This window comes from Equus przewalskii, chromosome 4 (assembly GCF_037783145.1).
Source record: "Equus przewalskii isolate Varuska chromosome 4, EquPr2, whole genome shotgun sequence".
Lineage (NCBI taxonomy): Eukaryota > Metazoa > Chordata > Mammalia > Perissodactyla > Equidae > Equus > Equus przewalskii.
In genome coordinates, this window is record NC_091834.1 from 9,396,033 (window position 1) to 9,627,963 (window position 231,931).

General features: G+C 40.6%; 1 protein-coding gene, 1 long non-coding RNA gene and 2 gene segments (V, D, J or C); 1 reads left to right on the plus strand and 3 right to left on the minus strand.

Moving 5' to 3' along the window:
- Window positions 1–56,332: 56,332 nt before the first annotated feature.
- Window positions 56,333–76,137, minus strand: LOC139083015 (T-cell receptor gamma chain C region C10.5-like). The segment is given in 6 exon segments: window positions 56,333–56,627; window positions 58,891–58,938; window positions 65,033–65,362; window positions 69,354–69,417; window positions 75,668–75,983; window positions 76,092–76,137. Coding segments are annotated over 6 exon segments (947 nt in total).
- A 34,086-nt stretch (window positions 76,138–110,223) lies between these two features.
- Window positions 110,224–121,221, plus strand: LOC139082755 (uncharacterized). Its single transcript, XR_011538960.1, has 2 exons — window positions 110,224–110,301; window positions 117,254–121,221. It is a non-coding gene; the product is annotated as an uncharacterized lncRNA (long non-coding RNA).
- LOC103540607 (T-cell receptor gamma chain C region C10.5-like) lies at window positions 120,329–133,719 on the minus strand. The segment is given in 8 exon segments: window positions 120,329–120,919; window positions 123,269–123,316; window positions 123,569–123,616; window positions 123,960–124,007; window positions 124,834–124,881; window positions 125,140–125,199; window positions 129,027–129,356; window positions 133,418–133,719. Coding segments are annotated over 8 exon segments (933 nt in total).
- A 266-nt stretch (window positions 133,720–133,985) lies between these two features.
- LOC103540610 (uncharacterized) lies at window positions 133,986–224,911 on the minus strand. The gene is made up of 11 exons (XM_070615432.1): window positions 224,619–224,911; window positions 224,194–224,505; window positions 180,226–180,276; window positions 174,090–174,419; window positions 163,313–163,372; window positions 162,541–162,588; window positions 159,592–159,675; window positions 145,463–145,566; window positions 144,374–144,488; window positions 140,619–144,261; window positions 133,986–140,508 (listed from the first exon to the last, which is right to left on the minus strand). The coding sequence occupies exons 1-10, from the start codon at window positions 224,659–224,661 to the stop codon at window positions 143,750–143,752; spliced, it is 1,659 nt and encodes a 552-aa protein (XP_070471533.1). The 5' UTR covers window positions 224,662–224,911; the 3' UTR covers window positions 133,986–140,508; window positions 140,619–143,749.
- Between the last annotated feature and the right edge of the window lie 7,020 nt (window positions 224,912–231,931).

The following is a 231,931-nucleotide window of genomic DNA, read 5'->3' on the forward strand; positions in this document are numbered from 1 at the left end:
GCTCAACTTCCCCCTGGGACTGGACAGATCGAGTCCGTGATTTGGGAACCCTCTTTCCACCAAGTTGGGTTTGTGACGGTGGGGTGGGGACATTTGCTATTTATGCTCACATTGCTGAACGGCCGTCCTCTACTTGAGCCCATTCACACTTTTATCTGATGTTAATGTCCTCTACTGAGCCTTGTTCAGGTTGACTCTGATTCATTTTGGAGGGACTTATATGATTTAGTAAATGCCGTTCAGTTACACTTGAACTCAGGGTCTGTGTGTCTCTGTGTTGTTGTGAGGGAAAAAGCACATCACTGTTGCCCACATCTACAGTCCATCCATGCTCCCGGGTTCAGGGACACAGATCTGTGTCACCTCATCTACGTTGACTAAATGAAACCAAAAAGTACCAGCCTCAGTAAATCAAACACCATGGAAGAGCCCGGACACTTGGTGGACTGTCAGGATGATCTTAGTGCTCCAAGAAGTCCCGTCTGCTCTTTCCTTCAGAACAGGGTCATGAGAGTGGACTGAGATGCAGCATCTGAACAGTCCTGGGAGTAAGATTCCAGACTCACACTGTGGCTAATTGGAGGAAACTCTGTAGATAAAAAGCAGGGAACCCCTGACCTCAGCCTAAGAGTATGTTTGACAGCAATCACATGTGTGTGTGTAGATGAGTATTTTCCTGCCATCAGCTGTGACCCTTTGAAAGTGAGCATGGTTGGTTGTGGTTTAACTGTCCTTACTTTATCTCATGATGCTTTAGCCACTGCTCCCACAACCCCAACCAGTAGGGGTCGGTTTAAGTTTGAGCATTTTCCACGAAATCAACCACATTTGACAGAGCATGTACACAAAAGAAGCCTGAGAAAATAACACACCAGCAGCCACATCAACCCCCTCCTGCCACCCAGCGTGTCCCCTCCACCACTTGTGCTCTCCCTCTCTGTGCCGCCTCGGTCAGGGCAGCCCAGGCCCAGTGCGGAAGGAAGCTGCTCAGAAGTTGGAAGCCACAGGAGACACTGCCTAGCAGTGCCTGGCGGTGAAGTCAGCTGCACAAAGCTTTCTTTGATTTTCAAGTTTCCCTTTTTTGCTTCTACTCTTTCCCAAGGTAGGAGTAGTTCCAGGTCTCTAAGGAGAGGGCCAGGGATTGGGCCTAGAGAATCTGGAGAAATTCACTATAACAGAGGAGAAGATCTAGTTAAACTTAATCATTCTTGTGTTTAGTGAGTCTCATTTTGTTTCCAAATGGGAATCTTTAGTTGATTTCCAAAAGAACATATTTCACAGAAACTGAAGCTGATTGTAAAGAAATAAACAAAAAAGGTTTCCCAACTTTAAATGAGACATTGTTTATTTTTAAAATATAAATAGGTTTTTTTTTTACTTTAAATGGATTAGTTAGAGAAAATAGAAAAATATACAATCTCTTATCATTTTTCCCCCTCCTGCTATGCATTGAACCTGTTGTTTTACGTCTATGCCTGTGGAAATAGAGAGACACATATAAAGGCAGGTGATACCTTTTGGTATTATAACTCAGTATAAGAACAGTCAAATGACATGAAGAAATGTTTCACGGAGATAGAAATATAGATTTTCAATATATGAAAAGATGTTTCTCCTCACTCATAGTAAGAGAAAAGCAAATTAAAATGATGATGAGAAACTATTTTTCACTTGTCCGATTAGAAAGTCCTGAGGCACACTCTTGGCATTCACCGACACTATGGTAGAAGCACAAAATGATGCTCTCTCTATCATACGCGAGCTAGCGATACCTATCAAAAGGCCCAAAAGACACACTCCAAATGACAGAAAATGTTATTACAATTTCAGTATTTCTTAAGAGAGCAAAGATTGGTAATGAGCCATAGGTCTATGACAGGGAGCTGATTGTATAAAGTGTTGCACATTCACAATGAAACTTCATGCAGCCTCTAACTGGCCGTCTGCACTGACATAAAAAGAGCTCTAGGAGATTTAAAGGAAAAGAGAAGTGCCGAATAATGTATTCCGTTCACTAATTTATGTGAGAAAGGAGGAAATGAGAATATATATACATGTACAAATATTTATATGTGTACATTCATATTTGCATAAATAAAACCTGAAAGGATGCCCAAGAAACAAAAGTAAGACCTGTAAGAAGTGAGGGAGGTAGAGACAGGGTTTGAAGTAAGATCTCTTAATTTATTTTTTAGAATGTTTTGATTTTTGAACCATGTGAAGGCATTATCAATAATTCTATAAGGTCGTGCTATGCATATTATTTTTTCAACAACACTTCCTGATTAATTTTAGATTTCTTTAAACAATCTACAATTTTTAAGACATGTATTTTAGTCATATGATATCTTTCAGTTTGTTTTGTAGCTTCTTTTTGGGCATTTGTTTAACTTGCAGCTGCTATAAATGGTGCTACAGTGAATGAACATCCTTGCATATAAATCTTAGTATATATATTTTGTTTCCTCAGGAAATCGATGGGTGGAATGGTAGGAACACTTTCCAGGTTGCAGCAAGTTCTTCCTTGTGTGGTGGGCTCTGTGACGGTTCCTCACTGCATGCGGTCTAGGACAGCAGCGCTGGAGCTCAGGAGCTCTTTCAGTCACTTGCGGGCCTCCACTCCAGTGCACATTAGAATTACTGAAGGAGGTTTTGAAAAATCTCTTGGCTTGTGCCGAAGACTGGGCCTCAGTGTTTTTTAAAGGCTCCCCAGAGTTCAGCCACTGGGATAATGGATAGAGCAGCAGGTCTTGAGTCAGGCAGACCTGGAGTCATGTGGAGTCTGGTACTACTCCATACTTACTCTTGGGCATATTTCTTAGCCTCTCTGGGACCTAGTCTTCTCATCAGCAAGATGAGTATGATACCCGTATGTGGTACAGAGAAAGCATTAGACATAAAGCACGCAAACTGCTTAGCTGAATTCCTGATGCTCACTAGTTGGAAGTTACTTGCCGTTATTCAAACAAACAAAGGCAGCAAGCAAGCAGAAAATAGAATAACAGAACATGACAGAATCCATGTATTTACCCAGAGAAGATTTCGTGGCTAAAGAAAACGTTGAGTTTCTAGCCTTTTGGTTGAATTGTTTCATGTTGACATAGTATCTGTTTATCTCTTGTTATTCAGAATTTCTAAACAGTAGTTATACGGGACTTTGATTAATATAACTGGGAAAATCAAACATTACTTTTTTGTGACCTGCTTGATTGATAGAAAGCCTTCAAAAATGAAGTTTATGAGGACAAGAATTCCAAAACAGTAGGAGGAGTTCATCGTGGGGAAATTCTGAGAGTTGTTGCCTTGAGGCTTCCCTCTGTTACAGCTGAGAAGTGTACGGAGACTAGCTCTATAGAGACATTGAGACACGAGTGTTTTTATGTGGAATTGTGTAAATCTTTGCCTGGTTTTCCATGCACACCTCTGGATGCAACCTGTTGTTTCTGTATTCATTTTATCCAACCAGATGCCATGGACTTCAATCACAGAAGTCCTGTTGGTGAGTGGGAGGTCAGCTATAAAACTGTTCCCAGCATAAAAATTGTGTGGCAGGTTGGCCTATGACCCTTGAATTGTCAAACAGCATAGGAGCAAGGAGAGGAAGTCTGGACAGTTCTTTTCACTAGCTCTTAGCCTAATAAGGAAGGAAATTTTCCTGTTTTAATTGAAACTAAAGTAACCTGTTTCTACTCTAGTAGCAAATAACGGAGAAGTCAAGAGCAGAGCTTGTGCAGCCAAGCTGCTCGGGTTCAAATCTCACTTCTGTTTCTTATTAGCTGGCTAACTATGGGGACATTCTTTATCCCCTCTCTACCTACTTCCCCATCTATAAAACAGACATAATTGTACAGATCTCATAGGTGTTTTTGTAAAACTTAAATAAGTTAATGTGTATTACTGCTAGTACCATTAAGCACAATAACAGCATTTGCTGTTATTTCTTCACTTGGTGGTTAATCTTTGGCCGTATAAATTGCACTAGAAACCTGATATTATTTTATTCGAACACATTCTTCTAAAGCTGGGTGACTTAAGCAACATGACATGGTCAAGAGCAAATGACATGGCTAGTTAGAGGCAGAGAAAGGAGCTCAGACTCTAACTATGGTGTGTGAGGTATGACTTCTGGGCCAGTGTTTCTCCCACCAAGTCATGTGGTGTTCGTGCTGTGGTGGAAAAGCACTGGAGCAGAAAGGATGTATGAACAGCCTCCTACCTCCGAAATTCACCTGAACCTACCAGAGGCTTCCACGGGTGATTCTGAGGACCCCCGGGCCCATTCCATCTAGGGGAGGAGCTGGGGTGTCAGGATGGTGCACCCAGAGAGCACCACCAATGGGCCTGCTCTGCCCGAGACTCTCAGTCCATTTCATTAGCAGGCCCTGAAAGAGCAGTTACTAATCCAGGACACACACTCACAGAATAAAGTAGGATTTCCATAGTGCTGACAACAAAGGGAGCAATTACAGTAACAACAGAGTATATACATGAAGAGGAAACTGAGATGCACCCACAAGTCTTAAGAAAATTCTCACTGACTCCTTGTAGGATGGCTTTAGTAAAGAAGCAGTGCGTGTTTTGCTTTGTTTTGTTTTTCCCATGTGACAGTGGTTGAAGGGAAAGCCACCTGAGGGTAGGTAAGAAAATACTGGCTCTGAGTTCAGAGAGAACTAGCTTTAAATGACTATTACTTACAGAGTAGTGCCCTGGAGCTGAGAACTTAATTTATCCAGTAGCAACCCTGGGGACCACACTTGCAGCCTCCTCCAGGGGCTATGAGAGTAATAATGAGGTTCTCCCTACATAGTTGAAACACACAGACCCCATTCTGCCCACAGCAAACCTCCACAAGGTGGGGAAAGTATTACAGATGACTGTCAGTGTTTGTGTGTGTGTGTAATCTACTATTCAAAAGCAGAACTGCCAACAGTGGATGCTAACGGTGTTGAGGACTTGCCAGTACCAGGCATTATTAACTCATCTAATCCACATGACTCCAGGAGACAGGGTGCTGTAACTCCATTCTACAGATGAGGAAGTTATGACACAGAGAGTTCAAATAGCTTGCCTGAGGTCACACAGATGCTAATACTAGAGCCAGGATTCCAACACAGGCGCTTGGGGTTCAGAGTCCAGGCGCTTAACCGCTCCACTGTGATGCCTTTTAGTGTGAGTGCAGGTCTCATGTGGTGAGGAAACATGGTGCTTGTGAAACATTAGTGTAGAGCTGAGACATTCTAGACATTTTCCTCATGCCATCAGAATGTCCAAACCAAATGAGTGTCAATTGGTCACTTTTGAAAGAGAAGTAGCCTGGGTGCCTTCATTTGACTGTGGCTCCTCTTGGAGCCAGTGTCCCAAAGAAAGGGCCATGACCGATATCTCAGGGAAAGAATTAGAGCTCTGTATTGACCATCATCACACGCAACGCTGGATTTGATGGCTCAGGTGTCCGGCTGTTTCTTACCTTGGAATTTCAGTTAAATTTCATCAAATTAAAGGACACATAGACAGAAGTAGACTTTTGATTTGTTTTATTGTGCCTGTTACAAAAAACAATATACGCAATTCAAGTAACAACAATGGTAACTTCAGGATGTGTAAAATGGAAGGCTTCAAGGAGGTCATCTGGTCCAATGGCCTTAAGGAATGTGACTTGAGCTGCATGATGTCTGTACTCAGAAGGCATGATTATTCTGGTTGCTGGAGGAGCTGACGGAGATCATGGAGAGAGTGGTGCTAAAGGACTACCTCATCGCCCTGCCCCTGAGTAATGGTGAATTCATTGTTGTTACAGAATAAGATTTTCTGTTTGCCCACTGGGTTAGAAAACTATTTTGTAATATTAATATAGCAGAAAAATACACCTGTGAACTGAAATAACCCAAGCCCTCAGAGAAACCTCAGCTAGATCCTTAGCAGACAGTTTTAGGGAGAATAAACAATGCCTTCTTTGTGCCACCATCTGTTACAAACTTTTCAGTCGCCACAGACTGCTGTTCTGCTAAACAGACAGACGGCCATGATGGCAGAGTAGACAGTGCTCTTGACGAGGAGGAGGAGGTAGATATAATACGCAGACGTGTTGGTGAGCTGCAGCTGCAGGGGGTCTAAGAGAAGTCATATGATTAGTCTCAACTGTCCTTTTATAGGATGGTATATATTAATGGGAGGGTGGCCAGTTATTTACTTCTAATGACCTACATTGCCTTGACATCCTGCACCAACAAACCCAAGAGTAAACATCTACCTTACCACCCCACTAATAACAAGAAAAAGATAACTCGGAATACAATTTACAGGTCATGTCAATCAACAACCTCTGCTAAACTCACTTAGAATATTCCATAATAAAAAAGTAAGGTTGCATATTTAACAAAAGAGTCCAATGGGAAAAAAGTATTTGTGATAAATAGCTTTTAGTATTTCCTTACCCCACCATGTCTCAAAGCAATAATAATAGCTAATATTCATTAACCACCAACCAAATGCCAAACACTCATTCTTAGAGCTTTGGATGCACAGCTTTAATCTTATTTAATTTTTATAATAACTTATAATATTATTCTTTTCATTCCCATTCTACAAAGAATCTGATGACAGAGAGAGGTAATTTCCCTCCTGACATGCGTTTAGCAAGTACCAGAAACCAAATTTTCATCCCAGCACCATGAATTCAAAGAACACATTCTTAGCAATTCTGTCATTCTGCATCTCTGAGTGCAATAAATGTCTCAGACATCAAAAGGTTAAGCATAAATATAAAGTGGAATTCTGATTTAGACGCAACTGAGCCAACAGACATTGTGCATGCAATGAGATTCCTATTAAGAGTACAATCCATGGAAATTTGGTGGTGTTCACAGTGGGGTGGGTGGGAGGTTTGATTAAAGAGGGCATTATATAAAATAGACAAAGTGGTTAATCCAAATTCTCTAAAACTTTAGGAAGTTGTGGCTCACTCAGCTGTCCTTCCTAAACGTCCCTGATTGTGGCTATGTTATAGGATATTTACCCTTAATACCCTTTAAAGTTTTACAAGAAATGGATGAAGTCAAGATAATTAATGATAATGATGGTGAGCCAGACTGGCTATTCAGTGAACCACATTCTGAGACTCTTCCTGTGGAATTCCCCTTTTTCATGTTTTATCTTCATAGAGTCAAAGCTCCAGCATCTAGTACTTGTGGTGGAAAGAGATCTCAGAGGCAATGTGCTCATACTCCTTGCCCTTGTTCAAGTAAGATGTTAGCTGAGGTCCAGAGCCCCCTTGATACTGGAAATGGAGGGAAGACCAACGGGGCTAGAGCCAAAGCTTCCGGTCCCTTTCTTTGTACATATGTAGGGAGAAAGAACAAGAAGCAAGTACTGATTCTGTGCCAGCCAAATGATATACCCTATGCTAGACATTCCACATAGATGACCTTAGCTCTTCAATAACTGAGTTAGGTATAATTATTCATGGTTGGCAGAGGAGGAAAATGTTGCTCAGAAAAAGTAAGTGATTTTCCAATATTGATGAAAACTACTCATTAAAAGAACTGGGGTTCAAGTCCAGTCAGTAATACTGTGAAGCCCTTGCTCTTACCCACCCCCCATCATGTGTCCATTGTGTCTCAAGTACATGGCTGTGAGTTTCTTGCAGTAGGACTATATCTTAGAGGAAGAAGAACGAACGGAGAAAGTGTATGACCTCTGGATTCAAACGGCTGGTCTGAAAATCTCAATCTAGTTGTGTGACATGGTGCCAGAGACTTAGTTAATTTTAGCTCATTGCCCTCATCTGTAAAAGGGGGAAAAAATATTCTACCAATTCATAAGAGTATTATGAGAATTAGACAAGAAAATGCATGCAAAACCCAGCCTTATGCCTTCTGTATATGAAGCTCTCAGTACAGTCAATTCCTGTTTTTAGGTGCTAGGAAGGACCAGAGATTAAAAAAAAAAAAACGAGGCACAGCTTAATATCATATATTCCTCAGTGATAACAGACAAATGTCATACAAATGAAAGAAGTCCATTGTTGACATAATTCAGATACCATCACCACACGTTCCAAAGTACAGTCATCTCATCCCCAAGCCAGCATTTACTGTGTTAAGACAACTCCTAGGAAATGATGGATTGATTTAAAGTATCACTCAGTCTGGTCTTCAATATCCTGCCTTTCTGGTTTTTCTACATTAAACCACAGAGGTTCAAAACTTAAGTTTATTCAGAGGAAAAAATGCTGTCACATGACTTAAAGGCAAACGTACAAAAACTTACCTATTTCATCTTTCACACAAGCTTTTGTGGAATTGATAGCAGGGACTTCTAGAAGAAATGAGAGCAAGCATTAGTCAGTTGTTCATGTCTATCATTTCACAGGGTGATATATATGTATTTGCCCGTTGTGTGTCTGTATATGTATAAATACATATGTACATACACACATATACATATAAAATCTGCTAACAGAGAGACGGAATATATTCATTAAAAATATGAGGCACACAATTCCAGGAATAATTTGTCTTTGCTACTTTAAGCTAGTGAAGTTGAAAAGTTAAGTTGGTCAGGAGGGAAAAATCCTAAAGTGTGACAGAGGGGGAAACATTAACAACAACTTCCTGCTTTCCTCTGTTGGTTAAGCTATTATAGAATCAATAATAGTGGTCATTGAGGTGACAACTAGAAGAAAGGGGAGCAAGATTAGTCAATTATTCATGTCCACTGCTTGATAGTCTGGGTATGTGTTTATAAGACACACATAATCCACTGACAGAGATATCGTCCCTAAAACTGTGAGCCCCACAACTCCAGGCACAGTCCATGTGATTCTATGTAATTCAGTGGATCTAATTCATGAACTGTGTTTCTGCACATGAAGATGTTGACCTTCACGAAGAGCACATTTTGTCCTTCTTTGTCACAACTGGACAGTAATACCCAAGACTGTCTTGCTTTCCTTCTCTATTCACGGCTCCTAGCACAGTGCCTGTCTCAAAGGAGGTTTTGGACAAACACTTGTCGAATGGAAAATTAAATAGAAAATGCGGCTACTCTACAGCCTTCAGCACACGCTGCTGACGTGAAGAGTTGCTACCAAAATCAATTCATCAAATCTTAGAATCCACAACAGAATCTCATGTTTGAACGTAGACAGAATAGTCAGATTTCCCATCAAAACAAATGAAAGCAGGCACGTTTCCAAATCACGCACATCCCCATATCCCCAACTGATACACATGATTTTCTGGAGTTGTGCTGTTTGTGGACATGACAACGAAACGAATAAAGCTAATAGCTATTGAGTGATTATTACTGTACCAGGCACTATGTTAAATGCTTCACATGCTTTATCTCATTTAATGCTCCTGTCACACTGAAGTGAGTTGTATTTTGGAGGACTCCTTGTTACAAATAATAAAAAAAAAAGCTTTGGATTATAAGTAACTTGTCAAGAGTCACACCAGTGAGGGCAGAGCCAGCATTCAAAGGATCCTTGTAGCAGCTTCAGTGAGAGAAAGCATGTGGAAAGTAGTTTGTAAAAATAATCCATAGAAACAGGAAATAATCTGTAGAAACAACATAATTCCACCACTGTGGACACAGAAAACATCTTCTCTCCCAAGATGTTAAATATTCTTAGCAAATGAGCTTTTCATTACAGGAGCTCAGCATTTCAGTGAAATTCTTGCCAAAGCTAGAAAGATATGCCACGTAACATTTATGCATCTCAGAATATATACAACCTGAGTTGACACTTATCTACAGTGTGAAAAAGACAGGATACCCACACAAAGATAATTTTTTTTTGAGATAATGGACTGTTGGATGGTGGAAAACAGAGTTGAAATCATTGTTTTGGTTTATCTTTTTTCTACTAAACATGTTCTTGTGCATATGGATGTGCTTCTGGTATGCAATTTTATGCACTCAGTGAGATCTCTTTCTGGTGGCTCTAAAACCAGGTTTAAATGATAAGATTTGGAGTAAATTCCAGGAATGAAAATGTTAGCATAATAATGTTTAGATGCTAAAATATTTTCAAGAACTGACTTTAATGTTTCTTAAGAGTCTCTTTCTTTTCCTTAACAGTGACTTATTCACCAAAAGATAAATCAAATTCTTATTACCATGCATTGATTGAAGCAAAAACAAAGTTAACACACTTCATAATAAAATCTGTGTAGGTATCCTATATTCTCTTTCTCAACCAACGTTGGACAAAAACTTGAACTAGACTAGTTTTATCTTCTTCAAATCACTTCGCTGATTTTTACTTCCAAGTAATATTCTTAGCTTTTATCAAAAACAAAGAAACTTCCAAGAAACAACATTAGAAATTTGCTGTAGAGTGGCAGCAAACCCTTTTGCTTTACACTAGCTTTGTTGCCCTGAGAAACCCATGGACACATCTTTTTCAGAAATCAGATGCCAAATAAAACACATTATGAACTGGAACTTCTCTATAACAATCATCACCATGGAACTTACTGTACTTCGTTTTTCCTGATTCCTTGAAAAATCCCAATGTAACGGACACTTGAGCTCAGTTGTCATATTAAATTTGTACTTTGCATACATTTCTTCACCTCTATTTCCTAGCTGTAGAAATAGTAAATCAGGACTCTTTTATTTTATTAATCTTTCCTTAGTGAGTTTTAGGAAAGGATATTAAAAAACACAATAAGTATATAAATAAATGCATCTATATAGTGTTTTCATAAGCAAGTGTTTTCACTGACAATATTTCATTTACACTTCCTCACGGACCCAGGAGAAATATAAGGCAAGCATTCTAACCAAATTTCACTGATGAAACTAGGGATCCTAGAAGATAAAAACTGATTTCAGAAATTCAGACTGGTACACAGCAAAGGTCTTCGCATGATTTGTTCTGTGCTTTTCCCTCACTGCTTCAAAAAGGTTTGTTAACCACAGGGAAAAGTACAAACTGATTCCTCCTTATTTATAGGTGCTCTGGGGCCTCTGGTCTATTGCTTTCAGACTCAGGACTAAGTTACAGAACCAAAGCAGGAACAAAGGCACATTCAACCCTCTGTCCCCAACACTGTCTAAATATGTGCAGCATCTGCATCAAAGGGACCGCTTTGAGACATCATGCCTGAATCACCAGTGACCCTGAGTGATTAGGAAGAGAATCTAGTCTCCTACAATAGTGCATCCTCCTTGAGTCAGTAATCCATGGCAGTGTCCTCGTCCACACATCCCTCCCAGGCATGACACAGTCGAGTTCTGCAATAAATGTTTCTTGAGCTGCATTATCAATGACAAGAACCACAATAATTATGTAGAATGAAAGTATGTGTGTACACGTTAGCCTCACTCAATCTTTAATTATGAAACTTGACCTTCCAGTGGCATATACAATACAAACCTGGAGAATGTAAGAACACAAAAAAAAGTTCAGAGGCATAATTATTCAATTTTTGGCCGAGTTGCCATCTGGCTACCTTAAATGAACATCATTTTGTCACCTTATAACATTGTTGTTGGGTTATACTTTGTGTATGGCAAGATGAAAGTTAGAGTGACTTTTCTTGCTGACTAGAACATTCCTAGAAGACATATAATTGTTCTTATTTCCTTATCAAGCAAGATCATCCAAAGTGGAATTTCATTCTGATCATTTCTTGCATGCTAAGTGCGAGGTGCAATCACATATCTTGTTTCATTTAATCCATACAACAACCCTAAAAAACATCACTGTAATAATATTTTGGAGGTTGAATCTCAGGCTTTGAAAGGTCAAGTAAATTTTACGTTTTCTTTTTCTTTGTTATGTTCAAAGCCTATGCTATTTTAATTCTATGGGGAAATAGAGAGACATTTATGCTATTGATAAATGGAAAAACGTTTAAGAAAGATGTATATTTGTTTAATTAACAATAATAATGGTGAGCCACACTAGCTATTCAGTGAACCACAAGACTGAGACTCTTCCAAGGAAAGCATTTCCCTATTACATTTTTTATCTTCTAGAGCCAGACCTCCGGAATCATTAGCACTTGTGGAAAGTGATGTCAGAGGTGATGTGCTCATAACTGCTTGCCCTTGGTCAGGTAGGGCGTTAGCTGAGGTCCAGAGCCTCCCTGATATTGGAAATGGAGGGAAGATCAGCAGGGCTAGAACCAATGCTTCCAGTCACTTTCTTGGTACATAAGTAGGGAGAAAGAGCCACAAACTAGCACTGATTCTGTGCCAGCTAAATGAGATACCCTATTCTAGAAAATCCACATAGGTGAACTTATCTCTTCAATAACTGAGTTAGATGTAATTATTCATGGATGTCAGAAGAGGAAAGCATTGCTCAGAAAATGTAGGTAATTTACTGTTATTAATGAAAATAATCCTTAAAAGAACTGTGGTTCAAGTCCAGTCTGTGATATGGTAAAGATCATGAACTTGCCCACCCTCCAACATGAGTCTGACATGTCTCAGGGCCTTGGTTTTGGGGTTTCTTGCTCTAGGGCTATAACTTAGAGGAAGAATAAGTATATGAACTCTTAATTCCAATGGCAGGGTTGAAACCCCAGACGCAGCTTTGTGGCATAGTGCCAGGGACTTAATTAATTTTAACTCATTGTCCTCATCTATAAAATGGGGAAAAAATATTGCACCGCCTCCTAGGAGTATTAGGGGAATTAAACAAGAAAAGGAATGCAAAACCAGAACAACGCCTTCTGTAAAGGAAGCTCTCAGTGCATGTCGGTTCAATAATTAGCTACTAGCAAAGACTAAGGTCTTCAAAAGAAACCTTGAAGCACCTTGATATCACATATGCTCCAGTCATTAGGAACAAAAACCGGGAAGATGAAGGAAGTCCATTGTTGAAATAATTCAGAGCCTATCCCTGCACCCTCTAATTTAGTCATCTCATCCCAAACTCACATTGACTGTGTTAAGATGACTCTTAGGAAATGACAGTTTGATTTCAAATGTCACTCAGTCTATTCTGCAACATCCAGCCATTCTAGTTTTTCTATCTCAAGCCAGGAAAGTTCAAAAGTTAAGATGATCCAGAGCAAAACATAGCTATAGCGTGACATCTAGGAAAACATGTATAAAAACCTAGCAGCTTTTCTCTTTTAGACTAGGTTTCACAGAATTAATAGCAGTGACCTTTAGAAGAAATGAGAGCACATATTAATTATTCATGGTTATTACTTGAGAGTTGATATATATGTATTGTGTGTGTATGTGTTTCTGTGACTGTATATAAATATATACATCTATATTTATGTATCTATTCCTATATGTATACAATCTGCCAAGGAGACACAGGAGAGATAATCATTAAAAATATGTGCCCTACAATTCCAGGCATAATTAATCTTGTCTACTACAATCAGTCATCTTCAAAGGGTAATTTGATCAGCAGGGAAAAATAATGCCATAGTATGTCATGCAGGCAAGCATGTACAGAAACTTACCACTTTGCCGTCTTGGGGAATCTCTTATAGACCCAATAGCAGTGACCGCTAGAAGAAATGAGAGCAAGGATTTGTCAATTGTCTGGGCCCAGTGTTTGATAGTGTCTGTATATCTTTCTATCTATGATCTACTTACTACCTGTCTATCAATACTGCTGACAGTCAAGAGAGACAGTCACTAAAAATACGAAAGTTATGAGCTCCACAAATGCAAGAATTATTGGTCTTTTGTATTTTAAGCCTTAGAAATACAAAAGTTAAGTTGTTAAGGAGGTGGGAAAAGCCTATAGCATGACAGAGAGGCAGAGATACAAAATAACTAATTGCTTTTATCTTTTGGATAGCCTTTGCAGAACGAATACTAGAGACAATTGAAGAGACAACTACAAGAAAGGATATTCTTTGTCATTCAGGCAAAATTTCATCTTTAAGGCTAAGGAAGACTGCACAAATTTACTGGACTGAACTTAGAGGAAATAAACTCATCTTGTGACATTCTTGACTATGGTTGCCCAGATAAATATTTTAATACTTGATGTTAATCACCCTCTGACCGAATAATAAGTTTAGCATTGTTTTTTCAAATTTCCCATTGGTTCTTTTTTGGAATCAAATACATAAAAAGCCTAAACTTCATTACAAATCTTTCAATACAGAAATAGCAAATGGACCTAACATCTCCAACCTTAGGCACTCATAATTCATCTAACTAAGCAAATTCTTGTTAATATCCTCCCAGCTATGGCTAGGATGCCTCCTATGCTAAGCAGAGAACAGTCTCCAAGGACCTGGTTGGAGTTAGAACACTTATCCACTAGGCTAGAAGCTTTGAAATATTGAGAATTGTTCTATCTTTGTCTTCTTCTATCATTCAGCTCCAGTGTCCAGCTCAGAAATTGTCTTCAATGACTGTTTCCTGACAGAATCAATGAGGAAATGAGATGTAAAACCATGCAGACTCTTTTCATGGACTTTGGAGCTGAAATGGCTTATTGAGCTTACAAATTCCAGTAAACTGGCCCATCTCTAGGAAATTCATCCATTGTTGTGATGGCATAAATTTGACTGATCTTAGCCTACTTCTAAGCAGCTAAACTAATGAGAAATGAGATTTATCGATCTTATATGGTCATTTACTTTAAGTATTGGTGTTTGGCACTGTTGTCAGGGATAAGATGAAAACCAATAACACAGGTTTTGTAGGTTATTGGGAGAAAAGAACACAAGGTGGTATGTCAATATAAAGATAAGAGGTATTTATTGAAATTATCTCTCATCTAAAGTATTATTAACAAGAAATGTATCTTGAACCAATAATCTAAAGAATGGTTAACAGATATAGTCCAAAAAGATCTTAATTTCTGGCCTGAGTCAATCATTTTTCAGTTGTGTATTTCAAAAGAAGAATTTCAATCTGCTTACAATCAGGGATATGAACAAACCATTTATGCAGTAGTTTTGTTTTCATGTATAACGGCTAGTAATTGCAAACTTGCTGTTCATATGCTAAGGTCAAGTATGTGGCAGTCAGACAAGAGTCATCCTAAATTGTTTTTTTGTAAAAGACATCTATCAGTTTTTCATTACTAAAGTAAAAACAGAAAAAAAATTACTTACCAGAGGGAGTTACTATGAGCTTAGTCCCTTTTCCAAATATCTTGATCTAGTATGATCTGTCACACTGGTTACAGCTTCTACAAAAACTCAGCCTCCTCCTAAACTTCATGATGTACTTGTGGTTAAAAAACTGTGTACTGGTAAATTGATCTTCTGGGTTCCTTTGGAAGTCCTTGAATATAAGTTTTGTGACATCAGATATTTTATAAGTTTTCCTCACATAAGTTGACCCCAGCATCTTTTTTCCAACAAGGGTTTGATCCTTGAAAAGCACTGGTGGAAATGGAAAGAATAAGAGCAGAATAAGAAGGGATCAGGCCCAACTGGTCGACCAATCATTTTTCTAAGTTACTAGGAAAAGCATTCACAGGATTAAGATTTTTTTTTGTTTCCACGTGTTCAATTGTGTTGAAACTGCTCAGAGATCACATCAAAGGGAAGGCCTTTTTGTTCTCACAAACGCCAGCGCTGTTTCCTTAGAAATTTGGGAATGTATTTCTGAAAGGAAGAAACTCTTCAGTAACTGAAATGGAATGATGCCAATAAAAATAGACTTGAGAAATGTGAACAAATTTCTCTCTTTTGTATAAAGCCACTTTTACCACTTGGCAATCGGATTGTTTACCCAGCAATGCCAAATGAGAAAATTTCTGTGATGACACTACTTTTCGTGGTATAAAAGAAGAAATTTATGGAAGTCTATCTTGTATGAAATAATAGATTCTTTATCTGAACTAAATTTCAAATCATATCAAGTATTCTTTTTGATCACAGAATGTGGAAGTAGAATCAAGTGTAAGAATAATGCTTGAAAAGTCAAAAATATACTACAGAATAACCATTTGATCAATGATGAAATGAGAGGAGAAATTAAAAAATACCTAGATACACTCAGGGGCCAGCCCTGTGGCCAAGCATTTAAGTTCTTACCCTCTGCTTTGGCAGCCCAGGTTTTCACCCGTTCAGTCCTAGGTGCGGACATATCACCACTCATCAAGCCATGCTGAGAGCACATCCCACATAGCAGAACTAGAAGGACTTACAACTAGAATATACAACTATGTACAGGGGCTTTTGAGGAGAGGAAGAAGAGGGGAAAAAAAGATTGGCAATAGATTTTAGCTCAGGGCCAATATTTAGAAAAAAATAAAAGTTAAATTCAAATGAAAATGAAATACAACATATCAAAATTTATGGGATGCAGCAAAAAGTGATGCTAAGCGGAAAGTTTTTAGCAATATAGGCCTATCTCCTAAATAAGAAAAATCTCAAATAAACACTTTAACATTATACCTATAAGAACCAGATAAAGAAGAACAAATGAAGCCCAAAATCAGTAGAGGGAAAGAAATAATAAAAATCAGTGTGGAAATAAATGAAATAGAGATTGAAGAGATAATGGAAACAACCAGTGAAACAAAGAGTTGATTTGTTGAAAAGGTAAAAAAATTGACAAATCTTTAGTAGGCTTGTTAAGAAAAAAAGAGAAAGAGGCCAGCCTAGTGATGTAGTGTTTAAGTCCCCACACTATGCTTCAGTGGCCCAAAGTTCGTGGGTTTGGATATTGAGCACAGGTCTATGCACCACTTATCAAGCCATGCTGTGGCAGGTGTCCAACATATAAAATAGAGGAAGATGGGCACAGATGCTAGTTCAGGGCCAATCTTCCTCAACACAAAAAAAGGAAAAAAGAATAAAGGGAGAAAGCTCAAATAAATAAAATCAAAAATGAAAGAGGAAAAATTAAAACAGATATGACAGAAATGGAAGGGATTATAAGAGAATATTATGAAAAGCTATATGCAAACAAATTGGACAACCTAGAATAAACGGATAAATTCCCAGAATCGTACAACCTTCCAAAACTAAGTCAAGGACAAATTGAGACCCGAATAGGCCAATCACTTCAAAGGATGTTGAAAGAGCAAACAAAAACATCCAAAAATACAAAAGTCCAGAACCAGACTTCTCTGGCAAATAATACCAAATATTCAAAGAATATTCATTACCTATCCTTCTCAAACTTTGCCACAACATTAAAGAGAAAGAGACACTTCCCAACTCATTTTACAATATCAACATTACCCAGATGCCAAAAACAGACAGGGATGACAGAAAAAAAGAAAATTACATGCCAATGTCACTGAGCAACATAGATGCAAAAATTCTCAACAATATATTAATGGATTGAATACAACAATACATTAAAAGGATCATGCATCGCTATCCAGTGGGATTTCTTCCAGGGATGCAAGTGTGGTTCAGCACCAATAAATCAACCAACATGATACACTACATTAACTAAATGAAGAATAAAATTTACAAGACTATTTCAATAGATGCAGTGAAAACATTTCACAAGATCTGGCATCCATTTATGATAAAACCTGTCAATATAATGGGTATAAAAGCAAAATATCTCAACATAATAAACAACATATAAGCCATCCCACAGCTAACATCATGCTCAGTTCAGATAACCTGAAGGTTATCTCCCAAGAACAGGAACAAGACAAGGATACCCACTTTTGTCACTCTTATTCAATATAGTATTCGAAATCCTGACCAGAGCAATCAGGCAAGAAAAGGAAATAAAAAGCATGCAAATTCTAATGAAGAAGTAAAATTGTCACAATTTGCGAATGGCAAGTTTTTATATATAGAATACTCTAAAAAGTACACCCCAAAATCTTAGAAATATTAAATGAAAACAGTAGAGCTGTAGAGTACAAAATCAAATATAAAAATAAGTTGTGTTTCTATACACTAACAATGAACTATCAGAAAGAGAAATAAAGAATATAGTTCCATTTAAATTGCAACAAAAGGAATAAAATACAGAGAAGTAAATTTAACAAAGGAGGTAAAGACCTATACATTCAATACTATAAGACACTGTTGAAAGAAATCAAAGACATAAAGAAATGGAAAGATATTCTATGCTCATGGATTGGAAGAATTAACTTAGTTATAATGTCCCTGTTACCTAAAGCAATCTACAAATTCAATGCAATCTCATTTGGAATCTCAATGACTGTTTTCAAGGAAACAGAAAAAAGAATCCTAAAATTTCTATGGAACAACAAAAGACCCCAAATAGCCAAAGCAATTCTGAGAAAAAAGAACAAAGCTGGAGGAATCACACTCCTGAATTTGAAATCTACTACAAAGCTTTTGTTTAAAACAGCATGGCACTGGAAGAAAAACAGACACATGGATCAATGGAACAGAATTGAGAGCCCAGAAATAAAACCACACATCTACAGACATCTAATCTTTGACAAAGTTGCCAAGAATGTACATGGAGAAAGGAAAGTCTCTTCTGTAAATGGTGTTGGGAAAACTGGACTGCCACATGAAAAGGAATGAAAGCAGACCATTATCATATACCATACTCAAAAATGAACTCAAAATGGATTAAAGACTTGAAAGTCAGACCTGAAACCATAAAGCACCTAGAAGTAAACATAGGCAGTACATGTTTTGATATCAGTCTCAGCAGTAACTTTTTGAATACCATGTCTCCTCTAGGCAAGAGAAATAAAAGAAAAAACAAACAAAGAAATAGGATTACATCAAGCTAAGAACTTCTGAATAATAAAAGACACCATCAACAAAATGAAATGACAACCCACCAACTGGAAGAAAATATTTGCAAATCATATATGAGATAAGGGGTTAATTTCCAAAACACATAAACTCATAAAATTCAACAACAGCACAAAGAAAAACCTGATCAAAAAATGGGCAGAGGGTGCTGGCCCTGTGGCCAAGTAGTTAAGATTGTGTGCTCCGCTTCAGTGGCCCAGGGTTTCACTGGTTATGATCCTGGGCATGGACATGGCACCACTCATCAGGCCACGCTGAGGCAGCATCCCACATGCCACAAATAGAAGGACCCACACTAAAATATACAACTATATACTGGGGGGATTTGAGGAGGAAAAGCAGAAAAAAAAGAAAGAAGAAGATGGGCAACAGTTGTTAGCTCAGTTGCCAATCTTTAAAAAAACAAATGGACAGAGGATATGAGAAGACATTTTTCCAGAGAAGATATATAGATGGCCAACAGGTACATGAAAACATGTTCAACATCACTTATTATCAGGGAGATGAAAATCAAAACTACTATGAGAGCCAGTCCTGATGGCTTGGTAGTTAAAGTTCAGCACTCACCATTTGGGCGGGCCAGCTTCATTTTCCAGTTGTGGAACTGCACCACCCATCTGTCAGTTGCCACGCTGTGGCAGAAGCTCACACAGAAGAACTAGAATGAATTACAACTAGGATATACAATCATGCACTGGGGCTGTGGGGAGGAAAGAAAAGAGGAAGACTGGCAACAGATGTTAGCTCAGAGCGAATCTTTACCTGAAAAATAAAGCACTATGAGATATCACCTCACAACCATCAGAATGGGTATTATTAAAATACAAGAAATAACAAGTGCTAGAGAGCAGGTAGAGAAAAGGGAACTCTCATACACTGCTGGAGGGAATTCAAACTGTGGTAACCAATATGGAAAACAGTATGGCGATTTCTCAAAAAATTAAAAATAGAAGTATCCCATGATCCATCTATTTCACTTCTGAGTATTTACCAAGAAACCCAGAAACATTATTTGAAAAGATATATGCACCCCTGTTTTCACTGCAACGTTTTTGACAATAGCCAAGACTTGGAAGCAGTCAAGTGTCCCTCCATGGATGAATGGATAAGGAAAAAGTGGTATACATAGACAGTGAAATACTACTCAGCCGTAAAGAGGAGGATATCATGCCATATGTGACAATATGGGTGGACCTTGAGGGTATTATGTTAAACAAAGTCAGTCAGAGGCAGACATATACTGCATGATTTCACTCATATGTGGAATATAAACAAACAAACAAACACATAAAGAAGAAGAACAGATTGATGGTTACCAGAGGGGAAAGGAGTGAGAGGAGGGCAGAAGGGATGAAGAGGCACGTATATACGGTCACAAATAAAAACTAGACTTTTGGTGGTGAGCACAATGCAGTCTACACACAAGCCAAAAAATAATGATGCATGCTTGTAATTTACCCAATGTTATAAACCAAATTGACCTCAAGAAAATAATAAAAAGTAAGTAAAAAAAATTAAAATCTCAATAAATGGCAAAAAAAAAAAAAAAGTAACTAAGTATTGTTACCACTATGGGTAATACTTCCTATCTGTACAAGTCAGGGAAAAAGAGACCTTCAAGTCCAATAAGCCACCATGAGCACCCCAAGAATGAATTGCGTCTCTAACTTGGGAGATGGGATCAGTAGGAATCAGGAGAGAAAACAGATTTTGTTTTTACAAAAGGTAAATGTTGTTAGAGAAAATGAGGTCAAGACTGAATTGAATGAATTGCGTCTCTAACTTGGGAGATGGGATCAGCAGGAATCAGGAGAGAAAACAGATTTTGTTTTTACAAAAGGCAAATGTTGTTAGAGAAAATGAGGTCAAGACAGAGAGCATTGCAGACGTTTCTAATCGCCAAATTTCACATGTGGTCTGTCTCTAAGTGCTGAATAATAATATGCTGATAGATTTAATATTTGAAACATTAGTTCCTTTTCAAATAAATTTTGAGATAGAATTAAAAAGTCATAAATGTTTTCTACTAGACCATTTGAGGGCTACAGAAATGACATAGAAAATTATAACCAGGATGCCAACATCCAGAGATGACCACTCCAAAGTTGTGCCCATTCCTCTGAACCCATTCTCAGAGCTGAAAAACACGAACCCTCAAGACGAAATAGTCAACATGGAATTCAGGGGGCCTCACAATTGTTTGAACTGTGATTTTACAAGATGACTCCTGGGTTACGGACATCACATTCCCACAGTACTAGGATATATGGAGAGTTGGAGTATAGATACGATATATGAAATCAGTGATTTTGAAAATATTCTTGGATTTCTTGAGCATTCATTAGATAATATAACGTTGCTTCTGTTACTCAGAGTCATTGTGTCTCACCCACTTCACATATTAAGGACAATAAGTTGAGTGAAAATCATTAGGGTCTTTCAGGCATCCAAGTATACAAAAATCCCCTATCCATTGGGCAGTGTGAGAACCACAGTAATAATCAACATATTCATCTCAGTTCATCGGACATTGCCTGAGTCCCCACTGTATTCGGTGCTGTACATTCTAGTAGAAGCTTTCAGTGTTTCTATGAATCAGCAGTTTAACCCACCATTGAATCAGCAAATGCTCACTTAGGATGGGGCTGGTTTCCTCTGGCTGGTTTGCCTTTGGTGGGTGTGGTCAAAGTGTCCTTGGGGAAGCTACCTCAGCCTAAAGGAGAAGGGCAGGAGGAGGAAGTGACTCCAAACATGGACTTGTTTTTCCCTCAATAGAGGTGGTTTGCTCCACGCCCAAGGCCCTTGTCCTCACCAATGTGTGTAAATCAAACAGACTATAGAATCATGATGGGAAATTTAGGTTTGAAGTGATTTGGGATGACTACTTGCAAGAGTCTCCTCATAGCTAGCTAATCTCTCTTTAAACTGTAATAGTCAGACACTCTATGACAGATGTGGTACTAAGCCCTGGTATACAAATGTGTGTGGGTCTTGTGCCTGTGTGCATGTGTGTGTGTTTGTTCCTGCAGGCGTGTGTATGCTAGCTGTTGTTTTGTTTGTTTGTTTTCAGTTAATATTACTGAGCTCTCACAATGTGTTACACACTGGAGCAAATGCTTACTGTGCATCATCTCAGGAACCCTCACATCAACCCATGAGGTAACTACAGGACCTCTGTTGTACAGATGTGGAAATGGGCTAGAGAAGCTATTGGCCTGACACACAGCTAGTAAGTGTCAGAGCCCAGGTCAGACCTGGAGCTCTCTGTACAAGAGGCCTGGGTCCTAACCACTTTGCTTTACCATATGAGTAGCCAGATAATGGCAGCCCAGCAGGAGAAAGGGGCTCTGCAGGAGCAACCTGTAGCCTTGACAGAGCAGATAGATTTGCAATGTCTGCTGAGCTCAGTGCCTGGCTCAGAGGAGTCAGTCAAACGCTCACTGTTGGGTGAATGGAATATTCAGCCAGAAAATAAGCTGCTCCTCAAACTCCAACCTAAAGTAGACATTTATGTGGACTCATCAAGTAGCAGTGGTAATAAGTTTGTGAAAATCAAATATCACCACTCCGGGGCATGCATCTGATATATTCCCATTTCATTTGGCTCTGCTTGTGGTTAGATCATTCTGAGTTTGTTAGATTTTAGCCTCTAAAAATTAACAGCATTGAATTTAATATCCAGTTTTTTAATCAAAGTAGAAAGGTGAATCAGAAAAAAACTAATTTTATGCAAATTAAGTAGGACGAAAGAAGTCACAGAAATGATGTGGTATACCTATCTTGGTAGAAAATGAAATAGAGCAAGTGGGGGAGGTTAACCCTGATGAATAAACATGGGTGCCACGGAAGCCTGTTGGGGAGAGGGTAGATTCCAGAAAAGAGCACACAGATCATTTGCCACTGCTTGTGCAAAGTTTCCTCTTGGAGGAAATAAAGAATTTGGTAACTCCATACACAGTGTCCCACATAAATGTTTATCTAGAAAACTGCATAAAAGCACACAGGTGGTCACTGTGCTTTCCCAGGTCATAGTAGTAAATGAAGAACCAATGAACTTTAACTGACTGATGTGGCTCTAATGTCTGCCACTGTGCACCTCCCAGAAGGGACAACAGTAGGTGGACGAGTCTTCTTTCCCTACATTGTGAATGGAGAGGATAGACAGAGAAGTTTCAGGTATCTTGTCTACCTTGAATTTGCCCAACGGAATGCCTGAGTCCATCCTAACCGTGTTGTCAGATGCAACGTGCTGCAAGGGGCTATAGGGCTTGACCAGATCTTGCATGATATCAAGATATGGTCATCACAGAAATTGTTACACCAGAGACCACACATTCCAGGGGGCTGCTTTTGACAGCTCTTCAGTACTGGCAGCTCTAGGTTGTTCTAGATGACCTGCACCATGCACACACTGAAATACAAGGGAAGGAGAAGATTAACGAGCAAAAACTTAGAAATTTTAGAAAATTACCAAATTAGAGAATATCTGTCAAATGGAATGTTGAGGAAAACAACATACAAGCTCCAAGAACTGTGAGAGGTAATGCTTAGAAGAGTGACAGCATGTCTGAATGAACTGTGCAACCCCTGCTGAAAAGAGTCTCAGACCGTGTGGCTTGGCTGAGTCCACCAAATCAAACCTCCCATTGGGGAGGGTGAACATGGCTCCCCTGCCTCATTGTGAATGAGTGTCCTCACCACCTGTTAGAATGTCCACTCTATGTGAAGACAGGAGCTCAAGGCCCTCCACCTTAGATCAGACCACATTGTATAGACGGCCACCACAGAACTCTGAGAGGACTCATTTAACCAAACAGTATTCATGAAGCTCCTACTATGTGGGAACATTGTGCTAAATTCTTTTGGTGTAATAAAGATGCAATGATATGGCACTGAGCGTGGAGAGCTGTCTAATGGAGAGACGGCTATGAGGTAATGCTGTGATCTTGGTCTTCTCTCCGTTTTCCCATTGCCTGTCACAGGATAAATCCTCAATAACCCCAGAGAGTTGTCAGGCCACAGTTGGTGAGAAGAAAGGAGGGTGGCCTGGGCTGTGTTAGACATCATTAAGCCCACAGAGAACTTCTGACACCAGATGGAGAGTTTTGTTCCTCAATCTCCTTCCATCTTTACAGCCACTCACATACACTACAGGTTAGAGTGGTACTGTGCACATTCAAGGGTCTGAATTATCCATACTGGTTTGTTCACTTCTGTTTAATGTTCAGGTTTATATGCTCTCTCTCAGCCACCTCAGCAATACATTCTATACTAAACACCAGCTTCCCCTCTATGAAACTGGGTTTCCACTTTCTGGATTGCTGAGTTTCCTTTTGTTCTGTTTGTCTTTTTCTAACCCAAGACATTCCACCTATCCTAGGGTGTTTTTACAGACTGCCTTTCCCCAATCCACCAAAAGTCGCTGTTTTCCACATTTCTCTTCTCTTTACCTCTCTACCTGAGGGGTCTCTTCCCATTCTTGGCTTTAATTATCTTGACGGAACGGGTGATGGAATGATAGGAGGAAATTACAGTTCCATCTCCATGCCACACCTTCTCCTGAGCTCCATACACAAATATCCAGCTGACTACTGGGCATGTTCAAGTATGTCTGACATAAGAGCTCAAACTGACATTGTACACGGCCCAGGGTGAACGCATCCCCTCCCCCAACCCATCTCTTCTTGTCTCAGTGAAGGTCTTTGCTACCCTCTTTGTCCAAGCCAGGAACCTGAGTGTCAGCCTCAGTTCTCTCCTTTAAGCAGAGTTAAGACCTCACTCATAGTCATGGAGCTCATAAATGGCAAAGCAGGAGTCAGTGAGGGGTGAAGAGGGGTGTAGGGCGGTGTGGAGGCTCACGGCACGGCACTGGGCAGCTCCTCTGGGGAATGTGGATAATGCTGTTCTGTAAGGAAATGAGTGAGAATCTTGTTCCCCCTGTGGAGCACACCCCTCATTATCACCAGTTCACAGAGCTCCCTCCTCCATGGTGTCAGGCACCTAGATAGGGGCAGGAAGAGATAGGAAGAAAGGGTTCTGTGTTATTAGGACAATGGGGAAGACGAAATGAAGTAACAACCTGAAAACAGATTGAAATTAAGTTTCAGCCCCTTAACTTGACCCCTTCTCACACATACTGGGAGACCTTAGCCTTGACCTAGGCCCTCAGTAGACGGTGGGGGTCATGGCTGTTTCACAAGAGGCATGTCTTAGTTATAAATTTCTAACCATAAAAACAGAAGCTAAGGGAGACAGACAACGAGTTAATAAATCTGAGGAAGTGATTTCCTTCAGATCATTTAGACTTTCCTTTCATTAATTATTTGTAGCAATGCTATTAAACTGTACATAAACTTTGAATTTTCAGTTGAAAATGTGTCAGTTCAGCTTAGATCTCAAAGAGCTTTTTGTCCCCCAACATATGACACCAATGGAGTTTCCTGTTTTTGGCTGGAGGATCAGTAACACAAGTTTTCTTTGCTTTACTTCTGTTTTCCTTTCTTTCCTATTCTTTTATTTTCAAGAATTTGACTGGCTTTATGACAAAGTACTGAATATAGTTATACCTTTTCTTATGATTGTGTGTTCTAATATATATTGGAGCCACATAATTTCTGGAGCTAAATGACATCATCTTACAGATGAGAGGACAGAGATCCAGAGCAGCTGGAGAGCCACCCTAATTCCCATATGGGGTGGCGTTAGGAGGAAGTGGAAGGCGGAGGGCCCGATGTCTCCCCAGGGCTGACTGCATCACCCTGCACGAGGATTGCTATCTACCAGCATGATCTGAGCAGTGGCCCTGCTAAGGGACGAGGGCGCCGAGAAGGTGGCAATATTGTCTCCTGTGCATCTAACCGCTGACTCCTCTGCTGGAAAGTGATTGACGGAGGGTGGGGCAGCAACTTAGAAACTGGATTTAAGAATTGACTTCTAGTCTCAGCTTTTAGCCATTTTGTGGTAAATCTCCAGACAGTCCTTCACTCTTGAGATTCCTTGCAAAATATTTTATTTGTGCATTCTTCAGGGGAGATGGTCAAATTCTTAAATTGTTAGTCTGTAACAGTGCAATAGAAATAAATGTGAGTGACCAATTAAAGCCACAAATTAATTTTTTTTCAGCTACTGCATTTAAAAAAGTGAAAAGAAATAGGCAAAATTAATTATAGGACTATTTTTATTTAGTCCAAGGTATCCAAAATGTCATTTCAACATGTAATCAATATAGAAAATATTAATGAGATATTTCACTTTTCTTAACTTCAAAATATGGTTTATATTTTACACATCTAGTCCATCTTAGCTCGGTCTATTGGTCTGGCTACATTTCAAGTGCTCAATAGCCACATGTGGCTGGTGGCTACTGGATTTACCAGCCCGATCCTCCTCCAACTACTCAGAAACACTGAACTGGATGATCTTTAGAAAGGCCCCTTCTGACTAGAGGACTCCCTGAGTCTGCATCAGCCTGTGAACTAGCAGCTCTTTTTCTATCCCTTACCTGCAGTGGACTTGTAAATGTGCTATCCAGGAGAGTCCAGGAAGATGAGGGTTGACCCCAGGGTAAGCAAAGGGACACAGAGGTGGTGGAAGTTGCCAGGCCAGGACAGAGTACAGAGATCGTGTGTTTGTTGCACGGGGTCAGGGCAGCTCAATTAGCTGTGCTGATTCCAGGCAGCACAGTAGCCCATGCCTGCATCGTGCTTCTCTCCCCTCAGCATCAACAGGATATGGCTGATGCTATCCTTGACCTCCATCGTGGTGACTTTATCTGCTTTTAGGACTGAATCTCACTGCACATCTGTCTGAACATGGCCAGTCCGAGGAGTCTCTCAGGGTTCCTGCGCTCCAGTGACTGTGGAGTCACAGGTGCATTCCCTAAGCAAGTGAAGGAAATTTAAAGGTGCTTAACACTCCCTCAAGGATGTTTTTTATAGCTACCATGGAGGAGATACCAGGGTCATCTTTCCTGACACAGATCGATCCCCACGGCAAGAGCAGCGCCTGGCAAATGACACGAACATGACTAGAAAATGCTCTTCTTCCGAATCTTAATACTATAATCCCCACTGTAGGAGGAGCTTAGGCTCAGTAGCATAACTTGCAATGTATTGAGAGCATGTTATCCACTGCACCCCTGCTGGCCAATACCCATCTCTACATGTGATGACAAACTTCCCTTTTAAATATTCATTCCTCACCCAAGATAAAAGGACCTGCTTCCATTTGCTTGGGGAGCACCAGGACTTTGGAAATGTTTCTGCACGGTCTCCTATTTGCTGCAAATATACTTTACTTTGTGTGTCAACTACTTCTCGTAGACAGTCTGATTTTAACTCACCAGGGAGTGAGCTCATTTTGGTTTAGTAGCAGTGGTACCAGCTGGATGGAGCTGACTGTGGTGTGGGCATGCATGGCACGATGGCCCGGCTGAGCCTGGGTGATCGTGCACACTACCACTGAGGCCAGCTGCTCCAGCCTGACTGCTGCCTCTTCACCTGTGAGCAAGACAGCAGTGAAGCAGGGGTGGCAAGAACCTTAGAATTTTCATATGCACCCCACACCAGAAAAGGGGTCGGACTTACCAGGAACAGGAGAGTCCACAGGAGGGCCAGGAGCCCAGCATGGCCCTGCGTGCTTCTCTTGTGGAAAGAATCCCAGAGTGACCTTGAGAAAGGAGCCACACCTTGGTGGATGGTGGAGGCCAGGTTAGGGCCTATGCTGCAACTACCCTGGTGGCATAAGGAGGTGAGCGGTGAGGGAAATGAGGGAGGGAGGGGTCTAGAGAGAAGAGACAGAAGTCTGAACACAAGGTGAAAGGCGGGATGAGGAATGGTGAGAGTTCTGAGAAGCCTAGAGAATGTTGGTGGAATGATAACAGCAATAAAAGCAGTCTTTGATTGGACATTGACTCCGCTCTGGCACTGCACTAATTGGTTTATGTTCATTGTTTCATTAAATCCTGAAAATAGCCCTGTGGGAGAAATATTATTAGACTCTGCTTAGAAATAGGGAAACTGGGGCTGGTATTTTACATCACTTTCCAAAAGCTGCACACTGTGAAAGATGACATGAGTGGAGTTGTATTAAAACAGAGCTGGAGCTGTCATTTCAGAGGAATTGCCTTGCTCATCTTCTTTTCTTTATTTTCCAATTTGGACCAAACTGCTGACATTCCAAGCAGTCAGTAAGAACAAAAAAGTCCTGTTTGTAAGAACTGATGAAATTGGACTTTGCTGATGACTGAATTGTTAGCCAATCAATGAAGTACAAGTCTAGGAGTTTGCCTGATGATAGAATCTCAAACTAATCTATGAAATACAATCTTAGCCTTGCCTCATCTAGCACCAATGAACTCTTCTTTAGTACAACTTACCTCATCTTCCTCCCTTGTTCCTTTAAAAACTTTGAGCCCCTCTCCTGTAAATGGGGCACTATTTGGGTTTCTGCATAACTCTGCGTTCCCTGAATTGCTATTTTTGATCCCAAATAAAGCCTTTGCACTCAAACTCGTTTTTATTTTTATAGGTTGAAAACACCTACAGAGAATGAGGTGGGTATATGGAGCCAGGTCTGCCTAGAGACAAATGTCATACTTCATTTACCTGTCGATAGCAATAAATCAATGTGTGTGCTGCTTGCGTGGGAGGGAGGGACAAGCAAAGAAGAGCAATCCCTACCAGGAAGAACATGTGTACCCCCTGACTGTATTGGAGCATTTCACCCTGCCGATGCAAATAATCCATAACCAATCTATTAATCAAAATTGGGGTGAGTTAATTATGAGCCAGATCTGAGGACTAGCTCAGAGCTTTCTTCCTTTTAAGGGAGGAAGGGCACCAAAGTAGTGGGGCATACAGAGTGGGAATATATCATCAAAGAGCATGTATAACATTTGATTGGAAGGTCCCTTTTACAATAGTCACTCGATTGGCTAGCTGGCACAGTGATTCACAAAGCAGGTAGCAGGTCTGTTGTCTCCTGGGTGGTCACAGTGTGGGCCCAGAAATCACTTCCCAGCCTAGGAAGAGATGCTTATCCTTAAGCAAATGCCAATGTGGGAGAAGTTGCATCTTAAGTGTTCTTGTCTTTGGGACGTAGCAAATGCTTAAAGCAGATATAAAATACGTGCTCAACAGCCATGTCAGACCCTTTTAGAAAAACAAGGTCAGGAAGAATTATTTTTACACCAAATGGCTTCTGAGTATAGTCCAATATATTGTATTGCTTATCATTTATTTATCAACCCAGAGGTCCCATCAAAGAGGATTTTAAATGCCCTAAAATAGCATGATAGCTCTGTAGTCTTAGAAAGTTATGTCACCAGCTTTTCCTCGTCTGTAAAAAGGGAGCTCATGAGGGTGCCTGGAGAGTGAACAGGAAGATGTGAGCAAAGTGTGTAGCTCAGTCCCAGATGAACAGAAATGCCCAGGACACGGTGGGATTATTGTCCACCTTGAAATTGGAGAGATTGCAGTAGATGATCTCTGGGGTCCACTTAAAGTAGAAATGATTGGGAATATTATCATTTTGGAGAATCAGGGGTGTGTGTGTGTAGCCAAAGGAAGAAGCCTAGATTGAACTAAGGGGCAGGGAGAGCCAGGGGTCAGGACCAGGTCCTCTTGTTGCAGCACCATATCCTCAGAAATGTCAAGACAGGGCATTGTGAAGGATCAGAGAGGGACGCATTTTAAACGAAGCTTCCAGAAATAGAGGCATTAGTTATGCTAATTATGCCCTGATGGCCAAGAAGAGAAAGCAACTGGAAAGGGCACTTGGCCTGGGGAGGGAAGTTGTGGGTCCTTCAGCATACACCACCAGACCCTGTTCCTGAGCTGCTCTTCTACAGTAAAAACTGAGAATCAGACCTCCTCAATTGTAACCAACAGTCAAGTCTCCAGTGTCCCCAGATGTAGGCTTTTGGGTCGTGCTGAGTTGGTGAGGTGTCAGCCAAATGTAAAGCAATAGAATCTACTTTGGTAAAAGAATATTCCAGGGCTCTTATTCATACCTTCTGCTGATAACTAGCCTATTTGTGGTAAAATGTTAAGTGGACAAGAAAGTGACAATTGTGGTGACATCTGCATAGCAAAAGGACAGGTGGAAAGAGTTTTAATATAGTCAGTGAGCAACTGGGTGGTGAGAAAATGGGTGAACTGTTTTCCTTCTATTTTTCTATGTATTCTAGATTTTCAACAATAAGAAAACATTTCTTTGGGGGACAAAATCCACAACCACTTACTGGTTCATGAAAAAACAATAATTTTATTTCACATTGTCAACATCGAAAACTATATTTCTCTCAATTGTTATAAACATTTTTATTCAATTACCACTCAAATTTAAGGCTCAATAACTGTTGACAATAACCAGCCATAGATTTTAATGAAATCTGTCCCAGTCTCCAGCCATATACCATTTTCACAGTGTCAAATTACAAAAATAATATAATTTAGTAATATGATTGATGCCTTTATTCAAGGGAACACAATCCATGGACCGGGAAGAACAGCGCCTCACAAGTGGAGAAGCCCTCTGCCCAGCGATTCTGGGCAAGAGAAGCTCTATGGAGCCTTAGAAGGAGCAATTCAGACACAGGCAGGATTACCTAGGAGGTCAAGGATTTCATTGTAAGGCCAGCAGGTCAATCAGTGAATAAGGAAAGAGGGTTTGGTTTAAGGTGATTGGCAGGGCTTGCGTATCTGCCCTTATTTACAACAGGGAAATCATCACAGATTCTTTGCAGGTGGGGACTGGCTGGCTGGATACACTGTGTTTCGGAACAAGCAGAATATTTACAGGCACGGGAAAGTTATCTAAGTTCTGATCTGCTGACCTGACACCCTGGGCAGGAATGGCTCCATCTTCTGACTAGAAGGTAATTTCAACAGGTGACATTTGTTCTCCTTTCCTCTACTTCTCTTCCTGCTGTGCTGTGTCTGCCCTCCTCTCTCAGGGGCACTGAAGGGTTATACTCATCCAAAAGAGAAATGTTTAAAAAACCATTGAGGAAAACTCCTGTTCAGGACACAGAGCAGCCAGGGCCTTCCCTCTCAGCCCTCATGGTGAGTCTGGAGGGTGTGGGCTCTATCTCTAGAGGAGCCGTTGGGGTCTTTTCTCCCACAGCAGGGGACTCAACCTGCTCTAAAACTTACTGTAACTCCACACTCAGGGGGCTGGAGCTCACCAAGCTCCTTTGTTCTAAATGAGCCCCCCACTTTGACAAGGTAGGGGTCTGGGCCGCACCAGACCGTGGATGGGTAGCCCATGACCAGAGCCATCCTTGAATAGGGTACATGTTTCTAAGCTGAACAGGAGCCATTCATGTGATGGTCTCACACGCTGTTAGGGCGGCATAAGTGGCTGCCAACTGTTTCTCCACTAGAGAATATTGTATTTCCGCCCCTTTCCACAGTTGGGACCAAAACCCGATAGGGGCAGGATTACCTGTCATGCCACTGCCATAGGACCCAGCCATAACCCTCTTGGGTAACATGGACTTCCAATTCATATGGTCATCCTGGGTCCCCAACCTGTAAGGCTTGTGCTTGCTGCACAGCACGCTTGGCAGCTTTAAATACTTGGTCCGAGGTGTCTGTCCAGTCCCAAAGGACTCCTTTCTTTACCATAGCATACCACCTGCGCTAAATAAGGGATAAACACCCGCCAATACCCCAGCAGGCCCAGAAATGTTTGCCATTAGTTTACAGTCATTGGAAGGGGGCACGCCTGTATTTTATCAATGATCACTTCAGGTATCACCCTTGTCTTACCCTACCAGACAACCCCTAAGAATTTGACAGATAAGCCAGGCCCCGGGACTTTGGTGTCATTTACGGCCCACTCACATGTTGTCAGATGTCTCTGCAGGGAGTCAACAGTCTGCTCTAGATCTGCAAGAGAGTCAGAGGTTAACATAACATGATCAATGTAGTGAAATACAAGCACTGCATCACTGTGAGCCCAGGCAGCCAAGTTCTAAGCAATGACCCCATGACAAATAGTGGCACTGTGTAGGTATCCTTGTGGCAAGACGCCAAAAGTCCATTGTCTGCCATTCCAGGTGAAAGCAAACTGGCCTTGGCTTTCGGTGGCAATGTCGATAGAAAAGAAGGCATTAGCAAGGTCCACAACATAGTGGTATTGTCCCAGCCAGACTGTCAGTTGATCCATTATATCATGTACCGAGGGTACAGCAGCATGCAACGGAGGAGTCACTTTGTTCAATTCTCGGTAGTCCATAGTCATATGTCATGTGCCATTGGGCTTCCTCACAGGCCAAACCGGGGAGTTATAGGGACTGTGGGTGGGTCGCATGATCCCAGTCTCTTCTAATTTTGCAATGGTCTGTGTGATCTCCTCACGTCCACCTGGAACGTGATACTGTCGGGTGGCCAACACAGGCCATGGCACCAGCAACACGTACAGCATGTAGTGCATATGCCCCCAGACAACAGCCTTGACTACACGCACCCACAAGTGAAATTCAACCATGGTGGTCTGTAGGCACAGTCCTTGCAAGACGTCCACCCCCAGAACATACTCAGGCATAGGGGACACATAGAATGTACACACCCGGGGTGGCAAGCAACCAACACCAAAGGGCAGGGACACTGGTTTCACCTTCACCATATGGCCCCCATATCCACCAACACATGCCGGCTTCCCTGGAAACTTATCTGGGTTGCCCTAAATCAAACTGTAATTGGCTCCAGTATCTACCAGTGCCAGCACACGCTGCACATTGTTGGGGGACCAGTAAATTGGAAGCTCCACATGTGGCCTCTGGTCCTGTGGGGATCCCCCAAGCCAGGCACCTTGGCCTTCCCCCTAGTCAAAGAGATATGCGGACTTTCCTCCTGAGGGCTGCATGAAGTCCTGGAGGCTCACCTGTCAGCTCTTACCAGGATTCTTCCCCACTCCTGCTGTGTTTTGGACTTGTTGCTCAGGCTTCAACTGGTGCCATGGTACCGCTGAGACAGCGTTCGGTTGTCAGTCTATTTTCACCTGATCAATGCCTGCGGCTAGCAGGTCTATCCACATCTGCATGCAGGTGACTGGCTTGGGCCCTTTCTCTGCAGAGCCTGTTGTTGGCTTGGGCACCACCTGCGTGCTACATGCACAGTTCTCTCCCTCCTTCTGCCTTCTACTTCCCCGAATGTGACCATGGCAGTAGTTACTTCATGCATCCAGCGCGCCACATAAGATGCCAAAATGGCCACCAAGGACCCAAAAGAATTATACAGGGCTGTGTTAAGAACCAGGTCCTTCATCCCAGATGTAAAACACTCACCATCAGGCCCCAGGTATGAAGGTTAAAAATGGCTTGCCGCATTCCCAATTCACGGTTAACTTGGACCAGTTCCACATAGGTCTGCCACGGGCTTACAGTCTCCGGAAGCTCCCCAGCATTATCCCACACTGGTAAGGTGGCAGCCATCATCCACTCCATCATGGAGTGATTTCCCTGCCTTTGGGCTAGCCGCAGCTATTCTGTAGCTGCTGCCTGCCGAAGGGAAGGATGCAACGTGATGGAGGCCAGCTTCTCCATCTCCTTAGGGGTACAGATTATACTATTCGCCCCCTCATCCCATAGCCACAGGAGCCAGGCCGGTATGGGCTCACTCAGCCATTGCCTGCACTGCTTACAGAGGTACCGCAGTTCTGTTGGCATATAGGGTGTATACACTGTGCACTCTATCACAATTGGGGCTCCCTGCATGACACCTCCTGGGCCCAGGGGCTGCTCATGCTTTATCTTTTTCTGGATTACTAGCCAAGCATAGAGAGGGCGTGCTTCCTCCACATCCCTGTCCTCAGCGTCCTCCACAATCTCACTGCGAGGTGTCATTTGCAGCTCCTGTTCCAACTGCTGCATCCACGCCTCCAGGGCTTCCTTCTTGGGCTCCCCTATTTGGGCTGCATCCCAGAGGACAGAATCCATGTTGTGGCGTGGAGCTGTCAAAAACAATCAACCCTCCCACCCCATGGTGGGCTGGGCCTTTTCTGGCTCCTGCTCCCCCAGGCTACGCAGAGCCATCTCAATGCTGACAGGGGTAACATCCATGGACTCCCACCCTTCCGCAGGAGCCCAATTCGACAGGACCTCCGCCACCAGAAACCACATAGCAATGAGTGGCCGCATGCCTGTCCCGTCCGCCTCAGGAGCTGTAGGTCCATCGCCTCGGAATCCTGCCCACTATGTCAAGCGTATTCAGGAGGAGAATGGCTGAGGACTGGACCACAGGGCTCTAGGAGTTGAAAAAAGATATGTGGAGCTGATGGCAATGTAGACATCCTTTATTCTCTTCAACCAACGGGGGATGGAGCCCCCTGTGGTTTCTCCATCAGCTTTTATATGACTTCCACAAAAAAGTGGCAGACAGCCAGTATGCAGGTCACAAAAGATATGTTTACATACACAGTTTGGTGCATGCACTGTCTGCAGCAGACACGCTGAGTCACGGCTGCCGGGGAAACTGCTCCGGTCTAATTGTCCATAGTGACTCCATTTCCCTTCAAGGCCACGCTAGTATTCTCAGTCAACAGAGGATGACAGTCAGCCTCCCTGGATGGTCCTCACAAAGGTCTCTTTAAAGAGTGGACCAACTCCAAGATTTATCAGGTTTGGGGGTACCTCCTTTTCAAGAACATGAAAAGACACCATCAAGTGTCCATTCGCAAGCCCAGAAAGACTTCAGAGAATGAAACAAAGGTGTATTACAAAGGGATTATGAGAATTTGGTTTGGAGAAAAAAAGAAGACATTGAGTATGATGTCTTAGGGATGTGTGCTATGTCAGGAAATAGGAAGAATTTAGAATGAAATATGTTATTGGCATCAGTGTTGGTGATGCTGTGGTTTACAAAGTGGGGTGCATAAGACAATACATTGGTGTGTGGAAAGAAAGTGTTAGAACTACACTTGCTGTTTCTTTTTATCACATATTTTCAAATTGTCTGTTTTTGTTTATGTTTTATAATACGCACATGCATTTCTTCCATAGTTCCTGTGACTTTTTACTTAATAAGTAAATACATGTACACATATTGAGGGTTTATTTATGCATAAAATAAAGCTGAGAAAATTTTGAAAAAAAGAAAGCAAAAAAACTTGCTCACCAAAAGCAGGAATTATTATAAAGCTATACTAATTAGAATACTCTGTTCCTGGTACAGGAATAGGCAAAATTGAGATGTGACCCCATTTGTAAAGGTGAAGTTGTGCATACACAGTCACTCCACCTCTAGCTGTTTCCTTAGAGGAAGTGGCTCGTGTAAGTGGACACATACAGTGAAAAGAACAGAGAGAGTAGGAAGGGCTATGTGATCCTCTGAAATCTTAGTTGTCACAGGGGTATTGATGAAAAACAGTGGGAGTAATGATGGAGTAGTCAGTAACTTGGGGGAGAAACTGGATTTCCACAGATTCCTACCCTATCCCCATACACAAATATTCGACTGAAAGGCAGATCAAAGAAATAAATGTGCAGAACAAAGCCTTAACACTATTAGAAAAATATAAATGAGGTTATGTTTACATTTTAAGGTAAGGGATAAACTTTCGTAAAGCTGAGAAATACTTGAAATAATGGTCCCTGGTGCAGTAAGCAAGTTAAAGCTGGTTCATGTAACATAGAATTCTTCTTGTCTGGGGTCACAAAAGTGAGAAGGGACTGAAATTTCCACTTGTGGTTCTGGTGGAATTATGGAGAAATGTGATGACCTGTTAGAGCAGCAGCATCCAGGATACGATAAGTAGGAAGGATCTGTGTGTTGGGAGGAAGCCCAGGATCACCTTTCTAGAATGCATTCTTGTGTCAGTCTGGGAAGTGGACCATTTCAGAGGGGGAAAGATCACTCTATCTGGTACTGCTGGGACAGTAGTACTTAAAAACCAATTGGAATAAGAATCAGTGTGGAGGTCATTGAAAAATACACATTTTCATACTAATATATATTACACACATGTATTAATGTACATACATGTTTCATACTAAAATTCTGATTTATTTTTTGGGATGATACCCAGAACCTGTACTTTTCTTCAAAGCTTCTCAGAAAGATGATGCAGGTGGTCCACGGACCACAGTTTGAGAAACACTGTTCCAGGAGCTTAAAGTCTAAGCTAGAGTCAAGATTGAGAGTTTGGCAGAAAATTGAAGGATCCAGTACATAAGAGACCATGCACACATGAATCTAGCATTTGTGTACACCCAAACTGTCCCTTAATTTTAATTATTGAGAAAAAAATAATCTGATAGATTCATTCCAGTTTAGGACTTGGCCTTGTCAATGTTGGGGGAGGATTGGAAAGGAGCTTTGGCTTTACTTGTTTAAGACAGAACAGTTCTAACTGAGGCTCAACATCAAAAGAAGCTGTGAGTAGAATACAATATTGGCATCTCTACAACAATCACTTTAGTCCTACACTTTCACTGTCTCAACAGCGCCCTGATTGGTTATGGTGAGGGAGCTATCAGTTTGTCCAACAGATAAATCAGATACAGCTTGAGGTCTTCATGAAGTCCAAGGTCGTCACTCCATCCTTTCTCATTCTCCTGAGTATGGCAGGGGCTCCTATCCCAGCCATTTCTCCGTGTAATGATTGCATAAATGATTAAGTACCACTAGCCTTCCCATATTCCTCTGCTAAATGTCTCCCCTAAGACATCAACTTTAGGTGACCCGGTCTGTCCCTGGAAGCACATAGAATGGACTCCACAGGCTCCTAGGAGAGCTGAAAGAATGTGCTGTCTGCAAACTGCTTGTCTAGGACCTGGAGACGGGGGCTGGGTCATTAGGAACCTGCTATGACCCATTGGGGAGGAGGAGGCCAGTGGGATATGAGGTTGGGGGTTAGGCACTGAGCTCAGGGTCTCTCTTTGTTCAGAGCACAGTCAAGTCAGGGCAGGAAATGACGCAGGGGCTGGTATATCCTGTTTGCCAAGACTGCTCTTAGCAGCCACAAGCAATATTTTTAGTGCAGGATAGGAGAGGTCTTAATCACTGTGCCTCTCCCACGCAGCACAGTAATACACAGCAGAATCCCTTTCTTCCAGAATTTTGATGAAAAGTTTACAAGTCCTCCCTGTGTCTTCAAAAGCATGGTATTTCTCTGAACTGATCCCTGAGTCCACCACAAACTTTGCACTGGAGAACTGGTAGTAGAGAAGGCGTTGTGGGGCCGTCCCCTCCTGGTATCGGTACCAGTGGACATAGTCGCTGCTTTGTTTAATATCACAAGTGATTACAACAGATGACCTAGCCTGCTTGGTGACTGATATCTGTGGCCCTTCCAAGTTAGAATATACCTGAGTGGCTGCAAGGGGAACAACAAAAAGTAAAGAGAATAGGTGACTAATTCCTCAGTGTGGCCTCCCATTAACACAAAAAAGAAAAGTCCCAGGAGCATCCAGGCAGCACACTTACCAGGAGCCAGGAAAGCTAGAAGGAGGGCGAGAGCCCGCAGCATGCCTTCCTCCTCGGGCCTTAGAAGGAAAGGGACAGATGACAGGAGGGGCAGACACCCTCTCACACTTCAGTCCTGCTCCGAAGACAGGGAGCCCAGGACACAAGGAGGGAGTCAGAGCCGGGCTCTGCACAGCTGTCACAGGCAGACAGTGACTGAGGGGCTCTCCTAGAAGACCACCCAGCTGATGACCCAGAGGGGGTGGGGCTGGGGGAGGCCTGGGGAGGAGCCCTGCCTCTCTGCTCAGCCCATTTCCTGAGAGCCTCCTGGGGCAGGCTGAGAGCAGGCCCTCTGCAGGAGAGGAGGAGCCAGGAGCCCAGAGGGCCCAGAGCAGAGGGAGGGACAGCCTGAGCCCATGGAGGGGGCAGGAGAGCCATGGATGCAGCTCCATGTCCCCTAGTGCAGGGAGTGGTCCTGCAACACAGGGTTCAGTGTTCACGCTGCTGCCATGGGCTTGTCCTGTGATGCAGCTTCTGTATTCTCGCCCTGAACCACCTTTCTTTCACAGCTGTCAGTAAACTGTGAGGCACCCACAGCAAAGCTGATAAGCACTGAACCCACTTTAGTAAAAGAAATTGGATCAATTATGTTGGTCTATGTTTGACTCTCCTAAAAGTTAAACGGGTGTGTGTGTATACATGTCTGTGGGGGCAGCAAAACAATTGGTAGAGGATTTCTGTTCATTCTCAAGTAAAAAGGCCGCCTCACATAGGGTTGCCAGATTTAGTGGACCGAAAAACAAAAGTGCTGATTGCTAGGCGATATATGCAGCACACTTAAACTAAAAATTTGTGTGTTGTTTATCTGCAATTCCGAGTGATTTCCTTGGGCATCCTGTGTATTATTAGGCAGCCCCCCCCCCAGGAAGTGTGCCCATATCTGTGATTTACTTGGATTCACAGATGGGTAGATAGGTGATCAAAGAAGAATAGTGAATTAACGGGAGAATTGAGTGGTGTGCACAGATTTTCACACTCACTTTTATAAATGTGTTTGGACACATGTTTACAGTATTCACAGTAGAACGTAGAAAAATGCCCCCCCCCCCCATCATTGCTCTGGCCTCTCTCTCAGGTTCATTTCTGCCATCCTGAGGGACAGGTGGGAAAGGAGGAAGGGAGGGGACTCAGGCTGCTCTTCCTTCTGCCTCGGGGACCACACGTGCAGGGACATGGGGTGTCACAGCAGCAGCTCTGCAAGAGAACGTTCCAGGTCACTATGCAGGAAGCAGCTCAGTGCCACGGAGTCCCAGCACATCCCTGCTGGACAGGATCGTGGTTTACAGCTAAGAAACGAGAAAATGCTATCACACTGGAGTGAATAGAATATTTTTAAAAGTAATAAGAGAATATTACTCGACCAGCATGTAAAAAATTTAGAGCTACAGTAATGGAAAGAGGGCACTACCGGCACCAGAATATATTCATGGAACATAACCTATCCTGAGAGAAAGAGAAAGAAAGAAAGGAAGGAGGGGAGAAAGAAAAATGAAAAAAGATCTCTAGCTGCATTTTCTGGGTGTACTGTTGTTAGTGGTAATTATAGTATGTATACCTTTATATTTTTGTATATTTATGTTGATATCTTGCTTGATCCCTAATAGAATCAAGTTTTTGGTATGAGGGAAAATAAAAACATAAAATTTTGGAATTTTACTGTAAATCTTATGGTCTATAATTTGAATCTGTTTTTTTCTAAAAAAATACTTGTTTTGTTAACTATCTACCAAAAAAATAGAAAGTAATAAGAAGCCAAACTAATGAGCTCTCTTAGAATCCATATTGTGGAATCAAATACCATTTCTCACTAAAAGAACGGAAATAAAACAATAAAACAGAAATGAAAAATGACTCATACATTTACATTGCCATTTCTGTACAAACTGTATTTCATGATACCACAGAGCTTTTGAATGAAACTTTAAATTTAGGGGAGTATTAAACCAATAAATGCAGAAGTATTAAATTAGGCAATTACCATCCTGCAACCCTAACGATGTCCTGGACTAGACGACCACCGTCAATGGCCGTACAGCTCTGCCTCCTGCACTGGCTCTCTCTCCACCATTCTATGTCTCTGTCTCCCACTGCTGTCTCCATCACTCTTCGTATCCCTCCATCTTCCCATCTCTAGGTCCACACTCTCTTTTTCTCTCTTTCCTGTGGTTCTCCATCCCTCTCTGCTTTTCTATCTCCCTTTCCAGCTCTGTCTCCCTATTCTTCTCTACTTTTCTTGATCTCTCTTCTTTCTCACTATCTCGTTCCTTATCTCTTTATATTTCTGTCTCTCAGTATCTCTCTGTATACCTATCTCTACCACCTATCTTTCTTTTTCTAATTCGCTATTTAGATCTCTCTTATGTATGTTACATTCGCTCTCCATCTCTACTTCTCTTTCCACTTCCTCCCATGGTCATAACAGCTACTTTAAATTTTCTGTTATCCCAAGATCTGTGATATTTCAGGATTGACATCTATTAATGACTTTTTCATTGTGAGATGTTGAGATCTTCCTGGTTCTCCATGTACTGAATAATTTTGGATTGTATCCTGCACATTTTGAATATTATGTTAGGGGCTCTAGGCAGTGCTTACATACTATGGAGATGCTGAGTGTTTTATTTGCAGGCCATTTACCCAGTTAAGGGTTGCAAGTTCCCACCTACTTTCGGTGGGCAGTTCCAATCAGTGCAGGTTTCAAAGCCTTTGCAGTGCTACTCAGATCGGTCCTGTGTGAGCGCCTCCCAGTGGCCAGTCTAGGACCTGGGTCATGGTTTACCCCTAGATCAGTTTGCGAAACCAATAGCAGGCTCTGTAGGGTCATATCTATGCCTGTGAGGCTAGGGGTAAACCCAGTTGTTCAAACACCATCATATGAGATTTCTTTCTCAAACTCTCTCCTCTCTGCAATCTCTACAACACTTTCCAATTCACAGGCGCCCCCTTCCCCTCCTCTGGCCAGATAAGTGGGGCTTTAGCATTCTTGCTCTGCTGTGCATTTCCTGAAACTGTGTCTGTCTTCAGGGCCAAGCAGGGAGAGAATAAAGAGAGGAGAAAAGCCACTAGGATTCTTTCCATGCTCAGAGTCCTCAGAGCAAAGGCTATAGTTGCATTCAATGAGAGACACAGGGCCTAATGTGCTCACTGCAAATTTTCCAGCCTTGGAGCTCACTGCTTGCAATATGAAATCACAGCTCCTCAATCAAAAGGTGCAGTTTATTCTCCTTTTCTTCCCCTCAACCCCAGAGAATCCAAACTATATATATATTTTTTTTTATTTTATTTTTTGCTGAGGAATATTAGCCTTGAGCTAACATCTGTGCCAATCTGCCTCTAATTTACATGTGAGTCACCACCACACCATGGCTGATTAGTGGTTTAGGTCCACACCCAGGATCTGAACCTGTGAACCCAGGCCACCGAATTGGGGCGTGTTGAACTTAACCACCCTGACATCAAGTTGGCCCTATTTTCCCAGTTGTGAATATGGGAGCAAACTATGAGGTTCCAGTTCTGAGTCTAGGCCTCAAGAGTCCTAATGCACTTCAGCTGGGTCTCTTGGATCTTCATCATTGTCGTGAGAACAAGTTCATGCTTGACTGCTGGAGGATGAAATACTGCGTGGGATATAGCTGGTTCATTCCAGTCCAGGCCGCCTTGACCAGCCAGCCCCCACCCAACCCATCAGCTGACTAACATGTGACCCATTCCACCAGAGATCAACTGAGCCTGACCCAGATCAGCAGAAAAGCCTAGCTGATCAATGGGCTTGTGAGAAACAATAAGTAATTTTGTTTGAAGCCATGTTGTTTTGAGGTGTTTGCTATACAGCAATTTTGTGGAACTGTATAGGTAGGTAGATAGATCAATTGATCAATCTATGATAGATAGGTAGATTGATAGATAGATAGATATGTTTATTGATGGTACCTTGGAGCCAATTCCAATTCCTAGTGATCCTGTGTACAGCTGAGTAGAACGCTGCTGGGCCCTTTTGTGTCATCCTCTCATCTTCCAGCACTATATCAGACAATCTTCCTCTGCTATTCATAAGGTTTTCATGGCCAAGTTTTTCGAAGTAAGTGGCTGGGTCCTTCTTCTTAACATAGACATAGAGATAGGTAGATATAGGCAAATATAAGGAGAATAATATATAAGAGAAAAAGAAAGTTAGAGATTTATATGATATATAAAATATATATGCACATATAAATAAATGTATAACAATATATAAACATAAAATTTATAACAATATGTATATAAATGTGCATATACCTCTAATTTTCTCTGTCAATATCTACCTCTGTTTCAGTATATCTATCTCGGTCTTCCTAACTCTATTGCACTTGATATGGCCACAAATATTCTTTATCTCTATAGCTCTGTCATTCTCTCTCTCTCCCTCTATCTCTAATTCTCTCTTACTCTATCTTTCCCTATTTCTCTATCTCGTCTCTGTATGTCTACCCCTCTTTCTCTTCTTCTCTATCACTATATTTGTATCAAAATCTATCTCTACTCTCTGTTCTTTTTTACTTTATATCCATCTTCCCTCCCTCTCTGCCTCTCTCTACTTGCATCCTACATCCCTCTGTGCCTGTTGCTCTCCCTCTCTGTCTTTTCATTTCTGTGTCTCTCAGTTATTATGTCTCTCTCACCATTACAGCGATCTGTCCTTCTCTGTGTATAGTTCTCTCTCTGTCACTTACTCTTTTTATCTCTGTGTTCTACTGTCTCAGTCATTCTCTCTTTTTCTTTTGCTCCCTCTCACCTCTGCATCCCTCCTTCCCTTTGCTTCTATCACTAATCTCTGTGCTATCAGTGTCTCTATAGCTCCCTCCCCCTCTCTCATATTGACCACTCTCTTCCTTCTTTTCCTTTCTTTCTAACTCTTCCTCTTCTCTTGTATCCTGGAGTCCTGTAGCATGTAGGCAGTGGGTCCAGTCAGCACGCTATTACGGGAGAATGAGTTCAAGCTCACAAATATAAATTTACTGCTTGGGCTTCTGCTGATAATTGTATCTGTCATGTATCAAGAGATCAGAATTATTATGGTGATGATAGAAGAGCTGTCAAAACCTGGCCACCTCGGGGAGAAGGGTATAGCATACAGACTATCACTTATATTCCTGTTTTAGCGGGCCATGAGGTGTTATCTAGCAACAATATGCGAAATAGTCTATAATAATAGTTTATCACAAATTATTAGAGTTTCCTATAATTTCCTGATCTTGAATGTATGTCTGTCCTCTCTATACTCTTTTGTGACCATAGTGAGGCAGGTCAATAGTGTTTGCAATGAGTGTCATAAGCACACATACCTCTGTATCAAGAGCATTTGGAGAAAAGTCTGGGTATTTAATATATATTTATGGGAAAAAGTACCATGTGTGTGTTCTGGAAGATTCTTATAAGAGTGCCAGTGACACTAAATTATACATTGTATGTTCTTTCCGTAGAAGATTAAAAGAAGCTGCTGGTGAACATTTTCATACAGTCAGTCAGGCTAGGACATAGACGGAAATTATTGACTCTAATGCAAATCATTCATCATCACACAGCACTAAAAATAGAGTTAACAGTGGAGAAGAGAGGAAGTCAAAATAGATGGGCAAAGGGGCCCAGTTCCTGTTCCTGGGCCCTGTACTGCTCTGCGCCACCCTGGAGCTTCCCAGAAAGCAGCAGCATCTCCTGCCAGTGCTGGGGCAGGGCTGGGCAGGCACAGTTTCCAGGGAAGCTGATTATCCCAGAAACCTCAACCAAAGCTTCGCATCCTGCCTGCTCTTCCCACAGGCTCTGTGACTGCCAGGTGCATGCGATCTTCAGGGAACTGCAGGTTCTGATCCAACCCATGTGGTGCCAGCCTTCCAGAGTTCCTTTCCCCGTGAATGGTCCACTCATGGGGCTCAGCCTGGGAGCCCAGCTCCCTGGGTAGCTGATGATGTAATCAATACAGTGAGTTGAGGGGCAGTGGTCCTTCTCAAGACAGAGCTGCAAAGAAGTGTCGCCTTGGAGAACTTGATGTGAGACCTTCTCATTCTGTGAAGATGTATTGCTTTGGAAAAGACAGCATGACAGCTCCAGTCCAAGCATGGCCACTTGTAGGATATGTCTTGGGAAAGTCTCTGTAAATGGGAATAATAAAGCTTCCTCTGGATTTGTCATCCACCATGTGCCAGGGATTGTGCTAAGTTATTTGTTTTAAAAATATACACTATGTAAATTGAGAACAATTTAATCCTTATAATAGTTTAATTCTTATAATAACACTTCAAAGTATTTATAATCAACCACCTTTGACAGGTGAGATCATCAGAATCTTAAAAAGTTTCACTTGCTCAGGATCACTCAAGAAGCAAGTCATTGAGCCTGGATTCAAACCCATGTCTAAGAAATTCCAAACCCCATGCCACTGTCCATTCAATACATATAGAATCCAATATTTGTATATAGAATCTTTTCAAAGTATAAAGTGTAACGGACCATGAAGAAAATTCCAGAAAGATTGCAGAAACTCAAGAATAACTCTCACATGCCAGTACGCAAAGAGCATAAGATACTTTTGAAGAGCAGTCATTAAATTAACAGTGGTGGACCTCAAAAGGCAGTAGAAATTTCTTCTAGCTCTACTTCCTTTGAGTTGAGTTATAATAATATATACCCTTACTGAATGTCAAATATTGTACACATTTATTCCCTCCTTGCAAGCATAAAGTAAGTGTTACCTATCCCCATTTTTCAGATGAAAGAGAGGATTAGGGAGGTTAAGCAACTTAACTTGTGATTGTCTAGCTAATAAAGAGCTCACCAAGAATTCAAACCAAGCCTGCCCATCTCCAGGGCCTGTGTCCTAAGTAACCCGCTTGACTGTTTGTGATTCAGAGATGAATTTCTGTCTTCATTTGGCCATTGCATTTGAATGCAAAACGTGAGTTGGTATAACTTCCTATTTGTTTTCAATTCCCTGCTTTCTGCTTAAAAAGTACAGTATTTTGATTGCATTTAGTTACTTACACTACCTTCTAGCACCCCCTCTGGGCTGTTTTGAATTCAGTTTTGTGTATGGAGGAGGCAAGGGGCTAAATTCTGTTGTACATGGATGTCCAGTTGTTGCAGCACAATTTGTTGAAAAGATTATCCCTTTCCCATTGAATTAAATTGGCACATTTCTCAAAAATCTGTTGTCTGTAAAATGGTTTATTTCTGGACTCTCAGTTGTCTCCATTGACCTGTGTTCTGTCCTTTTCACAGGAACACACCAATCTGATGAGTGTGATTTTATTTTTACGTAATTTTGACATCAAGTACTGTAAAGCCTTGAATGAAGGCCTTCCTTGCTGTCCCCAGAGAGCTCAATTTTCCGAGTAATGAAAAAAAATTACTTTTTTTGTAATCATCAAAAAAGTCATAATCAGTTTCAACATTTGAATCACATTTTGTGGGCTCCCTCCCCCCTCTGCTTTTGCAGGGTGACCATAACAGTCCTCCAAATTTGTTCTTTGTCAAAATTATTTTGGCTATTCTGTGTCTTTCGGGTTTTTATTTAAGTTTTAGGATGAGCTTGTTAATTTTTGCCCTAAAAACCTGCTGCATTGAATTTATAGAGCCCCTTGGGAAGAACTGGCATCATGACAACACTGAATCTTCTAATCCTTGAACAAGGACTCTCTCTGCATTTATTTAGACGTTCTTTAATGTTTCCTGGCATTGTTTTGTAATTTTCAGCATACAAGTGTTTTTCTTCTTTTGTTAAACTAATTCCTAAGTGTTTTATGCTTTTTTGGCCCTATTGTGAATGTGATTGCTCTTTTACTTCCGTTTTGAAATTGTTTACTGCTCGTATATTTAGAAAAATCTAGTGTTTTGTATATCAAATATTTGTATCTTATCTCTTTGCTAAACTTGTTTATTAGTTTGAGTTTGGTTTTATGTGTGTGTAAATACCATGGAATTTTCTACATACAGGATCATGTCATCTGTGGATACAGACTGTTTTACTTTTTCCTTTTTAATCTGCTGGATATCTTTAGTGGTTTTTTTTTTTCTTGTAGTGGTATCTATAACTTCCAATACAACATTGAACAGAAGTGGCAACAGCAGCCATCCTTGTTTTGTTTCCGGTCTTGGGGGAAAAGCATTCAGTCTTTCAACATGAAGTGTGATGGTAGCTGTGGGTTTTCACACATGCCTTCTATCAAGTTGAGGAATTTCCATTTTATTCCTAGTGTGTGGAGAGTTTTTATCATGAATGGGCATTGGATTTTTCAAATGCTCTGTACATATCTAACAAAATGATCATATGGTTTTTATCCTATGTTCATTTAATATGGTTATGATATTAATTGCTTTTTGGATGTGAAAGCAACTGTTTATATCTGGGATAAATCCCACTTGGTCATGTTTATAATCTATTGTGCACATTTCTGCATTCAATTTGATAATATTTTCTTTAAGATTTTTCTACCTATGTTCATAATTTTTATACCTACTGGTCTGTGGATTTGTTATCATGTCTTTGACTTCAATATTACAGAGTGTTGCCTCATAAATCCATTGAGAATTGTTCCCAACTCCTCTACTTTCAGAAAGAATCCTTTTTGTCAAAGATCAATGTTATTCCTTCTTTAAATGTTTGATACATTTCCTATGAAACCATCAGGGCCAGGAATTTTCCTTGTGAGAAGACTTTAATTACTAATTCAATTCCTCTACTAACTATATATAGGCCTTTTCAGATTTTATGGTTCTTTTTGTGTCCATTTTGGTAATTTATGCCTTTCTGGGAATTCGTCTATTTTTTCTAAGTTACCTAGTTTGTTGACATAAATTATTTATTCTATCTCCTTATAATCTTTTATAATTTCTGTAAGACTGGTATGTTCTTCCAGAATAATGTTCTTCCTATTTTCTTGATTTTGATAAATTGCATCTTCTCTCATTTCTTCTTGGTAATTCTAGCTTGAGGTTTGTCAAATTTGTTGATATATTCAGGGAACTTATCTTTGTTTTCATTGTTTTTTCTCTCTGGCTTTCTGATTTCCATTTCAACTATTTCAATTCCAATTTGTATTATTTCCCTTACTCTGCTTACACTGGGTTTAGCTTGTTCTTCTTTTTCATGATGGATTTTATATCTTTTTTCCTTTTTATACAGACAGGTAAAGCCATAAAATTTCCCCTAGGTATTGCTTTAGTGACATCTTATAAATTTTGAAGTATTGTGTTTTCATGAATTCCTTGGTTTTCAGTAGATTGCCTATGATGTGTCTACATGCGGATCTCTTTTTATATATCCTAATAAGTGTTTATCTAGCTTATTAGATTGTAGATTAATAATTCTCAATAAATTTGGGGAGTTTTGACCATTATTTCTCCAAGCATTTTTCCGTATTCTTCTTTTCCTCTTCTCTTATTCTGGGAGTCTTGTTACATGTATGCTGGTGCATTTGAAGTAATTTCATAGGTCTCTGAGCTCTGTTCAATTATTTTTCATTCTTTATCTTGCTATTATTCAGATTGGAGAACTTCTACTGCTCTCTGTTCAAGTTTACAGGTTGTGTCGTCTGCCAACTTAAATGTTCTCTTAACCTCCTCTAGTGAATAGTTCCCTTCAGTTATTATATTTTTCTATTCCAGATTTTATTTTTTTCATGTTTTCATTTTGTAATTTGTCTTCCTCCAGAGAAACCCCATGTGTTGATTTATTGTTGTCATACTTTCCTTTCATTCTTTAAACACACTTTTCCACATTTCTTTGAACATATTTTTAATACCTGCTTTGAAGTCTTTGCTAAATAAAATAATTTGATACACTCAGAGACAGTTTGTATTGTATTGTAGTTTCTGTTTGGTTTTCACTTTTCTGATTCATTACTTGTCATTTTATTGAAATTATTTTGTTGAAAATGTATTATAGCAACTCTAGATTCTGATTTTCCCCCATAAGGTTGCTGTTATTGCTTTTTGTTTGCTTAGAAAATGACGTGAGCTAAATCTGTGAAATTATGTCCTTTGTGGTATTTGGCAGCTCATATCTCTTGTCAGCTTTGTCTCTTTTTCTTTTTCTATTTAATTCACTTACATTTTTAACTAACTTCCTAGGAATCAGCCCTGTGTCTACATGGCTTAGCGGTGGCCAGCGAGTGGACAGAGATTGTGCTCAATCATGTCGATTAAGGCTCCCAAGATCTGCCAAGTTGATATGTGTGTGAATTGGGTAGCCAGTCAAATTTCAGGCTATTTTGGATTTTCCCCCAGTTGCACATTTTGTGCATCTGTTCACGTCTCCTCTGCATATGCTCATATTCTCAGGGTTGACCAAGAGTGTTTGGCTAGTTCATGCTCTTTGGGTATCTGCTCAGCATGCCCACAGCTTCAGCCAAGCATGTGCTTGCTGCAGCCACAACCACAACTTCAAACCTGCAGAGCCTCTGGCCCTTCCTGCTTGCACACTGCTGAGTTTGTCGGGTCACCATCACATAACTTCCCACCCCAGATTATATGAGGTCCCTTCAATTGTGTACTTTTTCTCCCAGTCCTCATGGCCTACCCTAACTCAAAGCACCTTCGTGCTCATTGAGCTGGGTGTTGGGGGGGGTGGGGGGGGTGGGGAATAAAAGCAACAGCTCCAAGCAAGAACACCACTGTTGTTGCCTGAACTCTGCAGTTTTTCAACATAAGCACTTCTCAGAATGTTGTATGCCTCTGATCATTTCCTTAGGGCTGAAATGGTTAGTTTTCGATCTAGTCTGGTGTTATAATTGCTTTCCAAGAAGAGAGTTTACTGACCTCCTCACTTGACCAGAGCCAGAAGGCCTTCCTAGCATTTGCTTTTATGGTACGTAAAGGATATATATTATAATGTTTTAATTAAAAAATTGGCTTTATTTAGGACCTACAAATAATTCCAAGACATGCCAGCTCATTGTGGCTGTAATGCCGTTAGCCTGACAGGTGGAAAGTGAGCCCAGAAACAGGAAGCCTTGGTCTGACCGTTTTCCTCAGACTCCTTTCAAAGTGAAAAGGCAGTTAAACCACCCCAATGTCTCTACAATTTACTGCAGTTTAACAGGCTGGGACGTGGAGCCTTCCAACCCCTATACCTTTCTCTATTTATTTCACCACAAATGTAACCTGAACTGTGTGACATTGATGAGGTAAGATGTGGGACAGGATCTTCTTAGGATCCTCAGCCATTCTTTCTCCTGTAGCAGGTTTGTTCTTGGGTGTAATCCAAGTAGACATTCTCATAAGAAAACATGTCCCTCTTGAAGTGTGTTCTCTGACACAAGGAAAGCATGGGAGGTAGGCTGCTTCTGAGTGTGAGGAGGTCACATCCCTGACATGCTGCCTGGGTCTTCTTACCGCTCCTTCTTATTCACTTCTCTGATTGTGAGAGTAATGCAAGCTTTTTATAAAAATTTTGAAAGACAAAAATAAAAGATCCCCTGTCTTTCATATGACTCAGCAACATCAGTGTGACAGTTGAGTTTCTTTCTTTCTAGTTTGTGTTTGCAATTAAGCCAATCATGGTCAAACTGTCTATATTATTTATGCCCCATCTAAAATTTAAAAGATGAGATCCAGTTTATTGTAGAAATTTTGGAATCTCTAGAAATGTATGTAAGCCCCACCTGTTTATTTTCTTCTAGTCTTTCTGATTTGAACATTTATATATATATTTTTTTTTATTTTTATCAGTTAAGGTCTTACCTCATACAGTTTTATTTATTGCATATTTCCTTTTACCTTATACCACATGCATTTTCCATGTTGTTAAAAACTATAAATTTAATTTTAAGTGGATATAAGGCATCTCATGGAAATAATATAATCATTTTACTTTTCTTCTACTCTCAAACATTTAGATTTGTGTCTAATTTTTAGAGGGAAAATCTACAAAATATAAAACCAATATTATTTCCACAGGGATATATCCTAAGGAAATAATTACAGAGTGGAATGACTGGGTCAAAAGCACTAATAAGATAAGGCTCTCAGGACATTGGCCCTCAGTGGCTGTAGCAGTGGTCACTGGCAACAGCATACGAGAGTGACCATGGGGCATCACTCTTTGCATTAGGAAGCCCTCTCAGTCACTGGAGACAGCAATTTCTGAAAAATATAGATTAAATTACTTGTACCAGATCTGTAGTTTATCTGCGCTTGTATAGTGTTTGCAAGCTTGTCAGTAAAGTGGTAGAGGAGAAATAGCAGTTGATCATAATTCTTGATCTATGTGAATGTGTTTAGAAGTACCTATGTGAATTCCCTTTGTCAGATTACTGTGGGTGATAGGTCCTATTTGAAAGGCTTTTCTCGACCAAGAAATCAAGTAAAACTTTATTTCACAGTTACAGCTTCTTAACCTAAATCACTTGAGGATTAAACATATGCATCTCTCATTTAAAATGTTGTGTATGTATGTTGTAATTTTGAAGAAACCTTTCTTTACTTCAGTGGAGTGTCTTGCTTTTTCTCCTCCCCTTTCCCTACCGTGCAGGATCTGAAGAAGCTGAAGAGAAGCAGGACAGTGAAAAACCACTTATATGACTATGAGCGCTACTTTTTTTAAAGTGAGTCTTTGAAAATGAAACTGTAACAACAAAGCAGTGAAACACGGAGCATTTTCTTTGAGTAGATTCCAAGTAGAATTCAAAGAATACAAGTGTCAGTGAATAGCCAGATTTGTCCTTTTTACACGAATTTATCAGTCACATTTTGTTAATGTTATATTTCTAAATATTTTCTGCAAAGGTATGAATTTGTGAAGTATGAAAACTATCGCAGAGTCCAAAATTTCTAAAGAGTGAGCATGAGTCCATTATTGTAGATTCAGGCAGAATGTCTCTGTGCCAGATATTCTTTATTTACAAACCGTAACCTACATGAGCTGTGAGGGTTCCAGTCCTATGAGATGTCATCCTGTTATTGTCTCCACACACACTTGAGGCAAGTGACTCTAGAGTGGGTGAGTGACTTGTCCACGGTCACACAGGGAGGAAGTGGCAGAGCCAGGACTCATGAGTCGCATATACACAAAGCCCACGGATGATGCTTAAGCCTGGATCAGGGTATTAATTTAACCTGAGAAAGAGTTTCATCCACACATGCTGGGCTCAACCAGCAGATGCAGCCCATCCTCAGAGGAAGCCAAGAGTCACCCAGAAGTTGCTCTCTGAGCACAGACCAAGAAGAATGAAATGAATGATTTGAATGTGCCATGAAGTCAGGCTGTGAAAGCCTAAAGCCTTGATCTCAACAATAGAGCTTTACTTCCCTGGGGACAGACAGATTGAGTCCGTGGTCCTGGGCAGCCACTCTCTATCATGCTTGGGGGTGGGGGGTGGGGACATTTGCTCTTTATGCTCACGTTTCTGAAGAACCCTCTTCTAATTGATCCTAGTCACATTTTGTCTGATGTTAATGTCCTCTGCTGAGCCCTGCTCAGGTTGACTGACTCATTAGAGGGATTGATATGATTCAGGAAATGACATTCAATTACACAGTTGAACTCAGGGCCTCTGTGTCTCTGTGTTCTTGTGAGGGAAAAAGCACATCACTGTTGCCCACATCTACAGCCCATCCATGCTACCAGGTTCATGAGCACAGACTTGTAACATGCTGTCTACACTAAGAAAATGAAACCAAACATACCAGCCTCAGTAAGTCAAATACCATGGAAGAGCACAGATATTTGCAATGTTAGGATCGTCTCAATGCTCCAAGTTTTCCTGTCTGCTCTTTCCTTCAGAATAGGGTCACTAGAGTGGATCGATATGTAGCATCTGAACAGTCCTGGGCATTGGATTCCCAACTCACACTGTAGCTAATCAGAGTAAACTCTGTGTATAAAAAGCAGGGAAGCCCCCACCACAGCCTAAGAGTACGTTTGACAGCAATCGCGTGACTGTGTAGATGGATATTTTCCTCCCATTAGCTATGGTCTTTTGAAAATGAGTAAAACTGGCTATGGTTTAACTGCCCTCAATTTATCTTACGACACCCTAGTCACTGCTTGCACAACACAACCTATAGGGGTTGGTTTAACTTTGAGCATTTCCACGAATCAACCACATTAGATAGATCATGTACACAAAAGAACCCTGGGAAAATAACAGGCGATCAGCCACACCAGCCCTCTCCAGTCACCCAGGCTGTCCCCTCCACCACCTGCGCTCTCCCTCTCTGTGCCACCTCCTTCAGGGCAGCCCAGGCCCAGTGAGGAAGGGAGTTGCCAAGAAGTTGGAAGCCACAGGAGACACTGCCAAGTAGTGCCTGGTGGTGATGTCAGCTGTTCAATGCTTTCAGTGATTTACAATCTTCCCCTCTTTGATTCTACTCTTTCCAACGTAGATATAGTTCCAGGTCTCTAAGGAGAGGGCCAGGGATTGGGCCTAGAGAATCTGATCGAATTCACAAGAATAAATGAGAAAAGTCTAAATCAAATTTAATCTTTCCTGTATCGTGTGGGTCTTATTTTGTTTCCAAATGGGAACGTCTACCTGGTTTCCAAAAGAAACACGCTTCACAGAAACTGAAGCTGATTATAAAAGAACAAACAAAAATTTTGCCAATTTTAAGCAAGATACTTTTTAATTTTAATTTTAAAATGATTTTACTTAAAAAATATTAGTTAGGGAAAATAGAAAAATATACGATCTCTTACCATTTTTGCACCCTCCTACCATACATTGACCACGATGTTTTATTCCTACGATTGTAGAAATACAGAGACACATGTAAACGAGTGTCATATCTGTTGGTATTATTACTCAATAGAAAAAATGGTCAAAGGATGTAAACAAATATTTCACAGAAAAAGGAAATATAGACTTTCAATATAAGAAAAATTCTTCTGCAGGCTTCGGGGAGAAGAAGAAGAAATAAAAAAGAGAGAAGATTGGCAACAGATGTTAGCTCAGGTGCCAATCTTTAAAGAAAAAAGAAAAGATTCTTCTCATCACTCATAGTAAGAGGAAAACACATTAAAAGTGTGATGAGGTTCTTTTTCACCTGTCAGATTAGAAAGTCCTGAGGCACACTCTTGACATTCACTGACACTGTGGTAGAAGTGCAGAATGGTGCTCTCTGTCATGGACGAGTTGGAAATACCTATCAAATTCACCGACACTTGCATACAAAATGACAGAAAACACTATTGTAATATATTTCAGCATTTCTTATAGTAGCAAAAGATTGAAAATGAGCCAGGGGTCTATGACAGCAAACTGATGTTATAAAGTGTTCTACATTCACCAGTGAAATATCATACAGCCATGTAACTGTCCCTCTACACTGACAAGGAAAGAGTTATAGGACATTTAGGGGAAAAGAGCCGTGCAGAATAATGTATATGGTTTACTACCTCTGTGTAAGAAGGGAGGAAATGAGAATATATATATAGGCACAGATGTTTATATAAGTACATTCATATTTGCAGATATAAAAAGTGGAAGGATGCCCCAGAAACAAGAGTCTGACCTGTAGAAGTGGGAGCAGGAGAGACAGTGGTTGAAGCAAAGTGTCTTCGTGCATATTTTAGAGTACTTGATATTTGAACCACGTGAAGGCATTACCTGACAATTGTTATAGGGTCATGCTATGCATATTATTTTCTCAACAATGATTTCTGATTAATTTTCCACTTCTTTAAACAACCTACATTTTTTGAATTGCATAGTAGACAATCATATGACATCCTTTAGCTTACTTTTTAGTTTCTTCTCGGGAATTTGGGTTAACCAGGGGGTGCTATAAATGAATGCTGCAGTGCTAATAACATCCTTGCACATAAATCTTAGTACGTACTTTTCGTTTCCTTAGGAATCGATGGGTGGAATAGTGAGAAAACTTTCCTGGCTGCAGCACATTCTCACTTGTGTGCTGGGCTCTGTGATGGCTCCTCACTGTGTGAGATCTGGGACAGCAGCGCTGGAGCTCAGGAGCTTTTTCAGTCACTTGCTGGCTTCCACCCCAGTGCGCATGAGAATTGCTGAAGGAGGTTTTTGAAAGTCCAATGTCTGGCCTATGAGATAGGCTGGGCCTCAGTGGCTTTTAAAGGCTCCCAGGAGCACAGCCACTAGAGTAATGGATAGAGAAGGAGGTCTTAAGTCAGGCCGACCTGGAGTCATGTGGACTCGGGCACTACTCCATGTTTAGTATCAGGCATATTTCTTAGCCTCTCTAGGACCTAGTCTTCTCACCAGTGAGATGAGTGTGATATCCATACTCTAGCTCACTGAGAGCATTAGACATAAGGCACCCAAACTGCCTAGCAGAATTCCTGATGCTCACTAAGTGGTAGATGCTTGCTATTATTCAAACAAAGCAAAAGACAGCAAACAAGCAAAAAATAAAAGAACAGAGCCTGATAGAGACCATGCACTTACCTAGATAAGATTTCATGGCCGATGAACATGTTGAATATCTAGCATTTTGGATGAATTGTCTCATGTCGGTGTAGCATCTCTGGTTATCTCATTACTCAGATTTTCTAATAGGCAGTTATGTGGGATTTGTGTTAATATAGAAGGAACAATCAAATATTACTTAACTGTGACCTGCTTGATTGACGGAAAGCCTTCAAAAATGAAGTCTCTGAGGGAAAGAATCCAAACACTAGGGGCAATTCAAACTGGGAAATTCTGAGAATTCTTGCCCTGAGGTTTCCCTTTGTTACAGTTGAGAAGTTTATGGAGACTCTAGCTCTATAAATATATTGAGACTCGAGTGATTTATGTGGAATTGTGTAAATATTTGCCTAGTTTTTCCATTGCACACCTGTGGATGCAAACTGTTGTTCTGATATTCATTTATCCAATCAGATGCTGTGGACTTTAACCACAGAAGTCCTGTTGGTGGGTGGAGCTCAGTTCTATAAAAGTCTTTCCAGCATGAAAAATTATGTGACAGGTTGGCCTATGACCCTCGAATTGTGGGAGCAGCATAGGAGCAAGGAGAGTAAGTATGGACAGGTGAAGAGGCAGTTCCCTCCACCAGCTCTTAGTCTAATAATGAGAGAAAGTTTCCTGTTTTAATTGAAGCTAAAGTAACCTGTTTGTACTCTAGTAGCAAATAATGTAGAAAGTAAGAGCAGAACTTGTGCAGCCAGGCTGCTTGGGGTCAAATCTCAGCTCTGTTTCTTATTAGATATCTAACTAAGGGGACGTTCTTTTCCTCTCTTTGCCTCCATTTCCCCATCTATAAAAAAGAGACAATCGTACATATCTCATAGGGTTCTTTTGAGAGTTAAATAAATAGCATGACTTAGAAATCTACCATAAACACTATCCCAGCATTTGCTATTATTACTTCATTCAGATGTTAGTTATGGAATTTTTAAATCACACTAGAAACCTGATGCAACTTGAACGCTTTCTTCTAACACTGGGTAAATTTAGACAATGTGACATGGTTAAGAACAAACATCACAGCTACTTAAAGCCAGACCAAGGAGGCAATGCTCTAAATATGGGGAGTGAAATGAGACTTCTGGGCCAGTGTTTCTCTCACCACACCACATGGCAGACATGCTGTGGAGGAAAAGCACACAACAAAAAAGAATGTATAACCTACCTCCTTCCTCAGAAATGCACCTGGCTCTAACAGAGGATTCCACAGGTGACTCTGGGGACCCACAGGCCCATTCTGTCTAGGGGAGGAGCTGGGGTGACAGAATGGTGCCCCCAGAGAGCACCACCAACGGGCCTGCTCTGCCCAAGACTCTCAGTGCATTAGCAGACCTCAAAAAAGCAGTTGCAAATCTAGGACACACTCACAGGGTAAAGTACGATTTCCATAGTGTTGATAACAAAGGGAGCAACTATGGGAATAACATAGTCTATACATGAGGAGAAAAGACAGATGCACCCACAGGTCCTTAAGAAAATTCTCACTGACTCGTTGGAGGATGCCTTTAGTAGAGAAACAGTGTAGGTTTTGCATTGTTTTGTTTTTCCCAGTTGACAGTGGGTGAAGGAAAGGCCACCTGATTGTAGGTTAGAAAATACTGGCTGTGAGTTCAGAGAGATCTGACTCTAAATGACTATTATTTACAAAATAGGGACCTTGAGGCGAGGAAGTAATTTCTCCAATATCTACACTGTGTACTATAATTGTGCCTACCTACGGGGGGCTCCTAGAGAATAAGGAGGTTGCCTGGTTCATAGCCGAAACCCAGAGTCCGTATTCCACCCACACCTAACCTCTCTGTGGGGAAATAAGGTTAGAGGGGACTGTCAGTGTTTCTGTGTTGTGCAGTATCTACTATTCAAAAGTAGAACTGCGAAGAATGGATGCTAATGCTGTTGAGGACCTGCACTGTTAACTCATCTAAATCCACACAACTCCAGGAGACAGGGCGCTGTAACTCCATTCTACAGGTGAGGAAGTTATGGCACAGAGAGTTCAAGTAGCTTGCCTGAGGCAGCACAGATGCTAATACTAGACCCAGGATTCTAATCCAGGTGCCCATGGTTCAGAGTCCAGGGGCTCAACCCTTCCACCATGATGCCTCTTGGTGTGAGTGCAGGTCTCATGGGGTTAGTGTGAGGACCAGGAAACATGGTGCTTGTAAACACTAGTGTAGAGCTGAGCACACACAGTGTAAGTCATGTTAGATCTTATATTGATGCCATCAGAATGTCCCAAAGTAAATGAATGTGAATCTGGTGACTTTTGAAGGAGAAGTAACCTGGGTGCCTTCATGTGACTGTGGCTCCTCTTGGAGCCAGTACCCCAAGGACAGCATCCTGACCACTGTCTTAGGGAAAGAATTAGAACTGTGTATTGACCATCATTACAGCCAATGCTGGATTTGATGACTCAGGTGTCATTCTGTTCCTTACCTTGGACTTCCAGTTAGATTTCATCAAATTAAAATACACAGAGACAATTGTAGACTTTTGATTTTTTCATTGTGCCTATTATGAAAAACAACATACAGAATTCCAGTAAAAATGAAATTGCTTCAGGGTGTGAAAAATGGAAGCTTTCAAGGCAGTTCCGGTTAAATGGCCCTAAGAGACATGGACAGAGCTGTATGCTGCCTGTACGAAGAAGGCATGCTTCTTTGGGTCCTGGAGGAGCTGATGGAGATCATGGAGAGAGAGTGCTAAAGGATGACCCCACAGCCCTGTTCCCGAATAATGGAAGAACTCGTTGTTACAGAGCAAAATTTTCTGTTTGTCCAGTGGCTTAAAAAGACATTTTTTATTACTGATATAGAAAAATACACATGTGAGTTGAAATAACCCAAACCCAGAGAGAAAGCCCAGCTATATTCACACGACACTTTTGGGAGAATAAACAATGGAGAAAAGTTGACTTCTTTATGCCAAAATCTGTTACGAACTCTTTCCATTGCCACAGGCTGCTGTTCTCCTAAACAGACGGAAGTTGATGATGGTAAAGCAGACGGCACTCGCGAGGAGGAGAAGGATGTAGGTGTGATAGGCAGAGGTGCTGGTGAGCTGCAGCTGCAGGGGGTCTGAGAGAAGTCATTTGGTTAGTTCCACCTGTTCTTTCGAAAGGATGGGACATATTCATGGAGTGCTGTCACAGTTCTCTATTTCTGATAACCTACATTGCAGTGACATTCCCCCATCAAAACCCAAAAGTAAACATCTACCCCCTCCACCACCACAGATAATAACAAGACGACTCAGAATCCACTTCACAGGTCACGTGACCAACAGCCTCTGCTAAATTCACTCAGACCATTCCAAAATATGAAAAGTAAGGTTGCGTTTTTAAAGAATGTGTCCAACAGGAATAAATTATTTGTGATAAGTAGCTTTTAGCCTTTCTTCACTCCCATCATGTGTCTAAGTGATGATAATAACTAATATTCATTAACCACTAACAAAATGCCAAACACTTGTTCAGAGAAATTTACATGGAAAGCTTTAATCTTATTTAAGTTTAAATACAACCTATGAGATTATTACTGTCAATCCCAACAATCTCACTTTAAAGAACACACTCACAGGTACTGTGTAATTCTGTGTCTCCAGTGCAATAAATACCCCAGATGTCAAAAGGTCAAGAGTAAATGTAAAGTTGAGTTCTGATTTAGAAAAATCTGAGCTATATTCGTTGTGTATTCAATGAGATTCCTAAGAAGAGTACAATCCATGGAAATTTGTTCATGCTCACAGAGGGGTGGGTGGGAGGTTTGAGTAAAAACAGCATTACATAAAAAGGAAGAGAGTGGGTAATCTAAAGTCTCTGAAACTTTAGGATTTCTTGGCTCACTCACCTGTCCTTCCTGAATGTCCCTCATTCTGGATATGATGTTATAGGATACTTTCTCTTAATACCTTTTGAAGATTTGCAAGAAATATATATTGCCCAGAAATAATTAAAGACCATGATGGTGAGCCAGACGTGCAATTCAATGAACCACAAGGCTGAGTCTCTTCCTGTGGAAATTTCCCTGTTAGACGTTTTATTTTCATAAAGTCAAAATTTCAGAATCATTAGCACTTGTTGTGGAAAGGGATCCCAGAGGCAATGTGCTCATAACTCCTTGCCTTTGGCCAGGTAAGGTGTTAGCTGGGATCCAGAGCACCCTTGATATTGGAAATGGAGGAAATATCATCAGGGCTAGAGGCAAAGCTTCTAGTCACGTTCTTTGTACACATGTAGGAGAAAGTGCCAGAAACTAGTACTGATCCTGTGCCAGCTAAATGAGACACCCCATGCTAGAAATTCCACATAGGTGACCTTATCTCTTTAATAACTGAGTTAGGTCTAATTATTCCTGGTTGGCAGTTGAGGAAAGTGTGCCTTGCAAAACATAAGTAACTTTCCTATATTGATGCTACTAATCATTAAAAGAACTGGGGTCAAGTCCAGCCTGGGATATCGTGAAGCCTAGCTCTTGTCCACCGCCCACCATGCATCCATCGTGGCTCAGGGCCTTGGTTTGGGGGTTTCTTGCTCTAGGACTATATCTTAGAGGAGGAAGAGAGAAGTGAGTAAGTGTATAAACTCTTGAGTCAGATGGCCAGGTTGAAACCCCAGATCCAGTTGTGTGACATGGTGCAAGGGACTTAATTAATTTTAGCTCACTGACCTCTTATAAATGGGGAAATATTATATCACCTCATAGGAGTATTTTGAGATTTAAACAAGAAAATGCATGTAGATCCCAGAACAATAGAAGCTCTCAGTACATGTCAGTTCATGCTATTGGCTACTAGCAAGGACCAAATACTTAAAAAAAAAAAAAAAATCCAGGTCCTGGCCTGGTGGCGTACTGATTAAGTTCATGCTCCACTTCTGTGGCCTGGGGTTCGCAGTTTCAGATCCTGGGTGCGAACCTAGCACTGCTCCTCAAGCCATGTTGTGGCTGCATGCCACATAAAATAGAGGAAGATTGACAACAGATGTTAGCTCAGGGCCAGTCTTCCTCACGCACACATAGAAAAAATCTGTAAGCACCTTGATATGACGTCTTCCTCGGTCATCAGAAACAAAAGATGCACAAACGCATGAAGTCCATTGTTGAAATAATTCAGAGAGCCTATCATGGCACACTGTAATTTACAGTCATCTCATCTTCAAATCACCATTTGCTATCTTAAAGTGACTCCTAGGAAATGATGGATTGATTTAAGCTATCACTCATTCTACTCTTCAACATACAGCCATTCTAGTTTTCTACCATATGTAAAGGGCGCTCAAAATCTGAACAGGAAGAAAATATTGCTATAGCGTGACATAGAGGGAAACCTACAAAAACTTACTGCTTTCATCTTTCAGACAAGCTTTGGTAGAATTAATATCTGTGGCCTCTAGAAGAAATGAGAGAAAGTATTAGTCAATTGTTCATGCCTATTACTTGACAACAGATATACACGCATGTACAACATATACACACATATGTATGTAAAATTTGTCAACAGAGAGACAGGAAAGATATCATTAAAAATATGACCCCAACCATTCCAGGAATAATTGGGCTTATCTCCTATGAACCAGGATGTCCAAAAGGTAATTTGACCAGGAGGGAAAAATCTCTATAGCACAACATAAAGGCAGGCATATACACAAACTTACCATTTTCCCCTGTTGGGGAAGCTGCTGTAGAATCAGAAGCAGTGACAACTAGAAGAAATGAGAGCAAATATTAGTCAACTCTCCATGGCCATTATTTCATAGTGTCTGCATAGATATATATACCTATATGTACGCAGACACTATCTAAAATATATATATATATATGTATAATCTTCTGACAGACAGAAGAGACAAGCATAAAATATGAAAATTATGAGCCCCACAAATCTGGGAATAACTGGTCTTTCTACATTAAGACTGAGAAGTTCAAAAGTTGAGTTGACCAGGAGGGAAAAATTTGTCATAGCATGACGTTAAGGCAGGCATACACCAAAACTCACCACTTTCCTCTGTTGGGGAAGCTGTTGTGGCATCAGAAGCAGTGAAACTAGAAGAAATGAGTCAAATATTAGTCCATTGTCTATGCCGATTATTTGATAGTGTCTGCATATGTATATATACCTATATGTAAGCAGACACTATCAAACATATATATAATATATATATTATATATGTATATATATATAATCTGCTGACAGACAGAAGAGACAAGCATTAAAAATATGAAAATTATGAGCCCTACAATTCCAGGAATAACTGGTCTTTTCTACTTTAAGACTGAGAAGTTCAAAGGTTAAGTTGATCAGGAGGGAAGAAATTGCTATAGCGTGACATGAAGGCAGGCATACACCAAAACTCACCACTTTCCTCTGTTGGGGAAGCTGTCGTAGAACCATTAGTACTGACCACTAGGAGAAATGAAACCGAGTATTAGTCAATTGTCTATGACCATTATTTGATCATGTCTGCATAGATATATAGATATCTATACAGACACGATCAAATGCATATACAGTATATAATATATACCTATATGTACCCAGACAATATCAAATATGTATATGTATATATAATATATGTATAACCTGCTGAGAGAAGGAGAGACAAGCATCAAAATATGAAAATTATGAGCCCCACAATTCAAGGAATCACTGGTCTTTTCTACTTTAAGACTGAGAAGTTCAAACGTTAAGTAGAGCAGGAGGGAAAAAATTGCTACAGCATGACGTGAAGGCAGGCATACACCAAAACCCACCACTTTCCTCTGTTGGGGAAGCTGTTGTAGAATCAGAAGCACTGACAACTAGAGGAAATGAGAGCAACTATCTAACATATATATATATGTCAAAATCTGAACAGGAAGAAAATATTGCTATATGTGTGTATATATATATATAAACTGCTGACAGACATAAGAGACAAGCATTAAAAATATGATAATTATGAGCTCCACAATTCCAGGAATAACTAATCTTTTCTACGTTAAGACTGAGAAGTTCAAAGGTTGAGTTGATCAGGAGGGAAAAAATTGCTGTAGCATGACGTGAAGGCAGGCATATAACAAAACTCACCACTTTCCTCTGTTGGGGAAGCTGTTGTGGAATCAGAAGCAGTGACAACTAGGAGAAATGAGAGCGAATATTAGTCAATTCTCCATGTCCATTATTTCATAGTGTCTGCATAGATATAGACACATATCTATGCAGACACTATCAAATCTGTATATATTACATATAATATATATATATATACCTATATGTATGCAGACACTATCAAATGTGTATATATATATAATATATATAATATACATATATGTATAATCTGCTGACAGAAGAGACAAGCATTAAAAATATGATAATTATGAGCTCCACAATTCCAGGAATAACTAATCTTTTCTACGTTAAGACTGAGAAGTTCAAAGGTTGAGTTGATCAGGAGGGAAAAAATTGCTGTAGCATGACGTGAAGGCAGGCATATAACAAAACTCACCACTTTCCTCTGTTGGGGAAGCTGTTGTAGAATCAGAAGCAGTGAAAACTAGAGGAAATGAGAGCAAATATTAGTCAGTTGTTCATGCCCATTATTTGATGGTGTCTGTATACATACAGGTGTATATATATAATATGCTGACAGATGAGAGACAGTCACTAAAAATATGAAAACTATGAGCCCCACAATTTCAGGAATAATTGGTCTTTTCTACCTTAAGCCTGAGAAGTTCTAATGTTAAGTTGATCAGGAGGGGGAAAAGACCTATGGCATGACATAGAGGCACACATTGACAGTAAGTTTCTTCTATTTTTCCGGAAAGCCTTGGCCAACTCAATAGCAGCGACAGTTGAGACAAGAAGTAGAAAAAACAGGAACATGTATTAGTCAATTATTCATGCCCATTATTCAACAGTGTGCGCATCTGTTTAGATGAGTATGTGTTAATGCACAAACCCACACAGACCCACACACACAGACCCACACACACACACACACACACACACACACAATCCACTGACAGAGAGACCATCCTTAAATATATGAGCCCTACGATTCCAGGAATAGTTCATCTGCTTCTACATAATTCAGTAGATCTGATTCATGTATTACGTTTCTGCACAGGAATATGTTGACCTCCATGAAGAACATGTTCCTTTTCTGCTTTATCACAACTGGAAGGTAATATCCAAGACTATCTTGTTTTCTTTCTGAGTTCCAATCTCCTAGCACTGTGCCTCCTATAAAGGAGGTGTTGAAGAAACACTTGTCAGATGGAAAAGTAAACAGAAAATGTGGCTACACGACTGTCTTCAGCACATGCTGCTGACACGAAGTGTTGCTACCAAAATCAATTCATCAAATCTTAGAATCTGCAGCAGAATCTCATGGCTGCAAGAATCGGGTTTGGGCAAATATCCCATTGAAACCATGGAAAGCATCCACAGCTTTCCAAGCATGCCTATCCCCATATTTCCAACTCATGCACATGATTTTCTGCAGTTGTGGTGTCTATGGACGTGACAACAATGTAAATAAGAGCTAATAGCTATTGAGTGATTATTACTGTGCCAGGCACCGAGTTAAATGCTTCACACACATTACCTCGTTTAACGCTGCAGTCACGTTGAAGTGAGTTTTATTTCGGAAGCCTCCTTGTCACAAAGGAGGGAATAAGTTTGGGAATGTAACTGACTTGCCGAGAGTCATCCCAGTGATGGCAGAGCCAACATTCAAAGGATCCTGTGGAGAATCAAGTGAGATAGAGCATGTGGAAATTACTTTGTAAAAATAAACCGTAGAGAGTCAGCCCTGATGGCCTAGCGGTTAAAGTGCAGTGCTCACGGCTCTGGAAGCCCAGGTTCACTTCCTGGCCAAGGAACCATATCACCTGTGGTACAGTTGCCGTGCGGTGGCCGTGGCTGACACAGTAGAACTAGAACAACTTACAACTAGCATATACAACTATTTACTGGGGCTTTGGAGAGGCAAAAAAAAAAAAAGAAGAAGAAGACTGGCAACAGATGTTAACTCAGGGAGAATTTTTCCCTGCAAAAATAAGAAATAAATAAGAAGCCATAGAAATAGAACATAATCTATATAGAAACAACATAATTCCACCATTGTGGACACGAAAAACGTCTTCTCTTCCCAATATCTCGATTATTCTTAGAAAATGACCTTTTGTATTACACGAGCTCAGCATTGAAGTGTAATTCTTTCCTAAGGTAGAAGGATAGGCCAAGTCATATTATATAAAACACGAGGTGAAACTTATTTACAATGTAAAAAGAACCAAGGAGGCAAATATGCAAAGATAAAATTATTTTAAAGATAATTGACTGTTGGATGGAAGAAAATAGAGTTGAAACAACTCTTTTGGTTTATCCTTGTTCTACCTGATGTGTTGTTACCTATATGAATAGGGTTCTGGTATGAAATTTTATGCACTCAATGAGCTCATTTCTTTGAGGCTAGAAAAATGGGTTTGAGATCTAAGATTTGGAATAAATTCCAAGAAGGAAAATGCTAGCATAATCATGTTTAGGTGTTAAAATTTCTTCAAGGACTGAATTTAATGTGTCTTAAAATTCTCCTCCTTTTCCTCAAAGGTGACTTATTCATCAAAAGATAAATAAAACTCTTTTATCACCATGCATTGATTGAGGTAAAACAATAAAATAACACTTTTTCATAATAAAATCTATGTATGTATCCTAAGTTCTCTCTGTCAACCAAGCTTGGTTAAAATCTTGGACCAGACTAGTTTTATGTTCTTCAAAATTCCTTTATTGATTTACGATTCCAAGTTATATTCTTAGTTCTTAGCAAAAACGAAAATTTCCAAGAAATTGCATTGGAAATTTGGCATAGGATGGCATTAACAGAAATGTCCTCATCAGCTTTGTTGCCCTGAGAAGCAAATGGAAGACATTTGCTTCAGAAATTAGGCACCAAGTAAACACATTCTGAACTGGAACTTCTCTATGATAATCATCACCACGGAACTTACCGTACTTCTCATTTTCCCCTGATCACTAGAAAAATCACAACCTAACAGGACTCTTCTGTTCAGTGGATATATTAAACTTGTGCTTTGCATATCCACTTCCCCTCTGTTTCTTAGCTGTAGAAATAGTAAATCAGGGCTGTTTTTAAAATCTTACGTTAGTGAGTTTGGGGAAAGGATATTAAAAAATGCTATAAATACATAAATAAACACACCTATGTTAGGTTTTCAAAAGCAAGTGTTTCCACTGACATTATTTCATTTGCTCTTCATCATGGCACCAGGAGAAAGTCAACGCAAGTGTTTGAACATAATTTTGGCCACTGATGAAACTACAGATCTGAGAGATGAAGACCGACTTCAGAAATTCGGACGGGTGCACAGGAATGGTCTTTACACATTTCGTTCCGTGCTTGTTCCCCACGGCTTCCAAAGGGCTTGTTAACCACAGGGTAAAGTACAAACTGATTCCGTCTTATTTATAGGTGCTCTGAGGCCTTTGGTCTGTTGTGATCGTATTTAGACCTTATATCCTGGGTCTAGAGACTTACTGGACCACTGTCTGTAACAAGGCCCATTCGGCTCTCTGCCCACACTGTCTAAATATGTACAACATCTGCCTCAAAGGGACTCCTTTGGACATCATGCCTGACTCATGAGTGACCCTGAGTGATTAGGAAAAGAATGTATTCTCTTACAATAGTGCATCCTCCTTGGGACAGTAAGTCATCCCAGTGTGCTAATCCACACATCCCCTCCAGGCCTCCACAGGCCAGTTGTCCAATAAATGTTTTTTGAGCTGCATTTACCAATGGCAAGAAATAACATTCATTGTATAGAATGGAAGAATGTATGTACATATTAGTCTCACTCAATCTCTAATTATTAAACGTTACTTCACAACAGTATATAAAATACATATCTGGAAACACTAAGACCATAATAAACCTGCAATCACCAAATTACTTGACTTTCTGTTGAGCCACGAATTGGCTCCATCAAATGGACACCATTTTTTCACATAATAGCTATATTTTGAGTTTGTACTCTGAGTATAGCAAGATGAAAGCTGAGGAGAACATTCCTGAAAGACATATAATTGTACTTATTTCCTGATCAAATGAGATCATCAAAAGGGGAATCTCGTTTGAGAATTTCTTGTGTTCTGACTTCTTAGGTGCTTTCACATATCTTGTTTCATTTAATCCTTCCAACTACCCTAAAAAAATACCACTGAGACCTTAATATTTTGGTTTATTAAACTAAGGTTGAGAAAAGTTAAGGAAAGTTTTCTTTTACTCTTTTATGTTCCAAAGCTTTAACTATTTTAATTCTATGGGGAAGTAGAGGGACGTTTATGCTACCAATACATGGAACAAGATTTAGGAAACATTTATATTTCTTCATTTTTCATTAATACTTGAGAGAGAAGCTGGGAAGCTTTCCTTTGCAAAAATTTGTTCTTGGAGGTTACGCTTACATATACATACCTTGAATCACTGAAGGAAAAAGAATCTCTTGGTCAACCCCTCCTTTATTGTTCTCATGTTTGATGATACATTTGTGTTCTTTGTCCATTGAATTTTCGGTCACAGTCAGCCAGCTGAATTTCATGTATGTGTCATTAGTCTTCATGGTATTTCCCTGCTGGGATTCCAGAATTGTATTGCCATTCTTTTCTTTCCAATATACCTTGATAACGTCAGGGAAGAATTTATCAAGAAGACAAAAATATGTCCCAGTCTTCTGAAGGTTTATCTCCGCAATGGAAGGAAGAAAAACAATTGGTTTGGGGGAAATGTCTACAGGAAGATGTATATCTGTGCAGGAAAATGGAATAGCAATGAAAGAGAATCATCAGAAAAGCGCAAACACTGTGTGGTTAGGAACAACCCAGAGCATAGTAAAAGGAGGAAAAGCTGCCCTTAAATTAGTGCTTACCATGGCCTTTCATCCACCATAGACTGGGTGGTATTTATTGTTATTTTCAGTGGGGAAAGAGTTTCCAGAGGTCATGTAACTTGCCTGGAGTCATGGCTGGTTTGTGGCAGAGCCTGGATCTCAACTTGGCCTTTGTTCTTTCTCCACATGCTAAAATAGGGTATGACTTTTAGCTGTCCCATGCCAAAGTTTCTAACATTGATGAACACATGTATTTTTCTAATTCTTTTTTGTTCCGTCACTGTGGAGCATGTTTTCAAGGTGGCTGGGTAGGTGGCGGGAATGGGGGAGGAGATCAAGTAACTTTGATGATCTCTCTGCACGTGAGAATGTCTGGTCCTTGCTAAAGTACTTCCCTTTTCCCATCCCATGAATTTTGTCATTTATGCTCTTTGGCCCAAATAACACTTTGTCATATTCTGGTTGACTCCTCCTTTTACAAACAATTTCTCTGTAGCATGTGATGCTGTTTGATAGCATTTTACCCACAGTAGTTCTTCTTTCAAAATTAGAGTCAATTCTCTCAACCCTGCTGCTGCTTTATCAACTAAGTTTATGTAATGTTTTAAATGCTCGTTGTCATTTCACAGACTCCGGTGTCTTCCCCAGGAAGAGATTCTATCTCAAGAAACCAGTTTCTTTGATCATCCATAAGAAGCAACTCCTCAATCATTAAACTTTGTCAGAGATTTCAGCAATTCAGTCACAATTCAGGCTCCACTTCTAATTCTTGTTCTCTATTTCCACCACGTCTGCAGGCACTTCCTCCACTGGAGTCTTGAACCCCTCAAAGTCATCCATGATGGTTGTAATCAATCTCTTCCAAACTTCTCTTAAAGTTGATATTTGACCACTTTCAATGAATCATGAATGTTCTTAATAACATCTAGAATGGTGAAACCTTTCTAGAAGATTTTCAATTTACTTTGCCCAGATCCATCAGAGGAATCATTATCTGTGGCAGCTATAGCCTTATGAAAGGTATTTCTTAAATAATAAGACTTGGAATTCAAAATTCCTCCTTGATCCATGGACTGCGAAATATATGTTATGTTAGCAGGAATGAAAACAACATGAATCTCGTTGTGCATCTCCATCAGAGCTCTTGCATGGCCAGGTGTATCGTCAATGAGCACTAATACTTTCAAAGAGATGTTCTGTTCTGAACAGTAGGTCTCAAGTGTGGGCTTAAAATATTCATTAAACCATGATGTAAACAGATGTGCTGTCACCCAAGTTTTGCTATTTCATTTAAGAAGCAAAGGGAGAGTAGATTTAGTGCATAATTCTTAAGGGTCCTAGGATTATCAGAGTGGTAAGTGAATGTTGGCTTCAACATAAAGTCATCAGCTGCATTAACTCCTAACAAGAGAGTCAGCCTGTCCTTTGAAACTTGAAGCCCGGGATTGAATTCTCCTCTCTAGCTATGAATGTCCAAGATGGCATCTTCTTCCAACATAAAGCTGTTTCATCTATATTGAAGGTCTGTCACATAGTGTAGCCACCTTCAGGAATTACCTTAGCTAGATCTTCTGGATAACTTGCTACACTTTCTACATCGGCACTTTCTGCTTCATTTTGCACTTTTATGTTATGGAGATGGCTTCTTTCCTTAAACCTCTCTTAGCATCAAATGTTTCCACTGTAGCTTCCTCACTTCTCTCATCTTTCATAGAATTAAAGAGAGTTAGGGGCTTGATCTGGATTAGCCTTTGAGTTAAGGGGATGTTATAGCTGTTTTGATCTATCCAGACTGCTAAAATTTAATCCATATCACCAGTAAGGCTGTTTTGCTTTCTTCTCATGTCTGTGTTCACTGGAGTAGCACTTTTCATTTCCTTCAAGAACTTTTCCTTTGCAGTCACAACTTGGGTAACTGGCACAAGAGGCCTATCTTTTGGCTTACATCAGTTTTCGGTATGCCTTCCTCAGTAGGCTTGCTCTTTCTATCCTTTAATTTAAAATGAGATAGATGCAGCTCTTTCTTTCACTTGAACCCTTAGAGGCCATTGTAGGGTTATTAGCTGGCCATTTTCAATGTTGTTGGATCTCAGGGAACAGGGAGGCCCAAGGAGAGGGAGAGAGATGTGGGGAGTCAGTGGAACAGTCGGAAGACAAACATTTAACAATTAACTTCACTATCTTATATGGGCCTAGTTTATGGTGCCCCAAAACAATTACAATTGTAACATCAGAGATCAGTGATCATAGATCACCACAACAAATGTAATAACAATGAAAAGATGTGAAATATTGTGAGAATTTCCAAAATGTGATGAGAGAAATGAAGTGGGCAAATGCTGTTGGAAAAATGGTACTGATACACTAGCTTGCCTCAGAGTTGCAACACACCTTCGATTTTTATAAAATGCAATATCTGTGAAGTGCAATAAAGCAGAGTGCAATAAAATAAGGTATGTCTGTACTTGTGGATTTATTTTCACTCTTCTCAAATAGATTTTGGAAATAGACACTTGAAATAGATCATGAATAGTTTGTGCATTATAACTTATTTCTTTTTCTGCCCCTGTGGTTGATAGTTTAGTAAGGTCTAACTCACATATAACATGAGAGTTGGGAGAATATGTTTACAGATCCTAGCTCAGTGATATAGACACAAAACAGGCAGAATTCAAACAGGCTGAAAGTGTTAGAACACAAGGTGATGCTCTCTTTGCCCAAACAATCCATTGGAAAACAGAAGTTGCCTCATGTTTAAGTCCTTGTGCAACCTCTCATATTAAAAAATACTCTTCTAATACTCTACTGTGAACAAAAAATACTACTTGGAGAAGATCTCCACCTCAAATGAGCTCAATTAATGCTAGTTTTGGAGCTAACACTGGTGAAAGAAAATAAATAAATTGAACTCAGATTTGGTAATATTGCTTGGGAATAAAATATCAAATAAATAAAATATGTAAACTTCAGTACAAATGTTTCAATACAGAAATACCACATGGACCTCACATCTTCACCTCTAGGGACTCACAATTGTTCTAAATACTTAACTCCTTGTTAATGTCCTCCTTGGTACATCAGGCCAAGAGCAGAGTCTAAGGACCTGATTGGAATCAGAATATTTACCCACCAGACTAAAAGTTTTTGGAATATTGGGACTTTTTGTGGCTTTATCTTCTTCCCCAATTTATCTCCAGTAATAGACTGTTTTCAATGCATGTTTGCTGACAGAATGAATGAGCAAATGAGATGTAAAAGCATGTAGACCTTTTCATGGACTTTGGAGATGAAATGGCTTATTGAGCTTACAAATTCCCTTAAAATGGGCCATCTCTAGCTAATTCTACAAGAGTTGTGAGAGCATAAATTTTGACTGATCTCAGCCACCCTCTAAGAAGCTACAGTAATATCAAGTGAGATTTGTTGATGTTCTCTAGTCATTTACATTAAGAATTAATTTTTTGCCCTGCTGTTAGGGATGAGATGAAAACTAATAACAAGTTTTGCAAGTTATTGTGAGAAAGGAGCACCATGTTTTATCCCAAACTATAGAGAAGAGTTAATTAATAAAAGTGTCTCTCACTTAAAAATTTGTCTACAAGAAAATTGTCTTGCACCAATAACTTATAACAATGGTTTAGAGATATGGTCCAAAAAACATCTAAATTGCTAGCCTGAGTCTATCACTTTTTGAGTGTGCATTCTAAAAGTAGAATCTCAATGAGCTTACAAGCAGGGACATGAACAAACCATTTACAGAGTAGTTTTGTTTTCCTTTACAGTGACCAGTAGCCGCAAACTTGCTGTCAAGTATGTGGCAGTCGGATAAGGGTGATTCTAACTTGTTTTTTCTAAAAAGTATCTATCTGTTGTTCATTACTAGGGGAAAAATAGAAAAAAGTTACTTACCAGGGGGAATCACGATGAGCTTAGTCCCTTCTCCAAATTTCTTGATCCAGCCTGAGCTATCACACTGGTTACAGATTCTACAAAAACTCAACCTCTTCCTAAGTTTCATGATGTAACTGACAATTAAAAAACTGTGTCCTGGCAATTTCATCTTCTGGGTTCCTTTGGAAGCCCTTGAATATAAGTTTTGTGGTGTCAGATATTTCATTAAGTTTTTCCCAGATAAATCGACCCAAACATCTGTTTTCCACCAAGGGATTAATCATTGAAAATCATTGATAGAAAATGGAAAGAATAACAGCAGAAAAACAAGAGATCAGGCCCAGCTGGTCAACCAACTGCTTTTCTAAATCATTAGGAAACACATTCAGAGAATTAAGATGTTCTTTTTAATTTCCAGGTGTTCAATTGTGTAGAAACTGCTCAGACATTACATCAAAGGAAAGGCCCTTTTATTCTAACAAACACTAGGGTTGCTTTGTTAGCCATTTGGGGATGTATTTCTAAAAGGAAGAAACTCTTCAGTAACTGAAATGAAAATATGCCAATACAAATATACTTGAGAAATGTGAACAAATTTCTTCATTTTTAGTAAAGCCACGTTTACCATGTGTCAATATGATTCCATACCCAGCAATGCCAAATATGAAATTCATTTCTGTGATGACATTACTTTTCCTCGAATAAAAGAAGAAATTTATATACTTTTATGTCCTATGAAATATTAGATTCTCTATTTGAACCTAAATTTGAAATGACACCAAGCATCTTTTCTGGTCTCATGATGTGAAACTAGAAATCAACTAGAGAAGAAAGCTGTCACAGTCACAAATATGATACTGAATAACTATTGGATCAAGGAAGAAATCAAAACAGAAATTTAAAAAAATCTAAATGAAAATGAAAATGAAACTCAACATACCAAAATATACGGGATGGAGTAAATGTGCTACTAAGAGGAATGTTTATAGTAATACAGGCCTATTTCTAAAAACAAGAAAAATTTCAAATAAATGCTTTAACGTTATACCTAAAGGAACTAGAAAAAGAAACATAAATGAAGCCCAAAATCAGTAGAAGGAAAGATATGATAAAAATCCCACTGGAAGTTAATGAAATAGAGACTAAAATGAAAATGGAAAGGATCAATGAAACTAAGCTGGTTCTTTGAAAAGATAAACAAAATGGATAAAACTTTACTAGGCTCTAAGAAAAAAAAGAGAAGGTTTAAATAAACAAAGTCAAAAATGAAAGAGGAGAAATTACATCAGATATCACAGAACTACAAAGGATTACAAGAGAATACTGTGAAAAAACATATGCACACACATTGGATGAACTAGAAGAAGTGGATAAATTCCTAGAATCATACAACCTTCACAAATTGAATCAAGATGAAACAAATAATCTGAATAGACCAATCATTTGCAAGAAAACTAATACCATTATCAAAAACCTCAGAAAATATAAAACTCCAGGACCAGATGACTTCTCTGGTGAATTCTACCAAACATTCAAAGAAGATTTAACACTCATCTTGCTCAAACTTTTCCAAAGTATTGAAGAGAAGTGGACATTTTCTGACTCATTTTACAAGTTCAACATGACCCTGATACCAGAAACAGACAAAGAAGACACAAAAAAGAAAATTACAGGTCGATATCGCTGATAAACATAGACGCAAAAATTCTCAACAGAATTTTAGCAAGTTGGATACAACAATACAAGAAATCTGGGATTTCTTCCAGAGTTGCAAGTATGGTTCAACATCCATAAATCAATCAGTGTGTTACACCACATTAACTAAATGAAGAACAAAATCACATGATCATCTCAATAGATACAGAGAAATCATTTGACAAGATTCAGCATCCATTTGTGATAAAAACTCTCAGTTAAATGGGTATAGAAAGAAAATACCTCAATATAATAAAGGCCATATAAGTAAAACCCACAGTCATTCGTGAAAAACTGAAAACTATTCCCCAAGCACAGGAGGAGGACAAGATGCACACTTTTGTCACTCTTATTCATCATGGTATTAGAAATCCTAGCAAGAATGATTAGGCAAGAAAAAGAAATAAGTGGTATCCAAATTGGAAAGGAAGAAGTAAAATTGTCACTATTTCTGAATAACATCATTTTCTATATAAAAAGCTCTAAAGAATCCACTAGAAAACTATTAGAAACAATAAATGAAAAGAGCAAAGTTGTAGGGTACAAACTCAACATATAAAAATCAGTTGTGTTTCTATACACTAACAAAGAACTAGCAGACAGAAATCAAGAATACAATTCTATTTATAATTTCAACAAAAAGATTAAAAGACCTAGGAATAAATTTAACCAAGGGGGTGAAAGACCTGGACACTGAATACTGTAAGACAATGTTGAAAGAAATTGAGGAAGGCACAAAGAAATGGTAAGATATTCTGTGCTCATGCATTGGAGAATTAACATACTCCAAATGTCCATATTATCTAAAGCAGTCTATGGATTCAGTGCAATCTAAATTAGAATCCCAGTGACTTTTTTCATGGAAATAAAACAAAGAATCCTAAAACTTATATGGAATGAAAAAAGACCCCGAGTAGGGAAAGCAATTCTGAGAAAAAAGAGCAAAACTGGATGTATCACACTCCTGAATTCAAAATATATTACAAAGATATAGTAATCATAACAATAATGTACTGGCAGAAAAACAGATACACAGATCAGTGGAATAGAATTTGAAGCCCAAAAATAAAACAGCATATCAATGGAGAGCTAATCTTCAACAAACAAGCCAGGAACATACAATGGAGAAAGGAAAGTCTCTTCAATATGTGGAATTGAGGAAACTGGACAACCGCATGCATCTGCACCACTCATCAAGCCATGCATCTATGTAAAGAGTAGAGGAAGACGGGCACGGATGTTAGCTCAGGGCCAGTCTTCCTCAGCAAAAAGAGGAGATTGGCAGTGGATGTTGGCTCAGGGCTAATCTTCCTCAAAAAAAAAAAAAAAAAAAACCTGGGCTGAGGATATGAACAAACATTTTTCCAAGCAAAATTTACAGATGGCCAATAGGCACATTAAAACATGTTTAACATTACTAATTATTAGGGAAATGCAAATCAAACCTGCAATGTGATATAATCTCACACTCACCAGAATGGCTGTTATTAAAAACACAACAGATAAGTTTTGAAGGGGATGTGGACAAAGGAAACCCTCATACACTGCGCGAGAGAATGTAAACTGGGGCAGTCAGTTCTGAATACAGTATGGAGTTTTCTAAAAAATTAAAAATAAAAATATCCCATGAGTTATCTATTCCACTTTTGACTATTTATCCAAAGAACACAGAAACACTAATTGGAGAAGATATATGCATCCCTATGTTCACTGCAGCATTATTTACAATAGCCAAGACTTAGAAGCAACCCAAATGCCCATCAACAGATGAATGGATAAAGAAGATGTGGTGTATATATATATATGCGTATGTATATAGACATCTATATATATACATATACATACATATATATACAATGGGATAGTATTCGGCCCCAAAAAGGATGAAATCATGCCACTTGTGACAAAATGGATGTACCTTGAGGGTATTATCCTAAGTGAAGTAAGTCAGAGAAAGACAAACACTGTATGATTTCACTCATAAGTTCAAGATAAGCAAACAAAGAAGTAGATAAGAAGAACAGATTGGTGGTTACCAGAGGAGAATGGGTAGGGGAAAGGGCAAAAGGGGTTAAGGGGCACATAACTACAGTGACAGATGAAAACTAAATGTTTGGGGATGAATGCGATTCAGTCTATGTAAAAGCTGAAATATAATGATGTGCAGCTGAAATTTACACAGTTATAAACCAATGTGACCTCAATAAAATAATGAACATAAAAATAAATTAATCTCAATAAACGGCCAAAACAAAAAAATAACTGAGTATTTTTACTGCTTTTCATAATACCACATATCTCTACAACCTAGGGAAAAAACAGATTTTCAAGCCCAATAAGCCACCCTGAGCACGAAAGCATGAACTTTGTCACTAACTTGCAGATGGGATCAGTAGGAATCAGGAGAGAAAACAGATTTGCTTTGTAAAGAAGGAAAAAATTGCTAAAGAAAAGGGGAGAGCCCATTACAAGCCTTTTTAGTCGCCAAATTTCGCATGTGGTCTCTAAGTGCTGAATAGCATGCAGACAGTTTTAAATTTTGAAATATGTGATTCCATTTCTAAAACAAAATTCAAAAGTCATATATGTATTCTATTAGACAATTTTAGGACTACAGAAATGACAGAAAAGAATATCCATGATCCTAAGGTCCAGAGATGACCACTCCAGAGCTATGACCTTTCCTCTGAACCCATTCTCAAGGCTGAAATAAGAGCCCCCAAGACAAAGCAGTCAACATGGATTTCAGGGGGTCTTGCAATTGTTTGAATTGTGATTTTTAAAAGACAACTCCTGGGATACAGACAGCAGTTTCCCACAGTACTAGGATGTGTGGGGAGGTGGGTGATAGATATGATATGTGAAAATAGTGATTCAGAAGAATTTCTTGGATTTTCTGCAGCATTCATTAGAGCATATAAGGTTGCTTCTATTACTCAGAGTCACTGTGTCTCACCCGCTTCAAGTCTGAAGGAAAATAAGTTGAGCCCAAATCATCAGGATCTGTCAGGCATCCAAGTACACAAATCCCCACCCACTGGGTAATGTGAGCACCACAATAATAATCAACATATTCATCTCAACTCCACAGATATTACCTGGTGTTGTACATTCTAGTAGATGCTTTCAGTGTTTCTATGAATCAGCAATTTAAACCACCATTCAACTGGCAAACATTCACTTATGACGGGGCTGGTTTCCTCTGGCTGGTTTGCCTTTGGTGTGTGTGGTCAAAGTGTCCTTGGGGAAGCTACCTCAGCCTCAAGGAGAAAGGCAGAAGGAGGAAGTGACTCCAAATAGGGACCTGTTTTTCCCCCAATAAAGGTGATTTTCTCTAAGCCCAAGGCCACTGTCCTCACCAAAGTGTGTAAGACAAAGGGACTATCGAACCATGATTGAAATCTTAGATTTAAATTGATTTGAGATGACTACTCATGAGAGTCTCCTCATATCTAGCTAATCTCTCTTTAACTAAACTATAATAGTCAGCCACACTACGACAGATGTGGTGCTAAGCCCTGGTATACAAAGGTGTATGCGTCCTGTGTGTGTGTGTTCCCGTGTATATGTGTATGCTAGTTGTTGTTTTGTTTGTTTGTTTTTTATCAGCTAACATTACTAAGCTCTCACAGTGTGCCATGCACTGGACCAAGCCCTTACTCTGAATCATCTCAGGAACCCTCAGAACAACCCACGAGGCAACTACAGGACCTCTGTTTTACAGATGAGGAGATGGGCTAGAGAAGCTATCGGCCTGACACACAGCTAGTAAGTGTCAGAGCCCGGGTCAGACCTGGAGCTCTCTATACCAGAGGCCTGGGTCCTAACCACTTTGCTTTACCATATGTGTAGCCAGATAATGGCGGCGCAGCAGGAGAAAGAGGCTCTGCAGGAGCAACCTGCAGCCTTGACAGAGCAGATGAGATTTGCAATGTCTGCTGTGACAGTGCTGGCTCAGAGGAGTCAGTCAAACAATTACTGTTGGAGGAATGGAATCTTAAGCCACACAGTGAACTACTCCTCAAACTCAAATCCAAAGTAGACATTGATTAAGACTCATTAAGTAGCAGTGTTTATAAGTTTTGTGCAAAATCAAATATCGCCACTCCAGGGCATGAGTCTGATATATTATCATTCTGCCTCCCCTGCTTGTGGTAAGATTATGCTGTGTTTGTTACATTTTAGCCTCTAGAAAAATGAATGCTTTTAACCCAATATCTATTTTTTTAATCAAAGGATATAGGTGGATCAGAAAAAGCTAATGTAATGTAAAATGATTAGTACAAAAGAAGTTACAGATATGATGTGACATACATATCTCGGCATAAAATAAAATAAAGTGAGTGGGGGAGGTTGATCCAGATGAATCAACACAGGTGCCATGGGAAAGCCTGTTGTGAAGAGAGGAGATTTCTTAAAAGTGTAGGGTGATCATATGTCCCTATTCATGAAAAGCTTCACCTTTGATAAAATACACAGTTTGGCAACTTCGTACACAGTTGCCTGTATCATCATTTGTCTAGAAAACTGCATGAGAGCATACAGGTGGTCACTGTGCTTCCCTAGGTCATAACAGTGAATGAAGAACCACTGAACATTTACTGACTGACGTGGTTCTAATGTTTGCCTCTGTGCACCTCCCAGAAGGCACAACGGTAGGCATCCGAGTCTTCTTTCCCTACATTGTGAATGGTGTGGGTAGACATAGAAGGTTCAGGGATCTTGTCTACCTCAAATTTGCCCATCGGAACACCTGACTCCATCCTGACAGGGTTGTCAGATGGAATGTGCCGCAGAGGCTGCAGGATTTGACCAGGGCTTTCCTGATACCAATATAGGGACATCGTAGAAATTGTTACACCAGATACCACACAATCCAGGGGCCTGTTTTTGACAGCTTGTCAGTACTAGAAAGTTGAGGTTGCTCTAGATGCCCTGCACCATTCACACACACTGAAAAACAAGGGAGAGAGGAAACTAATGAGCAAAATTTAAAATTTTTAAAAATTACAAAAATAGCAAATATCTGTCAAAGGGAAGTGATGGAGGAAAACAACTTAAAAGCTCCAAGGACTGGGAGAGGTAATGCTTGGAAGAGTGACAGCATGTCTAGATGAATTGCCCTCTCCTCCAGGGCAGCCTGCAACCCCTGCTGAGAAGAGTCTCAGACCATGTGGCTTGGCTGAGTCCACCAAGTCAGACCTCCCACTGGGGAGGGAGAACATGGCTCCCCCGCCTCATTGTGAAGGAGACTCCTCACCACTGTTAGCACATCCACTCTATGTGAAGACAGCAGAGCAAGGTCCTCCACCTTAGATCAGACCACATGGTACAGACGGCCACCACAGAACTCTGAGAAGACTCATTTATCCAAACAGTATTCATGAAGCTCCCACTATGAGCAAGGCATCATGTTAAGTTCTTTGGGTGTAATAAAGATGCAATGATACAGCACCTAACCTTGGAGAGCTGTCTAAGGGGAGAGCACTATGACTTAATGCTATGATATGGGTCTCCTCTCATTTCTCCAACAGCATTTCATGGAATAAATCATCAATAACTCCACTGAGTTGTCAGACCAGAGTTGGTGGGAAAAAGAAAGGGTGGTCTCTACCATGTTCTGCATCATTGGGCCCACAGAAAAGTTCTGCAACCAGCTAGAGAGGGTTTGTTTCCTCAGTCTGCTTCCATCTACTCAGCTACCCACACACCCTGAAGCTTAGAGTGGTACCGGCCAGCTTCAGAGGTTGAAAACTCTGTTCTGTTTTCTTGGCTTCTGTTTAAGGTTCAGGTTTATAGCCTGTCCCCAACCATCTGAAAGATATATCTCTACTAAACCCCAGCTTCTCCTCTATGAAACTGGGCTTCCTCTTTCTGGACTTCTGAGTTTCCTTTTTGTCTGTTTTTCTTTCTCTAACCCAAGACATTCCATCTGTCTTAGGATATATTTACAGATTGCACTTCCCCAATCCACCAACACTTGGTGTTTTCCACATTTCTCTTCTCACTTTACCTACTCCTCCTGAGGGATATTTTCCCATTCTTGGTTTTAATTATCTTGAAGGAATGAATAAAGTGATGATAGGAGGAAATTACAGGTCCATCTCCATCCCACACCTTCTTCTGAGCTCCATACACACATATCCAGCTGACTACTGGGCATGTTCAAGTAGGAGCTCAAAGTGACATTGTACATGGCCCAGGGTGAACTCATTACCTCTCTCCAACCCACCTCTTCTTCCTGTGTCAATGAAGGGCTTTGATACCCACTTTGTTCAAGCCAGGAACATGAGTGTCAGCCTCAATTCTGCCCTTTAAGAAGAGTTAAGACCTTGCTCAAGGTAACAGAGCTTGTAAAGGGCAAAGGAGGAGTCTGTGAGGGATGATGGGGCATAGGGTGGTGTGGAGGTTCACAGCAGAGCACTGGGCAGCTCCTCTGGGGAATGTGGATGATGCTGTTCTGTAAGGAGATGAGTGAGGAGCTTGTTCCCCTGTTGGCCACACCCTCATTAACATCAGTTCACAGAGCTCACTCCTCATGGAGTCAGGCACTGAGGTAGGGGCAGAAAGAAGAAAGGGTTCTGTGTTATTGGGACAATGGGGAAGAGGAAATGAAGGAACAACTTGAAAAGAGAGCAACAGTAAGTTCCAACCCTCTCTGCCCCGACCCCTGCTTGTACATACTGGGAGGTCTTAGTTATGACCCAGCCCTTCAGTAGAAGATGGGGGTGCTGGGCTCTTTCTCACGCAGGCAGAACTTAATGATAAATTTCTAATCACAAAAAGAGAAGCTGAGAGAGATAGACGCTGAGTTAATAATCTGAGGGACCAATTTTCTTCAGATCATTTAGTCTTGCCTTTCATTAATCACTTTTAACAATGCTACTAAACTGTACATAAACTTTGATTTTTTAATTGAAAACGTATTAATTAAACCTTGATCTCAAAAAATTTTTTTTTCCAACATATTTATCTGCAGAGAAGTTTCCTGTTTGGTGCTGGAGGATCAGTAGCACAGGTTTTCTTTTCCTTTCTGTCCTTTTCAAGAAGTTTGCTGTCCTTATAAGAAAGCAGTAAATATAGTTAGATCTTTTTTATCATTTTGCTTTAATACACAAATCAGAATCACGTAATTTCCACAGTTAAACCACATCATTTTACAGATGAGAGAACAGAGGTGCAGAGCAGCTGGAGATCCATGCAAATTCCCATATGGGGTGGCGTTAGGGGAGAAGTGGAAGGTGGAGGGCCCGATGTCTCCCCGGGGCTGACTGCATCGCCCTGCATGAGGATTGTCATCTGCCACCACCATCTGAGTTGCAGGACTGCTAATGGACGAGGGCACCAATAAGGCGGCAGTGTTTTCTCCTGTGCATCCAAACGCTGACTCCTCTGCTGCAGAATGATTGATGGATGGTGGGGCAGCAACTTAGAAACCGGAGTTAGGAATTGACTTCCAGTCTCACCTTTCAATCATTTTGTGGTCAATCTCCAGAGTCCTTTACCTCTGAAATTATTTGCAAAATATTTCATTTAGACATTCTTCATGGGAGATGGGCAGGTTCTTAAATTGTTAGTCGGTAAGTGTGCTATCCAATAGTAATAAATGTGTTCAAAAATTCAATTTGCAAATTACTTTTTTTAGCTGCTGCATTAAAAGAAATTACAAAAGGGCCATCCCTGTGGTATAGTGGTTAAGCTCGGCACACTCTGCTTCAGTGTCCCAGGTTTGCAATTTCAGATCTCAGGCTTGGACCTACGCCACTCATCAAGCCATGCTGTAGGGACCCAAGTACCAAAAAGAGGAAGATTGGCACAGCTGTTAGCTCAGAGTGAATCTTCCAAACCAAAAAACCCCATAAAAACCATTTATTAAAAAAAAGCAGGAAAAGAAACAGGTGAAAATAAGTTTAGGATTTTTTCATTTAGTCCAAGATATTCAAAATATCATTTCAACATTCAATCAATACAAAAATTCTTAATGGGATATTTCACTTTTCTTATCTTAACTTCAAAATATAGTTTGTACTTTACACATGCAGTCCATCTCAGCTTGGCTGCATTTCAAGTCTCATTAGCCTCATGTGGCTGGTAGCTGCTGGATTTAGCAGCACAGATCCTCCTCTGAATGCTTCAGAAACACTGAACTGGACAATCTTTAGAAAGGTCCCTCCGACTAGATGGCTCCCTGATTCAGGGCCAGCCTGCAGCAGGAGGTCTCACTTAGAGAACAAAAGCCTCTGGGATTCTTTCCATGCTCAGACTCCTGTCGGCAGGAGGTCTCAGGCCAGTGGCATCAGGGCAGGGCTGGTTCTGGTGTCTCAGGAGAAGTGGTATGTCAGACGGTTCCCTGAGTTCTTCCTGAACTGCTGGGGAAATGCGCAGTTCCGGGGCTTCTTGCTCCCCATGAGCACTGCACAGGTCCGGTAGCAGGGTTTCTGGTCTGGAAAGAAATCCTGGGATGAATGTGTCCAACTGGGAGTCGGGACAGGGACGGTTCTCATACCCACACAGCCATTCCCCCTGAAATTCCATACTGGAGACACATTGCTCCAGAAATATTAAGGCATGAGTGCTGTATTCAGATCCTACGTCTATCTTTCTGTGATTTGCTGTTGATTCAGGACTCGACTATGAAACCTGACCTTTATTTCTCTGTAAAACAACAAAACAAAACAACAATTAGACACTGAAACATCTCATCAACACTATTTAATATGTATGCCATATGTACTGGTACTGGAATATTTTTGTGTTTTTTAAAATTAATTAAGATGTCACCTTGTAGATTAACTCAGAAAAATCAAAATTCGTTTATAATCTGGGTGCCTCAAGAAGGGACTAGACTGTGATGCTGGCGGATATATGAGACAGAGCAACCTGTGGGAATCAGCTTCTGCTCACCTGGAACTTGGAGCTGACTCCTGAGCATTACGCCACAAGCAGGAATGTTTTCAAAGCATGCTAGGTTTGCTATGTAAGCATAAGCTTTAAAATTAATATACTATCTAATATCCATTGAGAACTTGCTATTTGTCAGGCATTATTCTAAACGTATTCTTATATCATTTTATTTACAATTTTTTTATTGAGGTAACAATGGTTTATAACATTACATAAATTTCAGGTGTACATCATTGTATTTCAGTTTCTATATAGACTACATCATGTTCACCACCCAAAGACTAATTACCATCCATCACCATACACACGGCCCGTGTCACCTCTTCCACCCTCCTCCCTCCTCGATTCCCCCCTGGTAACCACCAATCTAATCTCTGTATCTATGTGTTTGCTTATTGTTGTTGTTTCTATCTTCTACTTATGAGTGAGATCATACAGTATTTGACTTTCTCCATCTGACTTATTTCACTTAGCATAATACCCACAAGGCCCATCCATGTTGTCTCAAATGGCAAGATTTCATGTTTTTTTATAGATGAGTAGTATTTCATTGTGCATATATACCACATCTTCTTTATCCATTCAACCAGGATGGGCACTTAGGTTGTTTCCAAGTCTTGGCTGTTGTGAATAATGCCACAATGAACATAGGAGTGCATGTATCTGTACTCATTCATGTTTGTTGGATAAATACCCAGCAGTAGAAAAGCTGGATTATACGGGAGTTCTATTCTTAATTTTTTGAGGAATCTCCATACTGTTTTCTATAGTGGCTGCTCCAACTTGCATTCCCACCATCAGGGTATGAGAGTTCCCTTTTCCCCACGTCCTCTCCGACACATTTTTTCCCTGTCTTGGTAATTATAGGCCTTCTGATGTGCGTGAGGTGATATCTCATTGTAGTTTTTATTTGCATTTCCCTAATAATCAATGATGTTGAACATCTTTTCATGTGCCTTTTGGCCATCTGCATATCTTCTTTAGAAAAATGTCTATTCAGATCTTTCACCCATTTTTTAATTGAGTCGTTTGTTTCCTGTTGTTGAGATGTGTGAGTTCTTTAAAAATTTTGGTTATTAACTCCTTATCAGATACATGATTTTCAAATATACGCTCCTAATTGTTAGGTTGTCTTCTCATTTCGTTGATGATTATCTTTGCTGCACAGGAGATTTTGAGTTTGTTGTAGACCTATTTGTTTATTCTTTGTTTTGCTTCCCTTACCTCGTCAGACACTATATTTGAAAATATGCTGCTAAGATCCACGTCAACAAGAGTACTGCTTATGTTTTCTTCTGGGACTTTTATAGTTTCAGGTCTCACATTTAAGTTTTTAGTCCAGTTTCAGTTAATTTTTGTGTATGGTGTAAGATAACGGTCTACTTTCATTCTTTTACATGTGGCTGTCCAGTTTTACCAACACAGTTTATTGAAGAGACTTTCCTTTCTCCGTTGTATGTTCTTGTCTCCCTTGTCGAAAATTAGCTGTTCATAGATGTGAGGGTTCGTTTCTGGGCTCTCGATTCTGTTCCATTGATCAGTGAGTCTGTTTTTCTGCCAGTACCATGTTGTTTTGATTACTATAGCTTTGTAGTATATTTTGATACCAGGGAGAGTGATACCTCCAGCTTTGTTCATTTTCTTTTAGGTTTTGCTTTGGCTATTCAGGGTCTTTTGTTGTTCTACATAAATTTTAGGACTCTTTGTTCTATTTACGTGAAAAATGTGGCTGGAACTTTGACAGGGATTGCACTGCATCTGTAGATGTCTTGACGTAGCCGTTATGATAAATCTCCATTTGAAAAATGAGGATAGTGTCAATGAGAAGTGACTCATTCAAAGACACAGAGCCAGTACATGTGACAACACAGATAAGTAACAGGTGTTCATTAAAGAGAATCAGAGGAAAATGAGGTATAAAAAATGACAATAAAAGACAGTCAGTATTTATTTTTACTTTGAAATTTTCTTTTTATATTTACAGATAGAAATAGGATTGCTTAGTTACACATATGTGCATATATCTACATGTACATATACAATTTTTAATGAGGTTTGCATATGTGGCTTTATTTGCCTGCTTTTGGTTATTATGAGAAATATTCAGGTCTTTAAGTAATCTATGTGAATATTATTTTTAATGATCAATGACACCTTCCTATGGCACCTAACCCCATCTGACACTGGCTGAGTTATTTAAGCTTCTTGTGCCTCGCTTTCCACATGTGTACCTCGCCTACATATATATCTTTTAGGGGTATTAAGAGTCTTGAATTATTAGATTTCATGAAGGTAATGCACACAATGCTCAGATATTAGTACCTGGTGCATCATGAGTCTTCAATAATGTTATGAAGTCTTTTTATTACTATGATTATCAAATGAGAAAATTACATTGTTAAATATTTTTTACAGTAAAACTATAGTACCCAATATAGGAAAATATGTAAAGTTCATCAAAGCACATGGAAGAAATAAAACCATGTGTTCCTTCGGGATTATCCGTTGCTAAAATTTTAAACAATTCCCTTCCCCCTTTTTTAAAATTTTCCTATCAATATAAGCATTTATATTTTAATAGGTTATTATATACTAATGAATTTTTCTTTCTATGTATTGTGAATATTTTTACATTTTAGTAATAAATCCACAGAACACTGTTTTCAATGTCTGCATCGTATTCTATCCTTTGCATACAATATACATCAGGTGTCTCTTTCCCTGTTAGTCATTGTTTAGTCTGATACATAAAAAGCTGCCAGAGCGTTTTCCTCTGAGCACAGGTGTCTCACTGTGGACATGCATTACTGCTCTGTGAGGCCCTTCTGAGTCCAGATGTGACAGCCATGTAGGGAGGGTAGCAGAGGTATATTGACAAGCTTGTCTGTGCCCTCCTGTCTGGACAGGGCTCATGTTCTCAGATTATTTGCGTTTCTCTCAGGTCTCGCTCTGCGCCCGAGATTCTATTAAAAGTCTCGGTAACTAGTAAGTTCCTATACGGGTTCGAGAAAACAACTGTCGCCAGGAATTACAGGGACAGAGGCAATCAAAGGAGCTTGCGAGCGTCAGAGGAGAAAGGTGGACAGACTGACTCTATGTCTCCCTTTCCTGTGACTCTCCTTCCTTTCTTTCAATGACCTCCTTGAAGTGAGAAATAGAATCAGGGTCCTTAGAGGAGGGGATGATGGGGATGAGTATGTTGCCACGACCTTGGAAATTACTGAACAAATGAGGGAATATGTGTGACACAGATGCAAGGGAATATTCTTCCATGAGGTACTCAGCATGAGCTGTATGAGAAGGATGCATGGATTAAAAGGTAATCTTCATTTATTTCGCAATTATTTCAGAGGTGGCATCATAAACAATAGAATGTTTATTATTTTATATTTTGGAAAGTAAATATTGCTAATTTATTGGCATTTCACGTATTCTGTGAAGACTCTTAATTACTCAAATTCTGGTCCCATTATTTAGTACAAAATGATAAATTGTGACAGTGAATGTTCCAGAAAGTTTAGGTTTCTTTTATCCATGGGGGAGGAACAATGCATAGCACTTTTTTCTCTCCTCAATGATCAAAAAGACAGGCTCTGGAGCTCGGTTACCTGGGTCCAACCCATTTCTGCTGTGTGACTTCAACACGTTCCTCAGACTCACAGTATGTCACTCTCCTCACAGGTCACGTGGGCTTCATGATAACAGAAGCGACCTCAGAGGTCACTATGAGGGTTAAAGGAGCTCATATGCACAAAGAGTTGAGAACACTAGCAGAGAACTCGCTCACAGGCAAAATTGTTAGCTGTTCTTCTCTTGGTCCATTCTCTCCCTTCTTTCACAGACGGAACCAAGGGTTATTCACAATATGGTGGGCTCACCTAATGGCCCCAGCAACTCAGAATTCTATTCTGATGACATGATGCTGGCACTGCCTGAATCTGAAGTCAGGAACCGTCTTCCTCCTCCCTCAGAAAAAGGACACTTGCTCCGTCCCAAATTTACCTCAAGTATTCTGTATATTGTAGAATTATGATCTTTCAATTTTCAGGGTGGCATCATGGCCCATTTACAAAAGCCTGGACTCCTTGCCTTTGACCAAACATTTTGACTCTCTGAGCCGTAATTTCTTTATCTACAAAATGGGCAAGTAATAGTTATATTGCAGGGGTGTTGTGATAATTATATGTGGCAATATATATGTACTGTATCTAGGAGTGCTGGTGCACAATGATTCTCTCCATGAGCCTGAGTCTTTCACTGTCATTTCTCTCACTTAAGTGAACTGGAGCTGGGTTTTTTACTGAGGTGATAGATGTGGGACATGCCACAATTAGGTTTGGTTTCTGCCCATACCAGTTTATAACTGTATTTTCAGTGTCTGCTGTGGGCACCGTACAAGACATGTGAGCTCTCTCTCCGTCGGCTGGAGGTTGACATTTCAGGTTGCTCCACCTTTAACGGCCCTTGTCCAACTGGGAACAAAATAGGGAAATTCCCATAAACACCTAACACAGAAAAAGAAAACAATAAAGAATCTCTTTCATCTCTCATCTATGTTGGAATAATGGAGGAGCAACTCAGAAGCCCAGAGGGATAAAATTATGAATATTTCCAGCACTGTCCTCCAATCTTCCAGACCGTGTCACCAAGGAGAAGGCAGGAAAGTGAGGACCCTGGTCTTCGGAGGGGCCAGGTCAGTGAGAGGAGGGTGAGGTGTGACGTGGTGTAAGAGGAGGAAGTGGGGGGTTAGGTGGTCCTAGGGGGCCCTTCAGGACCTGCTACAGACCTGAGCATATTTGGCAGTTCTGTTGACCCACTGGTGGTCCACTGATGGGGAATAGGGTTCACCATCTGGATAGGAATGTGTCTGTGAGGCAAATGGAGGCAGTTCTGGAGTTGACCTAATAATTTCAAACTTTCCTCTTGCCTCCTTAATTTTCACACACAGAAACATTACTCCAGTGATGTGAGGATATGGCTTTTGAGTCAAAAAATTACAACTAGTTCCGTTACTAATTTCTTTGGATTCCGCAGTCAGGAGTATGAAACATGGACAATATTTTACACTATAAATAAAAGGCACACCAAAGTTTCAAATTGACATTGTTCATACCTCATTTTAAAAGCCATACACATTTTGCTTTGAAATACAATGGGGCATTTTGTTTTATGATTATTTGGGAAATCACTGTACAGATTATAACACAGAGAAATCAAATTTCACTTGAAATCTGGGTGCCCTTCAAAAAGAGCTGGGATTGAAATTGCTTAAAGGAATATCAGATAATCCATGGGAATGGGACCAGCGACCACTAGACTTGCTCCGTGGAAATGTCTCTTGAACATTATGTCACAGAGAGGGTTATTTTTAATTAGTGTTCATTTTTACATGTAACAATTAGCCTTTAAAATTAGTATTAAGTCTAATATGTATTGAGGATGAGCTGGCACTGTTCTAAGTGTTTTCCTGCCTTCTTTCACTTACACTTCTCAATCTTGAGAGTAAGTGGTACTATTGTCTCCCTTCAGCAGACGAGAACATGGGGCAAAGGTGACTGATCCCAAGCCACAAAGCTGGTAGATGTGGGAGCTTGGATAAGTAACAGATGCTCCTTGAAGAAAATCTGAGTAAAGGTGTTATGAAGTGACACAATAAAACGCAACATCATTTACTTTTAAATGTTATTGCCACACATTTATACATAGGAGCATGTTTGCTTAGATCAATACACACACAGTTCTTTTAATTTTAAATGGGCTTTACACACACAGTTTCTTATTCTGTTCTTTTAGCTAAATTTATATTTTTGAAAATATCTCAGGTCCCTAAAAAAGTTTACATGAATTTCATTATCAATGAACTTTTAAGATAACCATCCTCCTATACTACATACCTACCCCTTCTGAGGTTGGCTGAGTTATATAATCTCTGTGTCTCAGTTTCTACATCTATAACTGCTTAAATCAATATCTTTCATAGCCTTGAGGAAGTTACATTATCCCACTTAAAATAATAATGAAAATAAAGTAGCAGTAATAGTGCTTGACACAAAATAAGCCCTTTACGATGTTTTCGATTTATACTGTTATTATCATTGAAAAACAAGTGGAAATTATCTTGTTAAATAATATTTAATTTGTAAAAATTTATGTAGTCCATTTTTTGAAAATTTAGAAAATCATTAAAAGTATAAACAAGAAAATAACCTATCCACTCTATCAGAAGAAAAATTATCATAAAACTCAAATATTTCCTTTTATTTTGTTTCTCTACCAACGTATACATTTATATATTTGAGATTTAATATATACTCATTCATACTTTATGTGACTTTTCAATATTTGAATGTAAACTTTTTCACTTTTGTTAATAAATCTTCAAAACTGTCATTTTAATAGATTCATAATATTCTATCATTTGAGTGCAACATAAATTTGCTTTTTTTTCCCTTTGTTCATCATTGAATTTGTCACTAATTTTTTAGGAGTCATGTGGAAAAGCTGACATCACTTTTGTCTCCTGAGGTCTGTTCCTCTGAAGACACTATATCACCAGGTCCACTGATCTTCCGTACAGTATACGAGAAAATCTAGACAAATAATTCAGCAAAGATATTTTGACAAGCTTAATGCACACTTTCCATGCATTCCTTCTGGAAAAGGCTCCTCTTCTCACAATTGATGTGTTCCACTCAGGTTCTGGTCTCTAATTTGCTTGCATAAAAAATATAGGAGACTAGGAAGGTTGTGTTTCGCCTCGAAAAGACAATTATCCCCCAACTAAGAAACCATCATGGTCATAAAGAGTGTAAGACAGGATGTAAATCAAAGAAATATGAGCCGCCAGAGGTGGGAGAAGAAGGGCTGAAGGATCATGTGTCTAATTCCATCTCGTGTGTCAGCATGGCCTAGAAATGCCTCCTTTTTTCTGCTAATACATCTCACATTTGAACAATAGAATATGGACCCTTGAAATATGGGCTAGAGAGCATAAATATGTGGTGTTATTTGGAGAATTTTTAATTAAGGTGTACACTACATATAGGAAACTTGCAAGGAGATATCTATATTCCTACCAAAACCCCACTGAGATACCACTGTTAGAAATAGAAAACAAGGACCTTACTATTGTTTTATATTGAAAAGTCAGTGACAATTTAGTGGCATTTTATTTATTCTGTGAAGGCGCCCAAACATTCAAATCCTGGGCATGTGCTCCAGCACGTAATAATAATTTTTATCAGTTAATGCTCCATAATGGTTAGTTTTCTCTCCTCTGTGGAGAGGGGAACAGGGTATTGTTTCTCTTATTGTCCTGCAGTAAAGAAGTGGTTAGTGTGAGAGGCAAGAAGAGCCAGATTATCTAGGTCCCTACCCTACTCTCCCAAATAGCCACCTACCAGCTGTGTGACTTGACAAGTGACTGAATCACTTGGTACTCACTTACCTCGTGAGTCAAATATGATTGATGACAATGGAACAGACCTTGTAGGTAGTGAGGGCTAAAGGGGCTGATATAGTCAAGGAATTGAGACCATGGATAGAGGACTTGCACACACAGTGCTAGTTCTTCTGGTCTTGGGAGAGTCTTTCTCCTCTTTCACGGGCAGATCAAGAGTCGCGCAATATTGTGGGCTCATCTAAGGGTCTTAATGAATTTGAGCTCTGTTCTGATGACATTATATGGGCATAATCCTTCTCACCACACCTCCCTGAAAAAGGGCTTTGCTGCATCCCTAATTTACCCAGACACCGTAGTGTTCACCTACAGAACTGCAATCCTTAAACTATTCAGTATGCTCTCACAGTCCAGTTCAAAAAGCACGGACTTCTTGTCTAAGCCTCAATTCTCTAAGCTTTAATTTCTTTAGTTGTAAAATGGACCAATAATAGTTATATTGCAGAGAGATTGTCTCGTGAATATATGCTAATAATGGCTCATGGGGATTCCCTCTCTCAGTCTGAACCTTGCCACTTACGGAGAGTCTCTGGGTGGTGAGATGATGGACAGTGGCACAGCCGTCTTGCTCTCAGTCCCCAGACAGGACTTTAATTTGTTGGGAAATAGTGTTAAATAAAGCTTTGGAGGCACAATTCCTGGGGTCAGCTGGAAGCTAATGAGCAAGCCTAATCCAAATGGCTTCCTGGAAAGCTCCGGAAGTGCTGCAGAGAAGGAGCGGCTGAGGCCAGGAGCCCAGCTGGGCCTGGTTGTGGTTGCCACAGTTGGGAAGGATGTGGTTGGGCACAGACCCAAGGAGGGGATCTTGTGTGGGTTTTCTCAACAGATCTAGTACTGTGGTGCCCATCCTGCACAGTAGTAAATGGCCACATCTTCTTTTTCTATGAAATTTACCGTAAGGATTGCAGTGGAAGTTTGAGAATCCTTCCTTGCTTCAAGTTTATTTTTCTTCCCACCTAGGTTAGCTCGAGCTGGGGATTTTGTCGAGCTCACAGTAATCACATACTCCAAAGCCTCATTAGGTTTCTGCCGGTACCAGTGAATGTATTCCCCTTCAAAGTCTGAGCTCGTTATCTTGCAATATATGTCAATACTTTTCTTTACTTCTGTGGAAATGGATATCTGGGACTGCTCCACTTTTGTTAACCCAAGTCCAACTGTAAGCAGAAGAAGAGAATTTCCAGTGAACTTCTGACAATATAAGAAACGTTAAAGAATTTCTTTGCTCACTCACGTAGACTGCAATGGTCAGGGAATGTGACTCACCAGCCCAGAAGGACAAGAAGGTGAATGTTTCCAGCAGTGACATCCTGTCTGCCAGGCTGTGTCCTCAAGGAGAAGGCAGGAAAGTGGGGACCTGGTGACTGGATGCCTCAGGTCAGTGGCAAGTGGGCGTGGCCTGAACTGGGGAGGGGGAAGGAAGTGGTGGGTCAGGTGGGACCTTGGCCTTTAGTGCTGGCTGCAGGCCTGAGGTTACTGATTTCTGTGGGCCTCATGCCCTGCTGATCTCAGGAATGGGCTGATGGTCTCCTTAGGGCTCTTAGGGTGAAGGTGAGATGGCCATGGAGGTGGATTTATTGCTGTGGAAATGGAAAGGGTTTCTACTTGTCTAAGAGCTATTTTTATGAGCACTTTTTCTCAGCATATTTTAAAACATCACTTGTTTAATAAATATTAACTTTTATAATCTCAAACATTTAATGAGCATTTTCTATCTCTTAGGCTGTTTTTCTAAAAGAAAATGTTTTTTACTTTTTTAATCTTCAAAGCAATCATATGATAGGAATATTTGTAGTTTTCATTTTATAGATCAGGAAAATAAGGTACAGAGGAGTGATGTCACTCAATGAAAGTCACATAGGTTATAGGTGGGGGATACTGGTAAAGTTACTCATTGAAGAAACTCAGAGAAACAGGATAAAGATGAAAATAAATATACCCATGATCATGTCACCAAGACCCACAACTATTATCATTATGATATTTTAACTTCTAGATCTCTTCTTTGTATATATATGGATATTAATATGATTCTGTTGACTGTAAATATATTTATAAATTACATGAGCAATACGTATAGCATTTTGTATTATTCTTCTTTCAGTTCATACTATATTCTGAGAAATTTCCCACATCTTTGAAGCATTTTTTTAATGCTGCTATTCCCTATTCATCTCTATCACTTAGAAGCTGCCCAACTCTGTGCAAATTTATTAATCTTTGTGCCTCAAATCCTTCATCTGAAAATGGATGCAATAATTATACCCATCTCAAAAGTTTGTGAAGATTAAGTCACCTGAAGTATCTAGTATACTCTCTAGCATATAACAAATTTTCAGTAATTGTTAGATATTATCACTGCTAACAACATTTTTTTAATTTAACTTCCCCATGCTGTCAACCATTTCATGTTTCCCCAGCTTTCATTGTTAAATGCTTTGGTGACCATTTGGAATTAGAAACCTTAGAAAGCAGTCAAATATTATTAGCATTTCCTTTTTCCACATTTAGAGAATTTTTTACCTATTTTTCTTTTTACCTTCCTTCAGCTAAGTTTCTTCACTTGCCTTTTATGATTTCCATATGGTTTTCTCTGGAAAAACTTGTGTGTGTTAGAGCTCCTTTAAGCCTTGGCAGGGCTCTTCCCCGAAACTTATGTCCAGCTCTGTCACATATCGTGTGGGATCAATGTGAACACAGACTGGCTTGGGTTCTCCTGAGGAGAAAAGAGAGGAAGAAGCTGACTCGGTGGCTGGGTTCTTCCCAGAGGCAGCTGCCCTATTTTCCCTCTTTTCCAACAAACACCATTTCTGAGGTGATCAACACTGAGAATCGAGGAGCAGAGGGCAGTGACCCTGAAACTAGAAGAACCAGAACTTCCTCTGCACAGGGGCAGCAGAAGGAGGAGGGGACGGGTACTGACGCTCACCCTGGGTCAATGCTTCTGAGCAGGTGTTTTAATAGACGAAATGTTTATCAGATGCTCCAGAGCCTGGTTCATTTTGTTGGCATCGATGTATGACTAAGGTAACACATGCAATGTTGAGTACTGTACATGAATATATTTACCCTTTTTTCTACCGTCAACAGATATTTCTAGTAGTACCATTTTGACTGTTAACTAGAAAGAGAGAGAGAGAATAAAACAGATTTTTCTCTGAAATACTCAGAGGCAGCATTAAATAATTTGTCTAGGTTCTCACCTAATCTGAACAGAAGGACGGACAAACTCACTAGCCCAGAGGAAATGGCAGATGATTGCTTGTAACTGGACATCTTGTCTACCCAGGCTTTGCCTCCAAGGATGAGGTAGAGAATTCAGGATGCTGGTGGCCAGAAGCCTCAGGTCAGTGACATGTGTGTGTCTGTTGGTTTCAGGGAAGGAAATAAGTGGGTCAAACAGGAGTCACCATCCATGACATTTCTGGGGTGCATGGTTTATCTGGAGAACATTTGTCAGCTTGCACAACAACAAAACCGCAAGTTCATTTCCAGATATTTGGATAAATAGACAGACAGGTAGAAATAGATATAGTGACGGAGATGGAGATGGCAATGGAGATGTGGAGGGAGACAGAGAGAGACACAGAGATAGAGCTAGGTGTATCTAGTGGAGAGAGCAATATTGGCAATGTCCTTGAAGGAAGGCTTTTCTTGACTAATTGTCCCAATTATTTCATACAAGGGGATAAAGACAAAAGTGAAATTTAATTACAGGTACTAATAATTAATCTCACTGAGTCCTTACTCTATTCGAGTCTTGATGCTAAGCATTTTTGAATCATCATCTCATAATTCTCACAACAGTCACTGGAGTGGGTCTCACATTGCTGGAGACGCTCAAGTCCACTCCTGTCCTCTGACTCCAGAGTTTGGCCTCCTTGATTTTGTGGTCTATGGAATGGCCTTTTTTCCCCCATATACATGTCATGATTGTCAGTTTCTCTCAAGACTCTGGATTTTAAAGTCTAATTACTGGATTCAAACAATACTATTTTTCTTGGTTCTTTGATTATTCTCTATATCTAGACTAGTTCTGTCTTTCTTTAGGGCCAAGAAGCTTCATGGATTCAATTTACTTAAAACCCTGTATCTTGTCTACATAACTGTATGTACTTATTACCTCCTAAATATGGCTTCACATAGCACATAAGATGCCTTTTTACTGATTAAAAAAGACACACCTCAAGGCAGAATACTTAGAAAAAGGCACTCTTTCTCTAGGCTGCCACAGCCCTGCTCCCGAGCGTAGAAGGCAGTAGGCAAGGGATGGGATTTTTGTCCCCACTGGTGCCCCCTCACCCAGGCACCCTTGAGCAGGGCACGTGGTAGAACGTACACACGCTACAACTCAGTGTGTGTTGCAGGGGAGTGTCGTGACTATATGTAAATGATATATCTCATCTCTTCCTCATTCTGACATTGGAAGGAGGCGCTAAACTTACAGATTTAAAATGGTTTCTTCCAATTTGGAACCGTCTCTTTCTGGCTAGCTCAGTCTCTTTGATACAACCTTCATCTTTTCTGTTCCTCTCTTCCTCCTCTCATCCCCAGATGACGTCACTACACATGGGAGGAGGGTTAGTTCTTGTGGTCTCCCTCTGCCACCCTCTGGGTCCTCACTGACTTCCAGCCCTTTACCCTGCTGGTCTCTGAGATTTGGCCTCTTCCTCTGAATTGGCTGGTGCAATAACCAGACCTGAACCACCACCAGTGACACCATGCCTTGGGATATGAAGTTCCCACCCTGCAGCTTCTCATCCCCATCCTGTGTCCACTGCGTGCACTGGTCGCCTCAGCATCTCTCACCTTCTTAGAGACCCTGAGAGGCCTTTGCATCTCCTACATGTGAAGCCTGTGGGGAAAATCAGAGCTGACTCAGGCTCATCTTTGCAAATACCTTCCATTGTTCTACCATGGCGATATTGGGGAAAACCGATATCAGCCAGATGTTCGCAGATTCTCCCTCCATTTGTTTTTGGTTTCTGTTGAAGTTTCTAAACTTCTTGATTAAGACCTTCAGAGACAAAGCAACCAGAAGTCCCTTCAGCTGCTGTCTCCCCACCATCTCACAACAAATCGCAGCCAGAAGTGCTACCCCTCACTCTTGGGGTGGATGCTAAATTTGCTGACATCACACCCCTAGTTTTCTGTGTATAGCACCACTAGTAACATTTTTGTTCCTAGTTTGTGAGGCTTTCCTTTTGACCTATACACAGGAAATTTGGAAATTTAGAACATCCCTTCCTTTTTTGGCTAAATTGTCTTTCAAGCCTATGATCACATGATTAAGTCAAAAAGTGAGCTTGTTCTGGGCACAGCCACCGTCTCCTCCCACGGGTGGTAAATCTCATAGTTTGCCTAAGTGGAGGAAGGACTACATTGGACACGACATGTGGAAGAAGAAAAATATGCTGGCTACAAATTTCAAAAGCATTGTGCTCATTGCACATTTTGATAGTCTACTTAAGTCCAGGCCATGAGGTTTCAAGGCCTCCCAGTGGTGTGCCCCACCCATGATATTTCCTGCTAAAGCAAGTTCACAAAACAGAGAAGATAGGCGATTTTCATAGCCTTTCCCCTCCACTAGGGACAAGGCTTCTAGGGCAGATGGTCCAGAAAGAGAACTCTACCAGATGTGTGTCTAAGGTGACCATTACGCCATTCTTGTGTAACTATTCATTTGGTCCTGACCAGGATCTGCAGGGCTGGGCAGCAGGTCTACAAAACCCATCTTTGTCCACAGATGCCAGAGTGTATTCTCATAAAGTTAATAAACACTAAGGGTATTCAAAGTGGCCCAAAAGTATAATTGAAACAACATGGACTTTTTGTTTAGACAGATGACTGGCCCTCTCTAAGCATCAATTCTGTCTTCCATGAAATCAGTTTATTTGCAGAGTTTTGATAATGATCACATGAGCTTCTGAACACATACAATATTTAGCACATTGTTTCACAGTCACATTTATGGGAGCTAAATGCATATGAATTCCAATTTATTCATTGCCAGCACCTTCAGCCGGAGCTTTTGATAATTACTGGAAAACCCTAGGAAATGAAATAATGGATGTTACCTTCTCTCTGAGATAATCAGGCCATTTCAACATAAAAAGTCTTTAAGTAGGGGCCCACAGCAATAGGAAATTATGTCAAACCAGACATTTGGGGGTACAGTTATTGGCATCTGCGGAGGTACCATTGATGGCCATTAGAGTCCCCTTCCTCTTTCCTCTGATACTGAGATCAGCATGAGAAACACAGGAACCACTGAAGGCTGATGCTGAGTTTTAGCCAGGGCTGAGGTCTTGACTCAGGACTGAGCTTGCACTATGTTGGGAAGGATGTGGTCACAGTCATGATAAGGGGTGTGTGTGCTTGTTATCTTGGCTCCAATGATCCTGTAGGCTCCCAGGGGCCAATATATTAAGTCATCATGTCTTCTTCTGTGAATTTTATATTAAGGACTAAAGAGAGGCAGACAGAATTTTGTGCACCTCATTATTGCAGTTCTTTGCCTGTAACTGACCTTAAACATGGGGTTTTTCTTCCAGTAAATATTTGATTTTCAAAAGCCTGGTTTGGTGTTTGTCAGCACCTCTGTGTGTATGAAAAGTTGTACCTGGAGTTATAAAAGCTCTTTCTTTCCACTATTGAAATAAATATTTTCACGTGCTTCAATTTTATCTATCCAAATTAACTGTAAACAAAAGAATAACATTTCCACCAAAACCAAAATTTTCAAGAAATAAAACACTACATTTTTAAATCCTTCAACCAATCTGAGAAACAGAAGAACAACTTTACATTCAAGGAGTGAAAATAAGATAAATATTTTTAGCCACAACATCCTGTCTGCCCAGGCTGTGTGCCCAAAAAGAAGACTGAAGAGATATGGAAGCTGGAACAGGAGAAGGAGGGAGACTTCCAAAGTGGTAGCAGAGGAAATGTGTGGCTTAGAGCCCTCAGCCCAGATCAGCCATTTCTGAGGTTGCTAATTGATCAGCACCATTTAGAAGTTTGACCCATAACTATATGACACCAAAATAAGCAGTCCATTTACTAAGCTAAAAGTTATTCATGCTTTTTTATATTATTAGGTCTCAGAACCTTTTAGGAAGATTCCTTATTATTATCACTATTTCATCAAGATTATTTTGTTGATTTCACTAGGAAAGTTGGTCCAAGTTACCCAGTCTGCTGTGACCTGAAAGACACCTTTTGACTTTTCCAGGTGAGAGTCATCACTGGTCTGTCTGCCCACCAGCCCTCAGGACACAGGTCAAACATCTCCATGACCCCTTGCACAGACCTCTGCTCTGGACTCACAGTGGCCCAGGGCCTGGGGAGTCCCCTTGCTTGGTGTGGACGTGGGAGTGCTGCCTGCTCACCTCCTCCTTGGGAGAAGAAAGAGGTTACCGTGACACTCCCAACAGCTCTCTTTAGAGAAAGTCTGTGCAGAATCAGTGTCCTCAAGGATGCTCTAAACTCCTTTTGGATCCAGGCTGGATGTAGTTCATGACCAAAGTTTGGAGTTATCCATTCTGGCCACCTTACAGCAAATCTTTCAGAAAAGTCTTTTCAGCTAGCTCCATGTTTTTCAATTTTGATATTACTGACATTTTGGGCTCAATACTTCTTTGACTTGATGGGCTCCTGTGCTTTGTAGGATATTCATCAGCATCCCTGTCCTCTACTCACTAGATACCAGTAGCACCCCCAACCCATAATGACAATGAAATGTCTTCAGACATTGCTAACATCCCCTGGAGGGAGGATTGCTCCCAGCAAGAATCACTGATCTGGTCCCTTCTGTTATGCATGCAGGCACACATTATGACTATTGCCTAACACTTTGGGCTCAGCCAAGATTGGGGCAAAATGAAACGCTCATTAAACATCCAGAACACAGAAATTCTATTCACTCCTGAGCAATATCATTTAATGTCTTTAGCATTTTTTCTTGTCTTAGGGATTTCTCTCCCTCATCTGAGTCCATAAAACAGCAAATAACTATCACTTAGTTAGCAGCTGGCACTGATGCCTTGCTTGACCAGTTGCTACCTGTTACTTTCATATATTCTGTGCTAAATTTCATTCTTCTACACCAGCCACATGTTTTAGTCATTGTGTGATTCCCCTATGGCATCAAGCATGGTACATTCCCTACATGAGTGCTCCTTAAGTATTGGTTATCATTAAGAGATAATTCATATTATAGATCTCATTGGAATGGCTGAAAGATGTTAAAATGAAACTATAATTATTTTTTTTTATTTTTTTTTCTCCTTTTTCTCCCCAAAGCCCCCGGTACATAGTTGTATATTCTTAGTTGTGGGTCCCTCTAGTTGTGGCATGTGGGATGCCGCCTCCTCATGGCTTGATGAGCGGCGCCATGTCCGCACCCAGGATCCGAATCAGCGAAACCCTGGGCCGCCTGCAGTGGAGCGCGCGAACTTAACCACTCAGCCACGGGGCCAGTCCCAAAACAATAATTCTTCACTTTCATATAATGTCTACAATTTCCAAATCATTTACATCTATTACCTTACTTTAGCTAAATGATGATATTTTGAGGCAGAAAGCAAGTTCCAGAGGGCATGAGGCTGTAAAGTAAGCCCTCTCAGGTACAAAATGGTAGAACTAGAACTCAGACTTATTTCTTTTATATCAAACCCACACAGTGTGCTATAGAAATCATTCAGTGCTGCTTTTCATTCCAATTCTGCTCGTTATCACCTTGATTTATTTGCCATTTAACACTTAGCTTCCTCAACTATGTAAATGAAATAAGATAGCCTATCTCTCAGCATCAGTTTAAGGAAGGTACATAGTACAACCACTGGCGTGATGCCAGAGTTCAGTGGACCCATGACCTTCACCTCTTTCCTCTCCTCTCTGCCTCTGTTGAAGCAGGCTGAGCACAGATCTGCTGTTGGGAGGCCTATTTGGGATTTGGGGTATGCTCTTTATATGCTCTTAGTTCCTTGACTTGAATGATATCAATGGCATCTCCAGATTGAAGAACTCCCCAGCATAAGGTGCTATGGGGTCTCAACCCTGCCCTCCTAGAAGATGCTCTGTGGGGTGGAGCTGCATGACCAAGGCTGTGAAGCAGCCACACTCATCCCTCCTTCAGAGAGATCCCCCACATCCCCACTCACAGCAAACATGGGCAAGGAGGGAACTGGCTACAAATGGCCTATTTTTCCTGTACCCAAAGTATTAGTGAAAATTAATGATGGGAGAGTTTAATTCAAAAAATAATAAAGATCGAGGCTGGCCCCATGGCCAAGTGGTTAAGTTCATGCGCTCTGCTTCGGGGACCCACGCTTTCGCCAGTTCGGATTCTGGATGTGGACATAGCATGACTCATTAAGCCATGCTGAGGCGGCAGCCCACGTACCACAACTGGAAGGACCTACAACTAGAATATACAACTATGTACTTGGGAGCTTTGGAGAAAAAAGGAAGAAAAAAAAAGATTGACAACAGATGTTAGCTCAAGTGCAAATCTTCAAAATAACAATAAAAACATAATAGAGATCTATAAATAACAACATATTTGAAATTTTGGGGTGCCATTTTTCCCAAGATATGTCCTTTCACTGTCAGAAAACTTGATTACAAAAGGTATTTTACTAATCCTTCTCACTGTTTCAACAAGGCTGTATATGACAAAAGTAGAATTTCTCCTTCTCTTATTTGGCAATATCTTTACTTGAATCTTCTGGTTCCATGAAGCTTTCTCAATGATCCATTAATTTCTACTTCTCAGAACACAATACATTTCATGAAATCAAGGAATCTTTAGTTTAATGTTTTATTTCCTTTGAGGTTCATACATAGCAAATAGCATAATGCTAGTCCAATCATTATTTACTCAAATATTCTGTTTGATTGATTAATGATGTTTCATCCAATAAATTAGAATTCTCTGTTGCAATCCTTTTTGTACAGGACCGAATTCCCTCTTGGGTACATTTTTAGGAACATATTCTTCATCTTCCTGAATATACAGAGCAGCCTGTCCCTTCTCTCCTCTTTTTTTTCCTTTATTCCTGTTCTTCCTGGATCTGTGTGGTATGGTGAGAAAAACATAAGTTTTAAGGACATTTATAGTCGGCTTCAAATCCCTCCTCTGCTGCTAGCAATGGCTATGTGATCTTGGATGCTGCAGTCTCTCTCTGAATACCAGGTTTCTCACTAAAAACAGGCCTCAGGCCATGCCAGTTCCTCCCTGCAGCCATAGAGGAAGCAGAGCACAATGTGGCCATCTCAGCCAAGACTGTGGTTTGGTCTTTCAAACTTCTGAGCTCCAAGAGTCTCCTGGCAGGAAAACGCATCATAGTGGCCTCCTCTCTGTCTCTCATCTACACCCTCTTTACACAGGGCCCAGGGCACAAATAATAACAACCAGCACTAATGGTTAAGAATGTCTATATTTTTTATCCTCTAAATCACTAATTCCTTCCTCCATAACATCAACTCTATTTCTTAAAGATTCTAGATTATTTTTTATTTCATTAATTGTGTTTTACATATCCAGAATTTCTGCTTTAGTTTTTTCATAGTTTCAACCTCTTTGGTGCAAAGATTCATTTTATTCCTGAGCTCATTGTCCTGACTTTCTGTGTTCTCTTGTAACTTTATGACAGCTATTTTGAATTCTCTGTCCTTTAACATGTAAATATGCGTGCCTTCTTGTTGGTTTCTGGAAAATTGTCATTTTCCTTCTGGTCTGAGTTGTACCTGCAGTTTCTTATGGTGTTTTATGAACTCATCTTTTGATAGAGTATTTGTGGTAGTATTAAGTTGAAGATTCCACCTGCTACTACAATGTGGAAGCAGGAGCAGACTTTCTGGTCCCACCTGGTATGCTGGAAGCTGTGGGAGTACTATGGGAACTTGAATCAGCCTGGAGAGTGTTCAGGTGCTTGTGTGGACTGTGCTCTGTCATCATGCCTTCCTGGTAGGGTCTGAGCCAGAGCTGCTCCTTGGGGCCTCGGGAGCATAGTGTATTCCCACACCACCAAGAAAGCAATCAGAAGGGGGCTGAGGGTTGTTACCACTGCTTCCTATGGTCAGCCTGGGCACAATCTCTCTTTGGGGTTCAGCGGTACTACGGGTGCTAGTGCACATCTGGATTGCGTTTGCCCTGGCTTGTGGATCTGCTACTGTCTCTACTTGTGATCCCACCAGCCAATGTCCTTGGTGGGCAGGGCTTCCTCACTGGACCAAGACACTAGAGCCACTCCTTGGGGCCACAGTGGCATGGTGGTCTCTCCCTCCTCTGCTCAGAAGGTTTTTATGAGCAGGCAAAGGACTGCCACCACCTCTTCCTAAAGTCATCCTGGGTCATGTTTCACTTTTGGGGTGCTCACACCAGACTGGAAAGCATTTGTGCACATGCACAGGGCTTTTGGGGGAGGGCAGGGAGTGCTCACCTATCACCACCACTTCTAAGAAGGCTAGTCAATCCACCCTCAGAGGTATAGCTCTATGTGACTCTCAGATGTCCTGCTGTACTGTGCGGGATTCCTCTGTTGGTCGACGTATGTCTGTTTAGTTGTAGTTCAAAAAGGGGAGAAGCACGAGGAAGAGTTCACTCCTCCACATTGCTGATCTCACTCTCATCATTAATCTCTTGACACTAATAGAGCAATGAGTGTACTGCTTGCTTGGGAGGGAGAGACAAGCACAGAACAGCAATCCCCGCCAGAAACCCACACCCACTATCTGAGCCAGCCTTGGAGCATTTCACCCAGGAGTCCCATCAGAAGGGGATTTTAAATGCCCTAAAATAACATGAAAACTCTGTAGTCTTGGTGAGTTATGTCATCTCCTTTTCCTCATCTGTAAAAAGGGACTTCATGGGGTTGCCTGGAGAGTAAACAGGATGATGAGAGCAAATCTTGTAGCCCAGTCCCAGATGCACAGAAATGTTCAGGACATGGTGGGATTATTTTTTCAACTTGAAACTGGAGAAATTGCAATAGATGATCTGTGGGGTCCACATAAAGTAGAAATTATACATAATATTACAGTTTTGGACAATCATGGGTGTATGTTTACTTGTGTATGTCTGTGTGTGTGGCCAAAGCCTAAATTAAACCACGGGGCAGGGAGAGCCAGAGGGCAGGATCAGGTGCTCCTGTTTCAGAAACAAATCCTCAGAAATGGTAAGAGCGGACATTGTGAAGGATCAGCTGAGGAACGCATCTGAAATGAACCTTTGAGAAACAGAAGTAGCCTAGACTTCCAACTTCAAGGAAGGCTCCTTTCCAGTTATGCTAATTATAACCAGGGCCTCCTGGATATTATTATGCTCATTAGTTATGTTAATTATACCCTGATGGCCAAGAGGAAAATGTATTTTGGATGGGGAATGAAGTTGTGGGTCCTTCCACACCTAGTACCAGTTCCTGAGCTCCTCTTCTATAGTAAAAACTAAAAGTCAGACCTGCTCATCTATAACCAACACTCAAGGCTCAAGTGTCTCAACATGCTTGTGTGAGGGGAGAGGAAGAACCCCTCCCCTACTGCCTTTTTCCCCTTCTGGTTTCTTTGGCTGGTCACATAATCAAATAATTAAAATTACATAAGACAGGGTAACAGGAGAACATCCAACAAAGTTTAATATGTGTACACAGGGAATTCACATAAGCATGAAGAATTCCAAAGACAATCACACAAAATGAGGTGTATATGTCTTTCTGGAGTAAGGAGAGAGAGATAGGAGCCTGAGACTTCAAATGGGGAGAAGACAATTTACAGGAAGATGAAAAGAGTTAACACTTGGTAACCAATGGGGTCCCAAAGATGTCTTTTGATAAAAGGACCCTTGCTGGATGCCCTCTTGTCTTCTACACCTAGAAATATCTATGGTATTAGCTCCTTCCTGGAACAGACCCTTCTATCTTAAATTCTTTTAGGCACTTTGGGGGAAGGCCAAATATTCTTTCTGAGTCTTCTGAGCCTTGACTATCTTCAACTCAAAATATTCCCCATGCCAGAGTGGAACATCTTGGGGAGTTCCGCACTGAACCCCATCACAGGTTTTTTGGGTGTGCTGAGTTGGTGAGGTGTTGGCCAATATAAAGCAATAGAATTCTTTGCTAAAAGAGTATTCCAGGGCTATCAGTTATACCTTCTGCAGGTGTCTAACAAAGCTTTGGTAAATGTTAAGTGGAAACAAAGTGACAACTGTGGTGACATCTGCAAGGCAAAAGGACAGGGGAAAAGAGACTCAATATAAACAGTGAACAATTTGGTAGTGAGAAATCTGGTGAACTGTTGTCTTTCTATTTTTCTCTATTGCCAAATTTGTTTTTTCTTCTCCCTAAAGCCCCACAGTGCATAGTTGTATATTCTAGCTGTAGGTCCTTCTGGTTGCACATGTTCCTAGATATTCACCATTAAGAAAACATTACTTTGGGGGACAAAATCCACAACCATCTATTGTTTTATGAAAGTAAATTGTATTTCATGCTGTCAACATTCAAAACTGAGTTTCTAGGGGCTGGCCCCATGGACAAGTGGTTAAGTTCATGCGCTCTCCTTCAGTGTCTTGGGGTTTCACAGGTTTGGATCCTGGGCATGGAACTAGCACTGCTCATCAAGCCATGCTGAGGCTGCATCCCACATAGAGAAAACTAGAAGGAGTGGCTTTACTAAACTTGCTTATTAGTTCGAGTTTTGGTTTTACACGTGTGTGGATTCCATGGAATTTTCTACCTACAGGATCAACTTGTGCGTGGACAAAGAATATTTTACCTTTTCTTTTACAATCACTGGATACCTTTAGTTTCATTTTTTTCTTGTTGCAGAATGTAGATCCTCCAATACAATGTTGAACAGAAGTGGCAAGAGCAGACATCCTTGTCTTGTGCCTGGTATTTAGGCAAAAGCAGTCAGTCTTTCAACATGCAGTGTGATGGTAGCTGTGGGTTTTCACAGATGCCCTCTATCAGGTTGAGGAAGTTCCATTTTAGTCCTAGTGTGTGGACAGTTTTTATCATGAATAGAAATTGAATTTTTCAAATTCTTTGTATGTATCTGTTGAGATGATCATCTGGTTGTTATCCTATGTTCAGTTAATATGGCATATGACATTTATTGATTTTTGCATGCTAAATCAACTGTTGATGTGTAGGATAAATCGCAATTGGTCATATTTATAATACATTGTGTATGTTTCTGAATTCAATTTCCTAATATTTTCCTGTGGATTTAATATTCCTTCCTAAAATGTTTTCTAGGTTCTCCAATGTAGCATTTTCCCTTTATACTACATCTCAGATATTTTGTGTTCTCTCTTCCTAAGTGTGAAAAACCCTAGTTGAACGTCACCAATGGAAAAAAGGGACAGGAGATGGGGTCTCCCTATTCAAGGTGGACATGGTGACATCCACTGCTGTCTTCACTGAACAGATAATAAAGAATTTATTTATTGTAATACTTCACATACACTGCACCATATCCTCATACATTTAGTAGCCTGCCTGTGGCTAGTAAGATAAAAGAATGATCCCTCTTGTATTCAGTGAGACTGAGTCTAATCTGTTAATGAATCATTGCAGAAAAGACTTGTACTTCATTCCTAATCAAAAGACTCCCTAATATATTGGAGTAAAACTGTTTTAGTAAGCAATGTATCTTTTTATTTTGAGTCATAGAATGGCATATTTTTGTTTCATGTCTCAGATTTCTTCTGTATTTAGTTTTCAACACCATGCATTTCTCTTTTTTTTTAACTCATAGACATGCACTCTTTGTACAATCTTAAAATAATAAAATCAAACATATCAAAAATATTACCTTTATTTTTCATTTTTTGCATTGTATGTCTGGCCAAAAGAGGCAGAATTACAAAAGGAGGGCAAGCGGGGTTGTGAATACATGTAAATGTCACCAGGCATTTTCTATCATGAAATAGTATCTTTAGCCCAAAGTGTGGTTCTGAAACAGTCTGAGTACTCCTATTTTGAACCTACCTATGAAATCCTTGCCCGTTTTCCCTTTGTGTTAAGCTAATTTGAATTAAAATGAACTAAATCGTATGGTGAATTACTTTTTCAAACATGAATATTCACCTCAATGCTTCATAGGAAAGCAACTTGTCTCTTAGTTTTCTTTCATTATTCGTTGACTCATTCAAGAAAAACTCAATTGTGTGTAGTGGGAATGGTGCTGGTTTGGGTGGAAAATGGCCATTTGTGCCAATCACATCAACTGTATCTGTGTTTGACTAAGAATGGGCCAAATGAGAGAAATACAACTGGGAGTTTCACTGAGAGGCTGGGTCCTAACCAGAAGAGCTTCCCATGGAGGAGAAAGGGACTTGGAGAAGCTCCAGGATCTCCATTGGGAGTAAAACCTCAGGAATTCAATGGTGTTATCTCAGTGAGACTGTCCTGTCTCAGGAGTGGAATTGCATAACATAATGCCCACAGACGATGCCTATGCTGGACATCAGAGTATTAATTTAACCTGAGGAAAAGCTCTCATCCAGACATGCTGGACTCAATGAGCAGGCACAGCCAATCCTCATAGGAAGCCAAGGCTCACCTGGAAGTTTTTTCTCAGAGTACAGACCAAGAGGAGTAAAGTGTAAGATTTTAATGTTCTATGAGGTCAGGCTGTGAAAGCCTAAAGCATTGATCTCAACAATAGAGCTCTACTTCCCCTGGGATGGACAGTTTGAGTCCGTGGGTCTGGGCACCCACTCTCTACTATGCTTTGGTGGGTGTTGGTGAGGACATTTGCTCTTTAAGCTCCCATTGCTGAAGAGCATCTTCTAATTGAGCCCAATCACATTTCTATCTGATATTAATACCCTCTATTATGTCTTGGTGAGGTTGACTCTGACTCATTAGAGGGATTTATATGATTCAGTATATGACAATCAATTAAACCGTTGAACTCATGGCCTCTGTATCTCTATGTTCTTATGAGGGAAAAAGCACATCACTGCTGCCCACATCTAAAATTCATCCATGCTACTGGCTTCACAGGCACAGATCTGTGTCACCCTGTCCACACTGAGAAAATGAAACCAAAAGTACCTGCCTCAGTAAATCAAATACCATGGAAGAGCATGGTTGCCTGGTGGACTGTTAGGATGATCTTAGTGCTCCAAGGTGTCCTGTCTGATTTTTCCTTCAGAATGGGGTTGTGAGAGTGGACTGAGATGCAGTATCTGAACAGCCCTGGGCATAAGATTGCCAATTCACACTTTAGTTAATTGGAGTTGACTTTATATATAAAAAGCAGGGAACCCCTGACCACAGCCTAAGAGTATGTTTGACAGCAATCACATGTGTGTGTAGATTGATATTTTCCTCCCAGTAGCTGTGGCCTTTTGAAAGTGAGCAAGGTTGGTTGTGGTTTAACTGTCTTTAATTTATTTTATGACACCCTAGCCACTGCTTGCAAAACCCCAAACAGCAGGGGTCGGTTTGAGTGTGAGCATTTTCCCGGAATCAACCACATGTGACAGAGCATGTACACAAAAGAAACCTGAGAAAATAATACACCATCAGCCACACTAGTGCCCTCCCGCCACCCCAGGCTGTTGCCACCACCACCACCTGTGCTCTCCCTCTCTGTGCCGCCTCGTTCAGGGCAGCCCAGGCCCAGTGCAGAAAGAAGTAGCTAAGAAGTTGGAAACCACAGGAGACACTGCCTAGTAGTGCCTGGCAGTGACGTCAGCTGCACAAAGCTTTCAGTGATTTACAAGTTTCCCCTCTTTGCTTCTACTCTTTCCCAACGTAGATATCGTTCCAGGTCTCTAAGGAGAGGGCCAGGGATTTGGACTAGAGAATCTGATAAAATTCATAAGAAGCAAGGAGTAGATCCAATTAAATTTAATCTTTGTTGGATCTGGTAGGTCTTATTTATTTCCAAAGGGGAACTTCTACTTGCTTTCCAAAAAAATGCATTTCACAGAAACTGAAGCTGATTGTCAGGAAAGAAACAAAACGTTTGAACAAGACATTGTTTTAAATTTAATGTAAAATAATTTTAACTTTAAAGAGATTAATTAGAGAAAACAGAAAAATATAGGATCTCTCATCATTTTTATACTCTCCTACCATACATTCGGCATGTTGTTTTATGCCTATGATTCTAGAAGTACAGAGACGCATATAAATGAGTGTCATGACTGTTGATATTATAACTCAGTAGAAGAAATGCTCAAAGGCCACGAGCAAATGTTTTGCAGAAAAAGAAATATAGACTTTCAATGTATGAAAATATGCTTCTCACTCATAGTAAGAGACAAGCAAATTAAAACTGTATGAGAGAATATTTTTCACCTGTTAGATCAGAAAGTCCTGAGGCACACTGTTGGCATTCACTGACACTGTGGTAGAAGCACAAAATAGTGCTCTCTCTATCATGGGTGACTTGGAAATAGCTATCAAAATACCCAACACACACATTCAAAATGAGAGAAAACAATGTTATAATTTCAGCATTTCTTATAAGAGCAGAAGATTGGAAACGGACCAATGGTCTATCACAGGGAAGTGACTTTATAAAGTGTTGTCCATTCAGCAGTGACATTTCATGCAGCCGTCTAAGTGTCCCTCTAACCTGTCATGAAAAGAGCTCTAAGATGTTTAAGAGAAAAGAGAAGTGTTGAATAATGTGTATTATTTACTACCTCTCTGTAAGAAGGGAGGAAATGAGAACATATAGACAGGCATATGTATTTATATATGTGCATTCATATTTGCAAAATAAAAACTGGAAGGATGCGCAAGAAAGACAAGTACAATCTGCAAGTGGGGGAGGTAGGCACAGTGTTTGAAGCAAGATCTCTTATTGCATTTTTTTAGAGTGTTTTGATTTATGAACCACGTGAAAGTATTATCTGACCGTCTTTATAAGGTCATGCTATGCATATTATTTTTTCAACAACACTTTCTGATTGATTTTACGTTTCTTTAAACATTGTACACATTTTGGATATGTATATAATACAGTCATGTGGCATCCTTTAGTTTAATTTGAGTTTCTTATTGGACATTTGTTTAACTTGCAGCTGCTATAAATGATGCTACAGTAAATGTTAATCCTTGCATATAAATCTTAGTACATACCATTCATTTCCTTAGAATATTGGTGTGTCTAATGATAAGAAACTTTCCAGTTTACAGCAAGTTCTCCCTTGTGTGCTGGGCTTTGTGACAGCTCCTTACCACGTGTGATCTGGGACAGCAGCGCTGGAGCTCAGGAGCTCTTTCCGTCACTTGCTGGCCTCCACCCTGGTGCACATTAGAATTACTGAAGGAGGTTTTTAAAGTCCAGTGCCTGGCCTGTGATGAAGTCTGGGCCTCAGGGGTTTTTTAAGGCTCGCAAGAGAAGAGCCTTCTCTTCTCTGGTATAAGGGGTAGAGCTGCAGGTCTAAATTCAGGCAGAGCTCCACTCAGGTGGACTCATGCACTACAAGGCTTAACATTGGGCATACTTCTTAGCCTCTCTGGGACCTAGTCTTCTCATCAGTGACATGAGCATAATACCCGTATTTGGTACAGTGACAGCATTAGAGATAAAGCACCCAAACCGCCTAGCAGAATTCCTGATGCTCACTAAGTGTCAGGTGGTCACCACTATTCAACAAAAGCAAAGACCACAAACAAGCCAAAAAGAATAACAGAACGTGAGGGAGACCCTGCATGTACTGACATAAGATTTCATGACTAATGAAAATATTGAGTTTCTACTCTTTGTGTGGATTGTACAATGTTGCTAGCGTATCTCTGGCTATCTCTTATTAGTCAGAATTTCTAACTGGCAGTTACATAGGCCTCCTTGTAATATAAAGGGACAAATCAAATAGTACTTAATTGTGGCTTGTTTGACAGTAAGACAGCCTTCCAAAATGAAGTCTCTGAGGAAAAGAATTCCAAACTGTAGAGAGAATTCATAGTCAGGAAATTTTTAGAATGGCTGCCTTGAGGTTTCCATTTGTTACAGTTGAGAAGTGGATGGAGACTCTAGCTCTATGAAGACTATTGAGACACGAGTGTTTTCATGTGGAATTGTGTAAATCTTTGCATAGTTTTCCATTGCACACTTGCAGATGTAAGCTGTTATTCTGGTATTCATTTTATCCAACACAGTGCCGTGGACTTTAATCACAGAAGTCCAATGGATGGATAGAAGTCAGTGTATAAAAGTCCTCCCAGCATAAAAATTGTGTGTCAGGTTGGCCTATGACCCTGAAATTGTCCCAACCACATCGGAGAAAGGAGAGGAGGTGTGGATAGCTGAAGAGGCAGTTTTCTCCACCAGCTCTTGTCCTGATAAGGAGGGAAATTTTCCTGTTTTAATTGAAACTAAAGTAACCTGTTTCTACTCTAGTAGCAAATAATATAGACGTTAAGAGCAGAGCTCCTGAAGCCAGGCTGCTGGTTTCAAATCCCAGCTCTGTTTCTTATCAGTCGTCTAACTAAGGGAACATCTTTACCCCTCTCTGCTTGTTTCTCCATCTATAAAACAGAGATAATTGTACATATCTCACAGGGGTCTTCTGAGAGTAAAATAAGTCAACATGTACTAAGACCAGTACCAGGAAGCACCATATCAGCATTTGCTATTATTATTTCAACAGGATGGTAACGACTGAATTTGTAAATTGCACTAGAATCCTGAAATTATTTAATTGGAGCGCTTTCCTCTAAAACTGGGTAAACTTAGGCAATGTGACATGGTCAAGAACAAATGACACAGCTAGTTAGAACCAGATCAAGGAGCGAGGCTCTAACTATGAGGTATGAAGTATGACCTCTGGGCCAGTATTTCTCCTTCCATGCTTCATGGCAGTCGTGCTGTGATGGAAAAGTATCGGACCAAAAAGGAGGTATAATCTACTCCGAAATCAGAAATGCACCTGGACCTACCAGGGGCTTCCACAGGAGATTCTGGGGACCTCTGGACCCATTCCATCTAGGGGAGGACATGGGGTGTCAGAATGGTGCACCCAGAGAGCACTACCAATGGGTCTGCTCAGCCTGAGACTCTCAGTCCATTTCATTAGCAGCCCCCAAAATAGCAGTTACTAATCCAGGACACACAGTCACAGAACAAAGGAGGATTTCCATAGTGTTGACAACAAAGGGCGCAATTATGGTAATAACAGTATATGCATGAGGCGAAAACACAGATGCACCCACAAGTCCTTAGGAAAATTATCACTGACCCCTTGGATGATGCCTTTAGTAAAGAAGCAATGAATGTTTCATTTGTTTTGTTTTTCCCAAATGAAACTGGCTGAAAGGAATGCCACATGATATTGGACAACAAAATACTGACTCTGAGTTCATAGAGACTCAGTTTCAATGACTATCACTTACAAAATAGTGACATTGAGCTTGGAAATTAATCTTTCCAATCAATACACTGTGAACTATAATTAAACCGACCTCAGGGGGTTCTTAGAGGATTAACGGGGTTACCTGGTGCAGAGAGTAAAGTCACTGAGTCCCTGTTCCATCCATATATAATCTCTCTACAGGGAAATAAGATTAAAGATGACTGTCAGTGTTTTTGTGTTGCGTAGTGTCTACTTTTCGAAAGTAGATCTGCCAAGAGTGGATACTAATGCTGTTGAGGACCTGCACGTAACAGGCATTATTAACTCATCTAATCCACACATCTCCAGGAGGCAGGGCACTCTAACTCCGTTCTACAGATGAGGGAGTTATGGCACAGAGAGTTCAAATAGCTTGCCTGATATCACGTAAATGCTGATACTAGACCCAGGATTCAAACCCAGTGACGGGGCTCAGAGTGCAGGGGCTTCACCCTTCCACCATAATGCCTCCTAAAGTTAGCCCAAGTCTCATGGGATTATTCTGAGGAGAAGGAAACAGGATGCTCGTGAAACACTACTGCAGAGGTGAACACACACTGTGCAGGTCATGACACCATCAGAATGTCCCAAACCAAAAGACTGTGAACCTGGTGACCTTTGAAAGAGAAGTAACCTGGGTGCCTTCATTTGACTGTGGCTCCTCGTGGAGCCAGTGCCCCAAAGAAAGAATCATGACCATTAAGTCAGGGAAAGAATTAGAAGTATAGTATTGACTATCATCACAGCCCAAGCTGGATTTGATGGCTCAGGTGTCAGGCTGTTTCTTACCCTGGACTTTCAGTTAGATTTCATCAAATTAAGTACACACAGATAAGTGTAGAATTTTTATTTTTTTTCATTGTGCCTATTATGAAAAGCTAAGCACAGTATTCAAGTAGCAAAGATGTTGGGTTCAGGATGTGTAAAATGCAAGGCTTCAAGGCAGTTCTTGTTAAATGGCCCTAAGGGATGAGACTAGAGCTGCGTGCTGTCTGTGCTCTAAAGGCATGGTCATTCGGGTTTCTGGAGGAGCTGATGGGGATCATGGAGAGAGTGGTACTAAAGGACTACGCTGTGGCCCTGCCCTTGAGTAATGGCTGAATTCATTTTGTTATAGATTAAGATTTTCCATTTGCCTAGTGGTCTGAAAAACCATTACACAATAATGACATAACAGAGAAGTACGCATGTGAACTGAAATAACCCAAATGCAGAGAAAAAGCCCAGCTAGATCCACAGCAGATACTTTTAGGGAAAATAAATGATGAAGACAAGTTGACTTCGTTCTGTCACCAACAGACTGTCAGAGTCTGTTGTTCTCCTAAATAGACAGAAGGTGATGATGGCAAAGGAGATGGCACTCTTGAGGAGGAGGAGGACGTACGTATAACAAGCAAAGGTGTTGGTGACTGCAGCTTCAACGTGGCTAAGAGAAGTTGTTTGATTAGCTTCATCGGTTCTTTTGAAAGAATAGGACATCTTAATGGAGTGTGGTCACAGTTATCCATTTCTGACGAACTTCATTGCAGTGACATACCTGCACCACCAAAACCCAGACATAGACATCTAACCCCCCCAACCAGAGACAACAAGAAGACGGCTCAGAACTCAGTTTACAGGTCATGTCAATCAACAACCTCTGCTAAATTCACTTAGAACGTTCCAAAATAACAAGAATAATGTTTCATATTCAATGAATGAGTCCAATGGGTGAAAGCATTTGTGATAAATAGCTTTTAGCATTTTTTCACCTCCCACCATGCCTCTAGGTAATAATAATAGCAAATACTCGTTAACCGCTAACCAAATGCCAAACACTTGTTCTGAGAGTTTTGCATACAAACCTTTAAGCTAATTTAATTTTTCCAATAAACTATGAGATTATTATTGTAATTCCCACTTTAAAAATCACCCAAGGACAGAGAGAAGTAATTTGCCTGATATCATGCATTTAGGAAGCACCAGCAACCAGACTTTAATCCCAGCACCATGACTTTAAAGAACACACGCTTAGGTACCCTGTAATTCTGCATCTCCAGTGCAATAAATACCCCAGACATCAAAAGGTTAAGCATAAAGATAAAGCTGAATTCTGATTTAGAATCATCTAAACCATTACATGTTGTGCATACAATGAGATTACTACTAAGGGTACAATCCATGGATATTTGGTGGTGTGTGTAATGGGATGGGTGAGAGGTTTTAGTAAAAGGGCATTACATAAATTGGAAGAGAGTGGTTAATCCAAATTCCCTGAAACTTCAGGAGTTCATGACTCACTCACCTGTCCTTCCTAAATGTCTCTCATTGTGGCTATGATGTTATAGGATAATTGCACTTAATATCCTTTGAAGTTTTGGAAGAAATATATGGTGTGAAGAAATAATTAAGGACAATGATGGTGAGTCAAACTAGCTATTCAATGAACCACAGGCTGAGTCTCTTCCTGTGAAGTTTTCCCTTTTACATGCTCCAGAATCATTAGCAGTTGGTGTGGAAAGGGATCTCAAGTGATGTGCTCTTAACTCCTTGTCTTTGATCAGGTAAGGTGTTAGCTGAGGTCAGAGCCCCCTTGATATTGGAAATGGGGGAAAGATCAGCATGGCTAGAGCCAATGCTCCTAGGCAATTTCTTTGTACATATTTTGGGAGAAACGGCCAGAAACTAGTATGAATTGTGTGCCAGCTAAATGAGATACTTTATGCTAGACATTCAGCATGGGTGACATTATCTCTTCAATAACTGAGTTAGGTGTATGTATTCCCTGTTGGCAGATGAGGAAAATGTTGCTCAGAAAAGGTAAGTCATTTTCCTATGTTGATGCAACTAATCGTTAAAATATCTGAGGTTCAAGTCCGGTCTGTGATACACATATGTTGGTACGTTTGAAGTTCTCTCATAGGTCTCTGAGCTCTGTTCAACTATTTTTCATTCTTCCTCTCGCTATTATTCAGCTTGGGGAACTTCTACTGCTCTCTGTTCAAGTTTACAGGTTGTGTCGTCTGCCAAGTTAAATGTTCTCTTAACCACCTCTAGTGAATATTTTCCTTCGGTTATTATAATTTTCTACTCCGGATTTTCTTTTTTTTAATTTTTTAATTTTGCAATTTGTCTCCCTCCAGAGAATCCCTATGTGTTGATGTATTGTTGTCATACTTTGCTTTCATTCTTGAAAGACACTTTTCCACATTTCTTTGAACATATTTTTAATACCTGCTTTGAAGTCTTTGCTAAAGAAAATAACTTGATACACTCAGAGACGGTTTGTATTGTATTGTAGTTTCTGTTTGGTTTTCGCTTTTCTGATTTGTTACCTGTCTTTTTATTGAAATTATTTTGTTGAAAATGTATTGTAGCAACTCTAGATTCTGATTTTTCCCTTGTAAGGTTGCTGCTATTGCTTTTTATTTGCATAGAAAATTACCCGAGCTAAATCTGTGAAATTATATCCTTTGTGGTATTTGGCAGCTCATATCTCTTGTCAGCTTTGTCTCTTTTTCTTTTTCTATTTACTTCACTTACATTTTTAACTAACTTCCTAGGAATCAGCCCTGTGTCTACATGGCTTAGCGGTGGCCAGTGATTGGACAGAGATTGTGCTCAATCATGTCGAATAAGGCTCCCAAGATCTACCAAGTTGATATGTGTGTGAAATGGGTAGCCAGTCAAATTTCAGGCTATTTTGGGTTTTCCCCCAGTTGCACATTTTCTGCATCTGTTCACGTCTCCTCTGCATATGCTCATATTCTCAGGGTTGACCAAGAGTGTTTGGCTAGTTCATGCTCTTTGGGTCTCTGCCCAGCATGCCCACAGCTTCAGCCAAGCATGTGCTTGCTGCAGCCACAACCACAACTTCAAACCTGCAGAGCCTCTGGCCCTTCCTGCTTGCACACTGCTGAGTTTGTCGGGTCACCATCACATAACTTCCCACCCCAGATTATCTGAGGTCCCTTCAACTGTGTAATTTTTCTCCCAGTCCTCATGGCCTACCCTAACTCAAAGCACCTTTGTGCTCATCGAGCTGGGTGTTGGGAGGTGGGGGATGAAACTAGCAGCTCTAAGCAAGAACACCACTGTTGTTGCCTGAACTCTGCAGTTTTTCAAGCACAAGCACTTCTCAGACTGCTGTATGCCTGTGGTCATTTCCTCAGTGCTGAGATGATTAGCTGTTCATCTAGTCCACTGTTAGAATTGCTTTCCAAAAAGAGAGTTTACTGACCTCCTCACTTGACCAGAGCCAGAAGGCCTTCCTATCATTTGCTTTTATGGTACATAAAGCATACATATTATTATGTTTTAATTAAAAGTTTGGCTTTATTTAGGACTCACAAGTAATTTGAAGACGTGTCAGCTCATTGTGGCTCCAACGCCATTAGCCTCACAGGTGGAAAGTGAGCCCAGAAACAGGTAGACTTGGTCTGACCGTCTTCCTCAGACTCCTTTCAAAGGGAGAAGGCAGTTAAACCACCCCAGTGTTTCTCCAGTTTACTGCAGTTTAATGGCTGGAAAGTGAAGTCTTCCAACCCCTACATCTTTCTCTATTTATTTCACCACAAATGTAAACTGGACTGTGTGACATTGATGAGGTCAAGATGTGGGACAGGAGCTTCTCTTAGGATCCTCAGTCGTTCTTTCTCCTGTACCGTGTTTGCTCTTGACTATAGTCCAGGTAGACATTCTCATAAGAAAACATGTCCCTCTTGAAGTGTGTTATGTGACTCGAGGACAGCATGGGAGGCAGGCTGCTTCTGAGTGTGAGGAGGTCACATCCCTGACCTTCTGCCTGGGTCTTCTCACCGCTCCTTTTTATTCCCTTCCCTGATTGTGAGAGTACCGCAAGCTTATTGTAAAAATTTTGAAAGACAAAAATAAAAGATCCCCTGTCTTTCATATGACTCAGCAACATCAGTGTGACAGTTTAGTTTCTTTCCTTCTAGTTTGTGATTGTAATTAAGCCAATTGTGGTCAAACCGCCCATATTATTTATGCCCTGTCTAAAATTTAAAAGGTGAGATCCAGTTTATTGTAGAAATTTTGGAATCTCTAGAAATGTGTGTAAGCCACTTGTTTATTTTCTTCTAGTCTTTCTGATTTGAACATTCATATATATATTTTTTTATTTTTATCAATTAAGATATTATCTCATACAGTTTTATTTATTGCATATTTGCTTTTACCTTATAGAACATGCATTTTCCATGTTCTTCTAAACTATAAATTTAATTTTAAGTGGATGTAAGACATTTCATGGAAATAATATAATCATTTTACTTTTCTTCTACTCTCAAACATTTAGATTTGTATCTAATTTTTAGAGGGAAAATCTACAAAATATAAAACCAGTATTATTTCCACAGGGATATATCCTAAGGAAATAATTACAGAGCGGAAAGACTGGGTCAAAAGCATTAATAAGATAAGGCTCTCAGGACATTGGCCCTCAGTGGTTGTAGCAATGGTCACTGGCAACAGCATACGAGAGTGACCATGGGGCATCGCCCTTTGCATTAGGAAGCCCTTGTAGCTCTCTCAGTCACTGGGGACAGCAATTTCTGAAAAATGTAGATTAAATTACTTGGACCAAATCTCTAATTTATCTGCACTTGTATAGTGTTTGCAAGCTTGTCAGTAAAGTGGTAGAGGAGAAACAGCAGTTGATCATAATTCTTATCTGTATGCGTTTAGAAGTACCTATGTGAATTCCTTTTGGCAGTTTAGTGTGAGTGACAGGTCCTATTTGAAAGGCTTCCTCAACCAAGAAATAAAGTGAAACTTTATTTTACAGTAACAGCTTCTCAATATAAATCTCTTAAGGATTAAACATATGCATCTCTCATTTAAAATGCTGTGCATGTATGTTGTAATTTTGAAGAAATCGTTCATTACTCCAGTGGAGTGTGCTGCTTTTTCTCCTCCACCTTCCCTACCGTGTAGGATCTGAAGAAGCTGAAGGAAAGCAGGACAGTGAAAAACAACTTTTGTGACTGTGAGAGCTAGATTTGTTAAAGTAAATCTTTGAAAATGAAACTGCAGCAACAAAGTAGTTAAACATGGAGCATTTTCTTTGAGTAGATTTCAAGTAAAATTCAAAAAAAGTTAGTGTGAGTGAATAGCCAGGTTTGTCCTATTTACACAAATTTATCAGCTACATTTTGTTAATGTTATATTTCTAAACATTTTCTTCAAAGCTATGAATTTGTGAAGTATGAAAACTATCTCAGAGTCCAAAAGTTCTAAAGAGTGAGCATGAATCCATTATTGTAGATTTGGGCAGAATGTCTCTGTGCCAGACATTCTTTCTTTACAAACCGTAACTGACATGTGCTGTGAGGGTTCCAGTCCTAAGAGATGTCGTCCTCTTATTGTCTCCACACACACTTGAGGCAAGTGACTCTAGAGTGGGTGAGTGACTTGTCCACAGTCACACACGGAGGAAGTGGCAGAGCCGGGACTCATGAGTCACATATACACAAAGCCCACAGATGATGCTTAAGCTGGAATCAGGGTATTAATTTAACCTGAGATAGAATTTCATCCACACATGCTGGGCTCAACCAGCAGATGCAGCCCATCCTCAGGGGAAGCCAAGACTCACCCAGAAGTTGCTCTCTGAGCAGAGACCAAGAAGAATGAAATGAATGATTTGAATGTGCCATGAAGTCAGGCTGTGAAAGCCTAAAGCCTTGATCTCAACAATAGAGCTTTACTTCCCTGGGGACGGACAGATTGAGTCCGTGGTCCTGGGCACCCACTCTCTATCATGCTGGTGTGGGAGGGGGTGGGGACGTTTGCTCTTTATACTCACGTTTCTGAAGAACCCTCTTCTAATTGACATAATGACACTTTTTTCTGATGTTAATGTCCTCTGTTAAGCCTTGCTCAGGTTGACTGACTCGTTAGAGGGATTTATATGATTCAGGAAATGACATTCAATTACATGGTTGAACTCAGGGCCTCTGTGTCTCTGTGTTCTTGTGAGGGAAAAATCACATCACTGTTGCCCACATCTACAGCCCATCCATGCTACCAGGTTCATGAGCACAGACTTGTAACATGCTGTCTACACTGAGAAAATGAAACCAAACATACCAGCCTCAGTAAGTCAAATACCATGGAAGAGCACAGATACCTGCAATGTTAGGATTGTCTCAATGCTCCAAGTTTTCCTCTCTGCTCTTTCCTTCAGAACAGGGTCATGAGAGTGGACCAATATGAAGGATCTGAACAGTCCTGGGCATTAGATTCCCAGCTCACACTGTAGCTAATCGGAGTAAACTCTGTGTATAAAAAGGACGGAACACCCGACCACAGCCTAAGAGTATGTTTGATAGCAATCACAGGTGTGTAGATGGATATTTTCCTCCCATTAGCTATGGTCTTTTGAAAATGAGTAAAACTGGCTATGGTTTAACTGCCCTTAATTTATCTTACGACACCCTAGTCACTGCTTGCACAACCAAAACCTATACGGGTTGGTTTAACTGTGAGCATTTCCACAAATCAACCACATTTGACAGAGTATGTCAATACACACCATCAGCCACACCAGCACCCTCCTGTCACCCAGGCTGTCCCCTCCACCACCTGTGCTCTCCCTCTCTGTGCCACCTCGTTCAGGGCAGCCCAGGCCCAGTTTGGAGGGAAGTTGCTCAGAAGTTGGAAACCACGGGAGACACTGCCTCGTAGAGTCTGGCAGCGACATCACCTGCACAAAGCTCTCAGTGATTTGCATGTTTCCCCTCTTTGTTTCTATCCTTTCCCAACATAGATATAGTTCCAGGTCTCTAAGGAGAGGGCAAGGGATTGGGCCTAGAGAATCTGATCGAATTCACAAGAATAAAGAAGAAAAGTCTAAATCAAATTTAATCTTTCCTGTATCGTGTGGGTCTTATTTTGTTTCCAAATGGGAACGTCTACCTGGTTTCCAAAAGAAACACGCTTCACAGAAACTAAGGCTGATTATAAGAGAACGAACAAAAATTTTGCCAATTTTAAACAAGATAGTTTTTAATTTTAATTTTGAAATGATTTTCCTTAAAAAATATTAGTTAGGGAAAATAGAAAAATATATGATCTCTTATCATTTTTTCACCCTCCTATCGTACATTGACCATGATGTTTTATTCCTATGATTGTAGAAATACAGAGACACACACAAATGAGTGTCATATCTGTTGGTATTATTACTCAATAGAAAAAATGGTCAAAGGATGAAAACAAATATTTCACAGAAAAAGAAATATAGACTTTCAATATAAGAAAAAATTCTTCTGAGGGCTTTTGGGAGAAGAAGAAGAAATGAAAAAAGAGAGAAGACTGGCAACAGACGTTAGCTAAGGTGCCAATCTTTAAAGAAAAAAGAAAAGATTCTTCTCATCACTCATAGTAAGAGAAAAACAAATTAAAACTGTGATGAGATTTGTTTTCACCTGTCAGATTAGAAAGTCCTGAGGCACACTCTTTTGTGGTTTTTTTTTTTTTTTTTTTTTTTTGAGGAAGATTAGCCCTGAGCTAACTACTGCCAGTCCTCCTCTTTTTTGAGGAGGAAGCCTGGCCCTGAGCTAACATCCGTGCCCATCTTCCTCTACTTTATATGTGGGACGCCTACTACAGCATAGCGTGCCAAGTGGTGCCATGTCTGCACCCGGGATCAGAACCGGCGAACCCCGGGCCGCCGAGAAGCGGAACATGCGCACTTAACTGCTGCGCCACCAGGCTGGCCCCTGAGGCACACTCTTGACATTCACTAAGACTGTGGTAGAAGTACAAAATGGTGCTCTCTCTATCATGGACCAGTTGGAAATACCTATCAAATTGACCAACACTTGCATACAAGATGACAGAAAGCACTATTATAATTTCAGCGTTTCTCATCGTAGCAAAAGATTGAAACTGAGCCAACAGTCTATCACCGTCAACTGTATAAAGTGTTGGCATTCACCAGTGAAATATTATATAGCCATCTGCACTGACATGAAAAGAGTTATAGCATGTTTAAAGGAAAAGAGAAGTGCAGAATAATGTATATGGTTTACTACCTCTGTGTAAGAAGGGAGGAAATGAGAATATATATACAGGCACAGATGTTTATATAAGTACATTCATATTTTCAGATATAAAAAGTGGAAGGATGCACCAGAAACAAGACTATGACCTGTAGAAGTGGGAGCGGGAGAGATAGTGGTTGAAGCAAAATGTCTTAGTGCATATTTTAGAGTGTTTGATATTTGAACCACGTGAAGGTATTATCTGACAATTTTTATATGGTCATGTTATGCATATTATTTTCTCAAGAATGCTTTCTGATTAATTTTCCACTTCTTTAAACAATCTACATTTTTTGAAGATGCATAGTAGACAATCATATGACATCCTTTAGCTTACTTTTTAGTTTCTTATTGGGAATTTTGGTGAACTTGGGGCTCCTGTAAATGGTGCCACAGTAAATGAACATCCTTGCACATAAATCTTAGTACACACTTTTTGTTTCCTTAGGAAATCGATGGGAGGAATGGTGAGAGCACTTTCCTGGCGGCAACAAGTTCTCAATTGTCTGATGGGCTCTGTGATGGCGCCTCACCGCGTGTGATTTGGGACAGCAGCCTTGGAGCTCAGGAGCTCTTTCAGTCACATAATGACCTCTACCTCAGTGCACATCAGAATTACTGAAGGGGGGTTTGAAACTCCAATGCCTGGCCTGTGAGGAAGGCTGGGCCTCAGTGGTTTGTAAAGCCTCCCGGGAGGAGATTCACTAGGATATTGGATAGAGAAGGAGTTCTTAAGTCAGGCAGACCTGGACTCATGTGGACTCGGACACTACTCCATGTTTAATCTCAGGCATATTTCTTAGCCTTTCTGGGACCTACTCTTCTCTTCAGTGAGATGAGTGTGATATCCATACTCTAGCACACGGAGAGCATTAGACACAAGGCACCCAAACTGCCTAGCAGAATTCCTGATACTCACTAAGTGGTAGATGCTTGCCATTATTCAAACAAAGCAAAAGACAGCAAACAAGCAAAAAATAGAACAGAACATGACAGAGATCTTGCACTTACCTAGATAAGATTTCATGGCTGATGAACTTGTTGAATATCTAGCCTTTTGGATGAATTGTCTCATGTCGCTGTAGCATCTCTGGTTATCTCATTACTCAGATTTTCTAATTGGCAGTTATATGGGACTTGTATTAATATAGAAGGGATGATCAATGTTAGCTAATTGTGACCTGCTTGATTGATGGAAAGCCTTCAAAAATGAAGTCTCTGCGGGAAAGAATCCAAACACTAGGGACGATGCAAACGGGGAAATTCTGAGAATTCTTGCTTTGAGGTTTCCCTCTGTTACAGCTGAGAAGTGTATGGAGACTCTAGCTCTATAAAGACATTGAGACTCGAGTGTTTTTACATGGAATTGTGTAAATCTTTGCCTAGTTTTTCCATTGCACACCTGCGGATGCAACGTGCTCTTCTGGTATTCATTTTATCCAACCAGGTGCTGTGGAGTTTAATCACAGAAGTCCTGTTGGTGGGTGGAGCTCATTCTATAAAAGTCTTTCCAGCATGACAAATTCTGTGGCAGGTTGGCCTACGACCCTCGAATTGTGGGCACAGCATAGAAGCAAGGAGAGGAAGTGTGGACAAAGAGGCAGTTCTCTCCACCAGCTCTTAGTCTAATAAAGAGAGAAAGTTTCCTGTTTTAACTGAAACTAAAGTAGCCTGTTTCTACTCTAGTAGCAAATAACGTAGAATTTAAGAGCAGAATTTGTGCAGCCAGGCTGCTTGGGGTCAAATCTCAGCTCTGTTTCTTATTAGATATCTAACTAAGGGGACGTTCTTTTCCTCTCTTTGCCTCCATTTCCCCATCTATAAAAAAGAGACAATCGTACATATCTCATAGGGTTCTTTTGAGAGTTAAATAAATAACATGTACTTAGAAATCTACCATAAACACTATCCCAGCATTTGCTATTATTACTTCATTCAGATGTTAGTTATTGACTTTTTAAATCACGCTAGAAACCTGATACAACTTGAACGCTTTCTCCTAACACTGGGTAAATTTAGACAATGTGACATGGTTAAAAACAAATGAAATAGCTACTTAAAGCCAGACCAAGGAGGCAATGCTCTAAGCATGGGGTGTGAAATGAGACTTCTGGGCCAGTGTTTCTCTCACCACACCACATGGCAGTCATGCTGTGGTGGGAAGGCACATGACCAAAAAGGATGTATAACCTACCTCCTTCCTCAGTAATGCACCTGGACCTAACAGAGGCTTCCACAGGCGACTCTGAGGACCTCCAGGCCCATTCCGTCTAGGGGAGGAGCTGGGGTGTCATAATGGTGCACCCAGAGAGCACCACCAACAGGCCTGCTCTGCCTGAGACCCTCAGTCCATTTCATTAGCAGTCCTCAAAAAAGCAGTTGCAAATCTAGGACACACTCACAGGGTAAAGTACGATTCCCATAGTGTTGATAACAAAGGGAGCAATTATGGTAATAACAGAGTATATGCATGAGGAGAAAACACAGATTCACCCACAAGTCCTTAAGAAAATTCTCACTGACACCTTGGAGGATGCCTTTAGTAGAGAAGCAGTGTAGGTTTTGCTTTGTTTTGTTTTTCCCAGTTGACAGTGGGTGAAGGAAAGGCCATCTGATTGTAGGTTAGAAAATACTGGCTGTGAGTTCAGAAAGACCTGACTCTAAATGACTATTATTTACCAAATAGTGACCTTGAGGCAAGAAAGTAATTTCTCCAATATCTACACTGTGTATATAATTGTACCTGCCTACAGGGGGCTGCTAGAGAATTAAGAGGTTGCCTGGTTCATAGCCGAAACTCAGAGTCCCTATTCCACTCACATCTAACCTCTCTGTGGGGAAATAAGGTTAGAGGGGACTGTCAGTGTTTCTGTGTTGTGCAGTATCTACTATTCAAAAGTAGAAGTGCTAAGAATGGATGCTAATGCTGTTGAGGACGTGCACTGTTAACTCATCTAAATCCACACAACTCCAGGAGACAGGGCGCTGTAACTCCATTCTACAGATGAGGAAGTTATGGCACAGAGAGTTCAAATAGCTTGCCTGAGGCAGCACAGATGCTAATACTAGACCCAGGATTCTAATCCAGGTGCTCATGGTTCAGAGTCCAGGGGCTCAACCCTTCCACCATGATGCCTCTTGGTGTGAGTGCAGGTCTCAGAGGGTTCATGTGAGGGCCAGGAAACATGGTGCTTGTGAAACACTAGTGTAGAGTTGAGCACACACAGTGCAAGTCATGCTAGATCTTATACTGACACCATCAGAATGTCCCAAACCAAATGAGTGTGAATCTGGTGACCTTTGAAAAAGAAGTAACCTGGGTGCCTTCATGTGACTGTGGCTCCTCTTGGAGCCAGTGCCCCAAGGACAGCATCATGACCACTGCCTTAGGGAAAGAATTAGAACTCTGTATTGACCATCATCACAGCCAGTGCCAGATTTGATGGCTCAGGAGTCATGCTGTTTCTTACCTTGGACTTCCAGTTAGATTTCATCAAATGAAAGTACACAGAAACAATTGTAGACTTTTGATTTTTTTTATTGTGCCTATTATGAAAAACAACATACAGAATTCCAGTAAAAATGAAATTGCTTCAGGGTGTGAAAAATGGAAGGCTTCAAGGCAGTTCTGGTTAAATGGCCCTAAGGGACATGACTATAGCTGCATGCTGTCTGTACTCAGAAGGCATGCTTCTTTGGGTCCTGGAGGAGCTGACAGAGATCAGGGAGAGAGAGTGCTAAGGGACGACCTCAGAGCCCTGCCCCGAGTAATGGAAGAACTCACTGTTGTTACAGAGTAAAATTTTCTGTTTGCTCACTGGCTTAAAAAAACATTTTTTATACTGACATAACAGAAAAATACACATGTGAACTGAAATAACCCACACCCAGAGAAAGCCCAGCTATAGTAACATGACACTTTTTGGAGACTAAACAATGGAGTAAAGTTGACTTCTTTGTGCCAAAATCTGTTACGAACTCTTTCCATTGCCACAGGCTGCTGTTCTCCTAAACAGACGGAAGTTGATGATGGCAAAGTAGACGGCACTCACGAGGAGGAGAAGGATGTAGGTGTGATAGGCAGAGGTGCTGGTGAGCTGCAGCTGCAGGGGGGCTAAGAGAAGTCATTTGGTTAGTTCCACCTGTTCTTTTGAAAGGATGGGACATATTCATGGAGGGTGGTCACAGTTCTCTATTTCTGATGACCTACATTGCAGTGACATCCCCCCATCAAAACTCAAAAATAAACATCTACCCCCTCCACCACCACAGACAACAACAAGACGACTCAGAATTCAGTTCACAGGTCATGTGACCAACAGCCTCTGCTAAATTCACTCAGACCATTCCAAAATATGAAAAGTAAGGTTGCATTTTTAATGAATGTGTTGAACAGAATAAAGTATTTGTGATAAACACCTTTTAGCATTTCTTCACCCCACTATGTCTCTAAGTGATAATAATAAATAATATTCATCAACCACTAACGAAATGCCAAACGATTGTTTAGAGAGCTTTACATGCAAAGCTTTAATCTTATTTGAGTTTAAAAATAACCTATGAAACTGTTATTGTTGCTCCCATTTTTCAAATAATCTAAGGACCGAGAGAAGTAATTTGTCTGATGTCATGCATTTAGGAAGTACTAGAAACAAAATTTTAATCCCAGCAACATGACTTTAAAGAACACACTCACAGGTACTGTGTAATTCTGTGTCTCCAGTGCAATAAATACCCCAGACATCAAAAGGTCAAGAGTAAATGTAAAGGTGAATTCTGATTTAGAAAAATCTGAGTTATATTCATTGTGTATTCAATGAGATTCCTAAGAAGAGTACAATCCATGGAAATTTGTTCATGCTCACAGAGGGGTAGGTGGGAGGTTTGAGTGAAAAGAGCATTATATAAAAAGGAAGAGAATGGTTAATCCAAAGTCTCTGAAACTTTAGGATTTCTTGGCTCACTCACCTGTCCTTCCTAAATGTCCCTCATTCTGGATATGATGTTATAGGATACTTGCTCTTAATACCTTTTGAAGTTTTTCAAGAAATATATATTGTCCAGAAATAATTAAAGACCATGATGGTGAGCCAGACGTGCAATTCAATGAACCAGAAGGCTGAGTCTCTTCCTGTGGAAATTTCCCTGTTATACGTTTTATTTTCATAAAGTCAAAATTTCAGAATCATTAGCACTTGTTGTGGAAAGGGATCTCAGAGGCAATGTGCTCATAACTCCTTGCCCTTGGCCAGGTAAGGTGTTAGCTGGGGTCCAGAGCACCCTTGATATTGGAAATGGAGGAAATATCAGCAAGGCTAGAGCCAATGCTTTTAGTCACGTTCTTTGTACACATGTGGGTAGAAAGTGCCAGAAACTAGTACTGATTCTGTGCCAGCTAAATGAGACACCCCATGCTAGACATTCCACACAGGTGAGCTTATCTCTTTAATAACTTAGTTAGGTCTAATTATTCCTGGTTGACAGTTGAGGAAAGTGTGGCTTACAAAACGTAAGTACCTTTCCTATATTGATGCTGCTAATCATTAAAAGAACTGGGGTTCAAGTCCAGTCTGGGATATCGTGAAGCCTATGCTCTTGTCCACCGCCCACCATGCATCCATCGTGGCTCAGGGCCTTGGTTTTGGGGTTTCTTGCTCTAGGACTATAACTTAGAGGAGGAAGAGAGAAGTGAGTAAGTGTATAAACTCTTGAGTCAGATGGCCAGGTTGAAACCCCAGATCCAGTTGTGTGACATGGTGCAAGGGAATTTTAATTAATTTTAGCTCATTGACCTCTTATAAATGGGAAAAAATTATTATATCACCTCATAGGAGTATTTTGAGATTTAAACAAGAAAATGCATGTAGAACCCAGAACAATGGAAGCTCTCAGTACATGTCAGTTCATGTTATTAGCTACTAGCAAGGACCAAATACTTAAAAAAAAAAAACTAGGTCCTGGCCTGGTGGCATACTGATTAAGTTCATGCTCCACCTCTGTGGCCTGGGGTTCGCAGTTTCAGATCCTGGGTGCGAACCTAGCACTGCTCCTCAAGCCATGTTGTGGCTGTATCCCACATAAAATAGAGGAAGATTGACAACAGATGTTAGCTCAGGGCCAGTCTTCCTCACACACACACAAAAGAAATCTGGAAGCAACTTGATATGACATTTTCCTCAGTCATCAGAAACAAAAGATGCACAATCGTGTGAAGTCCATTGTTGAAATAATTCCAAGAGCCTATCACTGCACACTCTAATTTACAGTTGTCTCATCCGCAAACCAACATTTGCTATCTTAAAGTGACTCCTAGGAAATGATGGATTGATTTAAGCTATCACTCATTCCCCTTTTCAACATACAGCCATTCTAGTTTTCTACCATATGTAAGGGACGCTTAAAATCTGAACAGGAAGAAAATATTGCTATAGCATGACATAGAGGGAAACCTACAAAAACTTACTGCTTTCATCTTTCAGACAAGCTTTGGTAGAATTAATATCTGTGGCCTCTAGAAGAAATGAGAGAAAGTATTAGTCAGTTGTTCATGTCTATTACTTGACAAGGGATATATACGCGTGTACAACATATACACACATATGTATATAAAATTTGTCAACAGAGAGACAGGAAAGATATCATTAAAAATATAACCCCAACCATTCCAGGAATAATTGGGCTTGTCTCCTATGAACCAGGATGCTCAAAAGTAATTGATCGGGCCTATAGCATGTCATGAAGGCAGGCATATACACAAACTCACCGCTTTCCTCTGTCAGAGAAGCTGCTATAGAATCAGTAGTAGTGACAACTAGGAGAAATGAGACTGAGTATTAGTCAATTGTCCATGCCCATTATTTGATCGTGTCTGCATAGAGACACTATCAAATGTATATATATATATATTATATATAATATATATACCTATATGTACGCAGACACTATCAAATATATATATACATTATATATATGTGTATATAATCTGCTGACAGACAGAACAGACAAGCATTAAAAATATGGAAATTATGAGTCCAACAATTCCAGGAATAAGTGGTCTTTTCTAATTTAAGACTGAGAAGTTCAAAGGTTAAGTTGATCAGGAGGGAAGAAATTGCTACAGCATGATGTGAAGGCAGGCATACACCAAAACTCACCACTTTCCTCTGTTCGGGAAGCTGTTGTAGAGTCAGCAGCACTGACAGCTAGAAGAAATGAAACCCAGTATTAGCCAATTGTCCATGCCCAGTATTTGATCGTGTCTGCATAGATAGAGAGATAGAGAGATAGATAGATAGATAGATAGATAGATAGATAGATATCTCTATGAAGACACGATCAAATGTATATATATTGTATATAATATATATACCTATATGTATGCAGACAATATCAAATATGTATATATTTATAATATGTGTATAATCTGCTGACACACAGGAGAGACAACATTAAAAATATGGAAATTATGAACCCCACAATTCCAGGAATAACTGGTCTTTTCTACTTTAAGACTGAGAAGTTCAAAGTTAAGTTGATCAGGAGGGAAGAAATTGCTACAGCATGACGTGAAGGCAGGCATACACCAAAACTCACCACTTTCCTCTGTTCGGGAAGCTGTTGTAGAGTCAGCAGCACTGACAGCTAGAAGAAATGAAACCCAGTATTAGCCAATTGTCCATGCCCAGTATTTGATCGTGTCTGCATAGATAGAGAGATAGAGAGATAGATAGATAGATAGATAGATAGATAGATATCTCTATGAAGACACGATCAAATGTATATATATTGTATATAATATATATACCTATATGTATGCAGACAATATCAAATATGTATATATTTATAATATGTGTATAATCTGCTGACACACAGGAGAGACAACATTAAAAATATGGAAATTATGAACCCCACAATTCCAGGAATAACTGGTCTTTTCTACTTTAAGACTGAGAAGTTCAAAGTTAAGTTGATCAGGAGGGAAGAAATTGCTACAGCATGACATGAAGGCAGGCATACACCAAAACTCACCACTTTCCTCTGTTGGGGAAGCTTTTGTAGAATCAGAAGCAGTGACAACTAGAAGAAATGAAAGCAAATATTAGACAATTGTCCATGCCCATTATTTGATGGTGTCTGTATAAATATAGGTGTATATATAGAATATGCTGACAAACAAGAGAAACAGTCACTAAAAATATGAAAACTTTGAACCCCACAATTCCAGGAATAATTGGTCTTTTCTACCTTAACCCTGAGAAGTTCTAATGTTAAGTTGATCGGGAGAGGAAAAAGGCATATGGCATGACACAGAGGCACACATAGACAATAACTTACTTCTTTTATCTTTCGGAAAAGCCTTGGCAGAATCAACAGCAGTGACAATTGAGACGAGAACTAGAAGAAACAGGAGCAAGTATAAGTCAATTATTCATGCCCATTACTTGACAGTGTGCGCATCTGTTTATATGAGTATGTGTTAATGCGCACACACATACAATCCAACGACAGAGAGAGCAAACTTAAAAATCTGAGCTCTACGGTTCCAGGAATAGTTCATCTGATTCTATATAATTCAGTAGCTCTGAATCACGTATAATGTTTCTGCACAGGAAGATGTTGACCTCCATGACGAACACGTTTATTTTCTTCTTTATCACAACTGGAAGGTAATATCCAGGACTATCTTTCTTTCCTTCTGTGTTCACAGATCCCAGCACAGTGCCTCCTACAAAGGAGGTGTTGGAGAAACACTTGTCGAATGGAAAAATAAACAGCAAATGTGGCTGCTCTGCAGTCTTCAGCACATGCTGCTGACATGAAGAGTGGCTACCAAAATCAATTCATCAAATCTTAGAATCCGCAACAGAATCTCATGGTTGAAAGAATTGGGTTTGGGCAAATATCCCATTGAAACAATAGAAAGCATTCATACCTTTTCAAACCATGCCTATTCCCATATTCTCAACTCACGCACACGATTTTCTGCAGTTGTGTTGTCTGTGGACGTGACAACAATATGAATAAAGCTAATAGCTATTGAGTGATTATTACCGTGCCCAGCACTAAGTTAAATGCTTCACGCATGTTATCTCGTTTAATGCTCCAGTAACATTGACGTGAGTTTTATTTCGGAGGCCTCCTTGTCACAAAGGAGGGAATAAGTTTGGGAATGTAACTGACTTGCCGAGAGTCATCCCAGAGATGGCAGAGCCAGCATTCAAAGGATCCTGTGGAGAATCAAGTGAGATAGAGCATGTGGAAATTACTTTGTAAAAATAAACCATAGAGGGTCAGCCCTGATGGCCTAGTGGTTAAAGGTCAGTGCTCACTGCCTTCGCAGCCCAGGTTCACTTCCTGGCCAAGGAACCATATCACCTGTGGGACAATTGCCGTGCGGTGGCCGTGGCTGACACAGAAGAACTAGAACAACTTACAACTAGCATATACAACTATTTACTGGGGCTTTGGGGAGGAAAAAAAAAGAAGAAGACTGGCAACAGATGTTAGCTCAGGGAGAATTTTTCCCTGCAAAAATAAGAAATAAATAATAAGCCATAGAAATAGAACATAATCAGGGCTAGCCTAGTGGTGCAGCAGATAAGTGCGCACGTTCCGCTTCGGCAGCCCAAAGTCCGCTGGTTCGGATCCCGGGTGCAGACATGGCAGCGCTTGGCATGCCATGCTGTGGTAGCAAGTATAAAGTAGAGGAAGATGGGCATGGATGTTAGCTCAGGGCTGGTCTTCCTCAGCAAAAAGAGGAAGATTGGCAGCAGTTAGCTGAGGGCTAATCTTCCTCAAACAAAAAAAAAAAAGAAATAGAACATAATCTATAGAGAAACAGCATAATTCCACCATTGTGGACACGAAAAACATCTTCTCTTCCCAATATCTTAATTATTCTTAGAAAATGAGCTTTTGTATTACAGGAGCTCAGCATTGAAGTGTAATTCTTTCCTAAGGTAGAAGGATAGGCCAAGTCCTATTATATAAAACACGAGGTGAAACTTAATGTACAATGTAAAAAAAACAAGAAGGCAAATACACAAAGACAAAATTGTTTTAAAGATAATTGACTGTTGGATGGAAGAAAATAGAGTTGAAACAACTCTTTTGGTTTATCCTTGTTCTACCTGATGCATTCTTATCCATATGAATAGGGTTCTGGTATGAAATTTTGTGAACTCCATGAGCTGTTTTCTTTGGAGGCTAGAAAAACGGGTTTGAGGTCTAAGATTTGGAATAAATTCCAAGAATGAAAGTGCCAGCATAATCATGTCTAGGTGTTACAATTTCTTCAAGGATTGAATTTAATGTGTCTTAAAATTCTCCTCCTTTTCCTCAAAGGTGACATTCATCAAAAGATAAATAAAACTCTTTTATCACCATGCATTGATTGAGGTAAAACAATAAAATAACACTTTTTCATAATAAAATCTGTGTATGTATCCTAAGTTCTGTCTCTCAACCAAGCTTGGTTAAAATCTTGGACCAGACTAGTTTTATCTTCTTCAATCTTCTTCAAAATCCCTTCACTGATTTATGATTCCAAGTTATATTCTTAGTTTTTAGCAAAAACAAAAATTTCCAAGAAATAGCATTAGAAATTTGCCATTGATTGGCATTAACAGAAATGTCCTTATCAGCTTTGTTGCCCTGAGAAGCCCATGGAAAACATTTGCTTCAGAAATTAGGCACCAAGTAAACACATTCTGAACTGGAACTTTATGATAATCATCACCATGGAACTTACAGTACTTCTTATTTTCCCCTGATCACTAGAAAAATCACAACCTGACAGGACTCTTCTGTTCAGTGGTTATATTAAACTTGTGATTTGCATATCCACTTCCCCTCTGTTTCTTAGTTGTAGAAATAGTAAATCAGGGCTGTTTTTAAAATCTTACGTTAGTGAGTTTGGGGAAAGGATATTAAAAAATGCTATAAATACATAAATTAATACATCCATGTTAGGTTTTCAAAAGCAAATGTTTCCACTGACATTATTTCATTTGCTCTTCATCATGGCACCAGGAGAAAGTCAAGGCAAGTGTTCGAATATAATTTGGCCACTGATGAAACTATCGATCAGAGACTGACTTCAGAAATTCGGACTGGTACACAGCAGAGGTCTTCCCACATTTTGTTATCTGCTTGTTCCCCACTGCTTCCAAAGGGCTTGTTAACCACACAGAAAAGTACAAACTGATTCCTTCTTATTTATAGGTGCTCTGAGGCCTTTGGTCTGTTGTGATCATATTTAGACCTTACATCCTGAGTCTAGAGAGTCTGGACCACCGTGAGGAACAAGGCCCATTCAGCTCTCTGCCCACACTGTCTAAATATGTGCAGGATCTGCCTCAAAGGGACTCCTTTGGGACATCATGCCTGAATCATGAGTGACCCTGACTGATTAGGAAAAGAATGTACTCTCTTACAAGAGTGCATCCTCCTTGGGACAGTAAGTCATCCCAGTGTGCTAATCCACACATCCCTTCCAGACCTCCATAGGCCAGTTGTCCAATAAATGTTTTTTGAGCTGCATTTACCAATGGCAAGAAATAACATTCATTGTATAGAATGGAAGAATGTATGTACATATTAGCCTCACCCAATCTCTAATTATTAAACGATACTTCACAATGGTATATAAAATACAAATCTGGAAACCCTAAGACCATAATAAACGTGCAACCGTCAAATTACTTGATTTTCTGTTGAGCCATGAATTGGCTCCATCAAATGAACACCATTTTTTCACATAATAGCTATATTTTGAGTTTGTACTCTGAGTATGGCAAGATGAAAACTGAGGAGAACATTCCTGAAAGACATACAATTGTACTTATTTCCTGATCAAATAAGATCATCAAAAGGGGAATCTCGTTTGAGAATTTCTTGGCTTCTGAGTTCTTAGGTGCTTTCACATAACTTGTTTCATTTAATCCTTCCATCTACCCTAAAAAAATACCACTGAGACCTTAATATTTTGGTTTATTAAACTGAGGCTTACAAAAGCTAAGGAAAGTTTTCTTTTTTATGTTCCGAAGCCTTAACTATTTTAACTCTATGGGGAAATAGAGGGACATTTATGCTACCAATAAATGGAACGAGATTTAGGAAACATTTATATTTCTTCATTTTTCATTAATACTTGAGAGAGAAGCTGGGAAACTTTCCTTTGCAAAAAATTGTTCTGGGATGTTATACTTACATACACATACCTTGAATCACTGAAGGAAAAAGAATCTCCTGGTCAACCCCTCCTTTATTGTTCTCATGTTTGACGATACATTTGTGTTCTTTATCCATTGACTTTTCAGTCACGGTCAGCCAGCTGAGTTTCATGTATGTGTTATCAGTCTTCATGGTATTTCCCTCCTGGGATTCCAGAATTGTATTGCCATTCTTTTCTTTCCAATATACCTTGATAACATCAGGGAAGAATTTATCAAGAAGACAAAGATATGTCCCAGCCTTATGGAGGTTTATTTCAGCAACTGAAGGAAGAAAAATAATTGGTTTCGGGGAAATGTCTGAAGGAAGACGTACACCTGTGGGGAAAAATGGAATAGCAATTAAAAAGAATCATGAGAGAAGTGCAAACATTGTGTGGTTTGGAACAACCCACAGCATAGTAAAAGGAAGTAAAGCTGCCCTTAAATTAGTGCTCACCATGGCCTTTCATCCACCATAGACTGGGAGGTATTTATTGTTATTTTCAGTGGGGAAAGAGTTTCCAGAGGTCATGTTACTTGCCTGGAGTCATGGCTGGTTTGTGGCAGAGCCTGGATCTCAACTTGGCCTTTGTTCTTTCTCCACATGCTAAGATAGGGTATGACTTTTAGCTGTCCCATGCCAAAGCTTCTAACATTGATTAACACATGTATTTTTCTAATTGTCATTTGTTCCATCACTGTGGAACATGTTTTCAAGGTGGGTGGGTAGGTGGTAGGGATGGGGGAAGGGATCAAGTAACTTTGATGATCTCTCTACACGTGAGAATGTCTGGTCCTTTCTAAAGTACTTCCCTTTTCCCATCCCATGAATTTTGTTATTTATGCTCTTTGGCCCAAATAACACTTTGTCATATTCTGGTTGACTCTTCCTTTTACAAACAATTTCTCTGTAGCACGTGATGCTGTTTAATAGAATTTTACCCACAGTAGATCTTCTTTCAAAATTAGAGTCAATTCTCTCAACCCTGCTGCTGCTTTATCAACTAAGTTTATGTAATGTTTTAAATGCTCGTTGTCATTTCACAGTCTCCGGTGTCTTCCCCAGGAAGAGATTCTATCTCAAGAAACCAGTTTCTTAGATCATCCATAAGAAGCAACTCCTCAATCATTAAACTTTGTCAGAGATTTCAGCAATTCAGTCACAATTCAGGCTCCACTTCTAATTCTTGTTCTCTATTTCCACCACGTCTGCAGGCACTTCCTCCACTGAAGTCTTGAACCCCTCAAAGTCATCCATGATGGTTGGGAACAACCTCTTCCAAACTTCTCTTAAAGTTGATATTTGACCACTTTCAATGAATCATGAATGGTCTTAATAACATCTAGAATGGTGAATCCTTTCTAGAAGGTTTTCAATTTATTTTGCCCAGATCCATCAGAGGAATCATTATCTATGGCAGCTATAGCCTTGTGAAAGATAATGTCTTAAATAATAATAATAAATAATAAATAAAATAAAATAAATAATGTCTTAAATAAGTCTTAAATAATGACTTGGAATTCAAAATTCCTCCTTGATCCATGGACTGCCGAATGTATGTTATGTTAGCAGGAATGAAAACAACATGAATCTCATTGTGCATCTCCATCAGAGCTCTTGCGTGACCAGGTATATCGTCATTGAGCACTAATACTTTCAAAGGGATGTTCTTTTCTGAATAGTAGGTCTCAAGTGTGGTGAACAGATGTGCTGTCACCCAAGTTTTGCTACTTCATTTAAGAAGCAAAGGGAGAGTAGAATTAGTGCATAATTCTTAAGGGTCCTAGGATTTTCAGAGTGGTAAGTGAATGTTGGCTTCAACATAAAGTCATCAGCTGCATTAACTCCTAACAAGAGAGTCAGCCTGTCCTTTGAAACTTGAAGCCCGGCATTGAATTCTCCTCTCTAGCTATGAATGTACGAGATGGCATCTTCTTCCAACATAAAGCTGTTGCATCTACATTGAAAGTGTGCCATTTAGTGTAGCCACCTTCGGGAATTACCTTAGCTAGATCTTCTGGATAACTTGCTACACTTTCTACGTCAGCACTTTCTGCTTCATTTTGCACTTTTATGTTATGGAGATGGCTTCTTTCCTCAAACAGAATGAATCAACCTCTCTTAGAGTCAAATGTTTCCACTGTAGCTTCCTCACTTCTCTCATCTTTCATAGAACTAAAGAGAGTCAGGGGCTTGATCTGGATTAGCCTTTGAGTTAAGGGGATGTTATGGCTGTTTTGATCTATCTAGACAGCTAAAATTTAATCCATATCAGCAATAAGGCTGTTTTGCATTCTTCTCAAGTCTGTGTTCAGGAGACTAGCACTTTTCATTTCCTTTAAGAACTTTTCCCTTGCAGTCACAACTTGGGTAACTGGCACAAGAGGCCTATCTTTTGGCTTATCTCAGTTTTGGGTATGCCTTCCTCATTAGGCTTGTTCATTTCTAGCTTTTAATATAAAATGAGTGACATGCAGCTCTCTCTTTCACTTGAACACTCAGAGGCCATTGTAGGGTGATTAATTGGCCTAATTTCAATGTTGTTGGATCTCAGGGAACAGGGAGGCCCAAGGAGAGGGAGAGAGATGGGGGAAGTCAGTGGAGCAGTCAGAACACACACATTTATCAATTAACTTCACTATCTTATATGAGCCTGGTTTATGGTGCCCCAAAACAATTACAATCGTAACATCAGAGATCAATGATCACAGATCACCATAACAAATGTAATAATAATGAAAAGCCTTAAAATACTGTGAGAATTTCCAAAATGTGACAAGAGAAACAAAGTGGGCAAATGCTGTTGGAAAAATGGTGCTGATACACTAGCTTACCTCAGAGTTGCAACACACCTTCGATTTTTATAAAATGCAATATCTGTTAAGTGCAATAAAGCAGAGTGCAATAAAATGAGGTATGTCTGTGCTTGTGGATTTGATTTCAGCTCTTCTCAAATAGATTTTGGAAATAGACACTTGAAATAAATGACGAATAGTTTGTACATTATAACTTATTTCTTTTTCTGCCCCCGTGGTTGGTTGATAGTTTAGTAAGGTCTAACTCACATATGACATGGGAGTTGGGAGAATATGTTTACAGATCCTAGCTCAGTGGTATAGACCCAAAACAGGCAGAATTCAAATAGACTGAAAGTGTTAGAACACAAGGTGAAGCTCTGTTTGCCCAAACAATCCATTGGAAAACAGAAGTCGCCTCATGTTTAAGTCCTTGTGCAACCTCTCATATTAAAAAATGCTCTTCTAATACTCTGCTGTGAACAAAAAATACTACTTGGAGAAGATCTCCACCTCAAATGAGCTCAATTAATGCTAGTTTTGGAGCTAACACTGGTGAAAGAAAATAAATAAATTGAACACGGATTTGGTAATATTGCTTGGGAATAAAATATCAAATAAATAAAATATGTAAACTTCAGTACAAATGTTTCAATGCAGAAATACCACATGGACCTCACATCTCCACCTCTAGGGACTCACAATTGTTCTAAATACTTAAGTCCTTGTTAATGTCCTCCTTGGTACCTCAGGCCGAGAATAGAGTCCAGGACATGGTTGGAGTGAGAATATTTACCCACTAGACTAATGGTTTTTGGAATATTGGGACTTTTTCTAGCTTTATCTTCTTCCCCCACTTATCTCCAGTAACCAGCACCAAAACTGTTTTCAATTAGTGTTTGCTGACAGAATGAATGAGCAAATGAGATGTAAAAGCATGTAGACCTTTTCATGGACTTTGGAGATGAAATGGCTTATTGAGCTTACAAATTCCCTTAAAATGGGCCATCCCTAGCTAATTCGACACGAGTTGTGAGAGCATAAATTTTGACTGATCTCAGCCACCCTCTAAGAAGCTACAGTAATATCAAGTGAGATTTGTTGATGTTCTCTAGTCATTTACATTAAGAATTAACGTTTTGCACTGCTGTTAGGGATGAGATGAAAACTAATAACAGGTTTTGCAGGTTATTGTGAGAAAGGAGCACCATGTTTTATCCCAAACTATAGAGAAGAGTTAATTAATAAAAGTGTCTCTCACTGAAAAATTGGTCTACAAGAACATTGTCTTGCACCAATAACTTATAACAATGGTTTAGAGATATGGTCCAAAAAACATCTAAATTGCTAGCCTGAGTCTATCACTTTTTGAGTGTGCATTCTAAAAGTAGAATCGCAATGAGCTTACAAGCAGGGACATGAACAAACCATTTACAGAGTAGTTTTGTTTTCCTATACAGTGACCAGTAGCCACAAACTTGTTGTTCATATGCTGAGGTCAAGTATGTGGCAGTCGGATAAGGGTGATTCTAACTTGTTTTTTCTAAAAAGTATCTATCAGTTGTTCATTACTATGGGAAAAATAGAAAAATGCTACTTACCAGAGGGAATCATGATGAGCTTAGTCCCTTCTCCAAAGTTCTTGATCCAACCTGAGCTATCACACTGGTTACAGCTTCTACAAAAACTCAACCTCTTCCTAAGTTTCATGATGTAACTGACAATTAAAAAACTGTGTCCTGGCAATTTCGTCTTCTGGGTTCCTTTGGAAGCCCTTGAATACAAGTTTTGCGGTGTCAGATATTTCATAAGTTTTCCCCAGATAAGTCAACCCAAACTTCTGTTTTCCACCAAGGGATTAATCATTGAAAATCATTGATAGAAAATGGAAAGAATAACAGCAGAAAAACAAGAGATCAGGCCCAACTGGTCAACCAACTGTTTTTCTAAATCACTAGGAAACGCATTCAGAGAATTAAGATGTTCTTTTGAAATTTCCAGGTGTTCAATTGTGTTGAAACTGCTCAGACATTACATCAAAGGAAAGGCGCTTTTGTTCTAACAAACACTAGGGTTGCCTTGTTAGCCGTTTTGGGATATATTTCTAAAAGCAAGAAACTCTTCAGTAACTGAAATGAAAATATACCAATACAAATATACTTGAGAAATGTGAACAAATTTCTTCATTTTTAGTAAAGCCACTTTTACCATGTGTCAATATGATTCCTTACCCAGCAATGCCAAATAAGAAATAGATTTCTGTGATGAGATTACTTTTCCTGGAATAAAAGAAGAAATTTATATAATTTTATCTGCTATGAAATATTAGATTCTCTATTTGAAGCTAAATTTGAGATGACATCAAGCATCTTTTCTGGTCATATGATACGAAAGTAGAAATCAACTAGAGAAGAAAGCTGGAACAGTCACAAATATGATACTGAATAATTATTGGATCAAGGAAGAAATCAAAACAGAAAAAAAATTCTAAATGAAAATGAACATGAAACTCAACATACCAAAATATATGGGATGGAGTAAATATGCTAAATGTTTATAGTAATACAGGCTTATTTCTAAAAACAAGAAAAATCTCAAATAAACAGTTTAACGTTACACATAAAGGAACCAGAAAAAGACAAATAAATGGAGCCCAAAATCAGTAGAAGGAAGGATATGATAAAAATCCCACTGGAAGTTAATGAAATAGAGACTAAAATGAAAATGGAAAGGATCAATGAAACTAAGCTGGTTCTTTGAAAAGATAAACAAAATTGATAAAATTTTACCTTGCTCTAAGAAAAAAAAAAGAGAAGGCTTAAATAAACAAAATCAAAAATGAAAGAGGAGAAATTACGTCAGATATCACAGAACTACAAAGGATTACAAGAGAATACCGTGAAAAAACATATGCAGACACATTAGATAAACTAGAAGAAGTGGATAAATTCCTAGAATCAAACAACATTCCCAAATTGAATCAAGATGAAACAAATAATCTGAATAGCCCAATCATTTGCAAGGAAGTTGACACCATTATCAAAAACCTCAGAAAATATAAAACTCCAGGACCAGATGACTTCTCTGGTGAATTCTACGAAACATTCAAAGAAGATTTAACACTCATCTTGCTCAAACTTTTCCGAAGTATTGAAGACAAGTGGACATTTCCAAATTTATTTTACAAGTTCAACATGACCCTGATACCAGCAACAAACAAAGAAAACACAAAAAAAGAAAATTACAGGGCAATATCGCTGATAAACATAGACGCAAAAATTCTCAACAGAATTTTAGCAAGTTGGATACAACAATACACTAAAAGGATCATGCATCATAATCAAGTGGGATTTCTTCCAGCATTGCAAGTATGGTTCAACATCCATAAATCCATCAGTGTGTTACACCACATTAACTAAATGAAAAATGAAATCACATGATCATCTCAATAGATACAGAGAAATCATTTGACAAGATTCAGCATACATTTGTGATAAAAACTCTCAGTTAAATGGGTATAGAAAGAAAATACCTCAATATAATAAAGGCCATATAAGTAAAACCCACAGCTAACATCATAGTCATTCGTGAAAAACTGAAAACTATTCCCCAAGCACAGGAGGAGGACGAGATGCACGCATTTGTCACTCTTATTCAACATGGTATTAGAAATCCTAGCAAGAACAATTAGGCAAGAAAAGTAAATAAATGGTGTCCAAATTGGAAAGGAAGAAGTAAAATTGTCACTATTTCTGAATGACGTCATTTTATAGAGAGAAAACCCTAAAGAATCCACCAGAAAACTATTAGAAATAATAAATGAAAAGAGCAAAGTTTTAGGGTACAAACTCAACATATAAAAATCAGTTGTGTTTCTATACACTAACAAAGAACTAGCAGACAGAAATCAAGAATACAATTCCACTTATAACTGCAAGAAAAAGATTAAAAGACCTAGGAATAAATTTAACCAAGGGGGTGAAAGACCTGGACACTGAATACTGTAAGACAATGTTGAAAGAAACTGAAGAAGGCACAAAGAAATGGCAAGATATTCTGTGCTCATGCATTGGAAGAATTAACATACTTCAAATGTGCATATTACCTAAAGTAGTCTGTGGATTCAGTGCAATCCCAATCAGAATCCCAATGACTTTTTTCATGGAAATAAAACAAAGAATCCTAAACTTATATGGAGTAAGGAAATACCCCGAGTAGGGAAAGCTATCCTGAGAAAAAAGAACAAAACTGGATGTGTCACATTCCTGAATTCAAAATATAATACAAAGTTGTAGTAATCCTAACAATATGGTATGGCAGAAAAACAGATACACAGATCAACGGAATAGAATTGAAAGCCCAGAAATAAAATAGCATATCAATGGACAGCTAATCTTCAATAAACAAGCCAGGAACATACAATGGAGAAAGGAAAGTCTCTTCAATATGTGGAATTGAGGAAAGTGGACAATCACATGCAACTGCACCACTCATCAAGCCATGCATCTACGTACAAAGTAGAGGAAGACGGGCACGGTTGTTAGCTCAGGGTCAGTCTTCCTCAGCAAAAAGAGAAGATTGGCAGTGGATGTTAGCTCAGGGCTAATCTTCCTCAAAAAAAAAAAAAAAACTGGGCTGAGGACATGAACAGACATTTTCCCAAACAAAATTTACAGATGGCCAATAGGCACATTAAAACATGTTTAACATTACTAATTATTAGGGAAATGCAAATCAAACCTGCAATGTGATATCATCTCACACTCACCAGAATGGCTGTTATTAAAAAGACTACAGATAAGTTTTGATGAGGCTGTAGACAGAGGAAACCCTCATACACTGCGGGAGGGAATGTAAACTGGGGCAGTCAGTTCTGAATACAGTATGGAGTTTTCTAAAAAATTAAAAATAAAAATATCCCATGATTCATCTATTCCACTTTTGACTATTTATCCAAAGAACACAGAAACACAAATAACATGATAGCTCTGTAGTCTTGGGCAAGTTATGTCACCACCTTTTCCTCATCTATAAAACGGGAGCTCACGGGGTTGCCTGGAGAGTAAACAGGATGATGTGAGCAAAGCATGTAGCCCTGTCCCAGATGCACAGAAATGCCCAGGACGTGGTGGGATTATTGTTTCACCTCAAAACTGGGCAGATTGCAGTAGATGCTCTCCAGGGTCTACATAAAGTAGTAATTATGGGGAGTTTTACCGTTTCTGGAATCAGGGGTGTGTGTGTTGTAGCCAAAGGAAGAAGCCTATGCTGAACCAGGGGGCAGGGCGGGCCAGGCAGCAGGAGCAAGTCCTCATGTTTTAGCACCATGTCCTCAAAAATGGCAAGACAGGGCATTGCGAAGGATCAATATTTTGATGAGAGGACAGTGGATACTATTTTCTTTCTTTTATCTCCAGTTTATAACTTTATAACACTGAGTGTTGAATAAATATTTTTTCTTAGGAAGTCATTTGTCTTTTATTAGAATTAGTCACCCCATTTTTAAAATCAAGTCTTAGGTTTACTAAGGAATCACAGAAGCTTAGACACTTAAAGATGAAAGGCGAACCCATCCTCCCACAAGCCTCCTTGTTTCTCCTTTTTAAAGATGGGAAACAGCTCCCAAGGTGACCCCTTCGATATTACAGGACCGTGAGCACTGAGGCAGGATCAGGACATCCCTCCCTCCTTTCTAGTGTGCGCACCTTTCATGGAGTGAACCCATCATTTCAAATTTAGCAACGTCATCCAGAGAACCCAGGACATGTCAGGCACAGGGCCAGGCCCTTTCATAACACTAACCTCATGTTTACAACCAGTGAAGATAATGAAACTCTCTGAGGCCACACTCGTATTCTCAGTCAACAGAGGATGACAGTCGGGCTCCCTGGACGTTCCTCGCAAAGGTCTCTTTAAAGACTTAACCAAGCCCAAGATTTATCAGGTTTAGGGGTACTTTCTTTTAAAGAGTATGAAAAGACACCATCCAGTGTCCATTCATAACCCCATAAATAATTCAGAGAATGAAACAAAGCTGTACTATAAAGGGATTGTAAGAATTTGGTTTGAAGAAAAAAGAAGACATTGAGTATGATTTGTCTTAGGGATGTATGCTAAGTTAGGAAATAGGAAGAATTTAGAATGAAATGTGTTCTAGGCATTGGTGTTGATGGTGCTGTGGTTTCCAGAGTGGAGTATGTAATACATACATGGTTGTATGGGAAGAATGTTGGAACTAATATTTGTATGTGTTTTTATCACATATTTTTAAATGGTTTATTTTGGTGTATGTTTTCTAATATACATTATGCATCTCTACCATACTTCTTGTGACTTATTATTTAGTAAATAAATAAATGTACATATATTGAATGTTTATTCATGAATAAAATAAAGCTAACAAAATTTTCTTAAAAAAGAAAAAGCAAGGAAACTCGCTTACCAAAAAGCAGGAATTATTATATAGCTATGCTAAGTAGAAAACTGTGTTTCTGGCACAGGAATAGACAAAATAGGGATTCAGCCCCATTTGTAAAGGTGAAGTTGTGCATACACAATGACTCCAGCTCTAGCTGTTTCCTTAGAGAAACTGGCTCGTGTAAGTGAACACACACAGTGGAAAAGAAGAGACAGCCCAGGAAGGGCTGGGTGAGCCTCTGGAACCTTAGTTATCACAGGGGTGGCAATGACGAACAGTGTGAGAAATGATGGATTAGTCAATAATTTGATGGAGAAATTGGATCCCCACATTCAGATTTTTACCTCACTCCCATAGACAAAAATTCAATTCAAAGCAGATCTAAGAAACAAATGTGCACAACAAAGTCTTGACGCTATTAGAAAAATACAAATGAGAATATGTTTATGCTTCAGGATAAGAAACAAACTTTCTGAAAGGTGAAAAATAGTTGAAATACATCGTCCCTGGTCCATTTGAGCAAGTTAAAGCTGGTTCATTTAGTGTACAATTCTTCTCGCCCAAGGTCACAGAAGAAGGAAGGAACAAGTTTCCACTTGTGGTTCTGGTGGAATTGTCACGGAGAAACGTGATGACCTGTTAGGGCAGCAGCATCCAGGGTGCAATAAGAGAGGAGGGCTTTGTGTGTTAGGAGAAAGCCCACGATCGCCTTTCTAGAATGAATTCTTGTGTCAGGCTGGGAAGCAGCCCATTTCAGAGGGAGACAATTGACGCTATCTGTTACTGCCAGGACAGCAGTTTTTAAAAATCGACTGAATAGCAATCAGTGTGGAGGTCATGGAAAACTACACGTTTTCAGCTTCCAACCTAAGATTCTGATATATTTTGTCAGATGTCATGCAAAACATCTACTTTTGTTCAAACCTCCCAGGTGTGTCTGATGCAGGTGGTCCAGGGACCATAGTTTGAGAAACACTGTTTTAGCAGCTTAAACTCTAACCTGGAGTTGAGGCTAAGAGTTCATGCAAAAAGTTGGAAGACCCAACATGCAAGAGACCATACACATGTGAACCCAGCATTTCTGTACTGATGTACTAAGTTTATATCCTTAAACCTGGACCAATATGTCAGCCACAACACATTCCTAAGTGACTTTTCGGTTCAATGCATACTATGCATTATCTGATTGTTCACCCCAAGTATCCCTTAATCTTACTTATTGAGAAAAAATAATCTGATAGACTCATTCAAGTTTAAGATTTGACCATGTCAATGTTGGGGGAAGGGTGGAAAGGAGCTTTGGCTTTACTAGTTTAAGACAGAACAGTTCTGGCTGTGGCTGAACTTCAAAAGAAGGTGTCAGTAGAATACAATGGTCGGCATCTCTACAACCATCACTTTATTCCTAGACTTTCACTGTGTCAACAGTGCAATGCTTGGTTATGGTGAGGGAAATATCAGTTTGCTGAAAGATAAATCAGATACTAGCTTGAGGTCTTCATGAAGTCCAAAGTCTTCATTCCATCATTTCCCATTCTCCTGAGTAAGACAGGAGCTCCTTTCCCAGCCATTTTCTCTGTGTAATGATTGGATAAATGATTAGGTACCACTAGCCTTCCCATGTTGCTCTCCCAAATGTCTCCCGGAACACATCAACTCGTGGTAATTTGTCTGTCCCAGGAAGCAGATAGAATGGACTCCACCAGCTCCTGGGAGAACTGAAAGAACATGCTGTGTGTAGACTGATAGCCTAAGGCCTGGAGATGGGAGCTGGGTCTTTAGGAAAGTGCTATGCCTCATTGCTGATGGGAGCTGGGCACTGAGCTCAGGATCTCTCATGATCAAAGCACAGTGAAGTCAGGGCAGGAAGGGAGGCAGGGGCTGGTCTAGCCTGTGTGGCAAGGCTGCTCTCAGCAGCCACAAGCAAAATTTTTAGTGCAGGACAGGGGAGGTATGAATCACTGTGCCACTCCCAGGCAGCACAGTAATACACAGCAGAATCACTTTCTTCTAGATTTTTGATTGAAAGTTTACAAGTCATCCCTGTGCCTCGAGAAACATGGTATTTCCGTGAAGTGATTCCAGATGCTGCCACAACCTTTGAGCTGGAGAGTTGGTAGTAGAGAAGGCGTTGTGGGGCTGTCCCCTCCTGGTGTTGGTACCAGTGGATGTAGTCGCTGGTTTGTTGAATACCACAAGTGATTTCAGCAGATGACCCAGCCTGTCTGGTGAGTGACATCTGTGTGCCTTCCATGTTGGAAGATACCTGAGTGGCTGCATTGGGAACAACAAAAAGTATGAGAAAGATCTAATAGAATTCCTTAGTACCGCCTCCCATTGCCAAAAAAAGAAAAATCCGAGGAGCATGGAGGCAGCACACTTACCAGGAGCCAGGAAAGCTAGAAGGAGGGCGACAGCTCGCAGCATGCCTTCCTCCTCCGGCCTTAGAAGGAAAGGGACAGATGACAGGAGGGGCAGACACCCTCTCACACTCCAGACCTGCTCCAAAGACAGGGAGCCCAGGACACAAGGAGGGAGTCAGAGCAGGGCTCTGGACAGCTGTCACAGGCAGCAGTGAGTGAGGGCTCTCCTAGAAGACCACCCAGCTGATGACCCAGAGCGGGTGGGGCTCTCAGAGGCCTGGGGAGGAGCCCTGCCTCTCTGCTCAGCCCATTTCCTGAGAGCCTCCTGGGGCAGGCTGAGAGCAGGCTCTCTGCAGAAGAGGAAGAGCCAGGAGCCCTGAGAGCCCAGAGCAGAGGGAGGGACAGCCTGAGCCCATGGAGGGGGCAGGAGAGCCATGGAGGCAGCTCCGTGTTCCCTGGTGCAGGGAGCGGTCCTGAGTCGGGGGACTTCCCTGCAACTCAGGGTTCAGTGGTCATGCTGCTGCCATGGGCTTGTCCTGTGATGCAGCTTCTGTATTCTCACCCTGAACCGCCTTCCTCTCACATCTGTCAGTAAACTGTGAGGCACCCACAGCAAAGCTGACAAGCACTGAACCTGCTTTAGTAAAAGAATTAGGATCAGTTATGTTAATGAACATTTGAATCTCCTCAAAGTCAAATGGATGTGTGTGTATATGTCTATGTGTGTTTATGTGTGTGTGTGTGGCAAGCCAGTTTCTTAGATGATTTCTCTTCATCCTCTAGGAAAAAGGCCATCTCACATAGAGTTAGCAGGTTTAGTAACAAAAAAATATGCAGAGTGCTATCCAATACTTGGGGCACACACGAACCGAAAAAGTTTTTATTGCTTATCTGCAATCCAGGTATCCTTGGGCATCCTGTGTTTTATTACGCAGCCCTCCTCTCGGGAAGTGTACCCATATCTGTGATTTACTTGGATTCACAGATGGGTAGATAGGTGATCAAACAAGAATAGTGAATTCATGGGAGAACTGAGTGGTGTGTGCAGATTTTCACCCCTCGCTTTTATAAATGTCTTTGGACACATGTTTACAGTATTCACAGTAGAATGGAGAAAAATGCCCTCTCCATCATTGTTCTGGCCTCTCTCTCAGGTGGTTCCTTTCTGCCATCCTAACAGACAGCTGGGAAAGGAGGAAGGGAGGGGAGTGGGGCTGCTCATCCTTCTGCCTTGGGGACCACACGTGCAGAGACATGAGGTGTTGCAGCAGCAGCTCTACAAGAGAACATTCCAGGTCCCTATGCAGGAAGCAGCTCAGTGCCACGGAGTCCCAGCACATCCCTGCTGGACAGGGTGGTTTACAGCTAAGAGAGGAGAAAATGCCATCACACTAGAGTGGAAAGAAAATTCCTTAAAAAGTAACAAAAGAAAACTACTCCACAAGACTGTAAAATATATACAGCTACAGTAATGAAAAGAGGGTACTGTTGGTGGAAGAATATATTCATTGAACAGAATATGAAAAAAAAAGAAGGAAGAGAGAGAGCAGAAAGGGCTGTGTGAGCCTCTGGAACATTAGTTTTCACAAGGGTGGCGATGAAGAGCAGTGTGAGAAATAATGGATTGGTCAATAATTTGGAGGAGAAATTGGATCTCCATACTCAGATTCCTACCTTATTCCCATACACAAAATTTCAATTCAAAGCATATCTGAAACATAAATGTGCAGAACAAAACCTTAACACTATTAGAAAAATATAAATAAGAATATGTTTATGCTTAAAGGTAAGGAGCAAGCTTTTTAAATATTGCAAGGTAAGGAATAAACTTTCATAGATCTGCAAAATAGTAGAAGTGCATGGCTCGTCAGACAGTAGAGCAAGTTAAAGCTGGTTCATGCACTGGACAATTCTTCTTGCCTGAGGTCACAGCAGTGAGAAGGAAGTGGAGTTTCCACTTGTGGTTCTGGTGCAAATGTCATGGAGAAATGTGATGACCTGTTAGAGCAGCAGCATCCAGGGTGCCATAAGAGAGGAGGGCTTTGTGTGTTGGCAGGAAGCCCATGAGCACCTTTCTAGAATGCATTCTGGTGTCAGGCTGGGACCAGCCCATTTCAGAGGGAGAAAGGGCACCCTATCTGTTCCTGCCAATACAGCAGTTCTTAAAAACCAATTGGAATAAGAATCAGAGCAGAGGTCATTAAGAAACACACATTTCTGCTTTCATCCTAAAATTCTGACTTATCTCACAGGATGATACCCAGAACCTGTACTTTTATTCAAACATCCCAAGTGCTTCTGATGTAGGTGGGCCATGGACCACAGTTTGAGAAACACTGTTCTAGGAACTTCAACTCTAAGCTGGAGTCAAGGTTAAGAGATCTGGCAGAAAGTTGGAGGATCCAATATGCAAGAGACCACACAAGTGTGAATCCAGCATTTCTGTACTTCAGTATTAATTTTATATCCTTAAACCTGGACCAATATGGCAGCCACAACCCTTTTCCTATATGACTTTTCAATTCAAATATAGACTATTCATTGTCTGGTTGTTCACCCAAAGAGTCCCTTAATTTTATTATTGAGAAAAAACAATCTGATAGACTCATTCCAGTTTAGGACGTGGCCAGGTCAAGGTTGGGGGAGGGGTGAAGGGAGCTTTGGCTTTACTTGTCTAAGACAAAGCAGTTCTGGGTGAGGCTGAAATTCGAAAGAAGCTGTGAGTAGAATACCATGGTTGGCATCTCTACAGCAATCACCTTGTTCCTACACTTTTACTGTCTCAATAGTGCCATGGTTGGTTATGGTGAGGGAAATATCAGTTTGTCCAAAAGATAAATAAGATCCCAGCTTGAAGTCATCATGAAGTCCAAAGTTTTCATTCCATCACTTCTCATTCTCCTGAGTAAGACAGGAGCTCCTTTCCCAGCCATTTCTCTGGGAAATGATTGGATAAATGATTAGGCACCACTAGCCTTCCCACATTGCTCTGCTAAATGTCTCCCCAAACAGATCAAGCCTAGGTGACATTTTCTGTCCCAGGAAGCAGACTGAATGGACTCCACCAGCTCCTAGGAGAGCTGAAAGAACATGCTGTCTGCCAGACTGCTTGCCTAAGGCCTGGAGATGGGAGATCCTTCTTTAGAAAACTGCTATGGTTTATGGGGGAGCAGGGAGGCCAGTGGGATATGAGGGTGAAGACTGGGCGCTGAGCTCAGAGTCTCGCTTTGTTCACAGCACAGTGAACTCAGGGCAGGATGGGAGGCAGGGGCTGGTCTATCCTGTGTGTCAAGGCTGCTCTTGTCAACCACAAGCAAAATTTTCAGTGCAGGACTGAGGAGGTCTGTATCACTGTGCCTCTCCCAGGAAGCACAGTAATACAGAGCAGAATCACTTTCTTCCAGACTTTGGATATAAAGATTACAGGTCCTCCCTGTGCCTTGATAAGCTTGGTATTTCTGTGAACTGATTCCTGATTCCACCACAACCTTTGAGCTGGAGAGGTGGTAGTAGAGAAGTCGTCGTGGGGCCATCCCCTCCTGGAATCGGTACCAGTGGATGTAGTCGCTGCTTTGTTTAAGATCACAAGTGATCAAAACAGATGACCCAGCTTGCCTGGTGAATACTATCTGTATCCCTTCCATGTTGGAAGATACCTGAGTGGCTGCAATGGGAACAACAAAAAGTAACGAGGAAGAGCTAATAGAATCCCTCAGTACGGCCTCCCGTTGCCAAAAAAGAGACAAATCCCAGGAGCATAGAGGCAGCACACTTACCAGGAGCCAGGAAAGCTAGAAAGAGGGTGAGAGCCCACAGCATGCCTTCCTCCTCGGGCCTTAGAAGGAAAGGGACAGATGACAGGAGGGGCAGACACCCTCTCACACTCCAGACCTGCTCCAAAGACAGGGAGCCCAGGACACAAGAAGGGAGTCAGAGCCGAGCTCAGGACAGCTGTCACAGGCACACAGTGACTGAGGGGCTCTCCAAGAAGACCACTCAGCTGAGGACCCAGAGGGGGTGGGGCTGGCGGAGGCCTTGGGAGGAACTCTGCCTCTCTGCTGAGCCCATTTCCTGAGGGCCTCCTGGGGCAGGCTGAGAGCAGGCCCTCTGCAGAAGAGGAGGAGCCAGGAGCCCTGAGAACCCAGAGCAGAGGGAGGGACAGCCTGAGCCAATGGAGGGGGCAGGAGAGCCATGGAGGCAGCTCCATGTCCCCTGGTGCAGGTAGTGGTCCTGAGTCGGGGGACTTCACTGCAACTCAGGGTTCAGTGTTCATGCTGCTTCCATGCGCTTGTCCTGGGATGCAGCCTCTGTACTCTCGCCCTGAACCACCTTCCTTTCACATCTGTCAGTAAACTGTGAGGCACCCACAGCAAAGCTGACAAGCACTGAACCTGCTTTAGTAAAAGAAATTGGAGGCAGCCAGCCGGGGGGCATAGTGGTTAAGTTCAGGCCCTCCTCTTTGGTGGCCTGAGGTTCGCAGGTTTGTATCTGGGGCAGACCTTTGCACTGCTCCTCACGCCATACAGCGTATGTTCTTTCCATACAAGTTTAAAAGGACCTGTCTGTGAACATTTTCATACACTCAGTCTGGCCTCGGACATGGATGGGAAGCAATGACTCTAATCAAATCATTACTCATCACATGAGACTAAAATAGGAGTTGACAGTGGAGGAGAGAGGAAGCCACACTAGGTGGACAAAGGGGCCCAGTTCCTGTCCCTGGGCCCTGTGCTGCGCTGTGCCACCCTGCAGCTTCCCAGACAGCAGCAGCATCTCTTGCCAGTGCTGGGGCAGGGATGGGCAGGCACTGTTTCCAGGGAAGCTGAGTGTAGCCCAGAAACCTCAATGAAAGCTTCGCATCCTGCCTGCTCTTCCCACGGGCTCTGTGACTGCCAGGCGCGTGCGGTCTTCAGGGAACTGCAGGTTCTGATCCGCTCCACGTGGTGCCAGCCTTCCAGAGTTCCTTTCCCTGTGAATGGACCAGTCATGGGCTCAGCCTGGGATCCCAGCTCCCTGGAAAGCCAATGACATAATCTGATACAGTGAGCTGAGGGGAGATGGTCCTTCTCAGGAAGGAGCTGCCAAAAAGGACCCTTTGGAGAGTTTGACGTGAGACCTTGTAACTCTGTGAGGTTATATTACTTTGAAAAAGAGCATGACGGCTCGAGTCCAAGCACTGCCACTTAGAGGATGTGTCCTGGGAAAGTCTCTGTAAGTGGGAACAATGACGCTTCTTCTGGATTCATCATCCACCACGTGTCAGGGATTGTGCCAAGTTGGTTGTTTTTTAATTAGACGTTATCTAAGACAGTCTTAGGTACAATTTAACTCTTGTAACAAACTAATCCTTATAACAATACTTCAAAGTAGTTATAATCCACCATATTTGACAGATGAGATCATAGGCATCTTAGAAAAAGTTTCTCCTGCTGGGATCACTTATGAAGTGGGTCATAGAGCCTGGATTCAAACCCAAGTCCAACAAATCCCAAAACCCATGTCACCATCCATTCAATACACATAGAACTCAGTACATATTTATAGATTTTCTTTTTAAATTGTAACGTGTAAAGGATCATGAAGAAAATGTCAGAAAGTTTGCAGAAACTCAAAAATAACCCTTACATGCCAGCAAGCAAAGAGCAGAAGATATTCTTGAAGAGCAGTTATTGAATTAATAGTGGTGGACCTCAAAAGGTAGTAGAAATTTCTTCTAGCACTTTTGAGTTGAGCGGCTCAACTTTCGTAAAAGTTAATTTTTTTAAGTCATAAAAGAAATCACTGATCCATGAAATGATTACAAATATCCTTCAATGAATGTCAAACATTATGTGTATTTATTCCTTCCTTGAAATCATAAAGCAGGTGTTACTGATCCCCATTTTGCAGATGAAACAGAGGATTAGGGATGTTAAGTAACTTAACTCGTGGTTGCCTGGCTAATAAAGAGCACACCAAAAATTTGAACTAAGTCTGCCCGTTTCCAGGGCCTGTGCCCTAAGTAACTTAGTTGACTGTTTGCTATTCAGGGATTAACTTCTGTCTTCATTGGGCCGTTGCATTTGAATGCAAAATGTGATGTTCTTATACTTCCTATTTGTTTTCAATTTCCTGCTTCCCGCTCAAAAAGTACAGTATTTTGATTACATTTAGTTACTTAGACTACCTTCTAGCACCCCCTCCTGGCTATTTTGAGTTAATTTTTCTGTATGGAGGAGGTAAGGAGCTAAATTCCTTCTTTTACCCATGGATGTCAGTTGTCTCAGCACCATTTGTAGAAAAGACTATGCTTCCACCATTGAATTAACTCAGCACGTTTCTCAAAAACCTGTTGACCGACAATATAAGGGTTTATGTCTGGACTCTCAGTTCTCTCCGTTGACCTGTGCGTTCTCCTTGCCCTAGGACCACACTGGCTTGATGACTGCGATTTTATTTTTATGTAACTTTGCAATCAGGTACCGTACGGCCTTGCTTGAAAGGCCTGCCCTGCTGTCCCCTGAGACCTCAATTTTGTAAGTAACAAAACTTGTCAGACCCTCTGGGGTGTGTGGCATCGTCAGTCTCAACATCCAAATCTCATTTGGGGGGCTCCCTCCCACCACTGCTTTTGCAGGGTGACCATAACAGTCTTCCAACTTTGTTCTTTGTCAAATTATTTTGGCTAGTCTAGGTCATTTGTGTTTTCATATAAATTTTAGGATGAGCTTGTTAACTTTTGCCCCAAATGCCTGCTGCATTGAATTTATAGATCAATTTGGGAAAAATTGCCATCATGACAATACTGAATCTTCTAATCCATGGACATGGACTCTCCCTACATTTATTTAGATGTTCTTTAATGTCCTTCTGCATTGCTTTACGGTTTCAGCATATATGTGTTGTTTTTCTTTTGTTAAATTAAGTTCTAAGTATTTTACTCTTTTTGGCCTTATTGTGAATGTAATTGTTTTGTTTTTTTACTTTCATTGTCAAATTGTTCATTGCTGGTACATAGAAATACAATTGATATTTTCTATGTTCAGTATCTGTATGTGTGACTTGGCTAAACTTGTTTATAGGTCTGAGTTTTGGTTTTATGTGTGTGGAATCCATGGAATTTTCTACATATAGGATCATGTCATCTGTGGATTGAGACTGTTTTTCTTTTTCTTTTCAATCTGCTAGATATCTTTAATTTTGTTTTTTTCTTCTTGCAGTGTCTAGAACTTCCAATAAAATGTTGAATAAAGTGGCAACAGCGGACAGCCTTGTCTTGAGCCTGGTCTTTGGAGAAAAGCATTCAGTCTTTCAACATGAAGTGTGATTTTTCAAATGCTCTGTATGTGTCTATTAAGGTGATCATGTGGTTTTTTCCTATAATTAGTCAATATGGTGTATGACATTAATTGATCTTTGGATGTGAAATCAACTCTTTGTATGTAGGATAAATTCCCCTTGGTCATATTTATAATCCATTATGTACATTTCTGGATTCAATTTGCTTTACTTTGGTCAGGATTTTTCTATCTGTGCTCATGATTTTTGTACCTACTGACCTCTGGATTTCTTATTACGCCTTTGGCTTTGATATCGGGGTAATGCTGGTCTCAGAGAACACACTGGGATGTGTTCCCAGCTCCTCTGTGTTCTGAATGAATCCTTCTTGGAAAGAAGGATCGTTCTTGTAAACCTTCCTTAAATGTTTGATAGATTCTCCAATGAAACCATCTGGGCCAGGGATTTTCTTTGTGGAAAGATTTGAATTAATATTTCAGTTTCTTTACTTCTTGTACATAGGTCTATTCAGTATTTTTACTTATTCTTGAGTTTTTTTGTTAATTCACGTTTTCTAGGAAGTTATCAATTTCTTCTAAATTATCCAGTTTGTTGACATAAATTATTTATATGATTCTCTTATAATCACTTTTTAATTTCTGTAGGATTGGTGATAATATTCTTTTTTTCTTGATTTGGTAATTTGTGTCTTCTCTCATTTCTTCTTGGTAATTCTAGCTTGAAGTTTGTCAAATTTGTTGATATTTCCAATGAACTAACCTTTATTTTCATTGGTTTTTCTATCTGTTTTCTGTTTTCCATTTCAATTATTTCCATTCTAATTTTTATTATTTCCTCTATTCTGTTTGGGCTGGGTTTAGCTTGATCTTCTTTCTCATAACTGATTTTTAGATCTTGCATCTTATTCAATATAGGCATTAAAATCCATAAATTCCCCCATAGGCAGTGCTTTAGTGACATCTTATAAATTTAGAAGTATTGTGTTTTCTTGAATACCTTGGTTTTCAGCAGATTTCCTATGACGTGTCTACATGTGGATCTCTTTGCATGTATCCTAATCAGTGGTTTCTTAGCTTATTAGATGTGTGGATCAATATATCTCAACAAATTTGGGGATTTGGGGCCATTATTTCTTCAAATATTTTGCCTGATAATTCTTGTTCCTTCTTCTCTTTTTCTGAGAGTCCCCTTACGTGTATGTCGGTATGCTTCATGTTCTCTCATATGTCTCTGAGCTCTGTTCAGTTTTTCTTCATCTTTTTTTTCCTCTGTTATTCAGATTGGATAATTTACATTGTTGTACCTACAAGTTTGCAGATTGTGTCTTTTGCCAACTTGAATACTCTCTTAACCCCTTGTACTGAATATTTCACTTCAATCATGATACTTTTCTACTCTAGATTTTATTGGTTTAACCTGTTTATTTTTTAAATTATCTTCTTCTTGAGAATCCATGTTTGTTGATTTATTGTTATCCTAGTTTAATTTAAACATTATTTTCTATATTTCTTTGAAAATAATTATCAAAGCTGCTTTGGAGTGTTTCTAAATAAAATATCTGGATACGTTGAGAGACAGTTTGTATTGAATTGCAGGTTTTGGTTTTGATTTTTTTCTCCTGAGATTAGTCACAAATTTCTGATTTTTGCCTGTCTTCTAATTATTTATTACACAATATTTTATTGACAATATGTTGTAGCAGCTCTAGATTCTGATTTTTCCTCCATAAATTTGTGCCATTGCTGTTTGTTTGCTTAGAAACTTACGTGAGCTAAATCTGTGAAATTATATCCTTTGTGGTATGTGACTGCAGATGTCTATTCTCAGTTTTTTTCTTTTTAATTCACTTAATTTTAACCCTAATTTCTTAGGGGTCACCTTGAATCCCCAAAGCTTAGTGGTAGCCTATGGTTAGTCAGAGATTGTGCTCAAGCTGCTTGATTGGGACTCTCATCCTCTGCCACGTGGATATGTGTATGAACTGGGGAGCACATTCAAATTACAGGCCATTTTGGTTCTTCCCCAGCTTGTATATTTTGCTGAGTCCTTTCATGTCTCCTCCAGAAATGCTCACAGCCTCAGGGTTGACCAGGAGTCTTGGGCTAGCTCAGGCTCTTTGGGTCTCTGCTAAGCATGCACACAGCTTCAGCCAAGCATGTGCTTGCTACTGCCACAACCACAACTTCAAACCAGCAGAGCCTCTGGCCCTTCTCTCTTGCATAGCACTGAGGTTGTCAGTTCACCAATCCATCACTTCCCACCCCAAATCAAGTCAGTTCCCTTCAACTGTGTGGTTTTCCCCCGAGTCCTCAGGGCCTGTCCTAACCTGCAAGAACCTTCATGCCCATTGAGCTGGGTATTAGGAGGTGGGAAAGGAATGGGAGCAGCTCCAGGCAAGAACACCACTGTCGTTGCATGAATTCTGCAGCTTTTCAAGCATAAGCACTTCTCAATTGCTGTATGCAATTTTTCCTTTCCTGAGGGCTGAAATGCTAAGTTTAGGTCATCTAGTCCAGTTTTATAATTGCTTTTCAAAAAGAGAACTTACTGATCTCCTCACTTGACCAGAACCAGAAGGGCTTGCTAGCATTCACATTTATATCATGTAAAGCATACATATTATTATGTTTTAATTAAAAAATTGGCTTTACTTAGGAGCCACAAATAATTCCAAGATATGTCAGCTTGTTGTGGCTGCAATGCGGTTAGCCTGACAGGTGGAAAGTGAGCCCAGAAACTGGAAGACTTGGTCTGACCATCTTCCTCAGACTCCTTTCAAAGTGAGAAGGCAGTTAAACCACCCCAGAGTCTCTACGATTTACAGCAGTTTAATGGCTGGAAAGGGAAGCCTTCCAACCCCTATACCTTTCTCTGTTTATTTTACCACACACATAACCTCAACTGTGTGACTTCGATGAGGTCAAGATGTAGGACACAATCTTTCCTTGGGATTCTCAGCCATTCTTTCTCCTGTACCAGGTTTGTTCTTGTCTGTAATCCAGGTAGACGTTCTCATAAGAAAACATGCCCCTCTTGAAGTGTGTTATCTGACACGAAGAAAGCACGGGAGGCAGGCTGCTTCTGAGTGTGAGGAGGTCACATCCCTGACCTGCTGCCTCAGTCTTCTCACTGCTCCTTTATCTTCCCCTTCCCTGATTGTGAGAGTAAGGCAAACTTTTTATACAAATGTGGAAAGACAAAACTAAAAATCATCTGTCCTTCACAGGACTCAGCAACATCAGTGTGAGAGTCTAGTTTCTTTCCTTTTAGTTTGTGTTTGTAAGTTACATGATTGTGGTCACACTGCCCATGTTATTTATACCTCGTCTAAAAATTAAAAGGTCAGGTTCAGTTTATTGTAGAAATTTTGGAATCTCCAGATATCTATGTGAGTCAACTGGTTATTTTCTTCTAGTCTTTCTAATTTGCACATTTATATTTAGGTTTTTTAAAAATTTTTATCAACTAAGGTCTTACCATCATCTAGTTTTATTTATTACATATTTGCTTTTATGTTGTTGTATATGCACTTTCTACGTTGTTATAAAATATAAATATAATTTTAAGTGGATGTAAGATATTTCATGGCAATATAATTATCTAACTTTTCTTCTACTCTCAGACATTTAGCTTTTCATGGTAACTTTTAGAGGGAAAATCTACGTAATGGAAAATAAGTATTATTTCCTCAGGCATATATCCTAAGAAAATAATTCAAGGGTGGAAAGACAGGGTCAAATTCAGGAATAAGATGAGGCTCAGGAGGCCCTGCCCTCAGCCTCAGGAAGCACTCATAGTTCTCGCACTCTCTGGGGACACCGATTTTGAAAATATGTGGGATAAATCATTTGTACCAAAACTCAAATTTACTTGCACTTGTTTAGTATATGCAAACTTGTCAGCAAAGTGGTAGAAAAGAAATAGCAGTGGGTAGTAATTCTTTCTCTATATGAATATTTTTAGACATACATAAGTGAATCCATTTTGCCAGATTTGTGCAAGTGATAGATGCTATGTTAAAGGATTCCACCTACAAGAAATAAAGTAAAACTTTACTTGATGGTCTCATTTTTGTTAGCCTAAGTCTCTTGTGGATTAAACATGTGTATCTCTGATTTAAAGTGTTATGCATGTAAGTTGTGATTTTGAAAAAATACTGTCCTACTTTCCTGGAATGTGATGCTATTTCTCCTTCCCCTTTCCTACCATGGAGGATCTGAAGAAGCTGAGGAAAAGCAGAACAGTGAAAACCTACTTTTAGAGCTATGAGTACTACTTTAGTTAACGTAAGTCTTTGAAAATGAAACTGTAACCACAAAGCAGTTAAATATGGAGCATTTTCTTTGAGTAGATTCAAAGTAAAATTCAAAGAATATGAGTGTGAATGTATAACCAGATTTGTCATATTTACTTGAATTTATCAGTCATTTTTGCTAATGTCACATTTCTTAACATTTTCTGCATAGGTATAAATTTGTGAAGTATTAAAAATACCTCAGAGTCCCAAATTTCTAAATAATCAGCATGAGTTCATTATTGTTGACTTAGTCAGAATGTCTCCATGTCAGACGTCGTTTATCCACAAACCCTAACTTAGAAAGCTGTGAGGGTCGCAGTCCTATGAGATGTGGTCCTCTTATTGTCTCCATTTGCACCTGAGGCAAGTGAGACTAGAGTAGGTGAGTAACTTGTCCAAGGTCACACAGCGAACAAGTGGCAGAGCCAGGACACAGGCCCACCCAGTGTGGCTCCAGGGTCCGCTCCATCCCTGCACTGGGATGTCTCTCAAGTGCTCTGGAGCCTCAGAGATGCAGGATGTGATCGTCAGAGCAGCAGCTCGTGCTGGGCCTCAAGGTGGGCACGTGGGTGAGTCCCTTCAGGTCATCACAGGAAATAGTTCATGCTCAGAGACACAAGCAAATAAACTGAAGTCAACTGTAGCAGCAGCGACTCTGCCTAATGGTTTAGTCACAGAAGGGAGAGGTCGTGGATGGACTCGGAGTCGTGGAGAAGCAGAGGCGGCCGGAGTCGTGGTGGGTGGCGGCCCCGTGCCCGCAGCAGAAGCACCCGACACGCTGCGGCCCCTTCTTTCCGCAGCAGTGGTTGACGTGAGGCAACAGTGTGAGCGTGTGAATAGAAGATCCTCTTCTAAAACGCCTTAAATAGATTCTGTGTGGCCACAGCCATAAGTGACTATAACACAGCTCTTCTTCAGGACACAGACTTTGTCATAAAAACATAAGGCAATATAGTGCTTTGCCTTTACATTACATCTCAAATATTTTTGTGTTCTCTCTTTTCTAGAGTGAAAAACCCTTCTGGAAAGTCACCGGAGGGAAAAGGACTAGAGATGCGTTCTCCCTATTGAAAGCTGAAATGCTGACCTCCAGTGCTGACTTCACTGAACGGCTAACAAAGAATTTAGTCATCCTAATACCTCACAGACACTGTCCCACATCCACGTACATCTAGTAGCCTGCCTGTGGCTGTAAGATAAAGAAATGATCTGTCTTGTATTCAGTGAGACCGAGTCTGTTTGTTAATGAATCCTTGCAGAAAAGACTTGTGCTGCGTTCCTTATAAAAGACTTCTTCATATATTGGAATGACACGGGTTTAGTAAGCAAAGTATATTGTCATTTTGATACACAGATTGGAAAATTTCTTTCATGTCTCATATTCTCTTGTATTTTTATTTTAACCCCTACGTTTCCCTTGTGTTTTTTAACTCATGCATGTGCGCTCTTCATACAATTTTAAAAAGTAATAAAATCCAACATATAAAAATGATTCATTTTATTTTCTTTGTTTTGCATTATGTATTTGGCCAAAAATGTTGGAATTATGAAAGGGAGAGAAGGAGCAATTGTCAATGCATATAAAAGGTCGCCAGACATTTTGCATTTCTTTTATCATGAAATTGTATCTTTCTCCTAGAGTATGGTTCTGAAATAGTCTGATGAATCCTACTTTCAACCAACACTGTGAAATCATTGCCCATTTTCCCTTTATGTTTATCTAATTTAAATTAAAATAAAATAAATTATATGGTGAGATATTTTTTCAAACATGAATTTCACCTCAATGCTTCATGGGAAGACAGCTTGTTTGTAAGATTTCTTTCATTATCCCTTGAGTCATTCAAGAAAAACTCAATTGTGTTTAGTGGGAATGGTGTTGGTTTGGGTGGAAACTGACCATTTTGTGCAGATCTAATCAAATCTATCTGTGCTTGCTCTAAGAATGGACCAAATGACAGAAAAGTACCTGGAAGGATGGGACCTAATGAGGAAGAATTTCTTAATGTCCTAACTCAAGAGTGGGGTCACATATACAGCCAGCCCACAGAGGATGTCTAAGCTGGACGTCAGTGTATTAATTTAATCTGAGAAAGAGCTCTGCTCCAGACATGCTGGGCTCAACTAGCAGATGCAGCCAATCCTGAGAGGAAGCCAAGGCTCATCCAGAAGCTGGCTCTCAGAGCACAGACCAAGAAGATGAAAGTGTATGAATTTAATATTACACGAAGCCACATCATGAAAGCCTAAAGTGTTGATCTCAACAATAGAGCTCTACTTCCCCTGACACGGTACAGATTGAGACCTTGGGCCTGGGCACCCACTGTCTACCACGCTTGGGTGGGTGCGGGTGGGGACATTTTCTCTTTAAGCTCACATTCCTGAACAGCCCTCTTCCAATTGAGCCCAAGCACACTTTTCTCTGATGTTAACGTCCTCTATTAAGTATTACACAGGTTGACTCTGACTCATTAGAGGGACTTATATGATTCAATATGTGGCATTCAGTTACACAGTTGGACTCAGGGCCTCTGTGTCTCTGTGTTCTTGTGAGGGAAAAAGCACATCACTGTTGCTCACATCTACCGTTTATCCATGCTAACAGGATCATGGACACTGATCTGTGTCACCCTGTCTACACTGAGTAAATGATACCAAAAGGTACCAGCCTTAGTAAATCAAACACCATGAAAGAGCTCAGGTGCTTTGTGGATAGCTAGGATGATGTTCATGCTCCAAGAAGTCATGTCTGCTCTTTCCTTCAGAACAGAGTCATGAGAGTGGCCTGAGATGCAGCAGCTGAGCTGTCCTGGGCATAAGATTCACACTGTAGCTAATTGGACTAAAGTCTGTACATAAAAAGCAGGGAACCCCTACCCACAGCCTAAGAGTATGTTTGACTGCAATCACATGTGTGCAGATGGATATTTTCCTCCCGTTAGCTGTGACCTTTTGAAAATGAGCAAAGTTGGTTGTGGTTTAACTGTCCTTAATGTATGTTATGACACCCTAGCTACTGCTTGCACAACCCCAACATGTAGGGGTCGGTTTGAGTGTGAGCATTTTCCTAGAATCAACCACATTAGACAGAGCATGTACCTAAAAGAAGCCTGAGAAAATAACACACCAGCAGCCACACCAGCACCCTCCTGCCACCCAGCCTGTTGCTTCCACCACCTGTGCTCTCCCTCTCTGTGCCGCCTTGTTCAGGGCAGCCCAGGCCCAGTGCGGGAAGAAGCTGCTCAGAAGTTGGAAGCCACGGGAGATACTGCCTAGTAGTGCCTGGCAGTGACGTCACCTGCACAAAGCTCTCAGTGATTTGCAAGTTTCCCTTGTTTGCTTCTACTCTTTCCCAAAGTAGATATAGTTCCTGGTCTCTAAGGAGAGGGCCAGGGATTGGGCCTAGAGAATCTGATCAGATTCACGAGAATCAAAGAGTAGATCTAATTGATCTTTCTTGTATCTGATGGGTCTTATTTTGTTTCCAAATGCCAATCTCTACTTGGTTTCCAAAAGAAAGTATTTCACAGAAATTGAGGTGATTGCCAAGAAATAGACAAAAAACGGGTGCAGACGTGGCACCGCTCATCAAGCCATGCTGTCGAAGGCGTCCCACATATAAAGTAAAGGCAGATGGGCACGTATGTTAGCTCAGGGCTAAACTTCCTCAGCAAAAAGAGGAGGATTGGCAGCCGATGTTAGCTCAGGTCTAATCTTCCTAAAAAAAAAAAAAGAAACAAACAGACAAAATTTCCCAGTTTCAAATAAGATGATGTCTATTTTTAATCTAAAAGAAATTTTATTTTTAAAAGATTAATTAGAAAAAATAAGGAAATGTACAATCTCTTATCATTTTTGCACCCTCCTACCATATACTGAACATTTTGTTTTATGCCTATGCCTGTAGAAATACACGACACATATAAATGAGTGTCAAACCTGTTGGTATTCTTACTCGACAGAAAAAATGGTCAAATTACGTGAACAAATATGTCACAGAAATAGACATACAGACTTTCAGTATATGAAAAAATGCATATCCTCATTCATAGTAAGAGAAAGCAAATTAAAATTGCAACGAGATACTATTTTTCACCTGTCAGATTTGCAAAGTCCTGAGGCACGCTCTAGGCATTCACTGACACAGTGGTAGAAGTAAAAAATGGTGCTCTCTCTATTGTGGGCAAGTTGGCAATACCTAACAAAATGACCAACTCATGCTTTCAAAATGACGGAAAACACTATTACAATTTCAGCATTTCGTATAAGAACAAAAGATTGGATATGACCAAAAGGTCTATCCCAGGGAACTGAATGTATAAAGTGTTGACATTCACCAGTGAAATATCATGCAGCCAGCCCAGTGTGCCTCTAGACTCACATGCAAAGAGCTCTAGAATGTTTAAGGGGAAAGAGAAGTGCAGAAGAATGTGCACCATTTACCAGCTCTGTATAGAAGGGAGGAAACAAGAATATATACAGGCGAATATATTTATATATGTACATTCATATTTGCATAAATAAAAACTGTAAGGATGCACAAAAAATAAAAGTGTGATCAGTAAGAAGTGGGGGACTTGGAGACAGTGGTTGAAGCAAGATCTCTTAAAGCATTTTTCAGAGTGTTTTAATTTTTCAACCACATGCAGGTATTATGTGACAATTTTTATAGGGTCATGATATGCATACTATTTTTCAACAACACTTTCGAACTAATTTTACGTTTCTTTAAACAATCTACTCTTCTTGAAGATGTGTATTATACAGTCATGTCACAGCCTTTAGTTTATGTTGTAGCTTCTTGTTGGGCGTTTGTTTAATTTGCGGATGCTATAAATGCTGCTACAGTGAATGAGCATCCTTGCACACAACTCTTAGTTCATACATTTTGTTTCCTTAGGAAATCGATGGGTGCAATGGTGAGAACACTTTCCTGGCTGCAGCACGTTCTCCCTTGTGCGATCGGGTCTGTGATGGCTCCTCACTGCATGTGATCTGGGACAGCAGCGCTGGAGCTCAGGAGCTCTTTGAGTCACTTGCTGGCCTCCACCCCGGAGCACATTAGAATTACTGAAGGAAGTTTGTTAAAGTCCAGTGCCTGGCGTGTGATGAAGTCTGTGCCTTAGTAGTTTCTAAAGGCTCCCAAGAGGAGAGTCCCTGGGATAATGGATAACACAGCAGGTCTTAAGTCAGGCAGACCTGGAGTCATGTGGACTCAGGTACTACTCCATGTTTAATATCAAGCATATTTCTTAGCCTCTCTGAAACCTAGTCTTCTCATCAGGGACATGAGTGGGATACCCGTATGTGGTACAGTGAGAACATTAGACGTAAAGCACGTAAACTTACTAGCAGAATTCCTGATGCTCAAAAGTGGTAGGGACGTGGGGCTGGCCCTGTGGCCGAGTGGTTAAGTTCGCGCACTCCGCTGCAGGCGGCCCAGTGTTTCGTTGGTTCGAATCCTGGGCGCGGACATGGCACTGCTCATCAAACCACGCTGAGGCAGCGTCCCACATGCCACAACTAGAAGGACCCACAACGAAGAATATACAACTATGTACCGGGGGGCTTTGGGGAGAAAAAGGAAAAAATAAAATCTTTAAAAAAAAAAAAAAGTGGTAGGGACGTGCCATTAGTCAAACAAAGCAAAAGACAGCAAACAAGCGAAAAATAGAATAACAGAAAATGGCAGAGACCATACACTACCCAGATAAGATATCATGGCGGATGAAAATGTTAGGCTTCTAGTCTTTTGGGTGAATTGCATCATGTTGGTGTAATATCTCTGATGATCTCATTACTCAGAATTTCTAATTAACCGTTATATGGGATTTGATTAATATAAAGGGGAATGTCAAATATCACTTAATCAAAATGAAGTCCCTGAGGAAAATAATTCCAAACAGTAGGGAAAATTCATAACCGGGAAATTTTTAGAACTGTTGCCTCGAGGTTTCCCTTTGTTACAGTTGAGAAATGTATGGAGACTCTTGCTCTATAAAGACTATTGAGACATGAGTGTTTTTATGTGGAATTGTGTAAATCTTTGCCTAGTTTTCCGTTGCACACCTGTGGATGCATCCTGTTGTTCTGGTATTCATTTCATGCAGCACAGTGCAGTGGACTTCAATCACAGAGGGCCAATGGGTGGGTGGAGGTCAGTGTATCAAAGACTAACTAGGATGAAACATCACTCGGCAGGTTGGCCTATGACTCTGAGATTGTCGGAACAGCATGGGAGCAAGGAGAGGAGTGTGGACAGGCAGTGAGGCAGTCCTCCCCACCAGCCCTTAGCCTACTAAGGAGGGAAACTTTCCTGTCTTAATTGAAACTAAAGTGACCTGTTTCTACTCTAGGAGCAAATAACATAGAAGTTAAGAGCAGAGCTCCTGCAGCCAGGCTGCTGGGTTCAAATCCCAGCTCTGCTTCTTATCAGCTGTCTAACTAAGGGGACTTCTTTACCCCTCTCTACTTGCTTCCCCATCTATAAAAGCACAGACAATTGTACATATCTCACAGGATTCTTGTGAAAGTTAAAGAAGTTAACATTTACTTAGACCAGTACCAATGAGCACGAGACCAGACTTTGCTATTCTTACTTCATTGGGATGTTAATTGAATGTGTAAATTATACTAGAAAACTGATATCATTTTATTTGAACACATTCTTCTAAAGCTGGGTAAATCTAGGCAATGTGACATGGTCAAGAACAAATGACAGCCAGTTAGAGCCAGACCAAAGAGCTAAGGCTCTATCTACGGGCTGTGAGGTGTTAACTTCTGGGCCGGCGTTTCTCCCACCATGTCATGTGGCAGTCCTGCTGTGGCAGAAAAGCACATGACAGAAAAGGATGTATAATCTTCCTCCTACTTCATAAATGCACCTGGACCCTACCAGAGGCTTCCACAGGTGATTCTGAGGACCTTCAGGCCCATTCCGTCTAGGGGAGGAGCTGAGGACTCAGAATGGTGAACACAGACAGCATCTCAATGGGGCTGTTCTGTCTGATGCTCTCGGTCTTTGTCATTAGCATCCCCCCAAAAGCAGTGGCATATCTAGGAGACACACCTACAGAAAACAAAGTAGGATTTCCATACTGTTGTTATCAAAGGGACCAATAAAGTAATAACAGAGTTTGTACATGAGGAGAAAACACAGATGCACCTACAAGTCCTTCAGAAAATTCTCACTGTTGCCTTGGAGGATGCCATTAGTAGAAAAGCAGTGCAGATTTGCCTTTGTTTTCTTTTTCCCAGTTGACAGTGTTTGAAGGGAAAGACACCGATAGTAGGTAAGAAAATATTGGTCCTGAGTTCAGGGAGACCTGGCTTTAAATGACTATTGCTTACAAAACAGTGAGCTTGAGCGGAAAAATTAAATTCTCCAATATCTACACTGTGGACTATTATTTTACCTACCTTCAGGGGTTCTTAGAGGATTAACGGGGTTGCCTGGTGCATAGTAGAAGCTCACAGTCCCTATTCCATCCACAGCTAACCTGTCTGTGGGGAAATAAGATTACAGATGACTGTTGGTGTTTTGTGTGTCTGCGGATCTACTATTCAAAAGTAGAACTGCCAACAGTGGATGCTAATGCTGTTAAGGACTTGCCAGTACCAGGCAGTATCGACTCATCTAATCCACACAACTCCAGGAGGCGGGGTGCTGTAATTCCATTTTACTGATGAGGAAATTATGGCACAGAGAGTTCGAATAGCTTGCCTGAGGACACAGATGCTTATACTAGACCCAGGATTCAAACCAGACACTGGGGTTTCAAAGTCCAGGGGCTCAACCCCTCCACCACAATGCCTCTTGCTGTGAATGCAGGTCTCATGGGCTTGTTGTGACAAACAGAAAACACAGTGCTTGTGAAACACTAGTGTAGAGCTGAGCACACACAGTGAAAGTTGTGCTAGATGTTATACTGACACCATCAGAATGTCTCAAACCAAAAGAGTGTGTACCTGTTGAGCTTTGAAAGTGACATAACCTGGATACCTTCCTTTGGGTGTGGCTCCTCTTGGAGCCAGTGCTCCAAGGAAAGTGTCATGACCACTGTCTAAGAAGAATTAGAACTGTGGCATTGACCATCATTACAGCCAATGCTGGAACTGATAGCTCAGGTGTCCTGCTGTTTCTTACCCTGGACTTTCAGTTAAATAACATCAAATTAAACTACACACAGACAGAAGTAGACTTTTGAATTTTTATTGTGGCCGTTATGGAAAACAAAGTACAGAATTCAAATAGCAAAGATATCAGGCTCAGAATGAGTAAAATGGAAGGGTCCTAGGTGGTCATCTGGTTAAATGGCCCTAAGGGACATGACTATAGCTGCATGCTGTCTGTACTCAGAAGGCATAGGTATTTAGGTTGTTGGAGGAGCTGATGGAGATCATTGAGAGAGGGGTGCTAAAGGACTACCCCATGGCCCTGCCCCTGAGTAATAGAATCATTCATTGTTGTTCCAGAGTAAAAGTCTCTATTTGCCCAGTGCTTTGAAAAACCACTACACAATAACAACATAATAGTGCACTGAAATAACCGAAAGCCAGAGAGAAATCCCAGCTAGATCCTCGGCAGACAGTTTTAGGGAGACTAAACAATGGAGAAAAGTTGAGTTCTTTGTGCCACCGTCTGTTACAAACTCTTTCCATTGGCACAGGCCGCTGTTCTCCTAAGCAAACAGATGGTGATGATGGCAAAGTAGACCGCGCTCATGAGGAGGAGGAGGAGGTAGCCGTAATAGGCATAGGTGCTGGTGAGCTGCAGGGTGTCTAAGAGAAGTCAGATGATTAGATTCACCTCTTATGTTGAAAAGATGGCATATATTAATGGAACCTGGTCAGTTATTTATTTCTGATGACCTACGTTGCAGTGACAGCCCACCACCCAAACCCAAAAGTAAACATCTACCCCCACCACCTCCACAGAAAACAACAACAAGACAACTAAGAATCCCATTTACAGGTCATGTCAATCAACAACCTCTGCTAAATTCACTTAGAACATTCCAAGATGCGAAAAGTAATGCTGTGTTTTTTATTGAATGAGTCCAATGGGAATAAAGTATTCGTGATAAATAGCTTTTAGCATTTCTTCACCCCCACCATGCCTCTATGTATTAATAATATCCAATATTCAGTAACCACTAACCAAATGCCAAAAACTTGTTCTGAAAGCTTTACAAGCAAAGCTTTAATCATATTTAAGTTTTACAAAAACCTATGAGATTTTTTTTTATGAGATTATTATTTTCATCCCCATTTTTCAAATAAACTATGGATAGAGAAGTAATTTGCCTGATGTCTTACATTTAGTATGTACTAGAGACCAAATTTCAATCTCAGCACCATGACTTTCAAGAACACTCTTAGGTCGCCTGTAATTCTGCATCTCCAAGTGCAATTAATACCCCAGACATCAAAGGGATAAGCACAAATATAAAGTTGAATTCTGATTTAGAAGCATCTGAGCCATTAAACATTCTGCATGCAATGAGATTCTTATGAAGAGTACGATCCATGGAAATTTGGTGCTGTTCATAATGGCTTGAGTATGAGGATTTATGAAGAGGGCATTAGATAAAACGGAGGAGAGTGTTAAATCCAAATTCTCTGAAACTTTAGGAGGTCATGGCTCACTCAGCTGTCCTTCCTAAATGTCCCTCATTGTGGCTATGATGATAGAGTACAATTGCACTTAGTGCCCTTTGAAGTTTTACAAGAAATATATGATGTCGAGAAATAATTAATGACAATGATGGTGAGCCTATTCAGACTGGCTATTCAGTGAACTGCAAAACTGAGTCTCTTCCTGTGGAAATATCCCTTTTACATGGTGCAATGGCCTTAATTAATTTTGACCCATTGTCCTCATCTATGAAATGGGGAAAAATATTGTACCGCATCATAGGAGTATTATGAGAATAAACCAGGAAATGGCTGCAACACACAGCACAATGACTTCTATGTAGGAAACTCTCAGTAGAGTCAGTTCATGTTATTAGATACCGGCAAGGACCAAAGACTAAAAAACAAATCCAGAAGCACCTTGATGTCCCATATTCTTCAGTCAGTAAAAACAAAAGGCACACAAATGAATGAAGTCCATTGCTGACATAATTCAGAGCCTATCACTGCACACTCTAATTTACCGTCACCGCATCCCCAAACAGGCATTTCCTGTGTTAAGATTACTCCTGGGAAGTGACAGATTGATTTAAAGTATCACTCACTCTACTCTTCAACATCCACCCATTCTAATTTTTCTACGTTAAGTCAGAGAAGTTTAAAAGTTAAGTTGTTCAGGAAGAAGAAAAATGCTATGGCATGACATACAGGGAAACATATAGAAAAACTTACTGTCCTCGTCTTTTACACAAGCTTCTATAGAATTAATAGCAGTGGCCTCTAGAAGAAATGAGAGAAACTGTTAGTCAGCTGCTCATGCCTATTATTTGACAATTGATATATACACATATATCACATATACACACATGTGTATATAAAATCTGTCAACAGAGAGACAGGGGAGATGTCATTAAAAATATGAGCCCAACCATTCCAGGAATACTTGGTCTCATCTACTATGAACCAGGGAGTTCAAAAGGTAATTCGATCTCGGGGCTGGCGCTGTGGCCGAGTGGTTAAGTTCGCGCACCCTGCTGCAGGCGACCCAGTGTTTCGTTGATTCGAATCCCGGGCGCGGACATGGCACTGCTCATCAAACCACGCTGCAGCAGCGTCCCACATGCCACAACTAGTAGGACCCACAGTGAAGAATATACAACTATGTACCGGGGGGCTTTGGGGAGAAAAAGGAAAAAAATAAAATCTTTTAAAAATAAAAGGTAATTTGATCTGGAGGGAAAAAACTGCCATAGCATGGCAGGAAGGCAAACAGACACAAAATATGTTACTCTCTCTATATATAGTACAATAAAATATATGCATGTATAATAAGCAGCCTATAGACAAGAGAGACAGTCATTAAAAATATGAAAATTAGGAGCCTCACAATTCCAGGAATACCTGATCTTTTCTACTTTAAACCTGAGAAGTTCAAAAGTCACACTGATCATGAGGGAAAAATGCCTGTGGCATGACACCGAGGCAAACGCAGGCAATAACTTACTGCTTTCCTTTTTTGGATGAGCCTTTGTAGAATCAGTAGCAGTGAAAATTGAGGTGACAACTAGAAGAAAGGAGAGCAAGTTGTAGTCAATTATCCATGCCCACTATTCGACAGTGTGCGTTATCTGTCTATATGAGTATGGGCACACACACACATACTCACACATAGTCTGCTGACAGAGAGACCATCCTTAAAAATATGCACCCTACGATTCCAGAAATAATTCATCTGATTCTACGTAATTTAGTAGATCTTATTCAGCTATTATGCTTTTGCACAGGAAGATCTTGAACTTCATAAAGACTACATTTTTTTCTTCTTTATCACAAGTGGATGATCATATCCAAAACTATCTTATTTTCTTTCTGTATTCGCAGATCCTAGCACAGTGCCTGCCACAAAGGAGGTGTTGAAGAAATACCTGTCGAATGGAAAACTGGAGAGAAAATGTGACTACTGTACAGAGTTCAGTACGTACTGCTGAAATGAAGCATCGCTACCAAAATCAATTCACCAACTGTCAGAATCCACAACGGAATCTCACATTTGAAAGGACCTGGTTTAGGTAAATTTCCCACGAGAACAAATTTCCCATGAAAGGCATCGCATTAGGCATGCCTTTCCAGAGCATGTTATGATGTTTGTGGGCATGACAACAATACGAATAAAGCTCATAGCTATTGAGTGATTATTACTGCACCAGGCACTGTGTTAAATGTTTCACATGCATTTTCTCATTGAATGCTCCCGTCACACTGCAGTGAGTTGTATTTTGGAGTACTCCTTGTTGCAAATGAGGAAATAAAGTTGGGAGAATAAGTAACTTGCCGAGAGTCACAACAGTGATGGCAGAGACAGCATTCAAAGGATCACTGTGAGCAATTAAGTGAGATAAATCATGTGCAAAATACTTTTAAGAATAATCCATAGAAATAGAAAGTAATCTATAGAGAAACTTGATTCCACCATTGTGGGCACCAAAAAGGTCTTCTGTTCCAGATGTGCTAATACTCTTAGCAAAGTAACTTTTTATTACAGGAGGTCAGATGTCAGTGCAATTCTTTCCAAAGATAAAAAGACCCACACAGCCACATTTATAGTTCTATGAATATATAAAACATGAGGTGAGGCTTATGTACAATGCCAAAAAAAAAAAAAGAAGGCAAACTTACAAACATAAAAATTCTTTAAAGATAACTGACTGCAAGGATTATAGATGGTGGAGTAAGGAGACTCTGAACTCATCTCCTCCCACGAACACAAACAGTTTACAACTATTCTTGGAAAAATTCCCCTGGATAGAAAACTGAAAACTGGATAAAAAGAACCCCCACAACAAGGGACAGTCCTGACTAAGGCAGAAGAGGCAGAAATTCCTTATGGAGAGAAAAAAAAAAGCCACCTTCAGGAGCAGCGGAGTTTCTCAGCCGGCCTCACGGGTCCCACACTAAGGTCCACAGCCCTCCCTGGAGGAGTGAGGTCTTGAGCAGTGGTCAATACTGCTATAGGCATCCTTCAGACTGAGCAGAACTGAGATGAGGATCTTACTATCTGGCTTCACAGATTATTAACTGCAGCAGGGAATACCCCCAGAAAAGCTACCGGACAAAAGCCAAAAAGACCCGGGTCTTAAAGGGCCCATGCACAAACTCAACCGTCTCAGCAACCTAAAATCACTGGAGAGAAGGCTGACAGTCCTTTGGTGAGAAGAGACTCACCTGGTGGGTTCTGGGTCCATCTCAGTGAGAGGAGAGACCTCTCCAGAGACTGAGACATTGGTGACGGCCATGGTTGTGACCTAGCCTACGCAAGCTGACACAGAACCTGGCAGACTCCATTGAAAGTCTTCCCCTGGCCTGTTAGCTCAGGGGTCTGCCACACCCACTAGAACACATATTTAATCCAGTTCAGCCAGGGCAGGCAGCCCGCCCTAGGCACTGGCCCCACCCAACAACAAGCCTTCAGGCTACTTGTCAGCCTACATTGACTGGGTGCCTTGATCCTCTACAGGCAGGGGAGTGTGTCCCACTCTGTGGGGAAGGGCCTGTGTGAGGACCAGGTGAACTGTGAGGGGCATTCGTGGAGAGGTGTGGGACTCTGCAGTGGGCTATCGGGGTTGCTCCCAGGGGTTAGGAAGTATGCGGGGACCAGAACTGTGTTGGCAGTGTGTCGGGCCCTGTGGGGGGTGAAGCTTATCAGTGGCAGAAAACCTGTGCTTCAGAAATAGCCATAAAAAAGGGGCTGGCCCCGTGGCCGAGTGGTTAAGTTCGCGCGCTCCGCTGCAGGCGGCCCAGTGTTTCGTTAGTTCAAATCCTGGGCGCGGACATGGCACTGCTCATCAGACCACACTGAGGCAGCCTCCCACATGCCACAACTAGAAGAACCCACAACGAAGAATACACAACTGTGTACCGGGGGGCTTTGGGGAGAAAAAGGAAAAAAAATAAAATCTTTAAAAAAAAAAGAAAAAAGAAATAGCCATAAAAAAGATCAGCCCCACCTTCCAAATCCTGAAACAATTGAGTGCCCCCATGCCTAGGGCCAGCCCCACTTAGCTGCACTTCTAAGAGAACTGACAACAGCCTTGTAAGCCTGAGGCCCATAGCAATTGTAAGCCCCTGAGCCTAGCAACCTGCAACACTGGGTACCTACCCAATTAATAGGAAAACTGCAACAGGAGTGTGCTGTTAGACCTTGTACCCAACAGTGCTGAGGCTCCCCAAACCAGATTCACAACAGCTGGCCAGGGAAGGAAAGACTAGACTCCCTGGGTACCTGCATTAAGCGCAACCCTGCCACAGCAGAAGGACGCAAGTAGCCCACAAAGCAGTCACTCCAGGATCATTTGGACTGCTTACGAGAGGGAAGCACAATGGTGAGCCTCAAAAGACATGTCCTACATAAAGCCACTTCTCCAAGATCAGGAGACATAGCCAACTCACCTAATACATAGATATAAGCACAGAGAAAGAAGCATAATGAGGAGACAAAGGAATACATTCCAACCAAGGGAACAGAACAAAACCCCAGAAAAAGGACTAAATGAAACAGAAATAAGCAACCTACCCAACAAAGAGTTCGAACAAAAACGCATAAAGACGCTCACAGAGGGGCTGGCCCCATGGCCGAGTGATTAAGTTTGCACACTCCACTGCAGGTGTCCCAGTGGTTCGCTGGTTTGAATCCTGGGTGCAGACATGGCACTGTTCATCAAACCATGCTGAGGCAGCGTCCCACATGCCACAACTAGTAGGACCCACAATGAAGAATATAAAACTATGTACTGGGGGGCTTTGGGGAGAAAAAGGGAACAAAAATAAAATCTTTAAAAAAAAATAAATAAAAAATAAAATAAACAAAGGTGCTCACAGATATTGGGAGAAGACTGGATGAATACAGTGAGCTCATCAACAAAGACCTAGAAAATATAACAAAGAACCAAGCAGAATTGAAGGATACAATGCTAGAAGTGAAAAAGTCACTACAGGGACATATTAGCAGAGTAGATGATACAGAAGAATGGATCAGCAAGCTAGACAAAAGACTAGAGGAAATCATCCAAGCTGAACAGAAAAAAAGAAAAAGAATGAAACAGAATGAGAACAGTCTAAGGGAACTCTGGGACAATACCAAGTGCACTAACGTTTGTATTATAGGTGTCCCAGAAAGAGAAGAGAGACAAACGGGAGGAAATTTATTTCAAGAAATAATAATTGAAAATTTTCCTAAACTAAGGAAGGAAACACCTCCAAGTACAGGAAGCACAGATGGCTCCAAACAAGATAAGCCCAAAGACTCCCACACCAAGACACATTATAATTTAAATGTCCAAAATGAAAGATAAAGAGAGAATCATAAAAGTGGCAAGAAAGGCAACAAGTGACATACAAAGGAACGCCCATGAGGCTATTAGCAGACTTCTCAGCCAAAACCCTACAGGTGAGAAGAGAATGGCATGACATATTTAAAGTGCTAAAAGGAAAAACCCTACCAAGCTAAGAATCCTCTATCCATCAAGGTTGTCATTGAGAATGAAAGGAGAGATAAAGAGCTTCCCAGACAAGCAAAAACTGAAGGAGTTTATCATCAAGAAACCAGTTCTACAAGAAATGCCGCAGGGACTTATTTAAGTGGGAAAGCGATGACAACAAATAGGGATAAAAAAATTATCAAGCAAAAATTATCACCCAAAAAACAGGTAATAAAATCACTGGTAAAGGTAAAAATATAGTAAAGGTAGCAGATCAATCACCTGTGAAGATAATATGAAGGTTAAATGACTAAAGTACTAAAATTACCTATTTCAATGATAAAAGGGTAATGGATAGACACACACAAAACAAGAGATTAGATATGATTTCAAAAACATAAAATGTGGGAGGAGGGTAGGGAAAAAGTAGAGCTTTTAGAAAGAGGTCGAGCTAAAGAGTATATCAACTCAATATAGACTGTTATATGCATAGAATATTATATAAGATCCTCATGGTAATCACAAATCAGAAACCTATAATGAGTAAACAAATAAGTAAGAAAGAGAAATCAAACATATTACTAAAGAAAACCATCAAACCACAAGGGAAGACAGCAAGAGAAAAAGAAAGGAACTGAGAAGAACTACTAAAATGCCCAGAAAAATAAAAGTAAAAAAATGACAATAAATACATATTTATCAACAGCTAACGTAATTGTTAATGGACTAAATGCTCCAATCAAAAGGTAAAGGGTGGCCAATTAGATAAAAAACAGATAAGACCCATTTGTATGCTACATACAAGAGACACACTTCAGACCTAAAGACACTCACAAACTGAAAGTGAAAGGATGGAAAAAGATATTCCATGCAAATGGCAAAGAAAAGAAAGCAGGGGTAGCAATACTGATATCACACAAAAAAGACTTTAAAAGAAAAACTGTAACAAGGGACAAAGAATGGCACCACATAATGATAAGGGGAACAATCCAACAAGAAGATATAATACTTGTAAATATCTATGCACCCAACATAGGAGCACCTAAATATATAAAGAATTTATTAACAGATATAAAAGGAGAAATAGGCAGTAACACAATAATAGTAGGGGACTTGAACACCCCACTTACACCAATGGATGGATCAGCCAAACTGAAGATCAAGAAGGAAACACTAGCCTTAAATGACACATTTGACCAGATGGACATAGTGGACATGTACAGAACATTCCATCCAAAAACCTCAGAATAGACATTCTTCTCAAATGCACATGCAACATTCCTCGGATTGATCACATATTAGGCCACAAAACAAGTCTCAATAAATTTAAGAAGATCAAGATAATACCATGCATCTTTTCTGACAACAAAGGTATGAAACTAGACATCAACTACAGGAAGAAAATCACAAAAGCCACCAAAATGTGGAGATTAAAAAAAAATGCTACTGAACAATGATTGAGTCAATGAAGAAATCATAGGAGAAATCAAAAAATTCCTGGAGACAAATGAAAATGAAAATACAACATGCCAAAATCTATGGGATACAGCAAAAGCAGTTCTAAGGGGGACATTGATAGCAATTCAGGTCTACCTCAACAAACAAGAAAAATCCCAAATAAACAATCTAACACAGCATCTAAGGGTCTGGAAAAAGAAGAACAAACAAAGCACAAAATCAGCAGAAGGAAGGAAATAATAAGAATCAGAGCAGGAATAAATGAAATAGAGACTAAAAAAAAAAGTAAAAAAAAATTAGTGAAATCAAGAGCTGGTTCTTTCAAAAGATAAACAAAATTGACAAAAACTTATCTAAACTCTCCAAGAAAAAAAGAGAGAGGTCTCAAATAAATAAAATCAGGAATTAAAGAGGAGAAATTATAACGGACTTCTCAGAAATACAAAAGATAATAAAAGAATACTATGAAAAGCTATATGGCAACAAATTGGATAATCTAGAAGAAATGGACAAATTCTTAGAAACATACAAACTTCCAAAACTGGACCAAGAAGGAGTAGATTATTTGAATAGACCAGTCATCAGTAAGGAAATAGAAACAGCAATCAAAAATCTCCCAAAAAATAAAAGTTCAGGACCTGATGGCTTCCTTGGTGAATTCTAGCAAACATTCAAAGAAGACTTAATACCTATCCTTCTCAAACTCTTCCAAAACATTGAAGAGGAGGGGAGGCTTCCTAACTCATTCTATGAAGCCAACGTTATCTTGATACCAAAACCAGACAAGGACAACACAAAAAAAAGAAATGTATAGGTCAATATCACTGATGAACATCGATGCAAACATCCTTGACAAAATACTAGCAAATCGAATATAGCAATGCAGTAAAAAGATCATACACCATCGTCAAGTGGATTCCATTCCAGGGATGCAGGGATGGTTCAACATTTGCAAATCTATAAACAGGATACACCACATTAACAAAATGAAGAATAAAAACCACATGATCATCTCAATAGATGCAGAGTAAGCATTTGACAAGATGCAGCATCCATTTATGATAAAAACTCTAAATAAAATGGGTATAGAAGAAAAATATCTCAACATAGTAAAGGCCATATATGACAAACCGACAGCAAATATCATTCTCAGTGAAGAAAAACTAAAAGCTATCCATCTAAGAACAGGAACAAGACAAGGATGCCCACTTTCACCCCTCTTATTTAACATAGAATTGGAAGTCCCAGCCAGAGCAATCCAGCAAGAAAAAGAAATAAAAGGTATACATTTTGGAAAACAAGAAGTGAAACTGTCACTGTTTGCAGACGACATGATTTTATACCTAGAAAACCCTAAGGAATCCACTAAAAAACTTTAAGAAACAATAAATCAATACAGTTAAGTCACAGGATACAAAATTAACATACAAAAATCCATTGTGTTTCTATACACTAACAACGAGGCAGCCGAAAGAGAAATTAAGAATACAATCCCATTTACAATTGCAACAAAAAGAATAAAATACACAGGAATAAACTTAACCAAAGAGGTGAAAGATCCGTACACCAAAAATTACAAAAGATCGTTGAAAGAAATCGAAGAAGAAACAAAGAAATGGAAAGATATTCTGTGCTCTTGGATTGGATGAATTAGCATAGTTAAAATGTCCATACTTCCTAAAGCAATCTATAGATTTAAGGCAATCCCTATCAAACTTCCGACATCAATTTTCACAGAAATAGAACAAAGAATCCTAAAATTTATATGGAACAACAAAAGACCCCGAATAGCCAAAGGATCCCTGAGAAAAAAGAACAAAGCTGGAGGTATCACACTCCCTGATTTCAAAATATACTGCAAAGTTATAGCAATCAGAACAGCATGGTACTGGCACAAAAACAGACACACAGATCAATGGAACAGAAACTAGAGCCCAGAAATAAACCCACACATTTATGGACAGCTAATATTCGACAAGGGAGCCAAGAGCATACAATGGAGAAAGGAGCATCTCTTCAATAAGTGATGTTGGGAAAACTGGACAGCCACATGCAAAAGAATGAAAGTAGACCATTACCTTACACTATGCACAAAAATCAACTCAAAATGTTTTAAAGACTTGAATGTAAGACTCGAAACCATGAAACTTCTGAAAGAAAATACAGGCAGTGCGTTCTTTGACAACAGTTTTAGCAGCATAATTTCAAGTACCATGTCTGACTGGACAAGGGAAACAAATGAAAAAATGAACTAATGGAACTATATCAAACTAAAAAGCTTCTTCGCAGCAAAGGAAATCATCAACAAAACGAAAAGACAATCTAACAATTGGGAGAAGATATTTGCAAACCATATATCAGATAAGGGGTTAATATCCAAAATATACGAACAACTCATACAGCTCAACAACAAAACAACCAACAACCCAATTCCACACTGGGCAAAAGATCTGAACAGAGATTTCTCCAAAGAGGATATATGGATGGCCAACAGGCATATGAAAAGATGCTCAACATCATTAGCTATCAGGGAAATGCAAATCAAAACTACAATGAGGTATCACCTCACTCTGGTCAAAATGGCTATAGTTGAGAAGACAGGAAACAACAAGTGCTGGAGAGGATTTGGAGGGAAGGGAACCCTCGTCCACTGCTGGAGGGAGTGCAAACTGGTACAGACACTATGGAGAGCAGTATGGAGTTTACTCAGAAAATTAAGAATAGATCTACCATATGATCCAGCTATTCCAAAGAACTTGAAATAAAAAATGCATAAAGATATATGCACCCCTATGTTCACTGCAGCATTATTGACAATAGCCAAGACTTGGAAGCAACCTAGGTGCCCATCAAGGGACGAATGGATAAAGAAGGTGGTGTGTATATACACCATGGAATACTACTCAGTCATAACAAATGATGAAATCCAGCCATTTGTGACAACATGGATGGAACTTGAGGGTATTATGCTAAGTGAAATAAGTCAGAGGGAGAAAATCAAATACTGTATGATCTCACTCATAAGTAGACGGTAAAAACAGCAAGAAACAAACATATGGCAACGGAGATTGGGTTGGTGGTTACCACAGGGGAAGGGGGGGAGGGGGGAGGGCTAAAGGGGTGATTAGGCTCACATGTGGGGTGATGGACTATAATTAGTTTTGGGGAGGTGAACATGGTGTAATCTACACAGAATTCTAAATATATTGCAACGTATATCTGAAAGCTATATAATGTTATAATCCAATGTTACTGCAATAAAAAACATAAAGATAACTCCCTGTTGGACAGAGAAAACAGCTGAAATCATTGTTTTGGTTTATACATTTTCTACTATATGTGTTCTTGTAAACAAAGATATGGTTGTGATATGCAACTTTATGCACACAATGAACTCTTTTTTGGATGGCTATAAAACTGGGTTTGAGGTAGAGGATTTGAAATAAATTTCAAGAATGAAAATGTTAACATAGTCATGTCTGGATGTTAACATATCTTCAAGAACTGACTTTTAACATACCTTAAAATTCTTTCTTTTCCTTGACAGTGACTTATTCATTAAAACATAAATCAAAATCTCTTATGACCATGCATTGATTGATGTGAAAATACTATTGTAACACTTTTTCATAATAAAATCTGTGTCTGTATCCTAAGTTCTCTCTCTCAGCCAAAGTGGGTCAAAAACTTGGACCAGACTAGTTTTATCTTCTTCAAGATGACTTCATTGATTTTTGTTCCATGTTACATTCTTAGCTTGTATCAAAAACAAAAAACTTCCAAGAAACAGCGTTAGAAATTTGCTGTAGAATGACATTAGCAGAACTGTCCTCATTAGCTTTGATGCCCTGAGAAGCCCGTGGGAGACATCTGTCTCAGAAAATACATGCCAGGTAAACACATTATGAACTGGAACTTCTCTAGGATAATCATCACCGTTGAACTGAACCGTACCTCTTATTTTTCCTTAATGTCCAGAAAAATCACCACCTAATAGCACACTTCAACCCCCTGTTTATATTGAACTTGTGTTTTGCATATGTTGCTTTCCCTGTTCTTAGCCGTAGAAATAGCAAATTAGGGCTGCAGTTTCAACATTACGTTAGTGAGTTTTATGAAAGTATATTAAAAATAGAACATATACATAAATAAATATATCCATATTATGTTTTCAAAAAGCAAGTTTCTTCACTTAGAACATTTCCCTTGCTCTTCATCACGGCACAAGTGCTCGAACCTAATTTGATTACTGATGAAATTAAACATCCGAAAAGATAAAGACGGACTGCAGAACTTGGCACTGGTACACAGCAAAGGTCTTCGTATGTTTTGCTCTGTGCTTGTTCCCCCACGGCTTCAAAAGGGCTTGTTAACCACAGGGAAAAGTACGAACTGATTCTTTCAGATTTATGGGTACTCTGGGGCCTTTGGTCTGTTGTGTTTACAACCAGGACTTTAAGTCCGGAGTCTAGAGGTTTACCAGACCACTGTCAGGTCTCCTTTGGGACACATTGCCTGAATGATGAGTGAACCTGAGTGATGGGAAAAGAATATATTCTTTTTACTGCAGTGCATTCTCCTCAGGACAGTAATTCATCCCAGTGTCCTCATCCATGCATCCCTTCCAGGCCAGTTCTGCAATAAATGTTGAACTGAATTTACCAATGGCAAGAAACACATTCATTACATAGAGTGGAAGTATGTGTGTACACGTTAGCCTCACCCGATCTTTAATTAGGAAAGTTTACCTTATGGTGATATATAAAATACAAATCAAGAAAATCTAAGACTATAGTAAAACTTCAACGGACAAATCATTGCATTTTTTCTTGTGCCACCATCTGACTCCACCAAATGAACACAAGTTTCTCACCTAATGGCATTGTTTTGGGGTTGTGCTCTAAGTAGAGCAAGAGTAAAGTGACAGCGACCCCGCTTGCTGAGTAGAACATTCATGAATGGCGTAGAACAGTTCTTATTTTCTGATCAAGATCGATCATCAAAAGTAGAATCTCTTTTCGAGCGTGTCTTGTGTGCTAAATTGTTAAGTGCTTTCATGAATGCTGCTTCCTTTAATCCAGCAACCACCCTAAAAAGCATCACTGAGACCTTAGTATTTTGGTTGATGAAACTGAGGCTGAAAAAAGTTAAGGAATTTCTTTTTTAATCTTCCAAAGCCTATACTATTTTAATCCTTTGGGGAAATAGAGGAGATTTATGCTACCAATAAACGGAATGACATTTAAGAAACATTTGTACTTGTTTGTTTTCCATTAATACGTGACAGAAAAGGGGGGATATTCTCTTTGAAAAAAACTGTTCTGAGAGGTTATCTTTATATATACATACCTTTGTTCACTGAAGGAAAAAGAATCTCTTGGTCAACCCCTCCTTTATTATTCTCGTGTTGGACGATGCATTTATGTTCTTTATCCATTGACTTTCCAGTCACAGTCAGCCAGCTGAATTTCATGTAAGTGGTATCAGTCTTCATGGTATTTCCCTGCTTGGATTCCAGAATTCTATAGCCATTCTTTTCTATCCAATAGATCTTAATAACCTCAGGGAAGAATTTCTCAAGAAGACAAAGATACGTTCCAGCCTTATGGAGGTTTATTTCAGCAATCGAAGGAAGAAACATGGTGGGCTTGGGGGAAATGTCTGCAGGAAGGTGTGCGTCTGTGGGGGAAAACAGAATAGCATTTTATAAGCATCACTAGAGAAGCACAAACACTGTGTGGTTTGGTACAACCTAGAGCATTGTAAGAGGAAGAAAAGCTGCCATTGAATTAGTGCTCACCATGGCCTTTCTTCCACCAGAGTTTGTGAGTATTTATTGTTCTTATTTTCAATGGGAAAAGAGGTTCCAGAGGTTATGTAACTTGCCCAGAGTCACAGCTGTTAAGTGGCAGAGGCTGGATTACAGCTTGGCCTTTGTTCTTTATCCACATGCTAAGATGGGGGATGACTTTTACCTGACCCATTTCAGGGCTTCTATCATTCATCAACACTCATATTTTTTTAAAATCTCTATGTTCTATCATGGCGGAGCATGTTTTCAAGGTGGGTGGGTAGGAGACCAGGTAACTTTGATGATCTCTCTGCACATGAGAATGTCTGGTCCTTTCTGAAATACTTCGCTTTTGCCATCCCGTGAATTTTGTAACTTATGCTCTTTTGGCCGAATAACACTTTATCATGTTCTGCAACTCTGTGAAACCTCTCTCTTCATTTAACTGTTTCTGGAATGCACCATATTTGTCTTGTTTGCCATATAAATAAATATCAGGAGGAAATTTTCCTTTTGTTAAAACACTGCACAGTCACTCGTTAATGGGAATCCATTTCCAAGAGGACTTGACAATCAGATTGACATTTTAGCTTCAAATGTGGATCCCATGACCAGTTCTAAGGTAATGGAGTTCTCCTGCCTGATGTCTAATTTTAGAAAATATCTCAGTTTCACATCTGAACCATCCCAGATTTTGAGTAGGGTAGTGTTAAAGTTGCACCTCCAAGTTATATACAATGTCTTGAATTTAGAAGTGAAATAGCACTATTTCCAAAACTCCCATTCAAAATTTATTACTTATTTTCTCAAATGATATTATATTAATCTTATCAAGTAATACACTTGTCAGAATTTTGTTTCACTTTAGAATATGTTTACCAAAAGCAGATTTTTATTTGGAATTTCATGAAGTTAAAGCATGACTAAAAATACACCACGTTTTGACACTCAACGTCTCCTCTAAACTTTGTATCTAGCCTAAAAGGCTGCTGAACTTTTTAGAGCTCCACTATTTTCTTTGTTTTAACCTGCTGAATAAAGTATATATAAAATTGGTTTAAGGTTAAACGCTACAGTTCCAGATTCTCTTGTAGATATAATATTAAAATATATAACAAATCATCATAGTTTACAAGGGAATGTCACATGGATGGTGGAATGTTAGTTGATTGTACATTTATTGTTAATCTAATGATTGGAATTCTAAATACTGAAATTCTTTCCAATTTGATTTCCAATTGACACACAAAATCTTTACTAACATTCTCTATGGGCTAGCTTGGAGCTATATAGTTTAATGGGGAATTTCTTAAGAAAAGGAGAATTAGATTTCTTATTTGAGAAGACGAGAAAAAAATTCTTGAGAAGTTCTGCCTGTGTGTCAAAGCTCCCCATTTTTATAGTAAATCAGTAGCCAAACAATGTTGAGGCATTTTTTCATGCTATAAATACAATTAGGTCATCATGTGTTTATTTTAATTTTACACATCCTTTTAGTGTAAATTGTATTTTATTGATTATGATAATAAGACAGTATATTTCTCCAACTTTATGCTTTGCTTTTAATTTAAAATCATGTTATATAAAACAAGATTAATTTTTCAATCATACACTATATTTACATAATTTTAGTCTTTAGTCAATATATTAAAGGATCTGATTTTCAACTTAGGAAATATTATTTCTTAATAAGAATACTTAAGATTCGTTATATTAAAGAAATTGAAAATCAAATGATGAATTGAAAAGTTTATGTGTGATCACCTGCTATTCTTACCTCTTGTCCCTTTTCTTTCCCTAGATTCTTTAAGTTTCATTCTTTTCAGGGTAAAATGAATTTCACATTTCCATTACATTCTCAATGCAATAACTAACTGAGCATTAAATAGTATACTTGTGAATATATGGTTAGGGCCTATATTTTAAATAATTATAGTACATATTTTTTCTTTAAACATTCCTTATTTTTGTTTTTCTTTTTGTTCTGTTTTGTTTTGAGGAAGATTGGCCCTGAGCTAACTGCTGCCAATCCTCCCCTTTTTGCTGAGGAATACTGGCCCTCAGCTGACACCCGTGCCCATCTTCCTCTCTTTATATATGGGACGCCTACCACAGCGTGGCTTGCCAAGAGGTGCCATGTCCGCACTGGGGATCTGAACTGGTGAACCCTGGGCCACCAAAATAGAACGTGCGTACTTCACTGCTGCACCACCAGACCAGTCCCTAAACATTCCTTTGAAACCATTGGGTTTATCTCGGCTTTTGATATGCCTTCCTCACTAAGCTTACTCTTTTCTAACCTTTAATTTAAAATGAGAGAGATGAAGCTCTCCCATTCACTTGGACACTTAGAGGCCATTGTAGGGTTATTAATTGCAGGGTTATTAACTGGCCTAACTCCAATATTGTTGGTTCTCAGGAAATAGGGAGGGCCAAGGAGAGGGAGAGAGATGGGGGAACCGTCGGTGGAGCAGTCAGAACACACAGTATTTATCGATTAACTTTGCTGTCTTATATAGGCACAGTTCATGGCGTGCCCAAACATTACAACGGTAACATCAAAGATCACTGATCCCAGATCACCATAAAAAATATAATAATAATAAAAAAATATGAAATATTCTGAGAATTTCCAAAATGTGACACAGAGAAACAACGTGAGCAAATGTTTTGGGGGAAATGGCCCTGGTAGACTTGCTCAAGGCAGGGATGCCAGAAACCTCCTATTTTTGAAAATTGCAATATCTGCAAAGTGCAATAAAGCAAAGCACGATAAAATGAGGTACGCCTGTACTTCTGTATTTGATTTTAGGTCTTCTCAAATAGATTGCAGAAATAGGCAGTTTAAATAAATGACAAATAATTTATGCATTACAGCTTGTTTCTTTTTCTCCCCAGTGGCTGATAGTTTAATAAGGTCTGACTTAAAGATGACATGAGAGCTGGGAGAATATGTTTGCCAGTCCCAAAACTATTATATAGACACAAAACAGGCAGAATTTAAACAGACTGAAAGTGCGGAACATAAGTTGAAGTTTTTGGTCCCAAAACTGTCCTTCAGAAATGAGGGGTCACCTTATGTTTCATTCCTTGTAGAACCTCTCGTGTTAAAAGATGCTCTTCTAATACTCGGTTGTGATTAAAAAAAAATACTGAAATGAACTCAATTAGCGCTAGTTTTGGAGCTAGTGCTGGTAACAGAAAGTGAAGAAATTTAACATGGATTGGATAAATACTACTTGGGTCTAAAGTTTGCACAGTTTATGCTTATGCTGCACATTTATAGAATAATAATAATGAAAAAAACGATTTCCCTTATTTTATACATGGATAGTTGCCTCTTTGGATAACATATCCAGCGACATCATCCCACAGGGATCCCAAAAGAGACACTCAGACCCTGAGATGACCTAGAAAATTGCTCTAAGCTACATGCTGCAGATGCATTTGAAGAGCCCAAACAAAATTTTTAATGCAATGTGAGGGCAAAAAGAGTAATATTTCTCAACTGATATTTGCATCGATATAGTTTTTGACTTTGTAGCTATAATCCAAATAAGAAAGTAAATATTGTAAGTGGATATTTGACTTCTAGCTATGTCACTATAAATTAATACATTCAAGTTGCAAACCCTCCCTTTTATTACTTCCAGATATTTCCACTGGAAAATGAGAGACCACCTTCTATTCAGGCTCATAATATTTGAGATAATGCTTATTATATTCTCATCATTTTTACAAGCAAGCAATAGTTAATCTTATAAATTGAAAGTTTTTTCCAAATACTGACCATTTGTTCTAATGTGACCTGTAGACTAGACAGTAATTAATACACTTATCTGTACTCCTGATTCCATAAGGCAGTCCCATGGTGGTAATTTGAAGCCTGGAGAAGTGACATTTTTATCACTGACCATGGTGGTAATTTCTATATCTAATTTCATTTAATACTCACAACATTCATTCGAGAGTGTTGTGACATAGATTGAATGAACGGGCGGAAATATATCAAAATGTTAGCAGAGATGTATGTTGATCTAAAATTTTAATTTTTTCCTTATTATTCACATTTTCCAACTTTTTTCATAATGAGCAAGTATTATTTCTATAATTTTAGTAGAGCAATAAGGAGTGAATCACAATTTATTTGCTAAAGGATGACTATACAGAAAGTGGTGGGCCCAAAATGAAAGTCCATATTTTTCCCTGCACCAGATTCTCCTAAAAATCATTTCTCAGCACATGCATGAATTATATCTGTGCCACCATTATTCAATTTGATAGCTACAATTTATGTTAAATAAGTAGTAAGTTTGGAAAAAAGGACTAGAAAGTTGCTTTTTAGTCTTGGAATTCTTTCTGTGTTTGATCACAACCACTAAAGAAAATAAAATATATTATTCCCTTCAGTGCTCTATCAACGTTGTGATAACTCTTTGAAAACGGTCATTTCAGTTCATCTAGTGGGCTAAGAATATCCTTGTGAGACATTCTTCTTCTTTGGGGCAAAATTCCATCTTTAAGGCTAATGAGGACCAAACAAACTTATCAGGCTGAATTTAGAAGGAAAAAAAAAACCCATCTTGTGAAATTCTTGAATATGGTCACCCAAGTTAAATATTTTATACTTGATGTTATTAATTATCCTCTGACCAAATGACAAATTTAATAATTTTTGTTCATTTGGTCCCATTGGTTATTTTTGGAATTAAATAAACAAAATGTCTAAACTTCATTACAAATTTTTAAAAACTGAAATCCCAAATGGACTAACATCTCCACCACTTCGGAACTCACAATTTGTGTAACTAGTTAACTCCTTGTTAATGTCCTCCTTGTTACGTCAGGCAGAGAACGGCCTCCAAGGACCTGGTTGGAGTTGAACACTTATCCGCTAGACTAGAAGTTTTTGGAATACTGGGACTTGTTCTCTGTTTATCTTTTCCCCCCATTTATTTCCAGTAACTGGCACAGAAACTGTCTTCAATAAGGTTTGCTGACAAAATGAATGAGCAAATGAGGATGTAAAACCATGCAGACCCTTTTCATGGACTTTGGAGCTGCAATGGCTATTGAGATTACAAATTCCCTTAAACTGGCCCATCTCTAGGCAATTCATCAAGAGTTGTGACAGCATAAATTTTGACAGATCTCAGCCTACCTCCACAAAGCTACAGTAATAAGTGAGATTTCCCGATGTTCCATAGTCGTTTACTTTAAGAATTAATGTTTTGCATTGCTGTTAGGGATGAGATGAAAACCGGTAACATAGGTTTTGCAGGTTACAGTGAGAAAGGAGCACTATGTTTTATCTCAATATATAGAGAAGAGGTAATTAATCAAGGTGTCTCTCACCTAAAAGATGATATACAAGAAAACTGTCTTGAACCAAGAACTTGCACCAATGGTTTACAGGTATGGTTCAAGAAATATCTTATTTTCTAGCCTGAGTCTATTCTTTTCATGTACATATTTTAAAAGTAGAATCTCAATCTGCTTACTAGCAGAGATGTGAACAAACCATTTATGAAGCAGTTTTGTTTTCCTCTACAGTGACTAGTAGCTTCAAACTTGCTGTTCAAATGCTGAGACCAAGTATATGACAGTCAGATAAGAGTGATCCTAGATAGTTTTTTTCTAAAAAGCATCTACCAGTTTTTCATTACTAAGTAAAAATAGAAAAAAGTTACTTACCAGAGGGAATCACGAGGAGCTTAGTCCCTTCTCCAAATGTCTTGATCCAGCCTGAGATATCACACTGGTTACAGCTTCTACAAAAACTCAGCTTCCTCCTAATCTTCGTGATGTAACTAACAGTTAGAAAACTGTGTACTGCCAATTGGATCTTCTGGGCTCCTTTGGAAGTCCTTGAACATAAGTTTTGTGGCATCAGATATTTTATAAGTTTTCTACAGATAAATTGACACAAACATCTGTTTTCCAACAAGGCACTACTCATTGAAAAGCACTGATGGAATATGGAAAGAAGAAGAGCAGAAAAAGAAGAGATCAGGCCCAAATGGTCAACCAACTACATTTCTCAATTACTAGGAAAAGCAATCAGAGAATTAAGATTTTTTTTTTAATTTCCAGGTGTTCAATTGTGTTGAAACTGTTCAGAGATTACATCAAAGGAAAGGCCCTTTTGTTCTCACAAACACCAGAGTTGCTTCGTTAGCAATTTGGGAATGTATTTCTGAAAGGAAGAAACTCTTCAGTAACTGAAATGGAAATATGCCAATACAAATATACTTGAGAACTGTGAACAAATTTCTGCCTTTTTAATAAAACTACTTTTTCTATTTGGCAACATGATTCTATACCCAGCAATGCCAAATGAGAAAATTGCTTCTGTGACATTACTTTTCATGGTATAAAAGAACAAATGTATGGGACTCTATCTCCTATGAAATAATAGATTATTTATTTAAACTAAAATTTAGAATAACATCAAGTATCTTTTGTGATCACGCGATGTGAAACTAGAAATCAGCTGTAAGAAGAAACTGGAAAAGTCACTAATATGGTAGCGAATAACTATTGGATCAATGACAAAATCTAAGGAGAAATAAACAAATAACTAAATTCAAATGAAAATGAAACACAACCTACCAAAATCTATGGAATGTAGTAAAAGTGGTACTCAGAGGTAAGTGTACAGCATTGGAGGCCTACTGAAAAAAACAAGAAAAATCTCACATAAACACTTTAACAATACACCTAGAAGAAATAGAAAAAGGAGCGGAAATGCAATGCAAAATGAACAGAAGGAAAAAAATAATAAAAATCAGAGTGGAAATAAATGAAGTAAAGACTAAAAAGAAAACAGAAAGGATTAATGAATCTAAGAGCTGGTTCCTTGAAAAGGCAAACAAAATTGACATACCTTTACTGGGCTCACTAAGGAAAAAGGGAAGAAGGCTCAGATGATTAAAATAAGAAATGAAAGAGGAGAAATTACAACAGATACCTCAGAAATACAAAAGTTTATAAGAGAATACTCTGAAAAGGTATATGCGAACAAATTGGATAACCTACCAGAAACGGATACATTCCCAAAATCATATAACTTTCCAAAACTAAAGCAAGAACAAATAGAGGGCCTGAATGGATCAATCACTTGCAAAGAGATTGAAACAGTAATCAAAACCCCTCAAAAATACAAAAGTTCAGGCCCAGATGATTTCTCTGGTGAATTCTACCAAACATTCAAAGAATATTTAATACCTAGCCTTCCGAAACTTTCCCGACTATTGAAGAGAAGGCAGTGCTTACTAACTCAACTTAGAAGCTCAACATTACCCTGATACCAAACACAGACAAGGACAACACACACAAGAAAAATTACAGGCCAATATTGCTGACAAACATACATGCAAAAATTCTCAACAATATATTAGCAGACTGAATAAAACAATACCTTAAAAGGATCATGCATCTTGATCAAGGGGGATTTCTTCCAGGCATGCAAGGGTAGTTCAACACCCACAGATCAATCAAGGTGACCCATCATATCAATTAAATGAGGAATAAAAGTCACACGATCATCTCAATAGATGCAGAGAAAGCATTTGTCAAGATTCACCATCCATTTATGGTGAAAATTCTCAATAAAATGGGTATAGAATGAAAATACCTCAACATAACAAAGCCACAACTAACCTCTTATTCAGTTGTGAAAACCTGAAATCCATCCCCCAAGAACAGGAACAAGATGAGGATGCCCACATTTGCTGCTCTTATTCAACGTAGTGTTGGAAATCCTGACCAGAGCTATTAGACAAGAAAAGGAAATAATCAGTATCCAAATTCTAAAGGAAGAGGTAAAATGCCACTATCTGTGGAAGACATAATTTTATGTATAGAAAACCTTAATGAATCCACAGAAAAACTATCAGAAATAATAAATGAAAACAGTAGAGCTGTAGGGCACAAAATCAACATACAAAAATCAGTTGTGTTTCTATACACTAACAATGAACTAGCAGAAAGGGAAACAGAGAATACAATTCCATTTACAATTACAACAAAAAGAATAAAATACTTAGGAATAAATGTAACCAATGAAGTGAAAGACCTGTGCACTGAGTACTATAAGACATTGTTGAAAGAAATTGCAGAAGACACCAAGAAATAGAGAGATATTCTGTACTCATGTATTGGCAGAATTAACATACCTAAAATGCCCATATTACCTAAAGCAATATACAGATCCAATGCAATCCCAATCAGAATCTCCATGAAATTTTTCACAGAAATAGAACAGAGTCCTAAAATATATATAGGAGTACAAAAACCCCAAATAGCCAAAGCAAGCTTGAGAAAAAAGAACAGGATGGAGGTATAGGACCCTCGAATTCAAAATATGCTACAAAATTATAGTAATTAAAACAGCATGGTGCTGGCAGAAAAACAGACACATAGATCAATGGAACAGAATTGAGGGCCCAGAAATAAAACCACAGATCTATGGACGGCTAATCTTTGACAAAGAAGCCAAGAACAGAAAGTGGAGATAGGAAAGTCTCTTCAGAAAGAGGTCTTGGGAAAACTGGACAGCCACATGCAAAGGAATGAAAGTGGGAGGAATTCCAAGATGGCGCCGTGAGTAGTCCTCTTTGTCTCTCGCCCTTCGAGTCTACAATTATTTGGACACTTATCGCTTGACAAAGGATATCCAGACAGCATCTCAGGACGTCTGAGACACCCACGCGACTATACATCGGAAGGCGGACGGACTTTCCTCCGGGAGGATGTGGAAATAGGTGAAAACTCTCCGACCCTGACGGGCAGCCTAGTACCCGCAAGCGGCTTTCTTCCAACGGACGCCCCCAGAGGATCCACACACATCTAGGGCAGGAGCGAGAACACAACAGAGGAGCGACGGTGGAAACAGGTGACCAGAACCCTACTTAAACCCCCCGCAATTACTCCTAAACGCAGAGGGAAACTTTGGAGTTGCACACCTGAGCCCGCGGGGAGAGTGTCTCCCCGCCATTGGCGGGGAGACCCAGCCTGGTGCTCGGGGCGCCCGGAGGGTCCCAGAGAGAGACACGGAGGGCACGGAGGTCTCCCAGCTGCCGTTGCCCTCCCCGTGGGACTAGGGATTGCCGGAGATCTCAGAGAGGACCGGGGCGGGGGAACTTTCAAAGGCCGGTCCGGCGACCCGGTGGGGAAGCGCCGGAGCTCCGCCAGGCAGCAGACAAAACTCTCTGTCTGCCGGTAGCACAGGGGCCACGCTGAGCACTCAGGGCTCCCAGCAGAGGCCCGGAGAGAAGCCCAGAGGGCGGGGCGACCCCCAGCTGCCGTTGCCCGCCCCGTGGGACTAGGGAGTGCCGGAGATCTCGGAGAGGACCGGGGCGGGGGAACTTTCAAAGGCCGGTCCGGCGACCCGGAGGGGAAGTGCCGGAGCTCCGCCCGGGCAGCAGACAAAACTCCCTGTCTGCCGTTAGCAGAAGGGCCACGCTGAGCATTCAGGGCTCCCGGCAGAGGCCCGGACAGAAGCCCAGAGGGCGGGGCGACCCCCAGCTGCCGTTGCCCACCTGGGGAGGCTAGGGATTGCCGGAGATCTCGGAGAGGACTGGGGCTGGAGAGAGTTCCAGAGACCCAGCTTAGTAGCCTACGGGGAAACCCTACAGGCTCACAGAAGCCTTAGGGAAAGCCTCTGCACAGCACCAGTAGAAGGCACCCAGCCGCCAGCCACAAGGCTGGAAGACCCCAGGGCAAAAGCAGCATAGCTAGGTGTACTAACCACAGACTGTAGAAGATGCCAATAGCTCTCCTGCGACCCATAGAGGACAAGTGAGATTTGGTGGGTGCCGACAGCAACGGAGCGACAAATATAAGTGATCCCACCCCTGGCCGCTGGAAAAGCCCATAACACCGTTGCAGACCCCAAGGAGAGAGCGCATCTAGGTGGGCAACAACAGTAGGCCCCTGCAGCCTGAAGCCCCCCGTGACGGCCCCCACGGCAGAGGAGGGAATCCAAAGGGCCACTGTGGCTACGAAGAGGGGCCCAGGCCCAGTTAGCAACTACGGACAGGGTTCCTGGTTGGTGAAGTATAAACAGCTGCTCCCCCCACCGCAGCAGCTGAAACAAGTGAAAGGAGCAACTAAACTCTATCTCCATGCGGAGGCACAAATCAACATCATCAAGCAATATGAAAAAATACATTAAATCTCCAGAACAGAAAGAAAGTAACAAATACACAGAAAACAATCCCAAAGAAAATGAGATATATAACCTAAATGATGATGACTTCAAAACAGCCAGCATTAGGATTCTCACTGAGTTAAGAGAGAATTCTGACCGACAACTCAACGAGTTCAGGAGCTATGTCACAAAAGAGTTTGATACGATAAAGAAGAACCAAACAGAAATATTGGAAATGAAGAACACAATAGAGGAGATTAAGAAAAATCTAGATGCTCTGAACAGTAGGGCCGATAATATGGAGGAAAGAATTAGCAATTTGGAAGATGGCAATATAGAATTGTTGCAGGCAGAGGAGGAGAGAGAAGCAAGACTTAAAAGAAATGAAGAAACTCTCCGAGAATTATCAGACACAATTAGGAGATGCAACGTAAGGATTATAGGTATACCAGAGGGAGAAGAGAAGGAGAAAGGGGCAGAAAACCTATTCAAAGAAATAATGGCTGAGAACTTCCCAAATCTGGTGAGGGAGATGGATCTTCAGGTGACAGAAGCCAATAGATCTCCAAACTTTATCAATGCAAGAAGACCAACTCCACGGCATATAGTAGTGAAGCTAGCAAAAGTCAACGACAAGGAGAAAATATTAAGGACAGCCAGGCAAAAGAAACTAACCTACAAAGGAACCCCCATCAGGCTATCAGCAGATTTCTCAGCAGAAACTTTACAGGCTAGAAGAGAGTGGAATGATATATTCAAAAATCTGAAGGACAAAAACCTACAGCCGAGAATTCTCTACCCAGCGAAAATATCCTTCAAATACGATGGAGAAATAAAAACTTTCCCAGATAAACAAAAATTAAGGGAGTTCATTGTCACAAAACCTCCTCTTCAGGAAATCCTCAGGAAAACCCTCATTCCTGAAAAATCCAAAAAAGGAAAGGGGCTACAAAACCAAGAGCAGAGGAGATAAGTAGAAGGACAACAACAGAGAGTAGCAGCTCTACATCAGAACAGATTAAACCATGGGACGAGAAACAAAGGAAACTGAAGAAAACCGGAAAACAAGACACAAAATGGTAGTGGTAGGCCCCCACGTCTCAATAATCACTCTAAATGTAAATGGATTGAACTCCCCAATCAAAAGACACAGAGTGGCAGGATGGATCAAAGAACAAGATCCAACAATATGCTGCCTCCAGGAAACACACCTCAGCCCCAAGGACAAACACAGACTCAGAGTGAAGGGATGGAGAACAATACTCCAAGCTAATAATGAACAAAAGAAAGCAGGTGTCGCTATACTAATATCAGACAAGGTAGATTTCAAAGCAAAACAGATAAAGAAAGACAAAGAGGGACAGTATATAATGATAAAAGGGACTCTCCACCAAGAAGACATAACACTTATAAATATATACGCACCCAACACAGGAGCACCAAAATTTGTAAAGCAACTCTTAATAGAACTAAAAGAAGACATCAACAACAATACAATAATAGTAGGGGACCTCAACACACCATTAACACCAATGGACAGAACATCCAGACAGAAAATCAACAAGGAAATAATAGAATTAAATGAAAAATTAGACCAGATGGACTTAATAGATATATATAGAACACTTCATCCAAAAACAGCAGGTTACACATTCTTCTCAAGTGCACATGGAACATTCTCAAGGATTGACCATATTTTGGGAACCAAAGCAAACATCAATAAATACAAGAGAGTTGAAATAATATCAAGCATCTTTTCTGATCATAACGCTATTAAACTAGAAATCAACTACAAGAAAAAAGCAGAGAAAGGTGCAAAAATGTGGAGACTAAACACCACGCTTCTCAACAAACAATGGATCATTGAAGAAATTAAAGAAGAAATCAAATATTATCTGGAGACAAATGAAAATGAGAACACGACATACCAAATCATTTGGGATGCAGCAAAAGCAGTCCTAAGAGGGAAATTCATCGCAATACAGGCTCACCTCACTAAACAAGAAAAAGCTCACGTAAGCAACCTCAAACGACACCTAACAGAACTAGAAAAGAAGAACAAACAAGGCCCAGAGTCAGTAGAAGGAGGGAAATAATAAAAATAAGAGCAGAAATAAACGATATTGAAACAAAAAAGACAATAGAAAGGATCAATGAAACAAAGAGTTGGTTCTTCGAAAGAATTAACAAAATTGACAAACCCCTAGCCAGACTCACCAAGAAAAGAAGAGAGAAATCTCAAATTAATAAAATCAGGAATGACAGAGGAGAAATCACAACAGATACCAATGAAATACAAGAGATCATAAGAGAATACTATGAAAAACTATATGCCAACAAATTGAACAACCTGGTAGAAATGGACAAATTCCTAGACTCCTGCAATCTCCCCAAACTGAATCAGGAAGAAATGGAGAATCTGAATAGACCAATCACAAGTAAGGAAATAGAAACGGTAATCAAAAACCTCCCCAAAAACAAGAGTCCAGGACCAGACGGCTTCTCTGGAGAATTCTACCAAACATTCAAAGAAGACTTAATACCTATTCTCCTCAAACTGTTCCAGAAAATTGAGAAAGATGGAGAACTCCCTAACACATTCTATGAAGCCAACATCACTCTGATCCCCAAACCTGACAAGGACAACACAAAGAAGGAGAACTACAGGCCGATATCACTGATGAACATAGATGCAAAAATCCTCAACAAAATTTTGGCAAACCGATTACAGCAATACATCAAAAAGATTATACACCATGATCAAGTGGGATTTATACCAGGGACACAGGGATGGTTCAACATCCGCAAGTCAATCAACGTGATACACTACATCAACAAAATGAAAACCAAAAACCACATGATCATCTCAATAGATGCAGAGAAAGCATTCGACAAGATCCAACACCCATTTATGATAAAAACCCTCAGTAAAATGGGTATAGAAGGAAAGTACCTCAACATAATAAAGGCCATATATGATAGACCCACAGCCAACATCATACTCAATGGACAAAAGCTGAAAGCCATCCCTCTGAGGACAGGAACAAGACAAGGGTGCCCACTTTCACCACTCCTATTCAACATAGTTCTGGAGGTGCTGGCCAGAGCAATTCGGCAGGAAAAAGAAATAAAAGGAATCCAAATAGGTAACGAAGAAGTAAAACTCTCGTTGTTTGCAGACGACATGATCTTATACATAGAAAACCCCAAAGAATCCACAGAAAAACTATTAGAAATAATCAACAACTACAGCAAAGTAGCAGGGTATAAAATTAACGTGCATAAATCAGTAGCATTTCTATACACTAACAATAAACTAACAGAAAAAGAACTCAAGAACTCTATCCCATTCACAATCGCAACGAAAAGAATAAAATACCTTGGGATAAACTTAACCAAGGAAGTGAAGGATCTATACAATGAAAACTACAAGACTTTCTTGAAAGAAATAGGCGATGACATAAAGAGATGGAAAAACATTACTTGCACATGGATTGGAAGAATAAACATAGTTAAAATGTCCATACTACCTAAAGCAATATACAGATTCAATGCTATCCCAATCAGAATCCCAAGAACATTCTTCACAGAAATTGAACAAACAGTCCTAAAATTCATATGGGGCAACAAAAGACCGCGAATTGCTAAAGCAATCCTGAGCAAGAAAAACAAAGCCGGCGGAATCACAATCCCCGATTTCAAAACGTACTACAAAGCTACAGTGATCAAAACAGCATGGTACTGGTACAAAAACAGGTCCACAGATCAATGGAACAGAATTGAAAGCCCAGAGATAAAACCACACATCTATGGACAGCTAATCTTCGACAAAGGAGCAGAGGGCCTACAATGGAGAAAAGAAAGTCTCTTCAACAAATGGTGCTGGGAAAACTGGACAGCCACATGCAAAAGATTGAAAATTGACCATTCTTTTTCACCACACACCAAAATAAACTCAAAATGGATCAAAGACCTAAAGATTAGGTCTGAGACAATAAGTCTTTTGGAAGAGAATATAGGCAGTACACTCTTTGACATCAGTTTCAAAAGAATCTTTTCGGACACTGTAACTCCTCAGTTGAGGGAAACAATAGAAAGAATAAACAAATGGGACTTCATCAGACTAAAGAGCTTCTTCAAGGCAAGGGAAAACAGGATTGAAACAAAAAAACAGCTCACTAATTGGGAAAAAATATTTACAAGCCACTTATCCGACAAAGGGTTAATCTCCATAATATACAAAGAACTCACACTGCTTAACAACAAAAAAACAAACAACCCGATCAAAAAATGGGCAGAGGACATGAACAGACATTTCTCAAAAGAAGATATGAATATGGCCAATAGACACATGAAAAGATGTTCATCATCGCTAATCATCAGGGAAATGCAAATCAAAACTACACTAAGATATCACCTTACCCCCGTTAGATTGGCAAAAGCATCCAAAACCAAGAACGACAAATGTTGGAGAGGTTGTGTAGAAAGAGGAACCCTCATACACTGTTGGTGGGAATGCAAACTGGTACAGCCACTATGGAAAACAGTATGGAGATTTCTCAAAAAGTTAAAAATAGAAATACCCTATGACCCAGCCATCCCATTACTGGGTATCTATCCTAAGAACCTGAAATCAGATATCTCAAGAGTCCGTTGCACCCCTATGTTCATCGCAGCATTATTTACAATAGCCAAGACGTGGAACCAGCCTACATGCCCAGAAACTGATGATTGGATAAAGAAGATGTGGTATATATACACAATGGAATACTACTCAGCCATAAAAAAAGACGAAATTGGCCCATTCACAACAATGTGGATGGACCTCGAGGGCATTATGTTAAGCGAAATAAGTCAGTCAGAGAAAGACGAACTCTATATGACTCCACTCATAGGTGGAAATTAGTATATTGAGAAGGAGATCTGATCGGTGGTTACCAGGGAAAAGGGGGGGTGGGGGGAGGGTACGGAGGGGGAAGTGGTGTACCCACAACATGACTAACAAAAATGTACAACTGAAATCTCACAAGGTTGTAATCTATCATAACATTAATAAAAAAAAACAAAAAAAGGAATGAAAGTGGACCATTATCCTACAGCATATGCAAAAATTAATGCAAAATACTTAAAGACTTAAATGTAAGACCTGAAGCCATAAAACTCCTAGAAGAAAACATAGTCAGTACACTCTTTGACATCTGTCTTAGCAGTATCTTTTTGAATACTGTGTCTCCTCAGGCAAGTGAAACCAAAGAAAAAATATACAAAGGGGACTATATCAAACTAAAAAGCTTCTGCACTGTAAAGGAAACCATCAACACAACAAAAAGACAACCTACAAACTGGGAGAGAAGTTTTGCAAATCACATCTCAGATAAGGGGTTAATTTCCAAAATATACAAAGAACTCATACAATTCAACAATTAAAAAATGAGCTGTTTCAAAAAATGGGCAGAGGATATGAACAGACATTTTTCAAAGAAGATATACAGATGGCCACTAGGCGCAAGAAAAGATGTTCAACTTGCTAATTATTAGGAAAATGCAAGTCAAAATTTGAATGATGTATCATCTCATAACGTCAGATTGGCTGTTATTGAAAAGACAACAAACAACAAGTGTTAGGGAAGATGTGGAGAAAAGGGAACCCTCAGACACTACTGGAGGGAATGCAAACTGGGACAGCTAGCATAGGAAACACTATGGAGAGTTCTCAAAAATGAAACTTAGTAATATCCTATGATCTGTCTATTCCACATCTGGTATGAATACAAAGAACACAGAAAGACTAATTCTAAAAGATACATGCATCCTTATATTCATTTCAGCATTATTCACTATAGCCAAGACTTGGAAGCAACCCAAGTGCCCATAAATGGATAAGGAAGATGTGGTATATGTATACAATGGAATACTATTCAGCCAAAAAAAAAGGATGAAATCACGCCACTGTGACAACATGGATGGACCTTGAGGGTATTACGCTAAGGGAAAAAAGTCAGAGAAAGACAAGGGCAGTATGATTTCACTCACATGTTGAAGATAAACAAACAAACGCACACATAGAGAAGAAAAGATTCGTAGTTACCAGAGGGGAAAGGGTTGGGAGAGGCAAATGGGGTAAAGGGGAACATACATATGGTGACAGATGGAAACTAGATGTTTGGGGGTGAACATAATGCAGTCTATACAAAAGCCGAAATATAACGATGTATATTTTCAATTTACATAAAGTTGTAAACCAATGTGATCTCAATAAAATAACAAAAATAATAAAAATAAATCTTGGTAAATGGCAAAAAAAGAGAACCAAGCATTTTTACCATTCTGTGTAAAACTTCATATCTGTGCAATGTAGGGAAAAAGAGACTTTCAAGTCCCAAAAACCGTCCTGAGCATCCCAATAATGAACTTTGCCTCTAACTCACTAGGAATCATGAGAGAAAACAAACTTTGTTTTGTAAAAAGGACAAAAGTTGTTAGAGAAAAGGAGAAAAAAACGTGGTCAAGACAGAGCCCATTACATGCCTTTCCAATCGTGAAATTTCACGTGGTCTTTAAGTGCTCAATAATATGCAGACAGTTTTAATATTTTGAGATACGTGATTCCAATTTTAAAATAAAATTCAAAAGTCACAAAATTTTTCCATTAGACAATTTGAGCACTACAGAAATGAAATAGAAAAGAATATCCATGATCCTAAGGTCCAGAGATGACCACTCCAGAGCTGTGCACTCTCCTCTGAACCTGTTCACAAGAGCTGACATAAGAGCCCCCAAAATAAGAGTCAACATGGATTTCAGGGGGCCCTCACCGTTTTTTCAAATGTAACTTTTTACAAGATGACTCCTGGGTTAAGACCTCACTTTCCCACAGTACTAGGATGTGTGGGCAGTTGGGTGATAGATATGTTATATGAAAATAATGGTTTTGAAGAATTTCTTGGATTTTCTTCAGCTTTCATTAAACAATATAATGTTGCCTCTATTACTCAGAGTCATTGTGTCTCACCCACTTCAGCTCTGAAGGAAAATAAGTTGAGTCAAAATCATCAGGATCTTTCAGGCACCAAGTACAGAAAATTCCGCACCCAGTGGATGATGTGAGCACCACAGTAATAATCAAAATATTCATCTCAACTCCACAGATATTACCTGGTGCTGTACATTCTAGTGGATGCTTTCAGTGTTTCTATGAATCAGCAATTTAAACCACCATTCAACTGGCAAATGCTTACTTAGGATGGGGCTGGTTTCCTCTGGTTGGTTTGCCTTTGGTGAGTGTGGTCAAAGTGTCTTTGGAGAACCTATCTCAGCCTAAAGGAGAAGGGCAGGAGGAGGAAGTGACTCCAAATGTGGACTTGTTTCCCCTTCAGTAGAGGTGATTTGCTCCAAGCACCGGGCCACTGTCCTCCCCAATTTGTGTAAGTCAAGGGCACTATAGAATTGTGATTGAAAACCTAGATTTAAATTGATTTGGGAGGACTATTCACAGGAGCCTCTTCGTATCTAGCTAGTCTCTCTTCAACTAAACTGTAATAGTCAATCACACTACAACAGATATGGTACTGAGTCCTGGTATACAAACCTGTGTGGGTCATATGTGGGATTGTGTGTGTGTGTGTGTGTGTGTGTGTGTGTTCCTGTATGAGTATGTATGCTGGTTGCTGTTCTGTTTGTTTATTTCTTATCAGCTAACATTTACTGAGCTTTCAGTGTGCCATGCACTGGACCAAATGCTTAGTGTGCATCATCTCAGGAACCCTTACAACAACCCATGTGGTAACTACAGGACCTCTGTTGTACAGGTGAGAAGATGGGCTAGAGAAACTCTCGGCCTGACACACAGCTAGTAAGTGTCAGAGCCCAGATCAGACCTGGAGCTCTCCATACCAGAGGCCTGGGTCCTAAACACTTTGCTTTACCATATGTGTAGCCAGATAACGGCAGCGCAGCAGGAGAAGAGGCCTCTGCAGGAGCAACCTGCAGCCTTGACAGAGCACATGAGATTTGCAATGTCTGCTGTGACAGTGCCTGGCTCAGAGGAGTCAATCAAACACCTACTGTTGGATGAATGGAATATTAAGACAGAAAATGAGCTACTCCTCAAACTCCAATACAAAGTGGACTTTGATTCAGACTCATTAAATAGCAGTGGTTATAAGTTTGTGCAAAATCAAATATCACCATGCCAGGGCATGCATCTGATACATTATCATTGCAGTCGGCCCTGCATGTGGTCAGATCATGCTGTGTTTGATATGTTTTAGCCTCTGGGAAAATTAATAGCATTTAATCTAATATCCAATTTTTAATCAAAGCAGAAGGGTGGATAAGAAAAAATTAATCTCATGCAAATTGACTAGTACAAAAGAAGTCACAGAAATTACGTGTCATACACATCTTGGTGGAAAATAAAATAGAGTGGGGGATGTTGACCCAGATGAATAAGCTTGGATGCCATGGGAAAGCCTGTTAGGGAGAGTAGATTTTTGAAAACACGAGAGAGATCATCTGCAACCACATACACAAAGCTTCCTCTTGGAGAAAACATAGAATTTAGCAACTCCATACACATATTTGCCCATATGTTCATTTATCTAGAAAACTGCACAAAAGCACATAGGAGGTAACTGTGCTTTTCCACTTCATAGTAGTGAATGAAGAACCACTGAACACTTACTGACTGACGTGGCTCCAACGTCTGCCGCTGTGCACCCCACAGAAGGCACAGTAGTAGGTGGCCGAGTCTTCTTTCCCTGCATTGTGAACGGTGAGGGTAGATGCAGAAGTTTCAGGTATCTTGTCTACCTTGAATTTCCCAATGGAACGCCTGACTCCATCCTGACAGTGTTATCAGACGAAATGTGCAGCAGGGGCTACAGGGCTGGACCAGGGCTTTCCTCATACCAATATATGGATGTCGCAGAAATTGTTACACCACATACCACACATTCCCGAGGGGCTGTTTTTGACAGCCTTTTAGTACTGGAAAGTTGAGGTTATTCTAGATGACCTGTACCATACACACACTGAAAAATAAGGAAAGGAGAAGAGTAATGAGAAAAACTTAGAAATTTTTAAAAATTACAAAATTAGAAAATATCTGTCAAATGGAATTGGAGGAGGAAAACAACTTACAAGCTCCAAGGACTGAGAGAGGAGGTCCTTGGTAGAGTGACAGCCTGTCTGAATGAATTGCCCTCTCCTCCAGGGCAGCCTGCAACCCCTGCTGAGAAGAGTCTCAGACCATGTGGCTTGGCTGAGTCCACCAAGTCCAACCTCCTATTGGGGAGGGTGAACATGGCGGTACAGACTGCCACCATGGAACTCTGAGAGGACTCAATTAACCCAAAGAGTTTCATGAAGCTCCCACTATGTGGGAGCATTATGCTAAGTATCTTGGGTGTAATAAAGATGCAATGATACGACACCTAACCATGGAGAGCGGTGTAATCTGGAGACCACTCTGACTTAATGCTATGATCTTGGCCCTCCCTCGTCTCTCCCACCGCCTGTCACAGAGGAAATCCTCAGTAACCCCAGTGAGTGGTCAGCCAAAATTTGTTGGGAGGAACGGAGGGTGGTCTGGGGAATGTGGATGATGTTGTTTTGTAAGAAGAGTGAGGAGCTTGTTCCTCCTCTTGGCCACACCCTTCATTATCCCCAGTCCACAGAGCTCCCTGCTCCATGTTGTCAGGCACTGAGATTGGTTCTGTTTTGTTAGGACAACGGGGAAGGTGAAATGAAGGAACAATCTGAAAACAGAGCAAAAGTAAGTTTCAGGTCCCTCTACCCCGACCCCTTCTCACACATACTGGGGGTCTTAGCCTCGACCTAGGCCTTCAGGAGAGGGTGGGGGTGCTGGGCTCTTTCACGAGAGGCATGTCTGAATTATCAATTTCTGACCATGAAAACAGAAGCCAAGGGAGAGAGACAATGAGGTAATGAATCTGATGAACCGATTTCCTTCAGACCATTTAGACATTCCTTTCATTAATCACTTTTACCAATGCTATTAAACTGTACATAAACTTTGAATTTTCAATTGAAAATGTGTCAATTCACCTTAGATCTCAAAGGGTTTTTCCCCCCACATATAGCATAAGAAGAGTTTTCTGTTTGGGGGCTACAGGGTAAGTAACTCTGGTTTTCTTTTCTTTACCTCTCTTTTCGTTTCTTTTCTACGATTTTATTTTCAAGAATTTGACTGGCTTTATGAGAAGGTAGTGAATATAGTTATACCTATTTTTATGATTTTACTTTAATACAGTTATCAGAGCCACCAAATTTCAGCAATTAAACCACATCAGTTTACAGATGACACAAGAGAAGTCCAAAGAACCTAGATATCCACCCTAATTCCAACATGGGGTGGCTTTATGTGGGAAGTGGAAGGCAGAGGGTCTGAGGTCTCCCCAGGGCTGACTGCGTCACCCTGCATGAGGACTGTCATCTACCACCATGATTTGAGTGATGGGCCTGCTAATGGACTAATGGCCGAGGGCGCCAAGAAGGTGGCGGTATTGTCTCCTGTGCATCTAACCGCTGACTCCTCTGCTGCAAAGTGGTTGACAGTTGGTGGGGCAACAACTTAGAGACTGGAGTTAGGAAGTGACTCCCAGTCTCAGCTTTGACCATTTTGTGGTCAATCTCCAGAGATTACCTTTGAAGTTATTTGCAAAATATTTTATTTATGCATTCTTCAGGGGAGATGGTCAGATTCTTAAGTTGTTAGTCTGTAACAGTGCAATAAAAATAAATGTGAGTCACAACTAAATTAAATAGCCACAAATTAAATTATTTTAGCTGCTGTATTGATAAAAGTAAAAAGAACCCAGTAAAATTAATCTTAGAACTATTTTTATTTAGTCGAAGATATCCAAAATATCGTTTCAACATGCTATCAATGTAAAAAGTTCTTAATGAGATTTTTCACTTTTCTTAACTTCAATATATGATTTGCATTTTACACATGCCGTCCGTCTCAGCTTTGACCGTTTGTCCAGCTCCATTTCAGGTGCTCACTTCATGTGGCTAGTGGCTACTGGATTTATCAGCGTAGATCCTCCTCCACATTCTTCAAAAACACTGAACTGGAGGATCTTTAGAAAGGACCCGTAATACTGGATCCTCCCAACTCTGCGTCAGCCTGCACACTAGTGGCTCTTTTTCTCTCTGTTATCTGCAATGGACTGGTGGGAGTGACATCCGGGAGAGACCAGGATGATGAGGGATGACCCCAGGGTAACCAACAGGATGTGGAGGTGGGAGAAGTCGCCAGGACTTGATGATTATGGAGTCATCCGTGTGCTTTTTGCATGGGGGACAGGGCAACTCATGTACCCGTGCTGGTTCCAGGCAGCTCAGTGGTACCCACCTGCATCGTGCTTCTCTCCCCTCAGCACCGACAGGATATGGCTGGTGCCATCCTTGGCCTCCATCGTGGTGACACTATCTGCTTTTAGGACTGAATCCCACCACACATCTGCCTGAACATGGCCAGTCAGAGGAGTCTCTCAAGGTTCCTGCCCTCCAGTGACTGTGGTGTCACCAGTGCACTCCCCAAAAAGCTGAAGGAACGTTAAAGGTGCTCAACACTCCATCAAGGGTGGTTTTTAGAGCTACCATGGAGGGGATACCAGGGTCAACCGGCCTCAAGCAGATCGATGCCCACTGCAAGAGCAGCGCCTGGGCAGGTGACCCAAAGATGACTGGAAAATGCCCTTTTTCCTCATCTTAATAGTGAAATCTCTGCCCTAGGAGAAGCCTAGCCTTATCAGCATAACATACTATGTATGTGAGAGCATGTTTTCAGACTGTGCCTGCACCAGCTAATAATACCCACCTCTATATGTGATGACAAAGCTTCACTTTTAAATATTCACTTACCATCTGAAACAAAAGGACCTGCTTCCCTTTGTTTGAGGAATGGGAAACCATGACTTTGGAAATGATTCCACATTGTCTCCTATTCCCTGCAAATATACTTTACTTTGTGTAACAGCTACTTCTGAACAAGAGTCTGATTTTTAGCTACCAGGGAGTGAACTTATCTTGATTCGGTAGCAGTGGTACCAAGAGGATGGAGCTGACCATGGTGTGGGCCTGCACGGCAGGATGGCCAAACTGAGCAAAGGTGATGGTGCACACCACCCCTGAGGCCAGCTGCTCCAGCCTGACCACTGCCACTTCACCTGTGAGGGAGACAGCGGTGAAACAGGGGTGGCAAGAGCCCCAGAGCATTGCTGTGCACCCTGCACCAGAAAAGGGGTTGGACTTACCAGGAACAGGAGGGTCCACAGCAGGGAAGGAGCCCAGCATGGCCCTGCGTGCTGCCCTGGTGGAGAGAATCCCAGAGTGACCTGACCAGAGGAACCACATTTTGGTGGGTGGTGGAGGCCAGGTTAGGCTCATGACCAAATCGCTAACCAATCGATGAAGGACAAGTCTGGCCTTTTGCCTGATGACTGAATCTCAAGCCAGCCTGTGCAGTACAGCCCTAGCCTTGCCTCATCTAGCACCAATGAACTCTTCTTTAATACAACTTATGTCATCTTTCTCTCTTTTTGCCATAAAAGCCCTAGGCCCTCTACTACAAAAATCTGTTCCCCAAATTGCAATTTTTGATCACTACAGGTTGACAACACCTACAGAGAATGAGGTGGGGATATGGAGCCAGGTCTGGCTGGAGACAAATCTCATGCATCATTTGCCACTTGATTCTAATAGAGCAATGAGGGCGCTGCTTGCTTGGGAGGGAGACACAAGCACAGAACAGCAATCCCTGCCCCCCCAGAAACACATGCCCACCCTCTGAGGTGCATTGGAGTATTTCCCCAAGAGGTCCCATCAGAAGAAGATTTTAAGTGCCCTAAAATAACATGATAGCTCTGGAGTCTTGGTGAGTTATGTCACCTTGTTTTCCTCATCTGTGAAAAGGGACCTTATGGGGTTGCCTGGAGAGTAAACAGGATGATGAGAGCAAAGCATGTAGCCCAGTCCTGGATGTATAGAAATGCTCAAGACATGGTGGGATTATTGTCTCATCTCTAAACCTGAGAGGTTGCAGTTAATGATCTCAGGGTTCCATATAAAGTGGAAATTATAGGTTATATCATTGTTTTGGAGAATCAGGGGTGTATGTGTTTAGACAAAAGAAGAAGCCTAGATTGAAACAGGAGGCAGTGAGGGTTAGGGAGCAGGACCAGGCCCTCCTGTTCCAGCACCATATCCTCAGAAATGGTAAGACAGGGCATTGTGAAGGATCAGAGAGGAATGCAACTGAAATGAAGCTTGGAGAAAGAGAGATTGCCTTGACTTCCAACTGAAAGGAAGACTTCTTTTCAGCTATGTTAATTATACATGGGCCCTCCTGGGTATAATTATACTAAATTCTTATGCTAATTATACCCTGATGGCCAAGAGGAGGAAGCAGTTGGAAAGGGGTGTTGGCCAGGGGAGGGAAGTTGTGGGTCCTTCAGCGTGCAGCACCAGATCCTGAGCAGCTCTTCTATAATAAAAACATGAAAGCCAGACAGGCTCAGCTGTAACCAAGATTCAAGTCTCAAGTGTCCCCACATGTAGGCTTTTGGGTTGCACTTCATTGGTGACGTGTTGGCCAAACACAAAACGATAGAATACTTTACTACGTAGCCGAGGAATTCCTCTACCCTCTAGGTCTTTCTGGCTGGTATGAGAATTAAATTGACATGAGCCAGAATAACAGGAGAAAATTGAACAAAGCTTTATAACATGTATTCATGGGAGAAACCCATGAAAACTGAGTAACTCACCAGAATGGCCAAAGCCACCTGATTAAATACCATCATCTGCTAAAGACAAATGAGGATGTTGGGAATAGTGATTTGGGACTTCAAAGGGGAGGAAGGCAATTCACGGGGAGATAGAAAAGCAAACGTTTGTTAGATAAGTGTTTGATGGGCCATCTATAGACAATGGCATCTTCAGGTATTAGCTCCTTCCTGGAATAGGCCTTCTATCTTAATTTCTTTTAGACAGATGGGGGAAGGTCAAAGATTCTTTCAGAGTCTTTTGTTCTTAAAAATGCTCAAGGCAAAGAGACACATTTTGGGGTGGAATATTCTGATCTCCTACAGCTAAAAGGTTATTCTAGGGCTCTCATTCATAGCTTCTAGAGATGTCTTGCCCATTTGTGGTAAAATGCTAAGTGGAAAAGAAAGTGACAATTGCGGTGACATCTACATAGCAAAAGGACAGGTGGATAGTCTCAATATAGACAGCAAGAAACTGGGTGGTGAGAAACTGGATAGACTGTTTTCTTTCCATTTTTCTCTATATTCAAGATTTTCACCAATAAGAAAAAATTGCTTTGGGGTACAAAACCCACAACCGTTTACTGGTGTGTGAAAAAAATTTTATGTTATTTCACATTGTCAACATTCAAACCTATGTTTCTCTCAATTATTCTAAGAATTGTTATTCAATTACTGGTCAAATTTAAGGCTTAACAACTATTGACAATAACCAGTCATAGTATTAATGAAGTCTGTTTAAACCCCAGGCAAATACTATTTTCAGGGTGTCAAATTAGAAAAATAATACAATTTAGTAATGAGATGATGCCTCTGTTCAAGGGAACACAATCTATGGACTGGAAAGAACAGCGCCTCACAGGCAGTGCAGCCCCCCATCCCAGGGATTGTGGGCAGCAGGAGCTCTATGGAGCCTGAGAAGCAGCAATGCAGAAAGAGAGCAGGATTAGCCAGGAGGTCAGTGACTGCCTTATAAGGCGAGCAAGTCAATCAGCAACCAAGGAGAGAAACCATGGCTTAAGGTGATTGTCTGAGGTTGCGTAGCTGACCTTATTTAGAACAGGGAAATCATCACAGATTCCTGGCAGGTGGGGACTGGCTGGCTGGATAGACTGCGTTTCTTGGCAGCACAGCATTTACAGGGACAGGAAAGTTATCAAAGTTCAGTTTGCTTATGTGGCACCCTGGACAGGAACAGCTCCATCTTGGGCCTAGAAGGTAATTTCAACAAGTGACATTTGTTCTCCTTTCCTCTACTTCTCTTCCTGCTGTGGTGTGTCTGTGCTGCTCTCTAAGGGGCACCGAAAGTTTATGCTCATCCAAAAGAGACACATTTACAAATATAAAGAGGAAATCTCTTGTTCAGGACACAGTCAGAGCAGCCAGGGCCTTCCCTCTCAGCCCTCATGGTGAGTCTGGAAGGTTCTCCTCAGGACACCCCTGGTCTCCAGCAAAAGAGAAGCAGGTGTTGCTTGAGGGAGCAGGACTTCCTCTCATCCGGGTCTTCCTGCTGCTGCCAGGACTGACACCTCATTGAGGGAGCTGAGCTCAGCCAGCCTGGGAGCAGGGGGTGGGGAGAGCAGATCCTGACTCAGGCAGAGGGGTGAGCAGAGACCCAGGTGCTGATGTTTGCACTTTTAATGTAACCTCTGAGACTCTGGCAACTTTATCTGACCCAGGACAGTGCTCTTTTGGCCATCACAGAATCTGAGAAACAATCTAATCTGACGTCTTCATTTGCGTCACACATAACCAATTAGATGTACGCATGAGGACAATGATTGGTGAAATGGATAAGCCCGGAAACCAAAAAGAAGAAAGGCATTGATATATTTTGATGAGAGGACTGTAGATACAATTTTTCTTTCTTTTATCTCCAATTCACATCTTTATTACACTGTGTCCAGTCAATTTTTTTCTTAAAAAATCATTTGTCTTTCATTAGAATTATTAACCCCATTTTTAAAACCAAGTCATAGGTTTGCTAATGAAACACAGAAGCTTAGACACTTAAAGACGAAAGAAGAACCCATCCTACAAGAAGCCTCTTTGTTTCTTATTATTAAGGATGAGAAAACAGTTTGCAAAACGCAGGTGACTCCTGCAATATTACAGGACGTGAGCAGCTGAGGGAGCATCCGAACACCCCTCCCTCGTCTCTAGTGCGCGCAGCTTTCATGGAGTGAACTTGTCATTTCAAATTCAACAACGTCATCCAGAGCGCCCAGGACATGTCAGGCAGGGGCCAAGCCCTTTCACAACATTAACTTCATGTTTACAACCAGTGAAGATAATGAAACGCTACAAGGCCACACTCGTATTCTCAGTCACCAGAGGATGACAGTCGGGCTCCCTGGACATTCCTCACAAAGGTCTATTTAAAGAGCTGAACAAGCCTAGGATTCATCAGGTGTGGGGGCACTAGCTTTTGAAGAACACGAAAAGACACCATCAAGTGTCCTTTCAAATGCTAAGAAGCAAATCATAGAATGAAAAAAAGTGTACTATAAACAGATTATGAGAATTTGATTTAGTGAAAAAAAGAAGACATTGAGTATGGTTTGTCTTAGGGATGTATGCTAAGTTAGGAAATAGGATGAATGAGTTCTATTATTGGCATTGGTGTTGGCGGTGCTCTGGTTTCCAAAGTGTGGAGCGGAAGACAATACATTGGTGTGTAGGAAGAAAGTGTGAGAACTACTATTTGTATTGGCTTTTATCACATATGGTTAAATCGTTTATTTTTGTGGATGTTTTGTAATATACACAATGCATTTCTACCACAGTTCATGTAACTTATTACCTTATAAATAAAAAATGTATATATATTGAGGGTTTATTCTTGTATAAAATAAAGCCAAGATAATTTGGGGGAATAAAACCAAGAAAATTTGCTTGCCAAAAAGCACAAATTATTATACAGTTAAACTAAGTAGACTACTCTGTTCCTGGCATAGGAATAGACAAAATACGGATTTGATCCAATTTGTAAATTTGTGCATACACAGCTAATCCAGCTCTAGCTGTTTCCTTAGAGAAAGTGTCACGTGTAAGTGGACACATACATTGCAAAGAAGAGAGAGAACAAAAAGGGCTGTGTGAGCCTGGACCCTTAGTGATCACAGGGGTGGCGATGAAGAACAGGGGCAGAAATAATGGATTAGTCAATAATTTGGGGGAGAAATTGGATCTCCACAGTCAGATTCCTACATTACCCCCATAAATAAAAATACAGCTAAAGGCATTTCAAAGAAATAATGTGCAGAACAAAGTTTAACACTATTAGAAAAATATAAATGAGAATACTTTTATGCTTCAAGGTAAGCAATAAGTTTTTACAAACCTGCAAAATAGTTAAAACACATGGTCCCTGGTACAGCAGAGAAAGTCAGAGCTGGTTCATTTAGTGAACAATTCTTCTTGCCTGAGGTCACAGACGTGAGAAGGGACTCAAGTTTCCAGTTGTGGTTCTGGTGGGATTGTCTTGGAGAAATGATGACCTGTTAGGGCAGCCGCATCCAGGGTGCCATAAGAGAGGACGGCTTTGTGTGTTGGGAGGAAGCCCATGAGCACCTTCCTAGAATGCATTCTTGTGGCAGGCACAGGACTGGGCCATTTCAGAGGGAGACAAGCCAGCCTATCTGTTATTGCTAGAACAGCAATTCTTACAAATCAATCTGGATAAGAATCAGTGTGGAGGTCATTGAAAAATAAACATTTTGAGCCTTCATTCTAAGATTCTGATTGATTGAGTTGGATGTTACCCAGAACCTGCACTCATCTTAAAACGTCCCAGGTGCTTCTGATGCAAGTGTTCCATGAACCACAGTTTGAGAAAGACTTTTAGGAGCTTAAACTCTAAGATAGAGTCAAGGTTAGGAGGATCCCATACACAAGAGACCACACACGTGTGCATTTGGCATGTCTGTACTTCAGTATTAGCTTAACCTCCCTAAACCTGGACCAATATGGCAGCCACAGCAATTCCCTATGACTTTTCAGTTCAAATGCATACTAAGTATTGTCTGATTGTCACCCTAAGTGTCCCTTAATTTTAATGCTTGAGAAAAAAATAATCTGTTAAGATTCATTCCAGTTTATGACTTGGCTATATCAATATTAGGGGGAGGGGTGAAATGAGCTTGGGCTTGACTTGTTTAAGACAGAGCAGTTCTGGCAGTGGCTGAACAAAAGAAAGCGTGAGTAGAACACAAGAGTTGGCATCTCTACATCAATCACTTTATTCCCGCACTTTCACAGTCTCAACAGTGCCATGGTTGGTTATGGTGAGGGAAATATCAGTTTGTCCAAGAGAAAAATCGGATACCAGCTTGAGGTCTTCATCAAGTCCAAAGTTTTCATTCCATCATTTCTCATTATCCTGAGTAACATAGGAGCTCCTTTCCCAGCCATTGTCTCTGAGTAATGATTGGATAAATGATTTGGTACCACTAGTCTTACCATATTGCTCCCTGGAGGGTCTTGCATGCTCATCAATAAACTGCCAGACCTTAAAGAGCCCTGAGTCCTTCTGGCCTCTACTGAGCGGAGCTTCAGCCCTCTGGGAGTCGCAATGATTCAGGGCCTGGCCAACCTGGATTTTAACTTATCTCACTTAAAGAACATCACGTCTTAAAGGAACACAGTTCTCTCACGTGAACTGCTGCTCCTGGGAACGCTGCTCATACCAAGGACAGTCCCTCTTGGCAAAACCATAGCCTTTGTCCTCTACCTATATAAGCAAACCCATCTCTGCCCACAGGAAGGGGTGCACAAACCTGTCCAGACAGCTGCCCATGGACACTCCCCATACATAAGTCCTAGACTATCTCTGTATGTTGTATGCCACCTCTGGGTCTCGTCTTCAGTCTCTCTGAACCATATTCTGCAATTCTTGCTCAACTGAGAGTGTGGCCAGATATTTTCCCAAATGGATCCTTGAACAGATAAACTCTAGGTGACCTTGTCTGTCCCAGGAAGCAGACTGAATGGACTCCACCAGCTCCTGCGAGAGCTGAAAGAAAATGCTGTCTGCCAGATTGCTTGCCTAAGGCCTGGAGATAGGAGATACATAGTTAGGAACATGCTATGGCTCGTGGGGGAGGAGGCCAGTGGAATATAAGGGTGAGTTTGGGCATTGAATTCCAGGTCTCTCTTTGTTCAGAGCACAGTGAAGTCAGAGTAGGAAATGAAGCGGGGGCTGGTCTACCCTGTGTGTCAAGGCTGCTCTTGGCAGCTACAAGCAAAACTTTCAGTGCAGGATAGGGGAGATCTGAATCACTGCAGTGACTGAGGGCTCTCCTAGAAGACCACCCAGCTGATGACCCAGAGGGGGTGGGGCTGGGGGAGGCCTGGGGAGGAGCCCTGCCTCTCTGCTCAGCCCATTTCCTGAGAGCCTCCTGGGGCAGGCTGAGAGCAGACCCTCTGCAGAAGAGGAGGAGCCAGGACCCCTGAGAGCCCAGAGCAGAGGGAGGGACAGCCTGAACTGATGGAGGGGACAGGAGAGCCATGGATGCAGCTCCATGTCCCATGGTGCAGGGAGCGGTCCTGAGTCGGGGGACTTTCTTGCAACTCAGGGTTCAGTGTTCATGCTGCTGCCATGGGCTTGTCCTGCAATGCAACTTCTGTATTCTCACCCTGAACCACCTTCCTTTCACATCGGTCAGTAAACTGTCAGGCACCCACAGCAAAGATGCTAAGCACTGAACCTGCTTTAGTAAAAGAATTAGGATGAGTTACGTTAATGAACATTTGAATCTCCTCAAAGTCAGATAGATGTGGGTGTATATGTCTGTGTGTGTTTGTGTGTGTGTGTGTGTGTGTGCGTGTGTGTGTGTGGCAAGCCAATTTTTTAGATGATTTCTCTTCATCCTCAAGGAAAAAGGCCATCTCACATAGAGTTAGCAGGTTTAGTAACAAAAAAAGATGCCGAGTGCTATCCAATATTTGGGGCACACACAAACCAAAAAAGTTTTTACTGTTTATCTGCAATCCAGGTGTCCTTGGGCATCCTGTGTTTTTTTAGGCAGCCCTCCTCTCTGGAGTGAACCCATATCTGCGATTTACTTGGATTCACAGATGGGGAGATAGGTGATCAAAGAAGAATAGTGAATTCATGGGAGAACTGAGTGGTGTGTGCAGATTTTCACCCCTCGCTTTTATAAATGTCTTTGGACACATGTTTATAGTACTCACGAGAGAATGTAGAAAAATGCCCCCTCCATCATTGTTCTGGCCTCTCTCTCAGGTGGTTCATTTCTGCCGTCCTAACAGACAACTGGGAAAAAAGGAAGGGAGGGGACTCGGGCTGTTCTTCCTTCTGCCTCGGGGACCACACGTTCAGGGACAAGAGGTGTTGCAGCAGCAGCTCTGCAAGAGAACATTCCAGGTCACTATGCAGGAAGGAGCTCAGTGCCGCGGAGTGCCAGGACATCCCTGCTGGACAGTCTCTTGGTTTAAAGCAAAGAGAGGAGAAAATGCCATCACACTAGAGTGGAAAGAAAATTCTTTAAAAAGTAACAAAAGAAAAATACTCCACTAGACTGTAAAATATATACAGCTACAGTAATGAAAAGAGGTTACTATTGGCTCCAGCATATATTCACGGACCAGAATGTACCCTGAGAGAGAGACAGACAGACAGAGACAGAGAGAGAGGGGGAGGGAGAGGCAGAGGGAGAGACAGAGGGAGAAGGAGAGACAGAGGGAGAGGGAGAGACAGAGGGAGATGGAGAGGCAGAGGGAGAGACAGAGGCAGAAGGAGAGACAGAGGGAGATGGAGAGGCAGAGGGAGATGGAGAGACAGAAGGAGAGACAGAGGCAGAAGGAGAGACAGAGGGAGATGGAGAGACAGAGGGAGATGGAGAGACAGAGGGAGATGGAGAGACAGAAGGAGAGACAGAGGGAGAGGGAGAGACAGAGGCAGAAGGAGAGACAGAGGGAGATGAAGAGACAGAGGGAGATGGAGAGGCAGAGGGAGATGGAGAGAGAGAGGGAGATGGAGAGACAGAGGGAGATGGAGAGACAGAGGGAGATGGAGAGGCAGAGGGAGAGACAGAGGCAGAGGGAGAGACAGAGGCAGAAGGAGAGACAGAGGGAGATGGAAAATGAGAGCAAGAGAGTGAGAGAAAGGCCGAGTGAGCAGGAAACAGGGAAGGAGAGACAGAGGGAGATTGAGAGACTGAGGGCAATGGAGACTCAGGGGAGAGAGAAAGGGAGAGGGCAGGGTGATGGTGAGTTAGGTGAGGAATTCCTTAGGATAGCCTCCAGTTCCCAAAATAAAGAAAAATCCCAGGAGCAAGGAGGCAGCACACTTACCAGGAGCCAGGAAAGCTAGAAGGAGGGCGAGAGCCCACAGCATGGCTTCCTCCTCGGGCCTTAGAAGGAAAGGGACAGATGACACGAGGGGCAGCCACCCTCTCACACTCCAGTCCTGCTCCAAAGACAGGGAGCCCAGGACACAAGGATGGAGTCAGAGCCGGGCTCTACACAGCTGTCACAGGCAGACAGTGACTGAGGGGCTCTCCTAGAAGACCACCCAGCTGATGACCCAGAGGGGGTGGGGCTGGGGGAGGCCTGGGGAGGAGCCCTGCCTCTCTGCTCAGCCCATTTCCTGAGAGCCTCCTGGGGCAGGCTGAGAGCAGGCCCTCTGCAGAAGAGGAGGAGCCAGGACCCCTGAGAGCCCAGAGCAGAGGGAGGGACAGCCCGAGCCAATGGAGGGGGCAGGAGAGCCATGGATGCAGCTCCATGTCCCCTGGTGCAGAGAGTGGTCCTGAGTGGGTGGACCTCCCTGCAACTCAGGGTTCAGTGTTCATGCTGCCGCCATGGGCTTGTCCTGTGATGAAGCTTCTGTATTCTCGCCCTAAACCACCTTCCTCTCACATCTGTCAGTAAACTGTGAGGCACCCACAGCAAAGCTGACAAGCACTGAACCTGCTTCAGTAAAAGAAATGAGATTAGTTATGTTCGTCATCATTTGAGTCTCTTCAAATTCAAATGGATGTCTATGAGAGTCTGTGTATGTATGTGCCCCTGTGTCTGTGTGTTTGTGTGTGCCTGTGCATGTGTGTGTGCATGTGTGTGAAGTCAATATGTGGGGCCATTTCTGTTTATCCTCAAGTAAAATGGCCGCCTCACATAGGGTTGCCAGATTTCGTAAAAGAAATATATATATATATGTGCAGAGTGCTAGGCATTATTTGGGACACACCTGAACCAAAAAAGTATCTGTTGTTTATCTGCTGTTCACATTTCCTTGGGCATCCTGTGTTTTCTTAGACAGCCCTCCCCTCAGGAAGTGTGCCTATATCTGCGATTTACTTGGATTCACGGATGGGTAGATAGGCGATCAAACAAAAATAGTCAATTCATGGGAGAACTGAGTGGTATGTGCAGATTTTCACCCCTCGCTTTTATAAATGTTTTTGGACAAATGTTTACAGTATTCGTAGTATAATGTAGAAAACTGCCCCCTCCATCATTGTTCTGGCCTCTCTCTCATGTGGTTCATTTCTGCCATCCTAACAGACAGCTGGGAAAGGAGGAGGGGAGGGGACTTGGGCTGCTCTTCCTTCTGCCTCAGGGACCACACGTGCAGGGACATGAGATGTCACAGCGGCAGCTCTGCAAGAGAACGTTCCAGGTCACTATGCAGGAAGCAGCTCAGTGCTGCGGAGTCCCAGCACATCCTTGCTGGACAGAATCATGGTTTACAGCTAAGAAATGAGAAAATGCTGTCACACTAAAGCAGAAAGAAAAGTCTTTAAAAACTAATCAAAGAAAAGTACTCCACCAGAATGTAAAAAATATAGAGCTAGAGTAATGAAAAGAGGGCACTATTGGCAGCAGAATATATTCATGGAACAGAATGTACCCTGAGAGAGAGAGAGAGACACAGACAGAGAGAGAGAGAGAGAGAGGATGAGGGAGAGAAAGAGAAAGAAAAGGCAAGAGAGAGAAGAAACAGAGAGAAAATCGTAAACAACAATCTGGGCCTAATGTTGTTAGAGGTAATTATATAATGTTTATATGTATATATTTTTAAATTTATGTTGATTCTATTGGAAATTAGGATTTCAGTATAAGGGAAAAAGGCATATATACAAATTTTGAGGGACCAGCCCCATGGCCTGGTGGTTAAGTTGCACACTCTACTTCAGACACCCAGAGTTTCACCGGTTTGGTTCCTGGGCACGGATCTAGCATGGCTCATCAAGCCATGTTGAGGCAGCATCCCACATGGCACAACCAGAAGGACCTAAAACTAGAATATACAACTATGTACTGGGGGGATTTGTGGAGAAGAAGAAAAAGAAAGACAAATTGGCGACAGATGTTAGCTTAGAGACAATCTTTAAATTAAAAAAATGGAAATTTTAGTAAAAACCCTGTGATCTATAATTTGAATCCTTTTTTTCAATAAAATACTTATTTCTTAGCTATCTACAGAAAACACTAGAAAGTAGTAACCATGCAGCAGTAATGAGCTCTCTCAGCACCTGTATTGTAGCATCAAATACCATTTCTCCCTAAGAGACTAGGGTTCAATTATGAAATGGCTGAATCCAGGAATGGGAAGGAGATGGACGAGGTCCATGACGTCTCATTTGCCTGAAAGCAAAGAAGCCACAAGAGACAACTGAGGTCATGACACAGGACACAGGAATCAACTCTCAGAGTCTCTCACTGGCCCCAGAGAGGACAACATGAGCACCACAAGACCAACACCTACACAAGCATGTTAAAGACATAATGTATAAAAACACACAGGCTCATTGATGAAACGCAAAATTAGTGTGTCACCTGTGGAAGTTGCTAAGGCACCATCTCATTATTCTGAAAATGGAAATAAAAGGAATCAAATATTTCCCTTGCCTTTTCTGGACAAACTGTACTTCAGGATACCACAGAGCTTATGAATGAAAGTTCTTCTTTATGGGAGTGTTACAACCAACAAATGCAGGAGACATGTTAAACTTGGGAAATTGCCATCCTGCAACCCTAACGATGTCCTGGACTAGACGACCACCATAAATGGCTGTGCAGCTCTGCCTCCTGCACTGGCTCTCTCTCCACCATTCTATGTCTCTGTCTCCGCCTTGCTGTCTCCATCACTCTTCATATCCCTCCCTCTCTCCATCTCTAGGTCCATACTCTTTCTTTTTCTCTGTTTCTTATTGTTCCCACCCCTCTCTGCTTTTCTCTCTGTGTCCCTTTCCAGCTCTGTCTCTTCCTCCTTCTCTACTTCTCTTCCTCTCTCTTCTTTCTTGCTACCTCTCTCCTTATCTCTCTATATGTCTCTCTCTCTGCCCATTTCTACTATCTCTCTTTCTTTTTCTATTTATCCATTTGCATCTCTCTTATCTATGTTACATTCTCTATCTCTACCTCTCTTTCTGTTTCCTCCCATGGTCATGATAACTACTTGAAATTCTCCCTTATTCCAACATCAGTGACATTTCAGGATTGGCATCTGTTAATGGTTTTGCTGTTGTGAGATTTGAGATTTTCCTGGTTCTCCACATAATGAATAATTTTGGATTGTATCCTGCATATTTTGAAAGTTATGTTAGGGGCTCTAGGCAGTGTGTACATACTACGGTGGATTCTAAGTGTTTTGTTTGCAGGCAATTGACCCAGTTACAGGTTGCAAGTGTCTGCCTGCTTTTGGTGGGCAGTTCCAATCAGAGTAGTTTTCAAGCTTATGCAGTGCTACTCAGATCTGTCCTGTGTGAGCACCACCCAGTGGCCAGTCTAGGACCTGGGCCATGGTTTACTCCCAGATGAGTTTGCAAAGCCTATGGTAGGCTGTTTAGGGTCATATCTATGACTGTGCAGCCAGGGGTAAACCCAGTTTGTCAAACACCATTGTGCAAGATTTCTTTGTTAAACTCTCTCCTCTCTGCAATCTCTACAACACTTTCTAATTCACAGGAATCCCCTTTCCTTCCCTCTGGCCAGACAAGTGGGGCTTTAGCATTCTTGCTCTGCTGTGCATTTCCTGCAACTGTGTCTGCCTTCAGAGCCAATCAGCGAGAGGATAAAGACAGGACAAAAGCCCCCAGGATTCTCTCCATGCTCAGAGTCCTCAGAGCCAGGGGTTATAGTTGCGTTCAATGAGGGACACTGGGTCAAATGTGCTCACGGCAAATTTTCCAGGCTGGGGCTCACTGGTTGCAATGTGAATTCACAGCTCCTCCATCAAGAGGTGCAGGCTATTTTCCCATTTTTGAATATGGAGGAAATTATGGGGATACAGTTCTGAATCTAGGCCTTAAGAGGCCTAATGAACTTCTGCTAGCTCTCTTGGATCCCAACATTGTTGTAAGAACACGTCCAGTCTGGCCTGCTGGAGGATGAACTACCACGTGGAACAAAGGTGATTCATTTGAGCCGAGGCAACCTTGACCCACCAGTGCCCAGCCAACCCATCAGCTGACCAACATGGGACCAAGTCCAACTATGATCAGCGGAGCCTGGCCCGGAAGAGCAGAACAGCCAGCTGATCAATGGAACGGCTTTGTGAGAATTAATAAATGATTGTTGTTATAACCCACTATGTTTTGGTGTGTTTGTTATACACATTACTATGAAATAGGATAGAAATGGATGGATAGACAGATAAATAGAAGACAGATAGATAGATCGATAGATGATAGATACATAAATAATAGACAAGTCATAGACAGATTATAGATAGATAGATAGGTAAGCAGAGAAAGAGAGAGAACTTTGTTGTTAGTACCACTGAGCCAATTCCAACTCCCAGCAACCCTGTGACAGCAGAGCAGGACCCTACCTGGTCTTTTGGCTCCCTCCGCTCATCCTCCTGCGCTCTATCAGACAACACTCCACTGCCATGCACAGGGTTTTCATGGCCAAATAATTGAAAGTTGGTGACCAGATCTTTCTTCTTAAGAGAGAGAAATACAGGTAGATATAGGTTAATAGAAATATACTATACAGAAAGAGAAAAAGAAAGTTAGAAATTTATATAATATATAAAACATAAATATATGCATTTGAATATAAACAATTTCTAACAATATATAAATATACGATCTGTAATAACGTGTATAATATGCATATATCTCTAACTTTCTCTCTCTCTATCAATATCTACCTCTGTTTCTGGGCATCTATCTGAAGCTTCCTATTTCTATCACACTCGATGTGCCCACATATAGCCTTTATCTCTATATCCCTGTCGTTCTCTCTCTCTCCCTCTATCTCCGATTCTCTCTTACTGTCTTTCCCTATTTCTCTCTCTCTGTCTCTGAATGTCTACCCCACTCTTTCTCTCTCTCTGTCACTGTATTCATATCAAAGTCTCTCTCTAGTCTCTGTTCTTTTTTTCTCTATATCCATCTTCCCTCCCTCTCGACATCTTTCTATTTCCATTTCTCTACCCCTCTGTCTCTGTCACTCTCCCTGTCTTTTTATTTCTCTGTTTCTCTGTTATTATTGCTCTCTCTTTGTTACACAGATCTGCCCTTCTCTGTGTATAGTTCTCTCTCTCACTAACTCTTTTTATCTCTGTATGCCACTCTCAGTCATTCTCTTTTTCTCTTGTTCCTACTCTGCTCCGTATCCGTCTCTCACTGTGTTTCTATTACTAATTACTATGCTATTAGTGTCTCTGTAGATTCCTCTCCCTCTCTCATATTGACCTCTCTCCTCCTTCTCTCCCTTTCTTTTTATCTCTTCCTCTTCTCTGGTCCCCTGGGGGGCCTGCGGCATGTGTCTGGTCAGCTCTCTATGATGGGAGAACGAGTCCAAGCTCACAAATGTAACTTTCCTTCTTCTGCTTCCGATAATTGCACCTGTCACATATAGAGACAGAATTATTATGGTGATGATAGAAGAGCTGTCAAAACATCGTAGCCTCAGGGAGAAGGGGATAGCATACAGACTATTGCTTACATTCCTGTTTGACCTGGCCATGAGGTGTCACCTAGCCGCAATATGGGAAATAGTCTATTTATCATGAATTATTAGCATTTCCTGTGATTTCCTGACCTCTGAATGGGTGTCTGTCCTGTCCATACCCTTTTGTGACCACAGTGAAGCAGGTCAATAAGTGTTTGTAATGAGCTTCATCGAGGCACATACCTCTTTATCAAGAGCATTTGGACAAAAGCCTGGGTATTTAATACATACTGATGGGATAAAATACCACTTGTCTGTTTTGGAAACTTCTTATAAGAGTGTCAGTGAAACTGAATTATATAGTGTGTGTTCTTTCCATGGAAGATTAAAAGAAGCTGTCAGTGAACAACATTTTCATACAGTCAGTCTGGGCTGGGACATGGATGGGAACCAGTGACTCCAATGTAAATCATTCCTCATCACATGGGACTAAAGTAGGAGTTGACAGTGGAGGAGAGAGGAAGCCACACTAGGTGGACAAAGGGGCCCAGTTCCTGTCTCTGGGCCCTGTGCTGCTCTGTGCCGCCCTGCAGCTTCCCAGACAGCAGCAGCATCTCCTGCCAGTGCTGGGGCAGGGCTGGGCAGGCACAGTTTCCAGGGAAGCTGAGTGTAGCCCAGAAGCCTCAACCAAAGCTTCGCATCCTGCCTGCTCTTCCCACGGGCTCTGCGGCTGCCAGGTGTGTGCGGTCTTCAGGGAACTCCAGGTTCTGATCCACTCCACGTGGTGCCAGCCTTCCAGAGTTCCTTTCCCTGTGAATGGTCCAGTCACGCGCTCAGCCTGGGATCCCAGCTCCCTGGGCAGCCAATCATGTAATCCGATACCTTGAGCTGAGGGGAGATGCTCTTCAAGAATATCTTCAGCTCTTTGCTTACTGGCAGGTGAGAGTTACTCTTGGGTTTCTGCACTCTTTTTGAAATTTTCTTCATAGTCCTTACACTTTCTAGTTTAAAAAGAAATTCTATGTATAAATATTGAATTATGTATATCTTGAATGGATGGTGACATGGGTTTTGGAATTTCTTGCACTTCGGTTTGAATCCAGGCTGTATTAGTTACTGCTTAAGTGACCTGAGCAGGTGAAACGTTTTAACATTCTGATGATCTCATCTGTCAATGTGGTTGATTTTAAGTTAAAATCCAGTTGACTGTAAATATAAGGATTTACGTCTAGACTCTCAGTTCTCTCCGTTGACCTGTGTGCTCTCCTTGTCTCAGGACCACACTGGCTTGATGACTGTGATTTTCTTTTTATGTAACTTTGAAATCAGGTTCTGTAAGGCCTTGCTTGAAAGCCCTGCCCTGCTGTCCCCCGAGACCTCAGTTCTGTAAGTAATGAACCTTGTCAGACCCTCTGGTGTGTGTGGCATCAACAGTATCAACATCCGAATCTCATTTGGGGGCTCCCTCCCCTCGCTGCTTTGGCAGGGTGATCATAACAGTCCTCCATCTTTGTTCTTTGTCAAATTATTTTGGCTATTCTAGGTTCTTTGTGTTTTCATGCAAATTTTTTAATGAACTTTCTAATTTTTGTCCCAAGAGCCTGCTGCATTGAATTTATAGATCATTTTGGGAAGAATTGCCGTCATGACAATAGTGAATCTTCTAATTCATGAACATGGACTCTCTCTGCATTTATTCAGATGTGCTTTCATTTTCCCTGCATTTTTTATAGTTGTCAGCATACAAGTCCTGCTCTTCTTTTGTTAAATTAATTTCCAAGTGTTTTATTCCTTTTGGCCCTATTGTGAATGTAATGGCTCTTTTACTTCCATTTTCAAATTGTTCGTTGCTCATATCTAGAAATACAATTGGCATTTTGTATATTGAATATCCGTATCTTGTAACCTTGCTAAACTCATTTACTATTTCTGCTTTTGGTCTTTTGTGTGTGGGTTGCGTGGACTTTTCTACATACTGGATCATGTCATTTGTGGATAAAGACCGTTTCATTTTTCCTTTTCAATCTTCTGGGTGTCTTTAGTTTTGTTTTTTTCTTGTTGCATTCTCTAGATCCTCCAATACAATGTTGAATAGAAGTGGCAAGAGCAGACGTCCTTGTCTTCTTCCTGGTCTGTGGGGAAAAGCACTCAGTCTTTCAACATGAAGTGTGATGGTAGCTGTCGGTTTTCACAGATGCCCTCTACCAGGTTGAGGAATTTCCATTTTATCCCTAATGTGTTGATAGTTTTTATCATGAATGCACATTGAAATTTACAAACACTTTATGTATGTATTTAGATGATCTTGTAGTTTTTTTCCTATATCCCGTTAATATGGTTATGACATTAATTAATTTTTGGATGTGAAATCAACTCTTTGCATCTAGGATAAATCACACTTAGTCATGTTCATAATCCATCATGTATGTTTTTAAATTCAATTTACTAATAATTTCTAGAGGATTTTTCTACCTATGCTCAAAGTTTTTGTACCTGTTAGTCCCTAGATTTCTTATTATGTCTTTGGCTTGATATCAGAGTAATTCTGGTCTCATCAAACACATTGGGAAGCGTTCCCTACTCCTCTGTGTTCTGGATGAATCCTTTTTGTGAAGGATCAATATTATTCCTTCTTTAAATGTTTGATACATTCTCCAAGAAAACCAGGTGGGCTAGGGATTTTCTTGGTGGGAAGATTTTTAATTATTTAATTGGTTTTCTTATCATATATAGGTCTATTCAGATTTTTTATTTATTCTTGAATCCAGTTTCTTAATTTGGATCTTTCTAGGAATTCATCCATTTTTTCCCTAAGTTATCTAGTTTGTTGTCATAAATTATTTACGCTATTCTCTTATAATCCTTTTAAATTTATGTAAGATTGGTAGTGATGTTCTTCCCTTTTTTCTTAATTTGGTCATTTGTGTCTTCTCTCATTTCTTCTTGGTAATTCTAGCTTGAGGTTTGTCAAATTTGTTGATATTTTCAAGGAAGTAACTTTTGTTTTCACTTATGTTTATCTCTTCTTTTCTGTTTTCCATTTCAATAATTTCCATTCCAATCTTTATTAGTTCCTTTATTCTACTTGGGCTGGGCTTAGCTTGCTCTTTATTTCATTATTGATTTGTATCCTTTTTCTTTTCTGATACAGGCATTTAAAGCCATAGATCTCTCCCTAGGCATTCCGTGACATCTTAGAAATTTTGAAGTGTTGTGTTTTCGTGCATTCCTTGGTTTTCAGCAGGTTTCCCATGATGTGTCTACATGTGGATCTCTCTGGATATTTTTTCATCAGTATTTCTGTAGCTTATTAAATGTGTAGATTAATATTTCTCAACAAATTTGGGTATTGGGGGACATTTAGGCAATTTCTTCAAACATTTTTCTGGATTCTTTTTCTTCTCCCTCCTCATTTTTCTGGAAGTCTCATTACATGTATGATGGTATGCTTGGTGTTATCTCATAGGTCTCTGGGCTCTGTTCAGTTTTTCTTCACTTTTTATTCTCTGCAATTCAGATGGGATAACTTCTATTGCTCTGTCCTCAAGTTTACAGATTCCATCTTCTGCCAACTTGAAGAATTTCTCAACCCCCTCTAGGGAATATTTCACTTCAGTTGTTATGTTTTTCTACTCTAGATTTTATTTTTCTTAATCCGTTCATTTTTTAATTTGTCTCCTTCTTCAGCATCTCTGTTTGTTGATTTGTTGTTGTCATACTTGCTCATAATTCTTTTACCATGGTTTTCTATATTTCTTTGAAGATCTTTATTATAGCTGTTTTGAAGTCTTTGCAAAATAAAATATCTGAAACACACTCAGAGACAGTTTGTATTGAATTGTGGGTTTTGTTTTGTTTTTCACCTGAGAATAGACACACTTTTGTAATTCTTTGCCTGCCTTCTAATTTTTTACTGCAAAACATTTTGTGGAAAACATATGGTAGCAACTCTAGAATCTGATTTTTCCTCCGTAAGCTTGCTGATTTTGCTGTTTGTTTTCTTAGGAAATTGCTGAAGTCTGTGAAATTATGTCCCCCATGAGGTGTGCTGCTGAAGTCTCTTCTGAATTCTTTTTTTTTTTTTGGTCTATTTAATTCACCTATTTTTAGACTAACTTCGTAGGAGTCACCCCTGTGTCTACATAGCTTAGTGGTGGCCAGTGATTGCGTGGAGGTTGTGCTCAAGCACTTTGATTAAGACTCCCATCATCTGCCAAATGGATATCTGTATGAATTGGGGAGCACATTCACATTTCAGGCCATTTTGAGTCTTCCCCAGCTTGTATGTTTTGCTGAGTTGTTTCACGTCTCTTCTGTAAACGCTCACAGCCTCAGAATTGACCAGGAGTGTTTGGCTAGCGCGGTCTCTTTTGGGTCTCTGCTAAGTATGCACACAGCTTCAGCCAAGCTTTAATTAGGACTCATAGATAATTCTGAGGCATTTCAGTTCACTGTGGCTCCAATGCCGTTAGCCTGACAGCTTAAAAGGGAGCCCAGAAACAGGAAGACGTGGTCTGACCGTCTTCCTCAGACTCCTTTCAAAGTGAGAAGGCGGTTAAACCACCCCAGTGTCTCTATGATTTACTGCAGTCTAATAGGCTGGAAAGTGAAGACTTCCAACCCATATACCTTTCTCTATTTATTTTACCACGGAAGTAACCTGAACTATGTGACATTGATGAGGTTAAGATATGGGACACAATCTTCTCTTAGGATCCTTGGCCGTTCTTTCTCTTGTACCAGGTTTGTTCTTGGCAGAATTAACATACTTAAAATGTCCATATTACCTAAAGCAATCTACAAATTCCATGCAGTCCCAATCAGAATCCCAATGACTTTTTTCAAGGAAATAGAACAAGAATTCTAAAAATTAAATGGAAAAACCAAAAGACCCTGAATAGCTAAAGCAACCCTGGGAAAAAAGAACAAAGCTATAAGTATCAGGCTCCCTGAATTCAAAATATACTACAAACCTATAGTAATCAAAGCAGCTTGGTACTAGCAGAAAAACAGACTCACAGATCAACAGAACAGAATTGAGAGCCCAGAAATGAAACCACACATCTATGGACAGTTAATCTTTGGCAAAAGAGCCAAGAACACACAATGGAAAATCACTTCAATAAATGGTGTTGAGAAAACTAGACAACCACATGCAAAGGAATGAAAGTAGGCCATTATCTTACACCATAGACAAAAATTAACTCAAAATGGATTAAAGACTTGAATGTAAGGCCTGAAACCATAAAACCCCTAGAAGAAACATAGGCAGTACACTCTTTGAGATCAGTCTTAGCAGTATCTTTTTAACACGATGTCTCCTCAGGCAAGGGAAGCCAAAGAAAACATAAACAAAGGGGACTACATCAAACTAAAAAGCTTCTGCATGGCAAAAGAAACCATCAACAGAGTAAAAAGACAGCCCAACAACTGGGAGAAGATATTTACAAAGAGTATATCAGATAACTTGTGCATTTCCAAAATATATAAAGAATTCATGCAACTCAAAAACAACAAAGAAATGAACAACCTGATCAAAAGATGGGCAGAAGGCATGAGCAAATATTTTTCCAAACAATATATATGGATGTCCAACAGGAACGTGAAAAGATGTTCAACGTCACTAATTATTAGGGAAGTCAAATCAAAAGTAGAATGAGATATCATCATACCATCAGATTGTGATGATTACCAAGACAACAAATAACAAGTATTGGAGAGGATCTGGTAGTAACCAGAGGGGAAGGCATTGAAAGGAGGCCAAAAGGGGTAAAGGGGCACATATACTGAGCCTAGTGCATAGTGCACCGTGCATAGTGATGGACGGAAACTAGGAGTTTGTGGGTGAAAACGATGCAGTCTATGCAAAAACCGAAATATAATGATGTATATCTGAAATTTACACAATATTACTAACCAATGTGAATTCAATAAAATAATGAAAAATAAATATGATAAATCTCAGTAAATGGCAAAAAAAATACTGAATAGTTTTATCACTATCTGTAATACTTTGTATCTGTACAATTTAGGGAAAAAGAGATTTTTATGCCCAATAAACCTTCCTGAGCACCCCAAGCATAAATATTGTCTCTAACTTGGCAAACGTAATCAATAGAAATCAGGACAGAAAACAGGTTTTGTTTTGTAAAGGAGGCAAAAGTTGTTAGAGAAAAGGGGAAAAAAGTCGTCAAGACAGAGCCCATGACAGGCCTTTCTAATCACCAAATTTCACATGTGGTCTCTAAGTGCTCAATAATATGCTGAGATAATTTAACGTTATGAAACATGAACTCTTTTTCAAAATAAATTTTAAAATAAAGTACAAAAGTCACAAATGTTTTCTACTAGATAATTTAAGGACTACAGAAATTACATGGAAAAAATCATCCAGGACCCCAATGTCCAGAGATGACCACTGCAGAGTTGTGTCCTTTCTTCTGAACCCATCCTCGGGGGTAAATAAAAAGAGCCTCCAAGACAACACAGTCAACACGGATTTCAGGGGCGCCTCGCGATTGTTTGAATTGTGATTTTACAAGATGAGTTCTGGGTTACAGATATCACTCTCTAACAGTACTAGGATGTGTGGGGAGTTGGGTGAAAATAGAGATTCTGAAGAATTTCTTGGATTTTCTGCAGCATTCATTAGATACTATAATGTTGCTTCTATTACTCAGAGTCATTGTGTCTCACCCACTTCTGGTCTGAAGACAAATAAATTGAGCCAAAATCATCAGGATCTTTCAGGCATCCAAGTACACAAATCCCCCACCCACTTCGTAACGTGAGCACCACAATAATAATCAACATATTCATCTCAGTTCACCAGACATTGCCTGAGTCCCCACTATATTCAGTGCTGTACATTCTAGTAGATGCTTTCAGTGTTTCTGTGAATCAGCAATTTAACTCCCCATTGAATTGGCAAATGTTCACTTAGGACAGGGCTGGTTTCCTCTGGCTGGTTTGCCTTTGGAGGGGGTGGTCAAAATGTCCTTGGGGAAGCTACCTCAGCCTCAAGGAGAAGGGCAGGAGGAGGAAGTGACTCCAAATATGGACTTGTTTTTCCCCCAGTAGGGGTGGTTTGCTCTAAGCCCAAGGCCACTGTCCTCCCCAATGTGTGGAAGTCAAGGGGACTATAGAACCATGGTTGAAAACCTAGATTTAAATTGATTTGGGATGACTACTCATGAGAGTCTCTTCATGTCTAGCTAATCACTCTTTGACTGAACCGTAATAGTCAGCCACACTACGACAGATGTGGTGCTAAGCCCTGGTATACAAAGGTGTGTGGGGGGGTGTATGTGTGTGTGTTCATATATGTGTATATATGCCTGTTGCTGTTTTGCTTGTTTGTTTGTTTGTTTGTTTTATAAAGATTGGCACCTGAGCTAACAACTGTTGTTGCCAATCTTCTTTTTTTTTTTTCTTTCTTCCCAGAGCTCCCCAGTACATAGTCGTTATTCTAGTTGTGAGCGCCTCTGGTTGTACTATGCGGGACACCACCTCAGCAGGGCCTGATGAGCAGCACCATGTCCGCGCCCAGGATCTGAACTGATGAAAACCAGGACCAAAGAAGTGGAGGGAGCGAACTCAACCACTAGGCCACAGGGCCAGCCCCCTGTTTGTTTGTTTTTTATCAGCTAACATTACTGAGCTCTCACAGTGTGCCATGTGCTGGACCAAGCCCTTAGTGTGCATCATCTCAGGAACCCTCACAACAACCCACAAGATAACTACAGGACCTCTGCTTTATAGGTGAGGAGAGGGGCCAGAGAAGCTATCAGCCTGACACACAGCTGGTCAGTGTCAGAGCCCAGGTCAGACCTGGAGCTCTCTGTACCAGAGGCCTGGGTCCTAACCACTTTGCTTGACCATATGTGTAGCCAGATAATGGCAGCGCAGCAGGAGAAGGGGGCTCTGCAGGAGCAACCTGCAGCCTTGACAGATCAGGTGAGATTTGCAATGTCTGCTGAGCACAGTGCCTGGCTCACAGTAGTCAGTCAAATGCTTACTGTTGGATGAATGGAACCTTAAGCCAGAAAATGAGCTACTCCTCAAACTCCAACCCAAAGTAGACTTTGATTCAGACTCATTAAGTAGCAGTGTTTATAAACTTTTCACAAAATGAAATATCCCCACTCCAGGGCATGTATCTGATATATTATCATAGCAGTCAGCCCTGCTTGTGGTTAGATCATGCTGTGTTTGTGACATTTTAGCCTCTAGGAAAATGAATAGTGTTTAACCTAATATCCAGTTTATTTTTGTATTTGTTTTTTTGCTGAGGAAGATTCACCCTGAGCTAACTTCTGTCACCAATCTTCCTCTTTTTGTTGAGGAAGATATGCCCTAAGCTAACATCTGTGCCAATCTTTCCCTGTTTTGTATGTGGGTCACCATCAATGCATGGCCTCTGCCAAGTAGTATAGGTGCGTGCCTGGGAACCAAACCCAAGCCACCAAAGCAGAGCATGCTGAACTTAATCACTACTATCCAGTTTTCTTAAAGCAAAGTGGATCAGAACAAAGTAATGCAATGCAAATTGACTAGTAAAAGAGGAATCACAGAAATTACGTGGCATACATATCTTGGCAGAAAACAAAATAGAGTCAGGGAAGTTGACCCAGATGAATAAACGTGGGTGCCGTGGGAAAGCCAGTTGGCAAGAAGGTAGATTCCTGAAAAGACGAGGCTGATCATTTGCACCTACTCATGCAAAGATTCCTCTTGGATGAAATAAGGAATTTGGCAACTCCATACAAAGTCACCCACATGAACGTTTATCTAGAAAACTTCAAAAACGCATACAGGTGGTCACTGTGCTTTCCCATGTCATAATAGCGAAAGGAGAACCACTGAACATTTACTGACTGACGTGGCTCTAACGTCTGCCGCTGTGCACCTTCCAGAAGGCACAATAGTAGGTGGCTGAGTCTTCTTTCCCTCCACTGTGAGTGGTGAGGGTAGACGCAGAAGGTTCAGGTATCTCATCTACCTCAAATTTGCCCATCAGAATGCCTGACTCCATCCTGACAGTGTTGTCAGGTGAAACGTGCTGCAGGGGCAGCAGGGCTTGACCAGGGCTTTCCTGATACCAGTATATGGGCATCGTAGAAATTGTTACATGAGATACCACACATCCTATGTGGGATATTTTTGACAAGCATTTATTACTGGAAAGTTGAGGTTTCCCTAAATGACCTAGACCATAAACACACAGTGAAAAAACAAGTGAATGAGGAAAGTATTGAGAAAAACATATTTTTTAAAAAATTACAAAATTAGCCAATATCTGCCAAAGGAATTGGGAAGAAAACAACTTACAAGCTCTAAGGACTGTGAGAATTAATGTTTGGAAGAGTGGCAGCATGTCTGCACTCTTCTCCAGGGCAGCCTGCAGCCCCTGCTGAGAAGAGTCTCAGACCACGTGGAATCAATTAGATATACACGTGGGGAAAATTACTAGTGAAATGGACAAGCCTGGGAAACCAAAAAGAAGAAAGCCATTGACATATTTTGATAAGGATGGTAGATATGATTTTCTTTCTTCTATCTCCAATTTATATCTTTATAACACTGTGTGTGGAGTAAATACTTATGTTTTTAAAAATAAATTGTCGTTTATTACAGTTGGTAACCACATTTTTAAAACCAAGTCATAGGTTTGCTAGGAATCACAGAAAGATTAGACACTCAAAATGAAAGAGGAATACTTCTTACCAGAAGTCTCCTTGTTTCTCATTTTTAAAGATGACAAACCAGCTCCCAAACACAGATGACTCCTTCAATGCTACAGGACCATGAGCAGCTGAGGCAGGATCAGAACGCCTGCTCCCTCCTTTCATGTGCGCCTTTCATGGAGTGAACCTGTCATTTCAAATTCGACAGCATCATCCAGAGTACCCAGGACATGTCAGGCAGGGGCCAGGCCCTTTCACAACGTTAACCTCAGTTTATAACCAGTGAAGATAATGAAACTCCTTGAGGCCCCACTCATACTCTCTGTCCAGAGATGACGAAAGTCGGGCTCCCTGGACATTCCTCCCAAAGGTCTGTTTAAAAAGCTGAACAGTGGGGCCGGCCCACTGGCGTGGTGGTTAAGTTCACGCTCTGCACTTTGGCAGTCCAGGGTTCACAGGTTCACATCCCAGGTGCGGACCTAGCCCTGCTCATCAAGCCATGCTGGGGCATCGTCCCATACACAAAACAGAGGAAAAGTGGCTCAGGTGTTAGCTCAGTGGCAATCTTAGTCAAGCCAAAAGAGGAAGATTGGCAATGGATGTTAGGTGAGGGCCATCTTCCTCACAAAAATTTTAAAAAATAAATAAATTATAAAGCTGAGCAAGACCAAGAATTATTAGGTTTGGTGGTATTTCCTTTTAAAGAACATGAAAAGACACCATCAAGTGTCCATTCATAAGCCCTGAAGGACTCCAGAGAATGAAACAAAGGTGTACTATAACAGGATTATGAGAATTTGGTTTGGAGAAACAAAGAAGACATCAAGTATGATTTGTCTTAGGGATATATGGTAAGCCAGGAAATAGGAACAATTTAGAATGAAAGGTGTTATTGGCATTAGTGTTGGTGGTGCTGTGGTTTCTAAAGTGGGGGGCATAAGACAATACATTGTGTGTGGAAGGAGAGTGTTAGAACCACTATTTGTATTTGTTTTTATCACATATATTTAAATTTTTTTGTGTGTGTATGTTTGTAATATACATGATGTATTTTTACCACAGTTCTTGTGACATTACTTTATAAAGAAATAAATGTACAAGATTGAGGGTTTATTCATGCATAAAATAAAGCCAACAAAATTTTGGGACACAAAAGCAAGAAAACTTTCTTAATGAAATGCAGGAATTATTATAAAGCTATGCTAAGTAGAATCTTGTGTTCCTGGCACAGGAATAGACAAAATAGGGACTTGGTCCAATGTGTAAAGTTGTGCATACCCAGTGACTCCACCTCCAGCTGTTTCCTTACAGACACTGTCACTTATAAGTGGACACATGCAGTGAAAGGAAGAGAGAGAGCAGGAAGGGTCGTGTGAGCCTCTGCAAACTTAGTTATCACAGGGGTGGCAATGAAGAACAGGGGGAGAAATAACGGATTCATCAATAATTTGCAGGAGAAATTGGATCTCCACACTCAGATTCCTACCTTACTCTCATACACAAAAATTCAATTCAAAGCAGATCAAAGAAATAAATGTGCAGAACAAAACCTTAACAGTGTTAGAAACATATAAATGAGAATATGTTTATGCTTGAAGGAAGGGCCAAGCTTTCTGAATATTGCAAGGTAAGGAATAAACTTTCATAGATCTGCAAAATAGTAGAAGTGCATGGCTCATCATACAGTAGAGCAAGTTAAAGCTGGTTCATGCAGTGGACAATTCTTCTTGCCTAGGGTCACAGCAGTGAGAAGGAACTGGAGTTTCCACTTGTGGCTCTGATGGAATTATGGAGAAATGTGATGACCTGTTAGAGCAACAGCAACCAGGGTTTGATAAGAGAGGAAGGCTTTGTGTGTTGGGAGGAAGCCCAGGGACACCTTTCTAGAATGCATTCTTATGTCAGGCTGAGAACCGGCCCATTTGAGAGGGAGACCGGTCACCCTATCTCTTCCCGCTGGTATGGCAGTTCTTACAAATCAATCTGAATAAGAATCAGTGCAGAGGGAATTAAAAAATACACATTTCTGCTTTCACCCTAAAATTCTGACTTATTTTATAGGGTGATAGCCAGAACCTGTACTCTTATTCAAACATCCCAGGTGGTCCTGAGTTAGGTGGGCCATGGACCATAGTTTGAGAAACACTGTTCTAGGAACTTCACCTCTAAGCTAGAGTCAAGGTTAAGAGATCTGGCAGAACATTGTAGAATCCAATACATAAGGGACCACACACATGCGAATCCAGCATTTCTGTACTTCGGTATTAATTTTATATCCTTAAACCTGGACCAATATGGCAGCCACAACACTTTCGTTTATGATGTTTCAATTCAAATATATACTATTCATTGCCTGATTGTTCACCCAAAGTGTCCTTTGATTTTATTATTGAGAAAAGACAATCTGATCGACTCATTCAAGTTTATGACCTGCCTGTGTCAAGGTTGGGGGAGGGGTGAAAGGAGCTTTGGCTTTATTTGTTTAAGACAGAGCAGTTCTGGCTGAGGCTGAACTTCAAAAGAAGCTGTGAGTAGAATACAATATCAGCATCTCTACAGCAATCACTTTATTTCTACACTTTCACTGTATCAGCAGTGCCATGGTTGATAATGGTGAGGGAAATATCAATTTGTCCAAAAGATAAATCAGATACCAGCTCGAGGTCTTCATGAAGCTCAAAGACTTCATTCCATCATTTCTCATTCTCCTGAGTAAGGCAGGAGCTCCTTTCCCAGCCATTTTCTCTGGGAAATGATTGGATAAATGATTAGGTACCACCAGACTCCCCATATTGCTCTCCTAAATGTCTCCCCAAACACATCAAATCTAGGTGACGTTGTCTGTCCCAGGAAGCCGATTGAATGGACGCTACCAGCTCCTAGGAGAGCTGAAAGAAGATGCTTTCTGCCAGACTGCTTGTCTAAGGCCTGGAGATGGGAGATCCATCTTTAGAAAAGTGCTATGGTTCAATGGGGGAGCAGGGAGGCCAGTGGAATATAATGGTGAAGACTGGGAGCAGAGCTCAGGGTCTCTCATGTTCAGAGCACAGTGAAGTCAGGGCAGGCAGGGCGGCAGGGGCTGGTCTACCCTGTGTGTCAAGGCTGCTCTTGGCAACCACAAGCAAAATTTTCAGTGCAGGATAGGGGAAGTCTGAATCACTGTGCCTCTCCCAGACAGCACAGTAATACACACCAGAATCGCTTTCTTCCAGAAATTTGATATAAAGTTTACAGGTCCTCCCTGTGCCTTGATAAGCATTGTACTTCTGTGAACTGATCCCTGGGTCCACCACAACCTTTGAGCTGGAGAACTGGTAGTAGAGAAGTCGTCGTGGGGCCATCCCCTCCTGGTATCGGTACCAGTGGACGTAGTCGCTGCTTTGTGTAATATCACAAGTGATTACAACAGATGATCCAGCTTGCTTGGTGACCAACATCTGTGTCCCTTCCAAGTTGGAAGATACCTGAGTGGCTGCAATGGGAACAACAAAAAGTAATGAGGAAGAGCTAATAGGAATCCCTCAGTATGACCTCCCTTCCCAAAAATAAAGAAAAATCCCAGGAGCATGTAGGCAACACACTTACCAGGAGCCAGGAAAGCTAGAAGGAGGGCGAGAGCCCGCAGCATGGCTTCCTCCTCCGGCCTTAGAAGGAAGGGATGGATGACAAGAGGGGCAGACACCCTCTACACTCCAGACCTGCTCAAAAGACAGGGAGTCCAGGACACAAGGAGGGAGTCAGAGCCAGGCTCTGCACAGCTGTCCCAGGCAGCAGTGACTGAGGGGCTCTCCTAGAAGACCACCCAGCTGATGACCCAGAGGGGGTGGGGCTGGGGGAGGCCTGGGGAGGAGCCTGCCTCTCTGCTTAGCCCATTTCCTGAGAGCCTCCTGGGGCAGGCTGAGAGCAGGCCATCTGCAGAAGAGGAGGAGCCAGGAGCCCTGAGAGCCCAGAACAGAGGGAGGGACAGCCTGAGCCCATGGAGGGGACAGGAGAGCCATGGATGCAGCTCCATGTTCCCTGGTGCAGGGAGCGGTCCTGAGTCCGGGAACTTCCCTGCAACTCAGGGTTCAGTGTTCACACTGCTGCCATGGGCTTGTCCTATGATGCAGATTCTGTATTCTCACCCTGAACCAGGTTCCTTTCACATCAGTCAGTAAACTTTGAGGTACCGACGGCAAAGCTGCTAAGCACTGAACCCGCTTTAGTAAAAGAAATAGGATCAGTTATGTTGGTCTACATTAGACTCTCCTCAAAGTCAAATGAGTGTCTGTGTGTGTGTGTGTTCATGGTGGGGGGGGCATTCAATTTATTAGATGATTTCTGTTCATTCTCAGGTAACAAGGCCGCCTCACATAGGGTTGCCAGATTTAAGTGGGGAAAACAGTGCTGGGTGCTAGGCAATATTCGGGACACACTTAAACTAAAAAATTTTGAGTTCTTTATCTATAATTTAGGTTTCCTTCGGCATCCTCTTTATTATTAGGCAGCCCTCCCCTCAGGAAGTGTACCCAGATCTGTGATTTACTTGCATTCACAGATGGGTAGATAGTTGGTCAAACAAGAATGGTGAATTCATGGGAGAACTGAGTTCATGCATGCAGAGATTTTCACCCTCACTTTTATAAATGCGTTTGGACACATGTTTACAGTATTCATAGTAGAATGTAGAAAAATGCCCTCTCCATCCTTGTTCTGGCCTCTCTCTCAGGTGGTTCGTTTCTGCCATCCTAACAGACAGCTGGAAAAGGAGGAAGGGAGGGGACTCGGGCTGCTCGTCCTTCTGCCTTGGGGACCACACGTGCAGAGACATGAGGTGTTGCAGCAGTAGCTCTGCAAGAGAACATTCCAGGCCACTATGCAGGAAGCAAGCTCAGTGACACGGAGTCCCAGCACATCCCTGCTGGACAGAATCATGGTTTACAGCTAAGAGAGGAGAAAATGCCATCACACTAGAGTGGAAAGAAAATCCTTAAAAGTAATAAAAGAAAAGTACTCCACCAGGATGTAAAAAGAACTATAGAGCTACAGTAATGGAAAGAGGGCACTACTGGCGCCAGAGTATATTCATGGAACATGATGTATCCTGAGAAAGAGTGAGAGAGAGAGAGAGAGAAAGGAAGAAAGGCAGAAAAAGATAAAAAATCTTAAATTGTATCTTCTGGGTGTAGTGTTGTTCATGGTAAATATTACTTTGTCTACAGTCATGTATTTATAAATTCATGTTGATATGTTAGAAATTAAGATTTCAGTATAAGGGAAAAGCCATATATAAAAATTTTGAAATTTGAGTAAAAACCCTATGATGTATAGTTTGAATCCATTTTTTCAATAAAATACTTATTCTTTAGCTATCCACTAAAAAAACTAGAAAGCAGTAACCATGCAGCAGTAATGAGCTCTCCCTGCACCTGTACTGTGACATCAAATACCATTTCTCACTAAAAGACTAGGGCTTAATTACCAAATGGCTGAATCCAGGAGTGGGAAAGGGATGGCCGAGGTCAATAACATCTCGTGTTGCCTGAAACCAACAAAGCCACGAGCGACAACTGAGGTCATGTCACAGGATACAGGAGCCAACTCACAGAGTCTCTCACTGTCCGCAGAGAGGACAATGTGAGCACAGGAAGACCAACACCTACGCAAACATGTTAAGGACATAATCTATAAAAACACGCAGACTCACTGATGAAACTCAAAATTAGTATGTCACCTGTGGAAGTTGCTAAGGCACCATCTGATTGTTCTGAAAAGGGAAATAAAAAAGAATCAAACATTTACTTTGCCATTTCTGTACAAACTGTACTTCAGGATAAGACAGAGCTGATGAATGAAAGTTCTTCTTTATGCGAGTGTTACAACCAATAAATGCAGAAGTATCAAAGTTGGGAAATTGCCATCCTGCAACCCGAACGATGTCCTGGACTAGACGACCACCAACAATGGCTGTACAGCTCTGCCCAGTACACTGGCTCGCTCTCTCCAACATTCTGTGTCTCTGTCTCCGCCTTGCTGTCTCCATCACTCTTCATATCCCTCCATCTCTCCTTCTCTAGGTCCACACTCTTTGTCTCTGCTTCCTGTTTTCTCCATCCCTCTCTGCTTTCTCTCTACCTCTCTTTCCAGCTCTGTCTCCTTCTCCTTCCCTACTTCTCTTTCTCTTCTTTCCTACTATCTCTCTCCTTATCTGTCTATATTTCTGTCTCTCTGTATCTATCTACCTATCTCTACTACCTTTCTTTTTCTATTTCTCTACTTGTATCTCTCTTATCTATCTTACATTTTCTCTCTATCTCTACCTCTCTTTCCATTTCATTTCATCTCATGATCATAACAGCTACTTTAAATTCTCTGTTATCCCCAAGTCTATGTCATTCCAGGATTGGCATCTGCTAATGGCTTTTCCATTGTGAGATGTTGAGGTTTTCTTGGTTCTCCACATATTGAGTAATTTTGAATTGTATCCTGCACATTTTGAATATTATACTAAAGGCTCTAGGCAGTGTTTATATACTACGGGGAATACTGAGTGTTTTGTTCGAAGGCAACTGACCCAGTTAGGGGTTGCAAGTTCCCACCTGCTTTTGGTGGGCAGTTCCCATCAGTGCAGCTTTCAAAGCCTTTGCAGTGCTACTCAGATCTGTCCTGTGTGAGCACCACCCAGTGGCCAGTCTAGGACCTGGGCCATGGTTTACCCCTGATCAGTTTGCAAAGCCAATGGTAGGCTGTTTAGGGTCATATCTATGACTGTGCAGCTAGGGGGTAAACCCAGTTGTTCAAACACCATTGTGCAAAATTTCTTTCTCATACTCTCTCCTCTTTACAATTTCTACAACACTTTCCAATTCACAGGGGTCCCCCTTCCCTTTCTCTGGCCAGATAATTGGGGCTTTGGCATTCTTGCTCTTCTGTGCCTTTCCTGAAACTGTATCCGCCTTCGGGACCAAGCAGGGAGAGGATGAAGAGAGGATGAAAGCCACCAGGATGCTCTCCTTCCTCAGAGTCCTCAGAGCAGGGGCTATGGTTGCATTAAATGAGAGACACAGGGCCAAATGTGCTCAGTGCAAATTTTCCAGCCTAGAGCTCACTGCTTGCATTGTGAATTCTCAGCTCCTCAATCAAGAAGTGTAGTTTATTTCCACATTTTTGAATATAGGAGGAAGTTATGGGGATACAGTTCTGAGTCTAGGCCTGAAGAGGCCTAATGCACTTCTGCTAGCTCACTGGACCCTCACCATTATCATGAGAACAAGTCCAGGCTGGCCAGTTGGAAGATGAAATACCACATGGAACAGAGCTGATTCATTCCAGCCCAGGCCACCTTGACCAGCCAACCCCCAGCCAACCCATCAGTTGACCAAAACTTGACCGTGTCCAACTGAAATCAGGTGAGCCTGGCCCAGGTCAGCGGAATAGCCAGCTGATCAATGGCTTTGTTAGAATCAATAAATGGTTGTCATTTTAAGCTACTAAGTTTTGGGGTAATTGTTACATTATTGTACAATAGGATAGAGAGAGATAGATAGATAGATAGATAGATGAAAGATAATTAGACTGACAGCAGTAGAAAGATAATATGTACGTAAAGGAAAAAAGAAAGTTAGAAATATACGCAGGTAAATAAATGTGTAACGATATATAAATATACAATTTGTAACAATATGCATATAAAAATGCATATATTTCCTACTTTCTCTCTCTCTATCAATATCTGCCTCGGTTTCTGTATATCTAGCTCTGTCTTCCTAACTCGATCACACTTGGTGTGCCCACATATATCGTTTATCTCTGTAGTTCTGTCATTCTCTCTTTCTCCCTCTATCTCCAGTTATCTCTTACTGTCTTTCCCTATTTCTCTCTCTCTGTCTCTGTATGTGTCTATCTCTGTCTCTGTATGTCTACTCCTCTCTCTCTCCCTCTCCATCACTGTATTCATATCAAAGTCGCTCTCTACTCTCTGTTCTTTTTATCTCTCTATCCATCTTCCCCCTCTCTTGGCATCTCCTGTTTTCCATCTCTCTATCCCTGTGTCTCTGTCCCTCTCTGTCTTTTCATTTCTCTGTCTCTGTTATTATTTCTCTCTCCTTCTCGTTACAGAGACCTATCCTTCTCTATGTGTAGTTCTCTCTCACTAACTCTTTCTATCTCTGTACACCACTGCCTCAGTCATTCTCTCTTTTTCTCTCTTTCCCATTCTGTTCTGTATCCCTCTTTATCTTTGTTTCTATTACTAATTTCTATGCTATCAGTGTCTCTGTAGCTCTCTCCCCTTTTCTCCTATTGACCTGCCTCCCCTTCCCTCCCTTTCTTTTTATCGCTTCCTCTTTCCTGGTCTCCTGGGGGGCCTGTGGCATGTAGGCAGTGTGTCTGGTCAGCTCGCTATGATGGGAGAGTGAGTCCAGGCTCACAAATGTAACTTTTCTTCTTCTGCTTCCCCTGATGATTGTACCTGTCACATATCAAGAGATCAGAATTATTATGATGATAATAGAAGAGCTGTCAAAACATCGCTGCCTCGGCGAGAAGCATATAACGTACAGTCTATTGCTTACATTTCTATTTCACCTGGCCACGACGTGTTATCTAGCAGCAATATGGGAACTAGTCTGTTTATCATGAATTATTGGAATTTCTTACGGTTTCCTGAGCTCTGAAGGAATGTCTAACCTCTGTACTGTTTTGTGACCACAGTGAGGCATCTAAATAGTGTTTGTAACGAGTTCTGTTGAGGCCCATACCTCTACATCAAGAGCATTTGGAGAAAAGCCTGGGTATTTAATATATGTTTATGGGATAAAGTACCATGTGTGTTCTTTGGAAGATTCTTATAAGGGTGTCAGTGACACTGAATTATACAGTGTATGTTCTTTCTATAGAAGATTAAAGAAGCTATTGGTGAACAACATCTTCATACAGTCAGTCTGGGCTGGGACATGGATGGGAACCAGTGACTCTAATGTAAATCATTCCTCATCACGTGGGACTAAAGTAGGAGTTGACGGTGGAGGAGAGAGGAAGACACACCAGGTGGACAAAGGGGCCCAGTTCCTGTCCCCGGGCCCCGTGCTGCTCTGTGCTGCCCTGCAGCTTCCCAGACAGCAGCAGCATCTCCTGCCAGTGCTGGGGCAGGGCTGGGCAGGCACAGTTTCCAGGGAAGCTGAGTGTAGCCCAGAAACCTCAACGAAAGCTTCGCATCCTGTCTGCTCTTCCCACAGGAGCTGTGGCTGCCAGGTGCGTGTGGTCTTCAGGGAACTGCAGGTTCTCATCTGCTCCACGTGGTGCCAGCCTTCCAGAGTTCCTTTCCTCGTGAATGGACCAGTCATGGGCTCAGCCTGGGAGCTCAGCTCCCTGGGCAACCAATGATGTAATCTGATACAGTGAGCTGAGGGGAGATGGTCCTTCTCAGGAAGGAGCTGACAAAAAGGACACTTTGGATTTGGAGAGTTTGCCATGAGACCTTGTCATTCTGTGAGGAACAATTGCTTTGAAAAAGACAGCATGACAGCTCGAGTCCAAGCACTGCCACTTGGAGGTTGTGTCCTGGGAAAATCTCTGTAAGTGGGAATAATAACACTTCCTCTGGATTCATCATCCACCACGTGCCAGAGATGGTGCCAAGTTGTTTGTTTTTCAGATAAATGCTAAGTCAGTCTTAAGTACCATAATTCTTATAACAATTTAATCCTGATAAAATACTTCAAAGTAGTTATAATCAATGACACATGATAGATGAGATCGTCGGAAGTTTATTAAAAATTTCACCTGCTCAGGGTCAATTAAGTTGTAGTATATGGAGTCTGGATAAAACCCAAGTCTAAGAAATTCAAAATCCGTGTCACCATCCATTTATTCTACACAGAAATCAATGTATGTAGAATTTTTTTAAAAAACTGTAAAGTGTAAAGGACTATGAAGAAAATTTCAGAAAGATTGCAGAAACCCAAGAATAACTCTCAATGCCAGTAGGCAAATAGTGGAAGATATACCTGAAGAGCTTTCATTCAATTAATAGGGGTGGACCTCAAAAGGTTTTAGAAATTTTTTCTAGCACTTTTGAGTTGAATTGATCACATTTTGTAAAAGTTAATTTTGTGAGTCATAACAGAAATCACTGATCCATGAAATGATTACAAATATCCTTTGCTGAATGTCAAACAGTGTGCATATTTATTCCTTCCTTGCAAACATAAAGTAGGTGTCACTGATCCCATTTTGCAGTTGAAACAGAGGATTAAGGATGTTAAGTAACTTAACTCATGATTGCCTAGCTAATAAGGAGCACACCAAGATGTTAAACCACATCTTCCAGTCTCCTGGGCCTGTGCTCTAAGTTACCTGTTTGGCTGTTTGTGATTCAGGGGTTAATTTCTGTCCTCATTGCGCCATTTTATTTGAAGGCAATATATGATGTTATACTTCTATTTCATTTCAATTCCCTGCCTCCTGCTTAAAAATTACAGTATTTTGATTATTTAGTTGCTTACACTACCTTCTAGCACCCCCTCCTGGCTATTTTCAATTAACTTTTGTGTATGGAGGAGCTAAGGGGCTAAATTCATTCTTTTGAGGCAGCACCATTTGTTGAAAAGACTGTCCTTTTCCCATTTGCTTAACTCAGCACGTTCCTCAAAAACTTGTTGACCATAAATATAAGGGGTTATTTCTGGACTCTCATGTGAGCCCTGGGTCTGCATGGCTTAGTGGTAGCCAGTGATCAGATGGAGATTGTGTTCAAGTGCCTTGATTAAGACTCCCATCCTCTGCCAGGTGAATTTGTGTATGTATTGGGGAGCACATTCGAAGTTCAGGCCATTTTGAGTCTCTCTCCACTTGTACTTTTTGCTGAGTCCTTTCACGTCTCCTTTGCATATGCTCACAGCCTCAGCGTTGACCAGGAG

Bases quoted from the DNA above. Each gene is read 5' to 3' on its own strand.
- LOC103540610 (XM_070615432.1), bottom strand. From the start codon at position 224,661: ATGCTGCGGGCTCTCGCCCTCCTTCTAGCTTTCCTGGCTCCTG. The intron at 159,676-162,540 runs GTAAGTTTTTCT...ATTTCCCCACAG, and splicing joins TTGTGTAAAAGACGAGGACA to ACAGGTTAGCTGTGGATGGA. The intron at 144,489-145,462 runs GCAGGATGCGAA...TCTTTGGAGCAG, and splicing joins AGAGCCCGTGGGAAGAGCAG to GTCTGGAGTGTGAGAGGGTG.